Genomic DNA, 271722 nt, shown 5'->3' on the forward strand with positions numbered 1-271722 from the left:
CGGAAGCGAGACAGCGATATGAAATATGCCTGCATTTGTCGCTCTGACATGAAAACCATCGGCCAGAGCGTGCAATACTGCTGTTAATCACTATAAGACGAACGGTATATATGCGCCGTACACGTATAGTATGCAATCTGCTGCGTTTTCCAAAAATATCCATAATCATCACATTGCCGGGCAAGATGCGGCAGACTATGGAGGCGATTAAACGACTTATGTTTCGCCTGGTGTAAAAATAGACCGGAAGCGGGGAAGAGCGCGCGCTGCATGTAACGTCATGTCGGCGGGCTGGCAAAATGACAAATATGTAATCTTCTTACTCGTGAAGTCTCCGCGACGGCAGTGGTGGTGGTAGCGGTGCAGAGAGTGGCTCCTGGTTGAGTGTGCGAGCGGAAGGCGCAGTAGGGCGAGAGCCGTGCCGTTTCCTTAATTGTCAGCTTAATTGCCGGAAGTTTGCTGCAGCGTTACGGGCCGCGCCATATTCGCCCTCCGTGGTGATTATTATCTCCATCAAAATGATTCCCAAGCTTTGCCTGCTAATCCTGGGCGTGCTGCTTGTCGGATTTATTTGTGATATTGAAGCAAGAAAACGTAAGTGCATGAAACACCCGTTGAAAAGTGACGAATTTTATTTTTTAAAAAATATTATTTCAAAATTATTTATCGTTGATTTATTGGTTGGAACGTGAGCTGCTCCGCAAAGGTGTCCGCAGCCATCATTAAACCCAAAAACTACGTTAGTTTTAATGTTTTCATCGGTTTTCGTAAGCGCAAACAAATTACAGCTTTACCAGTTTCGGACTTACTTTTTAAACGAAAAGGCGTCAGTCGGAACGCACCATTTTCACCCAACAGGACTCGCTTTATTTTACGATTTCCATAAAGTAGTTAAATTCTGGAATTCGATTTTCAGGAATTAGATACATATAAATTTTCGGTACTATAGTTTTTGGAAATGCCGCTTCAGGAATCAGTACGGGTGTCTGAAAAAACCCCATAATTTTTTCAATTTTTTATGGGAACATCCGGGGTTTAATCAGTACAGTATCGTATTGAGAATATTAACCAAAAGCGGAGTGTATCAGACTAGTCAGCGTCATATCGGATAGGGCAAATATTGTATCTTTATGCGGTATCGCAGCGGTAACGAAAAATTAATATCGGAGCGGCTCTGGCTCAGCCTTTGACTAATATATAGCGAAATAACTTTGACTAACTTTTGGAAGCGCTGCTCCATTCATGGCTGCGTGCACAGGTATTCTCCCAAGATTCAGAGAGGCCGGTCTGCCTGCGCGCTCGGAGTTCGGGAACGCGGTCGTTTGCGTGCGCATGAAAAGCCGGCACGGGTTATGGGCCTATGGCTGTATACTTGTTTCGAAAATCGCCCATTTCAGTTTCTACGAAAATCATAAACTATTTTAAGGAACTATATTTTACAATAAAAACTACAAAAGTCGAGAAGCTTTTTCGATTTATCATGGCTTTTTAAAACAAGCTCTGGATGAGACCTCCAACGATGACCCCAGCGACGCAGAGAACCAGGAACCAGCTGCTTCCAAACTATTGAGGAGGTCAAGCCGGTATCGAGAAGTTCGTAAACTAACCAAACCACTGGATACGTTACTTACCGACAAAACTGGGGAAGAGTTCACAAAACTATACGGCGCAGTGAGAATAATTGTTGACAACCTACTAGAAGGTAATTGTTTTTTTCCACTACTGCTATGCTATTAACTGTTGTCTTCTATAAAGTGCCTACAGTAAAGATTTGTGCACGCAGCCATCGCCCGTTCCAAAATTCTGTACACGGGGTGACGCAGGCGAAGCAGTGTTTGCTCGTGCACGCCGCATCGACTGAATTGCAGTTAAAAATCAAAAAATTCATATATATCGCATACAAAGTTTGGTATAAAACTGTTCATATGCGCGCAGCATCATTCCTAGAAAATTACCATGCTTCTCGAATTGATATTCGTAATATTAATTTTGTTGTATTATACAATAGTTTTTCACTGCATGCTCTACAGGATTGGTTAGGTGAGTAGGCTTTCAGCTTTGCATGCACAACGGAATGGTGTCAAGATATGGTAGTGTAGTGTCACAAAACGACAAACATAAGAAAGTGTTGCTCTGTGTTAAAGATTGATAAATTGTACCGTTCTCCGAAGTAATTTTTTGCCGATTCGGCTCACACCTCTAAGTTAACAATCGTGTATTATTTTTAGAATGGAAAAAGCCCGAGCCCGAACCTGAACCCGAACCGCCCGCGGAAGTCGACGAGAAAGACGACGAACCGGAACCACCACCTCATCCCGTTCGGCACGGTAAGAAACCGGCGGCTGCCGCTCCGGCGGAGGACGACGATGACGATGACAAGGACGCGAAGAAGCCGGCTGCGAAGAAGGATAAGGATGATGACGACGACGATGACGACAAGACCCAGGTGAAGGACGACGACGACGGTGACGAGGACAACGGCGATAAAGGTGACGATGAGGATGAAGAGGACGAAGCCGTGCCGGAACGAGACTACGATGTCGGCGAGATCTTCCACTTGAATGAAGACAACACGGAGGTGCGCCGGCGTAAGGAGCTGCTGACGAACATCGCCCTGGAGCGCCTGCACCAGATTGTGGATAACCAGATTGCGCCCATTGAGAAGCTGTATAAGTATGAGCAGCTGTCGCGTTCCACCTTCGGCGGTGAGTTTTTAAAATCAGGGCAGCAGATTTATGTGTTCTCCCGTTTTAGGTTTATTTTATACTATAGTAGATGTACCGCATAAATGTACATGGAAGCGTCGCAATGATCCAGACGTTACAGAAGACGTTCCTTAAGTCTGTAAAAAATTGTGGAACGCGAATTTACGTGAGATAACAGAATTATTTTAGATTCATGCACAAAGAATCAGTTTCAGCATCTAAGCCATAAGGCAATAAGCTTTCGAAAACTCTGAAATCATTATTAACCCAAGCAAAAAATTATTGTACGAAATTTATACGTCAGATTATACCCTGCTGCCAAATAGGTTTAACTTTTTTTAACTTTTAGAAGCTGAAATTTTTGCCAAGCCGTTGGTGCTGCTAATGGAGCCGTACAAGCGTGGAAAATCATCGATTCTGCCGATATTGCTTGGAAAGGAGGAAACGGCCGATGATGACGACGATGGTACACCGCATTTATAATGCAAAATTAATTAATTCCTTTACAGTATAGCTGCAAAATTTTTGTAGCACTGGCCTTTAGATTTCGAAGCAAAACGGAATTTTACTACCAGTCCATTTTAAGGAATTTTTTTATTTCCACCACCTTCCATCAGAGTCTGTAAACTAAGTTTAATTATTAAATATTAGATATCAATGATGCAAAAGTTACTTGGGCCAGCGCGCGCTAACCGTGACCTTTCGTGGTGCAAAAAGTTGATAATAGGCGAGTTTTACGGACTAATTACAGTACTGTTTACTATCCGTTATCAATTCAAACAAAGTGCGATATTTCGTCATATTGAGCCCCAAACTGCCATTGCACTACGATATTTCTTGAAGTAAAAGTATAACAACTTATAGTACAAACTACAAAGTAGAACGGCTTTTTCGCATTGCGCGCCAGTGATTTTCCTAACGCACAGCTTTTGCAGAAGAGGAACTGGAGAACACCGACTTTGTTATCCACTCGTACGCGGCCAAACCGCGCACCCTGGAGGGTATCCAGGTACTCCGCAACGAGACCTTCGAGTCGCTTCAGCGTTTCGGCAAAGCCCTGGCCTCCCACCTCAAAGCTGTGGAGGCGCCACACTCCATCCTGGAGCGCATCTCCATTGTGGAGACCCCGGATCTCATCGAGAACAGCAAACTGGACCGGGAGTTTCCCATGGGCAAGGTGCACCAGTGGTTCGTAGCCCGCGCGGACGCCGTCATCCTGGTGGTGGAGCCGGACCGACTGGATGTCGGCCCCACTCTGGAGGCGGTCTTTAAAGAGCTGAAGGATCAGGAGGATCTGCTGTTTGTCCTGGTGGAAAGCGGGCATAAATCCAACTTGGATGACAGCATCCGGGCGTTGCGCCGGTTAGTGTGGAGCTTTGCCCCGCATTTCGACGTGAACGAAGCACCCAAGGTCTATTTGACCAGTTTTGAGAAGGAGCTGGATGCAGATACCGGCGCGGTGTACATTAAGCAGGAGAAGCACTTCTTGCATGATCTCAATAAGATTCTGGATCAAAGGTTCAAGAACCGGCTGAATACGGTGTTCGAGCGGGCGGTGGATGTGCGGAATCATGCGCATCTCGTGGATAAATACGTCGAGACCTATACGCAGAAGAAGTCCTTCTTCGGAAGCAACAAGGCACTGGAAAATGTACGTTTTGTTCCTCTTACTTGATTATGCGACTATTTTAATTAGGTAAAGGTTTGTTTTTTTACTGCAGTAGTTAACATAATCCTCATAAAATATGTCACAACAAATAACTAATAAAATAAAATTTATTAAGCAGTATTGCTGCAGCAGCAAAATTGCCCAAACAAACATCTGCCGAAACGAAAAAACGTCAATCAACTTACCCGGCAATAATTTGTAACATTGTATCGCTATTCAGGATCTGATGGGATTTCCTAGCAAATTCGCCATTTATGAATCGGTTCTGCGCAAGACCAACGCCAGTGCTGATGATCTGCCGGATCCGGAAGAATATAAGGAATTTTTCGGCATCAACAAACTGAGTACCTTCAAAACCCTGGCGGCATCGTGCTCTTTCCTCAAAGGGTGTCCCGCGGTACGTTGGTGCTTTTATGTTATGAACACGTGCTATAAGACTGACTTTAACCGCTATCCATCTTATTTCACTTATACCCGGTACAGCAAACAACACACGTAAACGCAATACGTTAAAATAAAAAATAATACGCAATAATTTGGTCATCGGTCGCTGACACCGCCTTCTCAGGAAATTTCTGCACCAGGTGACCAAATTAATTTCTTAATTATATACAGGGGTGCCGCGCCAAGTTCGGACAGCTTCTCTTAAAAATCACTATGGGTCACCCACCAACAAATTACTAGTTATTTAATTTTTTTATTATTAGCATATGTGTTATGCACCTTTTTCACTATGGATCGCAAGGCCGAGGGCGTGGCTTGTTTTACAGCGAGATTTAAAATGAAGCAGACCTGAATAAAAATGCGGTTCGACCCAAGGACCGTCCATGTCTCCCTCCCGTTTAAAATTTCGTAAGAAATTCTACTGAAGCTACAACCCAAAAAGGTTTACGCTGGGCTATTTGCCATTCAAAGCCCTTGCTAAATTCGTCTGACTCCATTCTATTTCAATGATGGCGGCGTGACCTCTGCAATATTACTGGAGACACTGTCAGAATGGTGGACGGTGCCCTTTGAGAGCTCGCACAGGAATCAGAGTAGGTCGGATGTGTCAAGCATGCAACACAAACTTGTTGGCCAACCACTGAGCAACACTTTAAGCTCTTGTTATTGCTCAAAAGGCCCGCGGCATCCCGCTTCAACACATTTTCGCACTAACGCAAAATTTATTTGGCCACTGCTTTGTCGGTTTTTTCTTCGATCGTTCTGCCAGCTCTATCTTACTGCATGCTTCGTAGATAACAAGTAGAATACAAAAATCCTCTACTTTAATGCATGTCTTATTCTTCGAAAACATCATCTCGAAGTTATGTGTCTCTGCGCGCTAGGCAACCACATTCTTCCGGAAGCACTGTTTAACATACAAGTCTATGGGAGGTGCTCCTTCTGTCTGGGTCACCTCGAGCACCAATCACGAGAAAGTTTTTGCTGACCCGTACTACATACCTTTAAGGATACTCAACAGTTTAAAAAAATGTCCATAAAAAAATGTCACTTGAGGAATTTTCTGGAAGGTCAGTTATAATCCCTCTGGATATGACCCCTACCCCATCTTCCTCTTAACCGGTTGGCTGCTTATTACCCCATCTTGCATTTCAAATTTCAGCATATTCGGATCCGCAATAAAAAGTTGCACTAATATAGTGCAAAATAAAAAGTAAAACCAAGTACAGAAATATTTTTTAATTTAATTTGTGCAACTGTCCGAACTTGGCGCGGCACCCCTGTATTTCTAATTAATTTCTTAAAATCTTCTATAATGCTTCTTGTCCTATTTACTGTGCAATTTGGATTTTTAAGTACTAACGAGTAAGAAAGCGATTATACATGCTGCACGCATGGACAAGATTTGCGCCAGAAACGACAGAAAAGTTGGTCGAATGATGGTACAGTAGAGTTTCAAAGACAAAGTAATACATCAAAATTGCGAAAAAATTGTTTGTAGATATTCTACACCAATCAAAATAGAACGAAGTGGGGCAATGCGCCATATTCTTAACTGACGAAAAGTATAGCTCGAGTACGCTGCCGCTACACTACAAAAGCACTGCACAACTAGAAGTGGTTGGAAACGTTCTATGAATTACCGATCATATAAATTACCATGAGCAGAACATAAACAAACAAAACATAATCACAGACCCACACAAAACACACATAAACAAAAAACACAAACACTTTAACATATAAACACAAACACTGAACAGCTGTGTACGCATAAAAAAATTCTCGTATGTGTTAACTTTGCTATTAAAAACGTAAAAATTACCCTGCAATTTGCGAGTAATTATACGTAATGTTTGCTGCAGGACAAACTGAACTATGCCATCCACTTTGATCTGCCGGAACTGCTGGAGAAATTCCAGCAGCGCCTGCCTTTGTGCCTGTCGGAAGCCATTGAATGTGTGCTGGAAGAGAAAAAGTACGTTCCGGAAAAGAAAAAGAAGAAAGCTCACTAAAAATCCGTCAATGGAAAAATTCGTTAAAAAGGACGCGCTGTCAACAGCTAAACACCCGGCATCACCATCGTCGCCCGGTGTCACGATGCCGGGTGATGCGCGTCCGTATTGTCTCCCTATTTTTGTTCACCAAAATCTTTTGTGATTTTTATTTTCTGTGTCGCACGCGTCTGTCCTTTGTGCGGATACGATAAGCGTAGTACGTGTCGGTTGCAGTACGTTGAGCATTTAATTTGTTGATCGTGTTAGTTTTTCCCCGTAGTTATTTCTTATGATAAGCCAGATAAGGTACTAATGCAATGCAATCGTCGGCAATAAAATTCTAGCGTGCCACATGTACAGTGTACTGTTTCTGCTAAAATAAAAGTATACATACAGTAGTACAGTACATATATCCAGATCTGCTATTTGGTTGCTTGTAATATTATTCGAGTGCACTCCAACTAAAATATTAAAATATCGTTATTGATATTTAAACGGTATCAGTATACTCGTGATGTCAATTTTTTGTGTTTCTTCATAAACTGTATAAGAGAAACGCAAGCGAGTGAAAACATTAAAGACAAAACAAACGCGTCTACGTAGTAAAAGTATGATTACGGACTAATCTAATGGCAGCTTTGCATAATTATGAGATCACTTCACAGATAGGAATTACACAGTAGCAGAGATAGCGAACACGTAAAATCCATGCCAAACAAAGAAAAAAAATGCCATTTACTTTTCCTTATTGGCGAAACGGCAATGACGTAATTCGGCGAGGCACTTCGTGAACCTAAGGAAAATTAAAATGTATTAAAGCCCGATTATACAATAGTACAAATAACCAAACTGTTCACGGTAATATTTATCAACATAAATATCTTTTAAGATTCGCAATCATTTACTGTATTAGCCAATGCCATAAGAAAACCGATGAACCTGTCTATACCTGTAGCAGTGCCTTTCGCCGGGTTCCTTGCGGAGAATATCCATGCGGTAATAGTACCGCAGCGCTCGCGCCAGCTTCTCGAAATTCATCGCCGCGTGCTTCTTCTGCACCCCCCACAGCACAGCCAGACTGCCGGGATCCACGATATGGAAGATCAGCGCGCCGCGGTCCTTCCAGCGGATGACCTTTTCGTACCGCCCCACCGGGTCCTCCAGCAGAACGTAGATAAACTCCCACAGCAACCGGCACTCCCCGGCCGGTCCCTGGCCGCGTACCCGCTCCGGTGCGGCGGCCGTGCTGACGTGCAGCGGATGGGCGCTGGGGAAGGCCGACTGGAACATGGATCCGGCCGGGCTGGAGGTCGGGGTGGAGGGCCGCGAGCCGGAGCTGGTTGAGTCGGTGTCGGAGGACAGAGCGGCATCCAGCGAGAGATAGCGGAAGTGTGGGAATTTATTGGTGAAGAAGGTCGGAGAGGGCTGGAGATCGTGGGGGCTGGACGGTGGGGTCGAGGGAATGTGGGCGGGACTGAAAGAACCTGCCGCGGAAAAAAAGCGTTACAATCCTAAAACAATATACACATTCTTAATGAAGTTTTAATTTAAAAAAATATATGGATATGTGTACAGTGCACAGTAAGACCCGCATAATCTGAAAACTGGATTATTATACTTATTGCACGTTATTCATTTCCGGTACAGATAGACAGTGTGTATCTTCCACAGCAATGTATCTTCTCAATGTACAACATCATGCTGAAGCAAAAGCGTACAAATTTCGAAAATTATTAACAATAATTTGGAATAAAGGTATGGTAATACGGCAATATATTATAATTTCATCCGGTAATTAATTACGTAATTAATTTCCGCGTCGGCTGCTTTATTGCACAGGAAAAGCCGAGCACGTTAACTTTTGGTTTGAATGCCAAAAAAGTTTTTGCGTACACGTAAACTTCTGTGTTCCGTTGTTACCTGATGAAGCATACGCAATCAGCGTGTTGTAGAGCACATCACCGGCGGACGGACAGCGAGTGAGAAAGTCAGATCGGGTTAAAATGCACAGAGCTTTACCTGCAAAAGGTTTAAGCTTGTACATCTGTAATCTAAACTCAAATGTAATCACGAAAAATTCCCAAAAAAATGCATTTGAAAAAACACGGTTTCGGCAGCGCTTAGTTTGCAACGTTCGTTTAAATATCTGACAAGGATGAAGCACACGCCGATATTTTATTGCCGGTAAGGTTGAACAAAGGAAAAAAAAGTTAATAAGGTTTTACCACATTAAATGACTTTAATAGCATAGGTTATAACACACATAGTATTATTTTTCCATTTACGTTAGGTAGAGATTGGCTCGATGGATAACAATTAATACAGTAATCAGGTAACGAAAAAACTATCTAGTGTACATACCGCTTAGAGCAAAATTGTCGGGATTAACATCGGTTAATCCATATTCCCGTATGCAGGACGTTATCCAGCGTTGCACATCTTCGCGGCTCCAGAAGGCCGGATTACGGCTAGGATACCGGTTGAATTCCATATCTGCAACGTTGCACTGCTTAAAATTGCGCATGTACCTGTACATCACAGGCAATAAAACGTGCAACGTCTGTGAGATCACAACTACAAAGTACTTTCTTGAACAAATACAATCACTCTACTTAAATTAAACGATTAATTTTGTTAAAATGATATCGAATCTGATGTGTTTGATTCCTGCCTAATAATTTTACTGTAAAATATCAATTTTTTCAGTCTTTTTAAATACCGCAATACGTAAACACAGAACAACTACTAGCAAAATACTAACAAACTGCAGGCTTAATAATAACAGATTTTCAAAGCGGGGGAAAATGCATACAAATTTCAAAATCTAGCATTAAAATCAGATGTTTCGAAAACTATAAAATCCACAATCATCCAAGTACTTCAGAAAATTGTACACTTTTTTTCTTAAGTTGCAAGTAGCAGAACAGCCGCTTTTTGTGTGCATACCGTATTTAACGTTAATTCCATTTTGTAATCGCCTATCAAGATCGGCCGGAATAGTAAAGGGAAACCGTGAAGCCGGCACCCAGGTAATCCCGTTGTTGTCCCCAAAAATAAATGGATTTTCAGTAAACACCATTTTGTCTATATCGTGCAGCGTAAACGCGATTAAACAATCATTTAAGCATCAAACAAACAAAATATTTTTCCTCGTCGACTGCAATAAATTGCCGGTGTGAATATTGTGATAACGAAGCGCACATTTCCTTCGCTAACTGCATGTAGGAAGAAGAATTGGCTGTGGCCGGAAATCGCTTTTATAGCCAGCGGTAGGGGATTTACGCTGAATGGGCTGTTTTCGTCCGCAGCGCGCTGATCATTATGCCGTGGACAGTGTTAGACGCTTTAGCGGAATTCAAGTTCACTGTTATCCAAATAATCCACGCAGCTGATGTCAGCATAGTCAAGTTCATTAGGCCATACGCGTGTTTGGTCCAATATAGCGGTATACGTATTGGTCAGCGCGCGGCATATACCCAGCGTCGCCACTTGTAGCCACCTGTGCCATCACTTCCGCCTTGTAATGGATGACTCTTCTGCCGTTATGATAGAAACAGAATAAACAACTGACATGATCGAGAAATTTTATAAATAACTGGTGCAAGAAAAGTATAGCTTTCCACGCAATCAAGCGGAAGTACTCGTCAAGCCTTCGAAGTATTTAAAAAAACGCGATGCATGTCGAACAGGAAAAATTATACTCACTTTTTCTGGTTGCAGTGCAATTATGGAAGGATAATTATTTAACCATTTCGTCCACAAAAGATACTTAAATCAGAAAACTAATCAGTTATTCAAAAAATAATAATGTATCGAGCTTTAGAGAAAAGAGCATTTATGTGTTCGGCTGGTTAAAGTTAATGCGTGCAGAGTAGGTGTTCTGGACCGATTTAGCCGAATTACCGTAGACCTAAATTACGGCATGGATATAAAGAGGCCGAATATACACACTAATCGCCAAAATGTCTATTTAGCAAGATTGTGCATGCTCAACCTTATTATATGTAATTCCGGTGCAATCAGTTAAAGTAAACAACACAAAAAAGCCATCACTACTAGAAACATTTGAAGAAAGATTTACTGATATTGCGAGGTGCTGCAGGCATTTACCTTTCAGCTGTTAAATAATACCTGGATATTTATTAGAGTAGTATTATTTACTTTTATTTTAGCTGTTTAGACACTAAGTAGTCAAGTAATGGCAGAAGCGGTACATTTCGTTAATTATTATGATTTACTGAAAGCCGGACAGCATGGTTGCAGTTAATTGTGTTCACAATACGTGTATTTATCTGTTAACCAATATCCATCTTTTTCTAATTGGGAAGTTTATAAAATCTCCGATTAACTGCAAGTGTTACAGATCATTCAAGGTGACCTTGTCGGTATCGTTCATGGTAATATACCGCAGGTGCTGACAGATACATGTGAATTTTATTAGGCGTACGGGTGCCGGATGTGTATCAAATGTAGACACTTTCACATTTCAGCAAGGTATCTGTATTTAGAAGGCGTATTCGGCGTATGGCCAGTATATTCTTGTACATGATAACAGCGATAATTCCCTACTTCCGCTGAGCCGTTGCAGCACACTAGTGTTTCCTGGACAAACGACCGGCGTCGGCAGATTCCTCTTCCTTAAGACAACAATCGCAACATTCCGCCGCTGTGCTAACTGCTGACACCGCTCGGCTGGTGTGTATGCGGTGTTTATTGATGGTGGCAACTACTTCCGGCTCGACCGGCTCACAGGCAACGTATAGTGCGGCAGTGCTGCACTTATGTATTGTGAGATGCTTCCGGTGAATGTCCCAAACAACGTATTGTAAATCTAATCCAAAAAATGTTAATTTGAATTATTAAAATCCAAAAATTGTATTTTATTAATATTTAATCTTTTTAAATTTTAAATTCATTTAAAAATATTAATTAAATTTAAACATTAATTCTGCAATGGTTTAAAAAACTACAATTAAGAATTTAAGGAAAAATCTAGAATTCGCAAAAAAAACACAACAAAGTAATTTTCAAGAAATTGTTTCCTTAGCAAATATTGTAAAACGCGTGATCGATGTTGGTGAAACACCTTGTGTAGATGAGGTATACCATACTGCAACACGTATTACTACGTACAAAATTTTACAAGTTTAATACATTTTTATAACTGAAGGGCGGCATCATTTAATTTCAAGCAAATTGCAGATTACCTTGCAAATAACTGAGAACCGGCAATACAGTGCTAAATAATGGAATTATGGAACTACTGAAAAATTGTGCACGGTCATACCGGTATCCGTAATTACATATCACGCAAACACTGAAGCATTAAACATGGCATAAACATCTTTGAAGAAAATCCTGTCATTGGCTTGACGCAACAATGTTTTGTCTGATTTTACGCACGACAGTTCTCGAACGTCCCGGTTGTGCGATATCGTGCGTGACACTTGTTCCGGGCCTTTACATTATACCGCGAAGTTCCGTTCTCTTAAATCCACACAAGAAAAATCCACTGATAAGTTACGCGGTACCCAGCCATTTTACAGACAATCCCGTTTTCCCGTTAAGCTTTCCTGTAACACTCGGTCTTATGTCCCTGAATTAGCATCCGGTGAAAAATTCTTGTTAAGACGCTACCTCTGGCAATAGCAAACACCTTAAGGTCACCAATTATGTCGTTCACGGGGAAAAGTACCGTAATCACGTCGTCCGACATGTCGCTTAATTGCGCATGGATAGCGGGTTGAGGTAGTCATTATCGCCGGCACGGAGGTCGCCGCTCAACCGGAACAGCATCCCCTGAGATGCCTATATTATGATGGTGTGACGGAGCGCATCTTGATGATGGATGCGCAAACCGATTGCCTGACATTTCACCTACGGTGTTTAGCTTACAATATGCTAGTGTCACTGTAAAAAATGTGGTTACCTTGAATATCAAGAAGCTCTTGGTCAAATGCTGGGCTTTACAAAAAACGGTGTTATTTTTAAAGCTTGCGTCGTTTGCCGGTAATCTTTTATCGGTGGTATCTTTAAGCAGACGACAAATTTCCGCTGCAAAACAGAATTCACCGTACCGGCATTTTAGCAGGAGGTTTTTGTGTCCCTGATTGAATCTGAAATAGGATCTCAAAGGTCAAGACATCTTTTGAAATTGCATGATTCGCTTGGAATTTCTGTGATCCTTTTGAATATCGCTTGACCGGTCGCGTCTGATAGTCGACTGCACGGATGAACCACGTATTTATGTGCTATTAGCACCGGCTTACCCAATAACCGGCAAATCTACATTATTATTCGTATTCGGATTCGGATTGTCACATTGTATTCGGATTGTCACATCTGTAAGAACTGCCCTTTTGATCCGCTCAGACCCAATGTAAGCTCAAGCGTGCCAACAAATGCAAGCGCCCGAATAGTTAGTAGCTTTGTTCCCACGTTCCTGATTCGTGAGAACTGACAGATTCGACTGCTACGGACGCCTGCATGGAAAATGCGAGTGTCCACCTCGCCGGGAACTCCTCCAACCAAACTACTCCTCCCGTATCCGATGCGGAACCCTGTCTCCTCATCATCCACTTCGTCCTGGTCATCGTCGCCGCGGCCCTAAACGCCCTGGCCCTGGTCCACTTCCTCCGCCACACCCACCGCACCCCCTTCAACACCGTGGTCGTCAACCTGCTCTTCTCCAACCTCTGCTTCCTCATCCTGGAGAGCCCCTACAGCTACGCCATGACCAAAGGCGGCGGGCTACAGTGGCTGGGCGTTAAATCATACTTAATCTACGCCTACATCATTCGCTACACCGCCTCCGTGGAGGTCTTCTCCCACGCCGTGGTCAGCGCCAACCGCTTCTGGGCCGTCACCTGGCCATACCACTATCGGCGCTGTTACACGCAGAAGACGTCGGTGTGTATTTGCGCCGGGATCTGGGTTTTCGCCCATATCATCGCCATTCCCAGTACCGTGCTGCAGGTGAACTACACGTGGACAACAGTGATTCGGTTTATTCCGCTGACCGTGGTGGTGTATATTATCGGGAGTTTCCCGTATATTTGGTTTACACGGAAGAAGCAGCGCAAGCGCACGCAGGCCTATCCGATGGAGGTACGCTCCATGGATGCCAATAGTCGCCGGCGGTCAGAGCAGCAAGGATCACCGCCGGAATCCGGTGCGCCATTAACCGGTACGTTTGCTTGTCATTATTTATTGGAATATTGTCTGTTTATAATTCAAACAAGTGTATCACAAGTGGTATTTTGCGCCATTGTTTGGAATCGTACTCTACTTTCAGCGAGCCCTCGCCAGCAGCTAATGTTTCTCTGAGAATAACTTGATACTTACGAAGAAATGCGTATTATATAGTAATTATTAACCGATCAGCTACGATTATTGATCTCGCAGGGTGACCAACCAGGAGGAAGTTACCGTGTTTAAATTATCCTGAGATCCTTGCAGCAAGGGGGCAATTACGTTGTTTACCTTATATTCGGGATTCTGATTATCGGGTAGCGAGGTGTGGCGACTTTTTACCATAATAACGCTTGCATAATTACTCGTACATACATACGCTTACGGGCACACCTGTTTTTGAATAGCTTGTTTTCGAATAACCTTATGCGTCCTATAACAGCGCCCCTATGATTGGGCAAAATATTAGAATTATACGATACATTAAAACCTCTCTATAAAATACAGGCACAGTTCCATCCGTTTCGTATTTTATACCGGGGTGTATTTTATAAAGGGAAACTGCCCCCAGGGGCGCTGATATAATTTGGGGTGGGGGGCGTCACAGTACATGTATTTTATAAATGCAACATTAAGGCAGTAACAAGAACCTGTAGTACATGTTGAATGTTATAGAGAAGTGTATTTAATAAAGAAGTGTATGTAACGAGAGGTTTTACTGTACCAGTAATCTGACATTGATCCACGAAACTGGAAAACCGGAAGCCAGCTTTATGGGATATATCAGCTTTTTTCTCCCGCCGATAGTGTGTCAAAACTTTCATATTAATCGTTGTCCTAATTTTACGAGACGCTTCCCATGGAAAATGCAAATTACATATTTTAGTTTTATTATTATGTATTTTATTTCAGTTTTATTTTTTTTAATTTTACAGATCCGACAAATCCCAAAAGACCGCGCCGGTTCCTGTTATTAGCCTGTCTAACGTTGAGTATCTTCTTGAACTGGACGCCGACATTTATCCTGGAGATCCTCTTTCCCTACTACAAAAATTTAAATATGAGCAAAATCCGTGAATGGCTGGTGGTGTTCTATACGCTGCAGTGTGTCGTTGATCCGGTGCTCTTTGCCACCACGCTCAATGTCTCGCTGACTCCATTCCGGCGCACATGGTGTAACTGTACACGCCGTTATCGGCCGTAAACATCCACCGGCGCTGAATTACACAATGCCGAAAGAGCACAATATTTTGTTATGTAGTTGTTAGCTGATGCTGTAATGATGCACCAAGAACAGCCTCTTGTTAAAGCGAAGAATCAGCAGCTGATCTGCTAATCACGTACAATAAGCGATACCGCTTGATATTGACCTTAAGCCATGATTATATCAAAATGCTGCTTCTGCTGTAACGGTTTTACCTGAAGGAATATGGAAAAAGTTGCTAGAAAAAAACATCGCAAAGCCGGCATAATAGCTGACACGAGTCAGTAGCTAACAGATTCTACTGTGTCTGTAGCACATTCAAAATGTTCGGTAAAGGAAGTTTAATAATTTTGCTGCTGATTGCTTATTGTGATTATTGTGTAGGATGTAGAAAATTTTATTTGACCAAGGATGGCGACACAATCGAAGCCATCGCTAAAGATAATCCTCCGCTGACGTTTTCGCAATTGCGTTATTTGAATCCAGATGTTGGTCTGAAAAATTTATCGCTGAAAACTAATTTGTGCATCGATGCAGGTCAGTATCGTAACACATCCAATTACCACAAATACCGAAAGTACATAATTAAATGCTACCTTATATAGGGGGAAACAAGTCTAGCCGAACCAGTCCCTTGTACTTCTGATGTTAGCCGGCTGGTGTTTTTGACGTTGTGGCTGTACATGGTACTTATGTACCGCGCCAGATTTAACCGTATGCATTGCCGTAACGTCACACTCCAGGCGGCTGACGGCAGCAGTACATGGAAACGAAGTTGACTTGCTTTTTCCCCGTATATAAATTTGTGGTTCCCGGGACAGTGTAAATTACCCAGCCGGGGGCAATGATAATGTAGGGTATTCGGAACCGGGGTGCGGCTAAAATCAAAATTATTGTTCTTATCGATCACCCACATTGCTGAAGCTGGATTATGCTAAACGGGCTAAACCTTGCACATATTTGTAGAATAATTAGAACGTAATTGGTTCCGCACACAGGATCAAAGGAAGAACAGGTGTCCACGTGTGTCTGAGAAGTGGAAACAATTATGTTTTTTTTCTTTGCAGATGATGTAGCTGTAAAGGACAACAAATTATGCAAACGTTATGGACCAATCGATGCAGGTACAGTTTTGCCGCGATGCTGCAGAATTATACAGCTCATCATCCTAATTTCATAATGATATACTTTTATAAGAGTTCTTTTTCCAGTTTACTGTTTGTCAAAGCTATTCATGCAGGTGAAACTCAGATGTCCATAACTGAGTGTGATTTCATATTTACCAAAAACTGTATAATATTATTGTACATTGGGTATTGTACATAGTACATAACTGTACATTGCACAACTTTATTGTACATCAGTATATTGTGTATATTCTATATATTGTACATATGCCTTCCTTATTGTTGTATTCTAGTAAAAATTCGTTACAGCATACACAAAGTTTTTCTGTAAGCATTAATTTCGTTGCACTATTATACATACAGATATCGAATCTGTCAGTGACAATTTCCCATGGCTGGTGCACATTCGGGCACAGGATCCGGCCGGGGACAACGGGGAGATGGACAGTCAGTACTGTACCGGTACATTACTGAACGCACGGGCGGTGCTAACTACACGGACTTGCGTCACCAATGACCCGTAAGTCTAAGCACCTACGACATCAATACGGTAGTACTATAAGAATATAAGGATTTCGAAAAACGTGATCTTTACTTACGCACTCTTACCAAGTATTAACTAACTTACAATGGATTAATGTATAAAAGCAAACACGTAACATTATGTACACTGCTGCGGATAAAACATATTCCAGCTGCATACTTTAGAAACCAAGGAACGATGCGTCCAGCAGCGAATCACGGTGTAGCGCTGGCGGTGGACAAGATCAGCGGCTTCGGCCTGCCCTACGTCCCGGTGGAGAAGATTTTTCCGGGGCAGCACTTCAAAATCGCCGGCGACGATATTGCCATCCTGCAGTTATCCCAACCGGTGGCGGCCACCGAGTTCGTCCATCTCCCGGAATCGCGCGAGCAAGTGCTGTGCCCTGATACAGCCGGGTCACTTGTGGGATGGGGTACGTCAGTGATGCAAAATTTCGTATTTCGTTGTAGGAAAGGCATAAGGCCTTGCGCTGGCATAAGGTCAGCGTTCATATACAGTGGAACCGCGGATACTGCATATACTGCGTCCGATCAAAATAATCAAAAAGTTATTTGCAAGTTGTATTTTTCTATAATGTTTTACTATGCTCTAGAGAAGTGCTTTATTGCCGTTTATACAAGGACAGTGGGCATAGTTACTTTAACATACATACTTTTGGAGTGTTAAATTTATTAGGTTAAGTAACACCGGCCTTATGTATGAACGCATGATACTTTACTAAAGGAGAAAACGGGAAACGAAGAGAGAGCGAATTACAGTAGTAAGGAGCAGTAATCTTTTAATAGATCCGTACGCGACCGACACCGGTGTGACGGTCCAACGAATAAACGGCCACATTATGGAAAGCGATAAAGGATGTCGGGGATTTATCTAGACAGCAATGCGCCCGCGGAGAACATAACGGAGAAGATATTGTGCTCCGATTTGGAAAAGCCGATGAAACCGTGCGATGTAATGAAAGAGTTTGATCGACATTTTGCACTATACAAATTTATTAACATAATTCGATTTGCTTTTTTTTAATAGGGATACGTAGGAAGTCCGCTAGTAGTCCATGATAAAACAACGGACAACTTTGTACAACTGGGAATCGCAACTTTGGCACTCCGAACATTTCAGTAAGACTTTATTAAAATAGTTTTTAGGAAAATTAGCGCTTCGCTTTAGACGGTAATGGGGATATATGTAACCAACAAAAACACTTATAGAAATCAAACTTCATTTGAATTATACAGCAATAATTCTAAAAAAGGCCAGTGACCAGTATTTAAATCGGCCAAATAAAAATAATTAATTGTTAAGAAATTTAGAGCAAAAGTCTTTGCAGGTGCGACAACAACCACTTCGTCTACGTTAACGTGGCAAAACACCTGTCATGGATCCAACAAACGCTCAAAGAAATTTAGCAAGCAAGCAAGAAATTAAATTTATCGTTTTTTTTATTGCCTTTGTCTTCCGTTTTTGCACAGTCATTTATTCTTTTATATGGAATTACAAAAATAATACTGACAATCAGAAGGCTTTATAAGCGTTTCTGTTTTTAAAAAAATTATATCGCACCGGAAGTGCTCTAAGGTCGGCCGAAAAAGAAAAGCCGTATAAAAACTATTCCCAAAAAAATTAAAAATATTCCGGGTAAAGATTGCGAAGAACCCGAATGGGTATTGCACCCGTGATCCTGGCAGCAGAATGTTGTCACCCGGACGTTGCGTGCCCTGTCAACGCCTATGAGCAACAAAAAAATCATAAAAATCCGCCTGTGCGGACTCGCACTAACGTTAATAGATACACATGTACGTATGTACACGCATGTACGAAATTGTAAACACAACCTACTTGAACCGGAAGTACACGACCGAGAACACTGCTGAATGTAGTAGGGCTCAGCGCTTTCATCCAGCGGGGAAATATCCGCCGTCTACAAAATCCGTTAACTTTACAGGACTGCATGCATAATTCCCGCATAGACAGTATCAACTGGTTAAATTGCTAATCGTTACAAAGAAAGACGTATATGTACCAAACAATATCGCGCACTGGGATGGCATTGATCCGGCGTGCTCAGCTGCTCCTGATTGAATCGGCAGGGAATGTATTTATCGATGGGATAGTCGGGTAGGCGTCCGCAATCCCAGCAGTACATTCCGGATCCTGTTTCCCAAGATACACGTACAGCAGGCATGGATTTCTTTATCTCTGCAGTATTACCACGAACGTAATGTATACATACCTTTACATGATTTATTTAAAAGGATCATCCAACAGATTGCTATCAAAACATCAAAAGATAGCCGCGTCATCGTGCGTTCCGCTTAGCGAAAATCCAGGAAATTTATTAGGAGAGTGATTTATATTGTGGCGGTACTACAGGCCATATTGCACGGTTGTTCCATAAGATTAGCCTTGGGTATTGGGCAATAAACCACGTATTTTGCATGCTAATGGATTTTTATTAGAATGGAGTTGAATAACTCAGTTGTTAACGGTGCAAACTGCGCGGCAAAGCAAATAAATTTTTATATCACAATACACACACATGCTGAGAAGAGTTTGCTTCCGTACGTTTGTAATGCGCACATGGCAGGCAACAGCGCCGCAACCCTAACACGAACACGACACATCGATATTCTACTGCATACCGATTTCACCACAAATAAACCTGTTTTTACGGCAGTTTCCCCCGTGAAAGTTATGCTGCAGTACTAAGCTGCAGTTTCATCTGCTTAATGCTATCACACTCTATATTGTATTTCAAAAATGCTGCGGAGTTCCGCCGATCTGGTGGAGACGGTTTCTAGCTGATCTCACGTATTTCTGCGATTCCCAGACGATAAAGGCGAAGAGCAGGGGGTCCAGTACGGCTTGAAAGGCGTAGACTACCGCACACCAGGCGCGCAGGGAAGATAGGAGCGGATGGAATCCGGCGGTCGCTTCAGCGACGAAGCCCGGTGTCCAGGTTAACGTTAAACTGAGTGTTGTTAGGATGAGCAGAATGAAACTGCTGGACCTCTCCGAAGTTCTCAAGCCTGGATGAGCAAGCACATGTAACTGGTATAAATATGTCTGTTTTGCAAACAATTTTAATGCTTCCGCAGTTTCAAATACGATTACTTTGAAAGAGGTCACTGTAGGTTGCGTTGTAAAGATGTTATATGTGAATCAGCCTTGCTTATGTTGCCTTCATATTGCTCCATTTTTGAACAAATATTTTAATTTCTTTGGCACGGTAATTCGTAGCAAACTAAAAATACTATTATTATTATGTACTGGGTGGTAGAATTAACGAAAGTGTTTATTCAATTTCATTAAAGTTTCTATATTTTAAAACAAAACTTATTATAATCAAACTATAGACATCTGAATATTTTCAGTTACGGCAACTGTTTAACACATTTCAAAATACCTTGAATTTGCAGCTGCTGCACCGAATGCATTATGGTACTCGGCGGATCGATGCCCTTAACAGCCGCCGATATCCTCCGCAACAGTTGGGTACGCTTATACCAGATATACGGGAACATCACCAACACGAGAATCTCGATAAACACCCCGGTAAAGCGTACAATCGTCGTCTGTACCGCATCCTCCCCGATATCTGGCATCCCGCGGTACTTAAGCACGGTAAAAACCCGCGGGAGCGCTACTAAATGCCCCAAGATCCACACTGCAACGCAAAACACCGCCGATGTCCGACTGTGAAAATGCCGCTGATAACTGTAAGGCCACGTGACCGCCCAACAGCGGTTGATACTGATCCCGGCATGCGCCAGGACCTGCACGATTCCGGCGTAACGGATCGCGTAGGCGTACCCCATACGGTTGCTGGGAATGTACCAGGCCGCGCGCTCTAAGAAGGCGTTCTGGAAGCAGAAGACGCCTTGGATGAGGATATAGGATAAATTGGCCAAGAAGAGATTGGCCAGGATGAGGTTGAAAGGCGTGCGGAAGGTCACCCGTAGGAGGATAGCCGAGAGGACGGCGGTGTTGAGGAGGAAGGCGATAACCAGGACGACAAACTGGCTGGTGTTGGCGGTAAACTGCCGGTTCGGTCCGGCAGCAGATTCGCTGTAGTTCGTTGCCGAACTGTTCCACATGTTGTGCTAGCTTCTCTAAAAGATTCACTTAATCATCCCAACTCGATCGATCGAACGCTTTACTGAAATCCATCATTTGCAAATCCTTAGGGATTAACCCACAAGTTGTCCGCGCATGTTGAAGAAAGAGACACAAATTGTTTTAAGAAGAACGACACATATCGCCGAATAAATTTGCTATTAAAGGCGCTTTTTTCCTGGCAGAAATCACCCGTAGACATTATAGTTGGGAGCATTTACAGCATCTACGAATCCCATGAGTGAACCCGAGATTAGGCACTTCACTGTGTATATGAAGCGTTCGCTCTATCGGGATGTTTCTTGCTAAGTAATGTGACCATTGATAAAAATCGGTAATGAACGGGAAACCCGTAACGGTTTACATTCATCAGCGGTGCACGTAAGCAGGAGATGCCAGCTGATGCACCGCTCGTCTTTATCCAGCTCGTGAGCAGTCAGTAGGGTTCCATCCTTCACCTTCAGAGAACAATTAGCTGACAAATATCTACCATCCATATCCTCCGGCTTCCCTGCCGTTAGCCGGTCTTACCACACGTGGGAGGAGTGGCTGAATGGCGTAATACACTGAAAGACATCTTCATCATCAGATTCTGCAGTATTCTGATATTGTTTGGTATCTGTATAACGCTTTTGCCTTCTCAGATTAATGACTGACTATTTTGAATATCAGCGCAGTCGTGTATAATAGCGGTTTCTATTCAAGCCATACAGGGCGTGATGGCCATGCTAATTAAGAGATCACATGATATAGAAACTATTGTTCTCCACCAGCAACAACAACATGCACCGGCGCCAAGTTCCGTAAGCCCGCGACTAGCCATGCCATTCACAACTGGCCGTAATTTTAATTTTTACAAAATACTGACAAAATATAGATTCACACTGAAAACATTTCAAAGAAGTGTTCACATTGAAAAGTAATGCAGTACAGTGTTAGTATAATGCGTATACAGCACAGTGTGAACCCTGCAGCAAAACCATTCCGCTAATGGAGCGATTCTCCGGGTTTGCTCATGGTTTTGTTTCGATCGAGGCCGTTAACTGTTGGGCCTTTCTCCCAGCATCACAGCAAAAACGATCAAACGACAGTGATGGTTTAAACACAAAGTTACAAACCACTATTACATTCATAATGTTTATATCGGTGTGGTTATATTTATGATCCTATCACCAAAGCAGGTAGCACAAAAAACTGTAGTTTTTAATCTAAGGTCACGAGGTAAACTGCTAAAAACATAATTAAGTCAGGCTGCAACGCACCGCTTCTTCTTAATTCCGCACACGTATCATAACTACATATTTCAAATTGATTTTCTTTTTTTGTACTCGCGCATTTAAAATTTTACGATGCTACTGTAGGCACTGCGTTGTACGTAGGGCAATCAAGTGACCGACCCACACACATTTCTGGAAACTTGTTTTACTTGTGCAAACAGTGCAATTCCACTTAAGCGCAAGCAGTAAAAATCGTCCATACCATTCTTATCCTTAATTTCTGAAGGCAGTTCAAAGTAGAAAGTTAACCTCACTCAAATTAAAATGGGGCCAAGCAATGAACTCGCAAGATGAAAAACAGTATGTACATTATACAAAGTCTGCCTTATAACCTTTTGTAAAGGGCTTTTCAAACTATTATCAGGTGTGAATCAGCCGATAAACCATGCTCCTTGAACAACATCCCATCCGTAGCGCGACGGTGTCTTGGATTTTCTCTCGGTGATTCTCATGGGGAGGCGCATCTTACTGCTAAATGACAGCCGAATCCGGGCTCCCGACGGCGGTGACAGCAGCGGCATCGGCAAATCCACGAATCGTAATGGTGACCTTTTGCGCAGTAGACGACAGAGGAAATCTCCATGGCTTCCACAGTCTGCACAAAGTCATGCGTACTTAATGGTTGGAACTGGTTGTTTGAAATCAAATAGTACGTTTACTGTGCGCCGAAGAGGTTACAACAAAAGCATTAAAATTTTTTCGTTTAGTTATTCGCAAAGCAATCAATTTGACCTTTCATACTAACCAAACCATACAATGACCTTTTACACATACTAACCAAACCACATTCCTTAAAACTGTCTTAATTAATGCGATCTTTTAATTAGAATTCCTTAATAACAGTGCAGTTTGACCTACCGTTATTGAATTCGGAAATGGCGAGCCCGACGGTCAGAAATAACATGAGAATAGTGCAGGAGAATATCCACCGACCCATCATAAACTACCGGACATGGTAATGATAAACGCTGTTGAAAATCTATCCAACCTATGTGAAGAGAAACTCAGTAAGAGAGCAGACTCTACGTACTCGCTTTGATAATGTGATGCTTTATGGGGTCGGCTCACGCTGAATCAGCCGGACAACTGCACAAAACGACAACTCTGGATGGAAGTGGAGCGAAATTAACAGTAGTCGCCGACTTTTACGTTGAGATTGGGGATTTTATGCCGACGTGGACCGCCTGCATCCCGGATGTTGTCGGCACGCAAAGGCCAGATGTTGAATAGAACAGAGATTTTATGCTAATACAGTAATTTTGTGGATAGGGGTGCGAATGCAGAAGCGTGGGATGCCTCTATCGGCGTCCAGCTATTAATACCCTTTTCTCGCTAATCGTGAGCTACAGTCCACGCCAGCCGTATACGGAAACAGGTGAAGCTACCCGATGGGCGTCAAGAACTACACCATTAACCAGAATCAGTTTTATTAGTCTTGATTCGTTTTTGAAAAACTAATTTATGAAAGATTTTGCTTTACCAGACTGAAGAAAATTCTGTGTCCAAGGATTGTGAGTGCTGCAGCTGACACCGATGTAACTTAGCGTTTTGCCGCTTACTTAGTTTAGTGGTGCCACTCGTTTGCATGAAGAGCTCTTTTGTGAAACACTTTTGGTGAAACGCTTTGCAAAACAACCAACCGCTACCCAAAGTCCCCACAGTTTATTTGCATGAAAACACGTATGGTACATATAAGGGTCTTTCAGAGGCGCAGGCAAGCATTCCCTGTACTTGCTGGCGTCACCACGGCTGGAGTGGAAGTTACGGCACTACGTATGGTTAAATCAGACGCGGTACATAAGCACCTTGTTTAGCCATAACGTAAAACTCCAGCCTGGTGACGTCAGCAAGTACAGGGAGTGCTTGCCTCAGCCGTTGAATTCCCCTGTATCAGTGTTTTATATAACAATCTGTTTCGAAACTTTATTCCAGGACGAAATGCATAAAAATACAGCAAAACAAAGGTTAAGCGACAAATGTTTGAAATGCCTCTGCTGGGAGCTGTTACTGTCTACGTAGACACATGCTGAAAAGACTGACAATGCAGCAACGTGGTTTTGGCACAGAATCATATAGCGGGTATCTACCGTACTGTAATTTTAAAAAAAACGGAAGAGTACAGTGTACAGGTTAACAATAATAATTTGCTTGTTGAAATCAGAACATCATTGATGTATGCGATATGTTTGTCAGCCTGTGAACCAGGAACTTTGAACAGCATCCCACCCAAGCCTGGAGAAGTGTTTCGTCTTTGGTCTTTTCAGTTGAACTGGCGGACGTTGATGTCTAAAGCAACGGACTCGCGGACTATGTGCCTTTATAGCCAGCGGCATGGGAATTTCAATGAATTTCAATGGTGACCTTTTACCAGGCATTCTGCCTTCGAAGTCGTTATACTGCTCTGCAAAACGAACAGAATTCATACGTGTGTATCCGCAAAACCATGAAACGATTTCTTACCAGATATTAGGGGAGTGATCAATGCTGTAAAGACCACAAAAAATAGGGTCCACCGCAACGTTATAACAATCCTCATCGTACACCGTTCAGGTCATAGAGAACGTGCGAAGCGAAGGAAAGGAGCGAAGTGCTTAGAGGATAATTAAATTAAAGCACGTTTCGCCGTCGTTGCTTTCAACAGACCGTTATGCGCCACGCAATAAGCGAGACAGTATCTTAAAGGTCAACTTGCGGAAATGACCATGCGGTTTCCGTTCAATTTTCGTTCGAGGTCATCTAAAGCCTATCCCAATGACCAAACAGAAAACTGCAAGCATGACCCAGCAGGTAACATCAGCCAAAGAAATACTCAGGAACCGTTTAGGAAATTATTTAAAATTATGTGCCAGTAATGCCGGTGTCAAATCCCCCGCAACTGTTGACTGAGACAAAGCCTGTCTGCATCTCCGTTGTAAAGACTACTCACATCCTGCTATTTTAGTCCCCTTTATTGCCTGGAATGCACGCAATGCCAGTATTTTCTGTGATTATTTAGAGATGCGAAACTGTTCTTTTGAAGCACGCAGATCATCTGCTAATGACGGTAATTACGTCAGACTGACTCAACATAATTCTCGCTCTTCAGTTGTCAGAACTGAGGCCGAATGCCCTTAAACTGCAGAATGTACGGATCTGTGAAGGACGGAGAACCAAGCGAAGTCGGTCAGGCAGTTCTGAACTTTCGATGTCCGCTTATTGTGGAATCGCACAAATGCTCGAAACACAAGCTCATTTCCTCAGGCGTCAAATCGGCGGGGAAACAAGAACAAAGCACACTTGTAATATAACAGAAACAGGAAATTTATATAAGATCTGCACCGTCATACCGTGATTATGGTTATTCGGCTGGTAATTTATCTGTAAGGAATCACTCGGAGCATGGTGCTCCTTCCCTGAGCTGAGCATATATTCCTCGCATTAAAATAGTTAATAATAAGTTCCTTAATTCGCTAGATCTTTATTTGGATCCATAATTATCACGGGTATATCTACGTAGATATTACTGCTCGGATGTCGGTTCCCTAAGTGTCGGATTAAAATATCTTCATATAAATAACGATCGTTTGTTTAATTGTTCGGGTGGTGCATGTTTGAGAGAAGTGGATAGCGGGAACAGAACACACATGCCCGTACAAGTAGGCAATAGCAGCCCAGACTATCTTTATGGCCACAGCATCTCGCCTGAAAATTTTTAGATAGATAAAAGTATTTATCGAAAAGTATTTATCTTTAGTATTTATCCAAACTGGCCCTGCAAATTCGCAGCTGACCAGAAGGCGACGCCGTTACCAGCGCGTGATGCGAATTCCCAGTGCAGCGAGTGCTGTTCATTTAGAGGCCATTTCTTTATTTCATAAAATTTTTAATGCAAGCGTGCTTGTTAGTTTGCTTTCTAAACGCTACTGAGCTGAGAACGACTAAAACAGCCAAGAGTTTTGGTACCTACTGAATACTACAGCACTATGGAGTATGCGTATTACAATGGAATACTGCAACGTAAGTATTATTTACCTTGTGCTGCAGGAAAAGTAAAAAATACAGATATATTCACAGCCCAGCTAGTTAAGCTGCTGCTTAATGAATTTTTACGCTTAATATCCCGGACTGTACCGTATTAGCACTACTGGAGCAGAAAAAAACGTTTCTGTCTGAAACGTGACGGGAAAACAAGTAATTATTACTTTAATTATTGATACCAAAATATATCGTTTTCCAGTGTGCACTGTTGTCGAAAACGGCTTAGAACATATCGGTGCCAGACCGGGTAAAATTTATTCCTTGGCGTTTGCGTCATGATGGCCGATTTTGGGCTTTTTATAAGTTCCATCCTTTATTCGTGACCATTGTTAGGCAAACGAAAGACCTTCGCACTTGCGTCAAAGTCATCCAGGCGTAAAGCAACCTTTGAAGGCTGTCATAGTGCAGTACGTACACAAAACACTCTATGAGATGTCTCAAGTTCCCTTTAACGATGGTCCCGATCAGCATAACGATTACGTAACCGCAACCTACACGCTCCAGGTGGAGTACATATAAAACCATTAACTAAGGATTACGAGTGGCGGACCAAATTAATCCCTGTACGTGCTGCCGTCACACGGCTGTAAAATATGACGTGGCGCCTGAAATTGCGCTTATGTGCGGATTTGCGCGCACCCTTAGCCGGGCGACGCAAGTACAGGGATTATATGGGAGCGTCGTTGTCGGTGAGGGATCATTGCGCTCAAGGCTGAATTACGTATTCCAAGCACCCGATACATTACTACGACGCCTGTGTTGGGGCTGTTGCAAAAGACTGATCCGTTAAGTATTCTGGCGAACCGGAAAGGCCAGTGTGAAAAGAAATTAAAGTGTGGGCAGGTATGTGTGCAAACTGATCCGCTCACCAACTGCGCACGTCGTCCGCTCACAGTCCTTACCGCTTTTATCCGCCCACCGGCCCGCCCTGGCTACGCTCAACAATACAGCTCCCCACTGTTATGCGCCATGTGATAATCCCGATAATTCAAACTGGGAATCTTATCCTGGCATTCCGCGGACCGGACAATTGTGTTCGGGGAAAAGCAGGAATAATACCGGGTGTGACAGCGCGCTATGACTTCACATTAATATCGACCCTACATAAGCACAATATTCCGGCAATGTTTCTCAGTTAATTCATTCGCCGTCCAGCGGTATCGGTGGGTGGTCGGTTACTCGTTAGCTAACTTTGGTAATGCTGTATAAAGGTGCGCCAGAAAAACCCATCGCGTCGCACTTTTCTTTTACCGGCTTTAGAACTCACATTTGTAGTCATGTTTCTCTCAGTATTCCTTGTTGTTCTTTGTGGATGTTGGACGGTGCGCGGCGCACCCGTCTTCCATATGTTTGATGAATCCATCCCGAATTCGGCTCCGTCGCTCATCCTTGTACAGAATGCGCCATACCGCTCTCTTTACCTCACCAATCCCGATTTAGCCAAACGACCGTTTCCCCGTGGTGTACACTATTACGGCGCCGCCAAAGGTCACAACCATCGACGCCACCAAGCCCTGTCAACGGCGGCCGGTCAGCCGGTGCCCCGGAGTTTCCTTGTGGCGTTGGGGGAATTCACCAATCTCAAGACAGCCTCAACCACACCGGTGCCTGTGACACGACCGCCACGAAATCAAGGCAACTGGTTTCTGGGTTAACCCGTGATTATGTAAATTATATGGACCGTTGGTGAATAACTACACTTGTATGTGGTGATGCTTGCCTAGCGTTACCTTTCTGTCAGTGTCTGACTGTCTGCCGGTGTTTCTTACTGCGGTACTGGTGTCGCACGTTATCAAAAAACTTAACTAGATTATTTGGATCACTCGCTGTTGCGAGTGTTGACACAATGACTGCAATGAGCTGTGATTGTTCTTCTGCTTTTGTTTTGCGTGAAATGTAAGATATACAGCAATAAATTTTTGGTACTGATGAAGAAAAGTAGATGAACGCTTAAGATAGTTAATAGCTAAATAAGCCATATCGAAGAAGAACGTTGTGCAAAATTAAAGTCTTACAATGGCATTGATGACTGAGTATTTTGTCTCGTAATGAATCGTTAGCACGTGCTTGCTATTTTTGTTGTATAAAAGACCTTGTAAACCTACTGCTTATCTGTGTAAATACGGAGTAGTGCATTCTTGAAAGGGTTACGCATTGGAAGTCAGACCAATGTAATTATGTTAGTAAAACAAATACATGTACGAATATACTAGCAAAACAACTACATAGTATAAAGTATTACAGATATATTATGGCACACTATGTGACTATCACAATGCAGTGGCCGTATTTCAGGCTGCGTTAGTGAGCACAACAAGATAAGGCGCACCCTATCTATTGTTTCTTCATGCCGACGCAGTATCTCCTACACAAGGCGTAGCGGAAAGTTCTGATGGTTTAAGCCAGCGTTTTCGATTGCGTTCGCTTGCGCCTTTCCTTCTGTGTTTAGATGGACTCGTAACCTAATCTTTGTGTATACAATCAATGGAATGCGTTAGAAAGATCAGTGCTGACGCTAATCGTGGTTTGTCAAGATAGCCAACTCAATGCACGTGTCCTTCATTACATCCAGCGCATGCGTCAAGCCGGAAAGGTCAAGGCGGGATACCGACTCCTACGAGCACGGTTTCTGTGAAGTCTTGTTGTCGGCAAAGGATATATGTATTATTGTTTACAGACGGTGTAACTGCAGTCTGCATATACCAATGCAGCATCAATCATACTATGGTAGCATTATTGTTACGGTTATACCTGCATAAATATTTCCAGCATAAGCTATTTTTACAGCTGCTCTGCTAAGAAACTAAGAAACCAAGGAAATTACAAGACCCAAACATTCCATTATCTAGGTACACAACAATCAAGAAAATATCGTAATGAAAAATTTGTACGTCAGTTGGACGAAAGGGCTAAAGTAGGTGATGAGGAGAAAATTAATGTTTTGGCTGCGAAGAATAACCACACGGGAAACGAACCGCAACCCCAAGGGGCGTGCCCCGCGACCCCAACCCCACGTTCGCGAACTGTGCGTATAAATACGAATAGGGATTTCACTGCGTTTTATTAAGCCCTCGCTTTGTTGGTCGTTCGAGAGACGCCTGGTCCGAAGCACTTTCTAGTACGATTACATTTTGTGCGAAAGGTATCTCTTTTTGCCTCGACGAGCGCGCAAATGGTAATCATGTTGCGAGAGTTTGTTCTGCTTTTTCTTTTTACCGAAAGCTTGGTGGTCACCGCAGTGCCGATGATTCGCATTCTGGGCCGTCCCGATATGGATTCTATTCCTTCCATCATTCTTCTGCCTCGATGCATTTCCGTAGAAACTCCCCGGCTGGCGCTTCCATCAGTTGCTGATTCCGTTGATTCAAAGAAGAAGAGGTCGTTACACCAAAATCATCGCTGGTTTAGCGCTCGATCTTCTCCAGTGACCCCTGTGAGTGGAAGACCGATTCCTCGAAATTCCATCATCGCATTAGGAGATCTCGGAAGCCTGCGGTGTATAAAGCAGACTGATACCGTAGTCACGTCGACGGTGGTGCAACAAAGCAGCCAACAACCGGAACAAGGCAACTGGTTTCTCGGATAAATGCTTGTAGATATGGAAAGGTCATACATATCTGTAGTTCGTTCTATTTTAGAGCTCTTTAAGTGAGATTAAAAGCTTCATCAAAAATTGTGGTATCTTACGACAAATTTTACCAGTTTTTTCGTTTCTGTTTATGTTTTGATGTACAAAATGGATACATTGTACAGGATCTGTGTTTCTGTAGTGCATGTACATACAATACAGTACATACCATATTTTGTACAATTAAGGAACAAAACTTTACGAAACAAGCCACTTTTAGCCAGCCTTCAAGGCTTCAAGGTTAACAGCTGTTCTAGGAAAAAAAGCAGATTACAGAACAATCAGAAAGTCTGGATAATGTTTCCGGTAGTTCTTTTATTGAGTTAGTGCCTGGATTGTGGATAAATTATCTCTATTGATTCGCTCCATACAGCTTATGGTTATCAAAACCTATGCGATATCGATTTTCCGGGACTAATCAAACTCTGCAACATAGTCACTTTTGTAATACACGCACATCCATAATATCTGCATCATAATAGCACACATATTACCGGCATAAAAACTCCAGCCGATTTTTTCAAAGAAGAATACTTACAAATAAAACACTTTCACAGCTAATGCAAAAGTTGCAAGCTTGCATCGATGGAGGCAAGTCTGAACTGTAATCCAAACGCACCCTCAATACAAAAGCCAGTTCCAGTAGGAAAACAACCGTACACTGGATACCGCCACAAATCCTAAAGCCCAGCAACACGATCCGCTAACGCACTGCCTCCGCACACACAACACAGCGTGTATTTGATTTCTTGATCGTGCCGGTTTAAAGCCCAACAGTCCCCACTGATAGGTCGACCGGGCACGAGGCGGCCTCCCATCGTCCGCATCCTTATCCGGCGTCTCCGTTTGATTAACTCCCCAACTCGGGCGCAATCCAGTCCCGTTCCTTTCTTTCTCTCCCTCTCTCTATCCTTGAATAGTTGTATATATATACAGCACTGGCCTTTATATCTACGTATTCACATGTGCTTGTGTTTTTTGCACATCCTCATCCGGATGTCGGATTTGCGCCTGACTTCCCGTGTTCATCGTTATGCCTAATCGGATGCCGGTACATGACGCGCGCGCCCGGGGATAATCCAGTTGGCGTGATGTGGACATAAAAGATTACTGAATTTCCTTTACCGCCACGCTTGTACAGGAGTCTCTGCAGCACAATGCCCAAGACAGTGGAGACGTTAACGGTAACACGCTGGAAGCATGATGTCACGAATAATCATCTGAAGGGTCGGGAAAAACAGGCGACCGGTGCCGGTAACGGGGATCAGCTGTTGCCGGCCAAGATTAGTCTGGCCAGCGGCATTTGTATTATTGTCGGGACCATTATCGGATCGGGGATTTTCATTACGCCCAGTGGTGAGTGTGGCAGCGCTAGAGTTAATGAGAAATTGTTTTCTGTAGAATCCAGATTACATTTTACTTCGGATGACAACAAACTCCAAAATACTGTGGCAAAATCTTGAAATACATAAAATTCCAACAGAAGTAAAATGGTGATATTATTTAATTTTTTTATTTTTACAAGCAGTGCTCAGATTCATTGTGTATAAACTGCAGCACAGCTTCACGTGTTTGCATGTTTTACATTTTCCTAGCCTCTATAAAATTTTATTGCTGTGCCGATTTTCGATGTACAGTATATATAAATTACCTGCATATTTTTGTCTTTAAATCATTTTTTGTTTCCAAAACAGTTGTTGTTATTTTTTTCTGATTTTGTTTTAAATGGTATGCATTTATCTGTAGAATCCCCTCCTATTTTTAATTTGTGGCCGATACAACACGCTCATTTTGACGGCTGAATGATGTAACACGAGATAGGGATTTTATAGTTTCCGTTTATAGGGGTATTAAAAGGCGCCGGAAGCGTAGGTTTGGCCTTGATTATCTGGATCGCGTGTGGACTTTACTCGTTCCTGGGCGCTCTATGCTACGCTGAGCTGGGCACATCCATTAAGCGCAGGTACTGCAGGCATGTGTGTATACCGTTGCTCTGTTGCAACCATTCATCAAATCCCTTAACATCCTTAGATAATGCGTTCGTAATCGCGGGGAATACTATAACTCAATCATTATTGGCAAAGCAAATCAATCGATCTGCGGGGAAGCCATAAACAATATTTAATTCATTTCTATCGGAACCACTGAACCACATCGTAGTAACAAGAAATAAGCACATAACTTGCCAAGAATTGTGACGATTATTAATTGTGTTAATTTTCTAGGCGCAAACTGTTTTTTTCCAATCATTTTAATTTTTAAATAGACTGATTTTTGTTTTATTTTGAAAATAGGTTTAATAGACTCTATGCCGTAGAGTTCACTGTAAAATTTAAAATTATATTAATTTTAAATGCTACTGGTAAATATGCTGCTCACACGCAACGCTGGCACAATTTGTAAACAATCGGCAATTACATCACACCACCACACTGCACCGCCCCCGCCGATTATTTCCCCATATTGGCCCATCCATCAGCCTGATCGCAATAATTAAACGGTGTCAAATCAGCAGCATCTCCCTATTATAATCCCCGGCAAAAATAGGCCACAACACATACTACGGACATATGTATATTTGCCTGGGAAAAATCAATAGGACAAAGTCAACGTTTACTGATTGGGTTTCGAGGCTGCTACACTGCATGGGTTAGTCGGTGGGAGAGCAGTGGCATTTGTTAAAATATTCATGGGATGTATGTTGTCAATATGCTAGTGAAAGCTACTTAGCCAGGACGGCCTTTTGTCCGATTGGAAATTGGCTTTCATCAGCCGGGGCCGGGTGTAATTTGGTACAAATAGGCCTCTTTCCGGGCGCTGTCGTAGTTTCCACAACGACCCAAACGGGAGAAACGAGCGAACAAGTGCAGGGACGGAGTTGGGGAATTAGCCGCGGACCGCAGCGAATGGAGGTTAATGGAGGAGCGCTATTGCGCTATTCGGCTGGGCAATGCTTTTAATTGGGATATTTGATATACCCGGCATTTGCTTAAATGTCTCCTCCAGCGGAAATCAATATAATATGGTTAAGGCTAATGTCTCTCTTAAGTTAGTAGCATTCCTTGAATCCGGTGATTTCACTATCTGAAACACCACTAAAAATTCTTCGAAAAATACCATCCGAACCCTTTTTTTAAAAACATGAAACTATTCTCAGGGAAATTTAACCGCTGCACTAAATCAGTTATCGTATAATGTTGTTAAAATACAGTACATGTTCGTAATATATAGCGTAAACAATAAAGTGCAGAGCACACTGCGAGAGTTAAAGAAGAACCAGGGTTCAAAAATCTAATAAAAAAAGGTTTTTTCCAAATTCCAAAATAAAAAATTGAATATTCGATCAAGATACTTAACGAAAAAAATTTATTAAAGCAATTATAAAATTTTGTCTTTGCCTTTTCAGCTCAAAACTAGCCATCTGTAGAAGACTTTAGTGAAAGAATTAGCCGTGCGCTGTTTGCGGAACGATTTTCTCACACGATGCTGATGTTGGGAAAATAGTTTGCTCTTCATTAAAACGATCGCCTTTCTGGCGATATACACTCGGGGCAGTTGTGTATGTTGCTGCCGGGTTGCGCAACAAGAAAAGCATTCATTATGAAAAGCGGAGTGATTTTTCAAGCTCAATCCAGCGTCCCGGGTGACAGCTCCATCGATTGTGTGCAGCCCTGATCGTGACGCCGGGGGAGCTGTGCAGTATCCTCAGACACATTCCCTAATAAACACAGCACAAAAAACCATCAACCGCGCTTTGATGGGCGCAATCAATATGTGTGTTTTTTTGCAGTGGCGCGGATTATGCCTACATCTACGAAGGTAAAGTGATATTGATTGCGCTGGGCTTCTTTAAATATCCACATGCACATCCGGTCTAGTCAATGTTATTCTTCTTCTCTCCCCTTCGGTACACACAGCTTTTGGACCGTTTCTGGCCTTCGTCAGACTGTGGATTGAGTGTTTGATTATTCGACCGGGTAGGCGATGGAAGAATAATTGTCATGCTAATACAATCAATAAAACAACTTTAAACCGCATCCCTCGATCATCGAGAATTTCCCCAGTTCTCTGAATTTCTTGACAAAACGTAGTTTGACATTTTAAAGTTAAGAATATTTGTTCTATTTTACTACAGATGCATTTCCCTTAAATATTTTTTTTCATTTTCAATCCGAAATTTTCTGGTTTTGCAAAAACATAATGTAAGCAAATTCAGCAAAATCAATAACAGTTAAATTATGCTGATAATTTTTAAAAATGATAATAAATTCATTCGGTTTTAAATAATTGGCAAAATATTAAAAAAAGACCGATAAGTTCAAAATAGTTAACAAAATAATAAATAGATATGTGACTATTTGAGGTCCACTTTATTTTCAAACCAGGTTTTCCTCCTTTTACGCCACAACTATTATTTTACAAATTCGTTTGCTTCTTATTCCAAATTCCATCGTCACATCATTATCAGCTTGTGCGGTCATTATAAGCTGTTTACAATAAGCTAATAGTTTTTTCTGTGACTTTTTGACTTTTCCATACAAATCCAGTTTTTTTGCCATGTAAATCACTACTCTGTCGTGTTGGTTGAACACGCCGGCACCCGCACATCGATGATTAGCGGGCGCAGTGTAGTGTTAAGACAGTGATGTGATTACATAACCCATTTCCTTCCGTTGCTCCAACACACACAGGATGCCAGACCATTGTGGCGTTAACGTTTGCCCAATACATCCTGCAGCCGTTCTACGCCGATGTGCCCTCATCCGCGCCGACCATCACGCTGGCCGTTGTGTGCATCCGTAAGTCACTTGTGCGTTCTCCCTGTACCGAGCTGTATATTATAGGAATTTGTGCCGGTTAATGCTTCACTGCCTGTGGCGCGCTGCCGACAATGCCTCCCCCGAGTAATAAGCAAGAGCGGGATAATGTTCACGTCAAGTAGACATGTCATTTGTGTTGAGCGGGAGGGGAAGCGGGTTTGCGGGCGCGGAGGAAATCGACCCCCGGGAATTTGTATATGCCGGGGATAATATTCCACCAACCGTTGACATTTTTGTTGTTCTCGTCGTGAAAAATTGCTTGCTGTGTTATGGCGGCGCGTTGACCTTGGAGTGTTGTTCAGATGGGGCGGTGTGATACGCCGGGCTTTCCGCTTGTTGGTTTTGTAACATGTAATCCAAGTAGGAAGGAATGTTTCTATCGCTGAAGGAAGTTAGAACGTTTTCACTGATTTATTGACAAAATTATATTACACAGTTAAATAAATAGCCGGGAAACGATAGTAGAGGAACGTGGAATGGAAAACTAGCAAAACTTATAAATCATCTACCGTGTTTTTGTGAACAAGATTGTGAAAGCGCAAGGCACGTTTTTCCAGGCAAAAATTTGTTTAATTGAAAGTTTATTTTAAAAAATAAGCGAAGAAACTAATGGCTCTAATATGTACGATTTCTTACCAAATACTGGCAAAATTTCATATAAATCAAAATATTGTCATGGGATTTTACTGGATGGTGGCCCGGTTAGGAAGCTATAGCTGAGAATCGTTGCGGCTGCCGCAAATTGCTACCATGTGTCCGGAAATGACCTGATTACGCTTCCGCATTCAACGCGCGTAAAAGCTCTTGCAATGTGATTACAGAATCTAAACTGAGCGCTTAAAGGGGTAGCCCGCCATTCTACTGTCTCGTAATTTTTTAATTGCATCTTAGGAGAGCTGAACGGATTTTCTTTTCTTTCAGTGATCCTTACGTTGGTCAACTGTTGGGATGTCCAGCTCGCTCTGGCTACACAGAATGTCCTGACGATCTTTAAAGTCTTGGTAAGGCAAAACTTTGAATACAATTTTTAATGGTAGATTAAATAACATCTTAACAATATTGACTGGTTGTTGTTTGTTGACAGGGATTGGTTTGTGTTATTGTCACTGGATTTGTACAGCTTTGCTTAGGTAAGTTTGCTTGCGCGTACTTCTGCGAGGACGCTGTAAATTTTCAAAAATGGAAAAGAAATGTTTATTTCATTAAAACAGTTTCTTATTAAAAATTTCTTTAGATGACTTGCGGTTTTAAAAGTGCATAACCGCGTCAACCTTCTAAAACGTTTCTCTGGTGGTTGTGGCTTTTTAAATAAAATCAAAGGTCACAGTTCACACTACACGATCTGATTATACCCAATATATATTATTTATGAAATATTAAAGTTGTTTTGCTGCGCAGAGCTCGTACAATTTTGTCAGTTTTCAGGGCAAACAAGAAATTTCGAGAACCCTTTTGCCGGAACAACGCACAGTGCCTACGACGTATCGGTGGCCTTTTACCGCTGTCTTTTTGCATACTACGGATGGAACTCCCTCAATTTTGTCAGCGAAGAAGTAAAGAGACCACACAAGTACGCTACTTGATTATTTTACTGATATCTGCAGACGCATATAGTTGGCTCCGAAAGAACGCGCTTTACAGACTCTAGTTTTCTAATGAACTATTTTTCCACAGGAATCTAAAACGGGCGCTTGTTATCTCGTGCCTTCTCTGCACCACACTGTACTTCCTGACCAATGTGGCATTCTTCACCACCATCTCCGCCAATGAGATGCGCGAGAACGCCGCCGTGCCCTTTACCTTTGCTAACATCCTGTACGGTCCGCTGGCCTGGTTAATGTCGCTGCTGGTGGCCGTGTCATCGTTCGGCGCCGGCAATGGCATTGTCTTCACGTCGGCCCGCCTTTTATGGGTAAACCAATTCAACAGAAAATGTTCTTCGTCCTAAAATTTTACTGCAGAAACCGTGGATCGGTTTCATTAGATCTGCATTGCAAACCTATTGCCACGTAATGGATGTGAAAACGCCGTACTGGATGTTTACAAGATTAATATCGTAGGTGGGCGCCAAAGAACATCAATTACCGCAACTGCTTGGAATGATCCAAATGTGTAAGACGGAAGAAAAAAAATAAACTAATAACTACCGTTAAAGCCAAGGCTAAAAATTTTGCAGACCGCGGCACGCCGATACCGGCCATCATCTTCACGGCCATCCTCTCCCTGATATACTTGTTCTTTGGGAACGTCTTTTCACTGATTTATTTCTTTTCCGCGGTTAACTGGCTGGCCATTGCCGCCGGCGTCTTTGTACTCGTGAGCAACTACGCTTAGTCTGTACTACTTTAGCAAAAAAACGTTTATAGCTACAATTTCGCGCTTTCAGATTTGGATGCGATGGAAGCGGCCAGATTTAACGCGACCTTATAAAGTAAAAACTGTACATGTATTGGGAAAACGGTTTTTGCATACACTGCTGTTTAACGCTATTGATTGTAGGCGTCGCTGGTCTGGCCAATCGTGTACTTAATATGTACCATATATTTCATCTTTCCTCCTTTGTATGAAGATTTATTGGACACCGGTCAGCATACTCAGCATACCGTTTGGTCTGATACATTAACCAAAAGTATTACGAAAGCTTTCTGTAGGCGTTGGTGTTCTGATCATGCTTACTGCTGTGCCTGTTTATTTTTTCCTTGTCAAGCCTTATTATCGACCAGATTTTCTTGACCGATGGACAGGTGAGAAAACGTTTCGACTGCGGTTAGTCTTATCGAGCCGAGCATTTTCGCTTATTGCAGGAGCTTTTACGCGTGGCGTGCAAAAAGCGCTGCTTGTATATTAGGAATTGCCGGGCACTCCATTAAGAAGCATTTGTACAAGACACATTTGTCTGCTCAAGAGGGTTAATTCAGTCGACAAATTTCCGGTTTTTTTGTACGTGAGGTTTCCTGTGAATGTCTGCACAAACGGTCTGCATATGTTTTTCAGCTGATCTTTATTGGAGATTATTTTGACGTAGAAAATGGGTGGAGAAGTAGATGAATGTATTTTGTTAGCGGATAAAATGGGATTTAACGGAAATTAATTTCGTATCGATACCTGTTGTACAGTATTTGCTATATGGATAAGCACGTTCAGTTACGAAGCTAGTAAAGCATAAAACATTGTCAGTTATGCACCATCATCTTTACCCCAGTAGCTCAAAAATGTTATCCAAAGTTTTTCTTTTTGACGTAACACAGGTACATATTACTGCTTTTCCTTTTAAATTTTTAAGTATTTCGTAGTACTTTTATTGCACACATTGTATCGATTCAAAAACAAAACCTGCAACATTTTCCTTTCCACCGCAGTAGTGTAGGCGCAAAACAATAAACACCCGAGAACACAATTAATTTCTAATAAAGCGGAGAATAACTGGATATTTATTGCTGGCGACTGCAATCAATCATGACCTTGATGCCGGCGCCGATGCGGGCCGTCTCAAAGGCTTCCAACGCCTGCTCCAGTGCGTAGCGGTGTGTTATCAAGGGCTTGACGTTAACACGGCCGGAGGCCACCATTTCCAGTGCTGTAGGGTAGCTGCAAAACAACAACAATAACAACCCGGTTAATTAACTTACTAGCCGCTAAACGGTAATTATAACAGCTTCATTATATTAACGGTTACCAGTTGAGATAGCGGAAAGACCCGCGAATGTCAACTTCGCGACATAGCGCATCCATTATCGGCAGCTTGTTCTCCAGGGTGCCCATACCGACAAGCACAACACAGCCGCCGGACTTAGTGGACTGCAGTTAGAAAATTTATGAGTTGGCTGGAAGGATAAGTCAGTCATAAAATATTTCAAAACACATCAATTAAATGCAAGGAAAAACGCTAAAAGCGGAAGGTTGATAACAACTACTGGCACTAAAAGAACTTCTATCAAGGTCAGTCATCCAGTAGAAATTAAATCTGGTCTATACCTGTACACGTGATATAATTTTACCCGTAAGACTTTTTTAATCTGAAAAACTGTGAATATCTCATTTGTCTGAATTTGGTTTCTTAGCAGAAATCTTTCAGATTCAAAAAAGAATAATTGTGCTTGTACAAATATGAATGCGCATGTTATGTTTTTACTGCATTTCGAATTTTTTTGGAAATTCCGATAATATACCTGTGAGCTAACACAAACTTTGTTTAGCTGTAACTGAAGAAATTATAAAACGGTATTTCTCCTTACATAAATGGCAAGCGCTTGACTGGTTTCGGCGCCGCTGCACTCAATAGCGCAGTCCGGCTGACGACCAAGACATTCGGCGACCAGTGCTGCTACAGCTTTGGGATCTTTGCCGGTTACGTTGATTGTGTGGTCAGCGCCCAGTTCTTTAGCAAATTTAAGGCGCTCTTCCGATACATCTGGAAAAGAAATGCGTTACTGGTGTGGTTAATGGACAAAAACATTTTTTTATGTACTCGTACCGGTAATGACGACTTTTGAAGCACCCATTGCGCGGGCGGACAGCATGTTTACAAGGCCAATGGGACCTGAAAAATCAGTCTGTTATTATTTACTTGCGTATAGATATAAGTGCATTCACAGACCATATTACAGTATAAGAAACAAAATTTATTGGCAAACTGATAGTTTAGAATACAACTAAGGACGTGTTCGAGTTTTGTAATCTTATATAAAGCAAAAATTAGCATTAGCTCGAAAATACATATGCCCCACAACTATGGTTATTATTTACAGGAGCTATGCATATCGGTGGCTCTATCACGTGATAAAAACATTTGTAGATCGTAGAGATGCTGGAAGCTTTACTGATAAATTATGGCATTAATTACCTGCACCGCAAACAAGTACATTGTAGCCGATTACAATTCCTGCTCGTCGGCAAGCGTGAACAGCGACGCTTAGCGGTTCACACAATGCGCCCTCTTCCAAAGAAACATGATCGGGAAGTCTACAGCAAAGACACTGTAATTTGTTGGAACTGGAATTTCCTTGTTGGAGACTATTAACTGGGAAAAAAATACGAGATTTTAGATGGACGTACTTGTAGCAGAAATCCGCGTCATGAACGTAATAGCGTGCGAGAGTGCCGTGCCAGGGCGGTGTGGCGCAGAAGGTGACATGCGAGCATAAATTGTAGCGGCCTTCTTTGTTGTAGTCACACCGCCGGCAGGGTACACCAGGCTCGATAGCCACACGGTCACCTGTATCATGTAAGTAGAACATATTAAACAAATACTCGTTAGTCGTTACTAGTGCATCTGATTATTTAAGCAACCATTATTACTTGGATCATAAATACTTTCACAAAATTGCAGCACAGAGCGAAAGAATGGAGTGATTGCGTTTACCTTTTTTCAAATGGGTAACACCTTCGCCGACAGCGGAAATAATACCGCTGGTTTCGTGTCCCAAGACCAGAGGGGCTGAAAAGGGGGAGCAAATAAAACCGACATGTTGAATAAATGGAAACGGTTTCTTTGTCATTCAGAAATCTTTGCACACGGACCTTTGACTACGTAATCCCCGATGTATCCGCGTTGCCTAGAAAAAAACTGAATCATAAAGTAACCGCATACAGTTTTGGAAATCGCTTGCCAAATTATTTTACCAGCTGTTAAAGTACTACTAATAGCGGTAGACAATCAGCATATGAACGAATTTTTACGTGGCGAGTATTATACGACGTACCAAAAGTGGACATCAGAGCCACAGATTCCGACTTTTTGTATAGCAATCTGCACTTCTGAAATGCAAGTAAACAGTAAGAATTCAGCCGGGGTCAATTTTGTCTTTCACACGTAATCCTTTTGATGTTTAAATAAATCAAAAGCCATTCTCTTTACTGACATATCGTAGATATTCCAACATTGTTATTTTAAGGAATTTTTTTATGGAAGCTTACGATGGGGGCCTGGTTGGGGGATCGGCATCTCCTCCTAGAAACGTACAACGCTGCTGAGAAGAATTACCCTTTATATTTCCTGATGAGCTTTTTTATACCCGATATATTTTCCTAATGAGATTTAGAGTATATTGCATCGGATACTTACCAAACGCAAATTTTTGACAGACTGCAGCACTGCCGACAGATTGGTATCAGGTGAAGAAGGCATTGTAGGTAGAATGATTAGCACAGTAATACAAACAATTCAAATAAACTAACTAAAAAATTGATCAAATGATTCAATACCAGGCACAGGACGGTAAATTTAATTTTGATTTTCACCGCCGAACTACCGAAATAATTGCACTAAAGCGATAACACAGTTGTACTTCTATCGCTGCAATCAGATGAACGATTGTGGCGCGCCAGTAATTTTTGGCTCGGAGCGACGCTAATAAATAAAACTGCAACCGAAAGTTCTACTGCCTGCTTAGTCATCTGTGCGCACTGCACATACTGTGCAAGTGCATGGAAAAGTATATCTTGCACAGTTACACTTACACCTGCTATTAAGCGTAATAATTTTAAACTGCGTCTGTTCAACACTCGAAGTTCGTGGAAGACACCGGTTTCCATTGTGCCAGGTATTAATTGTGCCAAAATGTCGTAAATTTAACATATTGCTGGTTCCACTGCTGTGTTCTATAATTTAGTCTTCGAATTATATCTGCCTGTAACGGGCTCTTGGTTGTCACGCATCTTCCAATACGATCGAGCGCTTCAGTACATAATTATAGCAACGTATGTATTTCCGGCGGTATTCTCGAGCAGTATTAGCCGGTACCGTTGCTCGTTATATGCCGCTCTTTCCTAATGATAAAGTCCCCATGAGCAAGCAAACGCTCCTATGTTAGGGCGTTTGTAAACGCTGTCGGAAAATGTCCCGGGGACGTTTTGGCTATCCTCTGAGAGAAAGCGTACTAAACGAGGCTGCTATAACATCTCCAACTTAAACTGCTCATAAAACGTCTCAAAATAGCATGTTGCGTAAAATGGAAACGAATTCCTACTGTAGTTGTATAAACTGGAGAAGGATGGAAGGTACTGTAAATAAATGTGCGCAGTCATGCCATGCTCATGGTAAGGTTGGGAGAACAGCTGCCGAAATCTCACGAGTGCGCGGGTGTTTCTGGTTCCAGTTGAAATTCAAATGCGCTTGTGCTCGTGCAATTTGCATGCATGCAGTCCATGGGACTTTTTTATCGGGTAAACCCATATGCGCGCATTTCCTGTTTATCCGATAAGATATGAAATGCAAAGTAGCCAACTGGCCAAGTACATATATTTAAGTGACCCAGAATGATTATTTTCTAGCGATAGCACTATTTGAACATTGATAACACTCTTTCGATTCTGTTCCAAACATCCCTGGCAGCTGAAAACCATTTAACAGCGTTACAGCGTAGCATTTCCAAAATTTACTATAGAAATAGTTACTATATCGGAGACGCACGTTAAAGAAAGTGCACTGAAATCTAGACGCGGAAATTAAAATTTCTCAAGCCGCAAGCTGTTCTGGACGACAGTTATGGGGAATAATGTTTTCAGAAAGAACGCCGCTGTCGAAGTCATTGGCAGTAAAATGCGGTACAGCTACTCACAAGCGGAATTTATTGGCAAGGGAGCATTTGGTGTTATCCACAAAGCCAGAGTTGTAAAGCGGGCGGGCTTCACCGGAGCAGATGCGATAGCTGTCAAAGTTATACGTATCGCCGCTAATTCCGGAGTAATGACGAGCGAAGAAAGCTGGAAGAAAGTCGTGAGCAGATTGCGAAAGCTACGTGGACTACTGCACAAACATCTCGTTCTTTACCACAAAGTCACCATAACCAGAGCGTCCGGCGGAGCCACAGTTGAGCTGGCAATGGATGTCTACGACTGTGAGCCAACGGCGATTTGTGACACTGACCGTTAATTTATTAAGCGTGTATTAAGGCTAAGGGTATACGGAACAAATTTCGTAAACATTTACGGAAACTCTTACTTTTTCGCACACTCCGAAGCACTTTCTTGCAGCGATCCGGTTGCGCGCACATACGGTGTTCAAGCCAATGTATGCAACTCATTCGGCTGTAGAATGATTTACAGAAGAACGCTGCAATAAAGCGTTTCGGATTGTGCGAAAGCGAAAGATCTGCTGGATATATAAGAAGCTTGTGCCGTGTGCCGGGTCCTGTCATTTTCCTTAACAGGCTTACATTTTTCCAGGCGACCTTGCCTCCTTTTTACGGGAGGCCAAGAAGAAAAACGTGCTAAGCGACGAAAAAGTTATTCGATTTGCCAAGAACATAACCAAAGGACTGCACTTCTTGCATCAGAATAACATAATACATGGCGATTTAAAGCCAGAAAACATCCTGATGAGAATTTTCCCGAATAACCGGGAAAGGCTTTTGATCGGTGACCTAGACGATCTGGTGCAAATGCAAGAGAGCGTCACTTGTTCCGGAGATATCTCGCAGCTGCGCGGTACGATACGTTACATGTCTCCGGAAATGCTAAAAAAATTTGCTCAAATGAAAACCGAGGATCCTGGGCGAAAGACCGATATCTGGAGTCTGGGTTGTATGATTCTGGAGATGGCTGAGTGCTGCCAGCGCCTTGATCAAAGAAGATTGGTGAACGAGAGAAAAATAATAGAGGTTGGAGATGATATACCGAATCATCGGTATGCCAACCTGATTATGGACGGATACGCGCCGTTTGTGAGCGACGTCATAGTGGAAGACCTTGCAAGGCTTATCGGACACTGCTTGCAACGCCGTAGCACGAACAGAATATCGGCAGAAGCCCTGTTGCGTAAATTGTGGAAGTATCAGGGCCTAGTATTTTTTTATACCGGTCGCATTCAAGAAGAATGTGGGATACCTCTTGTTGTATTCGATCCTTCGACTGGGTCCTTGCATACTCGGACTCTACCTTGCCCATCATCGACAACGGACAGCAAATTATTAAAGGGGTATTATTCTTCATATTGCATAGCGGCCACCGAAACCGAAGTAATAGTCGCGACCCGGATAATTCCTGACTGGGCTTCTCATTCTGAATCGCACTTCCAGCGTGTCGATGAAGAAACGGGGCGTGTTTTGCGCCCTTTACCTGATAGCCCAGTTTGCACAAGCGCTGTCGCTATAGAAGACAAGCTTTATTTCTGGGATTTAGGACATGAAAGATTCGTGGCAAAGGACGTCACTACTGGTAGCGATGTATCGTTGGAAACTCCCGGAAAAGGGTACGAGTACACAAAAGATTGCGTTCATTCGTTTAATTGCTTAGCAGTGAGTTAGCACCAGTCCAGTTGCGCGGACGCCCTGTAAAGCACATAACCCTACCCCTACCTACCCTAGCATGAATCTTCACTTTCAGGTTTTCATCAGCTCAGATAGTGGGAATATTCGGTAAACGGATACTGTATGCCACACATGACGAGTTATATTCGTACGATACCGTAAACAATAACTGGGCGTTCGTATGGAAATGGCCAATCAACCGACGCTGGAGTTATGCTGCGACGGTGGTAAATGGATGCATATACGTTTTGGGTGGAAACATGCCACAGCTGCTACCTGACAACCATGGTCGCCCAACAGCAACCTGCTTTCGCTTGCAAATTGAAACGGCTACGCGTGAAGAATTAGAGGCGCTGAAGCGGCCAAGATATGACCATGTCGCCCGTGTTATCAAGAACCGCATTTACATCTGCGGTGGCCGGCATTCCGCTTACGAGTACGCCGCTACAATAGAGTTCTACGATATGAAACATAAAGCAGGATGGTCAGTCGTCAGTCTATCGGCAAGCGATCAGCAACTGCTGCCTTGGATATCCGGATCTGCTTGTGAAAGGCTGGGAAATTGCTGGAATGTGGCTGCAATGTATGTTAATATAGATAGCGACGGTTCTACTGAACAAGATTCCGTCAGTACTTCTATAGTGCGGCAGCAGTTGCTGCCTTGCGTTTCGGGGCATGTTCGTGAACGGCTGGAAGAGGACAGGAATATGGCTGCAATGTATGTGAGTATAGACTGCGACGTTTCTGTAGAAAAAGATTCCATCAGTACAGACCAGCAGCTACATTGCGTATCGGGTCCTGGTTGTGAAAGGGTGGGAGAGGACAGGAATGTGGCCGCAGTGTATGTGAATATACCTAGACTGCGACGCTTCTGCTGAAAAAGATTCCATCCGTACACCGCAGCAGCAGCTGCTACCTTGCGTATCGAGACTTGGTTGTGAAAATTTGGTAATGTAAATGTCAGGAATGTGGTTGCAGTGTATGTTAATATAGACAGCGACGGTTTTACTGAAAAGTCTTCATCAGTTCGGAGCCTTTGAATCTTAGTTGGAGAGTAGATCTTTGCTCTCATCGAAATCAATCGGAAATTAAAATAATACAGCACAAAAAACGGAATTCGATAGGATAGCAAATACCCAGAATCAGTATGAGTTAGTTTTTTGTGCTGTTTCCGGTTCACCGTTTTTTAACATTATGCCTATACCGTATACGTTATGTGGTTAGTCCGTTCGCGAAAGGTTCGTGATACTAGCCGGGCTAGTTATCATACGCGTATTAAGTGAGCGAACTCAACGACCCATGAATGGAAATCGATTTCGAATTGCTATTTTCGACTACATTAAATATTATTAAATTGCTTACAACCTAAACAAAAATCGACAAAACGCAGTGGCACAGGATTTATATTGCAGCATAAAGCCGGACCCAGTTCGGCGAGACTATATACGACACGCCCAACTTGATGCCGGACTTGGGTGGAACCGTGGAACGATAGGTGCTTTTTTAATTTTTAGGCATTCACCATCATCCATTTAATTTCCATTCGGTTGCAAGCGTTCGACAGTATAGCCTTCACTATCTCATTACGTCGATCGCATTAGCTTCGCGCTGTTCATCTCTTACAAAGCAAACAAAAAACGCACGTAAATTCCCGATGCTGAGAATGAATAATAAGGGATCGCAGAGGCTTTGCATCGGGTACAGGTAGGTTTGCATTATTCCTAGTATGGCAAAACGGCTAGCTCCATTAGGGACAGTTTTCAATAAGGAGAAGTAGACCATACTAGGTATCCAGCAGATCGACGTGCTGACTGTGTACAGCGTAAGCAAAACAAACGGTCTAGCTGCAGCAGCTTGTCGCTGTCTAGAATCTGCCCCCCTCTCCCATACCGCTCGCGACCGTCCCGCCATGCCACGGTTCCGGTGTTGCAACCGCTTCCATAAAAGGACCGGATAGGTGAGAGGAATTAATAACTTCGGCACGCCAAAAACCCAGATTGCGGAAAACAGATACCACGCCCGTTGCGCATCCGTATTGGCCCAGCACGAGTTCGGTTTCCGATAATACACGGCGTCCATTAGCACTCCCGGTAATTGGACAATATGGAGGTAGAGCGTAATGCTGGCACACACCCACCATGTCAGTTTTGCGATATGGTGCAATCGATACGACAGCGGCCAGAAAAGAGCCCACGCACGGTTAATGGTGATTAGTACGTGGAAATGTACCGTTATCGCTACCAAAACGTTTTGACTGTACATCAACAGTGTACAGTACCGGTCATCAGCAGGCCAGAAGTTCTTGGGGACGATGACCGGTGCGCTAGTGGCGCAAAGGAAAATAATATTGCTTAAACGCATAACAATGATGTAGATGTTAAACGGCGCTCGGAGACTTTTAGTTTTCAGAAGAACTATCGTAACGGCAGTATTGAGGATCAGGGAGGCTACCGATACGCTGAAAAGAAATACCGGCCCACCGTCCGCGTTAGTGAAGGCCGCCGTCGTGTTAATACTCGGCGGCAGTGTATCCGCGCGTGACTCGTTTAGCAATAAAACGGTAATGATAACGGGAAGCATTATGGTTAACGTACTGAAGAAGCTTTGAGCATGGTTAAGAGTCGGATGCCAAACGAAAACATCCAGCAAAGGTCTCGCGCATCTTATAACAAATCAGACCAAACACTCCTACCAAACTTGCCCGTGGGGTGTAACTGTAGTACGAGGTGGCGGTGTATCAGAACGTTGAAACGCATCATTGCAGTTTACAGACACAGTTCATTTTATTTCAAACTTGTACAAGCAAATGCCCTTTAAAAACTTAGACTCAAGTAACCAAAAGCTAGAACAAATAAAACAATTCCTCTAGCTCTTTTGAACAACCAACAGTTCCAAGAACAGAAGCGGCATTTCCACGCTGAATTTCAACACTTATGCGCTGCCACAAAAACGCGGTAGCGCGCGCCTCTCCTGTTTGTTCTTTTATGCGTCGACCAACTTCATTGATGAACTGACGAGTACTGACGCCGCAACTTCCCGCAGTTTCGAAGGCCAGAAGCTGGAAAAAATAACGATCGGTGAGTTCTTCATAATTACGCCACTTTCGTTCTTCTGCATCCTCTGCTGCCGATCCCGATACTTCTGATGAGCCGGCGATGTATGACATAGCAAACGTGTCGCACACAGTTACACCCCAGATCAAAGGGATGCCGTTCTTCCAGGGGAAAAGTGATAAACCGTCCGGCCGCTTACCATTTGACCTGCACAATCCAGGTGGCTCTAGAATAGTTGGAACTTTTGCTGAACCCGGGCTTGGCTGAACTCTTTTGCTGAATTAGACTGTTCAGACTTGCGTGACGCCTGAATCTCCCCTGGCTTTTCAAACATGACAAACCGTGCAGACCTTTTACATCAACCATTTCACCGCATCGGCATTTATGCTGCTTACAGACCGGAGCTCCCATCCGTAACGCAACAGCGATTCGTAGTAGTAATTTCGTAGTAGTAATTCGTAGTAGTAATAACAGCGATTTGCAGTTTAATAGGTACTAATCATGCGATGGATTCATGTACGGCAGCAAAGCGAGGCGAAATATACCGTTATACTCGGTTATACTGTCTTAGACTGAGATACTGTACGACACTTCAGACAAAATATCAATATCATCATCTTGGCATCTTTTTGCATTATCGAATTGGTAACGCTTGGCAGAACAAAAAATAACGGTCAGTTAGTTACCTTTCTCAAACAAAACCGGCCTTCAAATGTAGTGAGGCGTAAATATAAATTTAAATATAATCCAGCCTTGACCAGCCAGTATGATTTCTTCGGATCGTGATTAACGTCATTAGGATGTGCCTTCAACCATACAAGTTGTGGATAAAAATACTTTGCAGAAAAAAGAATTCCAGTTAGAAAATCATTGCTCTCCACTAAAAAATCTTCGTGTTCATTGTCGCGGGAAACAACAATAGCAATCAGTCTACAGGTTATAAAAGCGTGAACGACTGCGCAAGCAAAACATTTGAAGCTTTCTGCACTAGATTTCACGCTCTTTCACCGGATTAATAGATCTGAAGAACAAGGCGCTCTTTTCAGAGATACACAGGAAGGTTATTTCGCTTTAGCAGGAGCAATTTTGATCAATTTAGTAGCAATCTAAAGTAACGAAATTTAGTACAAAAATTAAAACTTCTTAATATATTTTAAACTGAAAAAATTCGCCGTGGAAGTGGTTTTAGTTCAGACTCGCTTCTTAACATTAAGCCTTTTGGAGGCAACTTCAGAAACATCGAACACGTAGCAACCAGACTTTCGGTGCTACGGTGCATGACAATATGCTCAAATTCGTTATACATATCGAGTCGGCATACCTCGGCAACCAGGTGCTGGAACTGTGCGGTGTCCCAGCCCTCAGTGTCTGATAACGTCAATCTGTACCACATTTGGTTCGTGCTGGCGGCCTCTCAAAAAGTGAACATAAAACGTCCGCAAATTCTCCATGCTGAGGAAAAATAGCAATGGATCGCACAGAGTTTGCATCGGGTACAGACAAAACTGCACTTGCCGTAGTGTTACCAGGTGGTTAAAACTAAAAACGCCAATTTCAATAAAGCTGTACTAGGCAACCAACATACAAGGTAACCAACGTATAGACATGCTGACTGTATATAGTGTCAGCAAGACGAATGGTCGGGCTGCAGCTTGGCGGTGTCTTGTTTCCATCCCGTTATTCCTTGCCGTTCGCGACCGTCCGGCTATACCACGGCTCCGGTGTTGCAGACGCTTCCATAAAAGTACCGGATATGCCACCCGAATTATACGTTTCGGGACACCTAAAACGCAGATCGCAGAGAACAGGTACAGGAAACGCAGGAAAAAGCTGTAAATGCTATTACAGTATAAATCGGAATAAAATAAGAACATAGCCATCAAGCGAACGTCCCGGGGCTTGTTTCATATTAAAGGAAACCGAAAATAAAATTATACGATATGCCCATGGTCTGTAATTTAGGTACGAAACAGCAGTGTAATAGGCTTTTATTCTAAGAAGGAAACCGTTACGGACAAATCTCTTACTCGATGTTATTGTAGGGATCCTTTGGCGCATCATGTTTATTATAGATACCCATATTAATAATATGATATTTATCTTAATTAATATCCATTTACTTGTTTTAACCACCGATAGCCAGATTAACCGAACTCCCAAAGCTGCAGTTCGAAAAGGTCATATTTTCTGAGATACTCATTCTACATTAATTTGGTGAAGGCACTGCAGAAACGTTAGTTGCAAATACCGTGAGCGAAGGAAAAATGTCCGAAACGAAAACGGTGACATGGAAAAAGGCGAATTTTAAGCCGAGTCCGAGACGTATGCCCCGAAGTTTCTTTTTCGGTCAGTTCTTAACTGGTTAACGCATTATTCCGCATTCCGAGGTACAGCATATTACGAGAGAAGTATTCCGCTGCCGGGACAGTCGCAAAGCTTCTACCTGAATCTGGCTAACCAACCATTTAGCCAAAGCGGCTCCGCAGTCCAGCGGTAAATCCTTATGCAACATTCCGTATTGCGATAACAGTAGATCACTGCCTTGGTTAAACCCTCGCTTAACGGTCGATTCCAAATTTAATTTTGCAAGCGCAGTACAAACTTATCTTGCCACAGTTAACTTAATAACTGCGCTTGTGCAGTTATATCTATTTGAGCTAGTACAGTCCCTGTGTGTAAAGCCTTTAGCAAGTATCGTCATGTAAGTACAAACTGAGTACTAAAAAAACGAGATTCATGACAAAAACACTTCTTCAATGCTATCCGGCTCGGGTATTGTACCCATAACACATATCGCGTTTTCTCGTTGCATTTGGATAGGTAACCGCTGTCTGATATATCTCCCCCCTTTCTGGCCTGTGGCAGTGGCGATACCGTTTCTAACCTTTTACACTAGCTGCTTAGTCCCGTCGCTCCATGGGCCATAAATTTCGAACGCTGCAGCGGTGAAAATATACGGTGCGGTCAATGTACGAAGCTGCGAGTCTGTCGACGCACGTCACATCCACTGCTAGCGGTTTTCCAGGCTCCCACGGTACAAGTGTGATCACGTGATTCACATCCGGCCTCTTGTTATCTTTCACGAGTAGACCTTTCGAATCCATTCTTGCTGGGAAACCGGAACTATTGAAGAAAAATTCAGCACTTGTTACTTAATATGACGTATCGCTTTAGCCCGCATTGCGCTGGTTCTGTGACGTACAGCGATGTCAGACCATTAGAAGGCGGATCCATGCTGTTGGGAGTAGTCGTCCCGCTGGTCCTTACCGGCAGTTTGTTCGCGCGTGAGCCAATAAAGTAGTTAACGATACGCATGGTGTTTAAAGCAATAAAGAAGATTTGAACATTCCCGAAAACCGGGCACCATACGAAACCATCAAGGGAAGGTCTGGCGCGCTTCGCAACAAATGAGACCTAATTAATACAGCAAACATGACCGTTGAGTGCAACTGCAGTAGGAAGTGGCAGTATAGCAAGCACGAAGAGGTGCGCCATTAGTTTAATAGTTTAATAGTTTCATCTCGGTAGCAGGTAACCCATTAACCTTTCATGTACAGATATAATAAGCACTAAATACCAATACCTGACGCAAATGCCAAATCATGCGATAATTCATTTACGCAATACGGATTATTCTTGTAACAAAATATTGTTGTTTCATGTACTTTGTGTAGAAGTGTTGAACGATTTCCTTACCCATCGACGCGGAAAACAATAACGATTAAACCGTCTTCGGGTACTGCAAACATGAAGAACTTGCAGTATTTTGTAAAGCTTTTTGCGTCGGGAACTAATTAGCGACTTCATTGGCGGAACTACAGACCACATTTACACCAAAATCTAGCCAACCGAATACATAGTTCTTCGGGAGCGAGTGAACTAAGCAAAATACTATGTCCAGTCTTATGAATGCTGTGTTCGTCCTTGTATGGGTTCTGCAGGTTTTACTTTTCCGTCAAATTACGTTTTATTTTTTCAGGCAAAGGTGAATGAAAGGTTTGGATGCAAACTGCATAGAATTGGTCCGCCATATACATTTACTTATGCTACAGTGCGGTGACTTAATAAAATAAAATTATGGGAGCTTTTCCATTTATTTCCATAAGAGAGACCCGTACTTATCATTGAACGGTTTACATGATGTAAACACTATTACATTTATTTTGTCATGTTTACATGTCGGCATGATGTGAGGCTCTAACCGGTTTACGTTTTTGTAGATCTGCATTAGGAATAATTCCGTTATCGAGTAAAGTATTTTCGGTTTACCATTTCCCTAAACTTCATTAATAAATTTATTGCACCCTTTGGAATATGTGAATAGATAATCTGTGATAGAGCATTCAAAGGCACACCGTAAGGCGTTCCCCTAACAGCAAAGAAGCAATACTAACAAACCATAAATCACAAAAAATTGCCGGTTGTATCTCTGTAAGCACTACCCGATAGTTCGAGATCATAGCTTTCAATGTCTTGTAAAGTCTACTGCATTTTCTTCGCGCTGACGACCTCTCAGAAAACGAACAATTAGGGCACGCAAATTCCCTATGCTAAGCAGAAACAGTATTGGATCACACAGACTCTGCAGCGGTGACAGATAAAACTGCACCGCTCTTAAGGTGCCAAAGCGGCTAGCGCCATTAGCGACAGTTTTCAATAAGGAAAAGTAGATCGTACTAGGTATCCAACATACGGACGTGCTGACGGTGTACAGTGTCAGCAGAACAAACGCTCGAGGTGAAGCATGTCGGTGTCTTGTTTCCATCCCATTATTCCTTCCCGCGATGGCACGGTTTCGGTGCTTCAACCGCTTCCATAAAAGCACAGGATAGGTCACCTGAATCAATAACTTCGGCACGCCAAAAATCCAGACCGACGCAAAGAGGTACCACGCCGGTTGTGTATCCGTATTGGTCCAGCACGTGTTCGGCTTCCGATAATACACGTCGTCCATAATCACTCCTGGCAGTTGGACAGTATGGATGTAGAGTATCATGATGGTGCACACCCACCATGTTAGTTTCGCCGTATGATGCAGGCGGTACGACAGCGGCCAGAAAAGAGCCCAAGCGCGATTAACGGTGATCAGTACGTGGCAGTGGACGGTTATCGGTACTATTACGTTCTGATTGTACATCAGCAATGTACAGAGCCAGTTATGCAGAGGCCAGAAGCCGTTTAGAGGGGTGGTCAAGACCGGTATGGTGGAGATGACCAGGAAAATAATATTGCTCAGAAGCAGAATAAAGATGTAGATGGTAATCGGAGCCCGGAGACTTTTGGTTTTCAGGAGAAGCACCACAACGATACAATTGAAAATTATTGAAGCGACCGATGTGCTGAAAAGGAATACCGATCCGCTGTCTGTGTTCGTAGTGGTCGTCCTGTTATCGCTCGGTGGTAATGTTGCCGCGCTTGACATGTTAAGGATTTTAACGCTGTAGTTAACGGCAGACATGGTGTGTACAAAATTGTTCTTTAATTTCAGCCCAATCAAGATGCGTCGAACAATGCTTCGAACTGGAGTGCTATAGCTTATAGAAGATATAAGAACATCGAAAGGTCTGACTTACTTTCCAATGAAATGAGGAGTAATTACAGAGCAAACATGCCCGTGGACTGCGGCTATAGTTGACGTACGAAGCGCTAGTGTAATTGTGCTGAATAATTAGAAGGGAGTCGCTGAGCGCGCACTTCACTTGTAATATAGTTTTGATATGATCTAATTATATGTTAACATGATATTCTATATTTACATGTTTTCACCGGTGCAGTCGAATAGCCCGGTCAGTCGAATTGTGGAGCGGTAAAGACGAAGATCAAGCTGAAACCAGAGATGTATGTAATTACGCGTAACGTTTCGGTCTGGCTGTCAGCTTTCAACTGGCTAAAAATTTCTAAGCATTTTAATTGGTGTATATCTGCGCAAACGTATTGATCTGTGCGCTAGCTGTTGCTGAATAAAAATGTAAATAATATCGACTAATTGCAACCGGCAAAAAAAGACGTCCATTTGTTGTTGTCCATGTGCGAGAAACATTTCTGAGATTTTTTTAGCCATTACAACGTCTTTATCGTAGTAGAATTATCAAGGAACTGCAAGTCCGATGCCACCTCCAGCAAACGTTTTACAAATAGCAAAACAGTCCTCCTTTCGCTCCTGTTGACGACCCAACGTCGCAGGTCGTAAACAAACAGGTAAAACTCAAGTAGAAACACCATCCAGGTAAAAAAGGCATTTTATACCTTCTGGTCACAGTGAAAGATGCCCTGTCAAATAGCTGGGAAATGTTCGAGATGCGAAGTCATTTCATTATAGGCTGGAATGTCTACCGTCTGTATTATACCTTTGGTTTAGTTAAAATTACTGAGAATGTATTTGCATGTTCCTTTTCAGGCTCTTCTTATATGTATTTGCGTGTTCCTCGTATTAGACATGATTCCATCTTGCGCCATCTTATTCGGCACATTTTTTCGCTTACAAGCGCACACTAGAAATGGCGCCGGAAAGTCTTGCGAACCAGCATCACTTTACGAATGCCAAATGTCGGCAGACTCTTGTTAGGGACTCCAGTGTAAGCTTATCCAGTTATCCTTGTTTTATGGTGCATCCACTTGTTTCAGTAGTAGTATTTGTACGTTACTCCAGCCGTATACTGTATTATTTGTATAACACTTTGGTGACCTTTGCAAAACTGTTCATAATGCACGTTGCAAAGCCATCGCGAGTGGATGGAAAGATGTTCCCGAGAACATAAAACAGATTTTGTACGCCAGATTAGCTGTAATTTGCAGTCCCTTTGGAATTAAAGATTATGCTACAGTTTTTATTATGCTACAGTTGTAATTCATCGACATGGTAAACATAATGTTGTATTATTACCTTGCTATCCATGATAATATAACTTTAATAGCGAAGCGAAGCGTTTCGCATAGGTTTTTATTCGCCTACAAACTATGTACAGTATCTTAAAATTAATGTTATCCGCCCTTAATTACAGAGTACCTGCCTGCCTACAGTGCCTAGTGTACCTATGGTGGATTATTTGCTAAAAGTTCGATATATCTATTTAACATATACTCGTATTAGTAAAATGCTTTGTCAAAGAACAAAGGCAGTACCAGTTATTTCTAAATGAGAGCATCCCTTTTCCGGTGTACTCAACGGGTTTGTACTTTTTTAAGCTGTGCGTAGAAAATACACTGTTGCACATTGGAGGTGGGTGTGTGCCCTTTGCTGTGAGAGTTTGTCCGCTTCCAACCGATTCCTGTATCTCCACAGACAAATTGGGTGTATTCGTCATAAACGGACTGCTGATCGCTTTTTTTGTTGGATATATGCACGGATTAACGCCAATAACCAGCGACGGGATCGTTACACGCACGAAAGCCCACGGACGCTCCGCCCCTAAGCGCTTGGCAAGTAATTCAAAGCCCAAATGAATGGCCACGAGTGAGCGAGCGTGTATCACATGCCCATAGTCTCCCTGTGTTTCCATTGCCACGCTCCTGTTTACACAGTCATCTCGCCGCGCCTGGTCGCGCACTGTGTGAGGGAAAGTAAATTTCTTATGGAGAGGTTTTTAAGTTGATGCCACATCCTTTGTCCAAGGGCTTAAGTTAACTGGTGCGCCACTCACGGTCTCTGGTTGCAGCGTGCGGCGGTGCATTATTCCCGGGGCCGGCGAATTGGCCCCATCCGGATCTGCAGACAAAACCCGGGTCTTTTTTGTCCGGTCCGCACCCTACAAACTTAAACAGCCCAACAGGATGCGGCCAAACAGGGAAGCAGATGACGCTGCTTCCGGTTGTTGCGCAGTCAAACGCTGCACGCAGCGATCGATGATCAGTCAAAGTTGTGCGTTGTACAGCAAGCTACACCTGCCTAATTTCTTGTACACTTTAAATATACCCACAACAACATGCACTCAATTTGTTCGCCACACCCATCGCAATAAAATCCCCCGACCACACACACGCGTGTGTGCATGTGTGGGCCATGCCGCAGTCATCAGTCCAAGGAGAGTAGTTTCCATTCAATTTAATTTTTACTGTTGCCGGCCTCACAGGAACATTTGATCCCGCGTGAGTGGCTGGCAGTTGTGTGTGTGTATATGTTGTGGTCCAATCTAGCTTCTGGATTATGACTGCCATCCAGCTGCAGCAGTCAATGTGCGCGCTCTCTCCTTTCCCTTCTTATTCCTCTCTCGCGGTTGTGGGATCATGAGTAACTCTTCTGCCTATCTGGTGCGGGAGAGATGAGAAGGAAATTAATAGCACATCACTCCTGCTTGTCATATCCAACTCTGCTCCATATCACTCTATCCCCGGCCCGAACGCCGGTCCTGTGAACGCATGCCGTTCACTTTGCCACATACACACATACTCATACACAGTCGTCGCGCTGCTCTCCTCCATTCCACCGGAAACCGTTATGAACGGGTCAGAGGCCTGCCGAGTTTTTCTTGCACATTGGGCGCTGATCTTATCGCAGCGTGAAATATGCCCCATTATTCAGCTGCTCAAGCGTCCACCCACCTTGCCGATCAAGCACGCCGGCGCTCGGTAAACGCCGGAATCTGATTTTTCCCAGGAGTCAGACACTGTGGGAAGATTTTTCCGCACCATGCAATAGTTGTGTTTTCTTGCTGGAATATTATCCCGGTTGAATGAATGATCCAGCGCCTTATCGAGGACGTTGGTGGTGTCTTGTGGAAACCGATGCGATCTGATGCTCATGCCGGGTACGGAGCCGCAGCTGCCTGCTCAAGCGGTTGTCGTGATTAAGGCACCAACGGCTGCTGCGGCCGGTTATGCGCCATGGTGGCCTGCACTGAACGGCGTATGGCCGTCAGCAGTCACGTACTGAACGCGGCCTCCATCATCTGCCTGGCAACCTCCATGCTCACCAATCACTGGCTGCTGACCGAGGAGCGCATCCCCGAAGAGTCGGCCACGCCGCATTTTATGCTGACAAAGGCCGGGACGTTCGTGCAGAGCAATACGACGTACTGGAATCGGACCACGTTCTCCGGCATGTTCGCGTTCTGTACGCGCAATGGTAGGTCTGTAATATTGGTAGTTCTTCCATTTGCTTCGAGTAGATCGCAGCGCTGTCGTTCTTCGAAAAAAACTCAGCGTTTACAGGATTTTTAAACATCAATGCTCCGAACTTATGAAATTCGATATTCTTTTCGTTTGTACACTGTACATAGTCATTCCAGCATTTGAACTTCGTGATTTGGGTAGATTGAAGCTAAATTGTGAGCAACTGAGTAAGCCATATAATTTATTTTTGCCAAATGATTTTTATAATAATTATTTGTGTCAATTGGTGCAGTTTTCGTCCGTTTCGCACATCCCTTTAAATAATGCTTTTCGTATGGTTACAGATATATCATGACAGTCAAGTGTATTATGACGCGTGCACTTACGCGTAAATCAATTTGAGCATTTTTTAAACTTTGTTTCGGCGAATTACGAATGTCAAGTGTTCCAATTAAATGGCGCGGCATCGCGTGTCTGCCCGTAATAAATATCCAGCTGACGATTGCACTCCATAATTTATTGGCATGTACACAAACTCTTCGATTTCTACTGTTTGTCTATAATATATACCAACGATTGTTGGGATACATTGATTGTTTATCTTTGGGGCTGCGCGGATGCTCGGGGACGAGAGTGGGAGAAGCGGTACCGGGCAGGGGGAGCGATTGTGTCTATCTCGCATGCATTATTTGAAGAAGTTAACCCAATTTGTCTAGCTAGCAGTTGGCAAGTGCGTATAGGGATAAAACGGGATGCAGCGTACACACACACACACGACGCCACACAGCGTCGCAATGTGCCGGTCGGACAGTTGAAAAATCAATCGATCATCAAAGCAGCAGCATGTGGTGCACATGTTCCCCCCGGTTCGGGCGTGCTGTGTAATGGCCAGTGTAACCGTCGATACGCGAACGGGTTTTTTAATTTCCAGTTGCTCTGATCGCGCCTGTAACACCCGGCATCCTCCCATCGATCAATGGGACGCCATAGACGGTTAGATTATACAATACCGTATATACAGTGATATATGCACTCTCCCGGCATTCGAATCGCAGCATTGTCCACGCGGGAATAAATAGACCAACGTCGCACCCCCCAACAATGTCGATGGCCCGGCCACTTGAGTTAGCTGCACGCGGCCGAAAAAAAGGTTTCTATGTTGGAGAGCGGTTTCTGTTGGTCTCGGTTAAATGCGAAGAAGCAGCTGTGCATTATCAGGGTGTTATGAAATCCAAACAAAGCCGGTGGAAGGCGTTGACGCACAGCTTTTTTCGTAAAAATATTTTTGCGGTTTGCAAAATAGATTCTTGTCTTTCTAAATATAACCCAAAACATTAAATTCTGAATTCTGATTGTACTATGATTGTGCATAAGTATATATTACTTTTTTGCCGTATACGTAGTACCATCTTTGATGAAGCGTTAGCGTCGAAAATCACGACATACTACGTAATCAGAAAAAGCTAACATTCCAAAAAGCAAACCCAAGCAGTTTTAAATCTTCATACAGCCTTGAATTAAGCGTAAAATTAAAATAAATAGAAATAAAAGGTTTACGCTATTTAGAAGTAGCGTGTAATGTGCGGTATTGCGATTCAGCACATTATGCTTTTAATTTGTGCACATACTTTTTTAGCCCTACTTCACTGTGGTCTCTCTTAATTTATTCGTTAGTATTACTATCAGTTAAGCCACTGCAAACTCCAGGAGAAACTTGTGAGATGAATAGTCTTTTGTTGAAATGTTTCCCTGCGTTCAAATTTTACTTTTATTTTTGTTGATAATATCTTTATAGTTTATCCCCCATCAAATCTTCGCATTATTGCGCTTTTTGTTACGCCTTCTAATGTAAGAAATGAATGCAATGTTCTGACATGCAGTGTATACGAATAATTCCGGCTTTGGTCTGGCTACAACTCGTAATCCTTACAGTCGTCATTAAACAAGTAATAGATTTCCAATTATTTTCCCACCCAATCTGACTGGAGGGAAAAATTCGTTAGAGCGGCAAAATGTATTATGTAGACCAGGGCTGGCTGTTCAGGGGCACTAGTGGCCCGCGGCGTGCATCGTGGTCGCCACGCATCCACCACCAAATGTCCCTAGACTCCGCACTGCGTAACCGCACTGTAAATTGCACATCAAAACCTCATTTCCCAGTAGACGTTCCCGCTCGTTCACGCGACCACCGCCACCACCATAATACGGAGACCGTGAGCTGGAGAGATTGTGTAATCGATTACCTAACCACCCACCACTCATCATTAGGCCAACTCGCGCCATTTTTTTCATGTAACACATGGACCAATTGCCAGTGCCTTGGTATGAACATTGGGGAATTTGTTTAGGAGAAAAAGCCGGTTCGGGTTTATTAGTGCACTTGCTGTAGCATCATTAGCATTATCACATCACTTTGTCTGATGGTGCCTGGTTGTTGTTATATTGGCTGTGCTGCTCTGCGCAGTCAAGGATATGGGCTGCAATTTAATCATCCGCAGCTTGATTTCCGCAGGATATCGTGGGTACTTGTGGCGCTGTGTGGGGCTGCTGTACGCTGGGACGGCTCCAATTGGCATGTGACAGTGTGCTAAACAGACCATTTCTCATGTTGCTATATTGCTCTGTCTGTTCCTTCTGCAGTCTATCCCTCCTTACCGGAGCAGCCGGCTGACTGCTTCTGGATCGACCACCACATTCCCGATCATACGCGCCTGGTGGATGCCCGCAATGCCACGACGTGTGTTATTTGTAAGTGTCTGGATAATTCCGCAGACCAGTTATTTTTCTATCAGAAATTGTCTATTCCCTGAATTATTTAATTTCGCGCGGCTCACGTTGCTGATTTCGCCGGGCATTAGGAATACTGCAGAACAAAATATGTACCAATCGGAGATCAGTAGAAACGGTATCGTTAATTTTGAAACCAGAAGGCACTAATCAGTTACAGTATTTTAACGATACATACCTACTAAATATAAAAATTTGACACTTTTAACGTATTATTTCTTACTAACGCTCGTATTACTTGTGAATAAAAGTTCAACGAACGCGGAAAAATTAAACGTATGGGCTCAAGACCGAGCCGTTTAAGTCTACTGTAGCCGTCCATTAATATATATATAGTAGCATACTTTCACTTTAATGCCGACGCTAAATGCCAATGCACTACGTTGAAGCCACAATTTCCCCAGGCAAAGTCTGCGTTCTTTTTTTGCCACAGAAGTTACGCAGTTTTTTATTATGCAGTAACTAGTAAGTAATTTCTTCGTTCGAATTATATAATTTTACTTGCAGCACTCTTAGCAGGTTTTTATTGCAATTACAAGTACTGCAGTGACTAATGCTGTACTGTATAATACGCGGCTGGTACGTTAAATTGTAGTTTACTCCATGAGCAGACGACCATGTGCTCTTCGAGTCTTTTGAAAACTATTATAATTATTACTTCACTGATCAGGTTAGTTTACTGTTTAATCGCAGGTAAAAAGAATCAAAAAACGTTGCTGACTGCTGTTCAGCGCGCATTGTAACGCTATAGGTATTCGTTTAGTAATGCGAGCTGGGGGAATTATTAATAAATAAACAGAGCCTACGCGCGTTTACCGCGGCAAGCGAATCACTGTTAATCTTAGTAAATTTGGCGTTGAACTGGTTAAAACTCAGAATCTCATGGTAGAAAATTCGTAAATAACATCGGTGTAAACCCTGCCACAGGAAAACGCAGATCGTAAAATTATCCAAGCCAAAATATCCAAATCAAACTATTGGCAATGAATCATTACCAATAGTCCGATTGGCGATAATTTGCACATCATTACCAATGATGTCGTGAATTGTTAATTTACTGCAGTGGAAAGGTATCTAGTTGGTTTTAAAACACGAAAAGATTGCCAACGGTCAGTAACAATACCCAAAAATTGCCCATGGTCAGTAACATCATTGCCAATAGTTTTTGGAGTTTTGGAGTTTTTTCATTTTTATTATTCATTTGTTGAAAGAATAAATCAACATATTAGAATAATGCGAATAAGCAAGCTGTTAACATGTTTAAATTTTATTGATAACAGTAAATGGTTTTGGTAAGCAGCATGCCGTTACGCGAGGGCGAAAAATTCGTTTAATATCGTCTGCGGAAAATGATCAGAACTATAAACCAATTTCTACTCTTCGTAGATGCCACAATTATCTCCATGCCTTCTCTTGTATCGGCGGCCGCCGTGACCTTTATCGGTATGGTGACCAACATGCTCATCCGGGTGCGCAAAATCTGGGTCTTCATCACTGGCATCATCTACATCACCGCCGGTATCTGCACCTTTACCTGCCTCGTTCTCTACATCACCTACGTCGTACAGGAGCTCGAGCACAAACACGACGAGAAATCCGAAGACGGCGAGGACAGCTTCCAGCATTGGTACGGCTACTCCAGTATCCTGGCCATGGTATCGTTCTGCTGCCAGGAGCTGGGCGGCATCAGTCTGGTGTACCTCAGTATCTTCCAGTTCAAAGCGCACTGGGATAAAAAAGAGCGCCAGGAGCAGGGTCGCCAACTGCAGCTCAACAATTACCCGTTTAATCGCAACCCGGACTACCGGTTCCCTGGGCAACCCGCCCGCTCGGCGTGTAATCACGTAGAAGCGCGGGGATGCTATTCCAGTCTGGACCAGATTGAGATGGTTCCTCTATACGAGCAACGGGCGTTTTATAACTCCCGGAATCCTTACGATACCTGCCTGGCGAATTGTTCCCCGAAACTCAGTCGGAAGAGCCTGACCGTGCCTGATCTGGATGTCCGCACGCGGGATGTGTACGTGGGGAATCACGTGGGGTGTTCCTATAATACGCCGTACTGCCCGTCGTACTATCCGCCGGACAAGCGGAAAGCGGCCGGTGGACAGAATCCGCGGTACGCGGCGCCCCCCGCCATGGGCCGGTTGCCGCGACAGGTGACCTTTTCCGATGAGGAACTAGACGCTGTGGAGCCACGGCAACGCTCGTTTGCTGCCGCGCAGTTCAACTTGCCCAACGCGACCTATGCTCAGCCGAGGAGGCATCGGCCCTTACGGACGAGTAGTCTCCGGATGACGCCGGTGTAGAAGTGCTATTTTTCACGTTTTCCCCGGATCCGGGAAATATGATTTATGTTCGTTCATGTTGTACATGTGCTGGAGTGAATGATGAAACCGATTGTCTGCTTATATATTCCGAGTGTGCAATTTTGCTGCAGTCTTCCGTTCGATGTACATACAGATACATTGGTCTGCCTCAAAGGCGGGAATGCCTGCCATGAAGTCAATATTTCTTTCAGTCATGCCATCATGACATTGGTCGGAAATAAACGAGTAACATTTCTTCTTATTTTGTTCTCAAAGAAGATAACTGTCACCTAGGTAGATTATCCAGAATTTAAAAAGAATGAATGACTTGAGTAAGCTGCAATTACGATGGACGTCGTAAACTGTCGCTGTAAACTTAAATTTTTCGCTAATTGGTATTACGGCTCATTTTATTTGTAAAGGATGAAAATACTTTGGAGAATTGTGCCGACAGCAAGAACTCAAGGAGTAACACAAGTATCTGCAGCATTTTTGACAGACGCGACCGGACTAGTAGAGTAAGTTCAATTGAGCTACTAGTTTCTCTGTTCCTGGTGTGAATATTTTCCGTTTTATCCTACGAAGAAAATTTTATGGAGCAGCTGTTCTTGTCAGCCGTCTGGCAAAGATTTGATTATGCCAAGCTGTGGATATCCGGAAAAATACAGCACCGGCACCGGGTAGGCAATATAGTGCTGTTGCCACTTGATCCACAACGGTTGTTTCGCTTCCGTTGTAGAGGACAATGGCGTCGCGTCGCGTGGCGGTGGCGATGCTGTCGTTGTAGGAATCGGTGGTGTTGGGTACGCAGCCCCTGGTTCGAAGCCAAACTGCAGAAACAGCATTACTGTAGCGACAAAGGTCACTAAGTCTAAGCGTTTACTGCTTACCCATTCGTTCAACGGGAATGTCGCATACATCGAATCAGTTAGTGCGGAAAATGCAGCCACTGGGTGAGCGTTACAATACGACTGGACACAATAACAGTCAAAGACCACGTCGGTGCTTCGCCGGCATAGATACGGTAAAGATGTTCCGATATCAGAAAGCGGGATGGGGCCATTAAGACAATCGCGAGTTACTTCGTTTCCTATAAATTAAGGTACAAGAACTGTGCGGGAACTTGTCTTCATTTCCAGCATTACAATTAGCAAATCAGTACAATACGAAGTATACATGTAATATGTATAAGGGATCATTGGTAAGTCTGTCTGGGTCTTTGTCTCATATCATTATGCATACAAGCGGTAGAACCGAAATTCTTTACGCAAAAGCTAGTGTAGTCTGATGCTAGTCGTGTTCCCGTTTTGTAAGCCAGCCAAACAAACGGTTTCGGACAAAGTCGCTTGTCTGCCATTTACTCCGTATTATCTGGATATCAGCCGATATTTTGGTGTAAATCGAAAAGCCCGCAGATCAGACGTACCAGATGCGTTGTAAGTGAGGGCACAAATCGCTGTTTCGCAAAACAGGGCTGCCGATGTCGGCAAACGCAGCAGGTCACCACAGCCCGCAGATGCTGCGCACCGGTAGCAGGTGTTCATGGCGCCGGTCACCCATTCCGTAAATTTTTCAGTGGCGTACCGCCGTGGAATGGTTGTGGTGCTGGTAATCGTTGTGGTTGTGGGCGTGGTAGTAGTCGTCGTTATGGTTGTGGGCGTGGTAGTAGTCGTCGTTGTGGTTGTGGGCGTGGTTGTAGTGGTCGTTGTTGTTGGGGTAGTTGTTGTTGTCGTAGTAGTTGGTGTTGTCGTCGTAGTGGTGGTAGCTGTAGTAGTAGTGGTGGTGGGGGTGGTGGTTGTTGGGACCGGTAGCGGGTCGCCGAAATCGAACTGCAACGGAACTCCTGTATTCAGTACAGTACATCGCCATCTGTTCTAATCGACGAGAGGCTGTCCTCTTGACGTATTTGCTTTGTGACGTACGGAACTTGAGCTGAATTTCGTACAACCCGCAGGTCACTTAAGTGACCATTCATCTGACCACTCAGGTATGTAAGATAATGAATTTTTTCTTTCAGGACGCGTCTTTAATTCGAAGCAGCTCTGGCTGTAACCGCTTCCATGGGCATGGGTAATTTACTCTGTATAATGGCGCCAACCATACTGATTACTTTCATACTCGTACCTTCACTGTGATTGCTCATTGTGTCACACGACCTTATTTAACAAAATGACTCCTTATTAATCCGGAAATAAATGCAACGTTGGGGGAAGAAAATCCGGAAAATTTTTAGTGAAAAGAATCAACTGAGTTTTGAGTATTTTTACCAAGAAACAATGGAAACTAGCAATCGAGAATTCGTTCCGAACAAAAACATGTTCCTGCAATTCGATTAATTATTACGTATTCACTGTAACTATAAGGAACTGACAGTTGCTCAGGCAAGCAATCCCTGTACTTGCTGCCGTCACCCGGCTGGAGTTTTACGTGGTGGCTAAACAAGGTGCTTATATACCGCGCCTGATTTAGCCGTATGTATTGCCGCAACGGCGCAGTGTGACTTGCTGATGCTATGGTAATAGGAAACAGGATGGCAGAGCATGCCGCGAAGCCGACCTTACATACCCATTCATCAAGGTATTTCTGTTTAAATTCCGGTGAGTTAAACTTCTCCTCTAAATAGGAAGCACTGTACATTCCATTGCAGAAATTCATAAGATCACCACGGCAGAAACACTCAATATTCCTCCATGTGGGATCCCATTGGCTGTAGACTCGTTTCTTACAGATAAACCACGTGGTATCGGAAAAGGTCATGGGTGGGCGATGGCGACCGCAAGTGCGCCATTGCAAGCGATAAGGGGAATTCGGACCCGTCGCAAAACCCTTAATCATACAGGCACCGTCATTGCACCACGACATAAAACTGGAACCGACACCATCGATCTTGCTTGTTGTGTTCAAATTGTGCGCGGCTATGTCCTCTTGGCATGCGGCTTTGTCAAAGATACAGTGCAGACACGGATCGGTATAAATGCTCTTTATTGGTGTGGTCGTCTTTTGACATACAACGTTCCACGACGTCAGCAGGGCCACCACAGTTATCCACGCTAACCGCATGATCCGGTAAACATCCTAAACTTAAAAAAAATCCACTCGCCAGTATTGCACGGCTGTTCGTTGCTGTATCTGTGCCTTTCGTAGCAGGAATTTTAATAACGAACCAATAAGATCTAACGAACAAAAACTTTCGTTCAGTTTAGATAATGTAAAGCAGTGAAAAGGCTTGTTGATCGGAACGTTCCACCAATTACAAACATTCAGATTTTGTCCGAAATGGATCAATATGACTGAACAGTCCAGTCCTGGCCATCGTGAGACATCTACCTGCACCTACCTGCACGCCAGTAAGTCTGTGACCGTATCTTTTAAAATGCTGAGAAGATTATGACTGTTTACAGTGTATTGTGTTAATATCGCAATATATTTTGCGCATATAAAGGCGTTATGTTTCGGAATGATGCTGTCGAAAATGTTAGGAAAATATTACAGATCAAGAAAAACAGCTGAACGGTGCAGAAAACTTCAAATGGGACGTTAGCGTTTTACGTGAACATTGTAATCAGTTTGCATGCTACCATGGCAATAGGCCTTGAACTATTTACGCTTATTAACATTGCTCAGATTTGCGGTTACAACGCTTTTACAAACGTGCTTCTTCAAGCAGTACTTATTTATTGTACCAAAGCTAGGTGGAGGACAAAAAGAAAATTTCTTTAAGCACTGAGAACACATGGTCACTGCACTACTTACCAGGGCACATTTTCCGGGTCCAAATTCAGAAAAATCTGATCTTTGGCAGAAACATAGTATACCATCATAGTATATTTAAAAAAATAATTTCAGCTGCTGACACTCAAAGGGCGTGGCCCAACAAAATTAATAAGTATTAGTAAGTAATAGTACATACTATTGCACTGCACTAGTGTAGCACTCTAACAGCTGTTTGTAACACTGTGATAATAATACGTCAGGAAATTTTCATCTTTTGCCGAATGACAGTGTACGACTATAGCACGCTAAAAATATTTAACTTTAATATTTATGACAAGTTTCGGGAGCACACTGCAGACAGTGAGGAAAAGTAAAGTCCAGAATTCAAATACAGTGGCAGTATGTGGTACGTACTGTTGCACTACCGCAAAGAATCGCAGCTGCAAAATGGTTTTTCTACTGTTTCGTCTTAACTTTTGCACATGAAATTTTTCATTAATCATAATGTGGCAAAATACTACGTTTCTGCAAGAGGTGAAACTTTCCTGATCTGCTGTTATTTTATAAAAAGCCTGTGCGGGTATTGCGCTATAGTGCATTGTAATAACATGCAGTATTACTCACTTATTAATTTTGTTTGGCCACGCCCTTTGAGTGTCAGCAGCTGAAATTATTTTTTTAAATATACTATGATGGTATACTATGTTTCTGCCAAAGATCAGATTTTTTGAATTTGGACCCGGAAAATGTGCCCTGGTTAGCGTAAATATTCGAAATTCATGTTGAATTTTAAAGAAACTTCTATACTTATGCAATGATTCCTAATACGGCTGGATAAATGAAAAATTATCCTCTCAGGCTCTCACATATCCGTACAAAGTATACATACTTCGTAAGAGTATCTGCTCACGCTGCTGTGACTGTGTAAAGTCACTTTGTAACAAAACGGGAGCGTGCCCTTGTGGTGATCAAAAATTTTATTGAGTTGGTTATTAGCTAGAATTTTAAACATCACATTCACAAACATTACAAAACAAAGTAAACAGCATTAAGACCATCCGAACGTGGGACGCGACGTAACAGACAAAGCATTTCCCCTCTGTATTTCAATGCTAAGACGCTGGAGCAAAAACTCAAAAGAGCGTCTTTCTCCCGTAGCATCCTTAAGGGAAATGGCCCGGTACATGGTGTCAAAAATGGGATACATACACTAAAACTTTCGCTTTCGCGCACTCCAAATCTCTTTTTTGTAATACTTTATGTTATTTTAAAGCTAAATGATTTGTATACATTGTTCTGAAAACCGTTTGCGCGCGCAAAGTCCGGTTGCCGAGATATGACGTACTAAAATGGGTGAAAAGTTTAAACGCATTGTTGTGTACCAAAAGTCTGGTTATTACCCGATCTTCTTGAAACTTTGCAGTAAAAGACACATAGCCATGAAGTCGAAAGTGAACCAATTTCAAGTTCATAGCATTTTTTTCAGATTTTAAAACGAATTTCAAAAATTGTTAAATTCATTTTAAAAATATGGGAAAATGCTGTGAACCTGAAATTGGTTCACTTTCGACTTCATGGCCATGTGTGTTTTGCAGCAAAGTTTCAAGAAGATCGAATAATAACCAGACTTTTGGTACACAACAATGCATTTAAACTTTTCACCCTTTTTAGTACTCGTACGCCATATCTCGCCAACCGGATGCTGCGCGCGTAAACGGTTTTCAGAACAATGTGTACAAATCATTTAGCTTCAGAACGAATCGTTCTATTGAACGAACGTATTACAAAAAAGTGATTCGGAGCACGCGAAAGCGAAAGTTTTAGTGTATGTATCCCATTTTTGACGCTATGTACTTGTACCGGGCCATTTTCCTTGGGCCGCGCGCCCAGCTAGCTCGCGCAGAAACTTCATACATGCAGGGCCAGTTATGCAGACATGCAGAGCCAGTTGTTGTGATTGCCAACACATGCAATAATTGCAATTTACAAATAGTTAAGAAAATCTGGCATGATATATTTCCTTAGGTTTTACAGACTGTGCTGGTGTTTATTTAATAAAATATTGCATGGAATGTGAGCGTCAAATGGCATCCAATTGCAAGCTTTTGGCTAAAATGATAACAAAATTAATATTATTAAGCACTAAAAGTACAAACCGGCCGGTCATTAGCCGTATTATTTGGAGATCATGTATGTAATTATATTTGGTAATTAATTTTCATTCTTTCATCATATTTGGTACTCGTAATTAATTTTCATTCTTTGATGGCCAAGTCACGATATTGTAGCAAAATAATAGCTGTTTTCAGTAAAATAAACACAAAATTGCGAAGATTTGGCCACTCTTCCATTCTGCAGTCTGCATTCTGTTTTTTTCGGACATCTCACATCATCAGAAAATAATCTGACAGAAGGAATCGTGCAATTGTCAACTGGAATTTAGATTATAGTTCTATACTTACTGTATAAACTACGTACTGTAGTTGAAAGTGTAAACTGTAAACTTGTAAAGCTGCAACGCAGATCAGCCGCAAAATCGCCATAAGCTCCTGGCTAGAACAATTCATTCAGTGACATTCACCAATTCATTTAATCGACTTGGTGAATGCCTCCCGACGGACAGTGGCCCTGTCGACAGCTTTCATCGTGAATGTTGTGTTTGGGGAATTTTCGGTTCCGATTTCGTCATAGCACTGAAGTTTCCATCCTTATCATGCTTATGTTATGTAAAATTGTTATTCTGATGATATCCCGATTATCACACGCATCGGTCATTTATACGAACCTTTGCATCCATTGGGAAATTTCGAACCTGATGTCGTCCTTCTGATCCATCTGTCTACCGCGAGTGCAGCGTTAATTTGCCTAAAAGTGCAGTTTGCACGCTCGATCATGCACGATGACGGCTAATCCTTGACTCAGCCTAGCTGTTCTTCCCTTCGTGTACAACTCCTCTTCCACGATGTTATGCCGCGCCGTATGCATGCTGCAGGGTGCCGCTGTCCACCGTCTCTCTGTCCGCGTGGAGATACCATGCTCCCTAGCGCGCGCACCCTCGGTACGGCGGTCGGCGATGTGGGCTGCAGCGAGGACGCCTGCGCGGGTCCCTGGGTTCCTCCGCGTTGTGCCCGCGCGCACTCGCGTCTCCCAGCCGCCCAAGATCCCCGAGAAGGTGGAGGGCAAAGATCAGCCCCTGAAGACGGATAATGCCGTGCCGTCGCTCCAACAAATGAAGAAGGGAGAGGTGCGGAGATTTTTCCGTCAGGCCTACACGGAACGCTGGCGACTGGCGGGTACGTTAGAAAGCAGCGCTCGCTCGCTTATCGGACAGTAGTGAGCATAGTGCTCTAAAATACGTAGGTGTATTTAAGTTTTTATTGTTTTTCTTCGCATTTTGACAGCGTGCTAGTAGCGTGAGGAAAAATCGTAATTTTGCTGGTTTTTTTCTGTAATTTCGTATTCGTGTTATTTGGAAATTTTTTGGATTTTTGATTATCTTCGTACTGTATCCTGTGTAGTGACATTGTAGTGCTTTATAATTTTTATTGCGCATTTATTTTTTTATGGTGATTTGCATCTGCATACTTACTTCGTCGGTTTGCATTAACTTTGCGTTCTTACTGTTTTTAGAGTTTTAATATTTTCCGGTTTTTATGTTTTCCTTTTTTTCTCAATTTTGTTTCTCGACTTTTTCTCAGCTCGGCTCGGATTTTCCCTCTACCATCCTCACAGAAATTTTGAAATTTGTTTGCTTTTTCAGTAAAATAAATTCGTTGCGTTTTCCGGAATCTTTAGTCTTTGTTTTCGTATTGTAACCTTGCTGGGAGTCTTTTATTACGCATTTTAATGTTTCGCGTTGTTTTGCAATTGCAGCTGCTTACTGTATTCGCCATAAATTTGCGGTTTTTGTGGTTTTTGAAAGGTTTTCTTATTTTCCGGTTTTATTTGGGATATTAGTTGTTACTTCTGATACTTACTCCTGAAATTTACTGTGTATGTGAGCTACTTTTTTTGCGTTTAGGTGCCGTGGGATTGCTGTTGATCTCCAGCAGCGTGACGATGGCGGTGCCGTTCTCCGTGGGGAAAATAATCGATCTCGTGGCCAACGCCGGCCCGAATATTATGCAGACCCTGCAGATGGTGGCCGGCGCGCTGGTGGTGATATTTATTGTCGGCGCCGCGGCCAACGCCGGTCGGGTGTACCTCTTCCAGTCCACATGTGAGTGTTTCGGTTTTTGTTTTTTTTACACAACGAGAATGTACTGAAAAGATTTTATTGGTTTGCGTCAGCGGTGGAAATGTGTTTTTATTGTTTGCATTTTGTAAGATTGTCTTCGATTCGATGGCGACGTAAAAACTACACCGTATGAAAATTTTTAATTTTTTAAATATTGCTTTTGAATATTGAGATTTTAATGACGAAATTGTAGAAAACTGGCAAGCGGGAACAGTAGGGAAATACAAATGATAAACGTACCAGTGTCTTAAAATATTTTGTTTGATGTATTACAACTTCATTTCAGTTTGATCGGCCAAAAAAGTATTTTGATGTTTTGTTAAAATTAATTTATGCTGCAGTTAAAGTGGGAAAACTAAATAAAAGCATTCAGATCAATCGGCATATATTTTTTCATCGGCATTTCACTTCGTTGTAAAATACGAACAAAATTAACAAAATTTTTTTAAAAAAACTGAGATGTTTCGACAGTTTATTTGAACGTTTACCGTTTCGGTTTCTGCAGCGGCACGGCTTGGTGGAGAAATCCGTAACCGTCTGTACAGTAGTCTGATGTTAAAGGATATGACGTACTATGACAACCAGAAAACGGGAGAATTAGTCAATCGTCTGTCTAACGACTGCTGGACGGTGGGGGAAGCGCTCACTCAGAATATTTCCGACGGATTACGCTCACTTCTCGGCAGTATTACCGGCGTCGCCATGATGGTTAGTCGTTGCGATGCCTCTGATTTCTTTTGAATATTTTAAGTTTTGTGTATTTATTTTTGTCTTTTTATTTGTATTTTTATTTTCGTAAACGTGGTTCTTATTCTCATTAGTTTTTTGTGCATTAGATTAGTAATTTTCAGTAAATATCAAATATAGGAGTTGAATTTGCTCTGTTGCACTTAACGGGATGTAATTGTTTGCAGCATGCCAATTTTATTGACAACTTTGAAAATTTGTTGTGCGCCTTTGGTTCGTCTGTTCTCGAAGTGCAAAGATTCATTATAAATCTTATAAATTGCACTTTTTAACATATAAGTTTTTAAAATGAAGCCTAAAAGTGCAAACGGGATATAGAATTTTATGTTGTATGTGCCCCAAAAAACTGCGCTGAAGCACCCAATGGGGCAACTTCAAGTTTGCTGTTTCTAAATATAACGTATAATTATTTTACATATTGGATTTATTTTGAAAAATCTTGTGTAAAAAACAGTAAAGATATAAATTTTAAACATTAAACTAATTCCCTAACTGAGAAAACCACTGATCGTTGGAATTCAGATGGCTCAATTCCAAAACCAAAAAAACCCAGTATGTAAAATAATTTTGTCTTTCCAAAGGTACCAAGAACAGCCAATTCCATTGCGGCAATGGATTATAAGGCGCGTAGAACTGTCCGAACTTTAATTCTAGTAAATATGGGTTTTTGTTTTTCGAAAATGGTCCTCTGCATCGGCGCAGAAAAGTAAACATACCACCACGCTACCTGCAGGCTGCATAAAGCGTTCATCAAATCGCAGTCTGCGCGCGGTAGCAGCGCAACGCAGACACGCAGCCCGCGTGCGGTTGTTTGCGGTTCGGTTTGAGAGGAGATGGCAGTTAAGTGAATCGAACGTACTGCTGGACCCGAGCGTCGTTTTAGACCCACGGTACCTTTTGATCTTTTACACAGTTGTGCTTTTATTTGGATCTTCGACTTTCGAAAAAACACATTTTAAAGAGCATTTTTTCTACCTGGGAAACTGTAGCTATTGTAACTCCTCTGAAAATGAAGGCAAAACAATTACCTCGCCTTAAATGGTTGTATTTTTCATGTGTTGCGTTATAGTTTTACATTTCGACCAAATTGGCCATTGTCGGGCTGTTAACCGTTCCACCGATCGCGGTTCTCGGTGTAATATACGGGCGATTTCTCAAGACCATAACGGAGAAGATACTGGACGCCTGGGCGGAATCGACGCAGGTGATTTTTACCTGCAAATTTTATTTTTATTTTTGTTGTTCCTTGGGTAGTTGGGCAGTTTGTGTGTAATAGCTTTGTTGTAAATGTATTAAAATTTAAGAACTAAATATCTGATCGCTAGCTTTTGACTTGAGCCAGTTCATTACCATGGCATTTTTTATTTCCGACCTTTTTCCTTTGGATGAACGAAAATAACACACTGCATTTGGCCAGTGCAGAAGTTGACCACACTGTCCGTATTATGGTAGTGTGCTGGCCGTCGGGTTAACGATTAATACGTGGGCTCAGTGGTTGTGCTTCGTAACACAGAACTTTACTCTCTCTGTTTTGATTCTGTAAGCAAAAACTACTTTTTTATAATTTCATTATTTATTTATGCATTTTTATTATTTCATTATTCATTAAAAATAATGTTTTTATTATTTTGAATTATTCCCCCTAAGTAAGACCAGCTGACTTCGATATTATTGGAATTTATTGTCCGATGAAATGATGATTAATCAAGTTTTCTCCGGATTAGGTGGCATCCGAGCGGTTAGGCAACATGCGGACGGTGCACGTGTTTAACCAGATTCCCAAGGAGCGCAAACTGTATGATGCCAGTGTGGTCAACATCCTGAATATGCAGTACAAGGAGGCCATGGCCAAGGCGGGATTCTACGGGATGGTGAGTTGGCATAAGTTCTCTATGCATCCTTGTCATATCAGTGTGTACATGCGGATACCGGGAGGAAAACGTAGAATACGACACTCGTAACGGGCGTCTTAAATATTCAGACTGGAGTGTCACGGCAGTTGAATGGGCTGAGGTTCAGATAAATGCCATATTCCACTTGTACTGGTTATTAATTTTTGATTATTATTTTTATTTATTTTTAATTATCATTAATCAGTTACATAGTTTGACGTTCGTGTGATTAATGTGGCGTTGAAACCTTGAGACAATCCAAGTCCCAAGACTTATTGCAGAGTATAGCCTACCGTTGACATAAGCAGATATTTCTTAACGAAGCCGGTACCTCACTTTCGGCTAGGATAATCTTCTAGCGGAGGATTTGAAATTTGGCCAAAACGGTTAAAAGAGATAGTGCAGTAACAATTTAGATTCAGGGAACCGAAAATTCATACTAACTATTTTCTGAACACGCTAATATTACTAGTGTGATACTAGTACTCACGAGAACCGTGGTATATGAGTAGTACTCGTAGTCGTACATACTGTAAATATATAGTGACATGTAATTCTCTGTAACTTAAGTACCTTTTAGTTTTTGCGATACAGTAATGTCTTACGTAGTTTCGGGTTTCATTGCCTTCTGTTCAACTGGCGACTGGGTGTATGTGATTTTTTTAGACTGGCATAATTTTTTTCCCCTTTTTATAAAAGTTGTTATTTGTAATATTTTCATGTCTTGTTTACTTTCATAGGCGGGATTATCGGGGAATTTGGTGGTGTTGAGCGTGCTGTATTATGGCGGGATCCTGTTGACGCGAGGCGAGATTACCGTGGGGGATCTGTCGGCATTTGCCATGTATGCCGGCTATGTTGGTGTTTCCATTGCTGGTGCGAAATACTATAATTATGCACTTCAGTACGAAGTGTTATAATTATCATTATTTACTATAGTTATATTTATTTATAATTATTTATTTTATTTATTATGGCACGAAGTACTATAATTATTTTTGTAGACTATAATTATGCTCTTCAGCCCCTTTCATGATACTACATATTACGAATTACGATGATTGACCGCGTTATTAGCAGCAAATCTGAACTGAAATGGCTGAAATAACGGATTATTCACGCGCTAAACATCGTGTTAGTAGAAATTGTCTGATCCTACGGTTAAAATTTACATTATAAATTTCTCCATGTTTATATTTTACGAACTAGCACTGTAACGGTATAGAAGCGCTCTTGGGTCTCTCTGGAGATTTTTCTGGAAGAAAAATCAGCCGCAATGCCGAGTAGTCGGCGGTGTGAAAAGAAGTCATGCTGTGTGTGTATGTGCAGGTTTGTCGTCGTTTTATTCGGAGATGATGCGGGGCATCGGGGCCAGTGCGAAAGTGTGGGAGATCATGGATCGACCGGCACGCATATCCGTTGATGGTTAGTAAAAAGACAGGAAGAGGCTTTCTCAAAAAGCTCGAGTGATTTATTACAAATTTACAATTATTTAGTAAACTAAACTTGCAAATTAAATTAATGAATTATTGAATTGTCACCTGTCAGCAGAAAATCGTAATGATACGATTAGGATGAATAAGAAGACGTGAAAAATTGTTTTACGTGCGATACATATGTAGTACTTAATTGTTTTCTACATCTACGTAAATTACAGCCCATTTATGGAAGTTTTAACTGAATTTGGCTGTTAATTGTGTTTAATTGTGTTTGGTTGTTAATTGTGTTTTAACTGAATCTGGTTGGTAATTGTGCTTTGTTAACTATTTACTACTAAAATCGTTAGTGAAATCTTGTGAAGTTATTTTAATTTGCAGTTTTTTTAAAGAATGATTCTAAATTTACCGCGTATGACATAATTGCGAGCGAGATAGGAAGAGCCTGTATACAATTACGGAATGCATTGTCAGTTATGCCTCGTAGTGACTCGTACAACCAGCGATGGATTTCATTACAGACGGTAGTGTTCCGACCGCCCCCTTACGGCCCCGCTTCCGGCTGGATGACGTCCACTTCAATTACGGCAGCCGGCAAGAGGTGCCGGTATTGCGCGGCTTCTCCCTGGACATTCCCGAAGGATCCCACACGGCTTTCGTAGGGGCCAGGTACCGTTGAAATCATATTTATGTGTTTTTTTACACACATGTGTCGTTTATTTTCTTTCATTAAATTTTTGATATTATATTGTTATTGTTGTTTATTTTTTTATGTTGACATGTGTTTTTCATTTTCCTTCCTTATATTTTTTACATTATATTATTTTTGTTGTTTATTTTTTATACTGACATTAATGACATGTATTGTTCATTTTCCTTCATTAACTTTTTGTATTTTGTTTTGTTACCTGTTTTTTTATACGTTATTTTATAAATTTATTACTTTATTCCCATCATGGGATTGGTTTCTTTGGACAGTGGTTCGGGAAAATCGACCATCTTATCCCTATTGCTGCGGCTGTATGATCCCAACCACGGTATAAATACGCTTCTGCGATTAATAATCGTCACCGCCGTCACGATGTCTGGCTTGTAGGGAAGATCTACCTGGACGACACGGATATTCGGACAATGAGTCCGACGTGGCTGCGCTCCAATTTCGGATTGGTGCCGCAGGTGATTTTTAATTTTTTACTTTTGGTTATGCTATTGTGTACGAGCGCAGCTGGTTTTTGTGTGATTTCGTCGATAGGATATCTATTTATTTTCCGGATCGGTGTTTGAGAATGTGGCGTATGGCGGCGATGCCTCCACCACGATGGAGGAGGTGGTGGCGGCCTGTAAGAAAGCCAACGCCTACGATTTTATCCAGCGGCTGCCGGAAAAATTCGACACGGTCGTCGGTGAACGTGGCATGCTCTTGTCCGGTAAACCGCAGTTTTACAGGTTTATTTCGCATTGAAAAAAATATTCACATATTGCCATTTGTTTCGCGGCGCTCTATGAAGAAATGAAATCAGAAAAATCCTCGGGTAGGGCTTATGTGTTCCAATACCTCATGGATTTTCAGTATCTTTTATTTTAATATTAATTTTGTTTGATCAGAATTTTTAATATTTTTTTAGAATAAGATTCTTGGTTCTTTTGCCAACGGTGGTATTAGGCGAATTCGATAAATAGTCGCCGCCGATTATTGCTTGCGTCGTTGGGTAGAAAAAGAAATTTCTCATTTTATGATTCCGATTAAGAGTTTTTTGAATGAAAATGGTTATTTCCGATTAGGTGGACAGCGGCAGCGCCTCTCCATCGCACGGGCTCTGGTCAAGGTCAGTAGCTGGATTAGCATGCAATTGCAGTATACTGACGGGTTTTTTTCCGTGTTTATAAATGGACTGACTGTCCATTGCACCAAAATTGCTTCTGTAATTTTGTTTACCTTGTTAGATAAGTTATCATTTTTTTGCTGTTTTAATTTACGTACTAGATATTCTATTATCGTTTATTTTTTTAAATGTAATCTTCAATCGGAATAGAAGTAAATAGAGCACAAAGTGGTATTTTATCTTACACAAAATGTTATTTTATATTGTATACAAAATGGTAAAGTATTTTTGAAAATACCTACCCTAACTGAGCTAACTGAATGAGTTAATTTTCCGTGATTGACGCGGTTAAAAACATCTTGTGGCTGGATATAGAATCCGAAGATCCTGCTGCTGGATGAAGCCACCAGCTCGCTGGATTCGGAGAGCGAGAGCCAGGTACAGTCCGCCCTGCGGGAGTTGATGAAGGGGCGCACGGTGATCACCGTGGCCCATCGCCTGTCCACCATCCGCGACGCCGACCAGATCTGCGTGCTGGACCGCGGCCGGATCATCGAGAAGGGCCGGTACGCCGAGTTGCTGGCCAATCCCGACGGGGCCTTCAGGAAGCTCATCCAGCGCCAGATGTTGACTGCCACGTGAGGCCGGTCGCAGCGGCGAGAATTTTTTGTGCGATTTTGCGTGTTTGTCCTATTTCCGGTCTTTCGCCATTCGTGCGGATCAAGTGCAAGGCTTCCAAATGAACGGTGACGATTTCTTGGTAAAATTGACGGATTTAAGTGTTAAGATTTTGAGGTCTTTTTGTATATTGTGATTTTTTCGTCCGATTTTTTGGGCTGGTGTGCTTTAATAAAAGCGAGAAAAACGTTAACAAAAAATAAACCCGGAAAGTGAACTAGAGGCCAAGTTCCTTATTTGTCGGATTATTTAACGTAAAATTTTTTGGTTTTCTTGTATTTTCGATTTCTTTCGTCCGACTAATTTGGGCTGATGTGTTAAAGTTAAAGAGAGAAAATAATTTTAAAAAAATATAAGAATATAAGCCCAGAAAAAGGAATATCATCTAAATTCCTTTTTTGTCGGATTATTTACGTATTACAAACTTTTAAAGTCTTTTTCTATAGGTAGTTGATAAGGCCAAATGGATAGAAGTAAAGTCCATCATATGTCGAATGCTTTACGGTAAATTGGTCATGTACTGCAGCAGATTTATAAAAAGCAAATTTCGCGAAAGTTGCCGAATAAAGTCCTCGAACATGTTGGCGACAAGTTTGGAGATTTTCTGAATTTATTCGCATATTTGTATAATTCAATGACAACCGTCATAATAATGTTGTTACTGTTATTACTGCATTTAACGAATTTTTTTGGAGATTTTAGGCATTAATATTGCGCGCGGTACCCATGGTGAGATATTGAGAATGCAATGCACAGTGATTTTCTCCCGTTTTTTCCGCGTATTGAGTTGGTTGCTTCGTTTGATTCATTGCAACCGAACATCGTTAGAACGCCGGTGTTCGGCTACAGCTAACATTGTAAGAAGGATGGATGTTTTGTTTTTCCCTGTGCACTGGGATCAGCAGCCTGGGTGCGTGCCGGTGCCTAGCACGACTGTAATGGCAAATATAGGCACGTGCCATTTTTAGCTCGCGTCACTCGTCCAGTCTCGCTCCACCACCGCTCACTTCCGCTCCTTATGTAAGCGATACACTTTTATGCACCGCGGCTAACCTTGCATAAACACACCGATCAGGCTTCCGTGCTCGCTTTTTCTGCGCCCATATCCGCTGATGATTACGTGCTTAAAATGTCATCAACTGCGCGCCGGTTATTATCATTCGGAGAAAAACAGAACCATTACAAAATCAAAGCATAATTAATTCTTATTGCTCAGTCGTCTGATATACCGAGTGTCCACGTTTTGAATCAATTTTTTTAAATATCCGACATTTTATAAATACTAAAATAAATACTTACTAAAATGAATTTTTATAAATGAAATTTTACAAATATTTTCATAAATATTCGAAAATTTCTTCCATATCGTTAATGTTTCGTAAGAAAATCTAGTGCAAATTCTCGGTTACATAATTCTCAAAAATGTAATGTTTCTATCGTAATGCGGTAATTATTTGCGGTCCATCATTTATGTGTTTGCTGGGTCATTTTAGTATATCCTCTGCAAAAAACTTCTTGCATAAAGTTTCGACTGCATTATTTTTTAACTGTTGTAATTAATGTAATTGTTTTATCGAAATAATATTTTTGCGGTCCAACGTTTATTTGCTGAAAGAGTTGATTATTTCAATGACATTGCGGTCACACTCTCCGTTCCATAATAATTTCCCAGCCTAAGGGCGGCGTGGGAGTTTGGCAGCGACACCGCGCACATGTAGGCGGACAGGCAAACTGTCTTCCCATCCATCCAGCACTCTGTGCACCAGTCAGTGCTCTCAGCAAGTCCATCATTATTAACCCTGTTTTCTTAAACCACGTGTAATTTTTAAATGCGTACTGTGATAGCGGTTGAATTGCTGCTCGGAGATTTGGTTCGTCCGACGTCCCGTGCTGGTTGTGGACGGTGGTATCGACCTTTATGCTGGTGGTAGAATAAGTAGTCGTATAATACCCGCGTGCAACCAATGCGAAAAGAAATACTTAATAATTGTAATATTCCATGGGTTGTCATTATCGATGCGCAGAATTATGCAACAAATTCACCATTACTTTTTTTAACACATAAATCGATAGTCGGTTCGCGAAAACCCGATGCACTGTACACTGCATCATATGTACGTTGTCCGGAAAATCCGAGAAAAATGTAATAAAATATAGTAAAGTAAATCAGCGCGACCCGATCATATGCCCTTCCGGTGACGTGTTGCGTGCTGTTTTATTTTTGTTTACGCGCTTATACCAGATTATAAGTATGCATGCAATTCGTAGGTTTAAATTATGGCGTACTCACTCACGTATTATACTCACGTATTTCAATTTTTATCTGTTTTATAATAAAAACTTATGGTAATTTAAAATAGGTCACTTCGATGCGCCCCAAAATTTTAGGGCGCATAGTTAATTTGCTATGCGCCCAAAAAATTTAAGGCGCCTAGTTAATTTGCTATGCGCCCCAAAATTTCCGGTCAAAATAGAAAAGCGAGTAATTTAAAACCTTATAGAACGTTAAAACATGGTATCAGCGAATCCGTAATGTTGTGTAAAGTGGTACAGACCAGGCAAATATTGCAAAAAAAACAAAGGTCTTGCTTGTACTCGTACATGCATCACGGCACTATAATACAAAACATTTTAATACAAATAATTATGATGGCTCACTAACCAGGCATAATCAGGTTTAATTCAAAAGAATTTGCTGCAGTATTTCCTATTTAACTTGTCATAAACTAAGAAAACTGTAATTACTGATTGAATTTACGAATGTTTTTATTGGGGGTACTTAAGTGTACTCCTTAATTTTGGGGAACATAACCGACAAATAGCTTTCTTTTTTTCAATCAGGCAATCTCTACGTACTCATTTCTTTATTGGACAAAACATAACATAACATAACAAAATATGCATACGCGTAATACTACATAAAATGATTCGAATTTACGTTAAAATCTCTACGTTAAAATTTTGAAACATGCATTCGCAATGCCTATAAAAGCCAAAACGCATTGCTAACTAAATAACAAGTGCTGAAGAAAACCTAAATAAGCAAACAAATTTTGTTTTTAACAACTTGCCAGATGCAGAGTACGTTTGATTATAAATTTAGATGATAACTATTAACGCCTTCCGACTTCCGCATAGCATGTCACTATGCCGAAATACAGATACACAGAGTACAGCGAAGTTAGGTTTGCCTTTCTATGTCACTATGTACCGGTAATTGTTATTTTGATAATCATTTATCTTTATAAAATCAGATTCTCCAATTTGATATTCTCATATCTCACAATAAATTTCCGAAAAACTATACACACGGCTGAAACACCTCTATAATCGAGATAGTGCCATGCAATTATGGAAGCCGTCTTGGAAGCGCGGCCCAAATAACCGCAGAAAAACTGTTTGCTTTAAGCTATTAATATCGATAATCGCAAAAGAAAGAAGTTGACGAAGTTCTCGGAAAACGAAATTTACCGGTTAAACAGATGAGGTCATGACAGTGTGCCATTTATACTTTTATAGCTTGAATACGAAATGTAACAATTCAAGTTTGGTAAATCTAACTGGTACGTCAGCGGGGTACTTATGCACTGTACACATATACGAAAAAATGCATCAGATTTCGCGGATAAGTCAAAAGCAGTGAACAAACTTCTAAAAGAAGTCAGCGAACGTAAAATTAATTTTCCCGTTAATAGAGAGTAATAAAAACGGTAAAAATTGAAATACAAAATTTTTAACTGCAATTTTTTGGGCGCATAGCAAATTAACTATGCGCCCTAAAATTTTGGGGCGCATAGCACTTTCGTTTAAAATAATATGATGATTCAAGGACTTCGTGTACCAAAACTGCAGAAGTCGCTAAACGGTTACATGATTGTACAGACTGTATATATAATATAGATGTAGCACATGTGGAGCATAATGTGTTTTTAATTAGGGCAAAAACCGCCACATGCTGAGTGGTCGCATTAGCCGATAATTCATATCCACTGTGTATGGCTAATAATGCGCATCCGAAAACAGTTAGCTGCGCTGTTTGGCTTGTCAGCGCCCGGTGCCGTGCGGTACTTTTCACCAGATTGCCGACACATGTTTTTCCTCGCGGTTTCCACCGCGGTGCTGGAACAAGCGCTGTCGGCAATTTCCATGCCCTTATTAAAACGCAAAAATAAAGATATATACGTATTAGGAACGTATATAAAAACCGGAAATTAATGAGGATATATATGTATATAAAATTCCGCATATGATTGTCTAACTTCCGGTGCTGACAGTTGTCTGTATAATACTATGTACAATACAGTAGTATAAATACCATCCCAAACCACAAAAGAGAACTCTATTTGGCAGTCATTTTTATATGTACAAAATAGAACTTTCCTGTAAGCATGCGAAAATCATTTTACGTATTTGTATTTTTTTGCAAAGTTACGTATATATTAAACATATTTTTCGAAAATGTTATTGTTTCTTACAAGGAATTCTCCGAGATAAATAAATCATTTTTTTTGCTTTCCGGTCTAGTTCGCGTATGTACATATCGCTTGCTGTATTAGTGCCAGCAGAAGGCCAATAAATAATCGATGTTTGCTAAACGGGAATCGCCTTTGTTTGTAAAATCCCATTCTATTTGGGAAATTATTACTTAATAAAGATATTTGAAAATAATTAACAGTAATAAAAATTCGAGTAATAGTTAGAAATGATTCATAAAAAAACAGGAATAATATAAGTAAGTGGGAACCGAAACTAATCAAAACTAATTAAACTGGTTCGAACTAATTTTCGATTTTTCTTGGGAATTTTTGTGGATAAATAGTGAGCCCTGCCATTTCTGGTTCGAACCAGATTGGCAGGGACAAGTAAAAGTTGTTCAGAGGAACTACAGGTACACTCTCCAGTGTACGAACTGCCCTCGGTTCTCGCAGCATCTTTTCGTGACTGTATTCCTCTCATTATTCCTTACTTAACTTCATACTGCTCGAGTCATACGTCGGAACGCATTCTTGTCTGTCTAATGGAGTCGTCAGGACGCTGGAGCCTTTGCTGCGGGAGCGACCGCATGCGCCGTGAGGGGGGGGACATTCTGGGGCGTCTGAATGTTGTGCTTCGAGTGATCTGGGGGCTTGCCCTTATAACGCTTCGCGTTTGGCCCTTTTAACCAGTGATCTCATCAGCGCGGCATCCGGTCAACCCCTAAATCCTGCTTTTATGGTAAATGCGGCCGAAGAACGTAGATCTGTGCTGTGGAGCCTTGTTGACTTCTGCAACTCTCACTGCGCGTTGGATCGTTTCATTTCGTTGTTCATGTCGTTGGGGTATCGTGGAACGAACGTGGATCTTCCAGGCTCTGGAGACGGATGGAGGAAGCGCGGATGTTTGCGGTCGGATTTTTTTGTTGTTACGCCCGAAGCAATCTGGGGGCTTGCCCCAACGCTCTGCGTTTGGCCCTTAACCAGCGAGCTCGTTGGTGTGGCACCTGTGGATTCTGGCTGCTTGTTTCCGTAGTTTTTTCTGTCGGTCTCTGTGTTTGCTAGGTTCGCGACTGTCGTAAAATCATCTTAATTGTCAGTTGTTTTCGCCTATGTTGGTTTGAACATTTTCATGTACTGGGATGTATAATACAGTACATTAAACTGGTTGGAAAATTTACGGTGACCACAGCAGCGGTTAATGTCAAGGAATTTTTATTCACATTCTCCATTTTTGAGGAAGAAGAAATTACATACAATTTTCTGTACAATCGGAACATCAGCGTCAACAAATCAGACAGACGAATGAAGAAATTTCCCACACAGGAAAATCGGCAGTGATTGCAAAATTAAGAAACACAGGTGCAAAAAAGAAACATGGGAAACACGTTACAGCACCATCGTCGCCGGCTCAAAACCGCAGCTGTACAAAAAAAATTGTGAAGAAGATCAAAACGAGCTAAAAACTGTATGTATCACGTGACACCGCTCTAAAACGCAAATGCGACACTACGAACAAATTAACGCACGCGTGCGACAATGGGCAGTGGGTGTGTCGACCAATTACACCAACGCTGGATTATTAAAAACGAATAAAACAGAAAATAAAATAAAATGTGTGTGTAAAATATTATAATCAAATAAACTAAAATTCTTTGATGAGATACTGAAATTAATGTCGGGCATTTGTCCATTTGTCCACCAATCAGAAAACAGAAGAACGCGGGCCATCCCCCCGCCCCCGGGCGCCGCTGCCCCCGCTGAATGGCAAAGGGTGCACGGATGCGCGGATGCATCGCACACACGGGAAGCAAGGAACAGCCAGCGTCCGCGGGCGGGCAACTGAACGCAGTTTAATGACAGCAGGAGAAGGAGAGATCAGGAGGAAGACGCGTGTTTCTCGTTCTCCCACGAATGAATTTTATATCCCGTCAGAACACAGCCACACAACACAGTCCATGAAACGCCAGCCAAACTGTCCACATCATCCATCGTATACTCATTCAAAAGGTCGTCTTCCTCGTTATTAGGCGTTCAGTTCCGCGAAGCGGGTGCAGGCCTTCTTCCTGCAATTATTACATATTCTATTTATTGTTAATGATTAATTTATAATTTTTTTAATTTAATATATCAATTTATTAATTAGTAAATTAATTTTATATGTGCGGTGTAATTATATGCATTGCATGAGAGAAACGGGACGTACCATTTGCACTGCGTGCACCACATTTCGCGGTTCTCCATGCCGTACACTTTGCGGCATTTCTTCACATCCCGACCCTTCTGCAGATGGCGAATTGCCGACGGCGAAAGACTGTGCATGTCCGAGTGGCCGTATTGCGGAGCCGAAGCCTACGGAAAAATAAAGAAATAATCAAAAGTCCGTAATAAAATGGTATATGTAAAAAAAAATATATATGTATGTACCGCACATTCTTCCGCTGAACAGGTAACTTCAAAATTAAATTAATAAAAATGCGGCAAATAAATCTCAAGGTTTACAAATACCGCGCAGCTCATACTCTGTAATAACATTATCATGAAAATTATTCGACATTGACGTTGCGGCTGTAGTTTTGTTTTGCACAGTAATAAAAATAAAATCAAACCAATTAAGCTACAATATATCATAAAATAATTCATAATGCTTTCATATTTATAATTATTAGGCTAGCGGTTTTGTTTGGTTTATCTGTGCATATAATTTTGGTGTTACTACAATATTAAAATAAGAGCACCAATTTATATAAGCATTTATATTTTAATTTATTTTATTCATTATTTATTCATATTTGATTCCCATTGCTTACCGATTCCCATTCGTGGCGTTTGCCGGTGGCCGGCCGGTGCGGAATCGTGATGGGCTTGGCCGAGCCGGTCCGCGGGCCAAAACGCCCCCCGGTCCCGTCTGACGAGGCCGACAGCGTGGAGCGCTGCCGCTGTCCCCCCACCGCCGTCCCCGGCGGCAGCCGGAAGTGACTATGCGGCGCCAGGAGATCGAGCACCGGCGGACTGCTGCCGCTGTGGCTGCTGCCGTCTATCTCGTTGTAATAGAACTCCAGATCATCGGCCGGCAGTCCAGCTGACCTGTAAACAAGGGATCAATCAATTGCCGGCTATACGATCCACTGGATCATCCGCCACTTCCGGCGGCAGGCTAGTATAGGCCGTTGTACGCCTAATCGGGACTGCAGCCGGCCGTACCAATCTAATTGTGTGCTGCGCAGTTTGCTGCCTCTTTTGTGGGTTTTTGTTCTGTTTGGCGTGGGTGAGGGTGGATGCGGAGCATGCGGTGTTTACGTATGCGGTATAACCACCGGCATGGCAAAGAAAATAAAAAGAAAACATCGCCAGGGAAAAAGAATTACTGATTAATTTTTCAATGTCCAGAAAGTCATTACAACCTTTAAAAATACTCAGAATAAATCGTTGAAAAGAAAGGAGAAGAAAATTACTGCTGATAAACATAGTTTCATAAATACAAAAATAATAAAAATAAAGTTTTAAAAATAACCATTTTTACGATAAAAAAGAAAAATAATTATCGGTTAATTTTTCAGTGCTTAAAAAATTATAAAATAATACAAAAAAGTTCGCAGAACAAAATCGAATCCATCTACTGTAGAGTGGAGAAAAATTACTGCTGATAAAAGCGTAAAATTTATATATACAAAATATGAACAACATTCCGTACAGAATTTTAACGACGAAAAAATCGATACAAAATTCCAGAATATTTAGAATACACTATTCCGCTTCCGCTTCCATTATTTTGTATACGATTGATTATTGGTGAATATTCTAAAGAAATCCCCCATCCCATTCTACCCGCGATGTTTTCGTTTTGCGGATGATTAAGTGCTTTTAGCGGTGTAAGTGAACGGCAGTGCACGTGGCCCACATCGGCGTCCTGGTTACACAGCGACGGAATAATATATATATTCTACGAAGCGGGGTTTATGGACGTTGAGGGATCTGCGCGCAGAGAGAGTGCCGGGCGCGGATGGATGCCGGTGGCCGGATGGAGCGGAGGGGATCCCTTATCTGGCCAATGTGGATCAGTCACCGGAAACGATTCCCCCAGGCAGCCATAAAACTAGCCGATGCGTATCGCACTGTGTACTGTGTAGAGGAGAGTGCATTGTGCCGTTCCTGGCTGTACTGGCCTTTTCATCTCCCGGCATTCATCAGCCGCAGGATGATCAAAGTTTCCCGGCGCGCACCAACACACACTGCGTCACCGGCTTCATGATTATTAATTGGATGCTTCGTGTGTAATTATGATTGAGCCAGGAGATTAATCCCCTGTGCGCGCCCGGGATAAACAGGATGACATGCTTTTCTATGAAAAATAATTTCGGAAATACACTGGTACACAACTTGCATATAAAATATTTGTTTATTTATGCATTATACATAAATACGTAAAGATATAAAATAAGCATAAAATACATTTTAACCAAAAAATATTTATCTATTTTTTAACCATGAAATAAAATTTTATTTACGCGTCAACGTTTAAGAAACAAAAATCCCATTTTCGCGGAGCAGGTGGATTTGGAAAAACTGTAAAAGCCAGTCGAATAATTTGTATTACCGAAATCACAGAAATAAGAAAAAAATTGCTAACATCACCCCAAAAATTCGATTATTTAATTTTTGCCGGTATATGCGTGTGTATTGATTTGGTTAAACGAAGCGGTTTCACGCGCTGAACATGTACCGGCCGGCAAAGCGGTGGGCACTGTGTAAATGTGTGCGGGGTGGCGGTAATAGATGATTTCCGTGTAAGGTTATGTTACAGCGGAAGTGCCGTTTGGATGGCGTGATCAGTCCCGGTGCCGGTTGCCCCGTATTATATATATGCGGGTGTATATTGTGTGCTATTTGCACAAGCCAGCATGTACATTCGTCCCTGCAGCGACTTACGCAAAGTGCACATTCTGGATGTGCTTGGTCACACCGGCTCGCGTTGACTCCATGTGCTGACACTCCGGCCATGTGCATTGGAACACGACACTGTTTGACGGCTGCCAACAATAATTAACATCCTTAGCACGTCAGTCTTTCACCAAAAATCATAATAAATGTACAGTACATTAAATCAAAATATTTAACTGATTTAACCGGCAGCCAAATAAAAATCGTTCCATCGGCATTTAATATTTAAATTAAATAAACTGCACATCTAATAATAATATTTTTTTAAAAATATGAATGTAATTTAAATATGAATGTAATTTATGCAATGCGATTAATTTATAAATTTGCTTACTATAATTTATTTATATCATAACTAATTCTAGCATTTGTTACCAAAATAATTTCTTAAATATGGCGAAATTTGTTTAAAAAAATGTGGAAAAATACCTACCCGGCGTTTGCGGGGTCGCTCGTGGAAATCAGAGGCCTCCGGCCAGCCGGCAGCGTAATCATGGTCCATGGCCGACATGGAGCTGGCCATCTCGATGCCCTCGTCGCTGGAGGCCGTGGTGGACGTGGAGTCGTGGAACGAAGCCGGCGAGATGGGCCGGTGCAGTGACGATACGCCGCTCGTCGGGCCGCTGGAGCCGGTAGAGTTGGACAGCTGGCGCTGCCGACCCATGTTCCGCTCCGACGGCCACGAGGACCCGTACGTGCTAGGGCAAGATGTGCCGCTCTGGAAGCCGGCGTCCTCTGCAAAGTAAGCGATATATATCAGCCACCGTGCAAGTTGTTGTAAATTCGTCATCAATTTGTTTCAGTTTTTAATCTCTCATTATCAGATTTATACATTTATCGTACGAGTAACCGTTGAATATTTCGACCGAAATTTATTTAATTCAAGCCAAGGCGTTAAGTTTTCGCATTCGTAGAATATTGGTAATTTTTTATATTGCATTTTCTGGAAGGCGCATGTTACCCTGTACTATTTTGTAATTTCTGTGCATTTTCCAGGGGGAAAAATCACAAATTTTGTAATCTTTTCGCAGCGGTTTTTATGAGGATCGATTTATTTTACCGTTTTCTTTTCTTCGATCAGTTATGATTGTTGGCAATATTTTTTTTATGCGGCGCTGTGCACTGCCGCCACGACGCGGGGTGGTTCGGGTGCAGTACATTTCAGCAAAGAAAGAAACGAACGGCCTTGTGCGCATATATATGCTGCGCTGCGTTTCGGTCACGCCCATCGAGTGATCAATATCGGCACGCTTTCCGGTCGCTGCTGGCCGTCAGCAGCCGGCGTTTTGTCAGGAGCCGGCAGCCCCCTGCATGCGCCCCAAACGGCACAGCGAGCGCACAGAGATATCTGCGCAGCCGTGTAGCCCGACCCTGTTACAGTTCATCCGCAGTCGAGAACTTTCCAAGGTCTTTTAACCGTATATCAATATTATTTTTAAATGAAATTCCTCAATCAGCAGTCTCTACTAATAAATCTAATTATCGCCTAATTTATTGACGGCAAACCAAATTCATAAACCACCGAGAACCAGAAACGTGTTGATCATTTTTATTTAAATATTCGGCTATATATGCGTATATTCCTTAAAAAGCTAATGTTTTTTATCTGGACTGGTTTCTGGAAGATGCACTAAGACTTTTTTATGCCGGTTCGATCAATTAAAACAATTTTAATATGCTGAGTTGTACAGGCTGCCTGCGTTAAAGGAATGTTCTAAGAAACCCAAGAAACCTAAGAAACCCAGCGGCGAATAATTACCGTGCAGATCCAGTTGCGGCGGCATATGCAGCTTGTTCCCGGGCGAGGAGGCGCCCAGACTCATGAGCACCAGCGCCGCTGAGCACTCATCCATCAGCACATCGCCCTGGCCGTCGGCGGCGGCGCTGCCACCGCGCTCCCCCAGATTACTCTCATCCGAATCGGCATCCGGCGATTCGTACACGTCGTTGAGTTCGCGGTAGGCGCGCGTATCCAACGGACCGGGGATGGACAGGACGTCAAAGTTGGTCTCCACGGCCACCGGCACACTGCGCTTCCGACTGCAACGACCAGAATTACGCCGCATCACCACCGGCCGCATCGTGCCGTACACACACTCTGCCGTTGAATAAATAATAATAATAATAATAGTAATAATAATAATTGGGATGGCGGTGCACTTTACGGTTAAAAAAAAAAGTGCCAACAGCTAAATTTTCGCCGAAGCGATTAAAATGTGGCCACGCCGGATCAGCAGCAGCAGCAGCGACGGTTCTGTGCAGTATGCCGCGCGTATATATGCAGCTTCGTCAGCTGATCACTGGTGAAGGAACTCACTCGCTCCCTCTCAGCACCGAGCTCGATTTTCACTGCACTTAGCCCAGCTTAGCATTACAAGAGTGTACGGCCGGGGCGGAGCGTGACAAGTACGCACCGGCACGGAAAATTACCCGGCTCGTTACTTTATTGCCCTGTTCACCCGCTACAAATACAGCAATGTTGTACCGGGAATCAACAACACCGGCAAAATTTAAGAGGCGTATGCGCCAAATTTGTGTATTTTCTGTAGAATCGTCTGATTTTGCGTAATTGCGTACAGGGAAATAAGCAAGCCGCGGGAGGCTGATGCCGGTAATGCGCCCGCAACCCGGATCTTCCCCTATGGCTGGTATATATATGCGAGGCAGTGATCCTCTGCATTCGCAGGCGGCATCGACCGAACTAGGCATTCTCGGCTGTGTGAGCTTTATGCAGAAATGAGTGTAACCAGCAGTGTGTTATTTGGTGCGTGCCAGCGTCAAAAGGAATGGATGGAATTTTCTCTCGGGATAAAATGGAAATTCACCTTTTATGGTGAAAATGCTATTGATTTCACCAGGGCCAATGACAAGTGCTCCACAACCCGGCAAAATGCAGTGTGCTCCGCGTCGATGCAAAGTGTACACGATATTCGTTTTAAGCACAGATAATGCGAAAAGCAATCAATTACCAATTTATATAAATGATGTGCATAATATATTGCGCATCTCCCATTCCACGGGGCGATTTAGATAAAAGCCCTGACAAAAATAAAGAGGGGAGACATTTTTCTGCTTAAGTGAAAAATTCCTAAGCACGGTAAATTATCGTCTGTAAAATAGCTGCTTTGGTAATTTTTTTCCTATAACCGGCAAATATTTTCTGACATTTTCGGTTCTATTTCCGGTTCGTCCCAATTTTTTTTATGTAAATTATTTCTGCGCGAATTTCTGAGTGCCATCAGATTTCAATGTCATGATCAGGAGGACCGTTGACTCGGAAGCATTTTGACTGTTAGCATGTTTTTGTTATTTAATTTTACCGCGGCAGATTCCGGGCGGAAGCCATCTGTGCATTGTTTACCAGCTGATTACTAGCCCGGCTTCACAGCGGCCCCGCCCATTCGCCTACCAATCAGCGCTGTGCCGGTTCCTGCTACCCGATCCCGCCCACTTGCCGGCCGGCATATTCTCGGCTTTCCTCGCTTTTTTTCCTTCTTCTGCCGGGTATACACGGAAATTTTATACCCACCTTTTTCGCGTAAATCGCATCGCTGCGTGCGTCAATTATCATTCGGTAAAAAGTGCTGATACATTCGCTTGCTGATGTTCTCGTAAAAATAAAAATCTCGTGTATTATGGCAATGTTTGAGTGCTGCTTTTCGCAGACTTATCTGCCGATCAAAACGCTGTAAAAAATAATAAAAATAATTTCAAAAATTACATGGAATAGAATGATTTCTGACAATATTACAAAATAAACGAATTTACAAAACACCGGTCAGTTTTTATTATTTTATCTGTATATAGAATATGTTTTTATATTTCTATTTGATAAAAAATATATTTCTTTATAAAAACATTTACTGAATATCACTCGTCATCGAAATACCTATTAAAATAAGCTCCCAAATTTCAGTTTAACTATGAAACTGAAAAATTAATCATATATGCATTCGTAGCATATGCTGGAAAATGACCATTTTGCCGGTTGTTGTTGTTATTGCAGTTGGACGGTCTAATCGATATGGCAGCTGGGCGTTTGTGGCCGACAGTGCAGCCGTGTTGACAGGGTAAACAGGGAAGAAAAAAGGCCCCAGTTGGTGGTCGGCGGAATCGATAGAGTCCGCTTTCATATATTGTATAAAATACTACGTCTTTTTCTTTTTGTGGGATTGCCCACACAGTGTGCCTATACTGTGTGTCCTGTACTCGTGCCGCCACATATAAGGGGCGAAAGTAAACGCGTTCCACCGTTCCTCTGTACTGCTACCGTCACCCGCCTGGAGTGTGACGTTACGGCAATACATATGGTTAAATCTGGCGCGGTAGGTAAGTGCCATGTTCAGCCACAACGTCAAATCCCAGTCGGGTGACGGCAGTAGTACAGGGGAACGGTGGAACACGTTTACTTTTGCCCCCTATATATGTACAGTGTGTACATATATCGCTGAATGTGCGCGCTTATTAAAACGTCAAACAGTGGCGCTTATGTCACTTGACATTAAACAGGAAGCACTGCAGCCGGGGCTGGGACCGGGCGCGCTGACTGCAGCGGTATTACTGAACGCCGGCAAGAAAACACATCCAACTGGCGCGGAGATATATTTTAAAAATAACAAGCCAGCCCAGGTTCCGCATTCGACCTTGCAGCGGCCATCGTGTGGGCGGTGACGCAGCTGGCCGGATCAGCGCATTTGGTAATTACGAAAAACAAACTATCCGTGCAATACCGTGAAATATTGGTGTTCCCTGAAATTTTAAAATTAACCTGGGCCGAAATAAAATTCAACGAAAAGATTGCCAGATTTATAAAAAATAACAGGAAAAAATAGTGGGAGTATTTGACAGATTTTATGAAAAATAAAAGAAGTAAAAAAATAACTTGCATAAAATAATTGGAGACCGGCAGATTTTTTAAAAAAAACTGGAGTAGTGTATTCAAAACAGAATTGCAATTTTCTGCAAATACAAAATGTGCGCAGCCAAAGTTGTAGATGACATCATATTTAAGCCTTTAAATATGTAATATTTTTGGTCGATACTTAATTTATTTATACGTGCTTATAATATACTGAAGTGTTTAATAATTTATTTTTGTTTTTATTTCTTCCACAGCTCAAAACAAATAAACCATTTTAGTAGCAAATATAAACAATTTACAAGTGTTTTCCCTTTGGTTCACGTCAGCCCGTGAAATTCAACTGTATAAACGCCGGCGAGTGCTCGTTTCTAACGAGGCTGTATGTAATTTCCGTCGCATTTTAAGCAATTATCGTGATTTGTTTTGGAGATGGTGGTGAACGTCAAAAAGTTTTGACAGGGATTGGAAAGTGATACGGAATGATTTATGGGGGCTTTCATATAACGCCGGGTGTGCGGGCATCGCACAAATGGATCTCTGCCCGGGAAAATACATGACGGTTATGCGCGTCCATCCAGGCCGGTACCGTTCCAGCTGGCAAGCGCATCGCTGATAATTCGCTTTTAAAGCGCCCAGACACGTGCCGTTAGAATAATATTCAATTCAATCACAATGATTCACTTTTGCACGGAGCACTCAAATTGATAAAAAATATGGCCAACGCAAAAACTGAATTATGTACACACAGTATACAAAATACGTAGTAGTACTATGTACATATATAAATGGATCTTGCACTAAAAATTTCTTTACCAACACAAACAAAAAATTATAAATAAAACATTAAAATCACAAGAAATCGTTTAGTTTGTAAACCTGTAATAAATACTACTGTTTATTTGATATCTTGAAATTTCCGGCAAGATAAAGAAGCTCATGCATTAGCAAAAATTCAGCCGTTGCTAATTTGCCCGATTGGGTTAATTATGGTAAGCCAGGGGAAGGAGTTTTGAAGGTTACTGTGAAAATCGATTTTTCGCCTACAAATGCAAGCGCACCGCACGTGAGCCTCTTCATCGTACATTTGCCGGTGAATTTCTCCAACATAAGCAATTCGCATTTTCTCGCCTAAAGTGAACACGGAAATAATATTATGCCGGTTGTTATCAGAAGGAGAATTTCCGCTTGCTGTTCGCATTCGCATTAGCTCAGCAACAAGAATGCCACAGCCTGGAAGCTTTCCAACTCATTCACCGTACGTGTCATACACCGCCAATCATCGACCGCAAAAAAATTTCTCAAGTAATCAATTTCCCGGAATGTATCAAAATAAATCTCGAGAATTTTTAAATGCGAATTTGCGGAATATTTTTATGAAAATAAGCCTAACAGCAAATAAACAATTCTCTTAAAAATCGATCACCAAATGAAAGAACAGAAATCGCAAATAAATTTACTATATTGTTGTAATAAAATTTATTTAGTTTTCAGAAATAATTTTTGTTGCGAAGATCTTTGCACCATTCGCGTAAATTATGACATGAACCGATGTTCAGTGTCGACGCTGTAATTTCACTAATTTGCTTACTTTGTGGCGATGGAAAACGACGGGACCGGGAGTTCCGGCAGCGACTCCAGTGAGATGTCGTGGGGAATCTTGCCCAGCGCCAAGGAATGGTAGTCCTTGTCCTTGTCGGCCGTAATGCGAGCGGATTTGCGCGACTTAATGAGACGCATATCGTCCTGTTTGCGCTGGATGCGCCGTTCACTTCCGTCCTCTAATGCAATCTCAAACACTTGTGGACTCTTGCCGGCCACGCTGCCGACAATCCGGCCGGACGTCTCACGATGCCCCACGGTACAGTACACTAACTGGCCCACTGGCAGGCACGCCGAATTAATCGACTGAAACCCTGCAACAAATAAACAACCATTAAATTCAATATTTCAGAATTTTGGTCCATTTTTTGGTACTAGAATTTTTAAACATTTTTTTTACCTGCCCGGAATTTTTTTCTAGCGTATTTCGGAATGGTTGTAAATTGAAAGAGATCAAAAGCAATAAAAACACCGGTTTGCACCGGCGTAAATTCGCAGACCGGAAACCGGCAAGCGTTGGATTTGCGCACAGTGCTGCTAAACACGGAAAGTACCTTTGATCACTCACAGCTAACAACTGCTGACGGATGACCAAACTGTTGCCGGCCGGCACAAATACCCAATGCAATAATACACCGCTCTATATGGTCTATCAGGTAATCAAATAAAAATTTGTACGATAGAATACTAAATTTATCACAATTGACATATATTAACCGGGTGGTACATTAGCGGACGCGATAGCCGTTTGCACTGGCTCCTGAATTGGCAGAGAATATGTCAGTAATCAATTATATCGGACAAATGACCGATAACGGGGAACCGGCGCGATTACCCGGCAGAATGCAGGTCAGTTGGCCTGGCAACCGCCGCTTGAAAGTTATAAGCAGCAGACGCCCTTGACGTCCGAGCGCACGGTGAGTTATCGGTGAACTATCGCTGATAAGGTGTCAAGGTGGCGCTAGCACGGAAATACCGTTTTTACCGGGCTTATGTTTCGTAAATCCATATCCGGTTACATCAGAGAATGAACAGAAAAACGCCTTTGTAACGTAGCCTAATTTAAAATACGAAACCTGGAAAATATTGCAGATCGGCGATCGCCCATCACCGATTATTGAAAAAAAATTACTGCTTAAAGTTTTGTTTAAGGTAAAATCATAAATTTAACGAAAAAATTACAAAAATGCTAGCCGAAATTTAACTGATCATAAAAATACAAAAACAGGGAAAATATTGAAAATCAGTTATGAAATTAATGCAAAAATCACTGCTTAAATTGTTTTTAGATATAGTCATAAGTTCATTATATAACGAAAAGATACCAAAATGTAAGAGTAAATTTATATACTGTAACAATAAACCAAAGGAAAAAAAATTTCAAACGGAAATTCGTTGGATAAATTAGCTGAAATATATTTTATGCAAAATCTGGTGGGTTGCCCTTTCCAGAAGGTCGCCCTATTCCGGCGCTTATGTACACAGGATGCGCGCGTGCGGCATTGTCATCTAATTGAATAACCTCAGCACATTTTTCATTAAAGAATTTGCATATAAATTAAAGTAAATTTACGGCCGGGAATGGGTCGGCCTGCTGCCAACCATGTTCCATGGTCATTATTGGAGTGCATATATACGGCATTCAGCCAAGTGCATGCACACACATAACGGCCAACACCGCAGCAACATTAATGCACACGCGGAGAGCGATAAAAGGCAAGCGGCACTTTAGCGGCTAAAGTAATCATTCTTGTCAGCTACTGTTTCAGCCGAGTAAATATTAATTTGTACTTGAACGCCGCGAGTATGATTGTCCAACCAACGCCACGGCACTCGGGCGTCCGGGAATGCCGTGCACTGTATCACGGCAATATTTTGCACTGTACACGCAGCAGCAGCCGGTGTGAGCGAACGAACGCACAGCGAGCCCCCGAGGTGCGGTGTCAATGGGCTTCTCACGATCCGCCGGCCACGCCTCACTGCACATTACTCCATAATAATAATGCTAATCCCTGACAATTTTCAGACGGCTCGTTCAAGAAAATTAATCCGGCCAAGAGATCGTGTGGCGCATTAAGGAATTATATTCATAATTCTTCCCGTTGCGATTTACTGAAAACTGAGGGAAATCAGGATTTAATCCGATTATGCGGTTAAAATCCTAGCAGAAGAATTTGCCAAAATTCTGATTTGCTTTTAAACAATGTATAAAATAATTTTGGTATTTTTTTATAATTGCGCCAAACTCCAAAGCAAACAATTGTATGCGATTAAGTTACGTGATAAATAAAAATGTTTAACCAACGCCGTTTTGACCGCCCAGTCAAACAACTGACCACCCAGTTTGGCAGTTTAACGGCTAATGTCGCATACATCCCTAACCGCAGAAAAAAGCGGCTACCGAGTGTTTTATTCGACCGAACAATTTGACGCAATCACCAACCGGCCGAACAGGATTTTTTGGCCGCTGCTCGCCACTTCGGTAAATAAAGGATTTCAATAGCACCGCAACGAACTTGAAACGAGCCCAGCCAAGATTATCACGAGCTCCATTTCCGCGCAACGAAGGCGTCACATTAACGTGCATTGTGCGTGCAATGCATTAAAATTAACTGCCCAGCAGTTTCTTAATTCGACATATTTTTTTGTATAATGCAGTTTTCCCGTGTTCGGTTTTTCCTTATGGAATTTCTATGAGATTTTTAATACACGTACCGAACGTGCTGCATCGTTAAACGGCAAAGATGCCCGGCATTATGGCTCATAAAAGACCCGTTCAATTATGGAGAAATTCGGTCAATTGCCAGTTTATAGCCAAGTGAAAGAGAATGGCCCAGCCATCGGGTTTAAAGTCAGCCGGCATAAATGCGGTTTTTGACCCTCATGTTAAAAGTGCAACTGTTGGCCATCCGGTGGAATATTGCGGTTGGCAACTTGGCAAACAGTTGCAGATTTCTCCGCATACACAATATATATATATATTAGATTTTGTGTGCAAAGAAATCTGACAAAACTATTTCGCTGCAATCCGAAAAATTTATCGTGATAAGCTAGAAAAATTCTATTCTGTCTAAAAAATTTTTTTCGAATTTTAGAGCTACTAAAATTATTAAGAATTGTAGAACAAAATTATAAAAATTAGCTTTGCTAAAATAATTCAAATTTGCCACATTTGATCGAAGTGAAGACAGAGTCAAAGGTTTAAGCAAACAAAGCAATCTGTAATTGGACAAAATTCAATTCAAAGTCGTGCATGGTACGGAAACTGTACACTTTAATTCGAATAGCAGTGCGAATAGCAGCGATTTTCTCGATGACAAAAATTATTGTTGTCGATGTGGCACGCATCAGTGCACAGCAGCCCAGTGAAACGTGCCCATAAATCTGAGAACATTTCAAAAACCCATCAAATCCCTCAAGCAAATCCACATTGGAAATCATTATCAACAGCGCAGCCAACCGTTAGGTCAATTTTCTATCAAACGACCAGAATCTCCATGGAAATGAATGTGTGTAAGTATATTTCGTATGCATTGTGCGTAATACGGTAGTCAGCAGGAAAACGCCAGGTGTTCAACCGCGCTGAGAAAAACCAGGCCGAGTGTCCGATGGCGAGTCGGAACAGTGCCCGTGTATTACATCTAGGCTGATCTAGCCTACTTAAATTTTCACGTCGCTGCCATGCTGATACGGCCGCAGCGCACAAGCACACCTAATCAAAAACGCCACCCATTGTCATTCCATAAATCATTGTCACACCGAAATTCGATACCCGATCACTGCCTTTTGATGCCTAATCGAAAGAAAACATCGATAAAATTTCGCTTGCGGAGTCTCACGGCTGTTTCTGAAAGAGGCGAGTGAGAGAGGAACGAAGTGACGTGCCAAAGGAAATTCGCCGCAGATTTGCCTGATAAGAGGCTTCAGAAATTCGGTTTCTTCATAAGCCACCCGAAAAAAATACTTTTGGCCAGCACAATTTTGGTAGAAATACAATTTCCAAGAAAAACTACCGATAAAGTAAAAGTTAGTTAGAGAGAAAATTTGCATACTTTATTAGTAACGCGCCAACGAAATTCACCATCAATTTGAAAAGTGCCATTTCGGAAAATATGTTTTTTGGAAAGCCATCCGAAAAAAGTTTTCCTGATTATTATTGGTAAAAATATAATTTGCGAAGAAAAACTATTAATTATTTCTAAAAATTAAATAGAGATAAAATTTGCAAAATTTTTACAGAAACACAGAATTAAATTCCGAACCTGTTTCACAAGAGTCGAAGGCAAAGAACGTCCGGAATGGAGAGTTGAGCGAATTTTTAACGGCTATTTTAGCTATTGACTGAAATGACCGGCTTCTGTGGGAACCGGGAAAAGCGAACTTTTGCGAACTCAATATCCTACTAACCACAAACGACCGTTATTAAGCGGCCAGCCACGTCCTGTGTTCGGCCGGAAAATACCGAAGAATGCCACGACGAAGAATGGACCATTCAACTAGCACTAAATCCATTGCGTCGTTATGTGCCTGCTTTCCCTCTCTCTGGTTGTGTCAATCTTTGTGTGTGGCTGCACAAAACCCCATTCAAGAGGATATTTCATTGCGCGGCTGTGTGGGCAGCTTGGTCATGGCAAGCTGTTGCGTACACTTAGAGCCTACTGTACTGTAACAACGCCTGTTATTTGTGCGTACCGGCGCAGCAAAATGGACGGGCGATAGCGTGTTATTCCAAGGCAATTTGCTTGGACGCTTATCGACGCACCATGTTTCTCCAGCGACCAACTGCCGGGGCTGATCCCCTGATAAGGCGTAAGGGATTAGGAGTGGTTATTGGGGAGAGAGCAAGCGCTTCGTAATGATAATGGCCCAAAGAAAAACGAGGCTCAGCCGCGCTGTCGCCACTCGATACATACATTAGTGTCAACGAGATACACATCGCTTACACCACATGTGCGCTGCACCATACAAATTATGATATGCGTGAATGTTAATCCGCCTGGTGAATGAACAAAAACCGGTTTTTCCATCATATTGCCAATCCGATCATGCGGCGAATGCACGAGAGAGAGAGAAATACATAGCATAAAGAAAGACAGCACAGCACGGACGAGAGGTGATGTGGAGAGCATAATAGTGTTTGATTAGCGATTTTTCCTTGACGATGGACACATTTCGCGCACTGCGGCTACCGCGACACTGAAATTAATCCGGCTGATGAAATGAGTGTAGAATAAGAGAAACATCGCCGCCAGTAGATATGTCAAAACTTTTAGCGGTACACGATTTTGAGAAAACTTTTTTATTAACTTCCTCGTCAAGCAAGAACAAAAATCTGAACTTGTTTTCTGATAAATAATTTACAAAATTTATTCTTGATTGACGTTGATCAGTTCTGGCTGGAAAGTGCATTCCTTAACGAGAGAAATCAATTTTGGTGTCAAAGCGTCTGTTTACTCAGGTTGTAATTATTATAAACTTATGTTCCCTGTCATTGACTGCGGGATTTCATAGGCGGCCACAATATATACAGGTCCGCGTATAGTATAGTCGTGGCAGCACATGCGCGCCCGGTTATGGGCAATGTTTATTCGCTGGGTTTCAACTAACATCATTAAATCAGTAGGATCAACAGAACTTTGTCCAAAATGGCACCACTTACAAACATATGCCGGCATTTATTATTGGCATATTTGACTTTCCGGCCATAATGGTCGCGGTCATGTTAAACGCTGTATAGTGCCGATACTGTATACTGCGGCGCAATGTGGGTCATATTGTATCGTTAAAAATGACGGCCGGCCGTATACATATATCGGATATCGGAAGTCCGATAAGCGAGTGCAACAAGGTCGTGTAACTTTCCCCTCCTTGATAACTGTATGGAATGGGGAAAATACGGGCTGCTTGTTCAGCATGTTGACCGTAGAACACCCTGGTTACGTAACCCTTCTGGGTAGTGCGGTGAAAAGTGCTTTGATTAAAAGAAAATATTTTTAGACGCCTGTGTGACTGCGCGCACATCAATTAAGGGATGATGCGCCGGCACTTGGTAGTTGACCTTCCCCGGAATGTTTACCGCCCGATTGGCTGCTTGACGTCAACGGAAGCACTGCACGGACACGTGCCAAAAAACCCGGCAAGGAGTGCGCGCTGCGCGATAAGGAAACTAGGGCTGCTTCTTCGCACTCGCAGATTTTCAATGTGAAAGAAGGCGACAGAAGTGGAGCACATCAAGACTTTGTGCCGTTTTGTCAAAGCGGGGACGGTTTTTTGCTGTTGCGCCGGCCGGCATGCAATATGCTGGTGTGTGTGCCAGTTCAACAACACCAACCGGAAATTGCGCTTAATTAAAATCCAGCAGTGAGAGATAGCCGGCAACAGAGAGAAAAAGCTGAAGGATTTTTCTTGCTTCTAATCGCCCATCGTTAAAATACCTAATTGCTCTTGCACCACACGACAATCACGCAACAATCGGACATAAAATAAACAGACCGCGAAACGCACGCTTCCACAAATACATTTACAATAAACCACAAATTAAATCGAAATAAATTTAAATACGCTTCCGCTTAATAAATAAAACGAAAATGGCATAAAAAAGAAATGTCATAATAATTTTTGTGCGAAAGGACATATCACAAAATTTTGTTTACAAGTTAGCGATCGCATTACGCAGTGTGCTGATCGCGGCGGAAGTAGGTTCCCAAGATGGACATTGTACTGTTGCGTTCACTGCCGCGCGAGTTTTGTAGCCAGAAAAACGTGATGCAATCTGTGAATTAATTTTTGCTAAATCTGGACCGAGTAGGGCTTTATCGGGAAAATAGTATGTCAGTTTACAATAACAGGCCTCGGCCACTGCCAAATGATCGCTGCACAAGCTGATAACTGTTGGTTTTATCTCGGATTTGTTTGGAGGAAATTAGGTTGCAAATTCCCACATGAATTTTTGATTATTACCCCTCGCTGCTAAACAGCTGCTCCTTTTAATGCTCGCCAAACAATTTCTGGCCATACCCAAATATAGCCACGAATATATTGTCCCATGATTGCGTGGCCTAAATTGCAGTTTTTAAAAATACAATAAATACACCCACAAGGCAGATAAAATTACATTAAATATTTAACTGCAGAAAAGAAAAACATTTATAAAAGTTTTTGTTATTATGATTTTACTGTTGCAAAAATTTACAGACCAAAAATTTGTCAATGTTATTACGTGAGGAGGAAGTTTCTGCTTATCGGCAATGTTTTTCTCGATAGCGAAAATTATTTTTACCATTAAGCATACTCTTATTGTTCTTGATCTGCACTGCATAATAAATAGACTAGTTTGGCGTATTCAGCGAACCAGTAATGATGCACTTATCATACTTAGAAAGCCGGTATTATTAAATGGAAAAACCGGCTCGTGTATGTTAAGAAAACATTTTGTGCCAACATAAGCATAATCCAAAGCATTCTAATCTGGCCGCAACCGTGGCTCGCACTCTCTGTGCATTTTCTCTCACTCTATCTCTCTACTATTAATACGGTCATGTCGTAACGCGGTGATACTTGCACGCGGTTACATAAGCGCCCTTAATATCAACCGGCTGACTGCGCATTGCACTATTTATTACACGGGGTACATTTTATTCTCATTTAAATTTTTTTCTACCCCGGCAACACTGTCATCCGCGCAAGTAACTTCCCTGTGCGCACAGTGGTGAGCAGCTAACGCCCCGCAGGAAACATGTTCAGATCGATTAACGACATTTTGACTTGTACGGTTTTCTCGGCCTGTGTGTATATAAATGTGCACGTAGCCCCGTTTGATGCAGCGATTATGCAACCGGCATAGCGCACACACCGGCATGCAAATATACCGGCTTTTTTTCTGCTCTTTCCTTCCTTTGAATTTGTGGACAAATGAAACTGTGCGCGCCGTTGGCTGAATGTTTACCGGCCAAATGGAAGTTACCCGCATTGTTGTGTGCGCTGCTTTGAATGACGATGCAGAGAATTGGCAGCGACCGCGGTGAAAAAAAAACTACCAAACACCGAAATTCACTTAAACGCTTTGCGCACTTAATGCAAATCATGCAAGCGTATTTTTAATATTTTCAAACAAAGCCGCGCAAATTTTCCAGTACAAGTAAAACGTTTTTGATATTTAAAGTGTTTCCTAAATCACACTTCTGTTAATGATATTTTTAATATTTTTAATAACATTATTTTATAAAACAGTACTTCTATAATATTTTTGTTAATTTGCACATTTGCAAATTTTTCACACATGTAGTATTTTTCAACGATCGAATACAAGAATTCTTTGTGGTCTCTGATTTTGCAACTGCACACGAAAAATGCCGGTTACATCGCTTGATGAGAGAGTGGGTCAAGCTGTGCAGAGCACCAGCCACCGACCGCTGCGTTTTTTTCTACTAGCAGGCCCCGCTACCGATAAGGACGACGCGTAGGTAGCGAAGAAGAACAGCGATCGAGAGAGAAAGAGAGACCGGCAAAAAAATGGACACAACGCTTTTTCTTGCAGCCTGCCCTGATAATAACACGGTCTAGCAGCCGGTACGTGTTTTTCTAGCCTTCCACCACCGACACACCACGGTCACTACTACGTGTGTTGATGTATCATGCATGTGTATCTTTCTACATGAGAAGAAAGCCTTGACGCGGTTGGGTCAAGAGGCTGGACTGGCTCGGCCAATTACACCCCCCTCAACACAACACGGGGGGAACACAGGCGCCTTATCAGGGGAGTTATGCGGCAGTCGAGTGCACTCCTGTATGCACATACACACACAGTGCACACTCACACACGCACATAGAAGCCAGCAACGCACAGCTCACGCGCGTACTCCACTTCCGAGTAACAACCGGCAGCAATCAGCTGATCGGCCTAGTAGGAAATATGGGTGCTGGCTGCGTCACCGGGTGACGATCGATTCTCCTATCCACTTGGGCTTTTTATCAGCCACGAGTGTTCTATGCGTGTGTACGGGGTAAACCCTCTGCAGTGTTTCTATATACTGCTAAAAATTGCTTTTACAGGAATCACTGTAATTAACGACATACAACCGGTGAGTAATGCACAATGTTTGCTCTCGCTTGCAACGGCCGGCAACCGGCAAAAATGCCACGGCACACAAATGGCCACACATGAGTATATGTGTGCAGCCGGCATCCGAGCAGAAACCTCCCGGAAGCTGTGGCCAGACAAAGAAAAGAAAAATCTATATTTTCACTTTGCTCAAACAATACGCTATGCCTGGTTTCTATCGAGCGCGAGGACGCCCGCTTGTATATGTTATCGATGTTTTCTTAAACAGGGGGCAGCGATCGGCGGTTTCTGCTAGATTTCCTCCCATATAATTACCATCAGCCGCCGGCCTGATGCTGCTGCGCGCATCTGCCGGGTTAATAACCATTTAATGCACTAGTCCAGCGTCACGGCATCCCGGACACTGGGCGGAGCCGGTGAAATTAAGGAAAATGATACACCCGGCATTTCGGGAGAAAGCTCCGGGTTGCGAGAAACCTACACAACCGACACTCACCTTGCCCGATGATCTGGCGTTCCAGGTACCACTGCTGGTTGCCGTCGTCGAATTTGAGCAGGAGCTTATCACCCTGGGCAGGATGTGCGGCGCCGGCGAAGCTGGCACCGGCTACCTGCTTATTGGTCACATCGGCGACGGTGGCCGGTTCATAGAAGCCGGTGTCGCGCTTGGCAGCCACCCGCAGTCCGATCAGTGAGCGTTTGGCCGGGCGCTTGGAGGAGGACATCTTTGATATATATATATGGCGGATTAGCTTTCTCGGGAATACTTTCAGGGATCCAATACTGAAGCTGCGCGCGCGGGATGAGCGCGTACAATCGCTACGATTGCATCTTGTCCGCGAAAAACTGGCCGATAGTGGCTAAATGCAAGCAACGCCTTGAGAGGGGCTTTCTACAGAGGGAAATCTGCTTTCGAGGCCATTCAGCAGGGCTCACATGACTGAACAAGTAGATCACCGAAAAACCTTCGGATGTGTCAATGATACCCCGGTGCAGCATACAACAACAACATCAACAACACGCCATGACTGTATTCGTTGAGTTTTCTCTCTAAACGATCTCTACGCGCTGTATTATTATCACACAGAGCACGGTGTGGGTAATAAACTAGTAAACAGCTTACGAATGATTAGAAGCGAGGCCCTTCATCGCTTATAGCCAAACACGGAATATGCGCCCAGCGTATCTGTACGTGTATCAACTGATCAACCGCTGCAGCACGCTATAGCGCCGTATCAACTGTGCACGCTTTACAGCGCCGGCGCCGTATCAACTGCCGTTGACAGCCGTTGCATCCGTGTATGCGCCGCTTATCGGACTTGCAGCGCGTGTGTGTATGTACGCGTACGAAAGCGCGGTGCAGTGGCATATTGCGGATTGAACAAAGGCGCGTGTTTAATCGACGGGAGGAGCCGAGTGGCTCGTACTGTACTGACAGTTGAACTGATACGTAACGCTCTGCTGCGTCTTTTCTTGTGTATGTGTGTGTGTTTGATTTCTCTCTCTCTGTGCAGCAATAAGCATGCGACGAGAGAAAAAGATTCCGGATGAAGTTTGTACGAGGCAAAGAAAGAAAATGCGGTATGCGTGTGTGACTGTGTGGATTCTGTTGCGGCCCGTTCGTTAAACTTGTGCCGTGTCCAGTTGGTGGCTGCTGCTGCTGCGAGGAGAAAGGCCAATTGTTTAAGTGTATTGATCGTGATTAATGGGTGAATCGGATGAGGATTCCCCCCTCTGTCTGCCGCTGCTGATGCGCGCCCCGGTTTAGAGTGTTAATAAAAATGTGCGATGTTTGCGTAAACGATTACTTTAGTCCCGGCGAAAATGTCGGCGACGGTGGCATGTTGTGGAGGGAAGATAAATAGAGAAACACTTTTCACTGCTGTGACAATTAGGACAACACTGTTTATCACCCGACTAATTTCCGACAAGAACAACTGCCAGTTGTGACAGTGAAAATGGACACTATCGGTTAGAGTGGATTTATCAGACAGACTGGGACACGCGTTGTCACCAATGACACTGGACTGTGGAACGGATGCTTTTTAAAGTCGAAAAAGACAAAAACAATTTCGAGGTTAATGAAACATTGATAATGTGCGCTGGGTAATGAGGCATTGTTTCTGCCATGGCAGTCAATTGCCCTGGTCTCACGTGAACGACAACGATCGCGATAACCTTTCTTTCTCTCTCTGCCCTATCTCTCTTTCTCTCTCTCTCTCTGTCGCGGTCTCTGTCGCAGTTGAGTGCAAAATGATTAATCGTTCAATAAGGTTAACGTGATTGTGTACGTGTGTGTACGCTTTACAAAGACAACTGCTTGTGCCAACAACGACGCTAATCGGTTAAAACACCGGTCGGTTCCACAGTCCAAAGAAGAGAACGCCGGCGAAAATGTGTGCATACACAGTAATGTGTATACGTATCGGAGAAAAACATGTAAATTTTTCCCGGTAACAATTCTTTCCGCCGCGGAAGCGATAGAAAATTGTTATGTAAGCCGGCATTTTATAGGTAAACAATGTAACCTGTTTATTCATGTTAAACGTGACTGCACCGCTGTTTTTACGTAATTTTCCCGCTATTGTGTAGAGTCATGGTGCGGTGGAAGTGTAACATACAATGTAACCGAATTTTTCTTGGTGTATCACGCGATCAAACAGCCAGTAATCGTTTGACATGATTATTTATGGGCTGTGCGCGGAGCAATTAGGCAGTGCGGATAATTAAACGCGCTCGGCGGAGACAAACACAACCGGTTTTTGTTGCGGGTACTGGCTTGTCCGTTGTACCCGGTGTTTTTCGTGGTTTAGGGTGATTACAACTTCGAGCGGATCGAGTGAAAAGCGTACACATTGTTTAACGGTCGAAAATGCCGGCCGGCTTTTTTTCCTACGTCCTTCCGCGGTGTTTACAGGTTAATGGCGATTTTATACGATTGCTGTTACTCGCTGATTGCATAGAACTCTACACAAAAACCTTTAATTTTGACGCTACGGTGGTTTTCTGTGACCATCGCGAGGGTACAGGTGGTAATTACCGACTCCTACATTTGACCACGTCCTGAGCCGGTCCTTCGTATACTGTACTGCTTTAATTAACATGACCTATCAAAAACTAGCTCGCACATTCTACATATTCGCAAAACCATTTTCGTAAACAAACGCTTCTAGAAAATTTTATTGTAACGTAAAAGTTCAATAAAACATGTCAGATGGTGTAGTACCGTATTGCAAACGGCCGCCCCAATTACGTAATTACATTTTTCCATAATTATCACTTAAGCTAGGACGCCGAATTATTATTACCGGGCAGTACTATTCCTATGATGCCTAGCAGAGGAATAGTTATTGCTAATTGAAAACTTTTACCAATTACCCGCACGCTTGGGGTGAGATATCCTCGAGTGATGCAATAATAATAGTACTGCATGGGTAATATAATATTTATTCGTTTAGAAGGAAATGAGTAATTTCGGACTGTTCGGTATGCACAAATACGTATTTCGATGACGATGCTAAGAACAGTAATTTCCGACAGGAAATGATCAAGCCCGGTATTTGTGCGAATCCGTATTTCGATGGTTAATAAATCAAGTTTTTTTGTCGAGCTGGTAATGTACAGCACAAAATGGCTGTTGGGCTATGTAACAAGTTAGTAACTTGTCGCCGGCGACAGTAATAAATCTAGTTCATGATTTCAGTGCCGCACGTTCGTTACAGATAGCTGAAATTAATTTAGTTGGATACTTCATTGTTGAAAAATGAAAGAGGGCGTAAATGTTCGGATTGATAATTATTTATACTTTACATATTCTATATTACGTTACTTGTACAGTACGATGCTGGAAATTTGTTCTCTACGTCTGTTAAAAGCGGTGTTTTGTGCTTTGCTAATTTATATACTCATATTTTGCCTTCGGCCTCTTGTTTTTACATGCGGAAATACAAAGTGCAAGTAAAAGCTATTAATATAATAAAAAGCATAGTAAAAGCTATTGATATTTAAATGACGCGAACATTCATACAGAATATATAGAATCATCACAGATACGCCACCGATAAAAGTTGTAAATGCCGACAATTTGCAGCTGGTATGCGCACCGGTGCAGCTTCCGGTGTACAGTGCAATTGCAGATCCATGGCCATAACCGCTGCCATTATACGAAGGTGCACCGCGGGTAATTGCTGCTGATCAGCTGGGCCGATCGAGGTCGCCGGCCCGGTCGAACAAGGATCTTCCCCCGTTGGTATAATGGCCCTTAAGCCATTAGATCCCTAATAGGCGACTTGATTGACAATTGGCCCCTGAATGCAACCATAGTGTAGCACATAAGATGCGCACACGTATGAATTATACCCGTATATATACCGATCTCAATGACGTATATATGTATGCCGGCATTACCATTTTCCACCGCGCGCTCACTAGCACCGTCTTCGAAGAACGGGGCATGTAAATTGCCGCAATTATCCGTCCACTTCCGCTGCACTCTCGAGCCGTAATTGAGGATGGTTACAGATGGTGCACGGATGTTGAGTGTACATCCGATATAATCATGTAATATTATGGATGTCATAAAGTGTGGTCAATGGCGCATCACTTGGCGGTCATGTGTATACGCGGATGACGATTTATTGGGGGAAATCATATGCCGGTTGCATATAAATCTCCAAAGTTATTCGAGTTACATGTGGCGGAAAAAATTGCTACGTACAATTTACAACAAAGAATGACATTAGTTTCCGAAATGAAATTCAGTAAACCTGTTTGCGCAATTACTTGCCATATACTATAATTAGATCTGCTTTTATCAAAAACCAACATGGTGTTGAAGCAAAGACTTGCAAAGTTCTAAAACGTCAGCCATACATAGGAGAAAAGAGCCACCATTTTTAGCACAAGCTGAAGTGAAACGAACGAATACTTTAAAAATTTAAAAAAACCTGCTTGTGTTTTTACTGTAGATTAAAACTAGGCGAGAATATAAATATATACAAATGCTTCAAAGTAAACATTGCTTATTTGAATTTGTTTGGCGTGATGATCTCATTGAATGGAAGTATCAAAAATAAGAACTAATTTATAAGCTTTCCTCGTATAGTACATGTATATGCACGCCACACAAAAGCGAGTTGGTAATTATAAAAAATGTGCTGTAAGAAACCGAATATTCTATCAGTGCTGACAGTATTCGGCGTATCATGTATTTAATAACTTCCGTGCATTCTTGCACTGTTTTATAACACTAACACATTGTCCACATCGCCGTTGTCATTGATATATTTGCACGCCGCTGCTCTTTTTCTTGCATCCTTATACAACCCATACAAACCAGCACAAACAACCGGCATTCTTCCATTATTTGAATTTCTCACTGACATGGCGACACAGCTACAATAGCGCCACTGCTTTTTTTGGATTACCGGCAGCAACCTTTTCTTGAGATTCCCAGGCCGTGCGCACTGCGCACCCTATCACAACACATATAAGATAAACATTTCCCCCACTTCATTAAGAAATTCACAAAAATCTTTAGTGCTGCGCTAGCAGATGGCATACATAATGCACACGCACTCACATGCACTTGATCGTACCCAATGTTAAACGCTGCGATATAGAGTACTTCCTTTCCAAACATTAATCACATTGTACGCATTGTTCCAAATATCCAGAGGGTTCGATTGCGCCGCGCACCATGATATGTACTGTATATTTTTGCTACTAACTTTGTGAGTTGATGTGTTCTACTTTTGCCGGGGTGGTTGTGTTTGGTTTTCTTCCGACTGCCACTGCTCCAGTAAACGTTTATCTTGGACTGGCACACATTTTCCACTTTGATTTCATCCAGTGTGTGTTGACATTGACCGGGGATATTATACTATAACGTGATTTATATTTCTTCTGTGAAGATGGAGTCATTCCAGCGAGCTTTCATCGTAATGTTCGCTGTGCTCATAGTGGCTTGGAATAACTTTGTATCCGCACAAAGTAAGCGCTCCGATCGATTTTTCAGCTTTATTATTTCAAATATTATTTTTCCATCCCGATTCTGTAGGCCAAATATTTTTCTTAATTTTTCCCATCTAATATGTACTATGCATACTTTTCACAGCTTCTATATATTTGTTTTAATTCCACTGCGCTAAATTACCAGAAATACGAATATCTTCTTCTAAAGTTTAATTTATTTTTCATGTTAAGCATGTTTTGCTAGTAATAATATTATTATAGTGTTTGACGTATGTTAATACAGGAGCCCGGATCCCACAGAAATGGAATAATGGAATTGTTCCTTACAAAATCAGTGATAAATTCTGTAAGCCAGTTTTTTTCTCTCAACAACGGAGCAGGATATTTGTGCAAAAAATATCCGGTTTATCATTTTTTTTAGCCACCGCTGATAAACGCGCTATTCTGGAAGCACTGCCAATCTTTGACAAGATGACATGTGTCCGCTTCAAGCCATACAACCAGGACAAGCCCGAAACCAGTTATGTGCAGTTCAGCGTGGGCCTACAGTAAGGAAGAACTGAATAGGTTACGTGTCGGCATTTGTTTCAATTAATATAATGTCAACCATAATGTACGCGCTGGCCAGGTGTCAATCAGCCATCGGGCGAACGGGTGGCGCGCAGATTGTCATGCTGGGCAAGAACTGTATGGATAAGCGATCTATCCTGCGGGAGATGATGCACGTCCTGGGATTCAATGATGAGCATCTGCGCAGCGATCGCGACGATTACATCACCGTTAACCTCAATAATATCAAGCAAGGTAAGTGCACCGGTCAACGGTGCCGGTACATGATATACATGATGGTTCTATTGGGAATATGACACTGCGTAATGTACACACGCATACTTTTTAACTTTATTCTGGAAACGGAACATGAACGGATCATATCATAACGTTTCTCAGAATTTTTAAAAACTGGTTCTTCAAGTTTTTTTGATACAGCAGCTGCTAAAGCTGAACTATTTAACACCGATCTGTTTTATTCGCTCTTAAGAATTCTTACTCTACCAATAACGAAGCCTTTCGCTGCTTATTTGTGGTTAATTGGAATATTTGTGGTTGATGCAATTTATGTAGGGTACGATTTTTTTCGCATAATGTAAAGGAAACTTTGTCAAACTACTAAAAATGTTTAGATTATAGTAACCGAAGCTTTCTGTCCATTGGTTTAACTGGCTCCACATAATACATATGTTATTTTCAGCGGACTGGTTGTTCTTCGAGAAACTAACCGACAAAGAACTGCCGCGCTTTGGTCTGCCGTACGATTTTGATTCAGTTCTGCAGCGACCTAACAATTGGAAAGTGGACCCGGCTGCCGGACCCAACGCCGTCAGCATGTTCGTCAAGAAGGCCAAAAGTCAGCCCCTGGGACGCGTTGATTCCCTAACACATTTGGATATCAATAAGATCAAGGCGTTCTATGAATGTCCAGCCTAGAGCAGCCTAGTGATTTCTGCCCTACGTACTAATGAGAGAAATATTTAAAGTTTCGCCATTTCAATGCCGGTGAATAATATTTCTTAAATTTAATGGATGAAGTCATATGGAGTTGATGCGCTGATGGCAGTCTATTCGTTCGTAAAATCAGCGAACGAACAAGGACGCGAGTCGGAGAAATAACAGCAGTATCAGCCTTGAAATATTTCGCACACTTCATTGTTAATAAGTACAGCAGCAGTACGTAACTTCTGCGTTGTGAGCAATTGCTCATAACGCACAAGTATTGTCTTGTAATCTTTAAGCGTAAGCTCGAAGTAAAGACTGGTTTTAATCGAGCGGCACGATTTTTGCAAAAATTCGTCAGATCATTTATCGGCAGACTATCATTCGGAATTTGAATAGCCGTCGGCCTACCTACACATCGGTAACAATCGTGACATAAATACGATGCACGGATGATACCGCAGTGCAGTGTCAACATCGGCCGTTGTCGGACTTCAGCTGACTAAGATATTTATTACATAATTAATTAAAGCTCTTCGCAGTTTTCATTTTTAGAATACTCGTACATTTTTGCCGTCACCGAAGAGCATGTTTTTACGATAACAATTTATTCTGTTCTATACGACATATTCCGCTGACTGGAGTGATAGAAAGTTCGCCATGGTTTAACCAACCTTTTTTTCATATGTAGAAAAGATTTCAGACTTTTTATAAGAATAGTTAACTGTTGCGGAAAATAGAAAGTAAGCTGACAAATAACGCTAGCAACAGAAACGATAAAAAGCCTCGTTGTGCTGTCGCGGAATTGCACCCGAACGCTTCGGTCAGTTGTCCATACAGTTTGGCCAGACCTTGCTGATCATCGGCACCACATTTCGCCAGCAGCTCCGCGTCGGAAACTCGTTTGCGCATTTTGCGAAGAAACCTGGAACATTTGTTCTTATGATTTCCTTTTTCGCTCCATTTTTACTGAATTACTAATAAAGGTCATTCGCATGTACTGCTTCGTGTAACAATTACTTAAAGTACAAATCGTCTTACTGGCAATTGGTATCCATGAGCTGGCTGCCCGTGCTAGCCGTTATATTTCCCAGTTTCTCAAGCTGGACTTCGGCGCTGACGTTGGCCGCGTGGGCGTAGATACCGGCTTTATGGTTGCACTCGAAGAAATCCTTGAAATATTTGGTGATGTCGTCGGCAGCACAGATTTTGTAGGCTTTGACGAAAGTCTGGAAGAAGTTGGAATAGTCTGAGGGGCACTGTGTGGAATGGACGTCCAGGCAAGCCGATGCTTGGGTAAACCCGCTAAAATTGATTGCTGCTCCTAAACATCTTCAGATTCCAGTTGCTAAAATTTCGTTACTTACGCGCAGACCACTCGAACAATTTCACCGAGGTTGGTAAAGTTTCCATAAGTCAGCGCATCCATCAACGGCGTCTGGATGGTGACCGTTTGATCCTCGATGAGTTCATTGCAGGCTTTGAATTTTGTGTCAATGTCGACTTGGCATGCTGTATTATCCTGTGCTTGGCACCAGCGACCAATGCAGATCATCGACAAAAACAGGACATATAAAACTTTGGCCATCTTCGAAACAAATTGTACGCTGAGAGCCTGAGATTATTTAGCAATACAAAAATGAGAAAATTTGTTATTTATTAACATGTAACAACGGTGAACGTTTCCGTGGGAAATATAACCACCGGTAAATGCTTCGTCAGGCAGCCGGTGTGGCAAGGTGAAACATACACTTATCATCGCATGACACAATGTTTCGCAGATTCTTTATTATGCATATATCTTATCAGTGTCTCTATTATTCGAAAGACAAATGGGGGTATCTTTCTTTTGGTCTAATTAAACATTGAATCAGCAATGGAATGTATCGCGGACTGGATACCATATTATTGCTCATAATGCAAAGTATCGTCTTCGAAGTTTCAGCGCAAGCTCAGTGTAAAGATCTGTGTTATAAACTGGGTTGCGCAATTTTTGCAACGATTCGTCAGATAGTTTATCAACAGATACTCGTAATTTTAATGACTGCTGTAACTTGCACAACAATAACAAGCAAGACACAGAAGCAGTTACAATACTTGCAAGTGCGAGGTGATTTCGTAGTGCATTGTCACCGGTGTATTCGTGATTCACAGGTTCAGTAATTCACAACCGACAAAACTAATTAATAAAAGGGGTCAGCAACTTTAGACTATATTTTTGACATCACCGAACACCACGATTCCATGATAAAAAATTTAAATCCAAAATCCATCAAACATACGAAAGAGAAATTTTTTTAATGGTAATATTATGAAAACAGTACGATAAAGCTATTCGATATGCCATACGCATGGCCGGTTTTATGTTGCACCTCCTGGAGATATATCAGGACCCGCTGGCGCCGGGGTGGGTTCGGTACAGTTGCAATCTCGGCTAAAAAGTAAGATAGGTCAGCATATGATGGGAGGCAACAAAATTTAACGGTAACTTGCTGTTTTTCTTGAGCAGGCAAAAGAGACATTTCCAGAAATACCAAAAAGTTTACTGCAGTCTTTACAATCCCTGGATTTGCGGCTTTGCGCTTAAAAGCGTAACTTACGCGGTAAGTTCAAGATAATCCGCCTCCGAAAAATTCGTTGATCGTCAGATCATTCTTGGTCCTAGCAAGCTGCAGCTGCTTATTCAACGCCGTACCATCCACAATCTCCACGGCATCTTGGCGAGGCTCAAACTGCACTGTATTACTGGCCGAAGTGGCGAAGACTGCCACGGCACATACGGCTAACACGTGTCCCATTCTTATACCACAGTAATATTAAGTGCTAGCAATGTAAACCATAAAATCTTTTGACGGATCAGACGTTGAAATTTATTACTGGCCGCTGTAAGTAGGCTTTTTTAACTCATTATGAAGACTGCACAGGGCAGTTGTTTATCTTGCATTTTGCGCAAATGTTATTGGTAGCTATTGTGACACAGCAATTGTTGCCGATATGGAATAGATGTAGCATAATGGAACAGACAAATGATTAAGAAACTGCCTGATTTAAAGAAGTAGAACGTCTTCTTAGTAATCTTGCGAGCGTAGAAATGTGCAGATAATAATTGTTGACAGGCAAATGCCGTTGGTGCGTATCAGGATTGTTCCTTAAAAATGTTATTTATACTGCAGATATCATCCAGGTTTATCCTTCGCTTCAATTTATGTACTGGTCGCAAGCTTGTACTTTGTACTTGCTGAATAATTTGGTACACATACAGAGTACACGCTGAATAGTATTTTGTTTTCCAGTGCATTTGTTCGTGTTCACACTGAACAAGTCTCTGCAGAAGTTTCATGCATTATCACTTCAAAGTAGCAAAACCGAGAAGTGATTACGATTCGGTCTCTGCTTTATACTTTCCGCTTCATAATTAGTACGCCTTATAATCATTAAAAAATTAAAAATATTGGAAGAATTTGGAAGGAACGGAAGTGCTTCCTTCCGTGTTTTATGCATATTATACAATGCGCCTGATGTCTTCGTCTTCCGGAGACGTTTGTCTAGCTACACTGGTCATTGATTGTCTGGGAGTGGTTACCACTGCAACTTTACTAACTTTGCAACCAAGCATAAAATAAAAGTCAAGGTAACAGCTCCAACACTAGTCACAATTCGGTGTGACCCATTCGGGAGCGATAATCCACAACCGTACCCTTCCTCGATTGTGGTCATGAATCCACTAAGAAGACTTCCTGGCTCTACGCCACATTGTTCTTTGACGAAAATATGAGGAAGTTGTCCATAGTATTGCCTTAGTATTCTGCAATGATCACCATTAATCGTTTAATAAAGAGCAGCTGTTATTCCCCAATTTCGCAATTTATCCGCTCGTTAGTTACCGGCACTCAGCGCCCATCACTACGGTATCAACGGCTGGACCCTCGACCGAGCCGTTTTGATGCAGTACTTCGTCGATAACTGAGCCTTGGATCGTCTGGAATGCATACAGCCAGCTTGTGCTGTTGCACGCCAGTAAATTGTTCAGAGTGTCCGGGGTCGTGGTGATGTGGCACAGCCGCGCGGCACGGGCAGCCAAACGGACCTGGAAAAGCTGAGGACTGAGGGAGAGGCAAGCGGAGGTCAAAGTGTCGGGACAAGTGCGGGATGTGCTGTTCAGAGCTCTACAACAAAGCGAGCAACTATTGTACATTTCCAGCTTTGGATAACCGAACTAAGGAAGTGTTCGGTTAGCGTTCGAACCGCAAAGTGCAATTAGGATTAGTTGCACTTTGCGTTAATAAAACTTCGTTGGCTATGGTGTACTGAATAAACTGCGAACTTTGTTTCCTATGCGAGCGACGAAAAGATATTCTAAAAACGGTCCGCGAATCCAAACAAACTTGTAAGAACACTACAGTAGTACGTTCGAAAAGGAATGTTCTATCTTTTAGTTTGTTTTACGTACTGACAGACATTGGAAACCAGGTCGTGGAGCGACGTCTGATTATTTGTGGCCTGGCCTAGGAGCATTCGGATGGTTGTCTGGGACAACTGCGTTGCCAGACTGCATATTTCAAACGGCAATTCATCGCAAACCTTCTCCGAAAACGCACCGGTTTGTAACGTTACTAGCCAGCTTAATAGGAAGGTGAACCGAAATAATTTCATGGTTTTTGTAACACGTTAAATTCCTAAAATTTCCTTATAACGCAGCATTAATTGATCAACTGCACGATCACGGATAGAAGCAGAAATAGATAGCAGGAGTTCTTAACCATAACCTGTGACACAGATCAGGAGCTCTGTACACTACTGTAGCTCGATAATCAGCCACCATTGTCTTATCAGCTTTACGGCATTTTGAATATTTTCTTGCTTAAGGAAATGCCACGCTTTAAATATTATCTACACGACAGTCGTGCTGATTGCATGGCGATATTGTTTTCATTTTGCCACCTTGGCAGTTGTAGTTTCACAAATCTCAGCTCCACAATTTACAGTATATTAGGTCACCTAACTCAGAAAATATATCATGTTTGTGTGCATATACTGCAGGTGTATTGCATAACAAGAGAATCCAACGGAAGCCATGGAGCAAAAAATTATACAATAAGAAGCTTTCGCAAACTTATACAGCACAGTTCCGGCAGGCGCAAAATTTACCGATTAACAAGCGTTTTTGCAGTTAGCTGTACGAGTACACGTCGAGCAACCTCTGCTGTTTTCATAGTTTTTAGTAGCCTCAAAGGCTTACTCAGAATGCAAAAGGCAAAGAAGCTGCTGCTTAGAAGAGTCGGCTTCGTTTTTGGCAGGCAATGGAATCTTATGCACAGCATTCATAGAAGGAGAATTTCAGGGCATTGTTTTGGTGAAGTTTAAAGCTGAAAACCTGGAAAATTCATTGCTCGGTAGGCAGTCAGATTATAAATTACCACAATTCCACAAAGTTCAGGGGATGTCTTGGACTGAACTCGACCGCGGCCACAGGAAAACGAATCTTTCGTGACCGAAAACGACGCAGCTGGAATTTGCACAACTTGGGCTAGAAAAGGGGGCAGTCGGCAGCGTACTTACAGTTTGTGTTTGAAATGGAGTACGGTTCGTTCAGTATTCCATATGCGCCATTAAACTCGCCATTTCCTCTGATTTTAACAACTAGTTGTGTTATCAGGTCATCACAAGCGTACCAGCGTCAACAAAATAGCGCACTAGTAAGTACGGACGTGTCAGACGGGAGAAGGAAGACGAACTCATTATGTATTACGCCTTGTGATTTACGAAGGCAGAGAGTTACTGCGCCTGGGCGCCGATCTTCAGGCAAAAGGACCATCCAGTCCGTATTGTCTTGTCGAATTTGGAGGGAAGAAATTCCGTACTATTCGTGCAGCGAACGCACACCCGAAGTGGAGGTAAATATTCTAAACGGCCAGAAATTTCGTAAAATTTGCATCTAAACGGCCAGAAATTTCGTAAAATTTTACCGCGGTGTACAGGTTTTTGTGACAACATTTTCGTTAGAACCGATTATGGATAAAATAATAACGGATAATTATCTACGTAACATGATTACTGGTTTCGTTGCAGTGCCTATTATGAATTCATAGTTGACAAGCCTGATGATCGGTATATAAAAATTACCGTTTTCCACAAACATAAAAGGTCTGGTGATGAGAGTCTTGGACGTCTGAAGTTAGATGTTCTCTCTGCAGTCTACGACGGGAAAATTGACAGGTGGTTCCGCTTAGAAGATAACAAAACTGGTACGTTCCTTACTGAATATCAAACTCGAAAAGCGTGGGCTCGAACTAGGTATTACTGCATTGGAGTGACCTCGTGCAACTGGTGATGGCCACATTCCCAAGTGCAAGTGGTGTCGTGTTGTATACTGTCACCGCTCATTTCGATGACCACTGTAGAAATCTCGTAATGTCTCGATAGACGTGGTGGTCTGTAACTTTCTTTAGGATGGCTGCGAATCGGACTTCACTGGCTGGGATTGTCAGCAGAAAGAAATCTGACAAGCGCAAGTGCTCGAGAATCCGCTCTGCCAAGCTATCACACTTTAAACGATGACATCGAGCCTTCCGCGTACATGCTGACCGTATTTATAGACAGTGCTACGGGACTCTCCAGAAAAAACGCGAATACGAAACCGTCCCCATACTGTGTCGCTACTATGGGGAAGAACGAATACAAGACCAGAGTAGTCGAGCTCAACGATAATCCAACATGGGAGTCAAGAACCTGTATGTTACTGTTGGACCCTGAAATTGATTATATCAGGTTTGAAATCTTTAGCGAACAGGTTGAGGAGTTAGGGCAAGCCCCTGTTGACCCAGTTAAAAAGAAATTCGGTTGGACTGAAGTTCCCTTGTGGATTCTAATGGAAAAAAACCATATGGAAATCAGCGGTTTGTTTACTCTCAGACAGTCTGGACAACTGAGCAAACTACGATTAATCCTCCGTCTTCGTGTCTTGAAGACACTGTCCAAGCCAGAAGCCGTGTCTACCATTCAACGGATGGATTTCGACTGGAATCTTCCAATTAAATGGCAAGCGCAGAGCGAATTACGTGAGTCGAGCACTCCGGCTGTGCGCATAACAATGCGCTGGGTGCAGGAACGTCGCATACTGTCCATCACGGTTCATGACGTGCGCAACATCACCAAACTTAAGACAGCTGAGTATCTCGGGAACACCTTCTATGTGTAAGACGTTTAAACGATACCAGATAAAACTTAATGTGACCATAGTTATTGCATTGAAGTTCGATTACTTGCGTTATTGGACAGAAAAAGGTCAAACGACGTACGGAGCTGTTTACCGGCGAGTGCGACCGGCAAAACTATGAAGAAACGCTAAAATTTCCTCTAGATTCCAAACAAGTTCTGCAAACCACACAACTGGAGCTAAAAGTGAAGTCAAAAGGCAGCAAATTAACCAAGGCGGCGGCTGTTGCCCACAGCCTGGTGACCATGGAAAACCTTTCCGGAACATCTATGCATTCCGGTTGGTTCAAGTTACGAGAAGGGAACCGGAAGACCAGGTGCTGACTACAACGCTTCTGCTTAAAATACACTGTTAAGCAAACCCAGAAAACAGAACGAAAAACAATCTTAATTCTGTTTTTCGTTTGTCTTTAGTATACCGGAAGCGGAAGTCGTGAAGAAAGTGATTTTCAAAAAGTTTTTCAGCAAAGTAGAATTACCAGTTCGATCAAAAAGTGTCATACGGACAAGAAGAAAACAGCGAACTGGAGTAACTGGGGCAATAATGGCAGCCCAGGCACTGGCATACAACATCGGCCATAGAGTGCTTACGACTAACCTCGTCCGCTCAATAATTGGCCCCACTGGTTACTTCCGTCATCTATACCAGTCACTAGTCCCTCCTCGAATCGTTCATTTGCTGGATGATTTAGCACTTGGCCCGTTAGAACAAAGGACATCAAAACAATCCAGAAATAGCTGTAAGGCAGTTACTGATTAGCTCCTCTCTGCCATTCAACTGCTGCATGGCTCCTGACTCTGCTTCACTGCGTACAAGTACAGTGTAATCTATTTCGTGCTGAGGTTGCGTAACAATTACCGGTGGTTTTGATTAGATCATTAAGGATTTTCTATGAAATGCGTTCACTTGGATGGTTCGTGATACTAGTTGTAACGCTCACCACTCCAGGCTACAAAGTTAAACAAAACAAGAATGCGGGGAAAAATTAAGTAAACTGGAAACTCAAGTATCTGTAGGTAATCTGTCGACTGTACATTACGTAGATACACCTGTACACCATGGATACACATTGCAAAAGCCAGCTATTGCGCAGCTCGGAAAAATTTGGGCATCCATACTGATTGAAAGCAGGAACGCAAGAAATAATGGTTGATACTCCAGACATTGTCAGCGAGGAGAGTACATTACACTGAATTACAGTAATTACTGTGCAGCTGCAAGCGGCGACTTTAGAGGATGCTTTGCTGCTAAATGCGGGGCAACGTATTAACAGAGTTATCATGCAGCGAAGCGATGTATTTGTTGTATTCCTCCATTTCACAAACGTCCTCAAGGGGTATCGTGCTATTTCCACGCGGACAATAAGAGATGAATGTCCGGTTCATGGTGTGATCGGTGTCGTTGTCCGTCTGAACACGGGAAACCAAATAGGTATACACCCGCTCTGAAGATTCGTGTCTCCCATTCTTTATAAGACCGGTGGCCACTGAGTAGAACGCCATCCTGCTTAGATTGACTTCCAGACCTTGGACGGTAAAGCTCCCCTCAAGCAACACGGAGCACCGTAAACCCTTCAGACCATCCCATGCGGTATAGAGCTCTAATAGCGGGTTTTGCATTGTGGACAGCCAGGACAGCTACAAAACTGGCAGTGGATTTGGTATACAGCCTTGAGAACAAAGTTAGGAGAATACGGTGATACTTATAATAATGCGACAGGTGTTTCACTACATATGCCCCAGAGTTATATCATATTTCTTTAGCTTTCTTGGTGAAGTATTACTTTTGCTGTACCTTAATCAATTTAATAATGGAAATAAAATACCAACTTCGATTCCTGTCGATTCCGGTTGCATTTTGTCTGTCAGAGTGTTCCAACCAAATTTTGTGGTGATGTTACGCTCATCAGCCAAACAGTAAATACCAGGAGAATTGTTTGTATCGCCTTTCTAGAAAGTGAGGTAGAATGTTTTTTTTTTAAATTTTAAAGTGTAGACGTTCATTCGGTTGAAAAATTATTAGAAAAAGGTGTGTTGTACCTCGGAAAAGCTTAAGCCAACCCAGTTGTGGGTTATTCCACCGAATGCTTTCGCCAGTAGCGGAGAACCCCAAAGGTCAATGCGTGTTGAACCGAACGGACCGGCTTGGACGGTCACTACAGCGTCGCAGTAATGGAATTTCACTTCCCCGTCGCTTTTCACTGGACACCCGTTCGGTATGCCGATACACACATTACCATTGTATCCACACACGTTTTCCTTCACGACTTGCGAGTTTCCCATTATGACCATTAGCACGAGCAAGCCAAAGCAGACCATGGAAAAGATACGCATTTTGTAACGAAATAATTTATGGGAAAAAAGGGTAATTTCAAACATACTCAAAGTCGAGTAAGGCGAGTTCGCGATTTAAATACCTTCTCACTGTATACATACGAAAACGACCGGCATTTGAGAGCTTCGAACAGATCACATAAATTTCGGACTAATGTTCATGTTTCTTTTGTTTTTTATTGTTTTCAGGTAAGCGTTATGTGCACCAGATGCGACAGTTTACGACTTGTGTTAGTTAATGTGTACGAAAGTTAGGTACACCAATCAAGGTATATTTATGGTTAATTTTGCCTATTCAGTGACGACTGCAGTGCTGTGAGCATGTTTTCCGTGATTTTTGCGTGATCGTCTTTGATGTTGCAGCAAAACTTGCATTTTGTGTACGGCTAACAATAAGCAAGGTGCCGGCAGGCGGCATGTACAGAGTAGGCACATTACCTGCTGCAGTAAATTAGGATACGAAAGTGCGACTCTTTCCATGTTATTTGACGGAAACTTCCGAAATAGACAAAATGTTGCGTTGATACCATTAAGGCAACACAAAACATTTAAGAAAAAAATTATTTTATGATTCTAAGTCTATATCTGTACGAGTATGCATTATTTTGCTGGTGTTATATGTCGCAAGACGTTTCACTGGTCGTTTTACACTGGACAAAAATGGCGGCCAAAGTGACGAAAGACACGGCCTGAAAAAAATATAACCCAGTGTTTACAGTGTGCCATATAATTCCTTACAACGGTTGCAATAGTTCGTACAATAGTTTCAATAGTTCGGCACAGTACGTCATTGTTTGCTTGCTACCCGTAAGAGACATCCTTAACTTATGCAGTAACTTCAGTAGCAAATTAGTAAGGTCTTATCGTACTCGTACGACGTACAGTACGAAAGATGTACTTTCATCATCAGTTACATGTATTTTGAAACATACTTGACTAGAAACCTTTATGCCAAACCGCTTTCTGATAAATTATCTGATATTAGTTTATCAATAAAGCCTAAATGTTCGCTCATGTGATTTTTGACAGAGAACATCATGGGAGGCATTGGAAGAAATACGATATGACGGCACTGATGGAGTCACGGTAGGCAGTGACGGAAGTCAATGCACTATTTTACAACACCGGCCACAGAGTTCTTACAAGTTTACGACTAAACTAGTCCGTTCAACAAGTGGAACCACTGGATAGTTTCGTCGGGCATACCGATACCACTTACTGGTTCCCCGGCGAATTGTTGGCATGCTTGACGATTTAACCTGTGGCCCATTTAAACAAAGGTCATCAAAAAAGATTTCAGAATAGGTCATAAATCAGTTACTGGCTAGCTTCTCTTTGCCATGCAGCTGCTGCACGGCTAGATTTTTGCGGGATTTTATTTCGAAATGTGTCTTTTCACGCAATGCACGTTGCACGGTGCGTAGGAAATAAATGCACTTTCTTGAACGTTTCCAGCCGATCTTCGCAATTGACGTCATTTTATGTTTTTCTGTGAAATGCATTTGTTTGCAATAAGTAAGAATGTGCTGCAATGCCCATCACTCAAGCCTACAAAATTAAATTAATAATTAAAGAAAACTTGTCATTCTGTCTACAATATGTACAAGTAAGCACATCAAACACCTGTACAATTGTTTGCCAAACATACAGATACATATTGCACAAATCGAGCGACACAGGCTGGTAAATGAATGAACGCCAAAAATAAATGTTTCGCTTTGCATTATAGTACTCTGTAAGGAAAGAGGACTCATTGGTTGATATGCAGCTACAGAAAACGTTGCTTGTTGAGTATGCTGCTACGTATTAACAGAGTCGTCGTGTTGTGAAGCAATCGAGCGCGCCACATATCTATTATATTCCGTCATGTCACAAAAGTCCTCCAGCGGTGCGGTGGTATTTCCACGCGGACAATAGGAGACGAACGATCGGTCCGTGCTGCGACCGCTACCTTTGCTTGTCCTGACACGGGAGGCCCTGTAAGTGTATGTACACCCTTCCGGAAGATTCTACTGTGCCGTCGGTGACGAGACCGGTGGCCACCGAGTAGAACGCCATCTTGCCTAAATCGATACCCTGGCTGATGATAAGTGATCATTCTGGCGCCATTGGGCGCCACCCTGATCCACTGCCCCAGAAGCAGCAACCCCCAACTGCCCCTGGAATTAAATAATAAATTAAAATAAATAATAAATTATTATTTACAAAATTAAAATAAACGTCTGACCAAATTAATATTTTAAATATTAATAAGGCCGGCAACCAACCACCCATGGGCCAAAGTGACGTAGGTCGCTACCTGCGAAGCAGGCGTCAGCCAGCCCGCGGGTGGTCAGGCTGTGCGGTACATATAGCGGTCATAAGTACTGTACTGTACTTAGTTGTCTCATCTCTGCAGCCTCAAAGAAGTGGGACTCAGTACGTACTGGCTACTCTCGCTGCTGTGCGCTGCAAACGTCTACTTATTCCCTGCTGCTTGTACACGCAGGCTTATGGAAGATAGAAAGAAAGAATGCAAGCCGTGTGCAAAGTCACAGCTGTATTGCTGGCCGCTGCTTATTTATTCAGTGTGCTCATTTTCATGTCTTCAGTGGTAGACTGATAAAAAAACTGCATGTGGAGGAAAAATGGCCATCTAGCTCAAGTTCTCATGGCTCTTATCAGCGTAATGAAGCGTAAACAGTGTCTTACAGCAGAGAGAATTTTAGCTGTAATGGCATCATAGTCTTATCTCCTGGTAATTTTTTCTCTTTCAAAAACCGTCGGCCCAGAGAATGAGAGGAAAAATGAGGTAAGTCGCGATGTTGAAAACTAACTCAACCATCAGTTGATTATTTGCGCATTCAGTTCAGTCATTTGCATTTGAAATGATGTTTTGCCAGGCTAGAATATTTGTTAACAGCTCTTATGTGACATAACTATAATAACTGTATTCATTCTAATTGACCTGTGTGTTTACCGTGCATAACAATGGCAGTGGTTTTTAACCTTATTATTGCCGGGGCTGTAATGGGTGTAATTACTGTATGCAGCGTTGCTTACGGACAGTACTATCCCATCGTCGCTACCAACACCGCCGTCGCCGCCGCCGCTTGTCCATACTTCTGCACCTGCAAGCCTACAATCTGGCAGTGCTCAAGCAGCAGCTCGATGACCTGGCCGCTGGATAATCAACCGCATGTCGTTGTGAGAGGTGTGAAGATGTTGGATATGACAGGATCGGATGTGAATGTGCTCCCGAATTGGCCGCCAACCCATAATTTCCCGGATTTGCAACTGATCTTCCTGGTCAACACAATTTTTGACGGTTATCAATGTCGTGAATTGGAGTGCCTGGAGAAACTGGGTCTGAAGATCATCGCTCCCCGATGCGGAAAAGGTTAATTACCAATAAAAAGTTTCTGTAAATAGTTTTCTTGACTCAGAATCGTTTCCCATCGAAATAAGTTTCACGCAGAAAATGTATATCCATCCGTAGACAAGCGTAACGGCTGCGCGTATGCCCCGTGCTGTCCGTGGTCCAGCCGCCCTACACCAACCGGGTTTCCAACACCCTGGCCTTTGCCATATCCGCCCAAAGTCTTCACTACCACCCATGCTGGTAAGTAAAGATTCAGTCAAACATTATTTTCGATAGAAGGTTCGGATAGTTCTTGTTGTATGTATGTAGCTGCCGCTATAACTACAACAACGGCCGGGGCGGTGGCGCCTGCGGCAAGCACAAAAATTGTGCAAGCGACGATTACATCACCTGCCCCTTTATTAATTACGGTTAGGCAAGAGAGCAAAAGCAGTAGCAGCAGCAGTAGCAGCAGCAGCAGCAGCACCACCACCACCACGACAGAATCGGCATTTACGTCGAGTGATGATAGCGCATACGTTGTTTCTCCTGTCTTGACCGATGCTGCTACGGCCGTGATAGATCCCACCACCATAAAATTTCGAATTTATCGTCAACTTTATCTATGCTGTTGTCTCCACCTGCAGACATTCGTTTTGAAATAAATAATATCCACCCTTCCTCCGTCCCATTGTCCACGGAAATAGAAAATGAAATGGACACCAGCAGCAGCACTAGCGCGCCTGCTGCTACCACATATCAGGTGATAAACAGTTTCCCGACGACAGCACCACGGTTCATACCCAAGTTACTGAAACCTTTATGGATGAAGGGATAGTAGCGGGGAGTTGGTGGCGCTGATCGGAAGGATTATGGAAACGATCGTTCATCTATCCCCCGTTTTCCTCGGAAAACAATATAACTTCAACGAGAAGCTACATACCCGATATTTTCACCACCGCTACCGCTGCTGTATTTGACCACGAGTTATCAGCGGCCATCTCCACCACCACCACCAGCACCAATTCCGTCTCTGTTATCAGATATGTTGCTGAGTCGTCGTCGTCATCGACGACGACGACACCCGCGTCACCCGCGTCGACATTGGCGACGGTGAACCAAACGGGAGACAATTCAAGCGTAGCAGATGTATTAATCTTGATCAGTACTGACGGCAGCGATGTAAACATATCCGGAACAGATAACAACATGTCTAACCACTCTTACCTTCTTGAGGAGGAGGTCGTTCACCCGACTCTGCAGCTACAGCCATGTCAACCATGTCCACCGTGCTTTTTTAGGTAGTAGCAGTGGCAACGACAACGATGACGACGACAACAACTACAACAACAACAAAGCCAGCCACAGCAGCAGCAGCAGTGCACCACTTCTGGATACTAGCGGAATAATCGGGATCGCTGTGGGAATTGTCCTGCTCGTCCTGGCTATCCTGGGATGCGCGGCATCACGCTACAATTTATTTCAGCGCTGCATGGCACGGCTGCACGCACACAGGACTGTCGATCTTTTTGCGGTTCGAATTCCCAGAACTCCATCCGCTCCGCCACATCCCTTTGGTGGCCCTGGCAACGGCCGCCAACCACCGCGCTCATCGCGCCCATCAACATTCTTGGGATTCCATAACTCTAACGCTAATCTAAGAGGTCCTGGCCGCCAGGATCCGCTGCAACAACAGCTTCGCCTCATCATCCACCTTGTCCAAATGACGGTAAGTATGCGTGCATGTGGCACGCCAGCCGTGCTTTTGTGTTGCGTGTCTTTTTAGTTGATAATCATAAACAGCGCTTATAGACGTTACCGGGTTTGACGGCATTAACACCGCTGACCCTAACCAGGAGTGGGAAAATGTGAATTTGCGACTCGACAACAGTATTAATCGTCTAGGCGAAAGAGTTAGTGTCATGCGGGCAGCTCTGTCTCGCGGAGAACAACAGCAGCCGCCGCCACAACTACCGCACAGGCAGCCGGGGAATTTTTCCCTGGAAAGCGTTTCTGGAAGCAACCCACCATCAGATTCCTCTTATCACAGCGCCATCGACCCGGAGCGATACAACAACACAGGTATCACCGCAGTGTTGCTTGGTTAATTGTGTTAAACAGTTGTGTGATTTGTGTGGTAATGATATCTGTAGACCGGGAAGCTGTTAACGATAGTATGGCCCATTTCGTGGAGAATATGGATGAACGGACCAGAAGACTGTCTGCTGTGTGGAGCCGAAGCGTGACGGACCCAGCCTTTCCCGCCCATATGGCCGCCTTCTCGACCAGTATTCTGTATGATACTGTTGCAAGTGGACCGGAAGGAGAGCGTCAGATGGCTGATGGAATTCGAGCGTGGCGCGAAATGGACTTGGAAGTTCGGGCACAGGGTGGTCCAAGCGATGAATTTGAAGCGCAGCGTGAAGAATTCAAACGTCGCCGCGAGCGTTTCAAGCGACTTCGGCGTCAGACACAGTAATTCGATCATCGGTTGCGTTTCCTTGATTGATACATTGTATGTATATACCTATACCCACACAATTTTGTATTTTAATACCCAGAACTAAGGTTTTGAAATTTGTTACGGAATTGCTTTTAGTTGATCTTTTGTTATATGGCTGCATAATGTTGGAGCTTTTTTGTTTCGACAATTCCTGTTATTTCCTATGCTGGATCACTTACGTTTACATTATGTTCCCGGGATGGCAAGTTTGTACAGTCACTTTTTTTATTTCTTGGATGTTTCATTGGTTGAACAACAAAACATTTCCTTCGTTGTTAACAAAAGGCGGCTTATCAACTAAAATTCCACGCATATGCCCAGTTTGAATTCGTTAACAGATTTGAATCATCATCGTTGTCGCAACACGGCCGTTCCGTAAGTCAACCTCGTTTTACACACGCTTGCAGACAAACGTATTAGCCTGACATGCTAAGCAAATCATGCATAATTTCCCATTTTTCGTACAATGACAGTCGAGCAGCTTCTGCAATGCTGGCACTGAACAAATTGATTAAAGTAGTTCTTTATAACCTGGAAGATATGCCGAAGATTGAAGTGGCGGTAAAGTTCTAGGTAGTTGTATTTCTGGTAAACATCATGAGAAAATCCTCGTGGCAGATCCACCTCTGTTCCAGTGCGTTTAATGGCTGTTGTTCGCAAAGCGTTTTGAAAATAGGTGTCCAGAGGAATGAGGCTTTGTTCCATGAGGTTTTGGAACTGGTAAAGTTTACTACGCGTGTGATGTTAATCATCGTGTAGCGGTAGCGTAGAATGGGCTTGGGAAGAGGCTATATAAAAACAGAACGCCATAAGTAACTGAAAAATTTGAAATTGAGGATGTCGATAAGGCTTACCAGGATTATGGAGCACGTCTTGGTGCACAGCTGCAGCTCGTTCCGTATCTGGCCGGTGTCGAGATATCCAGTGTACTTTTCGCTGCTCCTGCATCGGGGTGCTTTGGCGGAGTGAAATAGCTGCTGTCATTGTTGTTGTTGTCGGAGATGGTTCATTAGTTTCCAAAGGTGAAGGGGTGAATTATATGGCGAACGATATCGGTAAATCATACTGGGTCGGAAGCTAAATCTTTGCCGCCCGTTTGTCCTACTGTTATAACCACTGCTCATGGTGATGCCGGCGCCGTCGTCGTCGTCGGTGTCGTTGTCGATGTCGTCGCTGCCTTGGAAACAGAGGCGATGCGGGGTGGAGAATCCAAGATTTCTAATAAAAGTCGAATATAATGTACCAGTAGTTTCCGAGCAAGTAGCCTAGCAGCATCCGCTTTTGCCAGGTGTGTTGTTGGTCCGCTCCCTATTATAAAGAGATCTTCGTTGGCAATTGCTGCCTGATAATTCCAGTTGTTCGCGTCGATGGACGGAAGTCGGCGGTATTCCAAATCAAAACCGAGTATGTTTGCTAGGCTTTCCGCGAGTGCCTGATAAGGCGGTTGTTTTCTCGGGGCGAGAGAGGATGGATCTGGCGTAGGCGCTGATTTACTGGTAGTAGTTGTGATGGTAGTGGTGTTAGTGGATGTGGATCCTGATTGTTGCTGCCTTCTTTCGCTTTCCAACACTTCCAAGAGTTTGGTATGGTAATTCCGCAATAAAATAGCAAGTAATTTTTTAGCCGCGTCCTGTTTGGCTGTCGCTGTTGACTTTCCAACACCTATTGCAAAATGTGTTCAGCCAAAATGCCGGCTTGGTGTTTGCAGCAAAACGGTTCGTTAACTTTCTTTGGAACACTCTTGTAGTCAATTTTAAAAGATAAAAGTTTCCCGATAGAACTAACAATAGTTGTAAAGAAGCGGCGCACCATTCCCAAAATCCGCAAAACTGCACTGACTGCAGCATCGAATTACGCCGGGTGATAGCTATTATATATTATACGGCTTGCATATCGGATCTGCTTAGTTGCAATGCTCACATGCCGTGCTGATTCTAGCCGCATCAGCCCCCTGGATCGATGGGCCGGGTCTGTGCGATAGTTGCCCATGCGCCTCACCCCCTGTTGTGAGACGTCCAGCGGAGTATAAGTCACATAATGTCACCACAACTGTTTTGTGTGTTCAGCGTGTTTATCACCCTGTATAAAAGCGGTGCACAAAGACAAAGAATGACGTGTGAATAAGAACTTGGCTTTTCGAGATTTCTGACAACCTTCTGCTCGTAAGCGGATGCAAAAATCGAATTATATCTCCGATCATAAATTGTTGTGTAATCAGGAAAGGCCCCCCTCCCGCATGACTATAGATTATTTGCTGGCGGTGGAGCTGATTATTGTTCTTGATACGTGGAATTATTCAGAGAGGCTCTGCTGCTACCGCTTCCGCTTCCGCTGTTGCTAAGAAACACAAAACCCGGCAAAAAAGGTAAGAAAGCTGCAATGGCGCGAAAAAAGTTATTACCAGCAACCGCCACTGAAAGTCGGCGAAAGGCTTCCTTTCTGAAATCGCTCTATACTGATATTACGTCACCGGGGTATTTGGGTGGAACGATGACTCTATACCGGCTTGCTAAAGAGGCAGAGAAAGCTAAGCACCTGACGGTAACCCTACAGGACGTCAAGGATTTTCTTTCTGAGCAAAAGACTCATACGTTGCACAGGCCTACCCGAATTAAATTTAAGAAATTAAAAAATTTTTGCGTTGGCGTGGATAACGTTTGGCATGGTGACCTGGTGGAGCTGCAGAAAGTTAAAAAATTTAATGAAAAGTTCCGCTACATTCTAACGACAGTAGACTGCGTTAGTCGTTTTGCTACATCGTACCCGCTGGTCAACAAATCGGGTGAAACTGTTTCGAAAGCGCTGGATATAATTTTTCAAAAGCGGCGGCCCGTTGTTTTGGTGAGAATGAATAACGAGACTGAACAGCACACGCTATCCTAAATATACAGAAAGCTTTTGTAAATTTAACTGTTTTAGTTACTGATGCGGGAAAAGAGTTCATCAATGAAAAAGCAAAATCCGTATACGACAAACACGGCATACGCCACCAAATATCGTCTTCAAGATTTAAAGCCGCGCTAGCGACGTTTCAATCGAACTCTTAAAACGACATTATTCCGTCATTTTACGTTCACGAAGAGTTCAAATTGGTTTTCAGCGTTGCAAAATATTATTCAAAATTATAATGGAAGCGTACATAGTGCTGTGAAAATGAAGCCGGGAGAAATCACGGTCAGCAATCAATCGCAGTTATTTAAACTGGGCCAGGAAAAGCGGTTTATTAAGTTGCAGAAGGCAGCTTTTAAAGTTGGTGACAGAGTCCGGATTGCACTTAAGAAATCAACATTCAGCAAGGGATACACTCAAACGTTCTCCGATGAAATTTTTCAAATTTCCGAAATTTTGTTTGGGCCGGTGATAACGTATCGTCTGCAGACGCTCGATCGCGTACCGAAAACTCTCTTGGAAGGCAATCGGCCACTGCAGTTTTATAAGGAAGATATTTCCAGAGTGGGGTCAGGAAGAATTAAATGAAATTCTGAAACTGTATGATCAGTCAGTTGTGAACTTTTCATATTTATAAGGTAAACCTGTCTTTTTGTAGGAAACCATGATGGAGGGAGGATTTTATACCGTACTGCATAGCGGAGCTTCCGTGGCTTATGGCTCACTGGTGCTGCGCAACACCGCCACACAATTTTCCAATAAACAACAACTACCGATTTTATCCTACTACGAACAGCAAGTGCCTTGGGAGGTTGCCCTGGTTAGGGCGTTCACTTCAGCGGAGCTCAGCACCATCCACCTGAGCATCGGCAGCTGACAGTCTGCGTAAACAGTGCTGATAGCCAACTTTATTTAGATGCCTACCTTGCGGAGGCTGAATTCGACAAATCGCCGCGTGACTTCGTTGCTGCCGTGTCAAAGGCAGTCCAGATGATGGTCACCAATATGGCTGGAGTAATTGCGCCTTTAATTTTGCTGCAAGAAGGAAAGTTGCACTGGCTGAGTCAGAACGAGCAGGTGCAAATTGTCAATAGAGGTAACCTGCTGTCGGTGGTACTGGGTCTGCTCTACGATGACGATGCCGGCGTAATGCGTCAAGAAGTGGCTGCAAGCGCATATTTTCACGATCAAAACTTCCAAAAATATGGAGACACTCGGCTCATTCGAAATCGTCTGCCGGTGGACACGCAGCGGGGGCGCAAGCAGGCCATTATCTGCATGAATCAAATAGTTTCTTTTGCCTTCGGAAATCGGACGGAAAATATTCTCGCGGTAGCCAGTGTCGATGATTTGGAAGAAAGGTTATGAACCAAAAGTCGCATGTATGTCCCCGTCAAAACTGGTTCTACAAGTCCAATCCCACTGTTACCATCCAATCAGACTGGAAAATGCCTTGGAATGAAAATGCTCTGGGAGAAACCACTCTGACGCTCCATTATCGAAAATGCCAATCCAATAATGGGAGAGCGGAAAAATCGGAGACTTCTTTTCGTGAGTGAGTAGTTCTGCGGTTTTGCTAATTTGTAACCAGCAGCGTTTTTTGTGAAACGAATGTGTGTTGCGTATTTCTTGGAACGTGAAAAGCGAAAACGTTAGTGTTTGTCTGATTGTTTGTGGATCTGCTTGATGTTTAACGGAAAAGAGCGTTGTTGCACCGCCGACTATAAAAAGAAGAAGACCTAACCATTCAGCATTCAGTCTGTGCTAGTAGTTTGTGGTACTCTCTTAAAACGGCTCGCTATCGGAGAAAAACAAGTGGGAAAAGAAGAAGAAGGAGAGGGCGCATAATTAAACGAACAATTGTCAATCAACGGCTGTAATTGGGCGAGGGCCGATATTTGGCACGAGAAAAAGACGACGAGGGCGAGGCCGACGTAGGCGAAGACGTACTTTCGAACCGGATTATTTCAAAAGGTCACAAAGGAAAAAGTCTAGCTTCAATAGTCTAGTTCACACGCACGCACACACACGCAAACAGTTGGAATGGCTACCCTAAAAAACCAGTATACAATCGAGAAGTTTCCAGACGAGCTTCAGCTGTTTGATCCACCCGTATCACAATCTACAGTAGAATCGTATCATTATACGGATGTCATGCCACTGAATCAAATTGTAAACAACACTGACGTTATTGAATTTCTCATTCCTGCAACTGAATATTACTTAGACCTGTCAGATGTGCTGCTGAAAATGAAATGCCAGATTTTGGATCGTGATCCTACCAAAGTTCTTGGAGTGATCAAGGCTCAGCAGCCTATACGAGCTGTAGTTGTACCTGCACAGCCTGCTCCAGTCGTCCAGCCAGATTCTTCTGCTGACGCTGGCGCAGAAGCTTCTAGTGCATCTAATGCCATAGTCTCACAGCACCCACCACCACCGCCACCGCAGCCGCCGCCACCGCCGCCGCCGCCACCGCCGCCGCCGGCGCCCAGGCCAAATCAACAACAACAACAGCAAGGCTTGATGACAAGCAATAGCAACGCGGCGGGGCAAAGTTACATTGACAATCCTTTAGCCGACCCATCTATTGCCCGTTTGGTGGGGAATTAGATTTCGCCGACAGAGGTCATTATACCAACGTGTTAAACACTCAGGGTGTGCGTGATGCGGCTCCAGTTAATTTACTATTTTACATGATGTTTGAGCGTGTGGAAATCGAAATAAATGGGACGCCTTTTGTTGTCAACTACAATAATTATGGCTACAAAGGCTATATGCATACGCTGCTAAACTATTCTCGAGGGTGAAAAAGCATCTGCTCCGACCTATAATGTGGTTCAGAGATAAGTTAAGCCGAATTCAGCCACAAAATACCATGGATAGTGTGGACTTAACGAACCCTGAATTAAATCAAGGACTCTTGGCGCTACGATTTGACAAAAGAAGGAAGGTATTCGAAATGGTGGGGAAAATAATGCACGAATTGTTCTTTCTCGAACAGTACTTACTACCGGAAGTTTCTATTCGAATTCGACTTTTCAAGCGCAATCCTTCTTTTATCTTATGTCTGACGATATTGCTCCTAATTATTACCTTAATTTTTTGGATATGCGGCTGATCACTCGTTTTGTTAAATTGTCACAAAAAACGCAGGACCAAATGCAAAAGCGGCTATTGTCACAGCCGGCGATTTATAAAATGTACGCAGCTAGCGATGTCCGCAGTCGGGCATTAATCCCTGGTCAGCGGCAGTATACGATCGACAACTTTTTTGGTTCCGAGAAAATACCAAATAGAATTGTTTTTGCTATGGTCACTCACGACGCCTATCTAGGAAACTACCGCAAAAATCCAATAAATTTCCAGCACTTCAACCTTGAGGAAATAACGCTAATAGTCGATAATCAGATTCTATCGTATAAGCTCGATTTTAAAACGGGCACTATGCCATGCTTTACATTGCGTTGGCATGTCAACTCGGCAATAGAGATTATGCCTGCTCCACCGACACATCGTATGCCGACATTCGCTACGGAACGGTACAAATGATTGTTTTAATTAACGCTCTATCGTTAGAATTTTCTTATCGTTATGTATTTGATTTGTGTTTTGTGTTTTTCTCGCAGAGCATCTTCCCTTTTGATTTGACGCCCAATCATGATATCGATGATATTCCGGTCGAAAGGAGACAGCTCGCTCGATTAGAGCTTAAATTCGCTGCGCCGCTAGAAGAACCTGTCGAACTGCTTGTATTTTCTGAGCAGCCGCGCATTTTTCAAATTGATAAGAGCAAGAAATTTATTAATGTCATGTGAAGGTCACTAGCAAGTTATAGTGTTAGTTTTGTCGTTCGGTCGTTTTCTACTACGTAAATCATCATGTGTCTGTTCTCTTAGATTATTAAAGCATCCGAAAAGCATCGAGTCGATTTTCTGTGATTTATTAAATATCATACACACGACAGCAGATCATAAAAGACGGTGTCATAAAGAAAAAACATACCTGACGTGCACAAACCATTATTACGATTTTTTTACGTGTGATAGTTATCGAAAAATTCATGCAAAAGTTTACGGGACAGAGAGCAGTTTGACAACATCAAAGGTTTTATATACGAAACGCTTTTTACAAAAGTAGGATCGTTCAACAGCTGTTTATAAGCTTGATAAACACGACCGAGATCGTCAACAATAACCTGTTCGGGTGCGGTGTCCCATCCGCTCGCTTAATCATGCGCCGAATAGCTTCCATAGGCTTCACATCCATAAAAAGGTTAAATCCGGAATAATAAAGGACGCTGAAGTGGCTTCCCCTTCGCTGGTTTCAATGCTCTTCATCCAGTCCATATCATGTCCACGGGCACTGCCGTAGGCCAAATCGGATAGGATATAGCGGTCCACAATAACAATATTTCCGTCGGCTAAATTACTGCGAATGTCATTAATGAGTATCTGGCGTCTCGCGGAAAGGATAAGATAGGTAGCGCGGGTGTGAACAAGGTCACGGTTAGATAAGGCAAGAACAGAGGCTCGGAATAAGTCAGGCAATGCTGGCTGGGTGAGGCAGTTCGACATGGAAAGGTCATTGTGTAAGGAAACATTATACCCCATATTGGCAAGCGCATCAGCAAGTATGACAGATCCATTGGTTTTCTCTGCGGTGTTAATTCCTTCGAATACAATTAAAAACGGCTTCGGTTTTGTCTGTTTCTGGTTGCACTGCTGCTGCTGCTGCTGATGCAACATATCCATGATCGTAATGTGCTGCAAAATGAAATGAAACACTATGTAAGCTGCTGTTACACGGATATATAGGCACAGTACTGAAAATGCTTCAGGAAGCGAAGCGAGAACGAGCTGTCTGTAGTGAGAATGAAAGAAACCTTACTTTGCTCAGTCATTCATCTTCATGCGTTTGGATGGTGATGGTTTCCCCCACTGGTATAGTCACTCCCTCCAGCTTCCTCACCGCTAGCTCCTCCTCTAAGCTGAATGGCCGGCGCATTAGCTTCGGCAAGCCGATCCGCTAGTTCAACAACAATACTTTTGATGTTGTTAGCGTAATCAGAATTCCTCCTCAAGAAGTCGGTTAAGCCCACTTCACAGAACCACTTGAACGCTGCGTCTCGGTAAATCCAGGTTTCTCGACTCATGCCCGCTGCGTGGGCTGGACCTAATACGCTGTCCCTGAGAGCGGTTGTAACACGTCGCGCCGTATTGATTCGGTCCGGGCGCAACAATCTTTCAGGGTCAAGATATCTGGAAAGTGGTTTCTCAGCGAGGCAACTGGATGACAGGTTTTTGGCCGGTGTAACTACCTCCTTCTTAGTGGAAACATTATTAAAGCCGGTGGTGGCATCCATTGGTGACGACGGTGGTGTAATCGTCGTGGCGGTGACAATAGGGTCCATAAAATTACGGCACGCAAAACCGTTATGATTGGGTGGAATGTAAAGCACTGAAGACATTGCCGACTGTGCTCCTGATGAAGGAGGATTTTGTTCTGCAGGCAGATGGAAAAACGACGCCATTGGATATTCATGCTGTTGCTGCTGCTGCTGCTGCTGCTGCGGCGGCGGGTCAGCGTGAAAGGTCATCATCCCTCCTGCAGAAGCGAACGGTGGCGGCGCAAAGGCGAGATTCTGCATTCTGTGGTCGACAGCCGCCGACTGTTGCCACAGTGAAGCCAAAGAACAGTGCCGGTGGCGGGGGCAGCGGCGGCTGAGAACTGCAGTGAAACTTTGCAGAGAACGTAGTTGGGTTGCTGTTGTTGCTGATGCTGTTGTAGGAGCTGGTCAGGCTGGTGGTATTGCGGAAATGCAGAAAGGAATTGACTAAGAGTTGTTGCGGTTGCCGATGGCGACAGGTCCGACAGCTGCGCTGGCTGAAAGTGATTACGCAACTGTTCGGTGGCTGGCAAGGACATGCTGTGTGAGAACTGATGCGGATGTAGCAGTGGCAATGCTTGATGCGGGGACTTTTGGAGTCCTGCTGTTGTGGCTGTTGTTGTTGTTGCTGTTGTTGTTGCGCTACGATCATCCCGTCGGCCGTGGTTCCATAGCTGAACGGATTCTGAATATAACAACTGGCCATTACGTGATGCTGTGGTGCCGATGATGATGATGATGTGATAACTGGAGTATACGTTGCCGCAGAAGGTATTCCGAGACTGTTGCTGCTGCTGCTGTTGCTACTACAAGTAGATTTTGCCGGCAAGAATAATCCTTCGTCAATAAGAGGAACTTTTACACAAGTATCAACTTCAGGCATAACAAAATTGTAAACTGATCGGTTTAATAAGCGACCAGCAATACTACTAATCCTCCTCCCAAAAATCCTCACGCGCTTAAATAGAGTAAAAAAGGGAGAGGATGAAGAGGCGCTCATCCAGAGTGATGGGAGGAGCTGCACAGAGAGGAAGCAGATGGGCTAGAAAGTATAGCAGGAACCCCCGGTGCGGCTGCCAGAACAGATGGGGTATATAATCAACTTACGCGGTTAACTCCGCTAAATATTGGTATTATTACTATAGACTGACTGCAAGGACAAAATGGATAGCGGGTCAAACACCTTCGCCGTTCCTAGCGGCGCTGTCATAAAACTGATTTTGAAACTGGCGGTAATGATGGTAGTAGTAGCGACAACAACAGTGACCACAACAACAACACTTGCTATAATACTGAAATCGATAATAATGATAATAATAATAATATTAATAATAATAATAGCGAATTTAATGGAGAAAACAGAGAACCTGTTGTTATATCGTCTTGGAAGAGGCTAGTTATTTTCCTATCGAGTGCGACGAGGCGTGGGAAATGTATAAAAAGGCAGTTGCTTGCTTTTGGACACCTGAGGAAATTAACCTCTCGCATGACACACGACAGTGGCCAATGCTCAGCCAGTTTGAAAGAGATATCTTGGGAAACGTTCTGGCTTTTTTTGCTGCCAGTGACGGCATAGTCATGGAAAACCTTGCAGAGAATTTCCTATGTGAAGTTCAATTGCCGGAAGTCAGGGCGTTTTATGCTTATCAGATTTTCATTGAAAACGTTCACAGCGAAACGTATTCTCTGCTTATTAATACGTATTTCCAGGATTCCGAAGAAAAACAGAGGTTACTGCAAGCAATCATTAATAATAGCAATGTTATGGAAAAAGCAGAGTGGGCAGCGCAGTACATACGCGATAAAGAGCGTTCTTTTGGCGAAAGGCTAATTGCCTTCGCCTGTGTCGAGATGATATTTTTCTGTGGGGCTTTTGCAGTTATTTTTTGGTTCAAGGGGCGAGGCATTTTACCTGGTTTGACATATAGTAATGAGCTGATAGCCCGCGACGAATCTCAGCACGTTGAATTTGCTTGTTGGTTATATCTGGGATTAGTAAAATTTAAAATCCCACCTGAAGTCATTTATGAACTAGTGTTAGAAGCTGTAGAAATTGAGTGTAGGTTTTGGGAGAATGCGTTCACACATCCTCTGCGGGGCCTTAACGAAGCCTCCATGAAAACCTATGTTATGTTTGTCGCTGACGTCCTGCTGAAAATGCTGGAAATGGAGCCGTACTTTAAAGTGGAAAATCCTTTGCCCTACATGGAAACTATCTCGCTAGAGGGAAAAACCAATTTTTTTGAAAGACGCGTCTCCGAATACCGCAAGGCTCATGTTGGCCAGGGTGCCGAAGTTATGAAAGAATTTACAACTGAAGCAACGTTCTAACGAATGCTTTTAGGTTAAATGAATTCTTGATTTCTTTGAATTTAAAACAGAAGCAACGTCTTGACTGCTCTCGTCGTTCTAATGTTTTTATTAGTTTCTCTATAATGTTGTTTTTTGCAAGGAAAAAACGATAGTAAAAAGCAATTTGCATTGAAAAAGCATCTTTTTATTCGTAGTCGTCATGTAAAAGCATATTATTGCAAAACAATCTTGGCGGTCTGCTATCATAGGGTGGTACATTTGATAGCGGTGTACGCGGCCATGGCTGTAGTTTTTAAGTATTCCACGCACTGTATTTCCTCCCAATTTCCCGTCCAATCACATTTTGGGTGAGCGCATTGTATAATATTGGTTGCATGGAATCCGTGAGCAAGGAGAAATTCGATATCGTTTAGATCAGGCAATTCTTTGTTGTCGAATGTCCTACGACGACTTTTGTAGGTCCGGCGGCGTAGAGCGCCGAACTCTACAGGATCCGGGTCGGTTAGGGAATAGTTCTTTAGATCTTGGCACTCTCGCTCAAAATGATGAATTATAGCAGCTGTATCGCGCCAGTACAATTCCTTTTTACAGTGATTGCAGCGTACAGTGCCTTTGAAATTGTATCCCCATGATGCCAGTACAAACCGCGTCCACTCTGATGTGCGGAACATAAGCAGAAAAGAATCTTTGTGCTGTTGATACATAGGGCATACGGCAGCGGTGGCCGGGGGGTAAACATCCAGGTCAGTGGCAAACGAGTCAGCATCAGCAGTAACAGGATCATCATCATAAGCTGATGATGACAACCGGCTTTCATTGTAATTGCCGGCATCATTGTCACTGCCTTGTTTAACAACTGCTGTTGTAATCTTTTGCGCTGCAGCAGTGGACTCCATAATTGAATTAATAGAAATGAGCAGCAGCTGCAGCACAGCACTAACCAGGCTTCATCAAACGCATCGAGTCAAGCTGTTTATATACAAACTGCTAAAACGTTTAGTACACAATAGTGATATTCCCGCTGAGCGAGATCCCCACTGAGCGGAAAGCCACCTCCTTCTAACTGATGGTGCACCGCAGGGCGCCGCAAGCACTGGGTAAACATGACATTAGCGCGTTGTGCTTTGCCGGGATGCATATATAAATAAGCTGACTAATGTATGTCACCCCGCAGAGTAAAGCTGCTCACCATCCGGTCGCTAACGAGCGATCATCATGACGCTGTTGTTTAGGTTATTTGTTTCTAGCTTTAGATTCAGTGTTCACACCTGTTGTCCCAGTGTTAGTGGTGGAAGAAGAACGACATCATCAGCATCAGCAGCTGCCATCTGCGTTAACGATGAAAATGAACCCGAAAAGCAGCAGCAGCAGCAGTCAGCGCGGCAAAAGCTTAACCAAATTACCGAAGAATTTATTGCACGAGAGAAAAGGTCACCAGCAACACCCCACCACAGACGAAGTCGCAACGACAAACGACAGCGGCAACAAAAGATTCGATGGGAGAAGCGAAACTAAAAGGCTCTACAACAAATGCAAAGACGTGCAAGCAGCATCACTTTTGTTTCGGCAAACGCGTCACATTGCATTCTCGTACAAGTTGTTTTACCAACAATTAAAAAACCTGACTGGTGGTGGTGGTGATAATAAAAGTAGTGGGCCTATGAACACGAAAAAATCAAAACAGCTGCTGGTGACGGAGCCAGCGCCGCCAATAACGACCGTATTGACACCGATGCTGAAGAAGAAAAACAAGAAAATCGTGTCGCTCTCGACGTCATAAAAAATCCCGCGCAGTTTTACGCTCTGAAATCAATAACGTCGCGGCATAGCAAAAGTTTAATGTCTGGGCAGGGAATTTTCAGCTAAAATTGAGTCTCTACCGCTAGAGGGAATCGATACGGTCTTGCCTATTTTGTTGGCGATATTGGAAGATTTATTCAGCAATCTTCGCAGCTACATTCCAAATAAAGAAGATCTTGTTAGCGTGTCGCTGGAATCTAGTCAGCTATCCCATCCTATACAGATGCGTCTAGCCGCACAAGACCAGGTTAATGCAGAAATGTTTCTCTATCTTATTGCCAACGCACTAACTTCAAAACTGAATTTTCGCTTGATTGGCCGGTATATATCAACCTTACACGCGTGCCAAAGCGTCCAGCTGGAGGTTGCGATCATGACAAAATAATAATAATAATGATGATGATGATGGTAAAACTAGAAAAAATAAAAAAAGTAATGCTGCTGCGCGCCAACACCACCTACATAACCTAATTCGAACCCCTATGGCGGCGGGATAATTAACGTGCGCAACAACGATATGCTATGCTTCGGGCGTGCCCTAGTTATATCAATGGCATTTGTTAATAACCTTCCTGCGCGGGATAACGGGAAATGGGAAACAGCTCTGCGATGGAAGAAAAGCGGTTCAAAAAATTGAAGCGATAAAGCTGTATCAGCAGGCCATGGTACCCTTGGCTCAGTGACATTCGCGCAATATACAGCCTTCCAAAACCTTCTCGCCCCTAACTATTGCCTTAAAATCTATAGAGCGCCCGACAATGAAACCGGGCTGGTCTACTCGGTAGTGAGGACCAGCAGGTGCAGCAGCCGCTTGTCTCTACAAGCAAAGATGTGTACCTGTTCTTGTCGGATAACCACTATACAGCAATAACAAAACCCGCTCGATTTTTTGGTAAAGCTAAGCAATGTCAACACTGCAAAAGTTCTGCTATAGGCTTGGTGCGGCGCACCACTGTCCGAAAATGTGTCCGAACTGTCAGCGCCCGGAATGCTTCTTTGAAGTGGAGAAAATCTGCGGCTTGTGTAATCGCGCTTTTCAAAATAAAGTCTGTTTTCTCTTCATCGCTCCAAGGTGGTGGACATAGGAACGGGAATGACTGACTGTCAAATGAGACAGAAATGCCTGGATTGCGGCCTGATTACCAATGCAAACAAAAAAGACACGGCGACAATCCGGTGCATTGTTGTGGTGAATATTTCTGCAGAAATTGTAAGATGGTGGTGGGAAAACTTCACCGCTGTTTTGTACAAGTGCACAAGGCGACACCGAAACCTGCACGGCCGTTTTTGTATTGTGATTTTGAAGCGGACATTAGCGGCGATCAGCATGTTCCAATTGCAGCAGCAGCAGTAGATGATCAAGGCATCGCAACGTCATTTTTTGGCCCGAAGGCCGGAATCCAGTTTTGTAGCTGGCTATTTGCTCGCTCCCATCTTAACCATATCGTCATCTTTCATAATTTAATGGGATACGACGGCAATTTCATTATGCAGTTTCTGCATACAAAGCAAATCTGGCCACAAGTCATTATGCGGGATTAAAATTTCTCCAGATTTATGTACGAAGGTTGCTCTGTTATTGCTCTGTTGTTGTTGTTATTGCTGTTGCTTGTTACTTTTACCTAATCCCCCCCCCGACTTTAACTTAAATCGTGTGTTAACATTTTAGGTGCCCAAGTTTAAAATAACATTGCGTGACTCTCTGGCCTTCCTACCGATGAGCCTTAGCGAAATGCCGGCTGCATTTGGATTCCCAGCTGCAAAAGGGTGTTTTCCGTTTCTTTTTGCGCGGTCGGAAAACTTCAATTACCGCGGAAAAATTCCCGATGAGCAGTACTATCTTAGCTCTCAAATGAAGTCAAAAGAATACGCTGCCTTTAAAAAGTGGTACGATGAGGAAGCTCTTCAGACAAATAAACGTTGGGTTTTTGAGAAAGAAATTATCAAATACTGCATTAACGATTGCCGTATTCTACGCGATGCTTGTCAGCGTTTTTGTACTAGCATGGCGGCATTGTCAGGCGGGTACAACCCACTAGTCGAGTCCGTATCCCTACCCAGCTTCGTGAATACCGTATATCGAGCACGCTTCATGCCCGCTGACAGCATCCAGTTTTTTACATATCGTGATCTTCACACGCATCGATCTTATTCTTTTGAGAGCCTGGAATGGCTGCATTATGTGGCAAAGTCAGAACAAAAATCAATACGTCACGCTCGCAACCATCCCGAAGGTGAAAAGCAGATTGGGCGCTTCTTTGTGGATGGGTTTGATGAGGAGAATAATGTGGTGTATGAGTATCACGGGTGCTATTTTCACGGTTGCCCAGCGTGCTATACTAAGGACGCCAAAACATATGGAGGGCAGTCGATGTCACAGCTGTTTCATTCAACCATGCACAAGCAGAAATGTTTAGAATCACGGGGATTTGTATACCGTTCAATTTGGAGCTGTCAATGGCGCGAGCTCAAGCGGCAGCAGCAGGAGGCGGTCCAGCAGGCACTAAACGATTTCTGCCATGTGGCACCAATGAATATCAGAGATGCGCTTTTCGGTGGGCGGACTGAAGCTTTTCGATTGTTGGCTCTGCCAGACTCTTCAAAGGGTGAATATGTATCATACTTGGATAAAATTCTCTGTACCCTGCTGTGTAAACAGAAAAGCTACCCGCTGGGTATTCCGGAAAAGATACTCAGTAACTTCAAACCATTAGAAGAGTATTTTGGGATTGCCCACGTGCGCATTTTGCCCCCTGTCAGCTTACATCTGCCTGTTTTACCCCAGCGGATCAATAACAAATGCTTATTTACGCTTTGTTGGCGCTGCGCCGAGCTGAACAATCAGGATGCCACATGTGGGCACACTGACGAACAGCGATGTTTCAATGGGGTGTATACAACACCCGAGTTAACACTGGCCATGTCGTTGGGATATACTTTAATTAAAATCCATGAGATCTGGCATTATCCGCGACAAGGGATCTTTTTCCCATTATATCAGTACATTTATGGCCGAGAAAGCGGCTGCCAGCAGTTACCTACGGGTGCATCGTGACAGTGACAAAAGAGCCTATCTGCAGCTGCTGTACGATCGCGATGGTGTAGTGGTTGATCCGTCCCGCATGGAAAATAATCCCACTAAGCGCTTGCTTTCCAAGCTCATGCTTAATACGCTCTGGGGACGTCTGGCAATTAAGGAAAATAAAACACGATTCGAATATGTGAAAGATATGAAACGATTTAATGATCTCTTCTATTCCGGTACTTACAACGTTTCTTACGTAGACGTTCTGAGCGATGACGTTCTGCAGGTGCAAAGTAGTTTTACTTGCGATGTTGACGGATCAGATCTGCATGCGAATGTAGTCATTGCGAGCTTTGTGACTAGTTATGCGCGCCTCGAATTGTACGCAGGAATGGCGTATGTGGGAATAGAACGGCTGCTGTATGTCGACACTGATTGCGTAATTGCTTTAGAGGGACAAAACTTGAAGAGCCTACCTGTTGGCGAGTGTTTGGGAGAATTTAAGTCGGAGATTGGTGAAGACCAAATTATTGTGTTTGTCTGTGGAGGTCCTAAAATGTATGCCTATCGAACGCGCAAAGGTTCTGAAGTATTTAAACTGAAAGGAATCAGCATAAATCAGGGTAATAAAGATTTGTTTACCGTGGACACGCTTGAGAAAATGGTGCGAGATCCCAGACTGGTTAAGCATTCCGTGAACCCATACAAGATATTCCGGATTAAAGGAAAATGGCAGTTAAAATCCAGTGAACAACGCAAAGTTATTCGTTTCACTTTTGACAAGCGCAGAATCTTAGAAGACTTTCGAACGGTGCCTTTCGGCTACCATCCGTCAGCAGAAGTATAAAAGCCAGAAAGTTAAACACTTGCCAATTGTTCTGCTCCGTTACTGTTACCGGAAAAAATGTTTGAGCAATTTAGTTTTGAGCCGCTTCTTGTGCACCCGTTCAACTTGGTCTGCAGCTGCCAAAGCCAAGGTGGCAAAACATACTGGATTTCGCGGCTGCTCGAAATGCGCAAGATTACTCCTTTTCCTAAAAAATCTATTTTATTTTCTCTTACGAGTCGGCTTTTTTTAAAACCATGAAACGTCATACGAAAAATATTGTTTTTATTAAAGATATTCCAAGCGATATTGCAGAGGAGAGTTTTACTAATAAATGCGAGCCATCACTGATTATTTTAGACGATCAAATGCAAAATATAGATAAAACGTAGTGTCACTTTTCACTCGCGGCACCCATCATCTCAATCGTTCAGTAATTCTGACAGTACAGAACGTATTCTACCAAAATCCTTTATGAGAACCATTTCGTTAAATGCGCATTATTTAGTGTTGTGGAAACAGCCGCGCGATATGCTGCAAATCGAGATTCTCGCTCGACAAATGTACCCTCGTAGTTCTAGTTTTTTTATGGAAGCATATAAATCTGCGACCGCTCGCGATTACGGTTATTTGTTCTTGATTTCAAGTCCTGTACGCCAGATGTTCTGCGCGTACGTGCTTGCATTCTAAACGAAACCAGTGACCTTTACCAGCGCATTTACGCCATAAATACAACATCTATGGAGGAATTTGCTCTGGTCCCTGTAAAACACTTGACGGCCACTGGATCAAAAATGGTGATGACACGAAAGAAAAGTAAAGGAAGCGGGAGCGGCGCCGGTAGTTCAAAGAGTCACACCAAGAGCAGTAACAAAAGCAGCAGAAAAAAGAAGCTGAATGCTGGCAAAAAGAAACGTCACAAAAGTGGTAAAGAAGGCGCTGGACTGGGGATCGCTAGCTAGCTAAAATGGATCTGTCTGTTTTTATTGTAAATAGCAGAGACAGTAAAATAATGTCTTTATGTATTACTGCATGGTGGCTGTATATGTCAGTAAAGTTTAAATTATGAAAACAGATGGGTCACTACCGTCAGAGCGCTGAGATTTTATTGATCTTTGTTCAACATGTTCAAACACAGGTACGAACATCATTTCTTCACAATCTCACAAACTTCACTATCATCACCGTCAATAGCATCTCCATCATCATCGTCATCATCATCATCATCATTCACATCACCCTCATCGTCGTCATCCCCACCTTCAATATCACTACCGCAGTTTGCTTTAGTGGAAACACGGTCGACGCTATCCGTAGTCTCATCATTATCATCATCATCATCATCATCATCTTCATTGTCATCGACAAAACCGTTGTTATTGTGGCCGCCAGGTTTATTACTATTTCGGATTTTATAATTCGTCCTTTTCTTCGGGTTTCCGGTTTTGTTGCCGCTGAATTTTCGCTTATATTGCTGCTTTTTCGAGGAATAAGGTGGTTGCTGAGATGATTTTCCTTTCCGTAAAACTGGTTGGGGCTGACAAAACTTATTATCCTTCTGCCACTCTTTTACTTTTTCTCTGAATTTCTGAGCGCGTTACTGATTTCCGAAAGGTACTGCAGGGGAAAATGTAGTCCACATCTAGTAGCTACGTATTCGTCCTTTTGTTGAGATCTGACGATAAGCCGAATGTCTGCTCGCGGCTGGTTCTCTACATAGGTGCTCAGGCTTAGCATTACCTTGGTGGGCTTGTGCTGCAAGCAAGCAGGGATATTTAGTAGTGCCTGTACTACCGCTTCTACTGCGTAGTGACGGAAATTCGTCTTTATGTAAAGTAGAGCTCATAACAATAGGCGGAGATTGCTGAATGATTTCGCTGATGTTTTTTTCCGTGGGAAAAAGAATTATGTCCAGGCGCGGCTCGCCTTTCAACCAGCTATTTGTAAGAGCAGTTATATTCATTTGATAATTTAAGGTTTTTCCGAGAGTGCTCGTATTAGCCTGTTAACGGACCCATTCAGCGGTCTGAACATCGAAAGAATATTTTCGACACCGCGACCGTTTTTTAAAATTGCCAAGGTGTCATTAATAAAACTGCTAATTAAAAAGATTTTCCGTTTAAAACGGCAGCAGTCTCATTAGTAAATTGATTAAGCATTCTCCGCTTCTCGTAAAAGGCACAGCGTTGTTAGTTGGGTTGCAAAAATTAAAACTAAAAGGTCGGTTGGCTATAGCGATGCCAAGCGGAAATAAGATACTCATGAAAGGTCATTTTAGCAAATGCTTATGCCCAGGGGCGGCAGAAGAGCGCAACTGTTCTCGACAGCTCCGCTCTCCTTCCGCTTTTATATCCAGCACAATCATCATTCCGCCTATGCCAAAATATTATTGTTGAAAACCCTGCATTTGTTTACAAAATGTTTACAGAGAAGGGTTATTGCATGCACTTACAACAAGAATGAACGGGGCGGTATTCAACAGCGTTTCGTATTCCGATCCTCCAGCATCGTCTTGGCTTAAAATTTTCAGATTACCACTACCAGCATTGCTCTTAGTATTTCCATGTGCCATTTTTCCGTAATGCCAAGCAAAGTGAATTTCGCGCATTCAGCATATTGCTCAAATAGCCTTTTTATTGAGTAGGGTAGTAAGTAGGTCATGATGTTAAATTGTCAACGCCTCCTGCTGCCTGTTGGGGCAGACTGGAGAGCCTTTGTTATTGCCTGGCAGCAGCTGCATGGCAGAAGGCGCACAGCTTGTCGTCTGGCAGGGCGGAGCATGTCCAGCTGGCTGTTGTTTACGGCCAGATGAACGCAGCTTACCACCCGCTGCTTCCATGTCGGTGAATTGACTCATGCAGAGCATAGGGCGGCTATGGAACCCACCCCCACCGCGCAGAAAACTACCATTATAGCGGAAGCGTATAAAAGCAAAACCGTAACTATTTCAGCTAGCTACTCGATCAAGTTGTTCAGCGGCAAATTTCCAAAATGTCCGATTTTAGTCCGCTTATTCAGCAGGATACAGAGCTTGGTCTGAAAATTGTTTGGCCAGGAATGACGATGAAGTAGCTATTAATCAGCTAAGGGCAAATGGCTTCACCCCGTTAATCTTCTCGATTCCTACTTATGCGCTTATTGTGGACGGATAGATGTTGGATTAACTACACAAGCCAATCCAATCATTTGTCATATTCAGAAATATTCTGATTGCGAAAAACTCCGTGAAATGTGTATGGATGATGCGGATGATGATGAGCGCCCTATCAAGCTGAAGTTACCGGAGTTTCCAGCTTTTCAGAACCTGGACGATCGCCTGAAAAGCTATGCCCATTGGCCCGTGAAAATTGCGAAGTCTCCCTATGAACTTGCACAAGCAGGGTTCCACTATTGTGGACGAAAAGATATGGTTAAGTGCTTCTATTGTGGACTTATGGTCAGTGGGTGGATTAGCTCGGATGTTCCGCTGCTGGAGCATCTGCGCTGGGCCCCCAGTTGTCTCTACGTTCTCCCTTACAGATCGTCGCATGCCACCCATATATGCCACGTGCTGCTCACCAACAGACAGCGAACCATCATCATCGACAGCTATAAGCCCCAGATCGCCACCCACACCCTTCTCTGACCCGAAAAACTGACCACCACTAAACAAGCTTAATTAAACGTATCGGACTTGCTTCCTATCACTGAAGGTCATTGAAGATTACTATCAGCAAAATAAAAACCACCGCTGCAATGAGTTCCTGTCTGTTTACTATTCAAGTTTGAAAAAGGTTTCTGATTCTAATCGGATTGCATGAAACAATAAAATAAAGACGGTACCAGAAAGTTGTCGCCGGCGCAAAAATGTTTGTAAACCCTAAAAAGTTCATACGATACCGTTCTTTCAAGATTAAAAACCAAAACAAGTAGCCTGTAAATTGAAAGATCTGACCCTCATTGTCAGCTATAACAAGTAACTGCGCAGTAAGCCATCGCCAGTAAAGGAGGAAATGTACTGCCGCAAAAACAAAAAATTCAACAATATCTTCCCATACAGTAGGGAGAAAACGATTTCTAAAACAGCTGAAGAAATTGCCCGGACGATATTCCTTGCAGTTGGTTTTCTTAGGAATTACGGCGTAAAAGTGGCGCTGGATCTTGACGTTCATGATGCGCAAAATCGGAAGTGATTTATCCACGACACCATCTTTGTTCGAAACAGGGCGAAAATCGAATGCTACCGATCCGTTTTTCGTGGGAAATAGGAGAGCTTTCCTTTTCATCTGCAAGGTATATTTTGCCATTTTACATTTGACAAAAATAGAAAACCAATACGAAAATTGCTTACTGGGCAGTCCAGTGGCAGAGATCCAGGATCAATGAAAGGACTGTAGCCATCATAGCTGTAAATCGCTTGTCCGATGAAAAGAGCTATTCCGCCGCCATGTCGCTCCATACCATATCGATCTGCGTTCACTGAGGCCGCGGAAGACTCTTCCTTAGAGAGGCAGGCGATTTTAAGGAGTTCGGGAAGGTACGCGGCTTGGATTTCGGATGCGAATTCTCATACAGCTGCTCGAATGCCTGACCATAATGGAGCATTCCAAAGACGGCAGCCAGCCGCATCGCAAGGTAGTGCTCGTCACTTCCCGTCTTTGCCAGTGAGATGGCTCGAAAGAAACAGTTGCCATCGCCAGGCACGTTGTATGCTGTGTACTCTTCACAAAACTCCACTGATTGCAGCATTTCGTAGTGCCATTTGCAGCCCACATGCCGCGAATCGACATTTTCTACCAAAATTTGGCGTGAGGCAGCCTGGGAGAAGTCTTTAGTTGTAGTTGTTCCGCGATATTTCCATATTGCTACTTTAATGTAGCTACAAAAAAAAAAAAATGAATCGCTCGCTCCCACATTATACATACGCACACATGCGACACACACACAAACACACACACACAAACACAGGGTTTAGTTGTTATCCTTACATTAAGGACAGCAAGGTGGAACTGTTCAGCCGCAAGCAGTGTGGCGTCGACACAACATCTGTCGACCAATTCCAACACATCCACAATAACGTCCCGAGTGAGCGATGATGGGGAGAGAAGGGGAGAAGTCAGCTGCAATTTGCAAGATGCCGCATATTTCTAAAGAACAAAACAGAAATTCTGATGATTCTGTGCAAATATCTCAGACGGATTTGCCGGCAAAGCAGTGCTTTTTACCTCCTGGTCAACAAGCGCGCTCATCAAATGGTTGAAAGCGCCGCGACGGTGATCGGCAGAGGCGGTGCCTGCCAAGAGCGGCAACAAAACCTCATCCGGATACAATGTGCATAGCTTGCTGAGAAGATGCTGATTAATATCGACTTCGATTGTGAAACTCGGCTTCTTGACTTCGCTCAGAATCTCATTCCCGGATTTGGAAGGCGACGACAGTGAATCACAATCATCAATGGGGATGATATTCTGCAAGCATTTTGTGTGTACAGGCTACAAACGTAGCAGTGAATCCTAGAATCATACCTCTTCAAGGACCATTTCAGGACCTTCCTTCGGCTCTACGTCGATGACTACCGCAGGGACAACGGGCAAAAGATCGCGAACGTCTACTAGCGCTTCCATGCTTCCACTGTTTTGTACGACTGGCCCCAAGGGTGTTTCGGCGATTAAGCCTGCAGCGCCGTCATCAACCACCAAGTAGCCGCTAGCGCCACACTCGTAAATGCTGGAATAAGACTTCAAATCGGCTTTCACGGGCTCGAGGGCATCAAAACTCGACGAAACATCAAGGAGCTTCTGGCGGTGCTTGTACAAATCAAGCTTCTTTAGCTCGTTCCCAATTTGTTGTAAAGTCTGGGGTTTCTCTGCCAGTAGCTGCCGGTGTGCTGCATTTCGGTCCGTGCTTTGGGGGTGTGGATCGACAGTTTCTACCGCCTGTTTTTTTGGACCACTTGGCTGCTGCAAACCGATTGAGCCATTAAAACTGAAACGTGAAAAACTTAAACGAGCATGTTTTTCACATACTTCGGTTGCGTCTTCAGCATCATTTTTGGCGTTCACTGCCAGCGAAAAACCAAAGTGAGGGGGATTGGGTTCAGAGCCAGAGCCGCGACCGCTATCCTGCAGAGACTGCGCTTCCGCATCGGGCTTCACGGAATTCGGAAGCGATTGTGACGTGCTGGCAACTTCCATTTCGTCATTGGGAGGAATACTGTGAGTAGGGGATTGTTCTTCTTCCACAGCATCCAATGAGGTTGATGACGGCGACGGTGTCGCAGTGCCCGGTTCCTGTCCGGCAGACGCGGTAGGACTCTGTTCTGCTGACACAACCACCGAATCGCTGCTGCCTCCATCCCCGGACAACGACTATAAAGGCACGCACATTATTAACAACGGGAAGAAAATTTACGAGCTTGGTACTATGGATACAGTTCCGGCAACGCACCTTGATTGTCTTTCTACGTTTGGCTGATGGCTCCTCATCGCCGGTGGAAGGATGATGCGCTTCTTCCTGATTGTGGTCACCATTGTGCTCATGCTCTCCGTCGTCTTCAGTGCTCTTAATAGCACTCACATCCGCCCCGAAGTGCTCGTCCAGTGTGCGGCAGCGTTTTCCTGAGCTTGCCGGCAGCGGTGTGGAGTGGCGCATATCACCGGACGATGACGTAGTGGAGGTAGTGACGGGTAGAATAACAGGTGGCTGTTTAGAAGCTGCTGCCCTGCTATACGCTGTCCGCGTTGACCGAGTCGCACCTCTCGAAAGCTTCACAGTGGACGGACGTTTCTCTTCCGGCTCTGGCAGCGCCCGTTTTGTCGTTGGCCAGGGGACCTTGCGCAATTTTCCCACCGCTTTTTCTGCATGCAAGGAATAGATCAGTCAAAATGTTGCAAAGAGAATCAATCGCGTTTTCAAATATCTTACCACTACATCTGGCTTGCAGGCCTGAATGATGCTCAGGCTCCATCCAGAATCCGATCAATGCGAAATCGACCATGGGCCAAGGATCATCTTTGCGTAATTGGCGCAGGTCGTGCAGCTTTCGAGGGGTTAGAAGAACACAGAAGAGGCTGCCCAGTTTGTTTTCACGCCGGGCCAGGTTATCGACAGCCGGCTTTGCCCTTCGCTCCACTAGATCCCAGAGTTGATCGAATTTCGACTGCAGCGCGCGCGGATAGCAGGCAATTTTGAGAAGCCAGCCTATCGCTTCGGACTGATCTTTCGTCAGAGCCTGATGGTCATCGCAAATTCCAGGCATTGCGGGCTCAAGATTTGACAAAAGCGTTGGATAATGCTTAATAAACAACAGCTTAGCTGACGCGAGCGGCTTGCTTTGTTGAGTAGTTGGAACTGGAGTGAAATGAAAGCGGTGGTCAGGATTCGTAATGGGAACGGAGTCCGGTAGATCTACGGTATCATCCACGGCCTGGTCATCACTGAACGGAACAGGAACGTTATCTGGAATCCCAAGCTCTTGTGCATGCTGTCGTGCAACTACTTCGACACATTTCCTGGCTGTACTGAAAAGCTGCTTGCCCGTGTACTGCAGGGCGACCTGCGCGTTGACTTCCTGAGCTCGACAACACAAAACTTCTGCTCTTCTGCCGTGGGATTCAGGTACAGACAAACCTGCACAACAAAACAAAGAATACAAATGTGAATTTTAAATAAGGCATTGCGAGGACTGATGAACACGCACGTCCAGTTCTTCCCATCCCATCATTTCCGCCGCGGCGCACCGCTGTGCACCTGTAAGAGTAATCCTGTTAAATACTTTTCTACATGATGCGCCTAGCGTAGTTCGAGATTGCATACCGTCGTAGATGGAAATCTTGATTTTGCCATTATTGACCAGCTTTTCCACGTCTTCCCATGTACCATCCGGTTTATTGTAAAACACAACTCCCGTAACTGTCCAGCCAACTGTGTCGGGAGTTTCGTCTGTTCGATGGTTACGTAAATGGTGGCGTAGATCATTGGCATAGCTTAAAGAGACTGGCCGGACATCCGGGTGCGGGACCTTGCTGCCCCAGACCAGGCAACTAAGAGGAAATTTCCGCCTAACCAGGAACCGCGTTGTCAGAGCCGGTGGTTCAAAAGAAGTGGGTTTTTCTGGCAACAAGATATCGTCCTGCCTTAGGCGCTCCTGAGCTGCATATGCCCGACCGGAATAGTGGTACCATTCCACTGACTCCGGAGCGGAAGATTGGAAGTCAGGTCAAGCTGGGGATTATTTGTTGCCTTGGCAAGCTGGTCTCGGGCGTTTAACCAAGCTTCCATCTGAAAAACTTCCATTCTGCACATTCCGCGGGAGGTAGCCTTTGGATCTGTATTGTTGGCAATATCGTCAGGGCATTGACGATAGAGATCCGTACCAATAACTACGTCTCTGTAGTTATGGATATCCGCAAAGTTTCCTGCAATGGCTTCATTACGTCCAATTTGTCCGCCTTGATGGATCACCCGCAGCCGACAAGAACGAGATCTCCCGGTCCCTGCTCGATGTACCATGCATGACCTCCTTGCCGCAAGAAGTCTCTCCAGTCGGCCAGGATGAGGAGTTTGTGAAGATGGTTCACGCCGATATCGTCACACGTTGCGGTGTCTGGCGCGATAACTTGAGCGTACTTGTCTATTAAAATATTAAAACAAACAAACAGATGACACCTAAGGACGTTCTCATATGGGAGCCACACCCGTTGCAATTATTCTATCGCTTTCTTACCTGCAAATATTTTCTTGGCCAGTGGAAAGTGCTCAACCGGAATTCCATCCATGACTTAATGACGCTTTCTAGTGTGAACAGGAAGTTGAAAGAAGCGAGCATCCCATCTTCACAGTGAGAACCGAACCCGGTAAGTCCGGCTGATATGAGCAGCTGATTTTGGTAATGCCGGGCCGAGGACCGCGCTTGAACATCCGGTCAAGCTCTTTAAGCACACAGGGCACTTCGAAATCGCACAACTACAAAAAAAAAACAATGATTCCCCTACGTTTACTTAATTCCCCTACGAAGATGACACTTAGCAAAAAGGACGCATGCTTTAATTATGCTTACTTCTGGAACAATCTTCACTTCGTCTACAAAGGCATAATAGCCGACGTCTCGGGATGCAGCTTGTGAATGGCGAAGTGCGGCAAAGAATCTCACGCCGGCCTCAGCATCGTGCCGCCCGGGATTTCCCTTCAGGACATCACTGGCATCTAGCTGGCGTAAAATGTTGTTCTCTGATTTCCAGAGCGCACGTTTGGCACATTCATCCCAAGATAACCGTTCATCAAGGGGACAGTACTGCTTGCCAGCATTTTGAATAACGACTAAGCCGTTAGGATTGGCCGTGAAGAACTGTTTGGAATACGTTAGCTGTCCGTTCCTTTCAAACTCTTTGAACGCGGATGTTCCTGCATATCATTTCGCGATATGCACAGATGTTTGTTACCGGTCACCTGAAGATGTTCAGATGGATGTTTTAAGAAATAATTATCGTGGAAGTTTTACTAGCACAAAGGTTATGGGATAGGCGTTCAGCAGGCAGTTTATAGACAGACACACACCTTCATAAACAAACTGCGTGGGAATTGGTATTGACCGGGGTTTTCTTTCATTTGAAGATATTCACGCTTAAACAGATCGTAAATCTGCGGTCCCACATTGTTCCGATCGAATTTACATTCCACCTCGCGCGCTTTGTGCAGCTGACCAGGAAATTCAACGTCAAGGTTGGCAATATCGTTGCTGGATAAGCAGCCCATGGGCACTGTTGTTGCAGCGGGGAACGACATTGTTGAGGAATTACTGGGGAATACATGAGCGTGAGCGTTAATTCTAAATGTTACAAGAGTATAATTATGCTGGTTTTTTAATTGGCTACACGATGGATACAGGGCAGTGTGTCTTTAAACATGCTGTTCCTAATATTATTAACTGCAGAAATTTACCTAATCCGTACATATATGTTTGACAACTGCTACAGATTGGTAGAGGTTAGAGTTATTGACACTCGTGTTTTGCTGATAGACTTCTGATTCCATTCCACTTCCTTACCATCATCACACATTCTTGTTTTGAACAAAGAATTACATACAGCCCAGTATTAAAAACAAAACAATCAAAAAACTAATAACTGTTATTAGAAATCTATACCAATCAGCCATGAACAAGATACACATCATCAACGTTAGCATGGAAAAGAATCAGGAAACAAAGGTTTTAACACAAATCCAAATCTTCATTCCACTCTCCGCTGGTCCATCCTTCACCATCAGATCTACAAAAATGCCGTGATAGTTAGAAAATAACTCAACAGACTGCTGCTATGTGGCAAACGATGCAGCGGAAAAGATTATTGCACCTAAATAATAATATTCTACTGTTATTATTTTTCTTGTCTCACCTTACTACTACTGCTGCTTCTTCTCGTTGACCTTCTTTTTCTTGCGCCGATCATTGCGGAGACCTGTGCCGAGCTTGCTCCGTTCTTGGCCACGGTCTGCCGCTCTTTCCGCTGCTTCTCGGCACGGTGGGCACGGACGGCAGCTTTGTGCTTCTCCTCAGTTCCTTCCGCTCTTTGGCAGCGCGCTCATCAGCATCCTTCCGCGCCTCAGCCGCCCGATCATCGGCCGCTTTCTTCTCCGCCGTGCTCGCTCATCCGCATCCCTCTGCTCCTGCGCTTCCCGCTCTTCCTTTTCCTTCTTTGCCCGGGCAGCTCGCTCGTCTGCCGCCTTCTGCTCCGCTCGACCCGCTCCGCCACTCGCTGCTTCTCCGCTGCCTCACGCTGCGCCGTTTTCTCGCCTGCAGTTCGGCTGTACGCTCTGCAACAGACAAACAATTAGCATTAAAAACTAAGAGAACATAAATTTGACACAGAACCGAATCTTTAATTCACTGCACTTAGCATCATACTTTGGGCGACGCGCTCAATGGCTCTATACATGGCAATGTACAGCCGATCGCCCATGGCGGGAGCAATATGCACATTGTCTGTGTGCAGGAACTTGTCCTTATGGTCGGCGACATTCCCAAGCTCGAAGGCCGGCATGTTGATGAAATGCCAGTTGTTCCGGGCATTTTCGCCCTCCACGCAAAACTTCCGCAGGCTTTCATTGATATAGCCGATGGCGATATTGCAGTGGGGGCGGTTGATCTCGGTCTCCGGCACTTGCACCACAAAAATTGGGCTATAATAATGCTGCAGGGCGTTTTTAACAGCATTTAATTGGCTGATTATGTCGGATGCCGGCTTGTGGTGATGGGTAGTACTTAAGCGCTTCCCGTACCAGAAATTCTTCACATCGTTGGTGCCGGCGAGGAGAATGAGCTTCTTCCGACGGTCGGCAGGAGGCAGCGCGGTCCCGTAGTGGGCGCGGGCCAGCTGGATCATGTTCCACAGGACCTGGTTGAAGGTGGCCCCGGCCTCCACGTGGAATAGGGCATCGCGCTTCGCAATGGTCGGGTAGCGGCGGTATACTACGGTGGTCGAATGGCGCCAGCCCTTCCCGGACTTGATCCAGCTGTCCGTGACAAGGAGCGTACGGCGGCCCTGGGAATCGGTTCCACTACGACCTTCACCTGTCCATATTCGCCCACAACGTCAGTACTGTTGAGGCGCTTCAGCTTCGTGAATGCTTCTTCGCTCAAGAAGCGGTATTGGGATTCGTGTTCCTGAAGAGGTGGACGCGGATGGACCAGGTAATCGCAGTTTTCAGCATCTGGAATTGGGATGTGTTCGTCGTGTGTCAACAGTTCTGACTACTAATCAGCAGCTGTCCGGTAAACCGATTGTGAGTCAGTTACGCGGACTGCAGGCGGTGGCACACCGACCGATGCGCTGCTAAACCAACGGTTAGTCAGTTGCCACAACGCATCAATCGGCAACTGGTCCTGATGGAGAGGTGCAGGACAGCAGGTGGCTGGAATACGGCACGGACACGTCGCGGCAAAGAGGGCAGGAGGCGATGCTGGGATTGCTGAACCAACTGTAAAAGTCAGTTACCGCAATACCCCCGCACTACCGGAAGGAGCTGGCTTGGACAGAGACTGCGGAGCGAGGAACGGCCGGCACTGATCAGTCAGACGATTCCGGTGGAAACTGCAATAGAAAAAACACTGGTAGATACAAGTATTGGTACACGTACACGTACACCTACACCTACACCACTACTGCTCCGCAAAATATGCACAGAAAATATTCATATAAGCTTTCCTTGTTGCCAGTATACTAAAGTATTAGATAAATCAGTACTGTGACTACTTGCATAATGTGCAGAGAAAACACCTCAACCGCCTGCGGGTTGCACTGGTCTGAACACTGACTTCGCTAGTTGCGAAGTTGGTCACTACAGCCCGTGGGTGGCTGGTAGCTTGCCCGCCAAATACACGAACATACAATTCCGTTGCACTTTAGACAGCAATAAGTGGCAGCAAAGAAAGATGTCGATGATAAATTTCTGTTTTCAACACTTATTCCATTGCATTTTAATTTTTTGGGAGCAATAAAAAAAATAAATTGAAATTCATTAGAAAATAAGTTCGAACATTTTGAAATTTGGTCAATAGTCAGTCTTCCCAATGGGTCTTTCTTGATAAGCCTCTCACAAATATCTGTTGCTGTGGAATACGAAATATTTAGTTTGCGCTTTGTGCAAACTATAAATAACTATCTTTAAGGAATTTTGTTGTATTTTTTTCGATCAAAATCGGCTTATTGAGAGCGTAAAGCTATAGCAGTCTTACTGGAAATGGGTTATTATTATCATTTTCTTGTGCATTTTGGCTTGAATTTTTTCGGTTCTTCAAAATTAACAAACAGTGAAAGCACTGCATCGAATTGTATTTAATGTTGATATCCTCGGGTGGTACGGTATCATTGAATCTACCATAATATTATTGCAATTTTGTTGATGAAATATTTTAAATGCCGATATTTCCATAAATCAATTTTGGATTATGCGAATTTGAGAATTACCTAAACCTAGACTAACGGAAGTGGAGAATACAGCATAATTCACGAACCAATAACTGAAGAGGATTCTCAATAAACAGAAAGATACAGTGTGCAATTTAGTATTTTAGAAATGCACATTTACACTATGAGAACGCTGAGAAATAATTATGCGAAAGCAGACGGAGAACTTACAAGTAAACAGGCAACTCAGCGGGCTCCTCGATATGCGATGGCACTTGAAGGCAGCCGTAGTTCTCGGTAGTTTTCTCTTCGCAGCAATTCTCTGATCTCGCTCTTCCGCAATGCTCAAGCCTGATACCGTTTCGCAGTATGCCCTGTAAAAAGCAAAGAATTCGATTCGTTTCTCGATAAATATTGACGAACCCGTAGCCAGTGCACGTCGATTCATTTTACGATCAGCAGACATACAGATTGCAGCAATGGTCGAGGGCTAGATGTGCTAAAAACATAGCATTCTGCATCGTAAACAACAGCGCTAAAATGCCTGCTTACCAGTTTTTACGACTGCTTTCCCGAGTAGGAAGAATAACACGGGGTGGCTTGTGGTGTGGATGAGGATCCAGATCCTTTGCGTCGCAAGAGCACCTCCGCCTCAGATCAAATTGGCAGGCCGCGATGGACACCAGAAGCAATGGAAATTAACGGCGAACACAGAGATATTTTCCCTATAATCTCCAATACACTCCAAAAAACTAGTCAGCGATGACTAAATTAAAAAACCTCAGAAATTCACGCTGGTTCTTCGTTATGTGTTAAGCTTCAGTCACGCACGCGGAACACTGTGTGGCAAGAAGTGTGCCGTGTGCCTTGGCAACTGGGCGCAGGCAAATGCAGGTAAAGCTGTCTGCGCTGTATCTCTAACACATATACAGCGCAGTTATATGTGCGGCGCAGCCTGACCACCCGCAGGCTGGCTGACACCTGCTTCGGAGGTAGCGAAGCACGTCACTTTGGCCCGTGAGTGGTTGACGGCTTTATTAATATTTTAATTTAATATTGATTTATACAGTTGTTTATTTTAACTTTGAAAATAGTATTATTTATTATTTTATTTTATTATTTAATTCCAGGGGCAGTTGGGGGTGGCTGCTTCTGGGGGGCAGTGGATCAGGGGTGGCGCCCAATGGCGCCAGAATGATCACTTATCATCACCTGGCCCTTGAATCTAAAACTCGTCCCCAACAACACAGAGCAACGGAATCCTCTCAAGCCGTCCCAAATGGTCTTGAGCTCCAGTAGCGGGTTTTGCATTCTCGAAAGCTACAAAATACCGACAGATTCTGTGTTAAGCGTTTCAAGAACAAATTACTCGTAATAAAAATAATTGCAATTGCGCCTGCAGTAACGGGACACGGCGTTTTACAGTAATACAATCATAGTTAAGAAAAGATGAAATATGCACTTTTTTCCTTTAGACTTTTAATGGTTCGTGAACTGGTTTATCTAGATATCGTAATGTCCTGTAATTCAACTATGGATATATATTAAATAACCCACTTTGATTCCTGTCAAAGCCGGCTGCATTTGGTCATTCAGAGTGTTCCAGCCAAACTGTGTTGTGATATTACGCTTGTCCGCCAAGCAATAAGCGCCGGGAGAATTTTTTGTGTCCCCTTCCTAGAAAATACACGTAAACTTATTGAGAGTTACTTCGCTTTCGTAGACGTTCATGAGTTCTAGAAAGGGAAGGTTGCGCTGTAACAGCACCTCGGAAAAACTTATGCCACCCATTTGTGGGTTGTTCCTCCAAATGCTTCTTCCAAAAGCGGAGAACCCCACAGATCAATGCGTGCGAAGCCAAACGGAGCGGGTTGGACTATCGCCAGTGCGTCGCAGTAGTGGAAGTCTATCTCACCGTCACCGCTCATTGGGCAACCATTGGGAATGCCAATACACACAACACCGTTGTGTCCACAAACATTTTCCTTCATTACTTGTGCGTTGGCTAATAACGCAAGCAAGCCGAAACAGATCGTGGAAAGAATATACATTTTGTAATGTGGAAAATGTACCGAACGAGAAATACCGAACGAGAAATATAAAAACCAAAATAACTCATAGATCGAGTCGGGCGTATTTCGGTTTAAATATACGTAATTTTTTTGGACAGATGACCGGCTTTCGAGAGTTTCAAACGATTACTTCGAACAGCCGTAAATTTCGGATTAAAGTTAAGTATAACGTTCTTTATAGCTTATTTTATTGTCTTGTACACACATTATTTGCGCTAGACTCAATATTTTACGACTTGTTTTGTTAGTTCATCCGTTTAAGTAGGTGAGCAATTAATCAAATATATAGGTGTTTACCGGTTATAGAGTAACATAGTAACACGTCAATGCTGAACATGGTTTGGTCGTGATTTTTGCGTGATCTTCATTGGTCTGCATTGTAACTCTCTTCTTTATTTCGATTCATAATTATGACAGTGTTAACCAGACACTACTGCTACAAAATTAGGTCCAGACACTACTGCTACAAAATTAGGTCCAGACACTACTGCTACAAAATTAGGTGTTGCATTGTTGCACTTCTGTGAACCATCATATTACGTGCGATCGAATATGTTGCCGGCATGAACAGAATATGCGCAGAGCCTGCTGCAATAAGTCTCGTGAGCGATGCTGTGGGTTTTTTCATCTTATCGGTATTTTGGCGGTAACATATAAACGACGCTTGATACTGCGCCATTTCCATAGCGATGATGAAAAGCACCTAAAGAAAAAAAACGCTTCGTGGTTTGCTACCGCTCGCAGTTTGTAGAAAACCGCGAAAATAATGAGTACCGTACCTAAATTACCTATTTGACAGGGTAAGAAATTTTCTTCTCCCCAAGCCCAGTCGCACTGCAGAAAATATTCATATCTGGCACGTAATAACTGCACTCCAATATCTTATCGTTCAGTATAATGCGAAACAATTTAATTTTGCTATCAATAATTTAGCAACGTTTCGTATTTGTTTGCAGATTTCCCTGCTTAATCGCTTACTGATAAGTTACACAAAGATTTTATCTTTACAACGCCACTATTCACTTATTAAGTTTAATTTTGCGTGATGTTGTACTACGGTTGTAGAAGAAAACTGTATTATGACAGTGTCCCAGGCGACATAATAATTATTATTAAGAAGTTTAGATGCCCGTACGAACCATATGGCGCAAAACGTGCCATTTTAATGTTCCAACTGAGCTTCGTAGTCGCCTTTCCAACTTAGCAGCATTAACTTACCGTATCATGGATTCACCAACGCGGAAGTTATTGTTCAAGCCAGGTGACTTGGTTGCCGTAGCGCAACCATGGATTTACGTCTCGTTGCCAAAGTTTCTGGATACGGCTTGCTACCACTGCTTATGTACGCCTGACAAAGAATTGAAGCGATGTTCCCAGTGCCATTTTGCTCGATATTGTAGCGAAAGCTGTCAGGTCAGTTAAGTTTTGGAGAAAAATAACTAAACTAATTACTTTAAAAAAGTTTCGTTTTATTTCTACGACATGCTAGAGTAATTATAATTTCAGAAACTGGATTGGAAGCCTCGTCATAAGGACGAGTGTCCTTTGCTGCAAGAATTAACCCGGCTTAACGGTGACATCTTGAAAACTCACTGCCCTGAATTTGCATACTGGCTCTTAATAATGAAAGTGGTAGCTAAACTGAAGGTGTGTTTGCCTTCAATTTTACCCAACAAACTTCCATGATTTCTCCAAGCAAAGCGTTTTGTAGAAACGTCGCCAAGACGATCTGGAAACGTATCATAAATTCCATTCCAATCCAGAGGCCGCTGCCTTGGACCCTATTGCACAGTCGAACTTTAAAGAATGGTCTCCAGGCTTTGATTACATTGATCCGGGAGTAAAGCTTTATTTACGTCCTGCTTTGTTTTTCGATGTGTACAGCAAAGTTAAGTTCAATGCCAAAATAATTGTGGGCACCCAAAAGGACGGGTCGTGCGCTGCTGAAGGACTGGCACTGTACACACCAGGCGTTCCGGAGGCGGTTGTCGGTTGCAATCGGAATGTGGTGTATTACAGTCGAGATAATAAACTCTTTGTCAAGGCCACTAGGAATATATATCAAGGAGATAAGGTACGTGGAAAATGTGTAAAAATGAATAAGGAATATTATACCGTTAGATCATCTGAACACTATTTGTTTATACAGAATATTGCCTTGAATATACATATACATATAAATAAAGGGAAAGGTAGTGGACGGTGTACAGAGTGGTCATCTTGTATTAATCACGGGATCAAATAATTGCAGGTGGTATCTTCCATAGGGTCACCATTTACGACCCCGAAACAACGTGCTGCTACGTACGCAAAGGTTTATGCCGAATGCTCCTGTGAAGCCTGTACAGATCCGTCTAAGGAAGCTGAGCGAAACGCTTTTAAGTGCGGAACGGTTGGGTGTGCCAATGCTGTGCCGTTGGATGGGCGGTGCCGAGATCCATGCGAAGAATGCGGACGAATGAACAACGACAGAATGGAGGAAGCCAAATATTGTGTTGCTTCTATTCTCAAAAAAGCTGATTCATTTCACACCGTTCATACAATGTCTGAGAATGATGTCTCAAAACTTAGCTTGATGATCCAACACGCCGCAAAAATTCTCCATCCAACAAACTTTACCCTTGGGTTGCTGTACAAACTGGCGGTAAAAACCGTATTATCTGTCAACTTCGGCATAGATGACACAGCCTTACAATGGATCGAAAAAATGTTATTGCCAATGGAGTATGTACATCTGCATCTTTTATTACCGGAAACGTGTTTTTAAAAGGTGTATTCGCAGGTTACATACAGATGGCTACCTGGAAGAAATTGCCCAGAACCTTCACCATGTCTGTCTGCGTTATGCGGGCGCTGGTAACCGGGAAATGGTTGAAAAATATCAGCCTAAATATCGACGCATTGTGGAAACTGTATACGGAGAAGACTCAGATGAAATGAAGATTTTGCGCTTGAACGAGCTAATGACTACCTGCAATTTAAACGCGGCATTATCCCGTTGAAGGGAGGGGATTTAAATGTCCCAGACAGCAACGAAACAATTGAGACAAAAGAAGAATTGTCTACTTATTTACTGACTTGTTCGGATCATTGCAGATTTTAAGTGATTTCGTTGCCATAAACCGACTTAGGAAACACTTTATAATGAAGTTTGCAGAAGTCCATCTACAATGTAGGTACATCTGTACAATCATTCAGTATGAATAGTACACATTGCATAAGTCGATTCTGTGCGGCCCGGAAAAATTTGTCGATACAGACTGACTGAAACCAGGACAAAAAATGGGTAAGTTTAACGGGGAAGGATCTATATATAAATATGCAGCCATATGAAACAAACTGTTGCTGCTAGGTATGCGACTACGTATCAACGTATTCCCATTGCGGCTAAGCCATCGAGTCCGCGACGTATTTTGTGTATTCCGTCATATCACAAAAATCCTCCAGGGGTGCCGTGGTATTTCCACGCGGACAGTACGAGGCGAATGATCGGTCCGTGTCATGACCGGTATTCCGGGTCTTAACACGGGTGACCATATAACTGTACACCCGCCCTGAAGGTTCGGCTGTGCCCTTCGTAATAAGACCAGTGGCCATCGAGTAGAACGCCATCGTGCCTAGATCGGTGTCGTGACCTTTGACTGTAAAACTTCCTTCAAGCATCAAGGAGCAACGGAATCCTTTCAAGCCGTCCCATGAGGTCTTGAGCTCTAACATCGGATTTTCCATGATAGATAACTAAAAAATACCCAAGGAATTCTACATTTACGCATCTCCAGGAACAAACCTATGGAAATCGCCTTTATAATAACGGGGCATCGCGTTTTAATGTGATCATCATAAAAAGCAAGATCAGACCACTTTTCGTTAGCTATTTTGATTGTTTGTAAACGGGTTTGTAAGCATAATTTCTGCTGCAATTCACCACTGGGATGAAAGTCTTACTTCGGTTCCTGTCAAACCAGGCTGCATTCGGTCTGTAAGAGTGTTCCAGCCAAATTGCGTTGTAATGTTGCCTTCAGCCGCCAAACAGTAAACGCCGGGAGAATTATTTGTATCACCTTCCTAAAATTTCTTCGGAATTATCACAACATCACAGATCTAATGAATCAAAAATGGCATTATACCTCGGAAAAGCTTAAGCCAACCCATTTATGCGTTGTTCCACCCACTGCTTCTTCGAAAAGTGGAGAACCCCACAGATCAATGCGTGTCCAACCGTATGAACCGTCCTGGATTATCGCTAGTGCATCACAGTAGTGGAAGTCTATTTCACCGCCACCGCCCATTGGGCAACCATTGGGAATGCCGATACACACAACACCGTTGTGTCCACAAACATTTTCCTTCATGACTTGCGCGCTGGCTAGTAGCGCAAGTAAGCCGAAAAAGATCGCGAAAAAAACATGCATTTTGTAACAGAGAAACTCTAGCCGAAAAGCAAGAATTTGAAATAACTCACCACCGAGTGAAGCGCATGTTTGCGTTAAATATTTGTTCACTGATTAGATGACCGACAGTCGACAGTTCCAATGATTACTTCGTGCAACCATAAACTTCGGACTAATGTTTACGGTTCTTAGTTTTTTATTGTTTGTACACGTTATGTGCGTTATAAGATCTGATGGTTTATGGTTTGTCTTCCTAGCTCACTCGTATGCACACGTTAATAAAGTACTAGAAGTACATGCATTGTTTACCGGCTCTAACAGTTACACCGGCATGGATTGTCCGTGATTTTTGCGTGATCGTGTTCGATCTTGCAGCACCAGTGAAATCTTCGTTCTACAGAAGTACGGCTGGACGTGTTGCTGGCATGTTCAGAGTATGCTGTCTGCTATCATAACAAAATTAATGCTATGCACATACGATGCTGTGGTTCTTTCCATCATGTTTTGATGGTAACTTCCAGACTACACATAATACAGAATACTGCACCCGCTTCGTTCTTAATCATGATAAAAATACTCAAAAAGAACTACTTCGTGCATTGCTACCGATTTGCAGTCTCATATAGAAATTTTGGTACAATTAACGTACAGTTAATGTTGACTTGATACAATTAATGTTGCACTTTAAACTGCTGCACTTTAGAACCGTAATTCCCATTTTTTGGACAAATTAGTGCCAGAAGTTGCTGGCGAAGACTCAAGGTGTATTCCATGAATGCGCATTTACTGACCTTTCTGTTGAAGTGAAGTTATTTCTATTCTAAGTTTGCAACTAGACCGTGCCTATACCTGAAACGTTACGCTAAACAGAAGCCGTTTCGGTGCCCCGATTAATATTTAACTGTCAGATCCTGATACAGACTGGAAAATCGACCTACGCAGTTACCCATGTTTTTGTATACTTCGGCAAGCGTATTATTGGCAACACGCATGGAAAATGGAAAAATTAGCGAACCATTTGCTCGTTTGCCAAGTAATAGATTTAGTGCTGCAACTCAATACGAATGATACGTATTTTGAAAAGAATTTAGTCAGTACTGAATCGAGAAAGTTCCTGTGAGAGAGTCGGAAAACCATTTGAGAGTTTTGGAATCCGGAAAGCAGAGCGTAACAGCTGAGTGGTCAACACTCTGCACAGTGACGACCGCATCATGCTGGTAAATCAGTTTCCAATGGGCTTTCGGAAGCAAGTCTGTTTGCAGTTCATCGTCGAAATAGTGTTTACCTTCGCTGGGCCTCACGATCATAAGACTGCGCTGCTCTGTATAAACCGTCACGATGCTGGGATAAAAGTCGGCGTTCTGGACGGATGCGGTTGTGGGACCGCTCAGCGGCCGTGACACTAGTGCGACGAAAGCGGCGGTCTGTTCGCCGACGTTAGTTGCGATGGGATCAACTGCGAAGAATAATAGAAAGTAGACCTCATAGACTACTATATAATTATATAATACAGATACATGTTAAATCAGAGTATAGTTTCAGCGGGCATCGCGGTCGTTGTTCGCACTGAGTCGCACAACTTAGAACTTAAAGCGCATCTCTGTGTACGGGAAAATGTGTGGCAGCGTTCTGTACTGCCCGTTTACATAAAGACACTAAGAATTCTATAAAGTTCGAAACGAGACTACAAGACTAAAGGATTACCAATTGCGAAGCAGTTAGTGAAAACACGAAACTTTTCATACCTTGTTTATCGCGAGGAAACAGCTGCAACATCTCGCTGTAACGGTTATCGTATTCGTCCCTGATGTGTTGGCGGTCGTCCCGCCTGCCGGGCAGAAACGTCAGCACACCGCGCACCGCTCGTCGAGATGTATTGTGCCAACTGACCAATCGTAGGCAGTAGCGAGCATCCGGAATCCGCTCCCAGAAGATCTCTAAGCGGTGCCCAATGATCTCGTGTAGAAAAACTCTGGATTTCTGTCCGGCATCTTGCTGCAGCTGTACGCAGTGAACCTTGCTGCCGTTTACGACTGCCGTGGAAAATACAAGCAGGAAATTAGGTGAACGGACGGTTTTCTGCAGGAATCCCATGCACAATTCGCCCCGAAAAGCTACCGGCGGCAAATGGCTGCTCAGACTGGTTATCTCTAGAGATTGTGTAGAGTGACCATTTTCTAGATGGTTAACTACTTTAACTACTTCATCCATATCCAGTAAGGATCCGATCTGCAGTCGATGGACTAACTGCACCATGTCTGGATCCCCTTGAGAAACACGGCTGTCCAGATAAGCGGCCACCGCTGCGCCAAAGGTCTCCGCATCGTCCACATAGCTCACTATGCGTTTGTCTAACGGTTTCTGCTGCAACGTCTTCAAAATGCCGCGTAATGGGACAAAACGGGAATTCTCGCCTACCAGCAGGATATCGATCGGCCCGGCGATGCAAGAGCCCGTGTCCAGCATACCTAAGCGCGCTAACTGCAACAAAAGCCGATTGCGAATATAGTCGACAATCGGCATAACAATCTCTTCGTACTGATGCCGTGTGATAAGGACCTCATAACTATGGTACGGTGCCTTTACGGTAACGGACTGCGTGTTCTCTTCGTTGAATTCTTTCCACTGTCGCTCACATTCTTTTTCCAGTTCAATTCCGCCAGTCAACTTCCAGCTCCGGCATACCGGCTTGCTGTAGCCCCTCCATGACCTTTTCCAGCAGACGATCCCGCATCTTACTGAAGACATTCAGAAGCGACGCATTAGCTAAGTGTGCCAGATAGTTCGTGCGCACCACCTCGAAGGTGTCGGTGTGAATGTCGTTGTAGGTGGCGTTATAGACCAGGAAGTGCGCTTTGGATTTATCGGGTCGCAGTGGTATGCGCCGATCCAGTGTCAAGGTCGCATAGGCCAGCAACACAGCGGTGGCTTCGCTGACTAGCAGGAGCGATTTAATGTCGCTGTGCTGGCAAGCGTCCTGGAGCACTTTCGGCATCGTAGTATGCTCCAGCACAACTTCCGGCAGAACCAGACACATTCCTGTTACACTGGGGACCCCGCTAGCGGCGGCCACCTGCTTGACATAGAGCAGGAATCTCTCTAAAAGTGCAGATAGGAGTAGTGGAACCGATTGCTTTGCTGCCGTATCCAAGAGGGTGTTTTAAGGGAACGGAGATGTTCAAAGGTGGGCTCGTTGCGGTAGCTGCGCGCTTCTAGGCCAAAGTACCACTCGGTCTGGTCTTCCCGATACGAGACAATTGCCGGAAAGGACGCTACAACCCGCGGGACTCCCTGCTGAAATGTGCTGACAGAAACGGTTTTATATCCAGTTTCCAGTCCAATGTTCATGATTTAAATGGATGGTGTCGGCACGGTCTAAACACTACGTTATTGGCGGTTAAAAATCACATGAACTGATATTGAAAGTAATGATTTAAAGTAATAAATCGCTGCTTACCTGAAGAAAACGGAAACTGAGATACAAAAGAGGTATATAGAAATTGGTAACAATTTAGCAGAGAACTGCAATACTTTTAAACGGGACTCATAACGGTAGAGGTGAACTAACCGAGTACAGTACTAATATCAAAAATTAGTGGCAGCCATGAACCGCCTTCTAAAGTACTTATGGATGGTAACATGCTCGATGAATGCACTGTGACATCAATAATTTAAAGTTAGGCTGCGCTGCAACATGTTTAATTATGCACTACTTGTATCGCTTACCGGCATTTTAAAGTTTTACAGTGTATAACGTACGCTGGTGTGTTCGTAGTTGTTCAGTGTTTGACGTCTATAAGAGTCAGTAAGACGATTTTCCGGTAGTAATGCTTCTCGCTTGAAGGTATCAAATGCCGGTACAAAGAGAACCTTCGCGTATACGGATAAACGGACCGTTTTTCACTTGTACCGATCACAAATTATTGCTGTAAAACTGAACTCACGCGACGAGATATAATACGTCTTTTGAAACGGAAATCCGGCCGAAGGAGATGCATAACCGCATTCCAGTAGTACTACTCGAAACGCACTTTAAATGCGTTCTGTAAGATACAGAGCCGGGAGTTCTGTAAAAGTGAATCTACCAATGGTACAGCGCTGAATCTTATAGAGCGTTGAAGAGCAACGAGACCATGGTTTCTAAAAGCGCCCAGTTACCGTGGTTGAATTGGTCAACAATTTATTTATTTCTAACAACAATTTTGTGGCCGTTTCCTTTCTCTTTTTCTGGCGATTTTAAGTTGTGTTAAGTTAAGAAATCCAACGACTGCTGAAAAAGCGAAAGGCAATTCCACGTAAAGTACGCCGAGGTATTCCTCGCGCTGACGGCTATGGCGAAGTTGCCTGTTGCCACCGCTACAAATTCAAACGTGCACAGTCGGAGGCAGCTAAAATCAGTGAACAAAGCAGAACTGGAATATGTTGATTTGATAGAAACAATTAAACTCTCGTTAATTACACCCTCAAAACTTGAAAATTAAAAATAGGACTTTAGACGTACAGCGGACTGTGCATACACATCAAAAAATAAATCTGACGTAGCTAGAAATGCGAGTTTTGTATCGTAACGGAGCCAGGAGAGTTCCTTTTAGATACAGAACACTTTTACTCGTTCGTCCAATCAGTTTTTTTCGAAAGGGGCTGGCATCAAAAACCACATGAAGGCCTGCAAGTCCCGCTCATCTGGTCTTCCCGTCCCAACTGCATCCTCCAGTAACGCCGCCGGAGCTGCACCGACTCCGCCCCCGTCGGACAAGCCCTTCAAGCCGTCGAGTGATCGTGTTATGCGGCGTATACCACACGGTGCACGGCCTGCCACCAGAACGTCGTTCCAGAAGGTTCTCCAGCGGGTCGCCACAAAGAACGACAAATCCAGCTGGCTAAAGCTGCTCTCCTTCGCCCCATCTACGCTTCGTGTCCCGCCGAAGGCAAAGTCTGAGCAAGCGAGTCGCTGGTGTCTGTGATAAAGAGAAACCTGGAGTTGTACGACCAAGATGCCGAACTTTCCCTACCCCACCCCTGGCGCCACTAAGAAACGGCCTGATAGTGAAGACCTGGTTCGAAGAGTTGGTCAAAGATTGATGACGGCTGCATCTCGGGGCCATGCGTCTCATCTTGTCGACGGATGCCATCGCTCCCCTTCTCCTGATGTGCTGCAAGAGTTAAGGGAGAAACATCCGGAATGCCCACCCCCGCCATTACCGCCTCAGCTCAGTCCGCCTCCAGATGCAGCGCCACCTATTACTGCGGCCGAGGTTTTTGCTGCCGTACACTCATTTCCACGGGGATCGGCAGCGGGACCAGATTCCTTGCGGCCACAGCACCTGCTCGACATGGTTGGCCACAAACTGGATGACCACTCCAGGCCACTCTGTGAAGTACTAGCCGCTGTACTAAACCTAGTTATCGATGGAACTTTACCTGACGATGTCCGTCCTAATTTCTTCGGTGGAAAGCTGCTCGCTTTACGAAAGAAGGATGGAGGCCTGCGCCCGATTGCGATTGGACTAACGCTGCGCAGGTTGACAGCCAAAATCATCTGTTCCAGAGTGGCCGATCGTGTAACAGCCATTCTATCGCCACAGCAACTCGGCTTCAATGTTCGCGGCGGGGCAGAAGCCATTGTACACGCGACCAGAGTTTTTATGGAATCATGCACAGCTGAACCTACGGTAATTCTGAAAGTGGACTTCAGAAACGCCTTCAATACGGTATCTAGGAGGCCGTGCTCAGCGCTGGGAGTTACACCTCCCCGAATACAGTAAGTTTCTTCAATCAGCATACGGACACCACTCGTCGCTTTTCCTAGAAGATTTTCTCCTGTCGTCGGAGTCGGGCGTACAGCAAGGAGATCCATTGGGCCCACTATTATTTTGCCTTGCTTTACTCCCGGTTGTGACCGATCTCAAGGCAGAGCTGAACGCTTGGTTTTGGACGACGGAACCATGGGCGGTAAGCCAGCGACAGTGGCCCGAGCCTTTGACGAAGTGATAGAACGTGCGCAGGCTATTGGTTTGGCTGTCAACGAGGCGAAATGTGAACTTTTGTCGATGGGGAACGGTGGAACAGCAGAACGAAGTCGTGGAATATTTTGTTGAAAGATATCCAAAACTGCGGATTTTAACTAGGTCATCATTTTCATTACTCGGCGCGCCAGTCTTGGATGATGCTATCGGCCCAGCAATTGTTGAGAAATCCACCCTGTTGAAGTCGGCATGCGAGCGACTGCAGCTGCTACCTGCCCATGTCGCGTTGTTCCTGTTGAAGAATTGCCTTGGTGTCCCTAAGATCGTGTACATGTTACGGTGCTGTAACGCGTGGAAGCAACCACAACAGCTCTACCAGCTTGACGAAGTGACGCGCGAGTGTTTTCAGACCTTGTGTAATGTGCGGACCAACAAAAATGATTATCCGTGTTGGCGGCAGGCGTCTCTTCCCGTGAGCAGAGGTGGTATCGGCATTCGTCGAGCGGAAGAATTAGCTCTCCCAGCCTACTTGGCTTCGATTCACTCCGCATCTGCACTAATGTCGTTACTTCTTCCCAATCACGCTGTAGTGGACGCTACTGATGCACGGGAACAGTGGAAAGTGATGAGTGGTCAGACAGATCCCCCCCGAACTCAACTTCCAAAAAGTCTCAGAGATCATGGGACCTACCGCTCTGCAATGCGTCACTGTCAACATTGCTGGACGTTTTTCGTGACGATGAAATTAACAGAGCTCGTCTCCTTGCTCAATCTAAACCGGAAGCCGGCATCTGGTTAAATGCGCTGCCTTCGGCACACATTGGAAACCTCCTCGATGACGATACATTAAAGATTTCAGTTGGTCTAAGGCTGGGCGCAGTAATCTGTGAAGCACACTCATGTGCAAAATGCCGCAAACCAGTCGACGTTTATGGTCACCACGGACTGTCATGCTCCTTCTCTGCAGGTAGACACGCTCGCCATGGCGGGCTAAACAGTATTGTCTGCCGATCATTAGTTTCGGCGGGCATCCCAGCGAAGCTCGAGCCCGCGGCACATCCCACACGTCCGATCGTCGCCCGGACGGGTGCACGACGTTCGCCTGGAAACGTGGCATGTGTTTAGCCTGGGACGTCACTTGCGTCGACACTGTTGCCCCATCGCATATCAAGTCCACTTCGGCATCCGCGGGATCCGCCGCTGCCCAAGCCGAAGACAGGAAGACCAGTCTGTACGCGTACCTCGATGGTAGATACATTTTCGCGCCGTTAGCCTTCGAAACACTCGGACCATGGGGCAAGTCGGCATCCGCTCTAGTGAAGGAAATCGGCAAGCGACTGCAGCAGCACACTGGTGAACCTCGATCACATGAATTTCTACGCCAGCGTCTGTCTATCGAAATTCAACGGGGAAATGCGGTGTCCGTTTTTGGAACTATGGATGTAACGGACAACTTAAGAGAAATTTTTCTGTTATAATTATTCTTGGTTTATTAACAAAATTTGCAGTGTGACTGGCTTGTGCTAATAAAGACACATCAGCGGTAAGGGGGTGTGATCGAAACGTCACAGAACTTCCGGCTCTGTATCATACAGAACGCATTTAAAGTGCCTTTCGAGTCTAGTTATTGTCTATTGTCTAAACTGCTGTTCGAGGTTCACACATTGTGGTCAAGATCACATTTGACATTCATACTATTGCCGCAGACTTATGACTCGACAGTACCGCATTAAATCGGCGTATACACATCAAAAAGTATCGCCTTTTAATCACGCTTGCACGTCACTGGGGTAGACTGTCAGGTTCAGTGCTGACAAGCTGCAAAATACGCGCTCGTCGGACATCCGGCTTTTATGTGCGGTAACCATATTATATAGCATTTCCCGTGTGCGGCACATTTTCCTGAGCCTTACTGTTGTCATAGGAAGCGTGTTCCGTTAATTTAAATTTGCAGTTGCGTTTAAAGTTTAGATTAATCATGCCACTTTTAAAAAGCGGCATGACCCACCGCAACGGAAAATATCGGATCCCGATTCCGGCAGCGGTATCGGTCCCGTGGAGGATCACATTATGGACAGCAAGGACGGTAAGGACGGAGTGGGCATTGACCTGGGCACCACACACTGCTGTCTGTACGTATACAAACACGGCCGCAGTCCGCAGTTGCTGAAGAATCTGGTCGGGGAGACCACCACGCCCAGCTGGGTGTGCTATGAAAAGGGCGGAAATAATGTGGGCCATTCGGCCAAAACGCAGAGCCCGCAGAATCCTAAGAACACCATCCGCAATGCCAAGCGGCTCATTGGGCGCGGTTTCGATGATTGTGCCGTGCAGAACGAGGTGGCCCGGGTTCCGTTTAAAGTAATAAACCAAAACGAAATCCCGATGATTCCGGTATCTAAGCGGCATTTAAACATATGAGACGCTCGATCTCTTGCTAACACTGCTACTTCTGGCAGTTGCTCCAGCGAAGCGAAGTGAAAGGTATTCTTAAGCTTTTTGTTAAGCAACATAAAAGTTCGCCGGTCTAACGTACAATATTGCGTCGCTCAATGTGCGATTCCTGTACCTGGCAGTGCATAATTATGTGTAATTCTACCGAGCGAGCCGGCGCTTGCGGTTTTTTCTAAGGCGTAGCGGAAGGCCGATGATACAGCAATGGTGCTCGGGTGGAACGGACATTTTGTTGCCCATATCCTTATCCAATGCGTATAATTTAGAACTTCTTTACTTTTTGTTTATATTAAATAGATCGAAAATTAAAATTGTAACGTATTGTAGGATCGTTTCGCTCAGTTAAAAAATTAATATGATTGTGTTGCAGGTTGAGCAGCAGAACGCGGCAAGGGAGACCACATGGAGTGCCACGATGGCGCCGGAGGAAGTCAGTGCAACACTGCTCAAATATATGAAGGAAATCGCTGAGAACTTTCTGGGCGCGGTCTCATCCGCGGTAGTGACCATCCCGGCCAATTTCATGGAGAGTCAACGAGCGGCTACCATAAAAGCGGCGAAAATTGCCGGCTTTACCGAGGTAACGCTCCTCAGCGAGCCCACGGCCGCGGCCACTGCCTACAGCCACGTTGTGGACGAGCGCTGCACTATCCTGGTGTTTGATTTCGGCGGCGGCACCCTGGATATCGCTATCATGGACGTGCAGGGTCGCAACCAATACCGGGTGCTGACCACGGACGGGGACATGTATTTCGGTGGGGAGGCCTTTGACGATGCCATCGTGCAGTACTTTCTCCAGGATATCAAATCCAAACACGGCGTTAATCTGAAAGATGACACCCGCGCCAAAGCCGTTCTCAAACTGAAAGCCGAAGAAGCCAAGATCCATTTATCCTATCCGTACCATAATTTTTACAAGGAGACCGTTTACGGTCTACCTGATGCTTTGAAATACGAAGCCGTTCTAAATCGGGACACCTTCAGCGGGATGTTCGACCGGTTGCTGAAAAAGATGCTAGAACCGGTTAAAAGAGCTCTGCAGTCTGCCGGGAAAACCGCCGAGGAGATCGACAAGGTCATTCTTGTCGGGGGCAGCACGAAATTGCCAGCGGTACAGGAAGCGTTGCGGAAGTTTTTTCGGGCGGACATTGTCGCGGCAGACGCCACCCCCGATGAGGTGATTGCGCGGGGCGCCGCCATGCATTGCTACCGTGTCAATAACCACCTCCCGGCCAATGTCACCGAGGTCACGGCGTTTCATTACAGGCTGAAATTGTACCACGGGGACGTGTCGGAATTGATCCCGCGCGGCACCGAATTCCCGTATAAATTCAAAAAAGTCTACCGCACCGCATATGATAATCATGTCGAGGTGGTTTTCGACGTCTTCCAGAGTAAGCACGGATTCACCGCTGATAAGTTCCAGATTGGACATTTTAAAATCAAAGATCTCCCTGCACGGAAACAAGGGGAATGCGCGTTTGATGTCACGTATGAGATCGATCGCAATAACATTCTGCATGCCACGGCGCAAGGCCAGTTCGATTTGGCGAATTACAAGCGGAGCGTCGATATTAGTCTGGCCAACATGGCGTAGACGGTGGCAACTGTAACAATTTCTACTAGAGCAACACCGAACCATGTGTAATCAACAAACAATTTTATGTTTTCATAATGTCGCATTTCAAAATAATATAATTCAGCGTGCGTGTATCGAGCACACGGTAACGACTACTCATGGAATTCCATCGCATATTTTTGTACGTCGAAAGCTGTAATAAATGTGGTCCACCGGCTGAGGAATACAAAAAAATTGATAATGTTCATGTGATCGTTTAAGTTCCTATTCACAGCGACAAACGTTAAGTGAAAGTGATCGTTGGACTGAAATAACGATGTTATAGAAAAAACAAGCACTGGTCACTACATAAAAATGTGTTAAAGGAAAAGCAGAACATGTGTCGACGCAGCTTTGTTTGATTCTTCTCTCTTTTTTCACAAAATGCGGTTCAATGTGAAACGTGGCGTTAGCTGTTAAGAGGTCATAACTATTATGTTTAGAAAAACCGTCGGTTGCATGAGTTCTAATGCACTGTTGCCGGTTTGCTGATGTCGAAAGTGAACGTTGATACAAATTCAAACGTATAACATAGTGAGCCCACAGAAAACTGCATGCTGCATAACAATAGAATATCGCGCGGTGAGAAAACATTGCATTTGTTTCTTCAGGCTAAATCAACGCATAGCAATAACGCCCCGTGTAATAATTTGTATCAACGAACCGTGTGCAGCTAAAAATATGAGTGTAACCTCACTGTGACTAAGACTCTCAATTTGGTCGCTCGCCGTGAGTGAAGTCTTTTCACAGAGCAGAGCCTGTGCCGTTAAAATTTCCATTTAGCTGATTTTGCGATGATATAGCGACTGTTTGTCTGAGTAACTTCCGGTACATTGCTAGTCATCATCGATGCGTTTTTTTTCTCGAAATGACGCGACTTTGACCGGCTGTGACTATCATTCAAAAACGACAGCCACTCAAGCAACAAAAAAGGCACATTTCGTCCGTTCGTCGTAACGCTACTTTTTACCGATTTTAGAAAGGTATTGAGCTTACGTGATAAACAAGTTATTAAATAACTAACGATCGCGTTCAGTGTACCCGTTTTAAAGGATGGACGATCTTATACCGATTCATTTTCCATTTCTGGATCCCTTGCGGAATTTAGCGGCTAGCGAGGCTTTAAAGGTTGCGGTGAGGACCATCAATACCGTGCTAGATAAGCTGCATCCTTCCTCCACACCGGAACGCAGTGCCCTGCTGCGCTACTGGGTGGATTTCAACGATAAAGACACGCTGCTGGCCATTCAGCACGCCCTGGCCGACGCCGTCATCGTCCCCAACCAGACCATTACCTCGCAGATGTCCCGCTTGGAAGCCCTGATCTGCTACAGCACCACGGACCAGCAGATTGGGCGGGTCTACCATTACTGGGAAACCTTGATTCAGGCCACGCCCAATACCGAGCACTGGCATCAGCGGGAGTTTCTAGAGGAGTGCCAGCGCTGTGATCCCAAGGGCCTGCTGGTGACCCTGTACCATGGGGTCCGCGTGGAGTACCCGGTGAATGCGCTCTTGCCGAGTATTATGCAGAGCTGCGCGGATTATCGGGCGTATGAAGTGTGGTGCGACCATATCGCCATGAACGCGTTTCGGGCGTACTTGTGCGCCGTCACGAAACTGATGCATCGGCATCAGCAAGACGAGGGCGTGTCCAGTGCGCTGGTCGACACGGAGGTATGGACGATGCTGCGGCAGGTGGAAGATATCTGGATCGCTCTGGAACGGTCGAAGACAGTGTGTCAGGAGAAGATTTTCATGATGAAGGAAAACGACCCCGCGTCGCCGCTCAATAAACTGATCGAAAGTGCTATGTTGGCGGCAGATGATAAAATGCACGATGACAACGGTTTGTGTGCACAGCAGCTGGCCCGAGATTTAGAGCAAAGGTACAAAGTAAACTGTTGAATTGACAGAAAGCGTTGGACTCAAGGTCTTCAGTTCCTTCGGCTATTCTCCTATTATTTTGTATTGCATGCAGAACCTCTCCCTCTTTACTATTGCACTGCAAATTTACATACATATTTTGTCTGTAAATCTTCCATATACAGGATTTACAGTTTTCCCGAAGCATATGAATAAGCGAAGCATATGGGAAGTGACCCGGTACAGTACCAAACTCTTCTACATGCATGTACTGTAAACTTTCACTTTTGCGCAGTCCCAAACACTTTTTGGTTTTTTAGTATAACATGAAACAATGTAGAAAACTACTTGGTAGTGCGCGAAAACCACAGTTCCCGTGTATGTGTGTACTAGAAGCACAGGAATCTCGTACCGGCTGTAGGTTATAGAGTTGCAGATTAGTATATTTTAGCTCTACCGCAACTTTACCGCAAATTTAATTTCGCTGATCGACCCTTCAGCAAATCAGAAAGTTTACACCTTTGTTCGCGGTTTTATTCGACCAATTCAGCCATGCTCTTGAAACTATTAATTTTACGTTCAACATTTCGAAGAAAACAGATAATCTGAACTGGTTGCTGAAATTTTATAGATTTCCGTGTTATAAATGGGCGGTCATCATGTCCGAGGAAGGTGGACGCAAGAACTTTCTGCATTACACGACCAGTTTCCCGCATGAGCTGTTTGTGCAGAAATCATCACTTTCTCACATGGTACCTGGAGATCTCCCGGTGGCGGTTAAGCAGCTTCTACCGCTCCTTTCTGGTAACCGATTCGGTCTGATCACCTGCCAGAAGCGCTATCGCATCGCTAGTCTCAATGCACGAGAGCGCCGACTAACCGTGATGTGGGCACGGGAAGCGGACATTGTCACGCTCGATCAAAATGCTAGCTTTAATCGGTTTGTAACCGACGTGGATATTGGTCGGCTCGCCAGGGAAACCAAACGTCTCAAGGGTGGGAAGCCGGCAGAAGAGAAGGGCTTTGTCCGGCCGCTGCTGCAGGAGCTTGAGAGCCGAGAAATGCAGCTGGTGGCGTACTACGGCATCTGCAACCGGGAGCCGGTTAGCCGTGTCGGTGTGCGCCTTACCTATAGTAGCGGGTCGTCGTGGCCGCATTACGTGAGCAATAAAACCGGGCATCTGTTTCTGTGGGTCAAAAACAGTACGTTCATGTGATTGGAATTGTCAATAACCACCGCCAGTATATGCCTTTTAGTCATTTTCTACAGAAAAACCTACTCCGGAGCTTAAATATCCAGAGCGATTAAAGCGATTTTTCTCGGTCACCAGGCATCCTTTAAATAGGGTAAGGATTAAGTGCAAAAGTTTAGCAATGCGCAGGGCCGTCACAAAGGAGGGGGGGCGGTCCGCCCCCCTGTTTTCGATTTTTGACCGCCGGGGGGCGGACTGGAAAACGTGGCTGCAGGTGAGCGGCCAGGGGGGCGGAATAAATTTCAATTTTTTTCGGATCTTTTTAATTTTTTAAAAAAGTTTTCATAAAAATTTTTAATTAAATTTTTCAAAAATTTCATTCCGTCCCCCCGGCGGGCTGTCCAAAATCAGTCCACCCCCCGGCGAATTTTGCGCGCTCGACAGCCCCCCGGCGGCCTTCCGCCCCCCCATCCAAAAATTCCTTGTGCCGGGCCTGGCAAAGCGTAACAGCAAAGTGCTTGTTAAGGAAAAGGGAATTCGAAATCTGTTCTATCAAAACTTAGGCTTGAGTGGGAGAATATTAGCTGAATTAAAAATTATAACAAATTTGCGATTGTCCTAATTTTCCTTAATAGGGTCACAAGAAAGGAAACTTGCAATTAGAATCTTCTGTAACAGACGAACGCGAGTCGCCTGAACCGATTGTTTCCAGCGATGTTTCCTGCTGTGGTTGCCAGGCTGAAGCAATCACAAACCTTCGCTTCAGTTGTTTGATGTGTCGTGAATATGATCTGTGCAGCACGTGCATGGCACAAGGACTTCATTCTGAACACGAGTTCATGGCTATGCGGAATGGTCGATTAGGCGGATCAGTGGTAAGGACGAATGCATAGCCTCCTAATTAAGTAAGCAGTACTTCGTAGGTCGTAGCGAATCCTCAAGCACCAAATTAAATTCTTTAGCGTACAGCCTTACAGACTCGTACAAATTACAGTTATGCGGTTCTTCTTATCACAGATGCGAAAAATTTATCGAACGTTCCCGGAAATATTGGAGTCATCTAAGGAGGACGAATGGCTTCACACCGCGGCTCACGGTAACCTGCGTTGCGATGAGTGCGGTGTACATCCGATAAGTGGCTACCGCTGTGTTTGTCTGGCGTGCCTCGATGATTTATGCATAACGTGTTTAATCAATGGCCGCCATGCCGAGCATAATTTCCTGGTGGTCAACGCACCTCATAGAAAAACAAGCAGTGTGAGTATATTCTTGAACAATTCAAAAAAGTATGCATGAGATTTTGATAGTACTCTTCAACTGCAGATTAGCAAATTGCGAAGTTATTACAGTAAAATCCCTCTACTACATACACCCTCCGTTCCTAGCTCTCTGAATGTTGTAAAGAGGTGTATGTTACACAGGGGCACTGCCCCTGGGGGTGGTCAATGACTCACCCCCAGGGGGCTGGCCATATATTGGTCAATAGCAACTAAGCACGGTGCCGCTAATGTTTTGCTTACAAATTTATGTTAATCCTCCAAAAAATGGCTCTGCAGCGCTTTGTTTTGCATGCCTCTTCAAAAGCTGTGTTACTGGCAGTTCATTCTACAGAATAAACCGGTAACCATTAATTTTCAATGCCTTTTTGCTGCTTTTACTGTCAGATCTGGTACTGGACAGATCTGAAACAGAAACCGGAACTTTCTTTGAAAATTTTCTGCGCTTATTCAGCCAGCTGTATGTAACGCAGGGGTTGACTGTATGTTAAATACTGTAGGCGGTTCCACGAAAGGTGTATGTTATACTTATAGAGGGGTGAATGTTATATAGAGAACCGCCCCTATGTTATAATCCACCGAAGAGTTCGGTTCCCAGCCGCACGTATGTAATAAAGAGGTGAATGTTGTGTAAGGGTGTATGTAACGAGGGGTTTTACTGTATGCGGACTTCCTACAAAGTCCGTCTCATCAACTGCGGAAAGACGAAATACAGTTACCACAAGTTATGACTGTTCCACCAACTGAAGCGTTACCTGCTTCTCAACATGTGAACAACAAATTACAGTCTAACATTCATCCGGAGCAGCGTCCCATGGATGTGATCAAATCTTATTTGGAATGCAGCGTCTGCTCAAAAAAACTGACCACTGGGTTGCGTTTTTGCTGTCTCACTTGCGTGAACTTTAATTTGTGCGGATCATGCATGGCCCAACAACACCATCCAGAACATGATTTTCTCGTCCTGCAGCAGTCGGATGAACCGACTGCAGGAGTACGTTGTCACCGGTTCCGAAAGCTGCTACTAATACCCACGAGTTTACTCATGGGTTGCTTTTCTGCAGATCTCGGAATTACGAGAAGCCCACGCAGCCGGACTGGAAAGGTCAAAAGACCCGGAATGGTTAGCTAGCGAATCACATGGCTGCATTGGTTGCGACAGCTGCGGTACGCAGCCGATTACCGGCACTCGTTTCAAATGCCTTTCGTCGGCATGCAATGCAGATTTATGCACGTCCTGCATGGCACAAGGACACCATCCCGAACATGATATGTTAGCGATTCGAAAACCGCACAGAAGGACGTCGTTGGTAAGTGTAAGAACAACGTTGTCTTTGGTTGCGTGCATATTTGTGTGCGGTCGCAGTTGGCAAGTGTAACATGGGAAAAAATCTTCCGGCAGAATATGGCGGACGATTTCAGATTTTCTTTTTGCAGATATTCCTGTGGCAGCTGAAATACCTTAATGGACTGGAATAAAATACGTTGCCTACAATTCTTTTAATAAACACTACTTTAACGCTTTTGTTATCACATCTATTTAGTAAATATGTTGTTAGCTGTTAAAATTAAACCATCATTATCCGGAGGACCACCCAAACTTTAAACTGCTTCTAAACACAACTTCGAATAACCAGAAAAATAAAGTATTTGGCAGATTTGTTTGTAGTATGTGCCGCTTTGGAAATGTAAGCTAAGACACAAAATTTGTCGAGGGGTGCCCTGGACGGAAACATGACCGAATGCGAATATTGCACCGTTCTACTTTTACTGACAAACGGCGCACTTGAGTGGACGTAGCATAAAACTGATACTACAAGTATGAGGCTATAGCAGTATGTAACAAGGAAAATATCATTCGGTGAATTATGAACCATGCCTATGCAGTTGTTACAAAAATATGCCGGTGCAGCATAAACAGATAAACATCTTTCCAAATAGAGCCTGCTCTACTTCTCTACAGCAAACAAGAGTATTTTTGTTATATCATAAAATGCGTACTTACTGCTGATCATCAGACTGGTATAAGATAGCACGTGCGTGAGCGAATTTAATTCTTCCGGTACAGGTTTCACGGTTTCCTATGCGCTACCTAAAGGACGGTGGCGCGATCGAGTACTTAGTATGTGAAACACCGCGCAACACAAAGCTACGGTTTTATTTTGAAATAGAAAGCAATTTTTCATCGTGACCAAGCAGCTGTTTAGTTTTTCTGTTGTATTAGAATTATTAGAATTATTAGAATTATTAGAATTTTCAATATGGATTTTAAATTCAAAGTAGTACAAAGGCCACCAAAAAGGTACATCAGCATCATGTTTTGGTATCAGAGGGAACCCGACCCAAGAATCAGCGGACTAGCAGAAAACAGCAAGACGTACTAAATGGCCTACTCACGAAGATTCGTCCAGACGGTTACCGGAAATATGTTGAGGTGGCGCTTAGAAAAGGCGCCACCATCGTCGATGAGTACCATGGATCAGTCCCATCGGACTGCACCACCAAACCCCGGATTATTGGGAAAACCCGGTGCTGAACTTAGCATATCAGATTGAAAAGACTACTACCGCCGGAGTACAAATTTCCATTCATCCAATGTCAGCCATGACGGAAGTGATGATAGGACCGGTGAACCGTGAAACCAAAAATCTACGATGGAATATTTGGATTTAGGTTAGTGATCACAGCCACTACTCGTAAAAGCTAGTGCGGACAAAAGCGTGATTTAGATAGGTATCTGAAAAGCTGCGAACGAGATTTTTCCTTTTATTCTAACCTAAAACAAGTAGAAGCCACTTGTTATGCATTTAACATGGTAATACTATATTTAATACTCAATACCCCGGAAATTGTCGGTACTGCTGATAGGAGGTCACGCTGCTCGGTCACTGTGAAATCCTCGCTTTAGGCGCGGAAATTTTAAATCTCATCCGTACTTGTAAAAACTGTAACATTTAAATATACTTCAGTAAAAACAAACATTTGGGTAGCACAAATGCACCGTGGAATACATTGAAAACGGGCTATTTCGGCGACAGGAAATATGATTTTCTTGGGATGCCGTACATTGAACGCAGGCTCCATGACGCTGTTGCATGCGCAATGCGCTTACGTCATGGATTAGATGGTATTTAGTCGCCTCTAATTTGAGACACTATAAACCAACTAGTCAAGGATATGATCCGGCAGAAAGGTGGACGGCTCATCCACCAATCTGCCGACCTTCGGCAGATTGGTGGATGCGATTTGATTCAACATCCACCATCCACCCGTCCCCCTTTCTGCCGGCTACACACGCGCAGTCTTCGGGGTTCGTCTTGCGCTTAGCTCCAGAGCAAAAATAATTAACCCAGCGGCCTTGAAACAGTGCTATCATCAGCGCAGAATAGTATGGGCTACGAAACTTGGAGCCTGTCTCTTTCAGGATTTGGGCAAGTTTTCTAGCATGATCCTTTCCGTTGGAGCCTCTTATGGGTGGATTTCACTTCCTCCAAACTGGGTAATCTGACATAAGGTTTGCTGGATGACATGTAAAGTAAAAGTTATGCAGCAGAGGATTTGCATCGTAATGCTCGCGCTTAGTTGAGTTAGCTCTCTGCAAAATTATGAAGCAACTTTTCTAAGATAACTCAAGGATTTACGAAGTTCAAGTCGCCAATATAAGGTCAGGGATGCTGCGGGAGGACATACGGATGATCCATCCTTACGCAGGAGAATGCAAGCACAAACTTTCTTGTTTCGTTCAATAAGGATTGAGAAAAACGAGAAACCTTGTGCTTGTATGATTTTGGAAAACGAACGAAAGAACCACGATAATGTGCGCACAGGACGTCTTTTTTGGGATAGGATGTTTCTAGCTGGTATTCCGGTATTCCAGTAATGCCAAAACACTTGCAAAAAATCTGCCCAGTGAATCGAACCCACAAACTCCATACCACTAGGCTATCGGCAAAGCATACAAATTGTATTGAAATGTTCTATCGAGCGATTCTATAGAGACAGGATGCCGCTCTGACAGCTCATACTTGCGCAAAGTGGTAATTAATAATTGTTGAAGATGGCTGCAGATGGCAGCCACCGCACAGTCATTCTGAGCGTTGTTGGTGGTGAGCATGAAAACATGTCTGCGGTTGCTGACTGAGTTACATATGGAAAAAGTTAATCAACAGCAAACGTTGCGCCCAAATGAAAACCTTCTGTGGATCGATGACGGCCATTGATTGCGTATCACCCACCTATCTAACCACTATCCAGTGCAACAAAAGCGTTGCGGCTTTGCCGTGTTCTCAAGCACGGTTGTTTTCAGCGAGGTGCCAGTCGTAGAATAATTTGCATTGCATAGGCGGCACACTGCACAGTACACAATCAGCACTGCAAACGCAACAAATTGCGGAATGCTGTTTAAACAAAAGCGACGCTGCACTGTGTGCTGCAGTGTGCATAAGTAACGAAATTCCGGTGCGCAAAGCACGAAATCAGGATACGGTGCATAACAGCCTCCAGAAGCTGCATTATCAGTACCACAACCAAACTGTAAAGTGTAAGTAAAATAAAGCAAAGATTACAAGTAATTAGGTACTGACCTGGTGAGCACAGTAAGCCAAAGTGACGAACTGTGTAGTGTGTACTTGCGCCTACCCTAAATAATCAAAAAAGCTGTCAGGCAAATAGTGTTTTTTGTCCATATGTTTTGTTGACAAATTGCGGCACAGGAACCCCTGTTAACTGTTGGTAACAAAGATTCAAGCAGTATTTCATGAACGCGCATTGACCGCCTTCCCTGTTAGAATGAACTTATTGAAATTAATCCTAACCCGTCTCTATTTTTTTAGCTATGTAAAAAGTTGCGCTGAAATATCTAAATAGGATCATTTTTGGTGGTGCTTCGGTTAATGTTTAATTGTTAATGCCAAGTCACAGACTGTTACAAGATTTTTGCATGGGGTAACGAGTGACCGTTTTTGTCTGTAACTAGGTGAACGAATTTTTCGAAGCGGCGACGAATTGTAGTGCGGGTAATCGCAGTAACTGCGAGATCCGATGGTTTATTATCGCCCTGGAAAAGAAAGACGGAAAAGAGACAGTGGCGGCCAGAAAGGCCAGAATCGAAGCCTTGGCAGTGGAACGGGTTAAGAAACTGAAAGACGAAGAAGTGGCGAAGAAAACCAAGGTGAAACAGCAATGAATCAAGGCCAAGAACAGGGCTACAATATTTCGCCTGCGACATCCCACTGCCACTGAATGCCAGCGTAATAAAGATAGCCGTCAAAGCAGCCGATACTGGGGCTAAAGTGGGAACGAGAGAACTTGCCAAGAGTGGGGTCAAGGTGGCCGCCAAAAAGTCGGCCACATTCACGTCAAAAAACCTTCCTTACGAAAATTCCGCCGTGAGAGGAGATCCGCTAGGTGCTGTCATGGAAATCGCCAGAGGCGCGGCATCGTTGGTTCCGGTATACGGGACAGCCGCATCTTTGACGCGGGGATTGCGGCTTACGATCTTAAATACACTTAGAATGGTAACTAATTAATTAACTTTCAATGAAATATTTCGACGATTTGTCGTTATCCGGATGCGGCTACCTTTGTAAGAAAATTCTGATATAAGCTCCCCAAAATGGGGTTAAACAACTTTGACCTTGGGTTACTGCCTTATGTTTTTGTTTACCCTTCGTGTTTACTTACAGAATATTTGATTTGTATAGACATTTGACACAGAAAAATGCTAATATACTGTAAAAGGTTCATTTCACTGCCTCAGAAGGAAACAAGGCCGATAAAAGCTATGACAAAAGCAAGAACTGTTATCTTCACGGCTGTGGCCCCACTTGTACACTGGTACGAATTGCCAAGGGTCGATACAAAATCGGAAAATGTCTTCTTTTCTCCTTCACCGCAAGCTGTACCGATCGAGTCTGCAGAGACTTTGGCCGTAAACTGGTTGTAGATCCTATTACACGAGAAAGAAAGATAAGTCAAAGGAAACCACAGAAGTAGAAGTAGTCCTTCTGTAATACTATTACGAGAAATAAATTATTATCCCAGTGATTTGATAAATTATTTTGCTGGATTATCTGTGTAATACAATCACAAAGCTACTGTTATGGGAAAATAATCAAAATAAATGTTCGCATTGTGCAACCTACCGGCATTCCAGATTCTGGAAGTTGGCGTCGTTGAGTACCATTGTATTTGGTCGGAAGAGTCCCTCTGCGTAGATGACCGAAAACATCTGTTCACCGAGAATCACCATCCATTCCTTGCGCTGATTACAGTCCACCAGTTTTTTCACGTTGGTCGCATTCAAACGCGGATCGGTCAGGATTGTACCGAAATGGCCCATAGCTCGGGTCATCAACGCGCGTTCCGGAATATCAAAACACGGATAGACGACGCTGGATGGGCACTGGATTCTGGTGTGGTTCATGCGACTGTAAAAGCATACATTCAAATAAATATTCATTATTAATCGAAGAAATCTGCCGGGTGTAACATTACCTGGCCAGATCACGGTAGTTTTCGTCAGTCCAATCCGCTCCAATCTCCTCGCTGCTATTTGCCATCACTCTTTCTATGGCCCGAAATAGCGGAGTGCTCCCGGCTACTTCCACAGACAGCACACATGGGAGATATCTGGCCTGGTCACAATTAGGATTGGGCGTTGTCGGCGTCTGGGCCAGGGACAGGCCCAGGCACAGGGAAAGCACGGAAGCTAAGAGCATCATGGTAGACAGCAGGAAGGGAATTTTTATTTCCGGTGAACGAAAGAACTGTGTCGCTGTCCACAGACGCCTACCGGTGTTTAAATTTGTTTGCAAGGATTGCTGCCATGCATCCGTATCGGCAGCTGTGCAAACATTTTGGTTGTGCATTGTTTACATGTCAATGGTTATCTCTTGCCGAACAATGTTACAATTGGTAATTCTTCAAGTTATACGCATAATAAAGACGGTTATAAAGAATTGTAAGATAACGGTTTGCACATGTCTTCTGCTCCAATGGGTTTCCAAGTTCATTTTACTATAGTAGAGCCAAAAAAGCATATTTTAACGTTGATCTATCGTGTTTCTACAGTTTATCATGTTCCGATGCATGGATTGTACAAGATTAATGCGGTTATTAAAGTGAAGCAACAACTGGAAAAATTGTTGCACATACTGAAGTAAAATGTGGTGTATTTTGATTATAGTATCAGTATGCATTACCCAATATTTACATTCTGCTGGGTATCATTAATTTAGCTCTTCTCCATCGCCGAGGTAAAGAATAAACTACATCATTTGAACGCAACTTTTTCCAGAACACCGCGTACAGTTACCAAAACCGAACCAAAAGATAATTACAGTAGTTGAAGGACATACGAAAGATATGGGTAAACAGTTACGAACATTCCGATACGCAGTCTTTACTTCGGCTAGTGTCAAAGTTAACTTGGTTTTTTACGTTTCTAGGTTTCAGCAAGACGATAACTATGCAGATGTGTGCCGGTGATTTCTAGGAACAATGACTTCAACGATAATGTAATTCGCTGTAAAGAAATGCCGGGCGAGTTTTGATATCGGTAGTAAACGTGAAATTCCACGTGTCGGATGGCAAGCGCGTAGTATAACGATGTTGCTGATAGTTATTGGAGCCGATAAATAATCAAGCTGATGCTGTGTATAAATATAAGTTTATGACTGTGAATACGTATTTACGACCGGTTTTCTATGTGTGGTAGCGCAGTTGTGGCTTGGATTAAATGTTGATGCTTGATGCAGGTGTACATCATAAAAAGCAATTAACATATCCCAGTACATGGTATGTACAAATCAGTAGTCCGTATACATTACGTCGGCAAAATTTGGTACCGGATCTAAAATATACACGTGACGGTGCAAGACGCCTCTGTCGCGCATAATAAATAGGCAAAAATATGCGGCAATAAAGAAACCAAAAAATGCATGTAAAAAACACAGCGATATAAAAAACGCTTTATGAGTTACTGCATCGATTCATTACCTGTCGAATTCGCGACCTTATTATTTATCGTGATCGTCATAGTTTCTTGCTGGGGCAGCACTGCTCAGCTTAGCTGGTCTAAGTGAGCAGTTTACGGCCGGACCGTTATTCATACTTGTACATAATTTTTTTTTATTCTTCGCTAGCAGTTTCCCTGATTACAATGCATCATTTTGTTCCTCTCTTTCCAATCTTTACTATTCTTCACATCGGTAAGTAAGTAATGTGCACTGCAGGTGTAAATGAACGGCACAAATCCATAGAAAACCGTAACAAATTAAAGAATTCTACTTGCATACACGTTGTCCTTGCATTTTTCATTTTTTGCTATGTATATTTGAATTGATATACTGGGGAGTAGGTGGTTATTTTTGAACTACGTACTCTGTGTACATTCTGCAGTAACGTTAACTTACTGTATTTACCAGATTAAATAACAGCCACAAATTGGTACACTGTGGGTTTTATGTCTTGATTCAAAGATAAAAAATTGCGCAGTAAGATCGTAATACAGTAGAATACAATGCAGCGCTCATAATTTTCTACAGGAAAAATCGGAGCGTCTCGGGAGTACTCGCGACCTTCACCATCGTACAGTTCGTACAGCGCACCGGTGTACCGCTCCCCTCCGTCGTATTCTCCGCCTCCTTCTTCATACAACTCATACAGATACAGTGCACCGGCGGTGAACCGCTCGCCTCCATCGTATTCTCCTCCCGTTAACTCGCAAAGAAGCAGACCGGATTTTTCCCCAGCGTCCAGACCATCCTTCGGCTCTAGCTCACAGTCAAACGGTTTCCGTGCGCCAGCTCCCGTTGCTTCGCGGCCCAGTGATGGGAATGGAGATGCCGGATCGTCCAATTCCCGTTCACGTCCATCCAGCTCCGGCTCCTCCTCTTCAACCAATTCAGGTCCCGTAACTTCTGGAGGGACCCGAATCCGCCAACCGAGCGTCGATGGAAACGTCCAACCGTCTGTGGGGAATCCTGCTGATAAAAGGGTACGAACCCCAGCAGAAAACCCAGCACCGTCGTCGGCTAAGAACGTCGTGAGTCGACCTGGTCCGCCAAAAGACACCGGCGCTTTTTCGTCATCCAAGGATCTTCTGCGCAAACCAGAGATTACGGGTGCCCGAAGTGTCCGTAACCCTGAAAATCGTCCAACGGTTCCGGTCAGCGTCGCTGGTGGATCAAAGCTGACTGAAGAACAAAACAATCTCCTCAAACGCCTGAATGGTCGTACACCTGGCGCCGTGCGGGACATCAATAATCTCATCCGAACACGGCCGAACGAAGCGCGCAACATTCTCAGCCGGGTGCCGGCTAACGAACTGGCCAAGCTCATTGCATCCGGGAGTAAACGTGGCAATGTCCGAAAACGAGACCACGAAAAAAGGAAGGAGAACTGAGAAACCAGGAAAAGACGCCACGGTGGCGCCGCAATCCGGGAACACCAGAACGCGACCAACGCCACCTGGCCCGCCAACGGATGCCACAACCCCTCAGCCCCCAGGTTGCAAAGATTGTAGCACCCCACCGCCATGCAAGGGCCGTAACTGTCCTCCTCCGCCCATAACATACCCACCGCCCAACCCGACCACACCATTTCCCGACCCCGGTTGGCTGCATAAATACTGCTGGTCCTTTCTAAGTCCGGGTTATCCATATTGCTATGATTATTTCAATATCGGGAGTACCGGGGATGCGGGTGCGGTGCGGTATTCGGGGGCGTCTTGTCCGATTTCGCAGTTTCAGTGCGACAATGCGCATTGTGTCTACCGAAGCCAGGTAATGCCGCTCCGGGTCAATACTAAGCTAGATAGCAAGGAATTATATATATATAATTATGCAATGCGAACGGTTTTTTTGCAGTTGTGCAACGGTCATAACGATTGTGGAGACAATTCGGATGAAGGACCGCGGGCGAATTGTTCCCCGAAGGTCAGTGCTCCAGTTGGACTGAAAACCGGAATCAGGCATGGAAACGAAACGTCGGCGGTATTGGCCACCGCGGACCAGCTTGCCCAGATGATAGCGTTAGCCAATAAAAAGTCATAAAGCGTTGGACACTTCTACCCTAAAGTAGTCGTATGGCAGTATATCAGTATGTATCCAAAATATAGAATAATTTTTATAATTAAGGTCTGAGTGAGCCTTGACTGATTTCGTTTTGAATGGCACGGCCGGTAGTACTCGTACTCTGCGTAACCGTAGCCCGCTTTCGATCTCGTTTTGTCTTTTTTCTTTGCTTCGCCTTACTGGCGGTGCCAAACGCTTGAAATTTGTACTTATTTGACACAGTTTGCTTTGGGGCACACTGTTATTACGTTTTTCTAGATGGACTCATGTGTACATGTACGCATTAAGTATCTAGTTACAGAACTGCATCTTGATATTATAAAAAAAAGAACTGGTGAGTCTGTGCCTCCTTAAAAGCGGTTACATACAGTACATCGCTGCAGTACGGAATACAATTTCTACGTTCCTGAAGCGGAAATGATGGAAATACTGCAAAATATGAGACAAAAGCTTTGTTCGTGCATCCTGGCTTTTGTCATCTCCATCCAACGCTTAATCTTCGACGCCGATAGACGGCTGGAGGCGAAAAATGCCAGCCCACTCCTACAAAAAACTAACGTAATAAACGGCGTCTTTGTATTGTGAAGTCGGATTGGGCGTTAAGTAAAGGATTGCTGTTGATAATTTTTTGGTTGTTTTACGAGACACCGAGGTTATTTTTCATTGCTGAAAAACAATTTCAGCGGGACAAGACAGTGCTTATAAAGGAAGTTTGATTTAGCGAAGACTTTCCATGTACTCCTCTGCATATCTGCGTGGACAGAAATTCGCTCACACATTGTAATTTGTCCAAGTCCGGCTGAAATGATTTGTCATATACTTTTACCATGCTTTCTCATCGCGATGCACGGGCTGGGTAAGGACTTACTGGTTTTTTGTGTAGTTAATACTTTTTGTAGTTAACAACGTAGTCCAAGAAAAAAAGTGAAATGCAATTCGAATAAAATATGGCATATACTGCGTGACTGCCTTAGGTTCCGCAAGGGCGTTTTTCGGTAATTTTAATCCTTCGCCGCCGTCCTTTGCATCGTTCGGCTCGTTCCGTTCACCGGAGTTCCGTCAGTCGCCAGTTGTACAAGACTTTTCAAGACCTTCCTCCGGTTTTAACGGCTTCGACACAGCCTCATTTGCAAACCGGCAACGTGTCCCCCAGCCTTCTCGGCCTGTACCTGAGACACTGGATACAGAAACATTTACAGGCCGCCAACGTGCCCCGTTGCCTTCTCGACCAGCATTTGAAACAGTGAATTCCAATTCTCATCCATGGGACGCCGGAAAATTAACGCATTTCAGTCCTGATTCCCTTGAAGTGCACAAAAAACCGCCTTGTCATAGTCCGTTCAGCATCCCACCGTGCCGAACCACGGTCCTGCCCAATCCCCCGCCGCCGCCGTTAGTTACGCCCCCGCCCACGCCTGAACCGATTACACAACCTATACAGCCGGTGTGCTGGCCGTACTGTAACCATGGGGATAACAATTTTCAGGAACGAAGGAAGTGCCCCATCAGCCAGTTCACATGCGATAATGGGCGCTGTATTCCCACGAGCCAGGTAATTATATGAATACTGATTATCTGTGCCAGGACTTCGGCCCCTGTCCTTTGAGGCAAAGGATCTCGGCTTCCACTTCACCAATTTGGTTGCTTTAAAGTACATCAAAATTCTCTAAGTGTAGCGGTGGATCCAAGATTGTTGACTTCTTGCCAAAATCATTTGTCTAGGTCCAGTGGTCAATCATAAGCTTGTTACCATGGACGCGATAAGAAATGCACACTGTTCTAACACAACTTGACCGAAAACAGCAGAAGTATCTGAGCTGCTACTTAACAATAAGTACGAGTACAATACAAAATAAAAATTCATGTAATTTAACACGTTATTAGTCATCATCACGTTAGTGATCATTGCAAGTTATCTACCGTATGTACAAGTAGACAGTCCGTGTTTCGATTAACTTATGTAAAGTGTATCATAATATTAAGTACTAAACATACGTACGGGTTTATTAATATTATGACAGTCTGTAAGCGACCGCAAAACAACACATCCTTGGTTTTTACTTAGTTTTTGATAGTCATCGGCCAATATTCATCCGTGCTGGGCTTGTTTGAATATAGCAGCGCCACGTAGTCCAGTCGCCAATAATGTAGGATTTTTACTCGTATGGTTTAATATTTGCAGAAATGCGACGGTGACAATGACTGCTGGGACAATTCGGATGAATTTCTGTGTTCAGGATAACCCTAGCGTAATCTAGTAGTAACGGAAATAAATAATAACTGTTAATCAGGAACCCATAACAGCTCGCTCAGTGTTTGGTGCATCGCTGCTTCAACTGTTTTTGCAAAATCTATAAAAACACTACGGTTAAGACAATCAATGATACCCACACAAAACCTGCAGTAGAAATGTACTGATTTCTTGTGAGTCTTCCAAAGGGCAAAAAGCGACGGTGGCTTGGTTTTGAGTGTTACTGCATGTACCTGCATTGTATTACAGTAACTTACTGGTGTATTTCGGTTTGTAAGGGCATTCGCAACGCTGTATTTCACACGTTAGTTTTAAGAAGTTAGTTTTGAAGAAACAACTAATGAAAATCACAGGATGCAACATAAGCTTTAACTTCCATGGTAGAACTGGTTTAAGGTAAATTTCTACTCACATTACGCCATTTTAAATTATACAGGAATCGATAGAGAATTCATTTCTCTATCAGCTGATGTGAATCAAGTCTACCGCAGTTTACTCACACTTATGGTGAGTCACACATGTGACATGAAAGAGTTAGGATCTTGTAGTAGGCAAGCACAGTTGGCATTTCGTCTCTAGATTTCCTTGTACACTCCTACAAAACAAAAATTCGAGGAGAGCTAAATAAACATATTATGGTATAAAACTTTGCACGAATTCAAGGCTGTTTAGTGCTTACATAAAAACCGGCAAATGAAATAGGAAATTTACACCTGTATAGGCTTCGTCTACCTCACCCGTCTTGCGTTGCTCATTTACTCGTAATAATGCTCTCCGGCAATGTAGACGTTATGTAGACGTGTCGTACTGATAACTGTAGAAAATTATCATTTCACCGCAAGGCCATCTCGCCGCGCGACGTTCCGTCGCAGGACATTTCGTCGGTAGGAATTTACGCCGCGCGATTTTCCTTCGAATGGCCGCTTCGACGCAAGGAAATTGCGCCGCAAGGATATCTCAACGAAGCGACATTTTGCCTATCAGATAAATGATTAACCAAGCTAAATAAAAGAGTCAGAAAAGCGACAAATAAAAAACGAAACCAAACGAAAAACCCAAGAAACCTAAAAAAACCTAAGAAACTTGAGAAAACCTAAGAAAACCTAAGAAACCTAAGAAACCAAAAAAAATCTAAGAAACCTAAAAAATGTATGAAACCTAAGAAAGCGTAAGATGACCTAAGAAAGTCTCAGAAAGACTATAAAAACCTAGGGAAAACTAAGAACAAGCTTACAAGCTCAAAAAAAACTAAAATCTGGTGAGAATTAAGAATTATTTTGCGATTAGTCGCATCGTTGGAAAAGTCCCAAGACGAAATGTCCGCGACTATACGTCTTGCATCCAAATGTAGCAAAGGTAAAATGTCTCAAAGTATAATGTCCCAAACCGAAGTGTCCCAGCGTCCGAATGTCCGGCGGCGAAATGTCTTCGCGGCGAAAAGTCGCGCGTCGAGTCTGAGTGCGGCGAAATGTCACACTCCCAACTGTCCGGGTGCGCTTTTGGCACAAACGTTGAACATAGGGGACCTCCGCTACGCTTCGCTCGATGAGATCCATATCATTTCCCCATAATTTTAAAATAAATTTTAAAATCTTTGAAATTCATGTTAAACCGGAAAAAAATGCTATGGATCTGATATTGGTTCACTTTCGACTTTTTGGCCATGTGTCTTTTGCAGCAAAGTTGCAAGAAGACCAGACTTTTGGTACACAACAATGCATTTAAGCTTTTCACCCATTTTCGTACGCTATATCTCGGCAACCGGATGTTGCGTGCGCAAATGGTTTTCAGAACAATGTACACAAATTATTTAGCTTTAGTAAGACATAAAGACTAAAGTATTACAACAAAGTGGTTCGGAGTGCGCGAAAGCGAAAGTTTTAGTGTATGTGCCTATTTTTGACACCATGTACCGGGCCATTTCCCTTAAGCAGTCCTTAAGTACTGATAAATTGCGAGAGTTCGCTGAACGCTGAACACGCTTTTGCTTTTTGCTCGTCACTTGAAAACCTACTAAGCACCGCGGTCAATACAGTATTGCCTGATTTGTTTTCACACACTGAGATACATGTTTTTCACTTCTGACGCAACGGCTATAGCTAAAGCAGTGCTGACCATTAGAAGTACACGCTGAAAAAAAAACATCATCAGTTCGTTCGATTACTTGAAAAGAGTCGCTTGTTGGTCCCGAGATGCGTTTTCATAGAAGAAGCGCTTACTGCCTAATCTCGATAAAAATAACTTTTTATGAGTCGTGCCTTATATCTTGCTATTTTGCGTTTAATTTAGAATGCTCCTCGAGATATCATGGGAAAAGAGAATACCGAAAATGAAATGTACAACATTAAAATGTTTTATTCCGATGACGACAAGTATTGTATCGAACGAAAATTAAACATTTAATGTTGGCTACCGCGACAGAATGAGAGTTTACGAGGCGAAGATGTTTCCGTGAGCAGAATCCGTCGACAGTTATTTCATATAATGTCAAACGTCTACAGACTAAAATGGCGCGCGTTTTCCTGCATAAAGCGTCTTGACTTGAAAACCTCTTTGCCCATTGTGGTAGGCTCCCATTCGATACGCCTTATGGTTAAACGGAAAATGTAGCGATCTAGCCTTGTTCAAACAAAATGTAAAAGGCCTGCTTCCATTGACTGTATGGTAACTATGGCCTTTTTTGTTAAGCTTTTTTAAAACTTACTTCATAAAAGCTTGCTTCATAAGAAGCTCATAAGCTTCTCATAAGCTTCTCATAAGCTTCTCATAAGCTTCTCATAAGCTCATAAGGTCACTAAGCTTCTTCATAAACTTACTTCATAAAAGCTTTTTAAAATACTCCGAATGGTTTTTGAGTGCGCGATAACAGCGGTAAAATAATGAGTTTTCAATAGCAAGAAAATTAAAGTATGAATCGATGATCGGTAGAATTTCTTACGTTTAGTGCGGACATTCGGAATGTTGTCTAATTTCTCAAGCAATAGTTGATTGTTGTATGTGCTGTTAATGTTCCTTAATGGCTCCGAGCCTTTGCACTTAAGCGGATAATTTGCTTTGATCGTATCGGTGCGATAAAAAACAGGTTGGGATAAAAGCACTTAAGTGGCATTTGCAATGTTTTCCGCGTTTTAAACCGTGTCATAATGCTCACCGAAGCTCGTTTTATAGAATGTAAAATAAAGCGTTCCCGTACCTCCTTGTTAAGTATGCTACAGTACTGTATGTATGATGAAAATCATAGACCTGCCAGCGATCAATCAGTCCAAGCAAATTGTATGTTGCTTACTGCATAACGATATGCATTTGTAATCACTCATAAAATTTACTGGCTGTTTGTTTTTTTAACATTTTCTCTCTGTTTCACGTTTTAGCATTTTAATGTTATGAATAAATACAAGACTTTTCAAGATGTAATACTGCTCTGATTAACCTACTGTACTTTCAGAATGATTCATAAGTTATTTTTGTACGCCCATATTATTTATTCGGCTTATGCAGCGGGTAAGTGTGGCTCGATTTGGACGGTCAGTTAGAACGCCCAGTACAAACAAACCTCATATTCTGATTTTCCATATTCTCGATCTGCTTTTCCAATCTTTTTGCCCATCGCAGTTACGTTTCTTCCAAACTACAGGTAATTCTAACCGCGGTGATGTTGTTATTACGAGCCGGGATTCCGTTCCCTCTTCGGGTTCTCCTCGTTAACAACAACAACAGCTTCCGTACCGTCGAATAAGAACGGTGTATTCAGTCTCAATAACGGGGTGAAAAGCAAATATCAGCCACCTATTTTCAGTAACTCGTTCAAATGGCTGTATACACCAGTAAGTCCACCGGTGTCCTCCACAACCAGCAGTACGGCTCCCGTTCAGACAACGGGTTCGCCTGGACCTCCGTTCGGATCGCCGGGATTAACAGGACTGCAGTCGGTGGGTGCAGCAAACGGGGGCAGTCGCATCCTGTTGAAAACTGATGATCTGATATCGGCTACGCAGAACAATGACAACGTTCGCCGAACAGCAACCACCACCACACTTCCGCCACAACCAACAATAGTCTGGAATTCTGGCGACCCTACCACCTATAAGCCGGCAATGTCGACCGTCACGGATCCACCTCAGACAAGTGCTCCAACGTCTCCACTAAGTCTTTCTTCCCTTAATCAAAATATCGACGGAGGATTATCGTCGTCTGGAAGTGGACAAACCGTGACTCAAGAGCAATCGTCACAGCCTAAAACGGTACCAAAGCAAGCGAGGAAATCTTCTGGTCCACAGAAATCTGCCTTCATATCTCCAGCTGATTTGCTGAGCATACCGGTGCAATCGGCTCCCGAAATTTCGATTAATCCAGTGGAGACATCTCTATCACCAGTGTTCACGACTTCAACCATTCCTGTTGTTACTGAGAAGCCGAAGCCGAAAAGCTCGAATCGCTCGCAAAGCTTCCAAAAAGTTCGCTCACACTTTTCAGCCGCGCAACTTGTTGACCAATTCGTAGCGGGAAACAGGCGTGCGCATTCCGCCGAGCGGACATCGGCCCAGTCAAACAGCAGCAATATCACAACCGATTCGCGGTCTAATGAAATACCAAATAAGCCGCAACTGAAAAAAGATTTTCCGGCTAACAACGTTAACAATGCTACCGTTCCGCCTGGATTAATCGAAAGTACTACTACCACAACCGCAGCAAAAGCGGCAAACAAAACTGACCAACCGCTGAAGGCACTGGACTCCAACATTGTTTTTACGACGACAGTGAGGTCAACCACACCGAATGGGATAACCACCGCACCGCTCCTGCAGCAATGGCTACATCTTTATTGTTGGCAGTTCAAATATCCAGGATATCCGCTTTGTGTCGATTACCTGAATATTGGCTCCACAGGTTCCACTGGAGCTTTAAAATTTGCGGGTGGTTCGTGCCCGATTAGCCAGTTTAAATGTGACAACGAGAACTGCGTTTACCGTAGCATGGTAAGGCCAAAAACTTTCTGGTGAGAACTATGTGACGTAACAGAATAAATCGTTTTTCAGTTGTGTGATGGTCGCGATGATTGCAAGGACAATTCGGACGAAGGACCTCTGGCGAAATGCGGTAAAGCGGTAAACAACAGCAACACCACGACCGTTGCACCGGCAGATAGCGTTACGGAGATTGTTTTCAACGGAACGTTTCTAGCCACAGCGGACCAACTGGCAGAGATTTTCGCTCAAGCGAATAAGCCTCAGAATCAGGGATCAAGGGTAATATTTCTCCATGACCTCGCAGGAAATCTTGGGAATCTAACGATAAAAATTTGAAAATCGATTGCCAATTCTGTATCCGGCCTGCTTACCGGTTTACCTTACGCTGTGTATGTTTCTGCAGACTTTGCTGAAAACTGTTGATATAAATGCGACAACCATGTAACTAAGAAATTTGCGCACGTATCTATTCGTTAGGACGTGACAATTAGCATACGTACAGTATATTTCGAAACTAAATTAACGATTGATTGGTAGCCATTTTGCAACGAGCGAGCTTTAGTACCCTTTGGAAAATCGTTTTACCGATCAAAGTGCTTATTAGCGGATGGAAAAGGGAAAGGTTTCATGATTTATATCTGCCAAAAAATTGCTTCTCGACGTTACGTTATTGTAGCACATCGCTGCGTTAGGTCCAAGTGATTACTCACTATGCAGTAATACCCGGTTACAAACGGGCGGCAAAATTATTGATCGAAGTAGTGGTTTTTGTATCCCGTAATGGATGTGTATCCGTCATAGTGGTCTGTACGCGTAAAAGCTCTTCCAAAATTGATAGCAGTTGATGCTGAATTAATATAGCCGTCTCATCCATTGAAAAGCCGATTAGGTTGGCTCAGCAAAACGTTTTGTTTGATATGATACAACAATAAGTGGGCGGCAATAGTAGTGTTTCCCGTTGTTCTATGGATATTTCCAACATCAACCGTTTACATCGAATTATTTTTTTAGTTGATTTACAGAAACGCTCTGCGTATTGCGTTCTTTCCCGTTTTATTAAGAACGATGATTACGGAAGACAGTTTAGGCTCTTCTTGTAAAAGCGTTACCCATAATGCAAGCGTTTATACCACGACTGCTATCACTCTTGATGATCGCTGTTAATATGTCAAAATCACATCCAGTGGACCCATTTGAAGGCGTGAACGATCCACGATTCGTTGCGTCGTGTATCAGTGTGCGGTATCCCTCATTTGACCGTCATCAAAGCTGCCGGAAAACGTGTATTCGCATTCTTATACGATCGGTAAATAATGTGCGGTTAATTCGTTTCACTGTATATTTTGATCCTTGCACAAAAAAACCCTTTGCAGTCGAAACCATATGCATATGTTTCTCCGAGCACTGGATTGGATTACGAACTATTGTCCATTTTAGCGGAACAACTCGATTTCGTCTACACTTTGTAAGCACTGAAGCAGTACATGCTTTTTGCCGTGATACGAACACAGCGATTTCTGTTTTTGGCAGAACTGATCTGTCAACGGCACATCCTGAAATGGAGTCGGACGAGAACAACGCTAAACTGGTGTATGATTTAATTGGCAGCGGATTGTACGATTTAGCCATTGGTGGATTAAGCTCCACTTACAAATGGGGCGCTCCGATTCCCGATGACTACCCGGTCCGCTTTCCAACACCCTACATTGAAGACAGTATTATTATCCTGCAACGCCGTGTCCTTGCCAGCATGACAGTAAACGTCTTTCCCATTTACTGGGACGCTCTGTTGGCTGGGATGGGAGTTTTTATATTTTGGACATTGGTTTTCCGTTTAAGCAGGGTATTTCTCGGAAAGAATAGACGTCGTATTCGTCCGACGACGCTTAAAACTGCTGTTGTGAATCAGTTAAGCCGAGCTGCTTGCAGTGTGGAGCCTTATAAAGAGATGCCTTATGAAGATAAAAACTTTAGTAAGCTGTGGTACTCGTATTTAGTGACAATAAACAAATAAATCTTATTACTTACTTGATTTAATTTTAATTTAATTCAGTCAGCGCAGGTAGCTCATATCCGGCTAGGATGCCGTTCTAGCATGGGATCTTAAGCCAGGCTATTAATTTTAAATTTCGGTTATGGTACGTATAGCTTGTTGTTCATGGTACTTTGCAGGTACAAAGCGCAGTACCGGTCGTAGACGAAGCGAATTTTTACTCGTCAGCCAAATGTTTCTGATTGCGCTTGGCCTCTTTGGCATACTCTGCGTAAATGCCTTGTACAACCAATTTATGACGTCCAACATGCAGCTACAATATACCAACGATGTCGTGGAAAATCTCGAGGAACTGGCTGCTCACACAAATCGCCGCATTATTATGGCGAAACGAAGTTCGGCTGCGGAATGGTTTGAGGTTGTGGCCTTTCCGTATTACCAAAAGATATCGTTCTAACTGATGATTTTCTTTCAGCGAAAAGCTAATTATTCGGCGCTCATTAAAAGCGTTTGGACTCGGGCCGTCGCCCAGCCAAGAAAAAGCGGTTTTGTTGAGCAGCGGTCAGCGGTCAACATGTTGCTCAACGACACCCAAGGGTCTACCGTGTTTATTGGGTTTAAACGGCGTACCGTGTACAAGTCAGGTAAAGATTCAAGGAAAACCTGTGGATTCTATATTCCCCCGACGGAAATCGGTGTACTGTGGAGGTCATTTCCCATTCACCGGGAGGCTGCAAAATTTGACCGGGAATTGTCGGAAAAGTAGGGGTCCTTCACATGACACCCGAGTATTTGACTAATAGGTCGAGTTGTAGGATTAATTTCCTAAGGGCGTGCAATATTCCCGAGAGACTCTATCAACTCTACAGTTCCGATACGGCGCTGTGTCAAACTAAAGAAAAAGCCGCCATGGAGCAGGAGGAAAGTCCACTATCGTTACGGGAAATGAAATATGTGTTCTATTTGTACTGCGTAGCCTGTGCAGCAACCATGGCATTTTTTGTGCTGGAAAGAATATTTATTGGAAAACATGTGAGCGTCCGAAATATATTAACTTCAATATTCTAGAGTCGTACGCGGTTCCCTTGGATGGGAAATGGTGCGATTCTGATTAAAGTTTTCTGAAGGTGTTCGAGTGACGCGCTACTACACATCCTCTGCAGACAGTTATGCAGTTTATATAAAATTACCCCATTCTCAGTTTAGCGTGTTTTGAATGTTGTAGCCTATAATCATTAGTTTAAAAAATAATTACTAATTAATAAATAATTAAGATTTATTGAAGATGCCGAAATGAGGCCAGTTAAATGCTAAGATTCATTTAAGATGCTGAAAATGAGTCCAGTTAAATGATGCATGCTACATAACGGTTAAACTAGAGGTTTATATGGCAAACGGAAACTTCCATGAGCTGCATGATTTATCAACCTGTTATATCACATACTTCAACTTGACATCAGCGCCAAAACAAAATACTAGTATACAAGAGAAGTCAACAACTGTCGGCAGTAAACACGGTTATGTAACAACCAGTGCCGGGTCCGTTCTACAAACATCTATACTGACTTTACAATTGAGCAAAAGCGTGTACGGACCGGCCCTACTGTTTCTGAGCAGGTGCCGGTGCATTATCGGTATTGCCAATATTCTTAATAATATCTTTGGTATTCTGTGCGCTCTGCGACCAGGTTTGTGCAATCTGGGAGCCGGCATTCTCCATGTTGTCTCGGACGCCTTTGGCTTTATTTACGACCGCCTGACCGACACGGGCTGCGGAGTCGCCGATGGCGGCTACTCCACCGATGAATTCATCTTTGGCGCCTTGGATTTCGGATTTTGGAGCCTGTGCTTGACCAGCTTGGGCCTGGCCTTGCTGCGCCTGTCCCTGGGCAGCTTGGCCTTGCGCAGCAGGAGGGGCGGCGGCTTTTTGTCCCTGCTGATAAAAAAACCGTTAATGGCATTCGCATTAGTAACCGTACAACGTGCAAGAAAAACTGCTTGCCCATTAAAGCAGAGTTTACTCGATACTCAAGGGCCCACAAAAATATCTGTTTTTTTGTTGCCCACAAAAGTACGAACAGAGAAAGAAAAGGAACAATTCCTTCATAAGATATATTTACACCAAATTAAACATACTTTTAGTTTTAAAATAAATCAATAATTTTTTTCAGTTTACACTTAATCATAACAATAACTTTCGCATTTACTAATAGACGGGTACTTTTGAAAGGCTCCTGAAATTAATGCCAGGAAAATATTCATTTCTCAACGAAAAAAAGAACTGCATTAATAATTATTGTCTTTACCGTACCTGAGCTTTTGGCTGAGCTTGATCTGCATAAGAAAAAGCGATGCAAGCAACAAGGAAAATACTAGCTGCTTTGGTAAACATTGTGGTTGTGTACTGTAGACTGATATCAAACGAGATTTAATAAGTATCAACACGTAAAGATTTACGCCGTGTAATCATTTAGATCCAAAAAGCACTGATGTGTTTTCGATGCAGCGACTTTTATGCTAGTAGCCACGCCGGTGAACGTTCCAGTGGCAAATTGGAAAGTACTCATGACTGACGTGACAGTTATACCGGTTTAAGAGCATTGCTGCATTGATAACAATCAGCACTTTTTCTCCGCACGTGTAGAAAGAAACAGCTACGATATTATACAGGTAGTAAATTCCCAAGTTCCGAGTAAAGGCCGCAATATTATTGCCGCCTACTTCAGTGACCGGCAACTTTAATATCTACAGATACATCGCGAGCAAAAAGCAGCTTTTCTTATGTTTAGTCGATTGCAGCAGGTAGATTTCCATGTTACCGCCTACCGGTTAGTCGAGCGCGCCTGCGTACACTGTATAGGCTGTGCGAATGCTTACGTATTTACTATCTACGCAGCGCACTGCTTTTGGCGGCAATCTGTTTTGAAACAGAAGTATTGTTAATTTTTCACTCGCGATATCGGGCTTGCCGGCACATTTTGCTCAGTGTTCATTGGTGTGCAAAGTTCCCAGCAATTGTTGCTGAATTAAAGATTTACTCGTACTTGTATTATGGGTAGTAATTTGCCGCGTTATCTCTGCCGCGTGAAAATTAACAAGCCCACAAAAGGAAAGCCGTATGGAGAAATGCCGCTCAAGTGCATAAACCCAGCTCAATAAATGAAAAAAATGGTGCTTGTGTTTGGTATAATTCCATTGTATTTCGACGGATACGATACAAGATAATGTCGGATGAGACGGTGTTCATACGATCAATGTAGTATGCTAATTATGCAATAATTATATTCTTTCCTCTATTCAAGTCAATGACTATTGGAAAGCATTGACCGAATAATGACGACATGAAACAAAAGTACTGATGCGAAAATATCACAGCCTGGACAAGTAAAAAACAAAATACTCTCGCTTCCTATTTGCAAAGAAGAATTGCCTCAGTTATAAAGCCGATCTTGCGGTCATTGCGTCTTTTCTCTTGAACGCTAACGACGAGTTATAATTCATATCGGGCTGGTAGCGGAACCATCGCCGTTCAAGAGCACGAGCCGCCGCAGTGCCTTTGGTGTCTGACGTTACCCCACCCGGCGTGATCCGATACTGAGCATGGTATCCCTCCGGAATGGGTAGGAGACGGTGGGGCTCCCGGGCAATATGAACCGGATGTCCACTATAACTGCTGACCAACGGAGGCGAAACAACCGAGGGCGCTCCATATCTACAGTACATTACGGTTTTGCCACCTGTGTACCGTAATTTACTGAAATTTACTGTAATTTACCGTAATCATGTACAAGTACCGCAATTTATATCTCAATACCTAATCTTTACTAGCTGTAGTTCGCCTTTTAATAATTTACGAAATGTCGACTTCACTTTAGGGCAGCGTTACAATTTACGACAATAGGGCACACACAGTTTTTGGTACAACCGCATGCTATGCCTTAACGTGCAGTCGCGCATCCGAGCTAAAAACCGCTATTTTCATGGTGTAGCTTTAGCTGCACTGTGCAGTACTGCGCCACATTCGTTTGTTTAGGATTTAGAGTTGTACTAAAAGGGGTCACTTAATGCCGCGGTTGCCATACACGACCCGAAACGAAGCACAGCAGTCTTTCGGTCGTAAAATGCAACTTTAAGTCAGTGGAAATGATTCCTTTATTTAAAATTATAATTACCCTAATCGACAGCACTGAATCCAGTCAATATGAAGATCTCCACCAATAGGATCGAGTTTGCAAGCCAATCCCGTGGCCACGTATCCTTGAGCGCACATAACGACGAAATTGAAGTTGGAGTCGTAGTATTCCCAGTACTGGTCATGCGTGGGAAAGTAGTCTGCAACAACGCAGTACAGAGTATAAACCAAGAAGCAGTACTTGTCTCACTGCTTTGCAACACATACAACACGATGCGTAGTCGATGTAGTATCCTTTGGGTGTCGTGCAGCATTTGATGGAATTATCGCTTTGTGGTCCTAACATGTACGGTTGAAAATTGGAGAACCACATGCCTAAATTTAACAGAATTAATAATACTCAAGGTTCATGATGTCCCACCATTAAAATACTGCACTGCCAGGTTTTCAATTGACCGGAGTTATATAAAAGGTGAATTACCGGTAATGAAAGTGTTAAGGCTGATACTGGACTCTCTGGGATTGTAGCAAAGGTAGGCGGTAGTGAAGTTCCTTACAACACAGCTGCAGTGACAGGAAATTATTACCGCGATTTATTTTATGAAAAGTCATGCAACGTACCTTGGGTAATACGGATACTGTCCTTTGGATGGCGGTTTAAAAGGGAACATGAACTTGCACCATACGTTGACGATCCTCTTTTTACACACAAAAAATTATAGAAATAATACGCCGGTGATTGTTACCATAGAGCACAAAGGCTGATTACTTACGTTGAAATCGTCAAAAAAATCTCTGCAATATGGACCAGTGGATTTTAACAGCAGTTTCATTGAAAGCTTTCTAGGTTATCCGATATTCTTTACTTACTGTATTCCTGTAAAAAAAGAAGCCCAAAACGCTGCTCTATCTGCGTCGTTTGAAAATAAATTTGTGTCTTGGGAAGCTTGAACGTACCCACCACGCCTTCTCCGTCGAGGCATTCCACATTCCACAGCCGGTGCGGTAGACGGGTGCCGCCATGATAGTGCCAGGTGGAGACTACAGTATCACCCTACATACAGTAATTGCAAAACAGCAAGAAAACTCAAGCTTGCACATCATTTTGCCAACTAGGTAACCGATATAATGCAGGCGTAAAAACATACCGTCCCATAAGTTATGTAACTTCCGTCGTAACGTAGCGTAGCGGACGTAATACAGACAAAGCAACATAATTGTCCAGCAACAACAAGCAAAGAGGTTCCCTTAGGCATGGCAAAATCAATTACCATCTTCATTAACGAAATGTATAAAAACGTTGCGAAATATGCACCACATAAGTGGTTGCATTTGTGAGGAAAAATTTCTGGGAGAATACAGCTTACACTGCCGAGACAAGGGATAGAGGATGAGAATAAAATTAATTAATTTTAACAATAATTTTTATACACTATAGCCTTATACACCCGAACAGGGTTTCGTTTTTACAAAGGTAGAGTGTGATTAAAATAAAAGATAACAATAACTGTTAGCAGAGTATCGTTTTTCTTCACACAATCATCCATTGCTACAGATCTTTGGCAGGCTATAGTAAATTGCTCCTGAGACGTGCGCTGTTTTCAACAAAACAGAGTCTCATGATTAACGGGGTATGCATCCGACTCAACACCAACTGATTTTTTGTTTGGTCATCGTGGTCACTAGAGAGAAAACGAAAAGTGTTTGGACGTTAAATTCACCGGAAGAAAAAATAATAATACCTAGTGTAACGGATATCAGTCAGCAATTGACTACCGTTACTTATGCTTGTGCACGGTGAATGGTTCTTTTGTGATAAACCGCTGTATGATTTTTTATAATTATGTAACGTTAACGTATTATGATTCATGAGAACCCGCGCTAATTCGTGCCTGCATATTGCCTTATTACAACGGAGATACGGAATTGATAGTTAGTTAACTGTAAACTGTAGTCCGATTGACCGGTACCGATTGTCTCCTTTAGGGCAGGGGGTAAAACGTGGCAGTTGCACCTGCCAGTGGCACTGCCATTGGCATGGCAAGCGATAAAAGCTGGAGTCTCTGGCAACTGGCAGGCGATAAAATGCGGCAGATGCCACATAAAATGTGGCGCCACGCATAAGCGGGTCGGAGATCTTTTGCACACCGTATATTCTTGATACCCTGAACAGTAAATATTCAATTTTTTTTCAAAAAGTTAGCAAGTACTGGCCATGCTGGCACATGCACAAAGTTCGTAAACAAGCTCCGGCATATTTAATTTCAAAAGGTCATGCATTTTGCCGTTTACTCAACAGATAAGAAAGCGCATTTAAAGTGATTTTGAGACACTTTCGGAACTAGCAAGCACACCGCTGGAATATGCCTCGCGGTTCATCATGAGTGCAGCTGATCGATAAGTCTCCCTGTCAGTTTGCATCGTAACTCGTAACGTCAAAGCCACGAAGTTGTCAAAGCTTCTGTCCAACCCGGAGCAAACAGACACGATTGTTTTAAAAAATTGTTAATATAAAAGTTCAGAACAGTTTGACTAGTTTTTAAGTTACTTTAGCACTTCTTAAGGAGCCGTACTTCAGCAGTTTAGCGCACCACAATATGTGAAATTATGGCCCACCGACATTTCATCGGCTCGTCGACTAACACTTTGTCGACCGACACAACGTCGACCGCACTACGTCGACCGTGCCAAGGGCAGATGAAAACGCGACTAATATGAAACCATACACCTTTGCGGCTCTAAAAGCCCTGGCGACCTGTGGACCGAAGTTTGCGACACCAAAGATCGCATTCCAACTCCTCAGGCACCATAAGACTGACGACATCGGTGGAGGTTGGAGGCAACTAAGCCAGAGCAACGTATACCGGTACTGTAACCTTGGGTACAACGAAAGTAAACTCATACGGACATATACCAGCAGCAAGCGGATGTACTACGAGTTCCCACCGGAGAAACGAGACCCGGCGCCGACCACTTACGAAGGTTGGGCACATGCCATTGAAGCGTGTATGGAGATGTCGTGGCACCCGGAAGGACTGACCCGCGGCGAAGTTCTACATCAGCGGGTAGCTAGGTTCGAATTCAAATGGGAAGCTGAGAAACCTCAGCTAGTCGACATGAAGTACAAGCCCACGAACAGAATGAAAGGAGGCGAAAAGTACATGCTGGGCGACGACCTGGACTTCGTCCTTAACAAGGGATTCTTCCAGAAGAGATTTGGTATCAGCCAGACTCGGGAAGGCGAACGATACGAAGCCCTCAACCCATCGACACACCGACATGGACATTTACCGAAGCATCCACCGACCTCGGAGCAACAGACCAAGTCAGCCGACTCTCTCCAGGTGAACCGGGTGGAATAGACCAATGGATGAGGAGACGTAGAATACGTCGGAGGAGTCGCAGAACCGACCTCCTTCATGAGTACCACATAAGTACTTATGATTACCGACCTCCTCTTGGACACAACAAAATGTCCCGACTTACCGCAATAGGGAATGTATTCGCCCATGGCCAGCTTCAGTCTCACGTGCGTCTCCAGTTCTGCTTTACCTGTTTCGTTTCCACTTTGAAAGAGGCTATACAGCTTATGGTGCAAATTTATTTTTCCATACAAACCACCTTCCAACGGACACTATCCATATTATCCCCAGTATGTTTTGTTTTAACTCTTTCAAATCTGACAAGTTACTTACATGGATGAGCAGATTAACCATGCAAAACGCATTTTTGATTTTGCCCTAGTTGTGTGGTAAGAAATTTTTCCACTGCCTATCATTGCTACGGCCGGAAAGAGCCCGGCACAAGTCGGAACAGCTTCATTACTGGTAAATAAATTTTTCAACGCAAAACAAATTGCTGACAGTTTGAGATAGAAATCAACAATTAAGCATAGTGTATCGGTTTCTTTGACTTAGGTTATCGGTCCAGTACTTTTTTTGGATACCTTTTTGGACCCGACAACGATAATTCCGTAAAGTGCTGCACGACACCCAAAGGCTACTACATCGACTACGCATCGTGCTGTACGTCGTTGTCACAGCAGGAATATTATGGAAATCACTGCCATTGGAGTACGGTTTTATTATTGCAGACTACTTTCCCACGCACGATCCATACTGGGAATACTATATGACTCCGGCTTTAATTTCATTGTGCTGTGCGGTCAAGGTTATGTGGCCACGGGAATGGCTTGCAAAATCGGCCCCAACGGTGGAGATTACCGGATTGAGTGGATCCAGTGCTGCCGATTAGGGTACGCTCTTGTTGAAGGCAGTTTAAATTGATTATAAATTATCCACTGTTTACTACCACAAAATTTATCATAGAAAAGAAGACTATCCGTAGGATAATATGATGGTCATTCTGTTCGACACAGGTACGGAGCAGCGGCAGCTGCTTCCCCACCATTGGTCAGCAGTTACAGCGGACACCCAGTCCATATCGCCCGGGATCCGTATCAGTTTTTCCCCATTCCGGATGGATACATACACCAGTATACATATTCCTTGGCTGGTTTCCGGTCGGTTTTCAAAAATACCTCTTTCATTTCTCCACGCGCACGGGAGAGGTTTCGTCGACAACCGGATCTCGGTCAGTTGTTAAAGTGATCAGGATCACCTTACTGGATGCAAAGATACGAATAATAATAACAGAAATTGAGTGAAATAGTTAGCCTTCGTTATCTGACTATCGTGTCAATCGGGACGCTGAAACGATAGAATCTGATTATATTCTGTGATGATGTTGCGTGACGGAAATACAATGTACGTAAAACAACAAGCCTGCATCACTACTTCTACAGCGGGCAATGGCACATAACTCAGTCGCTTTACGGCTTACGCCTAATCAAATTACAAATCCGTAATTAAGGTGAAAGTAAAGTACATTAAGAGGTTGGGTACACATATAAAATCACTAAGACTCGAGCCCCGGTTCGTTTCAGTAAAAAACTATATGCGCTCGAGACGTTTTCGGGTGTGCGCGGCTCGTAGAGAACACGACGGGAGCACTGTATGTTTACGATAGAGCCCGATGGAGGCACCCTTTGCTTGTAACCGCCATCCTGGCGATTGTGCCTACGGTCTGTCGCCCACGTTAGCTTTCACCAGAGAAATATGCTCGCTCGAAATTTCAACTTTGAAATTCATCTTCGCATTTCAACTGGTGATCAAACTGGAAAATGTTTATTTTTTTGTTTGGCTCTCTCGTTCTCGACGTCATCGTCCACAAATCTGAATTCTAATTAACGGAACAGAAGAAGCACCTTATACTTTTCCTGAAGTTTTTGCGATATCGCAGTGAAATGGTTACGAGTAGAGTTCTTCGCGCTTGTGCTAATAAACACTGGAGAAAGCTGCTATCGGACAGCTTATTTGCTCATCAGCTTATGCGAAGAACTTGTACTGTGTGGCAGCGCTTATAACAGTCCAGAAAGTTTGCCAGCAACATCCGCTCCTAATAAAAAGAAATGTTCTGGCCAAATGAGACGATATCGTCCATATCCAGCCAGTACGGTGCGCGAAAGGTTCAACACGAAGAAGGGAGAGGATCGTGTTCGTTCCAGATTTCCACTCGCAAAAGTAAGAATAAATTCGGCGATGTCGCTTAAATTCTGTACAGCAGCTTTATATACTCGTACTTGGTGACGAACAGAATATTAGAAGAATGCGCCGCCTTATTCTATCGTCAAACGGACTGCTCATCCCCACGTATGAAATCTGATTTCTTTGCTTTTTGTTTTGGCATGCAGCAGCCCAAGAAAAGAGGCTGAGCAGGGGATGATCGACTCTGGCCGTCAAATGACTTTCCCGATATCAGGAAACATGAGCCTTTGGATACAACTGAGCACTGACGAAATCGTCGCGGATACAGAGATTGCCCAATGCCCATGGTAAGTTTGTTTTACATTTTTTTTAGGAATTTGTTGCTTCTATGCTCTGACAACAATAATATAAATTCAAAACGTGTCGAAGACAATTTTGTCAATTGGAAAATATCAGTATCAATTTCGTCAATTGGCTCTCTTTGAGAGCATGACTTGTAAAGCTGCTCTTTTGATTCTCGTGCACAGGAAAAGCGATTAATTTTTGAAAAATGCATTTGTTTTCATAGGATCACTGGACAGCTACGGTTACAACATTTTTGCGGCGATTTATGGAGTACGGATTAATTGACAATATTGTCTGGGCCTCTCAAAGCACTCAAGCTCCTGTCTGGATACTCTCACAAGATGTTTCTAGGTTTTATTTTTGCAGTCAAGTGAATTTACTGTGGTACAATCTGCTAATTTGTGTCTTCTGTAGTTCAATTGTGTAATTTTAACTAGCGCACTTTAACTTTTTATTTTGTCATTAACAAAAGCCGTGGTGTAACGATATCGCAATAAAATCTGTCCGAACTCATCCTGTTACAGCGCATGGGAAACTAAAAAGGCGGCCGGAAATAATAGGTAGTTGTAACAGAATCGGCACGCCGTTACAACCCCTATACTACAGATTGTGCACACGATCCCAATGGGATAGTTACACTTTTGCGGTCAGTTCGTCACCACTTCCGCACGTTCTGCGGTACCACTTCGCGACGTCGCTAGTAACGTCAGGAAAGCGACGATAACTCTACTTAAACTATACAAGCACAAGACGGTGAGGCTGCACGATGAACAGGTTTTGAGCGACGCTCTGCAACGTTTCGAGAATCCCCGGCACACGTTAAAAAAGTGCCTGCTGTCGAACCGGGGAGGAATGCACAAACATAACCATACAAACATACTTATTACATATTTAATACATTCAAAAAGTTATGTAGTTGTTTGAATCATGTGTTCTATTAATAATATAAAAAAACATTAAGCGTTGTCGAAAGATATAAGGATCAGCTAGACAGATTTCGCATGATTCGTACTATTTTTGGAACCCTTTGAAAGTATATGCTCAAAAGTTTTGTGAACACATAGAATAATACTGAGAAGTCTTTGTGCGTTTTGGGTTATATTGCTGTTATTTTGGTCGGTTATAAAGGAGACATCTTTTTGTGGGGTGCTGACATTTTGATAGCTGGTCACGAGGCAAAATTATTCACCTTGGACATGCACGGTACAATAAACGATGGATTTTCCAAAATTGTAGCTCTTTACTATAGAACTTATGAGCTGTAAGCATTTCATTAACGCCTGGTGGATAGAGGTTTTCAATTTCTGGTGTCGGTAACTTATTCGGAAGAGCGGTCAGACTTTTAGGCTAATCACAGGTATTCAGACTTACTAAAATTGTAGGCGTTTCAGGCTGTGACTACCGCTGCGAGGCGGCTGTTTTCCTTATAGCAACCAACTAAAGTGCGAGTATTGTTCTGAAAATTACGTATGTGCGTATCATCAGTTTGAAGCGTACACAGCAAGCTGTAATTTAAAAATTAAATTAACCTGGCTGAATCTAAAGTAACTGCATATCTGTGAAGTGTATACACAATCATCAATTACGCAGACACCTTCTAAAGGAGGGCAGGGGGTAAAACGTGGCAGTGGCACTTGCCAATGGCACTGCCAAAGGCATGGAAAGCGACAAAACCTGGAGTATCTGGCAACTGGCAGGCGATAAAATGCGGCAGGTGCCAAATAAAATGTGGCACCACGTATAAGCATGCTCGGAGTGTTTGGTGAACTGTGTATACTGGAAACTCTTACCAGAACACAGTCAATTTTCCTGGAAAGTGCTAACATCATGTGCCGTGCACTAAATGCGTAAGTGTGCAGACGGTATATCGTAACATTTCAAAAGGTCAACTTTGCATCTTGCTGTTCGCAAGAAATACCGTAACAAAAGAACGAAAAGCCGCGTTAAAAATACAACCTCGATACACCCTTTAGGCACAATGCTGGAATAAAAGCATTTTATCGTGGCACTTTAAACCGATAATTACCTAAGTGCGGTAGAGTATAGTACAGTCATTGCCGCTCTACAATAGTTCCGACTGAACAGTCTGAATTATTGTTGGCCGCAATGGTACAGTACCAGCATGACACACGATGCGTCAGGCTGTAATCTGGGTTCTACCCTCTGTAGAACCCCCTAAGTCTTAGGAAACGGTTTTACAATTATTATAACTGCAAGATATTTACCGGTGCCGCTGTGACAATAGTAACAAAACTCTAGTTGTGTTATGGCTTTGAACTTCGAAGTACGCAACGTAACCTGCCACGGAGGCTTTTGCAATGCTGTTGGGTATCCGTTAGCAAAACTCCCAGACTAGAAATATACGTGCGATCTCAGAAAGCAACTAACTTTTGCTGCTCATATCAAAACGCTATTCTTATGTTCCAGGTGTTATATTCTTCATACGTCTAAATATTTACCTATTTTTAGTGTGTTCCCAAGTACAGACTTTAAATACTATGTACATAACAGCATGAATGCTTGTAGTACAATAGTACTCGTATAATAGTTTAAGTAACGGGCGGTGGTTAAACCACAGCATATCGGTAAATGTTACGCAGCGCTGAGCGCTGCGACTAAATCATTACCACCTTAGCTAACTTAGAATTATACCTACAGCACACAGTTAGGCTGATAATTTATTAATTTAGTCTTCGCAGTGAACTTGACGCTTATAATGTGCAAGTACTGAATTTGCAAGCATATCTGTACGAAATTTGTTGGTAATACATGTAGGACCTTTTTAAGCTAACGTATAAACCATCAAAATTTTATATTTACGCATAATAAAAGTACACAATGCACAGGACACAGTAGCGTCTTCAGACTTATCAGAAGCTTTCAAGAAAAATTCTGCTAAATGTCAATAATAATTAAAGCAAAAAGATATGGAACAACAATTAAACTACACAACTTACCCATACTAGCACCATAGTCGAATACTCAAATTCCGAGAACGCAGATACAGGCTGATACGAGTTTATTTTGGCTTCGCGCGTCACTATGATACCGTAATTCCTAGCCAGTTTAATAGAGTCCACCTTTCATGAACGTGACAGTAGGGGCAATTGCCGCGGTATTGTTAGCCACTCTAAAAAATTATAGCGCCAGAAATCAGAATCACAACGTTAGACGCAACTGATTTTAGCGTACGCACACCGTACAGCAGGATATACCGTAAATTTGCGTACCGCTCGTGTTCATCTGCTTGTGTCACACGCTTATTTTTGCCGCTCTATGCAACGGGGAAAATAATCAATTAGCAAACAAGAAGATAAGGTTAGCTGTTTGTGGAGTTACACTGTAAGTGTAAAAACGCGCTTGTACTTGGCGCCGGTTTTTTTGGAATAACAGCAAAGTTCACGTGCAAGTAGACGAGCCGAAACTGTAGTGCAATAGATGAAAAATTACAACCTGACACACTGTTTACAATTGTTAGTGTTTGCCACCTTACTGGCACTTGCCCGTAGTCTGTAGTCGAAACACTCACAAAAACGCGGCTTCACTCAACTGTCTTTCTCCTTGCAGACATGTTCTCGTAATGTTGACAAGCGATTATAGCACTGGATTTTCCTTTCCGGTCCGAAACTGTTTGTGTATAATACTGATGGCCTGCCGCGTAGAGTGTTACTGGGTATGTTTAATTAGCATTATATTGCTTAGTTTTTTTTTAAAATTTCACTTAAGGATTGTAAAAGTATGAGCACCAGTACCATTACAATTAATTGCTGTTTTAATATTACGAGTAGTGTTTCTATCTTTAAGCATGCAGTATTAGTATCGCAGTAAGTTATTGTTATCAAACAGCAGAAACGACTGGCCTAATCACAGAAAAAAATTGATCTATGTTAGCCAAAATAAGTAACGTAATGCATACAGTGCAAAAATATTATTATCGCTATATATTCAGTACATAATTTAATTACATTATGTGCAACAAATTACTAATGCAGTTTTAGGGATAATCATTGCCACTTTCGAGTACAACGTTAACTCATACAGCATGAACTGCTGTGACGTGCTGCAGGCTGCCTTCTGAGCCTGTCCCGACAGTTGCGGTGGGGAAGTTCCCGTTCGTCCGTCTGGGGCAGTCAGCCGAGTTGCTCTCCTTGTGTGGGAGAGTTGAAAAATAGGGCAAGCGAAGGTGGCAGGGATCGCTTTTGCGATCAACCTGTTGCTACCACAGTCGCAAGACAGCAAAGACCAGGTTGAAGCAGAGGCTGCGTTCGCAGTCAATCTGTTTTCAACCACGGGTTCTCCGAGTTCTCCGCGAAAATTACGCCTTTACCGTCTCCTCAAAGGATCCGGTGGACAGAAAACCAGACGATCTGCTTACCATGTGACAGGCAAGCGCAGGGAGCTCACAGAGTGCCTTTATTGTACAAATAAAGTGGAGCAAATACCGCGTGATTGCGGGAAAAGAACAACAAAGCCAATGTCTGGCAGAAATCAGCAAGTCAAGTTGCTGCGAGCTAGTTCTAGAGCGTAATGAAATGTAGAGAATAGAATGCGCTGGCGGCAACGGCGTCACGCTGGCCAGACACAAGGAATGTGAGTGCGCAGACTGGACTCGTATCCAACGCGAGCGTATATGCGCGTACCGGCGACCCCATGTGGGGTCGCCGGTACGCGTCCTCTTCCAATGGGAGTCCGGTGTCTGTTGACCGTTCCATCCTTCACCTCCAGACCCATGAGAGGCAAGCAACTCACGGCCGAAAATCTGGAAGCCGCTCGGGGTTCGTTGTTGGACCGGTATCGCTTCTGTTGGCAGGCATCTTGCTTCTGTTGGCTCGCGGAGAAAGTAGAAGAAAAGTTTAATGACGGTTAAACAGCACGAGTTAAAAAGTAATAAATTTTAATCACAATTCCAGTGAGCAAAAAGTAAATACAAAACAGATCTGGTTAAAGTTTCTAAGTAAAATACAATTCCGTTTGTTCGAAAATGTATAAAAATACTAAAAAGAAATCTGTCCGGGGGCTTATTCCGACTAGGATGACGTCCACGGGTCTTGGGTTTCCACGGGGTCTCCTGTCTAAATGCAGTCCGGTGTGTCAGGTCCGGGGCGTCGGTTCCCGGGTTACCTCACGTAACCGGTAAGTTCGTCCGAGGTCGGGTAAGCACGGCTGACACTTGCGTCCGGCTCGTATTTTATCCGTTCCGGGGAGGGAGGCACTGTCGCTTTTGCGATTGCCGAAGCATCCTCTCTAAGTAAGGGGAATGGACCAAGGTCGTCAGACCAAGGTCGACCTACTGGCAAGCTTTTAACCAGCGGTCATGGAATCCGGCTAAGTCCCGAATTCCAAAGTTCAGGTCAGGTCGGACAAAACCGTACTTGTGTCGTGCGACTTCTGTGGTCGCCAAGTGGTAATGCCGATGGAGTGTGGTCGGTTAAAACCGTTAAATCTGCTACCACGAGCCTGGTTATGACTTCCGATGCGAACTGGCTCGAAGGTCCGGTCGGAATTGTTGTTCCATCCATCCACTGTTGGTTCGCTCTTGTCATCCGACCTGTTGTCGGTTGGGATGGACATCCGACCTGAGGTCGGTCGTAATGTTATCCGACCTGAGGTCGGTAATAACGCACCTCCATGGTCGACCTCGGTAACTCGTGTTATTTAGGCCCATGTGGGGCTAAACATGTCCCGTTAGGTCGAATTCGTCCATTTCGAGGTCGTTTCCAGTTCCGATCTCCAGTTTTGTGATCATTCACCGACCTGTTATCGGTGGCTCCTGGTATCCGACCTAAGGTCGGTAGTAATGCTGTACGACCCGAGGTCGGTTACCACGTGATTGGTCCGTTCGAAGGTCGTATTTCGGCTAATCCGCTGGTGTTTCAAGCGAATCCGAACAATCCGGCGTTCCTAATCGACTTCTGTGGTCGGTTGGACCGGTTTATCCGACCTGAGGTTGGTGGTTCCATGTTCAACCGAGGTAAGTTACGGTATGCAGGCTCAAAGTGGAGCCGTACAAGTCCGTTTCGGTCGAATCATCTTCCTAACCGACCTGTTGTCGGTGACTTCGCTTTTATCCGACCTGAAGTCGGATGTAATGTTGTCCGACCCGAGGTAGGTGATTCTTCATCCAGGTCGATTCCGTCCGTTAAGAGGTCGCTCTAAGCCTCTGGGCACTTATCTAGACTCCGTGAAATCGTTTTGGAGCGATATCCAGTTCGTGCCTCTAACATGCCCTGGTTCGGGCTCGCGTCTTTGCCTCTGGACGGGTCCGAGTTCCGTCGAATTTGGCTGTTCTATGGCGTCTGTTGGCCGTTCAGCATGCACTCCCGGTCACTTATGGTATCAAAGGACTTCTGTGGTCCCTTTTTAACCAGGTAATCTCTTTGGTTCGTTTGTGCGTCGGGCCCCGACTTATGTCAGACAGCCCGTTCCTATCCCCATGCAACATGCAACCTGAAGTAGAATCAGATCACTTCTTCCCTGGTGTGGAGTTCCTTCTTTCGGTTCCGCGAACCTGTGACGCCTTGCCTCTTCGGTCGGGGGAAGACATCGCACGTCCACGGGGAATTTTTCTTTGCCGGTGACGCTGGCCAACTGGCCGTTACTGTTGCGGGCAGGTGGTGATCGCCATCGGGGTTGAGGGGGTGCAGGTCGAGCATCCTAACTCGGTCTGCCTAGGATGTTCCATTTAAGACATGGGGAAGCAGGTCGCGGCGGAGTCGTTGGTACGCCGGTAGCCAAATCACCGTCGCTGTTCCTCTTCAGGGAATAGCAGCACGTTCGAGACGCGCCGAGTCGTGGTCACCGGTGAATCGGTTGGTTTATCCGATGTCCTCCGGGGGAGACTACAGTTGGACTCCGGGTACAGGTTCCTAGTTGAGAGCCTGTAGATCTGGGTTCAACCGGAGAATCCGTCCCGACTGGTTAGATACCGCGGTCGGCGGTCGTCATTACCGCCTTCTGTGGTCAGTAAGGGTTACCGTAAGGCTATCCGACTTGCGACTTTCCGTGTGCTTCCGTATCAAGTCGACATCCGTTGGTCGAATGGTGACATTTCTGAGGTCGGCTACCGTTGGTAAAATCGACTTCTGTGGTTGATTCTAGGTAGCAGGTCGTAGTTGACACGGTCCGCCTTGTTACGCACGATTAATTCTTGATTCTTACTTCCGGAGTCCGGTTGCCGGAGTAAGCCATGGGTGCCTTGGCAAGCATGGTCTGGAACACGCCGTAAAGCCGTGTTTCGGGACATGCTAGCGGAATCCTCGCTGGTTTCTGCTCCGGAGTCCGGTTGCCGGAGTGTTTTCTGCAGCTTATTTCTCGGATGTAAAGTTGAAACTTTACCGATTTCTGTGGTCGGCTAAGTTATCCAAGTCGTAACGAGGGGGTCCAAGTTCTACCTTGAGGTTGGTTGACTTCCGTGGTCAACAACGGTAGTGGATCGTAATTCTGTGGCACAGTCTGGGCCACTTCATTCCGTAATTTAGCTACCTCGGGAATGGTCAACTTCTGTGGTTGACTGAGGTAGAAGGGTATAATTACCGTCGCGATCTGCGAAGTTAAGTTTTTAGGCGGGGAGTCCGGTTCTTCGCTCCTGCCTTAATTCAATGCTCGATGTCGTAACAGGTCGGTTTTGACTTCTGTGGTTAATTCCGAACCATGTGACATGCTGGACCGATGAGGATACCACTGTCTGCGGTGATGAAAGTTACTGGTTGGTTACCCGGTCCTAAAGTCGACCACGGGTGCCAGGCAAACACGGTGTGAAACAAGCGCAGCGACGTGTTTCGCACCATGTTAGCGTAATCCTCTCGGTCTGTACTCCAGAGTCGGTTGGCCGGAGTAATTTTCTTCGGTAGCAGAACGTGGTTCACGATATGCTATGTTAGCGGGCCGGGGCGTCTGTTGTCTCCGGTCGAAGCAGATGTGGTTATCGATCTGCTCAAGCCATGCTGGGGAACTAAGGTCGGTTGCCCAATTCGTTCCAGGGGATTCCTCGGGGGACGTACCGGTACGGTGAAAGAACCGAAGCACCGCGGTCTTGACCACACGTTTCCGGGTCTGACCGAAGAATCCGGCCAACATGCGTGGTTGGCGCTTCTGGCTTAGTCGTGGTTCACGTCTGCTGTTTTAGGATCAGTAAGAAAACTAAAGAAATATCCGTTCCACGTTTCCAGGTCGTTTCTCGACGGTGCTGTTTCTCAGCTGGGCAGGTTCTCCGCCAGGTCGATTCTCGACTCCGCCGTTTCTCGGCTAGGTGTCCCTTCCTTGCTGTTGAAGTGGGGGACTCAGGTTCGCATGTGGGAATCTGTTATCCCAAGGGGACTGAGATCGGCGGGTCTCCACCGAAGTAGTCCTCATCTTCTTCGTCGTCAGGTTTCGGTGGTTTACCCAGGCGTCGGAAGACATCGGGTTTGCATGTTGCTGGTGGCTGCCCACTCTGTTGTGGAGTATCTTCCTGGCCGGGATGTTCCGCCCGCGCCTTCTTGGCTTTCTGGACCTTCCTGCGGAGTTTATGGGCGTTAGGTACCGCACCGGGTGCCAAGTCGTCCGACATCCCTTCTCCGTAAGGTCGGGAAGTGAATCCGCTAGGTAACGCTTTTTCTTCACGGTACCATTTCACGAATTCGGCCGCATCATCGTCAGGGTCTTTAAAGTCCTTCCGGAAGGCGTACTTGGACGCGTGCCGTTCCTGTATGTAAAGGAGGTCGCGTAACCAAACTACCAAGATGATGCTTCGCATGGGTGAGCCAAGTTGTGCGACAATTGTGTCCAGTTCCAGTGGTATGTGGCCAGTTCGGCGTGCTCCCCACAGGGTGTAGTGGCAAAAGTAGTTGCCCAACCTTGCTGCGAAGACATACCGTAAAATGGTTGCGTTACGGTCCTCTGGTCCTGGTTCTTCTTCCGGCAAGTACTGCAGTAAGTCCAGGGCCGCTCGAGCTGCTGCGATGACAAAAGCCGGGTGGGCGTCGGTAATGACAAATTGAGCCACGCTCTCCAGTTGATCGCGCGAATACTCTTGAGGTCCGAGCTGACTTAGGCTCGTCCTCTCCGGTGTGGACAGAGGTATGTCCAACAGTGCCGGGTCATGCACCGAAGGCAAGGCGTTTGCTCGATTAATCGGGTGATCCACGTTAGGATGGTCGTTCATGTTGAACTCACCCATCCAATTGTTTAGTTGGAATCTGGTCTGAAATCCGGATCGGATGAGGAACTGACGCAGGTTTTCTACCATCCGCCAGATCTGTGGTCGGTGTCGTTCCTCGTATCCTAGAGTATTCATAATGTAATTTGTCCGTTCGTTTGGATGTGGCATAACGACCTCAACTCCCTGTCGTCGGGCGTTGTCGTAGCGAGGGTCGTCTTGGCTCGGCACTTGCACTGTTGGCATCGAAGCCATCTGATTTGCCACTTCGACATCCATTTCTTCGGATTGGTCTGCCGGTTCCGCCATGTGGGCTTCCAGTTCTGGTTGTTGTTCGAGTTGGACGAAGTTCCGTTTCGACTTACTGGTTGAGTCGACGACCAGTCCCATACTTGTCTTCTCCGGACTTGACCGTTTACCAGGTGAAGGTCTAGTCGCTTCACTGTTACCATGTCCAGCAGAGGCTCGTCGTTTCTCGATTCTGTGTCGAGCGTCGTGTCCGAGCCTATGGCGAAGGTCATGTCCGGCCAGTGGTTTGGCAGGTCGGCGCTGCTATTGAGTCGTCGACGGGGCAACTGGTTGTGCCGAGGGTCCAGGTTGGGGAATCTGCTGGGGAACGGATGGCTGGGTTTGTGTGACCACTGGAACGACCTTCTGTGGGATCGTTGCCATCTGTTCCTCCGTTGCAGGGTAAAGAGTAACCATTTTCATGGTTCCATCGTGCTGTCGCATCATCATTTGGATTGACGCGGTTTGAAGAGGTCGGTGAATGTCTCCGACTATCACTTCTCGAATATCGTGAACCAGCTGTTCCGTGTCAGAGCGGCCTTGTGTGGGCTGCTGCAACCGAACAGTGATTTCTGGCTCATGCTGCGTTGGTGGTGGATGGACCTTCATTTTGGCAATCCTTTCGTCGACTGCCTTAATCTTCTCACGGTCCTCCTTCTGGCGCCTCAGGTCCTGTTGCTGGCGGTATTCCAGAAGTCAGTTAGTTAATACTGGTGGTGCCGTGTGAGTCCATCCAGGGTCGGAAGCGCGGTTGCGTTGGATTTCCGACAAGTGGTCCTGTTCATAGGCTCGTAACTGATTGATCAGGCGTTCGCTGCGAGCTAAGCGTCGGTATGCGCTAATATTTCCAGCGACGACGTTTATGTACAACGCCGCTGCTTGCATCGCGTCACGACGTCCGACCTGTGGAGTGTGTTCGTCCGAAAAGGAAATTATGCAGTCCGCGCATGGGAGTCTGTTGCCCTGCGGAGTGAGTTCTCTCTGCAATGTCGGCAGTCCGTCGTGTACGCCTCCGTTCGCGGCTGTTAAAAGAAAAGTTAAACGATCCGTTTCTCGGATTCGTTATCTTATACGAGTTACACCCTATAATTACAACGGTCGGGCCATGCCGGTTCTCAAGCTGGTCCGAGACACTTATGTGGTGAAATAATTACATACCCAAAAACCATCGAACAAATCCCTGCAACGCAAACGGTTGAGTAATCACAGCGATGTCGGGATGCACTTCCATGAAAATATTGTAGCCATGAGTTTGACTCACTGTATTCCTGTAAGTTAAGGACCTTTTTTCCGACTGCAGTATGACCTGTTGCTTAAATCGGCGGCTTACAGGCTTTTCAGAGAAATATATTAATTTCATTGTGATGTTTAACAAAGGCAGAATGGAAACGATCGTGATGATGCAGCCAGTTGAGTGATGTACACCAGAGCCGATAATGCTAATCTGCCGTTTGGGAAACATAGTCACGAATGATATAGCGGTAAAAGCATGCGACGAATCGAACGTGAAGCAACCGGAAGAAGTACTAGTTGTCTGCACGATGAGTGTTCTTTTCTCGAATGTATAATAATTATTATTATTATTATTATCTCGTACATGTACAGAGGGAGGGACAACTTGGCTGTAACTTGGCTGTATCATCAGTAATTTTTGCGAGTCATTGTGAGAACATGCGCTATTAATGTGCGACCATCTTTCGGTCATTAAGTAGTACCGTTGCACCTAATTGACTGCACTTGTAACGTACGGACTGCTATGGAGTAAAATGGCGGAAACAGCAACACATCGATGTATTGTACACAAATGTGGCCGTCCCTTCTTTTTGCATGATGTTTCGCATTTGAGCCGGTCATTTGCAAGGCCATATCGTTTTGTAAACAAGCTGAACAAAACCTGTCGGAGTCGCTTTTAACGGTTCCAGACGTTGTTTAACACAAAAACTTGGCCAAACATGGAAATTCTACCAGTTTCCATAACTTTTATTTTAATTAACTACGTCCTTTAAGGGCAAGTACTCCGTTTGATATGACTCGTCATATGTTGCAAGCCGGCGAGAATATGGAATGCAAATAAAGTATAGTAGTGCATCAATTAAAATACTGTTTTTTTTCGCTTCATTCAGAATATCTGGCTGAGTTTTCGGGACCATTTCGAGCTATAACCGTCGTCGTCGTGCATCAGCAGTTTTTTTTTCTGCGGACGATATTCCTGAGAGTAACTTCGGGGTTTGCGCGTTCAAGGCGTTACAATCTAAATTATTCTAAAATATCTGCTAAAATCACCACCGTGAGACCGTACTCATGCAAAACTAGATAGTATGGACGATGTGTGGTCACCCCCGCAACCTTTTCCTCTCGTTGTCAGTGAAAGTGACGAAATGATTGTGAAGCTTTGTATGCAGAATGGTATGAGCGTAGGTATCTTCCTGCGCTACGAAATTTTTGACAGTTTTTAGTTCTTAGGTAAAAATTCGAAATGATTGCGCAAAGTGACAGTAATTTTAGTGTCTCCCTAAACAAAAAAATGGCCATCTGATCTTTGGATTAATCCGCTTGCCGCAGTTTATTTTCGCAAATGTGCACGGCTTAGCCTTATTTTTACCGTTTCACAAGATAAATAGCTTCCGTGGTAGCGCAGCGTAGCCGATATACAGCACAAAAGGCAATTTACCTTCGCCAAAATAGCAAATAACGAGTTCTGTCTTATAGGAATATTAATTAAACGGAAATCTAACATTTGTGCAAATACATGAACACCGTCATTTAGTCGTCTTTAAAGCGATTTCAAAATAAGTGCCGATCAATGAAATCTACATTAATAATTATGTATTTGAGGTAAGCATGCGTTAATTACTGAAAAATCACTCATAGTCTATAGAGATAACTACAATATATTACCTACCATATTAACACCGCATCTAACTGTGTACCTGCAAGACTACCCTTTAAATGGTCTGCATTAAGCTGAAAATTTGCGGTTAATAAAGATATTAAGGGAAGTGGCCCGGTACATGTTACCAAATCTGTGCACAAACACGAAAACTTTCACTTTCGCGCACTCCCAAATACATTTTTGTTTCCGTTTATGGCATTCTGTAGCCAGATGATTTGTACATACTGGCGTGAAAACTGTTTGTGCGCGCAACATCCGGTTCGGAAGTTATGGCCGTTAGAAAATTTTAAATAGTTTAAATGCATTCAGGCCCTCGTCAAAAAGTTTGTTATAAACCGTATCAACATACCTCAGATGTTAAGACGTTTATCATAAAATGTGCCGACGGCATGATTTTTGCAGCAGATCCTATGTAATGATTTATATCAATATGAGAACGTATCGAAGTTACAAAATTTATTCGCAACTCGTGTGCGCGTCGATCAGCGCTGGCGAAGATCGGTATCTTCACAAGCACGATTTGCGCCATTTTCAATTTGCGCGCGAACGTTCTGCAATACTAAATTTAAATAGTTATTACCAAAAAATGACAATACTTACCCCGTTGTAAAAAATTGTACTTAATAGAGCCGATTTTTTCTATAGAATTGTATGTTTCCTGTATTCCCTAGAATGCCTTCTCCGCAAATCGCTGCTTGTTAATCAGATTAAAGTTATCACTGCTAAGGGCATATTATAACTGTCAATATCATGATATTTCATTTACTTTGTCGGCCGACCGACATTGATCGTCTTTTCAAACCACAAAAGCTTTTCTAATCTGTGACGCCGTTATACTTAGAGCATTAAAGTTCTTCTACGAAACCTGATTATGTAATCTGTTATCAAAATCACTATTTCTATGCAAAAACAAAAGGATCGGTCGACTGACAAGAATTTTTCTCAAAAACAAAAGTCGCAAAAATAAAAAATTTCTCAAAACAAACGGCGCTAACGTGACAATTTGGAAGCAAAGCGTTAATGACATCGCGCGAAAGTGCGAAATTGCACGCGCGGTTGCTACAGTACTTTGGCTACAGACTATGGTCACTAAAAGCTCCTGTTATGCTGCTCATGATTGGCTGTGGAGCAGTTTCATTGTTCACCACTAGTTCACGTTCAGCGCCGTTGCGCCCAATTTGATTTTGCCAGCCAGTTTTGGAAACTGGATTTCTTCACTGTTCTATAACAGCTTTCAAAATGATTTTTGGGAATTTTGTACTGCTTAGCTGGACTGCTTAGCTGGACAAATGTGCATGATGACATGCAGTAAAGCAACAGGTAAACCAGTTGTGTAGTGGTGCGCTATTTTTCAGCTACAAAATGGAGCGCTATTTTCAGCTACAAAATGGAGCGCTATTTTCAGCTACAAATTAATAAAATGAATTTCGCTTTAAGGGGAATATTAGTCCTTTTTGTTACCTTAAACATAAAAAACGAGCAGATACTAGATCTTTTACTTAAGAATTTTTCATAAGGTATTTTAAAGTGCAGCAGTGACAAATTCAACGTACTTATTGAAATTTATGTCGATTAGAATCTTTTTTATCGCTTATTTGCATGTCGACATGCCTGTTTCAAAATCGGTGGCGGTCAGTGCGTAATTGGCGGTGCTTATATAAAGAGCATAATTTTTCCATAATTTTGTTTTTACCATTTTTTTGAATCTCGTCCAAATAAAAAATTTTAGAAAAAATAAATAATGTATTTAATGCGTTGTTGTTGCACTGTCCTAACCGTTGCAGCTGGCTCGTAAAAACAATACAGAATTTTTATATCAGAGTGTCGATTTTTCCATTAGCTTCATTTTATTGGCAAACTCCGTTAACAAAAACAATTATCCTTAATTTAGGATTTTTGTTTGAAAATTGCATGTCGACATGCACAGCAATTTTGTTGCTGGTGTATTAAAGTCTTATCACGCCTCGCTTTTTTATAGCGAGTGACCGTACTTAAGTGCAGTAGATCTGAAATGCAGCATCTGTTGCGTTCAAGTAAAACTTGAATGCAGTTATTGTGCAGCTGAAAATATCATATAGTACATAAGTTAACCGTGCTGATGGTTCAAAATTTAAATGTTTTGCAGGGCAGATAGAGTACTGCTCTCCTGGTCTTTGGCCAGACGCAAATCCACCGGGAGGTGCGTGGAAGTAGACATCCACAATTGTGCTTGCCATCGTGGCGATAATTAACTTGTGCATTTAGTAGTCGCTGATGCTATCCACGCTGGCTCATTTGTAATTTCTATCATTTCTTGTCAGTTTTCCGTTTACGCTTCTGGCGCACTATCGAAATCTATTTTCGTATTTAATTATGTTGGTGTTTTCATGAGAAAGTATGTTTCGGATGCTGGTTTTTTTATGCAAAACTTGTTATGTCGTATATGCCAAAATAAATACAAAATGGTATCTGACATCCATATCTAAATGTTTCAAATTGGTAAGTTTTATATAAAAGAGGAGGTAATCTGTAATATCTAAGGCTAATTCAAAAGTAATCATTAAACTATATGATATTTCTGACGAGGGAGGTGTACCAAAAATCTTATTATAGACCGATCTCCTTCAAATTTTGCACGTAAATGCACATGGCCATGAAAATCGTTCTTGCACCGATCCAGACTTCCATGATTTTTTTTCAAATTTTAAAATAAAGTTTCAAATTTTTAAAATTGATTTTAAAATTTGAGAAACATGCTAGAACAGTGGATCGTTGTAAAACAGTTGTTCGTGGTTATGTGCATAATTGGATTTACGTGCAAAATTTGATGGAGATCGGTTCATATTATGAAGAGACTTTTGGTACACCTGAATGCATTTAAACTTTTTGGAATTTTCTGACAGCCATATTTCCACAAACGGTTTTCACGCAAGTGTACACAAATCATCTGGCTACAGAATATCATAAAACAAGAGAAAAAATGGTTTGGGAGTGCGCGAAAGTGAAAGATTTCGTGCATGTACACGCTTGTGGTACCATGTACCGGCCCACTTCCCTTAACGCGAAGTGGCTAGCGAATGTGACTGCCCCATTGGCGTCGATCTTTCGTGTTATTATTGTAATCACGAATCACGATCAATGTTACAGTAAAATCATGCGACGGCTCGACGTTAAACTTATCAGTTTTTTTAGTATTATTTTGACGATAATTTTTTACAGATTCTATAGAAAATTATCGAATGAATAAGCCTGTAACAGATATCGCACAACAATCGAATCATCAGTTTGTAGGTGAGTATCTGTATGCAGATTATGAAATAATATGATAATTTTACAGGTGCAGCGCTGTTAATTCCAGTGCAGCAAACTTATTCAAACAACACTAGCGTGTGACGGGTAGTCTGCACTAATTATCTGCACTTGTTTGACAAGCGTTTATGTTTTTTTAACAAGACAATTTTTCTTTCAGCTTCTCGAGTAAACCGACTGGGGAGTACAGTCTAAATTAACATTTGCACGTTGCACTAATAGCTTGCGATACACAATAAAAATACGCTGCGGAAATCCCAAATAACTTTGACTCACAATCTCGTTCTAGTGCTTTACGTAGTAGCCCGTTCAGTCTGTGCGGCATCGAACTTGTGAAAGTCGTTGAACGTTAGGAATTTTGAGAGTCCCAACAGCGATATTTGTGTGAATCTAATAACTTATTCCGCTTTGCTTACTTTTGTCGGCGGGGAAATGGTATCATTATTAGGCTCACGTAACCTGATTGTGCAACCACTTGTCCTCAAGATTTCGTTACTTATAAGTTATTTACACAAGGAATTCAGTGTGGCTCTTTGTTTGTACAGCACTTCATATTCGGCCGGGATATTTGTTTCACCTTTCTAGGTGGTAAGTGTTGATCGTCTGCCGGGTACCTGTACATATGCAGTGGCGGTTATCTTGCGACACGCATCGCTGTTTACTGGTGTCAAACAGCGCTTGAAACGCCTTAGTCATATTGGTTATTGGTATCTTTGGTATGACCCAGCAAATCCAAACCGGTGATGTGTCAAGAGATTTAATCTGCCGGATGATAACAATGTCCTTGAATTACCGTCAAAACGGCGTATTGATCCCTATTCCACAGGCAGTCGAAGTACTCTGACTTTGCTATGCCCTTTTTGACACAAACCGCAATCAATTGCTTTCAAACTGAATCAATCACTTTAAGCCTTAAGGATATACAAGGATTAGAGCCCTGCACGAGCCGAGCAGCTCGGCTCGGCTCACGAGCGCTCGCCGCTCGCGAGCCTGCCGAGCGAGCGGGGATAATTTTAGGGATTTCCGAGCGATCCGAGCAACTGTAGGAAAACTGTGAACGAGCCGAGTGAGCAAGGTTACTTCCACCGAGCGAGCTCGAGCTGCGCACAAGTTCGACTCGCGAGCAACTTACCAAAAAGGGAATAAAATTAAAATAATTATTTTGACTTCTTCCTGGGAGTGGTTACATACAAACCGCCGAATTGCGCAAACCTTCCCCAGTCGTATGGCGGTCTCGTAATAAAGTCAAAATTCCTGCGCATGTGCAACCTTTAGTGAAGCGGTGGTCACTTCATTTCCAACGATACCTGCAGTTTGCTACATCTAGCACAAACTGTGAAACTGAACTGCTGTTTACTGTACGCCATAAGCATGCAAGCTAATAATAGCTATTATCACTGCAAATACAGAAAGCGCTTTAGTTTTCCACTGTTTGATGTGCGGCTGCGCTAACGGATGATCAATTGTTACCCATACGTTTATAAGTAGCGTCGGTGTTTCTGTTTGCGGTTTTAACGATGTCAGGTTCGGAGGAGGAAATCACAATTACAGAGACGTTGCACAGTAAAGGCGAGAAACCAACGTGTCCTAAGACGAAGCGACAGAAATTGCACGATTCTCTGGATGTTTCTGATCAGAAACCTACTTTATCCCAGCTAAAAGTCTGGCTTAATGACGGTCGTGCTCATTCGGTTCCTAACCCGAAAGATAAATCTGACGTGCGGGGAAAATTCGAGTTGGTTCTTGACAGCAGCGACAAATTTCTACGGTTCGCTCAGTGCGTAGCATGTAAGATGGTGTACTCGTATGATCTGGGAGGGCCGACAACCAGCCTATCTCGTCATGTTTGTGAAAAAAGCCGGCCTCGTCGATACTGGGATATTTGGCAAAACCACACGTCAACGCTGCGGCCAAGGTCGAAATTACTGCGGCCTGTACGAAGTACGTGTGTCGTGATCTGCGGCCGTTCGAATCTGTATCCCAAGATGGTCTACGCCAGCTGATTGACACCGCGCTGAACGTCGCGTTGAAATATGGAAAACAACCAATAAACGAATTATTACCGGATCCTACAACTGTAAGTCGGAACGTTGGGAAAACTGCTGCTGAATACCGCGATAAAGTCGGGCCAACTGTGCGAACATGCTTATTAAAAAGCGGAGGTGCCATCACGCTAGATCTGTGGACGGAAGACTACACGAAGACATCTTATCTTGGTGTGACCGCGCACTACGTTATCGAAAATAAGGCAAGTACAAATATTTTTTGTTAGCTATAATAAGCCGTCCGATATTCACAACTGGCTTGAATACCACCTTGCTTTCCTAGTTGGTAGACTGTGTGCTATTCGTGACGGAGTACACTCTGGAAGACAAGAAAGCCGTGAATGTACGAAAGTTTCTACTGGAACGCCTGGCACAGTTTGGGATTAAACCAGAAGATCTGCCAGACACGGTGTTTGTCTCGGATGAAGGTCCAAATGTTGTCAACGCAGTAACGGCAAAGGATATGCGCGATCAGATACCGTTCAAGCACCGAGCCTGTTCTGGTCACATCCTTAATACAGTATTGCGTAATACGTTCGCATCCAAAAGTAATCCGTTGCCCCAAACTGCCTGGCCAGCAGTCGACATACTGGACAAGATTAAAGCACTGGTGACCCATTTTAAGCAAACTGGACTGATGAAGCAGCTCGCAACTACGCTGAAACAAGAATGCGAAACGCGTTGGAATTCCAAATATCGGGTAACGAAATTAGAATTATGAATTTTGAACATTACAAATATGTATTACAAATGTACTGCATAGCTTACACTTATCTGCTGTATTAGCACACGACCACACGTATTAGATTAATGATATTAATCATATTATTAATGCGTGTACGGTATCGTATAGATATGGTTTTCATATTTCTTTAGATGCTTCAGTCACTGCTGCGAGAATACGAAAATGTGCGAGCAGTTTTGCGGACCCGCGAAGACAATGGTGAAAAAAGGACGGAACTTCTACCAGGCCGTAAAAGAATGGTAGATGACTTGGCGCAGTTGCTAAAGTTTTTTGATGAGGCAACAAAAGAGCTCAGCATGTCTAAAGAACCATCCTTGCAAAAATGTGTTGCATGGTTTTTTATCCTGCGAGACGAACTGGAGAAGTTTACCAGCGAATATGTGGCAGTTAATATCATTGCAAAGCGAGCGCTGGAGTTTTTACAGAAGAAGTTTGTGCTGCACGATATCGAAAAAATTGCCTGCTTTTTGGATCCCTTCAAGAAATCTCTGAATATGTATACTAAGCCGGAGAAAGATGCCATTCACAGCATTGTGCGGAAAAGCCTGCCTACGCCGGCTTGTGCCTTGAAATTGACCTTTCCAGTTCGATCGTTGGATCCGGCAGTGTGTACGATCGCTTTGAGCAACAGCCCACCGAAGCCAGTGATGAATTGTCCTCGTACTTACTTTCGCCGATACCGTCTAAGTCAGTTAAATTGTTAGCTTATTGGATTAGTGAAAAAGATCGGTTTCCGGGATTGAGCGCTCTAGCTCTGAAAGTTTTTGCGGTTCCCGCTACCAGTACTCCTTCTGAACGTGCTTTCAGTCTGAGCGGATTTTTAGTGGATGCCAGGCGCACTTCTCTGAAGCCAGACAAGGTCGATGATGTGTTATTTTTGCATAGTCACATGAAGTAATAAATTTTATATGAAATAAGTACTCGTACTTAATACCGTAGTGGACTGACCGTGTTCATTTTGTATCACACATACCAAAAACTAAATAATTTAGGAAAACATATTGCCGATCTTACGAACGAGCCCGAGCATTGAATATATTTTAGCGAGCGAGTCGAGCGAGCAGTGAGAAAGAAAAATTCATAAACGAGCGAGATGAGCGAGCAAGCGGTTAAACGCGAACGAGCTGAACGAGCAGGGGAATTTAGAGAGTCTAAACGAGCGAGTCGAGCAGCGCTTTTGCTGCTCGTGCAGGGCTCTAACAAGGATAACGTGTATTTACCCTGTTTCGCTTTAAATCCAGTTACCCTTTGGCGTTACCGATGGGTTAACATATATATACGACGAAGCTGCTGCAGCACTGATTGCATAGCTGCAGCTCTGTAATTTACCAATTTTTGTGGGTTATATTTTTGTTTCATCATTACAAACTTATGGAAAGCAGAAATAGATTTTTATTCTTGGAGACAACTCGATTTAACCTAATATAGGGTGCGGGGCACTCGTTATCTCCGCTCTTGTACCGTTCCGTTGATCACACGCACGCATGAATTGATCTGTGCACCAGCCATTTAATTCCGCGTTATTCAAGGATTACATGTTAGAGCTGGGGAGGTTTTCAACAGAATACACTCAGGTGAGATGAGATTTCAAAAAGCCCGTTTTTGAAAATCTGTCGCATTATCTGAGCTTTGTAATGTAAAACCGCACGACAGCGGTTTCGGAGTCCCGTTGTAATGTGCAGCATGCAGCCCATTGCAAAGTCGGAGTAGCCCGTGGCTCCGTAGCATAACTAAGGTGGTGCACTTTCCGGAGATCCGCAAAAGTATGAAGAATAAGCATTAGACGTAAACAGCAAAAACAGAGAAAGTGGATCGCTCGTATAATCGTATTGGATTATGTCACAGTGCCCATATTTTGCGGTTAATTACAAAGTAGAAAGAAATATGAAGTTACCGGTAATACAGGCAGTTATACAGCTACTTCGACTTACCCTGGACTCTCTTCGAGCAAAATATTAATGCAAATACAGCGCGAGCAGATGATAGGATAGATTGGAAACTTGGGTCCGACTTATGGGATTTGGCCCGGTACATAGCATCAAATTCGTGTACATCCAGGGGACCTTTCGCTGTGGCGCGCTCCCAAACACTTTTCAGCATTGTTTTATGGTATTTTGTAGCCAGAAGAATTGTATACCTAGGTGAGAAAATCGTTTGCGCGCGCAACATCCAGTTGCTGAGTTATGAGGGTAACAAAATTTCAAAAAGTTTAAATGCATTCAAGTGTACCAAAAATCTCATTATGGACCGATCCCTTTCAAATTTTGCGCGTAAATGCACATAACCATGAAGATCGTTTTGACACGGATCCAGACTTCCACGATTTTTTGGAAATTTTAAAATGAATTTTAAAATTTGAAAAACATGCTAGAACAGTGGATCCGTGTCAAAACGATCTTCATGGTAATGTGCATTCACGAGCAAAATTTGAAAGGGATCGGTCCATAATGAGACTTTTGATGCACTTGAATGCATTTAAACTTTTTGGAATTTTGTTACCCTCATAACTCAGCAACCGGATGTTGCGCGCGAAAACGAATTTCACGCCTATGTACACCAATCATTTGGCTACACAATGTCAAAAAGCAACCCAAAAAAGTATTTGAAAGTGCGCGAAAGCGAATATTCCAGTCAATGTACACGATTTTGGCGCTATGTACCGGGCCAAATCCCTTATGTACTTTTGCACTTCTACAATAGGTGACATTGTGAATACAGAGTCTAACTGGCTAACAAATTCCATTTATGATAGATTTATATGCTTGAGAATTGCTTACATCAATTTGAGCGAGTACACGTTTCAAAAACTTTCCTCACTTATGCGCATTTCCATATTTCTTTCCGAAAATAATCATTTTCTGTGTTAGTTGCCATTTTTGGGATTCAAATGGCGAGACACAGTGACAAATGGAAAAGGGTTTCTGAAATTTTGTCTTATCAACGGTTTCGATTTTATCGACAAAAATTAAGGCCCTCAGGGGCGCACATTCACCGTGCAGCATACTCTAGCGACAACAAGATAAAAATGCAGGTACACAGATGCCGTTATATATCTTTATCAGCACAAGCCAGTCACATTGCGAATTTTGGTAATAAAAACAAGACTGATTATAATAGAAAAATTTCTTTCAAGTTGTCCGTTATATCCATGGCTCCGAGAACGGACACGGCGTTGCCCCGTTGAATTTCGATTGATAGACGCTGCCGTAAAAATTCATTTTATCGAGGTTCACCAGTGTGCTGCTGCAGTCGCTTGCCGATTTCCTTCACTAGAGCGGATGCCGACTTTCCCCAAGGCCCGAGTGTTTCGAAGGCTAACGGCGCGAAAATGTATCTGCCGTCAAGGTACGCGTATAAATTGGTGTTCCTGTCTTCGGCGTGCAGCAGCGGATCGTGCGGATACCGAAGTGGACTTGATATGCGACGGGGCGACAGTGTCGACGCAAGTGTCGTCCCACGCTAAGCACATGCCACGTTTCAGGCAAACGTCGTGCATCAGTCCGGGCGACGATCGGACGTGGGGGAAGTACCGCGGGGGTCTAGCTTCGCTGGGATATCGAACGAAACCAGTGATCGGCACACAATGCTATTCCGTCCTCCATGGTGGGCGTGTCTGCCGGCGGAGAAGGAGCATGACAGTCCGTGGTGGCCGTACACGTCAACTTGCTTGCGGCATTTGGCACATGAGTGTGTTTCACAGATAACTTACAACTTTTAAAGTATTTGCGTAATCCTGAATCTACATGTAAATACCAAATGCTAGTTGTATGTGTTTGTAGCAACAGCGATTTGTGATTCGAACTAGTAAGTATTAAATTAGATTTTATACGAAGTAATGTTACTTCATAATGTATTATTATTATATTTATTATCAACTTGTACAGGCCAATGCCATTTACATTCAAACTTAAAAAACCCAATAATTAGAACAAGTGATATAACTCTTCTAACTCTCGAGAACATCCGACCGTCCCCAGGACGGAAGCCGCGTTCCCGCGCTGAGTTTCCACACTTATACGTTGCCACAAATACTGAACAGCGCGCGCTTCTCCTGTTTGTTCTTTGATACGCCGGCCGACTTCATTGATGAATTGGCGGGTACTTTCACCACAACTTCCCATAGTTTCGAGAGCCACCGGCTGGAAAAAGAACCGATCAGTGAGTTCGAAATAGAGGTTTCGCTTCCGCACTTCCGCGTCTTCAGCAGCCGATCCCGCTGCCTCTGAACAGCCAGCTATATACGAAGTAGCGAATGTGTCACAAACTGTCACATCCCATATCAGAGGGAGGCCATTTCTCCATGGGAAGAGTGATAAGCCGTCTGGCCGCTTCCCGTCCAATCTGCTCCGTCCGGGAGGCTCCAAGATTGTCGGCACCTTTGCTGATCCCTGGCTACGCTGAATCACGCTATTCAAACACACGTGCCGCCTGAACCTTCCCTGAATTTTGGAGCACGATAATCCATGTAAACCGAAGGTATCAACCATTTCACCACACCGACATTTATGCTCTTTACAAATAGTAGCCCCATCCGCAAAGCAACAGCGATCCACAGACCGGCCTCGTCAAGCAGCGTACCAAGGCTTGCAACCGGCAACGCAATTAATATTTTTTAGTATTTAATTAACATTTTTAGTGACTGGCCTTTGGAAGCGTTTTTGGTCAGGAAATGAGTAATCAGATTCAAAGAGGAAATACAGGTCGGTACTTGAAACGGTTGACAGCGTATTAGAATTTTTGTATAAACGGTGTTCCGCAATGGCGCTATTTACTTAAAATGCTTCGAAAATTTAAAAGCATTATCCACAATAGAAGCCGCCTCTGTAGTACATACCGGTATAAGCCTCTCTCCAGGTACCTTGGAAAATTTAGAAGCCCAGGACTTTTAATTCAAAAAATACGATAATTTATAACTTTCATGGAACAAATCATTAATCTTTTTGCGAAACATTCTTTTAAAGGGTTGCACCGTCCCATCGCAACATATATGTCGGCTTTGATATACTTAATTGTCGGTTATTTCGCTCAGTTTATCAATAATTTTGGGCTGGAATACAATGACCTACAAGACATATGGTTACCCACGCAAATATTGTCATTTTTATTTACTTCGCTTAACACAAACACAAACTTTAAAATAAACAAAAATGGATCAGAATTTATTATCCATATAATAAACAAGAAAGCATTTTAAGGTTTTTTAACCAACACTATCCGTTTCCGTGTATTTTTTTGACAGATCAAGACAGATCATTATAAAATGCCGGTAAAAGATGAAGAAATTATGCATCGTGCAGCGAGCATAAAAATACGGGACTCGGCTAGTTTTTGAATATTGAGGAACTAACCAACGACGACTGGGAAGCCGAAAACGAGCACTTACGGTATTTTATGGACATTGGTTATGAGAACATTGGAAGGAGAAGAAAAGTTTGATAAAATCTTAACTTTGTAAAATATTTGCAATTTATTTCATAGTGCGCTGTACCACAGGTGAATAAAATATGCATTCATCACTTGTATCCGTCTTTGATAATGAAATATGAGTTATTATGATGATAGATGTTTTCTCACTAATAGTTTTATTAGTTACCTGAAGATCACTGTCAAATTTACCTGAAGATCACTGTCAAATTTTCTTCGATATGACAGTATCACTTTCCAAGATTTTGCAGATTTTGCTGTATTCGTGCGTATCTCGTGTAAATCTCGTGGTTCGAACGCACGCCCAGATTGGACCTATCCACCACATTGCAGTACGAGTACATATGCACTATGCAGGAGCAAAATTAGAGGTATGGCACAACAGTAAGCAAGATGCTGTGGGAATACCGCCTTTAACCGGTTTTGAAAAATTATGGAAATTGTACGGGAGCTGGTGATAGAGCATGAGCGTTTCTTAATCATGACGGCTATTTATGCATTTCGCTTATTTAAGTATTTTCGCGCAATAACATAGTGTTTACTAAGTCGACCGTCTGCTGCAAAATATCCTTGATCGCTGCAGACATCAAGTCATTAAACTACTGCAACTGGAGCATATCGTAAGCAATTCAGTAGCAACATTTCTTTGTACGCAGAGAGGTACAGAGGGTGATTTCGCAATATGCTTCCACTTCATTCATAAATTTATTACACTCTCCGCCGCATAGACTTTATTTTAATATTTGGTCTATCTGAAAGCCCTTCTTTTCTGCCATCAACTCCACACGATAACGCTAGGAACGAATTATTTTGTGGCTCAAGGTAATTGAAATTCTAGACAAAGATGGGTGCGCGACTGTTAACAAACCGCGAATCGACGTTGCATACTTGTGATACAAAATTCTTTTAAAAATCCCGTTCGTTGCAAAATCCATGGATGCAAAGTTCCTTGAGTTGCTCGGCCACATGCCCTTCGGAATGTATCGGATGCCCCGAGAAGCTAGCCTCTGGCAGGTTTTTTCGGCAGTATGTGCGGGAGCGGAGTCCCGATGCAGTACTACTTTCCTTTCTTCACCTGGAAAAAGACGGGGAAAGTCTTCTCACATTAATGGCTCGGACACGTTTTGAATGTAGAGATCGGCGATTATTTTAGCAGGGGGAGAAATGAACCGGATCACTGTTGGGCCACGATAAAAAATTTTGGCGATATACGTAACACCTTGTGGTTTTTTAACTTTCCAAAATTTCATCCAATTTTCGGAATTTTCGGATCTTTTAAACTCGTAGCAGATCTTACTTCGCTAGCCCGTATAATAGAGACAGACTGATGCTGCATCGATTAAAATGATGTAGGGCAAATTTCGCTGGTTCAGAAATTTGACAAATCGGGGAACACGAGAAGCACGCTGTTCTGCCTGCTTATTTGGCAGTGCATGTACTTTGCCTTTTTTACGTACTTTCGCTTCAAGATTACGATGAATAATCTTCAGCATCGTGTACTGGGATGTCCTAAATTTCCTTGCCAACTGTCTCTGAGACGGTGGATTCGGTATTAAGAAAGCCCTCTAGACGTCGGCGATGAGGGACTTTGTGGGAACTTTGGGTGGGCACTGATTTCCTAGGCGTTTTACAGGCGAACCATTCCCTTCGCTCTCGGGCCCCATATAGTTTCAAAAACCTATTCATCCTAGTAAGAGAAATATTGATCCCTTTGCTCATCAAACGCTCGGCGATTTTTCTGTGGCTTTTACAAATTGTTAATAACGCCAGCACACGGCACCTTGTTCTTCAATCGGTTTTTCATGACATGTTGATCGCTCGAACTCCACAAATCATTCTGAACAATTAAGCACACGTTGTCCCACAAGACTGTTTAGCAAACAAATAAAAAGAATAGAAAAGGAAATTCTGGGGAATTTTTTCCCGTGCTGGAAGCATATTGCGAAATCACCCTCTGTACACAGACCAATACCTACAACAATTATTAGTAGCCCCATATTTTTATACAACAGATCAGTACTGAGTAGCCACATATCTTATGATGGGGTCGACTGTGCACACTTATCCGTCGGCTTATAATTAATGGTCAGATAAAGCCGCAATGTTTGTGTTTTCTTCTTCCTGATAGGTTACCCGAGCAGTAAGCAAACCGCGCAATAACGCTTATTTCTCCTTCTGGCAACCGTCATAGTTGCTATTTATAATAAAATACGTCGATCTGTCGTCGCTGCATATCGGTAAGCTTTACGGATAATAAGGAGCTGTTTGTGTCTAATATTTTCGCATCCACGACGACCCTTTTCCAGCATTTTAGTACAATTAAGTTTTGAAAAAATATGTGCGTAATCAAGACGGAAATGGAAGAAGTCGAGGGTTTATTGCAGGCAATATTGCCTGCAATGAGTCGAATGTGTGCAATCTCTAGGGTAGGAGGATATCCATCAAATTATAATTCCAGTGTCATTACCAGTGCCAGCATGTTATTATATACGCAGCTGTCTAACGCTCATGATTAGTGAATATATTCCTGCCTATGTATTCCAGTCTTCTTTTTGTCTGTGTTTTATGTAAGTGTTTAATCACTTCCATGGAGTGAACTCCGTTTTCCAAAACTTGTTTAATGTGGACTAAAAGCTGTGTTTTTTTTACTTTTGACTATGTAATTACTGTCTGAAGCCTCGAGGGGGCTAGCGCTCCGTGCAAGGACAATAAACCTCCATTATTATTACTTTGGTTTTGGTAAGAGTTCGAAAGAGACTGAATAATTTTGATGGCGGGCAGTATATAGTAATTTACAGTTATTATAATTATGGTGCGAGCAGTTTACTGAGCTTACCCAAAGCTTCACTTTAATTGCATAGCTTTCACTTTAATTGCATAGCTTTGCAGTGGCATAGCTTTCACTTTAATTACAGATCTGAACGCCAATTATGGATCATAGGATAATCGGCTTATACGTTAACATCTTAGAGCACGCCACACAAATAAACTAGGGATGCTTGTTAACTGTGCATCAATCCACGAGCGCAAGCTCCAGTTTTTCCAGTACTACTTGATAAGGTATTGAATTTGTAGAATTAAAAAAAGTGTACAGTACTACTTCGAAGAGTTTTAATAGTAGCTATATGAGTCATACAGTGCTTTTTTAAATTATCTTAACCACGAAAAATATAAAATATTCAAACAAACTAATATGTTTCGTTCCATTAACTAATTTTTTTAGAATTCTTTGGGGCCTTGAGTCGAATCCAGTCCGACCAGATCTTTAAAAGATGAAGAAAACTTTGTGCAGCGCGCACCGTGAATGGGTCGATTAGGACAGCTGTCAAGAAGCAAGCCATTTAAGTCCCGGCATGTTTGCAATCATGATGCAACCACCATTGCGGAATGCATTAACTGTGAACCGGAAGTCGAGGACAGACACGAACTTTCTTTACAAACCTGTTAGTCGTCTCGCTCTTATTGATAATTATTTTTTCGAAGGTTATCGATGATAAGTATTCTTCATGATTCAGTGACTGCAAAATTTTGGTATGTTGTTATCATCACTAAATCTGACAGATCATGTGCGTACTCATAGATCTGTCAATACTTCTTACGTTGTTGTAGGGTTAAGCGCGTGGAGAGGAAGAGCGTAACATGGAGACGGTTTTATCGCGAGCAGCTTGCTGCATTTATCGGATTTGAAAAATTATGGCACATACGTACCTATATGTGACAGGTATTACTTGAACATATTAGCTTTTCTTGATCACGACGGCTGTTTACGCATTATGCTGCATGCATATGAGGATTTCATAAAGAAACAATCGTTTCATTTTGTACGAACAGATAATTAATTATCATTCTTAATTAATTATCATTCTTAATTAATTATCATTAATTATTATTGCTTTGACCTTAATTATCATTCTTACTGATGCTTTATGCGACACACCAACACATAGCAGCTGCGATGATGTAGCAGCAGCTAGATGTAAGGTGCCAATAGCTATCGGCAGTGCGGAGTAAACAATCATCCCTTCACTGTGAACGGCGCAAACAAGGTGGCATTTTTCATGCTTTTAGTTTTACTGATAAGTTATCGCTGCGGCAAGGAAACCGAAAAGAGTAATTATGCTGCTTTATCATTCTGAAAATCGCCATATTCACAGTGGAATTCATTGTACGGAATACGTACTAGTATTTCCGCATGCCTGACGACCAATTTTATCCAGCAGTAGTAATAATAATACACTAGCACAGCGCGCGGCGCTTACGCGCCGCGCTGCAGTGCAAAGGCGGTTCTTGTCGGCTGGGCTGTTTTTGCTAAACGAATCGAAGTGAAACAGTTCTATATGCTAAGTACGTCTTATTGAAAAGGGAATACAGTTACTGTAGCTAGAAACAGGTTAAACCGAAATTCTTCTGTTACAAATCGATTAAAAGCGTGGACAAAAAATGCGTAACCTTCGGTGACCAAAGGCTCAATAGGGCGGGCACCGCACGCGTGGCTTTCGGTGACCAAAGGCTCGAAAAGGCGGGTACCGCACGCGTGGCCTTCGGTGACCAATGGCTCAAAAAGCCGGGTAGCGCACGCGTGGCCTTCGGTGACCAAAGGCTCAAAAAGCCGGGTACCGCACGCGTGGCCTTCGGTGACCAAAGGCTCAAAAAGGCGGGTACCGCACGCGTGGCCCTCGGTGACCAAAGGCTCAAAAAGGCGGGTACCGCACGCGTGCCCTTCGGTGACGAAAGGCTTCAAAGGGCGGGTACCGCACGCCTGCCCTTCGGTGGCCAAAGACTTCAAAGGGCGGGTACCGCACGCGTGCCCTTCGGTGGCCACAGGCTTAAAGGGTGGGTGCCGCAAAGTTTGTTAATGTAATTAAAGTTATCAGGTTTGTTAAAGCATTAAGGTCTTGAAGCTTAGTAAGGAATAAAGCTAAATGTGAGATTCGGTTTATCAGGCGAATGTTCTGCAGGTAAAGGCGCTAAATTTCGGAAGCTGAGTTAAAATAAAGGCGTAACAGCACTGGTTTAAGGGGCTGCAAAAGCTTAAAAGTCGCTAGGCGGGTTCCGGCCAATCAGAAACGTAAGGCTGGTTCTGGCTTCTGGCCAATCAGAACGTTTTGGAGGCGGGAGCGTTCCGGAATCAGACCTCTGCTTTATTATATAGGATGTAGTTATACTGTATAAGTATTCATGGCAGGTGACAGCAGTGAAAGACCGCAGAAAGCCGTAAAAGACCAACTGACAGCCGGACCGGACGTGGGCAGGTACGTGTCCTCAATCGTGCATTCACCGATCACCGGAGTGGCACAGATCGGCTAGCATAGCTCCGGCAGATGGTCACTACGAGTACGATAGACGGCGATTATAAATAACGATTATGGCGAGCACATCGGAGGAAATTTATCGGACAACGCCCGCGGCGGCAAAAGTCCGGCCACGAAGACGGTGTAATACCCTAAAGGATGGATAACTGAATGGGTTCAATTTGTCTATTTAACATTCATCAGAACCAGTATGACATCCTGCTGTCAACAGTTTTGATACATTAAACAGTCGCAAGTGCGCGGTGGTCTGTTAAAAAAAGTGCTAAATTAGCCAGTGCCCATTGAGGTCCCAAATGGAGCTACTCCGGACTTCAGACTCTCAAATCACGGCATCATGACATCCGAAAGTAGTCATTAACTGTCATTGATGTCATCAGTACTGTATTGCATTTGGGTGCAACGTTTGTAGAGTTCAGTTCTTTTACTTGCGCGTGATGTGTGTACCGTTTACTATATACAGTATTTACAGAGCACGCAATGCAATCAGCACCAACTTTAATCAGCCAGTGCCCATGGCTGATACTTTTTAATGTTTATTCCTAAAAATATCGCAGATCCTGTAGGATTAAGCAACGTTAATCAAAAGGTCGCGGAGATAGAAATGAGTCAACAAAGTTCATTTCGTTGTAACATGCCATTATTGCTTCAAGAACGGCAAAGCTGACGTAGGTAGCGCGACAAAAACGGGACCGTGTATGTACCTTTCCGTGTGCCGTAGCATCCAAGATGCCACATAGAAAACTTATAAAGCCTCGCTTTTATCACAACAGCGACATTTGTTGCCGGCAGAAGGGATTCCAATATCACACTTTCTCATTCCGTTTTAGCGACTGAGTTTCAGTTATCTGGCACTTCACTATTCTTTGACCAAATTATCTCCTTCGTTCTGACCTTTACGACTTTGCAGCCATAATAACTACATATTTTCTGACTTTTTGCTCGTGAGCCTTAAATTTCAGCCGATCCAGCGCAGAGATGAGGAAACATATTCTATGTTTGGTTGCTGTGGGAGCGATGCAGCTGATCCTTTGCCAAACCAGTAAAACGGAAGATTTTCCTAAATTTCGTGCAACAGAAACGCCAGCGATCCAGCCGCAGGACGACAAACCACAAGGACTACCAGTCTATTGTAAAATGCAGATCGAGATCCCTAAGCACCAGTGGACGTCGTTTGAAATCGCAACCTTTGTCGTCAGTCTCCTGGTGTTGGCGGCAGAAGTTTACCTTATCTACAAGGCGAATTGTCCCCCCTGTGGCTCCGGAGCAGGCGACACGGAAGCACTGGTGAGACAGTTAGTCGCTGATATGAATGACCTGCGTTTTGACCTTCGGAATGGAAATTGGGAGCAACGCGCAGATCAAGTAATTCCACGGGGACAACAAAGCATCCGATACGATAACAGAAAAGTGAGTAAAACATGTAAAAGCAACGGCGTTAAAACTTACTTTCATGCTAACAGAAAAGCTAGTGGAAAAGATTCGAAACGGTATCGCCACCGCCACAGGCCAGACACCTTCAAACGAGTTTTTTAGACACCGAATTTCTATATGCAGATATAGCGTGGGAATGCGATTTGTGTAATGGGTACAATTCCCGATCAGGATAGCGCTGAGAAAGTGTTACTGTTATAAATCTGTTTTTCCAGTAGTAAATTTGTACGTGTTCGATGCTTATTAAAGGTTATTAAGAATTAAGGTAAGAAAAAACATTAATTACTTCTACCATATCAGAGCAGTTTAACCATCAACAAATACATGGAGAACTGTGATCCGCATGTATTCCATCACTTTCAGAGCGTTCCGCCACCAAGGATCGGTAGCCAACTGGACAATTTGCGCACCGGTTATTCTCGCTATCACCTTCCTTCCCAGCACATCACGGATAACCAGGTGGAACCGGGCCCCAGAGAATATTACCGTTAAACATATTATGATCCCATCCGACCCTTTTTTGCTGATGTATGCTAATGTGTTGATTTACTAACTGAAGATAAGCAAAATTTATCTGTTGTCTCTTACATTTAACTTTCCAGATGACCGAGACTCATAGTATCTAACTTCACACCTGTTTTAAAATGCAATTTACTGTCCCAACTGCTTACTATTTTGCGCAGAAGAGCACATAATGCGCCTTCTTTAACGGGCATTTTCTTTGTTGCTATCGGTAAACCCTAATACTCGTAGTATTCTCGAATCCTTACGTAGTTTTCCAAGATGCGTATAAATTTAAGAATTGACAAAATTTACATTATTCCAAAAAACAAAACTTTTGCGCTCTTCTTTCCTGACTTCTTTAACAGACTAGTGCTGGTCATCTGCGGGACATTTTGACGCAGGCTGTGTAGTGTGTTATACTAGCACTGGTTAATACCAATGGCTGCACTAATATCTGATTACAGATCCACAAAAAACTACGTAATAGCTGTAAATGTTGGTGGCCTCAGTGCCTGCGCGATTAATTAGGGTAAACCGCGTGTATAACAAGCGTTTTTGGCGGCTATAATGAGCGTAAGTGTCCGGAATTTGCTTGCATGTATTTACTCGTAAAAACAAAATTTTGAGCTTTAATTTTCCAAACCGCACGCTTGCATGCCGGTATCCCGTAGAAAAACTTTGAGGGCTAACTTGTGAGGATCGCTATCTTATGCAACAAAACGAGTACTGTGATCGATAATTGGCGGCAGAGTTGTTTCAAGTTTAAACCACGCCAGCAATACAAATACAACTCCTTAATCGGCAAGCAGTTTATGCATAATTTAACTTTCATTGCACAAAATGTACGTATGCGTGTTGAACAAACCATTCTTCAGCTTGCGGGTCCACTCGGAACCAGCATTCAATCCGCGCGGGCGGATAACTATAAGTATTACGCATTTCTACCCATAAGTTCATCTGGCAGTATTGCTCTTTGTCCCACGATTCCGAGTAGCTGCCTGTAACGTTTCCTGCAGCTAGACCGCGCAGTACGCTTTGGCGATCTACTATCGAGTTCAGGTAGTGGTCTGCAGGGACATAGACGAAATGCCGGTTAATTTTCCAGATAAAATGCGGTCCAGTGCCAGTAATACTGCAGTTAAAACGGGCCGTACAGGTCATGGTGTACCTCCAAAAAACGTTGGTCAAATTCTTCATAGGGATGATAAATAAATCGCGTGCTCCTAGCTTTGGTTGGAGCAAGTATTGTTGCATTACACACAGCTCAGAAGGGTCACCATTTTGGCAGTATTGAACACATTCCACGGTCCCGGCGCTATCGGCAGTTATATTATGAATAAATAAATAATTCCAACTTCCAGTCTTGGCGTGGCTGTAATAAAAGGAGCCTTCCTCCTGTCGAGGAGCCGCAATATCGGTCCCAATCAGTATGTTTTTATGGCGCCAGAAGACTTTTGCCGCAATAGGATGTATACTGTTCCCAGCAACCACCTGTGCTTGCGGTGAGCAGGCAAAGTTTGCGGTAGAACCAATTGCGGCTTTGACAGTGTTGCGGCGGCGAAGAGGGCCAGACTTAGTTAGCAGTGCGGTCTCGACGGGAAGGATAATGACATCGTCTCGTATGTTCTGCTCGGCTTCGTAAACGGCCATTTCCATTCGTTCAACTGCAGTCAAGAAGCAGTCAATTTGCAAATATCTACTTAAGGCGTACTCGGTCGCGGAATTGCACAAACACAAAGTCAATACTGCAAGGTGTATTAAAAAAACAGAAGTTTTGCCTTAAACAGTGGATCAATGAAAGCGGATTAGCTTTGTTAGAGTATGCTTTGTGCATGTACCCGATGGAGGTAGAATCAGATAATTCGTTAATTAGACGCCTACTCTGGCTTAGGCATATTAAGCAAATAAAAGCCAAGTCGGACAAAATAGGAACATTGAAAACATTAATGAATCTAAAAACAGCAAAATAAAATATAAACTGAAAACTATATATAGGGGGAAAAGCAGATGTGCTCCACCGTTTCCCTGTACTGCTGCCGTCCCCGCCTGGATAGTGATGTTACGGCAATACATATGATTAAATCGGTACAAAAACCATGTTTAGCCATAACGTCACACTCCAAGCGGGTGACGGCAGCAGTACAGGGAAACGGGGAAACACGTTTACTTTTCCCCCTATATCACAATATAAAAATGAAATCATCAAATAATAATTTATGACGGATAAATAAAATGTTAGAGCGATCAAGTAATAGGTAATTTACATGCAATAGGTAATTTACATGCCAAAATGGTAACACGGGAAAAATAGTTAGCGCTGCATATTGTAAGTATATGTGTACATGTGATGTGAGCGCCGCGTTAACTTAAGTTATATTTTAACAAAGTTAGGCGAGAAGCGCCGAGGTGACTGTAGTGTATAGTAAAGGATTCTCGTGAATGCCAATGTAAAGATGTTGTGTTGAACGAATGTTGTACCTGGCAACTGGCGTAGTTAATGTACATACGCAGTTGCGTTGTTGATGTTTTAGTCTGCTAAGGCGCAGCGCCTGAGCTGCTAATAAACTGAAAGTATTAGCGCTCAGTAAATACGTCACAGTGACACACTGCTGTCTGATCTTACTTGGAGATAGTTCACGAGGACTGGTATCCCGCGACACACTACATCCAATAACAAAACGGGGATGCGTAGCCGCGATAAGAGCAATCATTACAATGTGCCTTTGCAGCCAGTATACCATCTCTGGAGATCGATAGCCGAATTCTGGAGTGTTGTGTCTTACTGCTGAGAGATTCCGCGGTTTCAGAGTAACTGGATTCCATACGTGCATGTACAGTATTCTGTGCGGTCGCTACCAAAAGATTAAAAGGACAGAATAGATGCATCTGTGGATGGCAACAAACGCAATATGAATTACGTAATTATTATGATTCTGCTTCGTTGTTTAGGACCGCAACCCAAGTATCTTGAGGAAATGGATCATTTGCTTCATTATACGAACTATGAAATGGCGCAACTGCGCAAAGCGAGATCAAAACTTTTTCATAAGCATTTTACGAACGCCCAAAAGCCTAATTCGTACTAATAAAATTTAATGTTAGTTTGTTACTAGATTAGAATAATTAGTTTAATGCCGGCACCACGTAGTCATGGATACAACCTGATTTTCGAGACTGAACACACAACGCTAAACAAGTCATCATCAAGATGTTTCCATGGATTTCTATTACTGTAATTAGCGTGTGCGTTACCGTTAAACTGCAAATATTAATTAATTTTCCTAAAAGATGATCCCTTCTGCCCGTTGCAGAAAGAATCGGAATCATTCTCAGTTTTAACATTTGTTGCAATCTGTCTGTATACACCGTACGTATCTGTATATACGTAGGCGCATTCTTTTATTAGGCAGCAGCCCTATAATCAAAATTTCTTATTCATTTTCATTAGTGTGAATCCGGACGTGTCGCGTTGTACGATACTCGTCTACGTTGTGCCGGGGTTCAAAATATTACAGTACATGCCCGGACAGTATTGCATAACATGCCGGTCGTCTTTAATCATCTACAATCTATCGGTCACTTTTGTTACGCTATTGTGACAATCACTAGATTATCAAAATGTGTGCTCAGAAGAAACATAGCGGAGATAACAATTTCAAGATACAGGTAATTTTGCTTTGCAGAATAAAATTACACTGCTTCCTGTGCATATGTATATTAAGCATTGGAACAAAGCCGCGTTGTCGAAGCGCTTGCACTTTTCAGGAGTTTACTTAACAGGCAAAATCGGCGAAACATGGATATTCTACCAACTTTCTTAGTTTTCTTTCATTTTGTCTACTCCGTTCAGGGACAAGGTACTCGTACGATATGAACTGTTGCATGTACCAAGCCGTCGTTGATGCTCCCTAATAATTTTTATGTATTTGTTCTGTTTTTTTACTGAACGTTACCCATACAGATGGCTGTAAAGTTCCTGCAGTAATCAACGCCAGCGCTGGACGCATTGAATCCCCGTATTACAGTTACTTTCCTAATTTCAGCTACCCGGCTAACGCCAAATGCCGATGGACAATAAAAGTCCCTGATCGAAAGGCAAGTGCAGTGGAATGATGGTTACCGTGATTTTTTACAAAACAATCCTAACTTATGCAAGCATGTTAAGCATATTTTTTGCACTTATTTACCGTAGTTAAACTTATCTACTCGTAGGACTTCTGGCCTTAAAATCAGCAGTACTCATTTTTCCACATAAACGAGAATATAGTGCACAAATAAGATAAATCGTTTAACAAACAATTTTTTTTAAATGGTTCGTTCAGAAAATCAAGCTGAGTTTTCGGGACCGTTTCGAGCTACAAACATCGCCGTCGTGCATAAGCTACGATTACGTGACCATTTTTCCCGTGGATGAAATTGCGGAGAGCAACTTCGGGGTTTGCATGTACGTACAAGGCGTCACAATGTAAGCTTATTTGTACAAAGCCGCTCGTCAAATCGTACACCACCACAGTTATCAGGGACGTTTTGTGGCCACCCGCGCAACCCTTTTCCACCCGTTGTTATCGGAAGTGACGAAGTGATTGTGGAGTTTTGTAAGTAGATTTGTAGAAGCCTAAGCGTCCTTCTGCATTAAAACATTTTCGACGTTTTTTTGTTGTCCTTGTTAGGTACAAATTCGTTCAGCCAGTAGTAAGTAACACTAAGCTGCATAAACAGCAGAAAATTGCCTAAACCTGCTCGCACAAAAGCCAAGGTTTCCGGTTGGACTTTGAGGGCACCACATTGCCGCCATCTCCGCCCGTAACCACAACAACCGAGAAGCCTCGCTACATTTGCCCAAAATTGAAACTCAACGTCACCAGTGAGACCCGGGAACTGTTAATCGAATCACCACGATTTCCTGGACCCTATCCGGCTCCAACGTATTGTACTTGGGAGATTGACATGAATACGCTACCTGGCAAATCGCTCTATGTACAAGACTGCGGATTGCTGACAAAATAAGGTATAGCAGCTCGAGTCATTTGGAAAGTTTTTACATTTGCAGATCCACGCTGAGGCGTTCGATATTGTAATGGACCCGAATAATTATTATGAGGCCGATGAAATGGGAATCAGCGAATATACTACAAATGACGACTACAGAGATTTTAGTTCCATAGGAAGCACGGTCCAACGGGCCTACGAGTTGGAGGAATAGTGGTATGTATTCAGGCGTCGCTGCATATTCACAAAACTAGACCGGTGTTAACAACGTTCCGACATACCTAGTCGCATTTTCGCTTTACAGACGATTAGGTTTATTACAAAAGCTCAACCAACTACCGCTCAAGGTTTCAGACTCCGATTAAAAGGTTAGCAGCGATCCACGTTTTGCTGCCGGGAGTGGGGGGGGGGCTTATTTTACGCTGACATCTTTTATAGTTTCTGATTGCGATGTCAGGGATGGCTGTTGCATCGGCACTCCAGAGCAAGATGTCTGTTTCAAAGAAGAAATTATGTGCAACGGTAAAAAATCATTTGCTTCGTGCTTCTTTGTTCTGGTGCGGGATTCTAGTTACCCGATCACATGACGTTATCACTTTAAAATATTGCGTTTTTATTATCACACGTGACAAGTGGATCACGTGCAGCAGTTTGGGGAAGCAAGTTGTTACTTTAAAAAACCAGTGCATAATAAGTTAATAATTAACAATGCCATGATCGTCATCAGAATCGGACTGTTGGCAACGTCGACTGTCACGACGCTTTAGACGAACAGTGTCCATCTGGTTGTGGAACTCCTGCTTCTTCGCCGTGGCTAAGCAATAAAGATACCAGGATTTTGGGAGGCATCGATGTATGTGCGCGCGCATGCTAACTACAGCCCAGTGTTCGTACTTGTTTTATTTTAGGCACGACCACACAGTTGGCCGTGGCAAGTGGCCTTCGTTGCATTCCACACGCACTTGCTGTGCGCTGGGTCCGTTGTAAGTTTCCCATTAAATTACTGTAGTATAAAGGCTTGCAAATGCGGCTGGACAATGCGCGTATATTCCACAAACTGCCAGACAATATTAATTTTGAAAGCTATGTACATATAATGCGTACCAACCAAACATGTATGGTAAGCTTAAAAGACCAATTTTTTGGGAAATGACCCTCAAAAATGTATTTATATTTGCAACTTTTGCAACCTGCTGTGACATCCTCCAACAATACTGGCCGTAATAAAACTATCATTAAACGCTTGAAAAGTTAACCGCAAATAGAATTACTTTCAAGTTTTTAATAACAGGCTGGATGCTTTAGTGAGCGCTGTGGTCGGCGAACATGACCTTTCGCAGTCACGCGAGCCAAATGTCGCCATGTACTATGTGGACCGATTGGAACGATTTCCTACGGGTGACTCAGACTTTCGACCGGACGATTTCTGCCTTGTTAAAACTAAATCGGTACCAGGCAAGCGGCATCTCTTTCCCCTCCCTTCAGTACCGTTTATCTCTTTCTCCGGCTGCATCGCTGCAGTGTGTGAACGCACACGTGAGGCTTTTGATTCAGCCTTTTCACAGGCGGCACAGGCGATCTCATCTGTACACTGGATCAGTAACATCAGTTGCGTAATCTGCTGCAGCCGAGAAACCGGTTTAGATCTGAAATGGCTGAATGCAATGTGTCACGTGTGCGCTCACACACGGCAGCGATTCAGCCGGAGAAAGAGATAAACGGTACTAAAGGGAGAGGAAAGAGATGCCGCTCGCCTTTTACTGATGTTCATATTATTTTTGTTTTTGTTTTTTTTCATATTATTTTTGTTTTGATAAAAAACAGCAATACACCACAATAAAAATAATAATTTGCTGCAAGCAACTATAAAAATTTGAGTTGTAACGTTATATATATGGAACATTTCGTACCAAAGAAAAAAACTGGAACATTTTTTTGCTCCTTGTAGTCACTATAGACATCTGTAGACAACCTGTAGACACCGTGTATACTTACATCCTGTATACATCCTAAGAAACCAGATGACTACGGTCTACCGATAGGTCTACAGGGTGTTTGCAGCCTGTATACAGAAGTCTACTGTGTCTACAAGAAGAGAAAAAACGAGCCACTTTTTTTCTTTGGTACAAAAGGTGCCACAGGTGAACGTTATGATTGTATATGGACGAATTTCCGTTTGTGGAAAAGATTTTTCAACGACCACGTGATGCCAGTTTGTCTGCCTTCTGTAATCGACCCACCGATCAACACCACGTGCTATCTTACTGGATGGGGTTTATCGGAACAACCACAAACGAATATATATGGAACGGCATTACTAAAGCAAGCGGATTTGAAGATAGCCGCTCCCAACAAGTGTATGGGCGTGGATAACGTGGAAATCCCTGGCATGCGCCGCAGCGTAATTTGTGCAGAAAACGGCCACAAAGAAAGGTCATTCTACGCACCCTTAACGGAGACTTTCATAGTGGTGCTGATGATAAAGCGCAAACGTTGCAGTTGCTTCATGGACGACGGAGCGCCGCTGGTATGCCGTAACAACTATCGATCGCAGCTTGTCGGGTTATCCAGTGCACGGCTGTTAGTACAAAGAATGCATTCTTAAAACTTCCCTCTGAAACCGTTTTATCTTCACAGGCCCAGCTCCTGCAGCATCGCTGATCCGTATCCACAGCAGTTTGCTAAAGTTTCGTTTGCTCTTGAATGGATTGGTTCAATAATGTTCGGATAGTTAACATAGGGGGAAAACCATTTTAGTCGAACCAATTCACGGCACTGTTGCCGTCACCCGGCTGGAGTGTGACGTTACGGAAATACATATGGTTAAATCCGGCGCGGTAGATACAGTATATAACGGGCAAAACTAAGCGTCTTCCACCGTTCCCCTGTACTGCTGCCGTCACCCGCCTGGAGTGTGACGTTACGGCAGTGGTTAAATCTGGCGCAGTACGTAAGCGCCATGTTCAGCCACAACGTCAAGCCCCAGGCGGGTGACGGCAGCAGTACAGGGGAACGGTGGAAAATGCCTACTTTTGCCCCCCTATATACCCCAAAGGCCCAAACGTAGTACAGATATAAAATGTGGTTAGAAATTATTTTTTGTCAAATTGGTCTAATTGGTTAATTGGTTTGGTCAAATTGGCTCGTACGTATCTCTGTGACGTTATGGTGTTGTGGTGCTAGTTTGTACAATTGATTGTGTGTACGCCCACACAGTCCATCTTACACGAATCTTACATGTACAGTCCATCTTACATGTATTGTCATTGCCGTTGTTCGACTCTAGTAGTGCGAGAGTAATGAATCAAAATCCCTCTCTTAATTTCATTCATTCAGGTTCATTCATTCCTCTCGTACTCCTAGAGCAGGGCAATGGTACTGTATACGTATGTTTTACAGAAGAACGACAAATTTGCTCCCGATGATTATTAGTATGTACAACTCACTTCTCACTCAAAATTCATAGTTTCTGTGGTTTATTAATGAACCATTTAAGCCGGGTTACAACGTGCTTTTAAATATTTTGGATTGTACAAACTATGGGAATTTTTCCCCTTTCAAATTAAAGCCATGACCAAGTTGAATTTATTCGTACATGCGCACAGTCAAGCTACAGAATTATTGTATTTCTGGCCTTGAGCATGCATATAGACGTACGCGTCATGCAGTGCGTATACACTTCTCATGCTTACATCGATATAAGCTGGGAATATGCCGACATGATTCATAAAGCCATAATTACTGTTCGTATTTCCATCGAAGGAAAGTGAAAACGTACACCAAACCGCCGGCAAAACAATCATCAGCGGATTCTCATCGCCGACACTTGCGCTTGCTAAGCAGCGGCATCTTTAATGAGCAACGGGCAAATGACCGCACATCCCATCAATCAATAAGCAAAAACCAAAATAATTCTACCCCAACACTTATTAACAGCTGCTGCTATGACTCGATTAGGACACAGACAGACCAGACATGCCCACGACTTATTAGTCATAGAAAAACAAGAACATCATCTCACAGTCGGCAGAATGGGAGCCGTTTTCATAAAAACAACTTGCAACATTTTGGTTAAGGCTAATAGAGCAAGTTGCAACCGTTTCGCCCCATTGTGCAAAAAATCCAGTCGTGATCTTAGTTATTATCCGCGCTTTGCTTTTTTGCTGTCGGAGCTTTAGCAGTTAATTACAGCTTATCACAATGGCCTCGTAAGTACCTCATCGGTTTGCTCTGTTAGTATGTGTTACAGTTTTAATTTCCAAGGTTGCCAGAATTTATTTTAAAATTTTTCAGGGATTTTCTGCAGGTAGAAATTACTAAAAACATTTTGTGCGACCAATCTGGAAATAAAAAATAAATTAAATTTGTTATTATTGTAAATATTTTAAATTCTTTTTAGATGGTCGTTATTGTGATTCTGGAATTGGAATAAAAAAAAGTGCTCGTTTATTGAAATACCTAAACCGTGCCGAAGTATTAGAAAACCGTGTTCCTTTTACTGCGCTAAAATATTTATTAAATCTTGGTAAACGGAGATATCGCAGAGAATTTGGAGCATTTTTATCGTATTTTTACTATAGAGATCGTTTGCATTGTAGCGGAATGCGCTACTCGCCGAAATGGACCCAGAAGCCTACCATGAACGAGGCTGCTGACGGGAAGAATTTGCTGATTGAATGCCGTTTGACCTCTGACTCGGAGCCGCAGATCGCCTGGCTGGTCAATGACGCCCAGGTTCAAGACGGCGGTCGGTACAAACTGGTCTTCAAGAAGGAGAGCGGCAACGCGTATTACGCCAGCCTCAACGTCTCCGACACGCAGAAAAAGAGCAACACCACCAAGTATGAAGTGAAGACCAGGAATGATGCCGGCGAAAGCAGCGCCACCGTTAACTCGTTCTTGGGCTAATAAAAAAACCACAGACTACTCTCTGACTAATTTTCTCTCGCAGTCATTTGTACGTGTAAATGTTTTTCTATGCGGTAACACGCGCTGCTTATGTGACTTTCACGTAATGCATTTCGTAAAGATAAATTTGGCATGCTGTAACGATCAGCGGTATTAAGGTAGCCGGAGACAATACCGGCATCGGCTGTTGTCTGGTGCAGTACGGTTGATTTTTCTGCTGACAAGTAATTAAACGAACGGCTAAGACTGTTGTTGGAGACTTGGCGGTGGTGATGGGTAATTCAGGCTTGAAGTATAATCGGCAGTGAATGTGGTGCATTCATGCGCCAAGACGCCGTGGTAATGCGATGCAGCGCCAGCCACAATACCCGCTTAGCGGTGCCAAACACTTTAAGCTGCAGAAGAGTGGCCGCACGCATATATATAACAGTCAAATTTCCATGGTTGATAATGCGGATCATCAAAATATTCTGTTTAATATTTTTCTGGCGGAGATAGAAATCGAGTTACAATGGTGTGGGAATTTATTGTGGTTGTGGCGGTGAATCTGTGCGGGTTGTATGCGCTGCCGTTACAAGTTGTTATTCCGGACTCCAACAACGATACAATCCGTAAGACAATTCGATTAACTATAATACGAGTATTATTACTGCTTTCTATAAAATCCATTTTGTTCTAAGAAAAGGTTTCCTTCGAAAAATTCAGCAACTTTGTATTATGTACGTACATCTAAGTACTTTTATTTTTGCAAAAGAAAATTCAAAATTATGTAACATAACTGCAATTACACAAGCCGCAGATGCCACTCCAAGTTGAACTTTATTTCGTTGTAACCACCTCGTTAATTTTGTAATATTTGGTCGTTGCCCATCGTTATTTCCGTACCGGTATCAGTTAATGTGTAAAAATAAGATTTGGTACATCCATTTTATTAGAAAGTAATTCATTCTAAACCTTCTGTTGTATTCCTAGATTTTAAAAATATTTGCCTTTACATGTTATGTTTTATATGACACAAAATATCAGCTTTTTGGGAAAAACACAGGAAATTCTATCGATTGCACACTACTCCAGCGTGGAGCTCCACCCGATGCTCAATGGATTCCCCACTGTGACCCCGACACCAACCAACTCACTCCACATCAAGTAGCGGTCGACGGACTGGAATTTTGTGTGGATAGTGCCACGGGCGTGAACATCTTCGGACCAGTAAACCACTCGATCAGTTGCGAATGCGTAATCCGCGCGTACAAGATACTCCTCACCGACCGTAAACCGGCATATCTCCCGCAGTGCAGCACCAAGAACGGCGATTATCTGGCCAAACAGTGCGCCGATAACGGTGACTGCTGGTGTGTGGATAAACATGGCACGCAGTTGGGACCGCGCTGGAGCTCGACACCGGTGAATGCCCAGCAGCGCTGGGAGGATCCCGTGCATGCCACGGTTAGACGGGATAAACCCCGATTGAGCTGCGGTATGGTCAGGAAGTTCTGGGAATCATGGAAACTGTGAGACGACGGACAACGAAATTTTTTACGGATTTTCCGTTACAAACTGGACAGCTCTGTGGTAACTGTGGTGTACTCACAAAATGTTTGGGCGCATATGCGAGTAGTATTTTGGGTTTAGAGTTTTATATGTTTTTTTTTATTTTTGAATGCTTTGGGAATTTCTGATTAAAGAACTCTAGACGTACACGTAGCTTTTGGCCACTATTTGACCTTTCAGTATGCAAAACGGCTCCTACTGGCTACGGCTACAGTATAATGTGGTCTCCGATGTCGTTCGCCTGTAAACACGCAAATTTATCCACATTTAATGCGTCGATGCTTTTTATATTCGACACACTTCCGCTAAATGGTTAATAAACAGGTTAGGGGTAATGGTAGAAGATCTTTAGTGTCCGGGTATTAAAATAGCACGGTGTTGATTAAAGCATTCTTCCCAACTTTATTTGATTTATTTCATTCCACCTGTGCTACGAATTCGCTGACCCTGAATAACTTTGTCAAAACTTATGATATTTTCTGTGGTGGTACTGTACTTATGCTGTATTTGCACTGTATGTATATATCTACTGTATATATTTATGGTGTAGTTTATATTTATACTGTATTTATTTTTTAATTTGAATTAACACAGGAGGTTTGTGCGGCTGTGCGCTTGTTTATTGTAAAGTTATGTACAGTAGGGCTGCTACATGATATTAATTCAGTTTTTATGTTTCATATTTCGCTGTTAGTGGTGTCGTATCCGAATACACTGCTACGATAGCATTTCTGATGCGAAAACAGCGAAAATCGATAGAAAACACCAGATGTTCAAGGCTAACACTCCCGGATGTGAGATATAAGATATTGTAGACATGTTAACCGTTTATTAACTCGATAACTACGTCATTTCTGATAGCAGTGTTAATCAGCAAACAAAATGTCAGGATTTCATACTGACATTACTTGCAAGTAGTTATGCACGGGAATTCCGAACAATTACTCTGACCTGATTATCAGTTTTACTGCTTGTTATTGGCGTCGCCCTTTTGTTTCAGTTAGTCGGCTTAGCGAATCAGTTGTCTTGTCACTCCTATAAAAGGACAACCGTTTACGATTAATACAGAGACTGGTTCCGAACCTGTAACATCATATACCAAATGCTTTTAGTGAAAATGTCCGCTATATTTGTATATATTTTACCACACATTGCTGGTTTCTTGATTATTGGGATCGCAGCCGATAACAACGGACCTCCCGGTGTCTACCTTAGCCCACAGTGTATCGAGCAGCAGCAACGCTGCTGGCAGCTCCACAATGCTTTGTGGCCGGAAACGACGGATTTGCAGGCGCTAAGCCTGGCAATGGGAACGAATTCAGGTGTTGAATTCAATCTGACAGCGGGAGTTGATCAGTACTGCAGGTAATAATCCAAAATAACCCGAAGTGTATGTGCTTGATCACAGTTCAGTTTTTTAGGTACAAGCGCAACCGTCTTTTTAGTTTCATGCGATTATGCTTGTTACAAACTTTTTCCTTATTTTGATATTTTCCACAGTAACACTAACTTTTAGAACTCTTAGAATTAATGGCATATGTTGACAAGGCATTTCTACAGTAAACTATTGCGGAGAAAAAAAGAGGTCGTAGGTTTAAAAAAAATGATGTTGCAGAAAAAGTATTCCAGTTATGACACCACCACCTGCAGGCACCGCGTAACCTTACTCTTGTTTTTTTTCGCAGATACAATCAACCGATAATGCGCTGCAATCTCGAAATAGCTTCTGTCTGCTTTCCTGAACGATATCCCCTTTTTGTAGTCAATGTTCGGCTCGTAAATGAAATCTGCCAGTCAGAAAATCGTTACTTGTACTTTCACAGCCAGGTGACTTGTTTGTACCGGAAGTTCGATTACTTAGCCATAGCCACCAATTTCTCCATGGAAATGCACGCACTCAATTTTACTTCGGATTTCCTTACGGCCGGCGCCCAAGCTGCGTTGGACTGGGAATGCCAGTACGAATCAGTTTGCGGAAAATATTCGCGTATCGCAGCATAGTTAACGTATTTCGATTGGTAGGATCTTGCTGAGAATGCGTGGATACTTGACATCGGATGTGATTTATGAGCAATGCGGGCACGAAGCGTCGTGGGTCATTCCGGAATATTTTCAGATCATTGACAATGTCCTTCAGTGTGAGTTCTAAAACGTCAACGAAGTGGTGTTTTCTGTATAAATGTTGATACAATCATATCTGACGTGGTGTGCAAATATGGGTCCTATTTGCAGGTGTGGATGGTTTCTCGCAGCTACACATTTCCCCGCCCACTGCTGTACAGCAGTTGTTCCGGCTAATTGGAGGTGCTTCAGCAAAACTGTGAACTGCATCCATCCTTTGAATTCGTCAATCAAAACGTTTCGTTTTGGACGTGGAATCTTCCTCGTAATTTTACGATACGAGTTCGAAATATAGAGCCTGTATAATACTGTATAGGCACATACTACGAGTATATGTTAAAGTGGTTAAGTTTCAACGGCAGTACCTTATGCCACCCTGTACCGGGTGGCTGAACAAAATGGCCGTCTTCGTTTCTGGCTTGTTTCTCGCGAACCGTTAACCACATCGCTAACAGTTTAAACTCGTTCGATAGAGAATTTTATTGACTACTGAAAAACAACAAAATTTGTTTTAAAAAATTGAGATACGCTCGTTGACAAGGGGGCCAACCAAATCGTATAAAAAAAATAAAAAAAAATAAAAAAAAATCGTATAATCGTGTAAAAAATTATCGTATCCCATCTCGCAGAATTCAGAATTTTGCGGCATTTCCTTCCCGTAAGAGCTGTTAACAATTTCCCAACTGTTTTATTTAGAGAATGACATCGTTTTTCATTCAAAAAAATTTGTTGACATAGTACTTGCGCCAAATGAGCTATACAGTTAGAACGTTTCGATATTTTTCGAAAAAGTTGCAAGTTTGTTACCTGATTTTTTTACATATTTTTGCTATAATTTTTTGTTGCGCGACTTGGCGCATCCAAAAATGGCGGTTTAGTTGATAAAGGTAGCTAAGACACTGGCCTATCAAAAACGGGTTTAATCTAGAAAATTACTCCAAGTGTTCATAAGGAATTCGTTTTCATAATTGCTACTTGCCCATTTCACGAGAATTTCATGTGCGTGGCCTGAGCTCTCTCGTTTCCTGGCCGAACACGGTCACAAGATTGTCATAGCTCTTAGCAGTAAAAAACCAAAGAACAACCTATCTTCCAAAAATTGTAATGTAACACACAGTAATGTACTTCTATAAATAACAGGAATTTTTGTTCTAAAATAAAGAAACTCGAATTTTCGTTTCCAGGACAACCTCAAACTCCACCTAGTTTTCCAAAACAATTTACTATAAAATCAGACCTTGACGTAAGGTTTACTTAACATAAATTTTGTACGTCCTAAAGATTGTTTTTTCGAATAAAATTAACACATTGGCAATCAGACAATAGACTGAGCCAGGGCACCTTGGTAAATTAGACGGCCATTTTGTTCGTTAACTTCTTCACAACTATACATATTTCAATGTTGCTTCGACCCTTATCAAATAGAATATACGAGTAGGTTCCTGTCGCTACAAAACCCGGCTTTGACGGTTGAAATTCTAGAAATTCAGCAGAATCGTACCCTCCAAAAGCCCCGGCTTCCTCTCCGTCAGAAGATTTACGAATGCACAACAACTGAAAAAATTTTGAAATGTAAAGGCGTTGATGCTCCGGGAAATTGTGCTTACGGCCTTTTCGAGCGTAAAAAAGGTGACTTTTTGGATAGCTGTGGATACAAGATACTTTCAGTCCAGCTAAATGTGTAATCGTTACACGGTTGCAGTGCCACTTGGCTGCCTTACTTTTCCATTACTTTCGTCGTTCCGCGTTATTATTCGTTAACATACCATTTCAGAAAATTTTAGTAAAGGATGGCCACTGCCCACTGTAATGAGAAATCCAGCTACTGTACTATCACAAAATAAAAAAAATCCAGTAAAGGTTTTTTCGAACGATATTTAGAAACACCTCGGGATCATCACACAAGCTTGTTGTTACTGCCTTTATTAAGATAATCTGGAAGTTTTCGATTTTTTACACCTTTGTAGTGTTCGTCAATGTCGTCACTGCGACGGTTGTTGTATTAGGCTCCGACGTGGTTGTATTCGGAATCGTACTTGTTACAACCGGGTTCGTGGTCAGCAACGTCGTTGTTTCTGTCGACGTCGTGGCCTGTATCGATGTCGTTGCCTGTGTCGACGTCGTTGTTTGAGTCGACGTCGTTGACTGCGTCGAGGTAGTCGTTGGAAACTGGAACACTTTCCAGGATTCTCCTTGTATGAAATGCAGCATCTCCCAGAAGGAAGAATTTACAGCTTGATTCAGCGTGCTGCTTTCACTGCCTTCGCAATGATGATCGAAGTAGTGCCATGCCGGGATCTCGTTGTACGGCACCGGTCCACTATAGTCTTTGGAATGGTTGGACATTTGTGCATCCACGTACAGATATTTTTGATAGAGTGGATTCTTGTTATAAATTTCAAAAGGAACACTGCCGCTATTGTGCAGCCAATCGGTTTGGTAATCATAACGGTAGCGCATTAGTATGTCCCGAATGTACGGATGTTTTTTCCGGCATGCGATGAATCCGCTGTTCATTACGCTGTTCTCGCGGGACAGTAGGCATTCGTATTTCCCCTCCCTCCATTCTTTCACCAAAGCTAGGGAAGAACCGGAAGTGCAATGCGCTGAATTTAAGTACCATAATAAAGCAAATTCTTTGGATTTAGGAAGAATGAAAGTTTTCACCAGTTGCTTCAAAACTTTCGGCCGTCATAATTTATATGGTTCTCGCCGATTTTTGTAATTCTCAATAATATATTCTTACGTTGTTTTGAATAGTGGAGAACATAAGCAGCTAAAATAAAAATACGGTAAGTCGGGAAAAACGAGCTTTGTGCATTTCAGAAAAGCCCTAAGTGGTACAAAAGGCGCAGATCAAATTAGGTACATTAACATTTTAAAATATACGCATTGCATTTAAAGACCATCTAGTACACTGTAAAGTTAAAAGAATGTGCTTCTTCTTAACGCTTTCTTTGTTCAGGACCGCTGCCATGGAATTGGATGTGTTTGTTCGTTTCATGTTTATTTACCTTAAGGCGCATAAAAAGGGCGCGAATTCTGCCCTTTTTAGCTTTTCAATGCATGCTAAATTTTTCAGTTTTTAGGTGGTGCGAAAGCTGAGTGCACGTACCGTTGATTTTGGGAAGATAAAAAACATCCAAATCGGTAACCATTCCACCATATTCGTACACCGCGTTGTATTTCACTACATCAGCTTCGTGAAAGATATTATCAAGGCGTCGCCCATTGAGAGTAAACCGTTGACGAGTGTAGATAATTTCTATCATAGAATAATTTGTGATCATGTAGCAATTAGTGAACGGCCAGTAGTCTGGATAATTGGTATGGATGTAGATCTTAGCAGGTTTCACAAAAAGAATGACGGAAGCGATGCTCAGACACTGTGTCCAGCAGAGGCCATGAAAATCTGCACTGGGTGGATCCTTGTACAACCGAACAATATGCACCGGGAACTCGTTGCCTTGTTCGGAGACGATGGCGGTTTTCAGCACATCAGGAACAGGATTGTCTGTATTGGTTTCCGCTGTGGAGCTTTGGAGTGTTGTACTGACTTCGGATGTGGGATATTCAAGTGATGTATTGACTTTGGGTTCAAGATATTGGAGTGATGTGTTGATTTTCGGCGTAAGATATTCAGCAGCAAAAAATGTGAATTTGCTGTTACCGAGAGACATCAGGTGAAACATTGCGACATATACCGCACCCAAAGCAATTGGTATGACTATGACAATCTGCCACACCCCGCTCATCGTCTGTTACGTATACCTACTACATTAAACCGAAAACAGTAGCATGGAGGTCCTTGGAGGTTTATTCCATCAGGTGAATATTCCTATAGCAACTCGCTGAAGTGCGCTGACATCGGAGAAACAGATAAAATAACATTAAAGTACATATTACTGATTGTTATTTCAGCAGAAAACACTGTGTACCGGCTAAACGGTACTGGCGCGGTGTAAACGATGCTAACCATACGACTCCCCAAAGATGCGCATGTAATGCGGCATTAGCCACTCTCTACGACGGCATAACCTGGGGGTTATATCGACTTTGTTAGCGATACTGTTCATAATGCTAAATCTATAAAAACAACTGATCTGCAGCCACAGCAGCTTTGCTGTAGATTCGGAAGATGCATGAAGAAAACACGATGAAAACAACATCGTATACGTAGCTACGTAGTTAGATGAGCGGCATCTTGAGCTCATTGCTGGCACTCTGTAATGATGTTACGACGTTAAGAGTACTGCATAATAACTTTCATTACGCTTGCTGACTGCCGCGCATCAAAATGGCCTGTGCTGATAGTGATGTTGTTCATCTATCATTCTCACGCTGCATCACTTGATTAAACATTAGTTTAGGTGGATACTACTGGGCTTGGTGTGGGCTGTTCGCAATTAAAAGATTAATGTGTAATAACAACTATTATTGTACGTAATTCGTGAGCACGCTTTATGCAGGTACTTACTTACTTTAAAATGACGCCGTGATTGACTTGATACCGCGACTGGCCTTTGCCATGCGAATTCGTTTTTATCAAGTAGCGACAAAATTTAATTTTTCACGAAACCTTTTGCTTCTAAAGAGTTCTGAATAGCTAACTCACAGACAGTGTGTTCCCGATACAGTTTTTATTCGTACATGTTCACCAGCATAAATTTAGCTTTTTCAACAGTAAAATGTAGCCGCAAAAGCGTATCTTTATCTCCAACAAAGGCAGAGTATGCAGTCGGCGATCCCATTTTCAATTTTTAGTTAAGGGTCGGTTGATTATGTGGCTGGTGGACTGTCCGGTTTGAATTGTTAGTCCCGGATAACTTTTTGGGACGGCTTGAGGTCTTCTTCTTTAACGGAGGCGGTCTCAGGGGAACGTTTTCGGTATCGCTGGTCCGATTATTCACTGGATTGCCAAACTTATCACACGATCCAGGATAGTCATAGCAGCGCTTAAACGCCATCTCCATCTGTGCATAACAAAAAGTTGTCAACGACAAGAAGACAAATAATAACATAATGATCGGTAACGATTGCATTATTGCACTGTGGGAGAAAAAAATTTGTTAGATATACGGCTTGTTTTTCCAAAGAGATAATAAAACAGAGTTTGCATTGGCAAATTAATGCTTATATAAAGCTGAACCAACGACAGATGCTTAATATCTTTTCTGTTTTGCTGCGGGCACTAAAACAATTTCCCATAATTTTTTATTTATTCTGCTTCTGGTTTGCATGAGTTACTCATACTGTCATACAGACTCCAAAATGTACAGTTCATGGTAGCCACGCAATATTTCAATATACTGTAGTTTATTATTATGCAGCGTCCTACCGGCTCCGCAAACATTCCGCCTAAAGGGTTCCTTCACTATCTAATATCTACTGTTACACACTAACGCTATGCGAAACGGCTTCCATCTGAATTTACCGTACGTCGAATACATCGAATTAAGAGATCATTAAATTATTCTCAGAAAATAACTGACTATGTACTGGTTAGAAAAAGGTTTGGGGCTAAATGCATCATCACTTAAACTATGTGATTAAGCGTTATAACTTTCTTCTTCTGTTAATATCATTTATCAGGACGATTCGGTGCAATTCGCTTGAAATTTAGGAACGACGAAAGTTTAAACTATTTGTAAAATGTCGGCTGCAAGAGGCCATCCAAAGATTTCGCGGATTATTGCGCCGACAAGATATCTGCATACCATGGCTGGCATAGGTTTAATGCTATAGCGTAACGTTGTTATGTCGTACAGATTCAATACAAATACTCATATGATAGAATAATTATAATTCTGTTCATAAATGGTTTTGAAAACATGAGCGGCGATATAGGCTGATACTTTATAGCCGTACAACCCGAACAAACAGTATGCCCAAAAAGTAAACTAATTTTCTTGACACTTACATGCCTTGTGAACATTACAATGCTGGTTAAAGCATTTCACGTGGATAATTCAGTGGCGAGATTCCGTAGACCAGAATATTCCCTAAGAAAGATTTTCTGCCCATCGAACAACGTAATTATTCAAGCAAGAAATCTTAAAAAAAGAAAAGCTTTTTAACAATTTATCTGTTTCGTGTAAACGTAAACTTCACATCTGTTTTATGGTCAACGACTGGCATTACATGCACACAACTGCATAGTCATAGTCGTATGCTATGTGTATACTGTCTGATATTATAGTGATACTTTAGAAGGCGACCTCTCAGCTTAGCACGAAATTGCATTCGCACGTGAAATTCGAAAGGAGACTGCTTCGTATCAACGTATACTCTATATGTATACTTCGTATCAACGTGGTTTTTTGCTGGTCATGAGCACGATTACTAGTGTACTGGTTCCGTAAAGATGTTTCGTAAGTAGCCTGCACTCCGTGATTAGAAACACAAAGCGTTGTTCTCCTTTCCGGAACCATGAACAATCCTTATTGCCACACGTGAGATAAGGCTGCTGCTAATAAGGACAAATCGGCGCTTACCGACTCCAATCGGCGCTTACCTGAATGAAATTGCAATACCTCGATTGTATTGCAATTTCATTCATCCTAAAGCACAATTATTATTTTAGCGGCCTTTAATAACAGAAGTCTTTGCAGTCGTCAAAGCCTCTTTTTTTTTAAAAATCAAAATGCCCAACACCAGTACCAAATAGGCGATGCAGTCTATGCATGTATGTTTTTTGTGTATGTTTTGGAGAACATTGTGCATAACATGCTTCAGTCTACTCTGTACGTACAAGAATGAACGAAACTAGCCCATAACAGTTAACTGCACTGCTGCCATGTTGTGTTGCGTTGCGTATCTTAGCCTCTGTTGAACTGGACGGCGTGTTCTGTTGACACTGAATCGGTTTGTGGTTGTTACTTGTAATTATTCCGCACCGTATTTATTCCGCACCGTTATGTCGTCATCACAGGTTTGCCTGTTCATGCAGGGTACTTCCGCTGGATAATTGTACTGACTAGAATAGGTCCGTTGTACGCCGTAGCAGACGGAATTATATTTACTTAATAATCCTAGAATTTCTCGTCGTTCTGTGCGTAGCCCGGTAATGCATCCGATATTAACCGAATTTGCCGATGTAATGAATTTATATTGAATTCCCACTATAATTGAACTTCGCTCTGCGTAACGATGCCATAGTGCAACTTAAACCCAACTGTAATAGCAAAACCTCGATAAGTAACCGATAACCTCTCGAGTAATTAAACACGACGTGACGCACTCATAACAAAGGCGCCTTTCTTGTGATCAGTGCCCGTACTATAAATTGTACGCAATGAAAGGTGCCAGTGCCGTACTCCAGTGTTCAGGCTGCATTATGGTCATTGACGGATCCGAAGAAACGTTCACTTTCACGCACACCCAAAACAGATTTTCCGTGGCTCCAGATTTTTTTTTTGCTCCTGCTGTGGGTAGCCACCGAAAAAAACTATTTGCGCTCGAAAATCTGCCAAAGTACCACTCTAACGTAAAATATGGCATCAGTCACCAAAAAGTTATAAGCCGTGTGTTGCGCTGTTATACATGCAGTGCAAACTTTGTGGTACGATAGAGTAGTTAAAGTTCATCAAATCTAGTGTATTTGACTGATTGCACCGAAAAACGCGACCCGGTAGTTTATCTCAAACCGGAAAGGTAACATCCTAACACATAAAAAAATTTTTCAAGGCACTTAATATTTTGATGGGGTTGTAACAAATACGGTATTTAAACTAGTAGCCGTTATCGGCTTCCTGCTTACAGTAATAACAGTAACGGTAGTACTACCGTCAAACGCAATTACATAGTGATATCTGCTATTGTACAGAAAACGCTATTGTCCCGTCCACATTCCACAAACGAAGTAAACATTTACCTAAGATATCAGGCTTACCAATTCGAGTTATGGCAAGTAATCAGGATCGACAGTAGCCAAACAAGAACAATGCCGTCGGTACAGGCTTTGTGTATCTGAAACAATAACACAGAATTGTTTGATGATAAATGCCCAATATTAACCGACGTTTATCTTATCACAATGTGATTAAGAAGTTTCTTTCATTTTTCAATATTTTCTTGTTTTCCTTATAAAACAACCGGTTAAGCGTGGAGGTAGTTTCATTCAAAAACTTGCAGATTTGACACTGCACCGTTGCTGCTTTACCTCGGATTTAATATATCGATCATAAAATGAGGATAGTTTACTTTGCCGCTTTTGTCTTGGTCGCAACTGGAGTCTGTGGAGATAAGAAGAACAGCTGTAGTGACCTAGAGCGACAATGTATGGACGCAGCAATGTTTTACAGCAATTCCAGCGATTACCAAACACTGACAAACGCATTCCAAACCGGCAATGTCAGTTTTAATGTTGCGGCCGTTGCTAATCGCACATGCAGGTAGGCCGTAAAAAGCTGTTTTCATACGCAGTATTATTACACATTCATGTATTAATACTGAATTTTTTTTTAAATATTTATAGTACAAAATATTTTTCTTACTGTACGTGTCGATAATATATGATATTATATCAACGCCAGATAATTACAGGCACAACGAGAACGTTTTGCGGTACTGCTTGTGGTCCGCACAAGCTTGTGATCAGCCGCTATCACAAGCCGGTTTGGAAGCATCACTTCCGGTTTATGAAATCTGTGATTCCCCTTTGTTGGGTTCATATGTTACCAGTCTTATAACTTGCAACAAGAAGCTAGGCTTTCTGAACCTTTTTACCGAGATTGTCGTAAATGTTACGAACCAAATGACTGGGAATGACTGGAGCACCGTCCAAAATCTGATGAACTACCAGTGCCGGTAAGGCGTTATTAGTGCTTCGTTGCATCCATTTCCTTGTGTGCGTATTCGTACTGTAACGTATAACTTCTGCTTACAGACTCTACCAGGAAATGCGCATTTTGCTGGATACTCACTGGCGTACAATTATTAACGTTTGTGGGGCATCCGATTATAATTCTCTTGAAGCATTTTATCACGACCTGAACTCAGCTTATAAATGTAAGTACAAATTTTAATGGAAACACCTTACGGCTTACAGTAATGCGCCCGGAAAAATCTTGGACTGGCTGCATAATTCCGACACTTCAGAATTAAAAATTAATAGCAGTAATATCGCAAATGCTATAGAACAGTACTTCACGTTAAAATTCGGTATAATTATGCATTTTTTCTTCCGGGTGAATATAGGCATAAACGGCATATCCCATTATAACACTACAACAGCAACAAATTCCACCGTCGGGCCAACCGAGCAGCCGTGGTGGCAGACCACGCCCAGTTGGTGGAATTACAACACAACCTACGCCCCGTGGTGGCAGACCACGCAGAGCTGGTGGAGCAACTATACAACCGCCATTCCGTGGTGGCAAACCACCCAGAGCTGGTGGAGCAACTACACAACCGCCATGCCATGGTGGCAGACCACACAAAATTGGTGGCAGACCAATACGACGATGCAGCCGCCCGTGGTGGAAATTCCCTCCTACTTATTGACTCCCTTCAACGTCACCTGCCGTCGGGGAAATGTCAATGTTTCCGAACCGGATTTGGATTTGGTGGATTCCCTGGTGATGGTGTTCGACGGTGACAACACGCTCTACTGCCGCCTTATCCTCAACGATCTTCATTCCTGGATCTTAGCCAGATCGGGAAAAACCCGCGAGAAACGCGCGTCCGACTACGAACCGGTCAAAGTTGACTGCTCGCGCGGCAACCTGACTATTTCCAGCGTCGATCCGGGTACATCGGAATCTACCGATTTGGTCTTCCGCACCGGCGGATCGAAGGCATGCATCACTATGTATCGAGAATTTTTGACTTACATTGGTGGATTTTATAGAAGTGGGCGGCATGCTGAATAGCGTAAAAAAACCACTTGAGTTTTTACGCCGTTTTGGAGGCATGAAAATAATATAACTTTCACTACATCACGGGAATATTAAAAGAATTACTGTTCATTGGATTCGGACTGTATAGGCATAGGTCAATGTAATTTAGACATTAAGCGCTTTTCCCGTTATCAAAAATCGGAATAACAGTCAATATTGAAACAGTAGGAAGCGCGTTGATTTTATCTGCTACAGAATAATGTAAATGGCTAATGGCTAGACTGCCGTCAAGCTTGAAATTTTTTAACCGAAAGCCCTTCTCGAAATATAGAACCATGGCACAATGGGACACTTTAAAGGCTTGTGAACTGAGCGTAGTACAAACTCTGATTTTACGTAATTTTTCGCTGGCTTTAGAAAAAGAGTGAACACAGTTTTAGTGCTAAATCAAAAACTTAGTGACGGTACAGTCGGTACTTAAATCTGTCTTCATAAAGATACCGTAGCAGCCACCACATATGTACTGAAAAGGGTTTTTGCAAACTGGTACCTAACGGTAATTAATAATTTAATACCGATTTTTAATTTCCGTTCCAGAAATGGGTGCGCGTCGCTGCGTACGCGTGCGTATGCGGAGTGTTTGCCCGTATTAGTACTTACTGTAGCATTAAGGCTTGCAGTCATGATTGCCTACCTGGACGGCTCACAGAGGGTCAATAAACTAAAAGGATATTCTGTGTTACCCTTTATTATTCTTGATCAGTAATCGTTATTTAACCGTATTGTTGAACCGCTGTTCAGCTGGACCGAAAATGAATTTTTCTAACGAAAACTTTAACAACATGTACAGGTCAAAGATTACGCAGATAGAAATCGATATTTGGTTTATTACAACAATAGCGATTGGTCTTGTTGGTGGTATATTGATCTGCTTTTTATTAGCGGCTATGAGTACAACCAAGACCCTCCGTACTGGCTCCGGAAAGCTGATTGCGCATATGGAATGCATCGAGCTGCTTATGTGTGTTGTGGAAAACATGGTCAGCAATATTCCTTTGTACATGGCACAGCGAAATCACGTCATCGCATTTAACTGCCCCGTAGCGCAACTTAGTCTCTTGACCTTTACCTTTGTATCGAACTGGACGGCAGTTATGTTGGCGGTGAATCGGTTTGTGGCTGTAATCATGCCGCATCACTATATCGCCATTACGCGAAAACGGTTTTCCGTGTTCATGGTGCTGCCTCCGTGGATAATTGTACTGATCAGTATAAGTCCTTCATACGCCGGAGCAGGTGGACCCATCGTTATGTCGTCCATGGGATCGTGCGGATTCGCTCGCCCGTTAAGTACAGCAATGACTGTCGCTGGTGCTGCCTGTGGCTATGTTCCTTGGGGAATAATTGGTGTGATGTATTTGTCAGTGTTTATTCAGCAAAAGTGGATAGCTCGTGGATCCAATACCGGCTCGCAACAAAACGCGCTGATTCAGAAAAGACTAGCCACTGCCCGCATATTGTTTTTCTCCTTTGCATGGTACTGCATATGTTTATTGCCGGCCCCCATAATCGACACATGGCATCCGCAGCTAAGAAGAAACGTCAGGGTGGTGATGGGGATTCGGGTGATGTGGGTTCTGGGATACGCCGTGAATCCAGTAAGTCTGTAGACGCTTAGTTACGTCTACGTCGGGGTGCGTATTACCTTAAAGAGTCTGCTAGCTGGCATTTCTTTTTAGCTATTCTTCTTTGCAAATGAGCCGAGAATATCGTTTGGCTGGAACCCATGTGCTGAAAGCAGTTTACATGTCTGTGGTGCAGCGACCCACAAATTTTGAAGGATAAGGAACTTGTTGTTGCGCCCGAGAAAACTCAAGCTGGTAACTGACGACGCAGAAACGCATTAAAGATGTTGCTTCTGCAAAACTGATGAATGGGGAAATCTAGTCAGGCACAGCAGGAAATTTACTGCGAACAGAACGCTGCACTTCCGTTTCTTTGATATTAAACCAGGAATTGTGGATAAACACAACATTTTGGAGCATATCTCGTTTTACATCCGTTGGCGGGAACGAGTCACGGAGCCTTATTGTTAATACCTACTGGCACTCCAGGAAGTTACTATAGTAACACAGTTATGGGGATAGAGCTCTGTACGATTGTTGTTGTTGGTTGTTTTTTCAATCCCTCTCTTATTAAAGCCATAGAAGTAATGATGTTCCAGTGCATCTACACGCAGAAGTGAGATGAATGGTATACGTGCACTGTTTCTCGCATTTATTTCGAAGTGTTCACTGCTTTATTCAGTATATACGAGAGCAATTCCTGTTAAGACAAATGGGTAACTAATAAAACTTTTCTGGTATGTAAAAATTTTCCCATCGAAGCGAGCACATGACCGCTGTTTTACAAGGGCAGATTCGCAACTTATCCTTGTTATTCAATGGCAACGCCGAAAATCGATTTCAAGAATTTTCTCAGCGAATTTTGCACGATTAACGCGGACCTACATTCACCGGAAAGTATAAAGTATTTTGTTCCTTGTCGAAAGGAGTAGACATCTAACAACTCTAATACCAAGCAGGAATACAGTACTGTTCTTGTAATATGGTTTCATGGTGTAAAGAATAATCGTAACGCAGTTTATTCGCTTCAATTTTAAGAACAGACCTAAAACAAAATTCCACGCTGTTAACAAATAAAACCTTCTAGTGAAATGGGACTACAACCGAGTGCATATGTACACAAAAGTTTCACCAGTCGCTTATACAAGCAATTTTTATTGCATTCGTATCGAACGCTACTTGCCTGATTTAATATTAGGTAAAATCAAGATATTCACACTATTGGACTGCGTATGCCGCAAAACAATTCCCATGTTGTTGTGTTAAGATTACCTTAGTATTAATATGTTCAGCTTCTAACGGCAACCGACATTCCTTTTCAGCCAATAGTTTTAGTACAATAGCAGTACGGTCGCTATCAAAATTAAGTTTGTCAGAAGCCATGACTTTCATTTACCGGTTTCACCTGTGTCCGGCATTGTTCATAGCCTATATTCTATGGGTTTTTCTTTCGCACTCTTCCTACGCAACTAGTCTCCTTGACAGAATGGTATGTACGAGTACATCTGTTCACACCCATTTTGTTGAAATTGATAGGGGCTAAGGAAAACGAAACGTATCCTCGCATTGCGCTATCATGTTCGGTGGAAAACTACCCTACCTTTAAGCGCGATGCCCACATGGGCCAGAAGATGACTCACTGATTTGCCTTAAACGTAGGTGCCGCAGTTTCACCATGGGCCGAGAGTGGGGTAATAAATCTGGCAGACATCGAAAACAGCAAGTTTTTAGGAGTTTTAATTACTTAAATGTACAGATGTCAAATCAGCTATACTTTGCGGAAACGGGAGAAGTATTACTTCTTCTGCAGAATGAGAGCCCTAGCTGGGACCGCGAACGGCCCAGATGATCTCCAGTACGGCATTTCTAAATGAGTGTCACTGCTAAGGTTCTGTTGGGTGGATTATAATTCCTCAACTGTTTCTCCATACGACCCGGAGAAGTACTTACAGACTCTTTTATCGGAGGCTGCAGCCTGCTGTTACGCTCGGCCTGCACGTGCGTTACGGTGCGTGCTTAGTACTGCATACCGTGACAACCGGTCTTGCTTTCGTCCTTTTTCATGTTAAAAGAAACAGCGGGATGGCAGGTGCGAGACCATCGGCACTGCACTTCAGTAAAAGCCAACAGTTTTAAAAACGGGTTCTAGATGGCCTGGTCCGACAGTGGACGTAACTACGTAATTATGTAGAAGGCAAATAAGTCCAAATCTAATCCTACGTAATTATGTAGAAGGCAAATAAGTCCAAATCCAATGGTCCGAATTAAATTGGAATTTCTTGAAAATGAGATTATTAATAGTGGCACTGCGCTTCAGATTATTATTCTGTCGGCTGCTATTCGTATAATTACAGAAGCCTGTATGTATTATGAAACGTAGCGCAACTTATAAAAGCATGTAGTCCCTTTGCAATGGATATACGTCACAAGGGGCGCTACCACTTTTTGATAACATTATTCACCTTCCATGCTCACATTCGTGTCTTTGACACGCCTTTCGGCGTTGCCGTTTTTGGTGTACAGTGTCCTTGTGCGCTTGTGGCTTTTATGAATAATTAACTTGCATTTGTTACAATCGGCACTTTTTGATTGATCAACAACTCGTGGGAAATGAAAAATAAATAACATTCAAGGTGATTTCCGCGAAGGACCTTATGGAAACGCGCATGACTTCTCTCGTGCTCAACAGGAAACGAATGCCTAATGAATCTCCTATATCCAGGGCAACTTCTGTCATGTCGCTGTATATCCCGCAGCGTGCTGATATGCCGGTTACAGCGCTTTCCCAAGGGTAAAGTGATTTTGTGAAATGTGGAACGGGCTGTGACGTGTGTTGTCTGCACCGTTGCATTTAGCAAAAACAATGCAATTAGCGTATTACCTAACTAAGATGATATATGCGTGGGCTAATAAACCTCATCCCACTGACTTGGCAGCGGCAGCGTCATCGCAGGAAATTTGATAAGCTTGTTGTACAGTAGGTACTTACGTAAATGGCTTAATAAGGGCGGCACATTCTGCTGGGCTATTTTGATCGCACCATAACATTTCTGCATGCGCAATAACAGGAGCGTGACCGTCAGCAGAGCAGAGTATTATTACTGCTGATCAAGAAATCATTTAGACAAAATCTTGTTCGAACGCTGATAATGCCATTGCTTAAGTTTAGCTGCCGTGTAATTAACACTGAGTCTATTTTATAATTATCATGGGAATATAGCACCCAGTCGGCATTTTTAGACTTGTTTTCCTGGATGCAATAATACTGCGGCAATAAGTGACGCATGATCAGGCATAAGCAGTACACAAGAAAGGTCATCTCCTTTTTATGATGCTCTAATCCGGATTTTCTTGAGGTTATTCTAGATTCTCTTTAATGCTTTTCTCTACACAGTATATTTCCCTGTATAGCCACAATAACTGATCTTCAATATTTGTTTGATTCCTTCCGTTGTAAACTGCCATTCGCTATGGAACGTCGTAACGCATCCATCGTGAACATCACATTCCCATTGCAGTCACTATTTCCCGAATGGCATCTGTACCTATGGTTTTCTGTCAGCATGCTCATCGGGCTCATTGGCGGTTTCTTAATTCTTATGCTTTTAACTGTTATGTACAAGCAGAAGAAACTGACCCGCGGTTCTGGATTACTCATCGCTCATGCTCAGTGTATCGACTTCATCATGTGCACCATGGAAAATCCTCTACAGAACAGCGGTCTTCTGCTGCAGGCGCTCCACACTTCGACCGGGGTCAACTGTCCTTTTGCTCGTTTCTCACTCATCAGCATGCAGGCCGTGGGAAATTGGTCGGCGGTTTTTCTAGCCCTGAACCGTTTCGTAGCCGTGGTGATTCCCCATCATTATCAGAAGGTGGCCACCCAACCTGTTCTTATTGGGAAGATCGTCCTCAGTTGGAGCATCGGATTGGCCATCACCGTGCCGCATTATGTGCTGAAACTGGGCGTGGAATTCGGTCTATCACCCACCGGAGCGTGTGTCATCCTCAAGATGGATGCTTTCTTGTTCCGCGTTATCTCGGCGCTGGTGTTTTATCTTCCCATTGGGATCGTCGGGGCGCTGTATGTGGTAATCTTTTTGAAAGGACTGTATTTAAAAAGGAGAATACTGGTGCACCCTGAAGCACGCCGTGCACCGATGCCGGTGGTGATGAAGAAGCGGCTGCAGGTGGCGCGAATGCTGATGTGGACGTTTATTTGGTACTGCATCTGTTATTTCCCGGCCACATTCCTACCCGGCTTTTTCTACCACGTCTATAAAGATGATAAACGGATAGAATTCTGGGCTAAAACGCTGCTGTATCTTGGATACGCTATGAACCCCGTAAGTATTACACAATTCACAAATACCGCGCAGCGCCATTTCGCAGTCAGGTTGTTACATGTACTAGAGTAATACTGTAATACTTACTTCAATTTCTATGTTGTTTGCAGGTGTTTTTCTTTGCTATGAGTTCGGAGTATCGGAAGGGAGCGGCAGGTTTGCTGCGGGGTGTTTTGCGGTCACGGCGTCACATTCACAGCCTGCACAAAAGCCTAGAGTCGGGGCACCACAGCGAGAAACCGGGAACGGCTCCGTACATCAGTGGATGAGCCGATGAGCGATGTATTGTCGCTGTTTTTATGTCCGATAGGTTTCCGATAGATAACTTGGCGGTATTTATGCAGTTTGTGTACAATTTGATACTGCTGCAATAACTGCATATACCGGTTTATCTAAATAGACCCAACAAAAATACTGGTATCACTGAGGCACTACAAAGGACAATAAATTCTTGTATTATATGGTACAGTTGTGTACAGTTGGTTTTTTCGTCTTAAATGTTTTTGACTTTAAATCAGTAATAGTTAAGCAACCACACTCTGTAGCTAATTAAAATGCAGTGCCTTAGCTTTTATTCCCGAAGTGAAGTGATAGTGTAGTACAATTTCTGAACCACTAAAGCGTATCGGTATAGTATTATTAAATGTTAACATGTTTCACAAGTTACACGGAAGGGAAATAAAGTGTTGCGTGCGATTGAATGAAAGGCTGAATTATTATAGCCAGAATAAGTCATAGAGTAATCTTTGGTGGGCATCTTCTGTGTCTCAATAATTGAATACTGATACCATGTGCTATGACTTGTATGACCAAAATTACTGTACGTACCTGTGGTTTACCGCAGTCACACCGTTCGGTGCTATGACAATGAGATTCGGCAACGCAGTTACGCTTCGACACATTTCTCATAATCAGTTACAATAGTGTTTTGTGCTGCAGACAAGTAAAAGAAAACATCTGACATTGCTGATCGCCTCTATCTGGGCCGGAAAAATGCGCTTTTGTTACAGTTCTCAAACAACTAAATGTAATCGTACATTACAGTTAATAATGTTGTCTACTTGGACTTATACATATATTGCATAATAAGCAAAAGCCCAGTACTGTTGCATTATACAAGTAAGCTGATTGTCCGTTGGTACTCGTTAGTAGGGGTTTCCTTAAACTTATTACGACTTTACACTTCACACTCGTTATATGTTTTTTAAAGCAGACCCAGCGGACTACCATATTCTACCCGTGTAGTGTTAATCTGTCACCAGATACTTTTTCCGATGAAATCCAATGCTAAAAATTATGCTTCTAAAAATAAATACCATAAGCCGCCCAAACAATTTTACGTTTCTAATAAACGTAAATACAGCAGCTGAACTCGTTTCGCAAGTCGGTAGTGAATTTTAAACTGGTGCAGCATGAAAGCCTTCACCCCTCTCAACCTTCGCCTTATTCTTTCTCTTTTGTCATGCGTAGTAGTGCAGTCCCTTGCGCAGGTTTTTGAGTTGCCGCTCGGTAGATTTGTTTTCCTAAATCGGATCCCCGCGCAGCCATCCAATCCTGCGGCGTCAGCCAATCCCAGCAGTCAAGTTGACGTGCCGGCTCTCTCACGAAAACTGGCAGTCCGGCCGATACAGCCTTCCAAATGGCCTGTGCTGGACCCACCTCAAAGGCTATGATGAATTGCCCGTTTGCAGGAATTGGCCAACGTTGCGCCGATTCCGCATCAGTGTGCAGTGCTAACCGGAAATGCATCTGTGACCCTACATTGGGCTCTCTGGATTCGACTGGCACAAAATGTGTGCGTTATACTACCACAACCACCACCAGTAGGTACTCGTACTGTCGAACTGTTTATCCTACCTTAACCTGAATTTTGAGAATTTGGATCTTTATTTCAGCACTGGCACCATGTCCAACGTGTGTCACATGCCCAGTTCTCACATGTCCAACCACGAGTGCCACGAGTACCAGTACGTATGAATCTGTTGTTGATGGCCCAAGTAAAAAAATTTCTGTTTAGTACCACTGTAAAAAAATGGCTCCGGTTACAGTAAGTGTCATAAACACTCCAATCAGCCTGGCAATGCAGAAGTACCTCAGCGATAATCAATGTTGAGAATTTAAGAGAATAAGGCATGATGTGCATTAAGCTTTGTCATGCACCCGTATCGAAGAATTGTTACATTTTTAAGGAACCGTGAACTATGCTAGATAACCAAAACAACAAATTCATTTCTCTGGCACAGGGCACATGCTGCCACGTATCACAGTCTGCGCATTTTGCGTATTTATGCATTATTGTTCTCCAGATTCTGCCACGTCGACAACCTCAGCCAGTACTACCACCGCTACACCTACTACAATGGCTCCGTCTACGCAATGCTTTACAGCCGGTACTGTGGTAGATACCGTATCCGGAGCACAATTTTCTCGTAAGGGTTGACGAACAAAATCCTGTATGCTCTGTTGCTCTCAGTCCAGAATTGCGGTATTTATAGAAGATAAGGTGCATGTTACTGTACTCGTATCCTTCTTCGGAATGGAAAGTGCGGTGTGGGCATGTGGAAGTTCTCGGCTAGGGAAAAGTGTCGGCTTATGCGTACGCGCTTTCCGGTTTCCAGCCCCTGCGCGAAGAATCCCCCTTTATTTGGCGTCAGAAAATAACTCAGAAAACAAGTTGTCAGATATGTGCAGTGTATACACATGACCTTTTGCATAGCAACATAGAAGTTGCCTGTCATTGTTGTGCTTTGCTGACATTCAGTCAGCGACCTGCGAGTTCGATAATAAATATACATTTATTATCACGTCACGACAAACTGGCGTGAAGGACACAAGACCTCACGCGGTCTAATTCCCTACACACCTCATAATGTCTCTCACGACATCGACATCGCCTGCTTCGCCATCAGGCCCCACGACGTCCACCCCGCTGTACCCGCTGCGCATCCCACAGTATGCGTACGTATGCCACCTGTATCCCGTAAGCGACTTTTCTGTATCCCCACCGTTAACTTTACAGACCCCGCTGTAACCGCTCCGTATCCGACAGTATGCGTACGTGTGCCACCTGTATCCCGTAAGCGACCTTTCTGTATCCCCACCGTTCACTTTACAGACCACGCTGTACCCGCTCCGTATCCCACAGTATGCGTACGTATGCCACCTGTATCCCGTAAGCGACCTGCCTGTATCCCCGCCGTTCACCTTAGAGACCCCGCTGTACCCGCTGCGTATCTGACAGTATGCGTACGTATGCCACTTGTATCCCGTAAGCGACCTTTCTGTATCCCCACCGTTCACTTTACAGACCACGCTGTACCCGCTCCGTATCCCACAGTATGCGTACGTATGCCGCCTGTATCCCGCAACCGACCTTTCTGTATCCCCACCGTTCACTTTAGAGACCACGCTGAACCCGCTCCGTATCCCACAGTATGCGTACGTATGCCACTTGTATCCCGTAAGCGACCTTTCTGTATCCCCACCGTTTGTTTGAGAGGCCCGCTGTACCCATTCATTGTCAGAGTGTGCATACGGGTTTCAGGTGTTTCCTGGTATCTTTACTGCATCCTAATTACAATTGTCCGCTACTTTCCTCAACGGAATTTTGAGCGACACCACACGGCAACACCTCCAGTCCCAAACGTGCAACACGTTGGAGAAAGCACTGGAGATTTGTGAAGAATATGAGCTGCGCAAGTCCAACAGGAAAGGTCAGACAGCGCCGGATGTGGCGCGCGTCGACAATGCCCGGAGTGGCGGTGGCGGCACCAGCAGAGGACGCGGTCGTGGACGCGGCGGCATGCAGAACCGTAGCAGCCGTCCTGACCGAAAGCCAGCTCCCGCGAGAGATGCGTGCGATGGATGTGGCTCCATGCAGCACGAGAGGTCACAGTGCTGGGCGAAAGATCTTGCCTGCAAAAGCTGCGGTAAAAAAGGGCACATCGCGAAGGTGTGTCGGAGCGGAAAGCAACCTGCAGTTCAGCAACGAAGAGATGGGCGGCAGACATTCCTGGTGGAGGAGGAATTCGACGTCCTGTCGGTAGACACGACGGGTGGACGATCCATCCACGTACCACTCAAGCTGAACGGCGTGCCCGTGTCACCCGTACTGGACACCGGATCCAGTGTGACCATCTTTACGGCCGACACGTGGCGATCAATCGGATCCCCGAAGCTGTCACCGTATACGAACACTTTACGGAGCTTCACGGGGCACACGCTGAAGGTCATTGGTACTGCGACCGTGGAAGTCACCCACGCACGCACTCGCAAGGCACTGCCGATTGTGGTTGTGGCGACAGGGGGAAACGTGCTGGGTAGGGACTGGATCCGCTCCTTGGACCTCAGCCGACTGAGTCTGCGGGACCTGCAGTCGACCATGGTGTCCACAGTTTCCGGCACACTGGAGGTGGAACAGCTGCTGAAGAAGCACAGTGCTGTTTTCCGTGACGAACTGGGCCATTGCAAACATTACAAGGCTCACCTGCACTTGAAGCCAGGCGCGACGCCTGTATTCCGGAAAGCTCGACCAGTCCCATTTGCCTTCCGCGAAGCACTGGAGCGCGACCTGGATCGCCTGGTGGAGAGGGGCATCCTTACACCAGTGGAACGGGCCGACTGGGCAGCTCCAGTGGTGACGGCGCAGAAACGGGCTGGAGACATCCGCACCTGTGCCGACCTTAGCACGGGACTCAACGACGCTCTCGACGTCCAGCAGTACCCGCTGCCGACGCCCGATGAGCTGTTCGCGAAACTGAACGGAGGGAAGCAATTCAGTACGTTGGACCTGGCGGAAGCGTACGCCCAGGTGGAGCTAGATGAAGAAAGCAAGAGCCTGGTGGTAATAAACACGCACAAGGGGTTGTTCCTGTACAACCGACTCCCCTTCGGTGTCGCCTGCGGTCCTTCCGTGTTCCAGCAGATCATGGAGAGCGTCCTCCAGGGATGCGAGGGAGTCGCCATTTACCTCGACGACATCATTGTCACCGGGGCGACGGAAGAGGAGCACCTCCGAAACCTGGAGAAAGTCCTCCAACGCCTGGAAGAGCACGGTTTCACGCTGAAGCGCAGCAAATGCTTCTTCCTTCAGGACTCCGTGGAGTACCTGGGGTTCGTGGTGGACCACCGTGGTCGCCACATTTCCCAGGACCGCGTCAAGGCACTCCGCGACATGGCCCGTCCGACCAACATCAGCGAACTCCGAGCGTTCCTGGGTCTGGTCAACCATTACGGGAAGTTCGTTCGCGACCTGTCCGGGAAGTGTGCGCCGTTCCACAACCTCCTCAAGGCCGGAGTCCCTGGTCCTGGTCCAAGGACTGCGAAACGCAGTTCCTGTCCTTAAAGGAGCAGATTGTCCGCGCGACGTTCCTGGTTCATTACGACCCGCGGATGCCGCTGGTCCTCGCCGCGGACGCGTCGCAATACGGCGTTGGCGCCGTGATCTGTCACCGTTTCCCGGACGGAACGGAACGGCCAATCGCACACGCCTCGAAGACGCTCACAGCCGCCGAGAAGAACTATGGCCAGATAGAAAAAGAGGCCCTGGCACTGGTGTTTGGGTGCCGGAAGTTCCATCAATATATCGCTGGGCGCGAGTTCACTTTGTGCACTGACCACAAACCGCTGCTCAGTGTGTTTGGTCAACGGAAAGGAGTGCCGGTGGTGACTGCAAACCGCCTCCAACGGTGGGCGCTGATGCTGATGGGATATTCGTTCAGCATCGAATACCGCCGCACCGAGGAGTTTGGCCAAGCTGACGGACTGAGCCGCCTACCACTGCATTCGACGCAGCTGGATGGCCTGCCCGGCCTGGGGATGGACAGTGTGGTCAACGCTGTCCACGTCGACAACGTGTCGCGTTTTCCGGTGTCGGTGGAAGCGATTGCCGAAGAAACGGCCAGAGATCCGGAACTGTCCACCGTGTATGGATACGTCATGAACGGCTGGCCGTCGACGGTTGATGCCCTAGCGCGTCCCTACAAGCGACTTGAGCATGAGCTCGTCACCATCAACGGCTGCGTATGCTGGGGATCCCGGACCGTCGTGCCATCGAAACACCGGCAGCAGATCCTGGAATACCTTCATGGCGCCCACATGGGGCGGGGAAGATGAAGGGTGAAGCGCGAGGATACTGCTGGTGGCCTAACATGGACAAGGACATCGAACGAATGTCCAGTGAATGCCAAATCTGCACTGAACGCGCGAAGGAAACGGCCAAAGTCCGCTGGCGCAGTGGGAAGTGCCGCATGCACCTTGGAAGCGGCTCCATATGGACTTCGCCGGTCCATTTCACGGCACAATGCTGCTGGTGATTGTGGACGCCATGTCGAAGTGGCCGGAGGTGGTCCAGATGAAACACGCCACGTCCGACGGCGTTCTGGAGGCCCTCCTGAACCTGTTCAGCCGTTACGGAGCCTGCACCGAAATCGTCACCGATAACGGTACGCAGTTCACATCGCAAGAGTTTGCCGATTTCTGCACGGTTCACGGCATCCGACATCTTCGGACACCACCTGGCCACCCACAGTCGAACGGCCAGGCGGAGCGCTACGTTCAAACTTTTAAGGACGGAATCAGCAAGCTGATGGCCGACCGGAAGCCATTGCCTACAGCTCTGCGGGAATTCCTGTTCCGGTACCGCAACGCGCCACAGGCCACAACTGGCAAGTCGCCAGCGGAACTGTTTCTGAGCCGCAAACTGCGTGGTCAGCTGGACTTGCTGGTGCCGGTGCTGATGACAACGATAGAGCGTAACCGGAAGCGTTACCAGCAAAATTTCGACCAACGGACACAGGAGAAGCATTTCCAAGTTGGCGATTACGTAATGGTACGTGATTACCGTCCGAATCGCGCAGTTGACTGGCAGCGTGGACAGCTGGTCAGACGTGAAGGTACCCGCATCTGGGTTGTCCTGGTCAACGGAATTGACCTGCGAAGGCACGAAAATCAGATGCGACCGAGGCATTGGCTGCACCCAGACGAGCGTGCACTACCGAATCCGCCAGCTGCACTTGTCGCACCTGCCGCACCGAAGACACCGGATGTACCGAAAGTACCAGTCGCATCGCCAGTGCAGACGGCTGCACTGCCTAACGATGCCTTTCCGGAAGCGGTCACAAAGCAGGATGCTGGTGGACAGATCGCTACTGGTAAAGCACCTGAACTTACATTACCGAATGTTGATAGCGCCAAACCAGTGAAGCCAGCGAATGTGAAGAATGCTAAGAAAACGCCACGCGTTCCTGAAGCGATAACTGATACCAGTTCTCAACTGAAGCCACCGGAACCAGAAGTGCGACGAAGCGGAAGAGACAGAAAAGAACCGGATCGACTAATCGCGGATCCGAAATTCGGGCGCTAGCTTTGTTTTGGCTTTAGTTGAGTGGGTCTCCCCACTGGGGGAGGTGTCAGATACATATGTGCAGTGTATACACATGACCTTTTGCATAGCAACATAGAAGTTGCCTGTCATTGTTGTGCTTTGCTGACATTCAGTCAGCGACCTGCGAGTTCGATAATAAATATACATTTATTATCACGTCACGACACAAGTCCTATCTTGCGTTAAGCGAGCAAAATCATTCTTCGGTCTAGAGAACGTCGGCCGTAGATTTTGACCGCTCAGATGTGCTTAAGGTTTTCGATACTTTTAAAATCCATCCTCATCAAAATTTTTGAATAGGCAGTTTCACCTGGCTATGTAATGGGGCTGGACGGTTGTGCCCGAGTGTGTCTTAGCATTTGAACGGTTTTTCGGTTCAACGGCAAATTCGTCTGACGGGCAGGCTATCCGTTCATACATTTAAACCGGCTGCAGACGTTCGCTTTTCACAGCACTGGATTATCCTCACTACTTTTGTGTAATACCGGTAGAAAAATTTTTGCCATCCAGTGGCATTTTCTCGGCATCCACTGAGTGCCAGCTGGATGACTTACTGTTCGATACCACCCCCTTTGTTCGGTATTTACGGCGGTTTTATTCTGTAGTATGCGGAGCCTGCATAATGCTTACCTCCACTCCAACGACGCTGAATATTCACGGCCTGAACGGTAAAGCCTCGGTTTGCGCTTTCACCTTCATTGCCCCGGCGGGTAGCGGTGCACAGGTTTGATCTGCAGAAAAATTCATAAACGGCGTCTACCACAAAACATTGACAAAAGCTTTATTTTTGTAGGTCGACTTTGATCTGCCCAATTTCAACCTTTTGGTAAGTCTGACGAAACTACCGTAGAACAAATGAAAATGATCAGGACCGCGGTAGCTTGGTAGATTCTTAAAGACCTTAAGCGACTATCCATGGTTTCAGTAAGCCTAATGCGTTACAGACCTGCACTATGGGAACTTTCATCGTGTTTGGTGGTTCACAGTACTGCAGTGACCAGATGCCTCCGCCAACGATTAAACTAGATGCCAATGTTGCGGTAATATATTGTTTCGCGATTATGGTGGAATCTTTTCCTAAAGTTAGTTCAATAACGGTTGCTATAACTCATGGTAGCCTGTTTG

The 271722-nt window shown here is 43.5% G+C and overlaps 42 protein-coding genes, 3 long non-coding RNA genes, 1 other non-coding gene and 2 pseudogenes across 55 annotated transcripts in view; 27 read left to right on the forward strand and 21 right to left on the reverse strand.

Annotated features, from left to right (window-relative positions):
* Nucleotides 1-320: 320 nt before the first annotated feature.
* On the forward strand, nucleotides 321-7170 carry LOC129584305 (sarcalumenin-like). Of its 2 annotated transcripts, XM_055476448.1 has the most exons (7): nucleotides 321-594; nucleotides 1499-1702; nucleotides 2229-2705; nucleotides 3055-3171; nucleotides 3641-4356; nucleotides 4595-4771; nucleotides 6684-7170. In XM_055476448.1, exons 1-7 carry the CDS (start codon nucleotides 519-521, stop codon nucleotides 6831-6833), a joined length of 1917 nt encoding a protein of 638 aa, XP_055332423.1. In that variant the 5' UTR covers nucleotides 321-518; the 3' UTR covers nucleotides 6834-7170. The 2 variants fall into 2 exon arrangements, with proteins under 2 accessions (XP_055332423.1, XP_055332424.1); XM_055476449.1 differs by lacking the exon at nucleotides 1499-1702 and having other exon boundaries at nucleotides 323-594.
* Nucleotides 7171-7271: 101 nt separating this feature from the next.
* On the reverse strand, nucleotides 7272-10020 carry LOC129584311 (ets DNA-binding protein pokkuri-like). The gene is made up of 5 exons (XM_055476456.1): nucleotides 9762-10020; nucleotides 9177-9308; nucleotides 8736-8834; nucleotides 7765-8299; nucleotides 7272-7608 (listed from the first exon to the last, which is right to left on the reverse strand). The coding sequence occupies exons 1-5, from the start codon at nucleotides 9892-9894 to the stop codon at nucleotides 7551-7553; spliced, it is 957 nt and encodes a 318-aa protein (XP_055332431.1). The 5' UTR covers nucleotides 9895-10020; the 3' UTR covers nucleotides 7272-7550.
* A 5438-nt stretch (nucleotides 10021-15458) lies between these two features.
* LOC129584312 (uncharacterized) lies at nucleotides 15459-18507 on the forward strand. The gene is made up of 7 exons (XM_055476457.1): nucleotides 15459-15747; nucleotides 16278-16334; nucleotides 16701-16857; nucleotides 17046-17293; nucleotides 17667-17832; nucleotides 17908-17999; nucleotides 18209-18507. Exons 1-5 carry the CDS (start codon nucleotides 15534-15536, stop codon nucleotides 17753-17755), a joined length of 765 nt encoding a protein of 254 aa, XP_055332432.1. The 5' UTR covers nucleotides 15459-15533; the 3' UTR covers nucleotides 17756-17832; nucleotides 17908-17999; nucleotides 18209-18507.
* Nucleotides 17914-19296, reverse strand: LOC129584313 (uncharacterized). Its single transcript, XM_055476458.1, has 4 exons — nucleotides 19112-19296; nucleotides 18902-19032; nucleotides 18718-18799; nucleotides 17914-18606 (listed from the first exon to the last, which is right to left on the reverse strand). Exons 1-4 carry the CDS (start codon nucleotides 19179-19181, stop codon nucleotides 18452-18454), a joined length of 438 nt encoding a protein of 145 aa, XP_055332433.1. The 5' UTR covers nucleotides 19182-19296; the 3' UTR covers nucleotides 17914-18451.
* A 284-nt stretch (nucleotides 19297-19580) lies between these two features.
* Nucleotides 19581-21188, reverse strand: LOC129584310 (uncharacterized). Its single transcript, XM_055476455.1, has 2 exons — nucleotides 20285-21188; nucleotides 19581-19907 (listed from the first exon to the last, which is right to left on the reverse strand). The coding sequence occupies exons 1-2, from the start codon at nucleotides 20973-20975 to the stop codon at nucleotides 19633-19635; spliced, it is 966 nt and encodes a 321-aa protein (XP_055332430.1). The 5' UTR covers nucleotides 20976-21188; the 3' UTR covers nucleotides 19581-19632.
* A 9484-nt stretch (nucleotides 21189-30672) lies between these two features.
* Nucleotides 30673-37796, forward strand: LOC129584306 (Y+L amino acid transporter 2-like). 2 transcript variants are annotated; one of them, XM_055476450.1, is made up of 15 exons: nucleotides 30673-31272; nucleotides 31762-31879; nucleotides 33707-33735; nucleotides 33834-33893; nucleotides 34608-34715; nucleotides 35658-35737; nucleotides 35821-35866; nucleotides 36162-36306; nucleotides 36411-36648; nucleotides 36797-36848; nucleotides 36913-37052; nucleotides 37123-37167; nucleotides 37236-37320; nucleotides 37388-37480; nucleotides 37541-37796. In XM_055476450.1, exons 1-15 carry the CDS (start codon nucleotides 31074-31076, stop codon nucleotides 37582-37584), a joined length of 1482 nt encoding a protein of 493 aa, XP_055332425.1. In that variant the 5' UTR covers nucleotides 30673-31073; the 3' UTR covers nucleotides 37585-37796. The 2 variants fall into 2 exon arrangements, 1 of the variants encoding a protein (XP_055332425.1); XR_008689872.1 differs by lacking the exon at nucleotides 37236-37320 and having other exon boundaries at nucleotides 37541-37596.
* A 208-nt stretch (nucleotides 37797-38004) lies between these two features.
* Nucleotides 38005-41792, reverse strand: LOC129584309 (sorbitol dehydrogenase-like). The gene is made up of 11 exons (XM_055476454.1): nucleotides 40801-41792; nucleotides 40653-40686; nucleotides 40439-40493; nucleotides 40257-40291; nucleotides 40099-40173; nucleotides 39792-39951; nucleotides 39580-39698; nucleotides 39211-39276; nucleotides 38972-39147; nucleotides 38413-38534; nucleotides 38005-38324 (listed from the first exon to the last, which is right to left on the reverse strand). Exons 1-11 carry the CDS (start codon nucleotides 40861-40863, stop codon nucleotides 38168-38170), a joined length of 1062 nt encoding a protein of 353 aa, XP_055332429.1. The 5' UTR covers nucleotides 40864-41792; the 3' UTR covers nucleotides 38005-38167.
* On the forward strand, nucleotides 41113-44953 carry LOC129584304 (serine/threonine-protein kinase PknB-like). Of its 2 annotated transcripts, XM_055476447.1 has the most exons (4): nucleotides 41113-41278; nucleotides 42243-42574; nucleotides 42903-43926; nucleotides 44061-44953. In XM_055476447.1, exons 2-4 carry the CDS (start codon nucleotides 42277-42279, stop codon nucleotides 44860-44862), a joined length of 2124 nt encoding a protein of 707 aa, XP_055332422.1. In that variant the 5' UTR covers nucleotides 41113-41278; nucleotides 42243-42276; the 3' UTR covers nucleotides 44863-44953. The 2 variants fall into 2 exon arrangements, with proteins under 2 accessions (XP_055332422.1, XP_055332421.1); XM_055476446.1 differs by lacking the exon at nucleotides 41113-41278 and having other exon boundaries at nucleotides 42108-42574.
* A 10119-nt stretch (nucleotides 44954-55072) lies between these two features.
* Nucleotides 55073-61422, forward strand: LOC129584308 (uncharacterized). Its single transcript, XM_055476453.1, has 3 exons — nucleotides 55073-56098; nucleotides 58726-58833; nucleotides 60259-61422. The coding sequence occupies exons 1-3, from the start codon at nucleotides 55858-55860 to the stop codon at nucleotides 61179-61181; spliced, it is 1272 nt and encodes a 423-aa protein (XP_055332428.1). The 5' UTR covers nucleotides 55073-55857; the 3' UTR covers nucleotides 61182-61422.
* Nucleotides 61423-61556: 134 nt separating this feature from the next.
* LOC129584307 (mucin-2-like) lies at nucleotides 61557-64704 on the reverse strand. Its single transcript, XM_055476452.1, has 5 exons — nucleotides 64519-64704; nucleotides 63747-64354; nucleotides 62608-63010; nucleotides 62072-62271; nucleotides 61557-62011 (listed from the first exon to the last, which is right to left on the reverse strand). The coding sequence occupies exons 2-5, from the start codon at nucleotides 64239-64241 to the stop codon at nucleotides 61793-61795; spliced, it is 1317 nt and encodes a 438-aa protein (XP_055332427.1). The 5' UTR covers nucleotides 64242-64354; nucleotides 64519-64704; the 3' UTR covers nucleotides 61557-61792.
* Nucleotides 64705-67601: 2897 nt separating this feature from the next.
* On the forward strand, nucleotides 67602-76037 carry LOC129584272 (ATP-binding cassette sub-family B member 10, mitochondrial-like). The gene is made up of 13 exons (XM_055476396.1): nucleotides 67602-68188; nucleotides 68917-69114; nucleotides 69638-69840; nucleotides 70949-71083; nucleotides 71604-71750; nucleotides 72512-72647; nucleotides 73101-73196; nucleotides 73729-73876; nucleotides 74186-74244; nucleotides 74304-74383; nucleotides 74460-74634; nucleotides 74990-75033; nucleotides 75406-76037. The coding sequence occupies exons 1-13, from the start codon at nucleotides 67858-67860 to the stop codon at nucleotides 75670-75672; spliced, it is 2019 nt and encodes a 672-aa protein (XP_055332371.1). The 5' UTR covers nucleotides 67602-67857; the 3' UTR covers nucleotides 75673-76037.
* Nucleotides 76038-81378: 5341 nt separating this feature from the next.
* Nucleotides 81379-101807, reverse strand: LOC129584268 (zinc finger protein 704-like). Its single transcript, XM_055476393.1, has 8 exons — nucleotides 101139-101807; nucleotides 91571-91895; nucleotides 86881-87161; nucleotides 85555-85856; nucleotides 85110-85210; nucleotides 82991-83267; nucleotides 82387-82532; nucleotides 81379-82246 (listed from the first exon to the last, which is right to left on the reverse strand). Exons 1-8 carry the CDS (start codon nucleotides 101365-101367, stop codon nucleotides 82207-82209), a joined length of 1701 nt encoding a protein of 566 aa, XP_055332368.1. The 5' UTR covers nucleotides 101368-101807; the 3' UTR covers nucleotides 81379-82206.
* A 2132-nt stretch (nucleotides 101808-103939) lies between these two features.
* LOC129584461 (U4 spliceosomal RNA) lies at nucleotides 103940-104089 on the forward strand. Its single transcript, XR_008689896.1, has one exon. It is a non-coding gene; the product is annotated as a U4 spliceosomal RNA (small nuclear RNA).
* A 2127-nt stretch (nucleotides 104090-106216) lies between these two features.
* Nucleotides 106217-108321, forward strand: LOC129584371 (zinc metalloproteinase nas-7-like). The gene is made up of 5 exons (XM_055476528.1): nucleotides 106217-106633; nucleotides 106899-106961; nucleotides 107037-107163; nucleotides 107244-107419; nucleotides 107865-108321. Exons 1-5 carry the CDS (start codon nucleotides 106555-106557, stop codon nucleotides 108098-108100), a joined length of 681 nt encoding a protein of 226 aa, XP_055332503.1. The 5' UTR covers nucleotides 106217-106554; the 3' UTR covers nucleotides 108101-108321.
* A 354-nt stretch (nucleotides 108322-108675) lies between these two features.
* On the reverse strand, nucleotides 108676-109799 carry LOC129584398 (uncharacterized). The gene is made up of 3 exons (XM_055476557.1): nucleotides 109474-109799; nucleotides 109148-109411; nucleotides 108676-109031 (listed from the first exon to the last, which is right to left on the reverse strand). Exons 1-3 carry the CDS (start codon nucleotides 109692-109694, stop codon nucleotides 108827-108829), a joined length of 690 nt encoding a protein of 229 aa, XP_055332532.1. The 5' UTR covers nucleotides 109695-109799; the 3' UTR covers nucleotides 108676-108826.
* Nucleotides 109800-111462: 1663 nt separating this feature from the next.
* LOC129584424 (uncharacterized) lies at nucleotides 111463-112857 on the reverse strand. Its single transcript, XM_055476585.1, has 3 exons — nucleotides 112557-112857; nucleotides 111991-112272; nucleotides 111463-111911 (listed from the first exon to the last, which is right to left on the reverse strand). The coding sequence occupies exons 1-3, from the start codon at nucleotides 112757-112759 to the stop codon at nucleotides 111686-111688; spliced, it is 711 nt and encodes a 236-aa protein (XP_055332560.1). The 5' UTR covers nucleotides 112760-112857; the 3' UTR covers nucleotides 111463-111685.
* A 3712-nt stretch (nucleotides 112858-116569) lies between these two features.
* LOC129584225 (uncharacterized) lies at nucleotides 116570-117658 on the reverse strand. Its single transcript, XM_055476344.1, has 3 exons — nucleotides 117362-117658; nucleotides 117152-117271; nucleotides 116570-116959 (listed from the first exon to the last, which is right to left on the reverse strand). Exons 1-3 carry the CDS (start codon nucleotides 117653-117655, stop codon nucleotides 116570-116572), a joined length of 804 nt encoding a protein of 267 aa, XP_055332319.1. The 5' UTR covers nucleotides 117656-117658.
* Nucleotides 117659-120296: 2638 nt separating this feature from the next.
* LOC129584227 (uncharacterized) lies at nucleotides 120297-123574 on the forward strand. The gene is made up of 8 exons (XM_055476345.1): nucleotides 120297-120446; nucleotides 120688-121034; nucleotides 121134-121256; nucleotides 121326-121517; nucleotides 122297-122490; nucleotides 122658-122724; nucleotides 122808-123077; nucleotides 123149-123574. Exons 1-8 carry the CDS (start codon nucleotides 120430-120432, stop codon nucleotides 123472-123474), a joined length of 1536 nt encoding a protein of 511 aa, XP_055332320.1. The 5' UTR covers nucleotides 120297-120429; the 3' UTR covers nucleotides 123475-123574.
* Nucleotides 123575-130643: 7069 nt separating this feature from the next.
* On the reverse strand, nucleotides 130644-131138 carry LOC129584228 (uncharacterized). Its single transcript, XM_055476346.1, has one exon. It carries the CDS (start codon nucleotides 131136-131138, stop codon nucleotides 130644-130646), a length of 495 nt encoding a protein of 164 aa, XP_055332321.1.
* Nucleotides 131139-132936: 1798 nt separating this feature from the next.
* LOC129584229 (uncharacterized) lies at nucleotides 132937-134104 on the forward strand. The gene is made up of 2 exons (XM_055476347.1): nucleotides 132937-133005; nucleotides 133166-134104. Exons 1-2 carry the CDS (start codon nucleotides 132937-132939, stop codon nucleotides 134102-134104), a joined length of 1008 nt encoding a protein of 335 aa, XP_055332322.1.
* Nucleotides 134105-144192: 10088 nt separating this feature from the next.
* On the reverse strand, nucleotides 144193-148493 carry LOC129584230 (uncharacterized). Its single transcript, XM_055476349.1, has 12 exons — nucleotides 148442-148493; nucleotides 148235-148348; nucleotides 147532-147867; nucleotides 147416-147465; nucleotides 147284-147345; nucleotides 146641-147152; nucleotides 146164-146573; nucleotides 145743-146084; nucleotides 145242-145676; nucleotides 144942-145184; nucleotides 144646-144863; nucleotides 144193-144595 (listed from the first exon to the last, which is right to left on the reverse strand). The coding sequence occupies exons 1-12, from the start codon at nucleotides 148491-148493 to the stop codon at nucleotides 144193-144195; spliced, it is 3177 nt and encodes a 1058-aa protein (XP_055332324.1).
* A 1868-nt stretch (nucleotides 148494-150361) lies between these two features.
* LOC129584231 (uncharacterized) lies at nucleotides 150362-151293 on the reverse strand. Its single transcript, XM_055476350.1, has 3 exons — nucleotides 151286-151293; nucleotides 150620-151227; nucleotides 150362-150528 (listed from the first exon to the last, which is right to left on the reverse strand). Exons 1-3 carry the CDS (start codon nucleotides 151291-151293, stop codon nucleotides 150362-150364), a joined length of 783 nt encoding a protein of 260 aa, XP_055332325.1.
* A 311-nt stretch (nucleotides 151294-151604) lies between these two features.
* On the reverse strand, nucleotides 151605-153459 carry LOC129584274 (uncharacterized). Its single transcript, XR_008689862.1, has 3 exons — nucleotides 153174-153459; nucleotides 152853-152995; nucleotides 151605-151805 (listed from the first exon to the last, which is right to left on the reverse strand). It is a non-coding gene; the product is annotated as an uncharacterized LOC129584274 (long non-coding RNA).
* Nucleotides 153460-155766: 2307 nt separating this feature from the next.
* On the forward strand, nucleotides 155767-157833 carry LOC129584262 (SET domain-containing protein 14-like). 2 transcript variants are annotated; one of them, XM_055476383.1, is made up of 5 exons: nucleotides 155767-156106; nucleotides 156200-156340; nucleotides 156405-156767; nucleotides 156945-157417; nucleotides 157476-157832. In XM_055476383.1, exons 1-5 carry the CDS (start codon nucleotides 155819-155821, stop codon nucleotides 157693-157695), a joined length of 1485 nt encoding a protein of 494 aa, XP_055332358.1. In that variant the 5' UTR covers nucleotides 155767-155818; the 3' UTR covers nucleotides 157696-157832. The 2 variants fall into 2 exon arrangements, with proteins under 2 accessions (XP_055332358.1, XP_055332359.1); XM_055476384.1 differs by lacking the exon at nucleotides 156200-156340 and having other exon boundaries at nucleotides 157476-157833.
* On the reverse strand, nucleotides 157786-159318 carry LOC129584263 (uncharacterized). The gene is made up of 3 exons (XM_055476385.1): nucleotides 158821-159318; nucleotides 158639-158758; nucleotides 157786-158431 (listed from the first exon to the last, which is right to left on the reverse strand). The coding sequence occupies exons 1-3, from the start codon at nucleotides 159103-159105 to the stop codon at nucleotides 158081-158083; spliced, it is 756 nt and encodes a 251-aa protein (XP_055332360.1). The 5' UTR covers nucleotides 159106-159318; the 3' UTR covers nucleotides 157786-158080.
* An 857-nt stretch (nucleotides 159319-160175) lies between these two features.
* LOC129584232 (uncharacterized) lies at nucleotides 160176-162453 on the reverse strand. Its single transcript, XM_055476351.1, has 2 exons — nucleotides 160830-162453; nucleotides 160176-160540 (listed from the first exon to the last, which is right to left on the reverse strand). The coding sequence occupies exons 1-2, from the start codon at nucleotides 161830-161832 to the stop codon at nucleotides 160176-160178; spliced, it is 1368 nt and encodes a 455-aa protein (XP_055332326.1). The 5' UTR covers nucleotides 161833-162453.
* Nucleotides 162454-166836: 4383 nt separating this feature from the next.
* Nucleotides 166837-169101, forward strand: LOC129584233 (endoplasmic reticulum chaperone BiP-like). The gene is made up of 2 exons (XM_055476352.1): nucleotides 166837-167444; nucleotides 167875-169101. Exons 1-2 carry the CDS (start codon nucleotides 167121-167123, stop codon nucleotides 169099-169101), a joined length of 1551 nt encoding a protein of 516 aa, XP_055332327.1. The 5' UTR covers nucleotides 166837-167120.
* Nucleotides 169102-174356: 5255 nt separating this feature from the next.
* Nucleotides 174357-174967, forward strand: LOC129584456 (uncharacterized). Its single transcript, XM_055476621.1, has 3 exons — nucleotides 174357-174452; nucleotides 174523-174768; nucleotides 174896-174967. Exons 1-3 carry the CDS (start codon nucleotides 174384-174386, stop codon nucleotides 174935-174937), a joined length of 357 nt encoding a protein of 118 aa, XP_055332596.1. The 5' UTR covers nucleotides 174357-174383; the 3' UTR covers nucleotides 174938-174967.
* A 4138-nt stretch (nucleotides 174968-179105) lies between these two features.
* Nucleotides 179106-180267, reverse strand: LOC129584388 (uncharacterized). The gene is made up of 3 exons (XM_055476546.1): nucleotides 179954-180267; nucleotides 179602-179886; nucleotides 179106-179405 (listed from the first exon to the last, which is right to left on the reverse strand). Exons 1-3 carry the CDS (start codon nucleotides 180178-180180, stop codon nucleotides 179213-179215), a joined length of 705 nt encoding a protein of 234 aa, XP_055332521.1. The 5' UTR covers nucleotides 180181-180267; the 3' UTR covers nucleotides 179106-179212.
* Nucleotides 180268-181386: 1119 nt separating this feature from the next.
* On the forward strand, nucleotides 181387-183863 carry LOC129584281 (uncharacterized). Its single transcript, XM_055476410.1, has 3 exons — nucleotides 181387-181668; nucleotides 182005-183243; nucleotides 183328-183863. Exons 2-3 carry the CDS (start codon nucleotides 182689-182691, stop codon nucleotides 183511-183513), a joined length of 741 nt encoding a protein of 246 aa, XP_055332385.1. The 5' UTR covers nucleotides 181387-181668; nucleotides 182005-182688; the 3' UTR covers nucleotides 183514-183863.
* Nucleotides 183864-184152: 289 nt separating this feature from the next.
* LOC129584422 (SCO-spondin-like) lies at nucleotides 184153-186067 on the forward strand. Its single transcript, XM_055476582.1, has 3 exons — nucleotides 184153-184390; nucleotides 184509-185086; nucleotides 185717-186067. Exons 1-3 carry the CDS (start codon nucleotides 184339-184341, stop codon nucleotides 185774-185776), a joined length of 690 nt encoding a protein of 229 aa, XP_055332557.1. The 5' UTR covers nucleotides 184153-184338; the 3' UTR covers nucleotides 185777-186067.
* A 3008-nt stretch (nucleotides 186068-189075) lies between these two features.
* Nucleotides 189076-191223, forward strand: LOC129584320 (uncharacterized). The gene is made up of 3 exons (XM_055476467.1): nucleotides 189076-189286; nucleotides 189420-190761; nucleotides 190822-191223. Exons 2-3 carry the CDS (start codon nucleotides 189880-189882, stop codon nucleotides 191086-191088), a joined length of 1149 nt encoding a protein of 382 aa, XP_055332442.1. The 5' UTR covers nucleotides 189076-189286; nucleotides 189420-189879; the 3' UTR covers nucleotides 191089-191223.
* Nucleotides 191224-194147: 2924 nt separating this feature from the next.
* On the reverse strand, nucleotides 194148-195254 carry LOC129584357 (uncharacterized). 2 transcript variants are annotated; one of them, XM_055476516.1, is made up of 2 exons: nucleotides 195057-195254; nucleotides 194148-194678 (listed from the first exon to the last, which is right to left on the reverse strand). In XM_055476516.1, the coding sequence occupies exons 1-2, from the start codon at nucleotides 195135-195137 to the stop codon at nucleotides 194346-194348; spliced, it is 414 nt and encodes a 137-aa protein (XP_055332491.1). In that variant the 5' UTR covers nucleotides 195138-195254; the 3' UTR covers nucleotides 194148-194345. The 2 variants fall into 2 exon arrangements, with proteins under 2 accessions (XP_055332491.1, XP_055332490.1); XM_055476515.1 differs by having other exon boundaries at nucleotides 194148-194681; nucleotides 195057-195253.
* Nucleotides 195255-196913: 1659 nt separating this feature from the next.
* Nucleotides 196914-197578, reverse strand: LOC129584234 (uncharacterized). The gene is made up of 4 exons (XM_055476353.1): nucleotides 197499-197578; nucleotides 197359-197441; nucleotides 197145-197252; nucleotides 196914-197077 (listed from the first exon to the last, which is right to left on the reverse strand). Exons 1-4 carry the CDS (start codon nucleotides 197546-197548, stop codon nucleotides 196914-196916), a joined length of 405 nt encoding a protein of 134 aa, XP_055332328.1. The 5' UTR covers nucleotides 197549-197578.
* Nucleotides 197579-200374: 2796 nt separating this feature from the next.
* Nucleotides 200375-201487, forward strand: LOC129584235 (uncharacterized; annotated as a pseudogene).
* A 386-nt stretch (nucleotides 201488-201873) lies between these two features.
* LOC129584412 (uncharacterized) lies at nucleotides 201874-203275 on the forward strand. Its single transcript, XR_008689886.1, has 3 exons — nucleotides 201874-202459; nucleotides 202630-202770; nucleotides 202992-203275. It is a non-coding gene; the product is annotated as an uncharacterized LOC129584412 (long non-coding RNA).
* Nucleotides 203276-227381: 24106 nt separating this feature from the next.
* Nucleotides 227382-228251, reverse strand: LOC129584237 (uncharacterized; annotated as a pseudogene).
* A 439-nt stretch (nucleotides 228252-228690) lies between these two features.
* Nucleotides 228691-233957, forward strand: LOC129584333 (uncharacterized). Its single transcript, XM_055476482.1, has 6 exons — nucleotides 228691-228824; nucleotides 229811-230118; nucleotides 230197-230308; nucleotides 231773-231839; nucleotides 232859-233306; nucleotides 233694-233957. Exons 3-6 carry the CDS (start codon nucleotides 230281-230283, stop codon nucleotides 233820-233822), a joined length of 672 nt encoding a protein of 223 aa, XP_055332457.1. The 5' UTR covers nucleotides 228691-228824; nucleotides 229811-230118; nucleotides 230197-230280; the 3' UTR covers nucleotides 233823-233957.
* A 499-nt stretch (nucleotides 233958-234456) lies between these two features.
* Nucleotides 234457-236930, reverse strand: LOC129584364 (uncharacterized). Its single transcript, XM_055476524.1, has 3 exons — nucleotides 236753-236930; nucleotides 236458-236686; nucleotides 234457-235498 (listed from the first exon to the last, which is right to left on the reverse strand). The coding sequence occupies exons 2-3, from the start codon at nucleotides 236663-236665 to the stop codon at nucleotides 234663-234665; spliced, it is 1044 nt and encodes a 347-aa protein (XP_055332499.1). The 5' UTR covers nucleotides 236666-236686; nucleotides 236753-236930; the 3' UTR covers nucleotides 234457-234662.
* A 1569-nt stretch (nucleotides 236931-238499) lies between these two features.
* LOC129584296 (uncharacterized) lies at nucleotides 238500-239634 on the forward strand. Its single transcript, XR_008689868.1, has 6 exons — nucleotides 238500-238526; nucleotides 238586-238811; nucleotides 238885-239039; nucleotides 239128-239191; nucleotides 239262-239345; nucleotides 239551-239634. It is a non-coding gene; the product is annotated as an uncharacterized LOC129584296 (long non-coding RNA).
* A 374-nt stretch (nucleotides 239635-240008) lies between these two features.
* LOC129584295 (inactive serine protease 45-like) lies at nucleotides 240009-241703 on the forward strand. The gene is made up of 5 exons (XM_055476431.1): nucleotides 240009-240043; nucleotides 240115-240278; nucleotides 240956-241256; nucleotides 241323-241350; nucleotides 241461-241703. The coding sequence occupies exons 2-5, from the start codon at nucleotides 240185-240187 to the stop codon at nucleotides 241482-241484; spliced, it is 447 nt and encodes a 148-aa protein (XP_055332406.1). The 5' UTR covers nucleotides 240009-240043; nucleotides 240115-240184; the 3' UTR covers nucleotides 241485-241703.
* A 1167-nt stretch (nucleotides 241704-242870) lies between these two features.
* LOC129584287 (twitchin-like) lies at nucleotides 242871-243977 on the forward strand. Its single transcript, XM_055476422.1, has 2 exons — nucleotides 242871-243031; nucleotides 243422-243977. The coding sequence occupies exons 1-2, from the start codon at nucleotides 243024-243026 to the stop codon at nucleotides 243729-243731; spliced, it is 318 nt and encodes a 105-aa protein (XP_055332397.1). The 5' UTR covers nucleotides 242871-243023; the 3' UTR covers nucleotides 243732-243977.
* A 114-nt stretch (nucleotides 243978-244091) lies between these two features.
* LOC129584286 (uncharacterized) lies at nucleotides 244092-245429 on the forward strand. Its single transcript, XM_055476421.1, has 2 exons — nucleotides 244092-244342; nucleotides 244777-245429. The coding sequence occupies exons 1-2, from the start codon at nucleotides 244243-244245 to the stop codon at nucleotides 245244-245246; spliced, it is 570 nt and encodes a 189-aa protein (XP_055332396.1). The 5' UTR covers nucleotides 244092-244242; the 3' UTR covers nucleotides 245247-245429.
* Nucleotides 245430-246330: 901 nt separating this feature from the next.
* LOC129584248 (uncharacterized) lies at nucleotides 246331-247821 on the forward strand. The gene is made up of 4 exons (XM_055476365.1): nucleotides 246331-246647; nucleotides 246968-247240; nucleotides 247305-247420; nucleotides 247515-247821. The coding sequence occupies exons 1-4, from the start codon at nucleotides 246385-246387 to the stop codon at nucleotides 247604-247606; spliced, it is 744 nt and encodes a 247-aa protein (XP_055332340.1). The 5' UTR covers nucleotides 246331-246384; the 3' UTR covers nucleotides 247607-247821.
* Nucleotides 247822-248384: 563 nt separating this feature from the next.
* Nucleotides 248385-251374, reverse strand: LOC129584247 (uncharacterized). Its single transcript, XM_055476364.1, has 2 exons — nucleotides 250519-251374; nucleotides 248385-249982 (listed from the first exon to the last, which is right to left on the reverse strand). Exons 1-2 carry the CDS (start codon nucleotides 251156-251158, stop codon nucleotides 249357-249359), a joined length of 1266 nt encoding a protein of 421 aa, XP_055332339.1. The 5' UTR covers nucleotides 251159-251374; the 3' UTR covers nucleotides 248385-249356.
* A 4128-nt stretch (nucleotides 251375-255502) lies between these two features.
* Nucleotides 255503-257404, forward strand: LOC129584321 (uncharacterized). Its single transcript, XM_055476468.1, has 4 exons — nucleotides 255503-255796; nucleotides 255948-256211; nucleotides 256291-256412; nucleotides 256602-257404. The coding sequence occupies exons 1-4, from the start codon at nucleotides 255591-255593 to the stop codon at nucleotides 257273-257275; spliced, it is 1266 nt and encodes a 421-aa protein (XP_055332443.1). The 5' UTR covers nucleotides 255503-255590; the 3' UTR covers nucleotides 257276-257404.
* A 4933-nt stretch (nucleotides 257405-262337) lies between these two features.
* Nucleotides 262338-263482, forward strand: LOC129584238 (uncharacterized). Its single transcript, XM_055476354.1, has 2 exons — nucleotides 262338-263213; nucleotides 263324-263482. The coding sequence occupies exons 1-2, from the start codon at nucleotides 262338-262340 to the stop codon at nucleotides 263480-263482; spliced, it is 1035 nt and encodes a 344-aa protein (XP_055332329.1).
* A 1326-nt stretch (nucleotides 263483-264808) lies between these two features.
* The window catches only part of LOC129584303 (uncharacterized), a 7350-nt gene continuing 436 nt past the window's right edge, over nucleotides 264809-271722 (forward strand). The window contains exons 1-7 of one of the 5 annotated variants that reach the window (XM_055476445.1): nucleotides 266138-266171; nucleotides 266233-266267; nucleotides 266329-266459; nucleotides 266521-266651; nucleotides 271203-271321; nucleotides 271391-271423; nucleotides 271542-271679. In XM_055476445.1, the coding sequence (XP_055332420.1) occupies nucleotides 266648-266651; nucleotides 271203-271321; nucleotides 271391-271423; nucleotides 271542-271679 (294 nt within the window). In that variant the 5' untranslated portion in view covers nucleotides 266138-266171; nucleotides 266233-266267; nucleotides 266329-266459; nucleotides 266521-266647. Of the gene's footprint in view, nucleotides 265037-265108; nucleotides 265181-265519; nucleotides 265643-266137; nucleotides 266172-266232; nucleotides 266268-266328; nucleotides 266460-266520; nucleotides 266652-269470; nucleotides 271322-271390; nucleotides 271424-271541; nucleotides 271680-271722 lie in introns of those variants that run through there. The other 4 variants (XM_055476444.1, XR_008689871.1, XR_008689869.1 and 1 more) reach the window with 4 other exon arrangements.

This window comes from Paramacrobiotus metropolitanus, unplaced genomic scaffold (assembly GCF_019649055.1).
Source record: "Paramacrobiotus metropolitanus isolate TYO unplaced genomic scaffold, Prichtersi_v1.0 Parri_scaffold0000013, whole genome shotgun sequence".
NCBI lineage: Eukaryota > Metazoa > Tardigrada > Eutardigrada > Parachela > Macrobiotidae > Paramacrobiotus > Paramacrobiotus metropolitanus.

Excerpts from the sequence above, each read along its gene's own strand:
- LOC129584305 (XM_055476448.1), top strand. The coding sequence starts at position 519 with ATGATTCCCAAGCTTTGCCTGCTAATCCTGGGCGTGCTGCTTGTCGGA. Across the intron at positions 2,706-3,054 it reads GTCGCGTTCCACCTTCGGCG|AAGCTGAAATTTTTGCCAAG; the intron begins GTGAGTTTTTAA and ends TTTAACTTTTAG. Across the intron at positions 3,172-3,640 it reads GGCCGATGATGACGACGATG|AAGAGGAACTGGAGAACACC; the intron begins GTACACCGCATT and ends CAGCTTTTGCAG.
- LOC129584311 (XM_055476456.1), bottom strand. The coding sequence starts at position 9,894 with ATGGTGTTTACTGAAAATCCATTTATTTTTGGGGACAACAACGGGATT. Across the intron at positions 9,309-9,761 it reads TGGAATTAACGTTAAATACG|ATATGGAATTCAACCGGTAT; the intron begins GTATGCACACAA and ends GCAACGTTGCAG. Across the intron at positions 8,835-9,176 it reads CGACAATTTTGCTCTAAGCG|GTAAAGCTCTGTGCATTTTA; the intron begins GTATGTACACTA and ends AACCTTTTGCAG.
- LOC129584312 (XM_055476457.1), top strand. The coding sequence starts at position 15,534 with ATGTTCGGTAAAGGAAGTTTAATAATTTTGCTGCTGATTGCTTATTGT. Across the intron at positions 16,335-16,700 it reads TTATGGACCAATCGATGCAG|ATATCGAATCTGTCAGTGAC; the intron begins GTACAGTTTTGC and ends TTATACATACAG. Across the intron at positions 17,294-17,666 it reads CGGGTCACTTGTGGGATGGG|ATCCGTACGCGACCGACACC; the intron begins GTACGTCAGTGA and ends ATCTTTTAATAG.
- LOC129584313 (XM_055476458.1), bottom strand. The coding sequence starts at position 19,181 with ATGACGCGGCTATCTTTTGATGTTTTGATAGCAATCTGTTGGATGATC. Across the intron at positions 18,800-18,901 it reads CCAGTGCGCGATATTGTTTG|ACGGCGGATATTTCCCCGCT; the intron begins GTACATATACGT and ends CGGATTTTGTAG. Across the intron at positions 18,607-18,717 it reads GTCGTGTACTTCCGGTTCAA|GCGTTGACAGGGCACGCAAC; the intron begins GTAGGTTGTGTT and ends TGTTGCTCATAG.
- LOC129584310 (XM_055476455.1), bottom strand. The coding sequence starts at position 20,975 with ATGTGGAACAGTTCGGCAACGAACTACAGCGAATCTGCTGCCGGACCG. Across the intron at positions 19,908-20,284 it reads GCAGCAGCTGCAAATTCAAG|GCTTGAGAACTTCGGAGAGG; the intron begins GTATTTTGAAAT and ends TTGCTCATCCAG.
- LOC129584306 (XM_055476450.1), top strand. The coding sequence starts at position 31,074 with ATGCCCAAGACAGTGGAGACGTTAACGGTAACACGCTGGAAGCATGAT. Across the intron at positions 31,880-33,706 it reads GGCACATCCATTAAGCGCAG|TGGCGCGGATTATGCCTACA; the intron begins GTACTGCAGGCA and ends GTTTTTTTGCAG. Across the intron at positions 36,849-36,912 it reads GCTTGGAATGATCCAAATGT|ACCGCGGCACGCCGATACCG; the intron begins GTAAGACGGAAG and ends AAAATTTTGCAG.
- LOC129584309 (XM_055476454.1), bottom strand. The coding sequence starts at position 40,863 with ATGCCTTCTTCACCTGATACCAATCTGTCGGCAGTGCTGCAGTCTGTC. Across the intron at positions 40,292-40,438 it reads GGCTCTGATGTCCACTTTTG|GCAACGCGGATACATCGGGG; the intron begins GTACGTCGTATA and ends GTTTTTTTCTAG. Across the intron at positions 39,148-39,210 it reads TTCAAAAGTCGTCATTACCG|ATGTATCGGAAGAGCGCCTT; the intron begins GTACGAGTACAT and ends TTTCTTTTCCAG.
- LOC129584304 (XM_055476446.1), top strand. The coding sequence starts at position 42,223 with ATGGGGAATAATGTTTTCAGAAAGAACGCCGCTGTCGAAGTCATTGGC. Across the intron at positions 42,575-42,902 it reads GGCAATGGATGTCTACGACT|GCGACCTTGCCTCCTTTTTA; the intron begins GTGAGCCAACGG and ends ACATTTTTCCAG. Across the intron at positions 43,927-44,060 it reads TTGGAAACTCCCGGAAAAGG|GTTTTCATCAGCTCAGATAG; the intron begins GTACGAGTACAC and ends CTTCACTTTCAG.
- LOC129584308 (XM_055476453.1), top strand. The coding sequence starts at position 55,858 with ATGGTGGCCTGCACTGAACGGCGTATGGCCGTCAGCAGTCACGTACTG. Across the intron at positions 56,099-58,725 it reads CGCGTTCTGTACGCGCAATG|TCTATCCCTCCTTACCGGAG; the intron begins GTAGGTCTGTAA and ends TTCCTTCTGCAG. Across the intron at positions 58,834-60,258 it reads TGCCACGACGTGTGTTATTT|ATGCCACAATTATCTCCATG; the intron begins GTAAGTGTCTGG and ends TACTCTTCGTAG.
- LOC129584307 (XM_055476452.1), bottom strand. The coding sequence starts at position 64,241 with ATGCGGTTAGCGTGGATAACTGTGGTGGCCCTGCTGACGTCGTGGAAC. Across the intron at positions 62,272-62,607 it reads CCTCACTTACAACGCATCTG|GAAACGAAGTAACTCGCGAT; the intron begins GTACGTCTGATC and ends CTTAATTTATAG. Across the intron at positions 62,012-62,071 it reads CATTCCCGTTGAACGAATGG|TTTGGCTTCGAACCAGGGGC; the intron begins GTAAGCAGTAAA and ends CTGTTTCTGCAG.
- LOC129584272 (XM_055476396.1), top strand. The coding sequence starts at position 67,858 with ATGTTATGCCGCGCCGTATGCATGCTGCAGGGTGCCGCTGTCCACCGT. Across the intron at positions 71,084-71,603 it reads CCTGGGCGGAATCGACGCAG|GTGGCATCCGAGCGGTTAGG; the intron begins GTGATTTTTACC and ends TCTCCGGATTAG. Across the intron at positions 74,635-74,989 it reads ACGTGGCATGCTCTTGTCCG|GTGGACAGCGGCAGCGCCTC; the intron begins GTAAACCGCAGT and ends ATTTCCGATTAG.
- LOC129584268 (XM_055476393.1), bottom strand. The coding sequence starts at position 101,367 with ATGTCCTCCTCCAAGCGCCCGGCCAAACGCTCACTGATCGGACTGCGG. Across the intron at positions 85,211-85,554 it reads AGCGACCCCGCAAACGCCGG|CCGTCAAACAGTGTCGTGTT; the intron begins GTAGGTATTTTT and ends TATTGTTGGCAG. Across the intron at positions 83,268-85,109 it reads ATCCAGAATGTGCACTTTGC|GTCAGCTGGACTGCCGGCCG; the intron begins GTAAGTCGCTGC and ends CCTTGTTTACAG.
- LOC129584371 (XM_055476528.1), top strand. The coding sequence starts at position 106,555 with ATGGAGTCATTCCAGCGAGCTTTCATCGTAATGTTCGCTGTGCTCATA. Across the intron at positions 106,634-106,898 it reads TAACTTTGTATCCGCACAAA|GAGCCCGGATCCCACAGAAA; the intron begins GTAAGCGCTCCG and ends ATGTTAATACAG. Across the intron at positions 107,164-107,243 it reads CAGTTCAGCGTGGGCCTACA|GTGTCAATCAGCCATCGGGC; the intron begins GTAAGGAAGAAC and ends CGCGCTGGCCAG.
- LOC129584398 (XM_055476557.1), bottom strand. The coding sequence starts at position 109,694 with ATGGCCAAAGTTTTATATGTCCTGTTTTTGTCGATGATCTGCATTGGT. Across the intron at positions 109,412-109,473 it reads ATTGTTCGAGTGGTCTGCGC|CGGGTTTACCCAAGCATCGG; the intron begins GTAAGTAACGAA and ends AATCAATTTTAG. Across the intron at positions 109,032-109,147 it reads CTCATGGATACCAATTGCCA|GTTTCTTCGCAAAATGCGCA; the intron begins GTAAGACGATTT and ends CAAATGTTCCAG.
- LOC129584424 (XM_055476585.1), bottom strand. The coding sequence starts at position 112,759 with ATGAAATTATTTCGGTTCACCTTCCTATTAAGCTGGCTAGTAACGTTA. Across the intron at positions 112,273-112,556 it reads CTGGTTTCCAATGTCTGTCA|AGCTCTGAACAGCACATCCC; the intron begins GTACGTAAAACA and ends GCTTTGTTGTAG. Across the intron at positions 111,912-111,990 it reads GTGATGGGCGCTGAGTGCCG|AATACTAAGGCAATACTATG; the intron begins GTAACTAACGAG and ends TGATCATTGCAG.
- LOC129584225 (XM_055476344.1), bottom strand. The coding sequence starts at position 117,655 with ATGCGTATCTTTTCCATGGTCTGCTTTGGCTTGCTCGTGCTAATGGTC. Across the intron at positions 117,272-117,361 it reads TTGGCTTAAGCTTTTCCGAG|AAAGGCGATACAAACAATTC; the intron begins GTACAACACACC and ends CTCACTTTCTAG. Across the intron at positions 116,960-117,151 it reads CGGAATCGACAGGAATCGAA|CTGTCCTGGCTGTCCACAAT; the intron begins GTTGGTATTTTA and ends CCAGTTTTGTAG.
- LOC129584227 (XM_055476345.1), top strand. Across the intron at positions 121,035-121,133 it reads CGCTCCCCGATGCGGAAAAG|ACAAGCGTAACGGCTGCGCG; the intron begins GTTAATTACCAA and ends ATCCATCCGTAG. Across the intron at positions 123,078-123,148 it reads GGAGCGATACAACAACACAG|ACCGGGAAGCTGTTAACGAT; the intron begins GTATCACCGCAG and ends TGATATCTGTAG.
- LOC129584228 (XM_055476346.1), bottom strand. The coding sequence starts at position 131,138 with ATGGATATGTTGCATCAGCAGCAGCAGCAGCAGTGCAACCAGAAACAG.
- LOC129584229 (XM_055476347.1), top strand. The coding sequence starts at position 132,937 with ATGGATAGCGGGTCAAACACCTTCGCCGTTCCTAGCGGCGCTGTCATA. Across the intron at positions 133,006-133,165 it reads AACTGATTTTGAAACTGGCG|GCTAGTTATTTTCCTATCGA; the intron begins GTAATGATGGTA and ends GTCTTGGAAGAG.
- LOC129584230 (XM_055476349.1), bottom strand. The coding sequence starts at position 148,493 with ATGGATGGAATTCCGGTTGAGCACTTTCCACTGGCCAAGAAAATATTT. Across the intron at positions 148,349-148,441 it reads GGCCAAGAAAATATTTGCAG|ACAAGTACGCTCAAGTTATC; the intron begins GTAAGAAAGCGA and ends ATATTTTAATAG. Across the intron at positions 144,596-144,645 it reads TTTGTGTGTGTGTCGCATGT|CTACATTAAAGTAGCAATAT; the intron begins GTGCGTATGTAT and ends TTTTTTTTGTAG.
- LOC129584231 (XM_055476350.1), bottom strand. Across the intron at positions 150,529-150,619 it reads CATTGAGCGCGTCGCCCAAA|AGCGTACAGCCGAACTGCAG; the intron begins GTATGATGCTAA and ends TGTCTGTTGCAG.
- LOC129584262 (XM_055476383.1), top strand. The coding sequence starts at position 155,819 with ATGCCCGTACGAACCATATGGCGCAAAACGTGCCATTTTAATGTTCCA. Across the intron at positions 156,107-156,199 it reads ATTGTAGCGAAAGCTGTCAG|AAACTGGATTGGAAGCCTCG; the intron begins GTCAGTTAAGTT and ends TTATAATTTCAG. Across the intron at positions 157,418-157,475 it reads AAAATGTTATTGCCAATGGA|GTTACATACAGATGGCTACC; the intron begins GTATGTACATCT and ends GTGTATTCGCAG.
- LOC129584263 (XM_055476385.1), bottom strand. The coding sequence starts at position 159,105 with ATGCATGTTTTTTTCGCGATCTTTTTCGGCTTACTTGCGCTACTAGCC. Across the intron at positions 158,759-158,820 it reads TTGGCTTAAGCTTTTCCGAG|GAAGGTGATACAAATAATTC; the intron begins GTATAATGCCAT and ends AAGAAATTTTAG. Across the intron at positions 158,432-158,638 it reads CTGGTTTGACAGGAACCGAA|TTATCTATCATGGAAAATCC; the intron begins GTAAGACTTTCA and ends GGTATTTTTTAG.
- LOC129584232 (XM_055476351.1), bottom strand. The coding sequence starts at position 161,832 with ATGTCTTCAGTAAGATGCGGGATCGTCTGCTGGAAAAGGTCATGGAGG. Across the intron at positions 160,541-160,829 it reads GTTTCCTCGCGATAAACAAG|TTGATCCCATCGCAACTAAC; the intron begins GTATGAAAAGTT and ends TATTCTTCGCAG.
- LOC129584233 (XM_055476352.1), top strand. The coding sequence starts at position 167,121 with ATGGACAGCAAGGACGGTAAGGACGGAGTGGGCATTGACCTGGGCACC. Across the intron at positions 167,445-167,874 it reads ACGAAATCCCGATGATTCCG|GTTGAGCAGCAGAACGCGGC; the intron begins GTATCTAAGCGG and ends ATTGTGTTGCAG.
- LOC129584456 (XM_055476621.1), top strand. The coding sequence starts at position 174,384 with ATGGCCCAACAACACCATCCAGAACATGATTTTCTCGTCCTGCAGCAG. Across the intron at positions 174,453-174,522 it reads CGGATGAACCGACTGCAGGA|ATCTCGGAATTACGAGAAGC; the intron begins GTACGTTGTCAC and ends GCTTTTCTGCAG. Across the intron at positions 174,769-174,895 it reads CGCACAGAAGGACGTCGTTG|ATATTCCTGTGGCAGCTGAA; the intron begins GTAAGTGTAAGA and ends TTCTTTTTGCAG.
- LOC129584388 (XM_055476546.1), bottom strand. The coding sequence starts at position 180,180 with ATGATGCTCTTAGCTTCCGTGCTTTCCCTGTGCCTGGGCCTGTCCCTG. Across the intron at positions 179,887-179,953 it reads AACTACCGTGATCTGGCCAG|TCGCATGAACCACACCAGAA; the intron begins GTAATGTTACAC and ends ATGCTTTTACAG. Across the intron at positions 179,406-179,601 it reads TTCCAGAATCTGGAATGCCG|GATCTACAACCAGTTTACGG; the intron begins GTAGGTTGCACA and ends CTCGTGTAATAG.
- LOC129584281 (XM_055476410.1), top strand. The coding sequence starts at position 182,689 with ATGGTCGTACACCTGGCGCCGTGCGGGACATCAATAATCTCATCCGAA. Across the intron at positions 183,244-183,327 it reads ATTGTGTCTACCGAAGCCAG|TTGTGCAACGGTCATAACGA; the intron begins GTAATGCCGCTC and ends GTTTTTTTGCAG.
- LOC129584422 (XM_055476582.1), top strand. The coding sequence starts at position 184,339 with ATGATTTGTCATATACTTTTACCATGCTTTCTCATCGCGATGCACGGG. Across the intron at positions 184,391-184,508 it reads CATCGCGATGCACGGGCTGG|GTTCCGCAAGGGCGTTTTTC; the intron begins GTAAGGACTTAC and ends TGACTGCCTTAG. Across the intron at positions 185,087-185,716 it reads GCTGTATTCCCACGAGCCAG|AAATGCGACGGTGACAATGA; the intron begins GTAATTATATGA and ends TAATATTTGCAG.
- LOC129584320 (XM_055476467.1), top strand. The coding sequence starts at position 189,880 with ATGTCGACCGTCACGGATCCACCTCAGACAAGTGCTCCAACGTCTCCA. Across the intron at positions 190,762-190,821 it reads ACTGCGTTTACCGTAGCATG|TTGTGTGATGGTCGCGATGA; the intron begins GTAAGGCCAAAA and ends ATCGTTTTTCAG.
- LOC129584357 (XM_055476515.1), bottom strand. The coding sequence starts at position 195,137 with ATGTTTACCAAAGCAGCTAGTATTTTCCTTGTTGCTTGCATCGCTTTT. Across the intron at positions 194,682-195,056 it reads AAGCTCAGCCAAAAGCTCAG|CAGGGACAAAAAGCCGCCGC; the intron begins GTACGGTAAAGA and ends TTTTTTTATCAG.
- LOC129584234 (XM_055476353.1), bottom strand. The coding sequence starts at position 197,548 with ATGTTCCCTTTTAAACCGCCATCCAAAGGACAGTATCCGTATTACCCA. Across the intron at positions 197,253-197,358 it reads CCTTAACACTTTCATTACCG|GCATGTGGTTCTCCAATTTT; the intron begins GTAATTCACCTT and ends TGTTAAATTTAG. Across the intron at positions 197,078-197,144 it reads CATCGACTACGCATCGTGTT|ACTACTTTCCCACGCATGAC; the intron begins GTATGTGTTGCA and ends GCGTTGTTGCAG.
- LOC129584333 (XM_055476482.1), top strand. The coding sequence starts at position 230,281 with ATGGCACATACGTACCTATATGTGACAG. Across the intron at positions 230,309-231,772 it reads TACGTACCTATATGTGACAG|GTGACAGCAGTGAAAGACCG; the intron begins GTATTACTTGAA and ends TATTCATGGCAG. Across the intron at positions 231,840-232,858 it reads GCCGGACCGGACGTGGGCAG|CCGATCCAGCGCAGAGATGA; the intron begins GTACGTGTCCTC and ends CTTAAATTTCAG.
- LOC129584364 (XM_055476524.1), bottom strand. The coding sequence starts at position 236,665 with ATGCACGTATGGAATCCAGTTACTCTGAAACCGCGGAATCTCTCAGCA. Across the intron at positions 235,499-236,457 it reads TCCTCGTGAACTATCTCCAA|TTGAACGAATGGAAATGGCC; the intron begins GTAAGATCAGAC and ends TCTTGACTGCAG.
- LOC129584295 (XM_055476431.1), top strand. The coding sequence starts at position 240,185 with ATGTACTATGTGGACCGATTGGAACGATTTCCTACGGGTGACTCAGAC. Across the intron at positions 240,279-240,955 it reads TAAAACTAAATCGGTACCAG|GTGCCACAGGTGAACGTTAT; the intron begins GCAAGCGGCATC and ends TTGGTACAAAAG. Across the intron at positions 241,351-241,460 it reads TGGACGACGGAGCGCCGCTG|GCCCAGCTCCTGCAGCATCG; the intron begins GTATGCCGTAAC and ends TTATCTTCACAG.
- LOC129584286 (XM_055476421.1), top strand. The coding sequence starts at position 244,243 with ATGGTGTGGGAATTTATTGTGGTTGTGGCGGTGAATCTGTGCGGGTTG. Across the intron at positions 244,343-244,776 it reads CTCCAACAACGATACAATCC|GAAATTCTATCGATTGCACA; the intron begins GTAAGACAATTC and ends GGAAAAACACAG.
- LOC129584248 (XM_055476365.1), top strand. The coding sequence starts at position 246,385 with ATGCTTTTAGTGAAAATGTCCGCTATATTTGTATATATTTTACCACAC. Across the intron at positions 247,241-247,304 it reads GCGTTGGACTGGGAATGCCA|GATCTTGCTGAGAATGCGTG; the intron begins GTACGAATCAGT and ends TTCGATTGGTAG. Across the intron at positions 247,421-247,514 it reads CATTGACAATGTCCTTCAGT|GTGTGGATGGTTTCTCGCAG; the intron begins GTGAGTTCTAAA and ends TCCTATTTGCAG.
- LOC129584247 (XM_055476364.1), bottom strand. The coding sequence starts at position 251,158 with ATGAGCGGGGTGTGGCAGATTGTCATAGTCATACCAATTGCTTTGGGT. Across the intron at positions 249,983-250,518 it reads TTATCTTCCCAAAATCAACG|CTTTGGTGAAAGAATGGAGG; the intron begins GTACGTGCACTC and ends GTTCTTCCCTAG.
- LOC129584321 (XM_055476468.1), top strand. The coding sequence starts at position 255,591 with ATGAGGATAGTTTACTTTGCCGCTTTTGTCTTGGTCGCAACTGGAGTC. Across the intron at positions 255,797-255,947 it reads GTTGCTAATCGCACATGCAG|GCACAACGAGAACGTTTTGC; the intron begins GTAGGCCGTAAA and ends AGATAATTACAG. Across the intron at positions 256,413-256,601 it reads CCTGAACTCAGCTTATAAAT|GCATAAACGGCATATCCCAT; the intron begins GTAAGTACAAAT and ends GGGTGAATATAG.
- LOC129584238 (XM_055476354.1), top strand. The coding sequence starts at position 262,338 with ATGGAACGTCGTAACGCATCCATCGTGAACATCACATTCCCATTGCAG. Across the intron at positions 263,214-263,323 it reads TTGGATACGCTATGAACCCC|GTGTTTTTCTTTGCTATGAG; the intron begins GTAAGTATTACA and ends TGTTGTTTGCAG.